This window comes from Parasteatoda tepidariorum, chromosome 6 (genome assembly GCF_982258835.1).
Source record: "Parasteatoda tepidariorum strain Cologne lab strain chromosome 6, Ptep-v5.0, whole genome shotgun sequence".
NCBI lineage: Eukaryota > Metazoa > Arthropoda > Arachnida > Araneae > Theridiidae > Parasteatoda > Parasteatoda tepidariorum.
Genome location: NC_141760.1, coordinates 61,646,977 through 61,935,334, shown reverse-complemented (window position 1 = coordinate 61,935,334; position 288,358 = coordinate 61,646,977). Strand labels below are relative to the sequence as shown.

General features: G+C 27.3%; 1 protein-coding gene across 3 annotated transcripts; it reads right to left on the bottom strand.

Moving 5' to 3' along the window:
* Window positions 1-47,172: 47,172 nt before the first annotated feature.
* On the bottom strand, window positions 47,173-277,155 carry LOC107441918 (solute carrier family 35 member F3). Of its 3 annotated transcripts, none has more exons than XM_043043122.3 (7): window positions 80,976-81,320; window positions 76,185-76,578; window positions 73,018-73,237; window positions 68,476-68,604; window positions 65,174-65,363; window positions 59,365-59,454; window positions 47,173-49,078 (listed from the first exon to the last, which is right to left on the bottom strand). In XM_043043122.3, the coding sequence occupies exons 1-7, from the start codon at window positions 81,052-81,054 to the stop codon at window positions 48,846-48,848; spliced, it is 1,335 nt and encodes a 444-aa protein (XP_042899056.2). In that variant the 5' UTR covers window positions 81,055-81,320; the 3' UTR covers window positions 47,173-48,845. The 3 variants fall into 3 exon arrangements, with proteins under 3 accessions (XP_042899056.2, XP_071034654.2, XP_042899055.2); XM_071178553.2 differs by lacking the exon at window positions 80,976-81,320 and adding an exon at window positions 275,799-277,155 and having other exon boundaries at window positions 47,179-49,078; XM_043043121.3 differs by lacking the exon at window positions 80,976-81,320 and adding an exon at window positions 99,620-99,893 and having other exon boundaries at window positions 47,179-49,078.
* Window positions 277,156-288,358: the final 11,203 nt, after the last annotated feature.

The window sequence follows — 288,358 nt, the reverse complement described above, 5'->3', positions numbered from 1 at the left end:
TATTGATTTTTAAACACATAGAAATAAAATAAAAAAATAAAAAATTAACTGTAAAGAGCTGTAAAACATGTAAAGAAAGAAAATAGAAAATAAAAATAATGGAGGATAAAGAAAATAAATAAATAATATCAATTAAAAAAACATAAAAAGTAGTTGAATCTTCTTTCGTCCAGCTACTTGAAAAGTACCTATTTTTCTATTTTTGAGATAAACTACATTTAAATTATAATCGTTATAACTAACGAAATATAATAGTTAGATCTTAAGAAAAAAATAGTTTTCTTTCTTTGGAATGGCAGCACATTTAATTTCAATATTAAATAAAAAAACGGTACTTGAAATAAAAGCACGAATTTTTAAATATCAAAAAATTGGCTATTAAAAAAAAATTTTTAAGGAATTTTGATCAAGGGAGAAAAAAATTGTGAATAGTACTGTAATTGTAATATAAATCGAGTTCCTTTCTTAAAGTAATTCGTGAATAAATTTGTTAAAATTTTCTTAAGTATTCCCTTAGAAAAAATATTAATACAATTAAAAAGTTAGTATTATGCACTATTTCGAATTATTTATGCATTAAATAAATATTTTTGTTATATATAAAATTATTATTATACAAAAAATCTCGTACATAATTTATGAAATGATTTCAAATAATTAGTATGTAATTAATACATCATTACAAATTAAGATTACTGACAAAACCATGCCGACGGAGAAAAAATTCTAACAAAATTACTGTACTACTTAGTTTATTTTATGTATTTCTAGTTAGGAAGAACACATACCTCTGACAGTAAAAACCAAAATATATGTTCTTTTAATAATTTTTCTGTTTTCATGATAATGGTTTTCCGGATATTTTGTTTTTCACAGTTGAAGAAATAAATACAAAACTGAAAAGTAAATTTAACCATTTAACTGAATAAATAGTTTTTTACGCTAGTCTCTAAGAAATCATGATAAAATAATCAAATTTTATGAAATATGAGAAAAACCATATTTTGTTGTTAATTTTCCCCAAATCACTCCCAAAAACACTTCAGAAAAAATTACCTAGCTTTTCAGTGTTCTAATAAAGTTGAAATTATTGTACATTTTACCATGTTCTGACTGACCATATTTTTTTTTCTCAGAGAAAACGTGAGGTCTAATATTTCAAAAAATAAAAGAACTCAAAACTAAATCTTAAATTAGAGTCAAAACCAAAATGTTACTATTGAAATACAAATATGTTGAAAATCCTTAAGTTGAAAGTCGTTGGTAAAATTTATTAATTAGATTTCTCATATGAGCTTTATCGTCAATAATTAGATAGTCATTCCTTTCGTAGATTTGTCTCAGCTGCCACCTTCAATGTAAGAAAATAGCTTGCTATCTTACTGGAAGTACAATTAAAATAATTTTAATGCTCTTAAATCAGGTAATCAATCCCGATTTTAGGTGGTGCGGAATAGTAACGCAGCAACAACTAAGCGAAAAGTCTGTTGTGATATAACATGCAGAAATACTTTTCATTTTTCAAATTTATTCTTAACTTTAACACTTCAAATTTTATTTCAAGTCACTTCTATTTTAGTTCAATCTGTCTTTTATCAAGTAAAAATTTTGAAACTATGATATCTTTGTCTTTAAAAATCTTGTTTAATGCAGCTGCATTTAACTTAATTATTTCCAATCTCTACAAGTTTTTAGTACTTCTATGAGAGTTAATATTAGCTTTACAATGGGCAACCATTTCTGACGTAAAAACGATTTTATGATGATTTAGAAAAAAGTTTTTTTTTTGTTGCAGTTTTTTATGGGAGATATTTTTGTTTTATTTTCTAGAATCCAAACTCTTACAACAATCAATTTACCCTAGTTTTTTTTAAAATCAGTCATAATGTTTTTAGTTAATTTCTAGAATTATATGTAGCTTTGTCAAACTATCCCGCTCTCTCCGTTAAAAGTAAGGTTTATAGACAGCAAATTTCTTAATACATTTGAGAGATACGATGCATTTTTATTTCTCAAATTATTAGATACAATTGCTTATGCAGCAAAAAATCCTAAATTCTAAAAGTAATGCAATTTTCTGAAAAATAATTTTATTAGCTTTATTAATTATTTTTTACCCTTGTTAAAAATTTGAGTTCTTTTTAGTTTTAAATAAATATTTTATGTTGCCGGAAAATGCTCTGCTTCACACAATGTTAAATGTTTAAATTGAAAAACTGTAGCATGTTCTCATATCCACTGAGCATAGTAAGACATTTAGGTGTTTAGTTGCCACCATATTTGATGTATCGGTAAATAAATACATTTTTAAGTACTGAAATGAAATTATCCAGCAAAAATTTAAATAGAATTGACAAAATAACAACTGTTTAAAATAATTAGGATGATTATATCGCTATAAATGAGATTTTTTTTCAAACGAAATGTTTTACAATCATGCCATAAATTAATTCATTGTAAGTAAAAAAGCAATAAAAAATGAATAAATAAATATAACTATAACAAAGAAAAAGTAAACTGCATGCACTGTAAAAAAATTTTAGTTTACCTTAACATCAAAAATGGTGGCAACTATGCACCAAAATATTTACACTTTAAGTAAAATTATTCAAAGATGAAACAAATTTTTGTTGTTGTCGAGTGAGAAATTGTCTTTCATTGAGGAAGCACCTTTCTTATTTTTATTTTTGATTTCTTATTGATATTCTTATTTCTTATTTTTATTTTATATATCGCAAATTATTTTTGAACATCATATATGATTGATAGAAAATCAATCATATATGATGCTCAAAAATAATTTGAAAACTTAATTTTACTTACATGCTGCTTACTAGAAGGCAACAAATATAATCTAAACAAGCATTTATTTATTCAAACGTGAGGACCTTAAATAAACAATTAAAACTTATCTACTTGTTCTAGGTAAAAGTAAACAAAATAAAAAAGAAGGAATATATTCGCTATATGAATAGATCACCACGCTATATTCGTATTATAAAGCATTACGTATCTTCCCTATATGAGAGAATATAAAATCACTAGGTCTTGGGCCAAGAATTAATTACAATGAAAACTTTTCTTAAGCACGTTTAGTAAAGTTAATCAAGTAAACAAACAAATATAAACTGGAAAATATGATGAAATATATAGAAAACATTCTGTATATACTAGGACTTGAAAGTACTTAAATGAGTTTTACCAATATCATCGATATTAATTAAAACTAGGAATAATGCACGTTTCGATGATAAATATGTTTTTAAAAATTAAATAAAAGGTAGGTAATGTTTATAATTTAAAGGCAAAGAAGAAAATAGTTTTCTCGAAACATTTCTATCCATTTCTATCCATAACATTTTATCCTTTTTTCTATCAACGGAAACGCGGAAATGAAGGTTGCAATTTCCTGCGAAAGCCTGAAAGAAAGTTTATATTTTCTTCGACCTTACTTCCAAAAGAACATGATTAACTTCGATCCTTCGAAAAATTTCAACGACTGCAAAACAATATTATTTTGCAGTCTTTTTTATCTTTTTAACAATTTTATTAAGCCAACGGATGCTATTAGACACGCCTTCTACTGTCTTATTTAAAATAATGATATTGAAAAAGCTCTATTTCTAACAAAATGTATGTCCTATATCTATAAAACAATCAGTATTGATAGATCGCCAAATGTAATTAAAACTTTTATTTTGTTTTGTTAGTAATTTTTTTGACATAAAATGTTCATGTAAATGAGTTTTAATCGCAGTACTGAATTACTCGGAAATAAATTCAAAAATTAGAAAAAACAATAGAGCTCAAATGTATTTTATTTCTAAGTACATTAAAAGTTCGTGTATTATAAATTCTAAGTACATTTTTGCGTATTTATCTATACATATTTGAGATATTTTTCTTATTTATTCAAATTATTATTTTTATGTTAATTCAAATTAATATTTTTATATTAATTCAAAATTTTGTTATTTTCAGTCTAGTTTAATGTTTAGTTTCGCATCGCTTCAGAACCTTTTGTCATTTGTTTGCTTATTCCTGACATTTAGACAACGGTCATAGGAGGAAATTTTAGCACCGAATCCGAAAAATTGTTCAAAAATTTCCATTACCATTCGAGGGAGACATTTGAAAAATGGTATATTTTTATTGGATTATTAACGATTGCTCTAAATGTTGTAACTATTCTGTAAACCAGGGCTCGAAAAACAGCCCGTCCGCCCGTCCTCGACGGTCAAAAATTCTCCGCGGACAACGAATTTCTCGAATCCGACGTCCGCGCGGACGGCCATTTTCCTGTTAATGTTCGTGATACATTTTCAATTTTTGTTATCTTACAAGAGTCTTGTAAGTTACAAGGCAGCAGAATGACCGACAATACAGCAACATACTGCGCATATATTGATGTTTTCTCTGTCTGGGAGTACTGCAGCGGTTGAAAGGGGATTTGCAGCAATAAACATACAAAAAAACACAATACGTACTGGTCTTAAACAAGAAGCTTTAAAAGTAATTATAAACATCTACCTAAATGGAACCCCTTTCAGATTTCTGTTCAGAAACCTCTGTAAATCATTGGCTTGATTGTGGAACTGGCAAACGTCGTATTTGATTCATTTAAAAAACGCAATACCCTCGGATAACTTGACATTCCAGATAACTTGACCCTTGTCATTTAAATTATTTCATGAAAGAAATACTAGGTTACTATTAGTAACCTAGCATTTCTCTTATTACTGTATAATGTAATCCTAGCAACGACTAATTCATTGTGCAATTTACATAAATGTTTGTATTAAATAGGAGAAAATTATATTTTTATTTATTGAAAAGCGACGGGTTAGTTTCAACGGAGGACGGGTGCATTGTTGGACAAGCCGGGACGGGTAAAATTTCTGAGTTTTTTCGAGCCCTGCTGTAAACTATTCTGCGTCTTGCTTTTTCAGATATTTAAAAGATATAACAGTAATATTTGCTGGCTTATCACTCTGTTCAAGCAAAAACAAAGTTTATTGCGCGTTCTTCAACAATTAAGTATTTTTTTTTTTATTCTTTTTATCTGGTAAGTTCAAGGATCGACGCCAATGGCATCTGTTAACTATTATTTTGTTCATAGTTACGCTTTTGAAAGGTGTTTTTAAAAAATAAATACTTTAAAACGAGCGGTAATTGAAATAAAAAAAGGGTATATGTAGATATATATATATATATTATCGTTTAAGTAATTCGAAAAACAAAATTTAATTTTTTATTCAAAAACTAAGGAAAACTCTCTTTTATTCACTGAACCAATAATTTTTTACTATATTAAATTTATCAAACAAACATGCAATTTTATTTCTTAATCATATTCTAACTGATTTTGGCCTAAATGACATTGGCTTCCGAAAAAAGCTCTTATTTTAATTTGATTATTTGATCTTATTATTGCTAGTTGTCGTGATTCGAGTGTTTTAGGGTTAAGAAGATTCCAAATGCGTAATGTGACATTTTAATATCTGTCTTTTAACAAACAAATTAAGACGTCACGATGGAGAGCACCATGATAAGAATAGTTTATGGAAGCAGTTAAATTTAAATATTTGTAAACACCAAATGCGTGTAATTTCTATGTATAAACTTCAAAGTTTGTTCGAATTCTCTAAAATTTCACTAAATTTCTACTTAGAATTATCATTCAATCAGATAAAATGAAAAAGGCATTAAAATATATCACCATATTTCCCAATTGTAACTAGCAGTTAAGAACAATTTAAATCTAGTGCAGATTCTTCATATATTTTCCCTCTAAAAGGAATAAAATGGCATGTCTTGAACTAATTAAAGTACATCTTTGAAAAATCACTTGGCAGAAAATACTTAATACATCTTAACTATTCATGCCAATAAAATATTTCCTAAACACGAGTTGGCGTTGTTCAAAAGAGCATTACTCTTAATTATCATCCATAATATAAGCTTTTAATCCTATCGTTAAGCATAATTTAGAACAATAAACCATCGCATTGACGCCCCTTGAGAATTAAACCCACTATTTTCTCTAATGAACCATCTCTTCGATTTTCCATTCCATTAGCAACAAAATAAATGAAACATCAGCCAACTTCAACACAAGAGGTATACAGCTCACTAATTGTTTCAACAAAACAGAAATCGTTCCCCAAACTATCATAATAAAATTCATACGAATAAGAAAGCACAATTTATGCACCAACCCTTATTTTGGAGGGATGCGTTTTCGAAGGCCTCCTTTCGCAATTCTTCCTTTTTCTAATCCTTGACTAATGAGTCTATCTTCTAGCGCTATCCTTTTGCATTTATTTTTTTTTTCAATAGTAATCCCACAACGAAAATCTAATCCTCATGACGAAACAAATATGGGGATGGAGAAGAAGATTTTGAATGCTGCTTAATAATTTGGAATGCAACTACCAATCAGAGGTGGTGTGATGAGTTGGGGTGGAGATGCAAAAGGTTTTATCTTGACTTCTGTAAAGGAATTCGTCTCATTAGCTAGGCATTAAGAACGAAAGACGCTAAAGTTTCTTTTCCGATATTATGTTAATTATTTTCTTTGGGACAGATATAGCTGGGTAAAATGATTGAGATATAGTTTATTTCTTTGGTTTAGGCATTTTTTCTTACCTCACCTATCCTCGCTTTCTGGTACTGACGCAGTAATTTAAAATTCATCCTCATTCTGTTTCGAGAGAAAGTGGGTTTTGACTATTTAAAATGTTGTATTTGTATGATTATCCCAGTGAAATTAGAATTTTTTACTTATGGATGGGGTTTAAATACAGTGAACTTCGGCACTTTTATTAGAGTTAATGTTTTTAACGTTTTCTTTTTCCAAAATCTTATTTTTCGATGATATTAGTGGTTTGCCTTATTGCTTTCTGAATGACTGTATCATTATTTTTGATATAAACTTTATGCGTAGTATTAATTGAAAAATAATTTCTGTAGAAAAGAAAAGCTTCAATTTAAAATAACACCGGAATCTTATCTGGGGTGATAAACTTTACTTGATTTATACACCATTTAAAACTAAACCTGGTAAGCTTAACATTTTAACTAATTTAAGGGAATTTAATTTGAGAGCAAAATTGTTTTACTAAAAAAACTCAAAATTATATTTTTGTCTAAAATTATCTTTTTGTTTTATTAAAGGCGAAAACTAAATACGAAGAATCCTTACGATATGGGCTAAACCATGCAGTGCAGTAAGCTTACCAGAATGTTTTTCTTTAAGGAGAATACTCGGAATCTTTTTATTTCCTACTGATTAAATAATTTTAAAAAACAATTTTATTCTCTTTTTGCATTAAAAATTAAAATTTTTGTATCAAAATTGGTATCCAAATTGATCTTGCAGTACTTTAAACATTCACAATTGTTAAAAAACAAAAATTAAGAAAATATGCATAGTGTGCTTGCTTCTAGTACTACGAAAAAATATGAATAGGTTAACTAACGTTATTTTTTTTCTAAAACTGCAAAGTGTAATACAAGAAAGGCTTTAAAAAAACGTTCACTTTTTTAAAGGCAAAAGATTTTGCAAAAAGCAAATGCTTACAAGCTAAAAGAAAAAATATATAACGTTTTCTTTACTTAAAATTTTAATATCTCGTCACTTAATGTTAAAAAAAAATAGCTTGCATCTATCACAATAAAAAATGAGTATTGTTTTAATTGATTAATCTGTGAATTTTATATACATAAATTTAATTTCTTAGCAATAAAAGAATTCGTAAACGCTTTCTAAAGCGTTTATTTCTTTTAATTTAAGACAAACGTTAAAGAAATAAGGGAGTGTCGGGTACCTCCGCCAACTGTCAATTTCATATGTATAGAATATTTTTTCAAGTCAATGGGCCATCGAACATTAATTGTTATATTAAAAAAAGATTATTTAATAAAGATTTATTATCAAAGTTTCAAGTATTAATGCAGCTGGTAACATGATAAACAATAGTTTTGAAAATATGTTGAATACAGTAGTCATGAAATTAAGAAAATTTGGTTGAATGTTTCGATTAAACTTCATTTTAGTACTAAATAAATGATTTTTTCTATACATACAGCAATAAAGTAATGTAGTCTTAAGTTTAATTTGCACAAAAAATAAGTTTATATGCGAAAAATTGTTCGCGTAATTACAAATTTACAAAAAAATTGGATTTTGGGTAGCCCCGTTCACATGAATGTCGGGTGTCACCGCTCAATTTTATTTCGTCGATAAATGTACGGTAGCAAAGATTTTTATTTTATTGCTTCAAATTTGAATGTTATATGCATTTTTAACAACAAATATATGTATGACATTAAGTATGACATTTGTTGTTATTGAATGATAGAATTCACTAAAAGTATATAAATATGTAATAAATAGAATAATTTTGTGATAAAAGTGATAAATGAGGTTTATCTATTGTCAATACATTGGTCATTTTCATTTACACCTAAAAAAACAGTAAAAAAACATATTTTTGTAACTGGGCGGTGCTACCCGTGCCACATTTTGTAAGGAGCTGAAAAACTTGTGTTTTTAAATTTCTATTTTTTTTAAGTTAATCTATTCTTTTTTGGTTCATTCTTTTTGCATTAATTAATTAGATGATAAAACAATAGAAACATGCAAAAATATTGATTATTACTCAAAATTATACAGAAATATAAGCAATACTCCTTAAATGGGCAAGCCTACCCGACTCTCCCCTATATAAAAAAAAATTAGGTTAATTGAAAAGTATTAATATTTTTTCACAGATTTTGTCTATTGATAATTTATTATTTTTGTATTGCTACTTAAATTCAATTATTTTTTACTGTATACATAAAAAAAAAAATTTAAAATTAATTAGAAAGCAGTATTGGCAAAATGTATAAAAGTACTTCTTCGAAATATTTTACTATGAGGTGACACATTAATATAAGTGAAATGTCGCAATAAATTTATCAAAATTATAGAGGATTGATGATCGCAGTTGCTTGAAATTCATCCTTAAATAACACGAATTTATCATCAGATAAAATCGAATTTAGAATTGACCTCCAAACACCGAGAATTGTATATTTAGCGGATCGAATTTAAATTGCCTCCCAGTCCCAGAATCTTTCGATGAAATATTTTGAACATAAATCCCCAACGTTGTTAAATTTCTACGCTTTCATATTTCCCTACAATTTCGATAGGAAAGGGATTAAAAAGGATTTTCCAACACTAAATATGCATAAAGCTAATATTTTGAGAGTGAGGGGCTAATCTTTGCCTGGCAGCACAGCTTGCATGCAGTCTGAGAATTTGTGAGATAAGCATAAGTATCTTAAAAATTCAGCAGTGTTCATGAACTGCGCTCAAAATGTTTATTTTATAAAATATACATTTCTCAACAATAATAAATACACGTGCAACAATTATTATTAACATAAATAATTTAGAGCTTATAATGAGTCCAATGCCTGAAAAGAAAATTAAATAGGAAAAAATGAACAACATGATCTCTTATTTACTTCAGTGAAGAAGAAAAAAAATTTTATTCTTTTCATTTGCCTAGTTACAATTTTATAATTTTAATTAGTTATTAAAATTTGCTTCTAAATAAGTATGACATACAAATCTTTGTCAAACTGAAGAGTGGTAGTTTTTTTTACTGCGCACAAAATCTCCGACAGTCAGGAAAGGTCTGTGGACGTCTATTGGATATGGTCTGTGAAACATCCATGTAGATGATCAAAAAACATGTCATCTCAATTTTGATTCTCTGTCGAAGGGTCCTTGCCTTGGTAACCAGACGACTTGCGCGCTTAAGTCGAGTCTACCGTAAAGTTGAGCACTTTACCGAAGAACATATTTAACGAAGTCCCTTCAGCCTCTTGACTAGCTGATCAAACTGGTCACCCACCCGCTCACTGACTGCTGTCAGTCATGTTTGGTTTTGGTGTATTACTGAAAACAACGTTTTTATAATAAGTCCACTGTGGTTTAACGCACAATCAGCTACATCATTTTACGTAACTAAATCACCAATATCGTAGTTCAGCCAAATTGTGTAACTACTTTATACTTTTCGCATTCGACTGACAAGTGACGAAAATCTCTATAATGATCATGTCACAATATATTTATTGGTATAACAGCAACTGATATGCTATTACCCTAAAATATTTATAATAGAATATGAGTGACATTACTCTATTATTGTTGTCAAAATAATATAGAATTAAAATTTTGAATGCATGTGACTTATTTAAATTTTTTTGTACATGCCATTTATCTGCAGTGAATAAAAAACATAATTTCAAAAACTTAATTTTGAAAACTGAATAAATTTTAATACTTAATATTTGAAAAATAATAATTGACGTTACTTTCATGTACAGAACGTGACTTATTAAATTTGTTATTTAATTAAGAAACAAATAATACTATTTGTAGATATCGTTCATTTTTTTTATTTAGTGTAAGAAATTTTTAAATGAACTAATTGTTTTTAAATAGTACAGAGAAAGTATTTTTATTCCAATTGTTTCTCTCTTATTAACATAATACACAAAATATTTTTTTAGCTCAATTGTGATAAAAGTATCAAGTACAATATTTGAAAGAAAAGAAAATACTTTTTTTATATTTTTAAAGTTTTGAAAAACAAACTCTTCGAATAATAATTTTGCTCGTAAAATTTTTCATTCCATCAAATTTTTTCTTTCAATTTTCAGACAAAAATATAAAACATCATATTTTTCCAGAATGTCGTTACGAAAAACATCATTATTTTTTGACAAAGAAAGCGATTCGCATCTCCGAGAGAAAAAGAAAAAGAAACAATTTTTATTGAAACGAAAGCAGCCTGAATTGAAATAGAAGTCAAAGACAAATATTTATGTTCTTTCTGCATTTAGATGGCTTTCTAGTTTGATATTTTTCTACATTTTAGATTCTTTTAGTATTTACTAATTAAAAAAGAATAGTAAACTTATAAATAAAATGCATTAAATGCATTAATGTGTAGTTAGGAGAAAAAGAATGTGTTAAAAAGGTAATTTACTAGAAATTTTCCAAATGAGATATAAAATATATAATCTTTATAAAAATGCGTATTTTTATAAAACTCTTAGAAAACCACAAATATCGAAGCAAATTCTTGAATACAAGGTTTAGGAATATTGTTTGAAAATGAACGTTTGTTTGAAATTATTGTTTGAAATGAATGATTGTTTGAAATTACGAGAGGAAACAGTAAAAACTAGTCCAAAAATTATGCAAGTCGTAATTTTGGACAATATCAATAAATGAAAAAAAGAACATGATGCAGATAAAATGTTTAAAATATTTGAATTATATTCATTGTGTTTAAAATCAAAATAATTTTGTTGAGAAAATATATTGTTGTTTAAAATGCCTGTATACCTTATTAATAAAATTTAATAAGCTAAAATTTATAATGAATACTCATTGTGCTTCCTTTCAACATTATGTTGTTGTGTAAATATGTTGTTCATGAAAATATCAATATAGCTTATCAATTAATTTTACTTGCATGATATTAAAATGTTTAAAATATTTAGATAGTTTTCATTGTGTTATATATGTCACCATTATGTTGTTGAAAAGCATTTTCATGAAAATGTCAATAAAACTTATTAGTTGATTTTACTTGCAAGCAGATAAAATTTTAAAATATTTAGGTAATACCTATCGTGTTTTTGTCACCATTATTATATTGAAAAATTATGTTATTGAAGAAAATGTCAATAAAGCTTTTCAATTTATTTTACTTACATTCAGATAAAGCGTTTAAATTATTTAAATAATACTCATAATGCTTCATGTCACCATTATGTTGTTGAGAAAATGTGTTGCTGAATTAAATCACTCTAAAGGAATGCACTATAACTATTAAGAAGTTTTTGAAAGAAATTGTGTTCTCTATTATAATTGTGAGAAAGAAATTGTGTTCTCTATTATAATTGTGAGAAAGAAACTTTATTCATAATGAAGGAAATTTGAATTAGATCGACAAGCGTAGTATTTATTCAGTAAGATGCGAACTGTATTCTGCCACTCCCTTTAAACAAAAAACTAATAAAGTATGTGACTTATAAATGCCTTTATTAATTGAAAGACTGTATATTACATATTATAGATAAAATATTTTGGAGTTCGAATTTTAAAATAAGCTATTTGTTTTTATTTTATTTTTTTTAGCTTTTAATTAAACTTAAATGCGCTTTAAATTAATTTACCCTTTGCTTTAAGTCTGTATACTTTAGAAAGTTCTCTCTAAGACATGCCGATAGATACAGGAGATACTTAAACAAAGAAAAACAAACTTTTTCATCAGCATAATCTTTTTTTAGCCAAAATATTATCTCACTCTTTTGTGCAAAACCTCTATTCAATAACAAGCGCTTTAATTGAACTTTGCTAGTTTTCAAAACGAGTTCAGTTAATCAATAATTTTCAACTTTTTCTTGCTGTTTTTAATAAGCATTTTTTCTATCTTTCTCGTAAAGATAAAATCATATTCGTTTTTGAAATTATTTTTTTAACAATATTTTCTAATGCTCATGTAGACTGCTTTTAGAGGAGAGTCAATCTATGAATAAATTAATTTCTTTTTTCTTTCTCTTAAGTTGCAAAGCAAAATTGGATAATACAAATACAGGGTAACAAAATACTTTTTCTATCTTATACGCGGATGCTTTATTATCCTAGAAATCATCTTATGAAGTTCAAGGCATAATAAAGCATATTACTTTAGATTAGAGCTAATTAATTAGAATAATGTATCTAGAAACGATAGAATGTTAAATCATTCATATATTGCGGCAGAAGTTCTCGATCTCTATTCCACGTAGCAACTAGCACTTCAAAAAAAAACATTTTTAAGTTCTTCATTTAAAATTAAATAAAAATGTAAAATAGATTTAAAAACTGCTCAGTTGAAGCATTTATTTTATAAAAAGGAAGTCGTCAGCATTTAATATGTCAGATTCTAATCTGTTCTTCGACACAAGAAATTCACGTCAAAAACATGCCAAAGAAATCCATAAAAATAGCCCGAATTCACGACTGATTTAAAAACAAACATATGTCCTTCAGTTGAGTTTAACAATACTAAGAAAAATTGAATTTTCTAACAAATGTAACGGTGTCAAAATAATGAAACAACTTATTGTGAAATTGCATTAAATGCTTGCGATTTATTTTTAATTTTTTGTGTATGCTTTTGCTATTTGTAATAGGAGATTAGTCCAGAAATAAAAGTAACATCTAACATCCTCTTTAAATCAAATGACGTTGACTTTGTTGTTTAATATTTTTAAGCACTCCCGTTTAATATATATTTAGTACGCAAAATAGCTGTTGTCGATGTTAAATAATAAACTAAGCAACGTGAAATTCTAAAATGTTATGCTCCGATTGAATTACTTTCATGGATTAAAAAATTTGAGAACTTAGGAATATTGTATATGCACTATATATACTTCAGTATATACCAGCTGTTCCTAATCGGTGTTTCGTGGTGTCCATGGGCTCTTTGGAAACAGTTTTGAGAGTTTAAACATTTTAAATTATTACTATTTTTTTAACTTGTAATTATATTTTTAACAAAATTATAAATCATAATTTCTTTGATATTTTGGTTATTTTTATGAAATTATTTGAAATTATTAAAATGCGTGTAAAAAGGAAATGTCAAAATTTCTGAAAAAAAATTAAAAAGTAATTATCATCGAATTCGTCAATTAAAAAAAATTGACCAAATTCATGAATAACTAATTATGCTTCTCTGATAACTATTCTGAACTACTATAAAATATATTTTTCAAAAACCGTTTATAGTGGTTCAGACATGATTCAACATGAGACAGACATGAGACAAAACTTTTTCAGACATGAGACAAAACATGATTCAACTTATTTTATTCATATCAGCTAATTTAGACACATAAATCAAATTTAAAACAAATTTAAACTGTTTGACATAAAATATATTATTTTATGAGTTTTATTGATAAAATGTTTATTGAAAATTCATCACATTTAAAATTATCGAAATAATTGATAGCCTTTCCTCAGTCAATATGTTCACGGCTGCTAATAAATTTTAGTCCCGCAGTGGTCTGATCGTTAAGACGCTCTTTCCAGCAGATCACCGAAGTCAAATCACAGCAGAGCACCGAAGTCCAGCAGTCACCAGCATCACTGGCTGATGCCAGCGAGCGAGTGTGTGACCACTTGGATCAGTCTGAGCAGGGTACGAGGTGGGGCGGTATTGGTCCCCGTGAAAATGTTCTACCATAAAGTGATCGATTCCGAGCGCAGGTCATCGGGATACCGTAGCGGGGGTGTTTTCCCCTCTGCAAAAGACAAAAATTGTGATGGTATGTCTTCGGATCATCCTCAGGGATGCTTCCCAAACAGTCACCCATAGCCCATTGTGTAATAGCCCCCTAGTGTGACGTAAATGAACTGAACTGAAATAAATTTTATTTATATCTTTGCAGTTCCGGGGAAAGATGTTCGGTCATTTAGGGTTCCGTAGCCGTAAATAAAATAAGAAGTACTGGTATATACAATAGTTTTTAATCAGGCCAGTCATATTTATAAATTACAATAATTCATTATCCGAATTATTACTTATGAAAACGGCTTCTTCTTTTTCTAGTGCTACCAAAGAATTCTCAGATGTCAGTCTACCAATAAAAACGGGCTCAAGAATGTTCCAGAAGGAAAAAAGATATTTATCGCATTGATTTTCAAAAGCTTTCAAGCAACTAAAATCAAATCTTTTACATCAAATTAATTGCAAATAAACTATGAGTTACGAAGTTGAAACATTATTAGTCGTGAAAAATCTTGTATTTCATTAAATGTGTGATACTAAATGAAAAAAAATATCTAACAGTCAAAATTTTATTATCAACAGTATGCAATATTTAATTTCTTTTCGACATGTTCTAATACCAAGATCAAAAATAGTTTTAAAGTATTGTTTTAAGGTAACTTTATCAGAAATGAATGTGAAAATGTACATGAAGCACTGAAGTAAGCACAATCTCTATAGTTTTTCGAAATAACCTTAAACGTTTTTATTTAATTTTTATGTTAAGATTTAGATTAAAAAAAGGCACTGTAAAAGGTTATACTGAAAAATTTTTATAAAAAACAACTTGCTTAAACAATGGTTATCGAATTGCCATTCAAAAAATTACATATTATAAAAACGGAATATGTTGTATCAAATTACTTAGATCTAACTAATAAATTATTATTATGTTGATTATTTCTAAAATTAGTATGCTTTGACACACAATTACCCATGAAAATGACATCATTTGCTCTTGTTTTTATATCTATTTAAGTAAAGTTAAATAATTATTTAGAAAAAGTTAGTTAAAAATAAAATATCTAAAATGTATTTGTCGATAAAATCATGTGCAAAATAAACGTCTGTCTGCGTCTTCAAGTTATAAGAAATCCTTTCCAATTAAATCATATATTGCATTGAGGAATTAGATATAAAATTAAATACACAAGGGAATTATTCTCTTAAAATTCAAAATGTTATTTCAATCGGTACAAAAAATAAATTATTTTCTTTCGGACTTACGTAATTTGATGATTTATGAGTATTTTTCACACAATCCTATTTAAAATTTACAGTGTGCCATATAATGGAACTTTCAAAGTGATTGCATGGACTGACAAAGTGATATAATGGACTTTCAAAGTGAACGCATGGATCACTTTTATGACATTTAATTTAATTTCGTAGAATTACAAGAAGATAAATACATTAAAAAATAATTGTTTGCTGAAAAAAACATGAACAGGTTTACTCTAAAATAACGGTTACCACAAAAATTATAAGTTATAAAAACGGAACCGTTTGCATTAAATTTATTAGAGAGAAATTATGAGATGAAAAGTAAATACTTCTGACCCATGAAAAGGGAATCATTTTTTCATGCTTTCATACCCTTTAAAGTGTAACCTGATAATTATTTGAAGAATTACATATTAAATGTAATCTCTACAATATTTTCGTTAATAAAATCAAGCTCAGAATAAACGCTTTCCGATGTCTTCAGGTAGAAGCAAAACATGACTTATTTTAAAATCTTATGTTGCATTAAAAAAACAAGATATAAAACTAAATACAAAAGCAAGTGAAACTCCTAAAAGTAAAAATGTTATTACGATAGAGACGGAAAAATTCATTTATTTCAATTTGGTCCTCTGCTTTGATGTAATTCTATCAGATACCTATGTAAAATTTTACAGTGCTCTGAATTTAAAAAAAAACTTTCACGATGTTTCTACTTACCCGTTAAACACTTTTATGACGTCTTTTACTTATTTTTACGTAGAATTGTGAGAAAAGAAATGCGATGCAAAAAGGCTAGCTGTAGAAACGTGATAAGTTTTTTAAAACAAAATTATCATGAAAATTATGAGTTATAAAAGTGGAATTTTTTGTTTTAAATTAATTAATAATAAACTATGAGTAAGAAAAATGAATAATTCAAACGCAATAAAAGGGAATCACTCTCTCTTGTTTTCATGCCCCTTATGATTTGATTTTATTATTATTTAATAAATTACATATTAAACAGCAAATTCTGTAATATTTTCTCAAATAATATCAAACGTCGAATAACTGTTTCCCAACTTTTCTACCTTAAAAAACATGATTTATTTTAACATCTTATACCACATTAAGAAACAAGGTATTAAATTAAATACAAAACCGAGTGAAACTCCTAAAAGTGAACATTTTATTACGAACGGTACGAAAAAATTCATTTCTTTCAACTTGGTCTTCTGTTTTGATGTAATTTTACCAGATCCCTATGTGAAATTTTACAGTGCTCTGAATAAAACAACTTTCATGGTGTTCCTACTTACCCGTGAAACACTTTTATGACGATTTTTATTTTATTTTTACGTAGAATTCTAGGGAAAGAAATGCCATATAAAAGGTACTACCCACTACCATTTCCTTGTTAATATTTAAGTTGGAAACGAAGAACATTTTATGCAACTTTTTTTATGGTGGGAAATTTGGTAGGACTTAAAACTTTTACTGTCGGTTGGATTGCTATTGGAATTTCAGGAGAAAGTTTTTTATTCTTTAGAAATAAATATGTAAATGTGTATTTACGTATTTCTATTCTGTTATACAGCAAGTTTATATTTTCTTTAAAAATACTCATGGAAGTATTATTCGAATCATATAAATTTAGTGTTTGATTTAATAACTAAGCATTATTTGAACAATAAATAGTTCATATTTTTCTTTCAATTCAAAATTTTCTTTTAATTCTTTTAATTTTAATCAAAGGCCACCATGCAAGCTGTAAAAAAAATTTAGGTTATATTTAAATTACTTTGAAATATTATTTTTCAAGAATATCACTAGTGAAATATTTTATTTAGAAATAAATGTATGAGCGTATATTTTCCTGATTGTATTTATTATACAAAAAACTATATTATTTTTAAAATACTTGAAAATAATTATTCGAGAAGTATCAATTAAAGTGTTTGATTTAATACCATTCATATAACAAATATGAATAACAAATATTATTTTTTAAATACAAATTTAAATAATAGTAAAAATATCATGCATGTTGTAATGAGGCTCACGCAGTACTTATTTAATTTACAAAATGCATAGAAGTATTATTTGAAGGATACATTAGGAAGGAAGTATTAACTTGAATGCAATATTATTTTAAATATTTGCCTATACAATTTGAGAAACATTTGAGCATCAGTTCTGACAAAATAAAATTTAAAACAGTACGCTCAACTATACTGATTTGAATAAGAGTAAAATATAACAAAAAATAGCATATTTTATTAAATTTTAGAAAATGATTAATCGTATAAATCTTTGCTTGGTGTTCCTAAAGTATGATAAAAACATCAAATTTTACCCTATTTACAATAATTTATCACACGCTATAAAACCATATTTTATTGCTGATTTTACCAAAATCAAATTATTACCAAAGCGTTACGGTAAAAATGACAATTTTTTGTTCCCATGGAGGCAGAAATACAGTAAACTTTACCACATTAAGGTAGTTACCTTATAGTTTACTACATTACCTGCTGTAGTTTACCACATTCAGGCTATACTATTTTTCTCGGCATTGCTGAACACATTACAAATTGGTGGGATAAATAGAACTTTGGTTTAATTTTACTTTAACATTTCTACTAATAGGAATAAACTTAATTTCATGTATTCGCATTAGGTACAAAGAAATATCAAGCGTTGATACATATTTGATTTCTGTTTTATATTAATGAATTTTATACTTAACGTTCTTCTTAAGAGTGGCAAAAGTATTGAAGCAAGTAAATTTTATGCCTATTTTTTTTATAATTATGATATTAATCCATTGATAAAATTATAATTCATACTTATATATTTCATTCATTTGTAAAAATTAGACCTAATAAAAAATTACATTAGAAAAATTTAAAAAACTAAAAAAAATTTAAAGGAACGATTTAAAAGGCTTTCGAAGTACAGTATAAAATTTGGAACATATCAAAAAGTAAATAAGTATAAAAAAGAAGTGTTACTATGACAAGAGGGATTTTAATAAATAATTACTATTAAAACCATTGCTAAAAATGGAGAACATTTCTGTTAAACATTTTACAATTTATCGAAGGAATGATATTTCTATCGCAGGCGCATTTGATCTGACATTTATTACTTATGATAAAACCATAGGCGATTTCATTTTAAATTTATTCTGCCATTTATATACAAAAAACAACCGATAACTTTTATAATTATTGTTATTGCTTTTGAAAATATATTGCAACATTCTAAAAATGACAAAAGTAATTCCCAAGAAGTGATAATAGAAATAAAAAAAATTATTAAAGCAAAAGAAAAATATAGTCAATGAATTTTAATATGATGGAATATAAGATAGAAATATAATAGAAAAATCATTTGGACTGAAATATTTGATGTACAATGAGCCAAAAAAATTGATCACACTAAATGACTTTTGATCTAATGATTAGATCTTCACGTTTTAAACTCATTCTTAATGGCTAGAGGGAGTGACCTTAAATATGCAAGGCCTTAAATACCATATTATGAACACATATGAGTACTCAAAAGGGCGTGCTTAAATCTGGAAAAAATTTAACTGTTCACATTATTGAAGCTTTTATGCACTCAAAATTGAATACTTAATTATAAAAAATAGTAATCAAAAACTAATTTAAAACTTCAAAAAAGTAAAATTTTAATTTATTCAAAATTTTTTTTTTGAATATTTATATCAAATTAATTTAATTGCCCATAAAATTTAAACTTCTATGTACTCAAAAATGAGTACTTTTTTCTTAAAGTAAGTAAAAATGTTATCAAAATTGAAAATGTTTATGCATTCAAAGGGGTAAACTCTCTTCTTTTAAAAAATAAGTATATCTATTTGGTGCTATGAAAAGTACACTTTACTTGTCCTTAATCATCCTGTTTTTCACACACTAGACCACACATGATCAATGCAATATAAGTACTTCTGCATAAATTTAAAGGCCGGGATAACCTGGCTGGTAGGGCATTAGGGCCAAGTCCGATAAGTCGTGAGTTTGGTCCCCACCGACTGAAGACTCCTCGTGTACGAAATGGTGACTGGTGAACACTTAATTTGTCGGGGACATGAAATCTTCCAAGTTTTTATAATAAAAGCACCCTGGGGGTACTGGATCGAAGAATGATCATGCTCTGGTTCAGATCTAAATTATAGTTTCATACTATGTTCGCGAGGGCATAAGCCCCACGTTTATTCTGAAGTGGAAAATTAGATCCATTTATCGCAAAAGTAATTAAAAGACATAAATGTTTTCAGAACTCAAAATTATGCATTTTTCGAAACTCAGAAATATACTTTTTCACTTTCTAAGTAGCTTTCTAAGTTATTCGGTCTTTTAAGTATAATTCATAATTTATCAGTCACCATAGCCAAATATTACTTCAGTTTCATTTTTAATTGATTTAGAAAAAACTTATAATAAGAAAGGTGATTACTGAAAATTTTCGGTGGATTTTTATTTAAAACAAATATGCTAATTTTTTTAACTTCCAGCCATTTTCACAATAACATCCTTCATGAAACATTTCAGCTGGTAAAACAGTTCGATAAATTCACTTTTATTTTACTTTAAAACACGCCCTATGAATTGATTATGTCTAGAATCAAATTGTTGCTTTTATTGCAAGAACGTTGACGTTATGATGTTCATCTCAGTGTTAAGCTTCAGCTTTAAATTTTAGCTACCATCAATTGCGTTTACTAATTACTAAACACAATATTCAAGTAAAACTGTCGTATTTAAGAAAAAATTTGCTGGATTTAATAAATTTGAATAAACGAAATTAGAGAGATATTTTCAAATGAACATGCTAAATTTCTATAGAAGCGGAATAGCCAGGTTGGTAGGGAGATGAACCCATGTCCGACAAAACATGAGTTCGATCTTTGCCGGAGGAAGATTCCCGATGTACAAAATTTTGACTGGTGCACTCTAAATCTGTCGGACTCACAAAGTCTTCCAAGTTCCCCTAACAAATCAATGCATCTGGGGGTACTGGATTGGAGATTGATCGTTCTTTGGTACAGAACAAAATTATGATCCGCGGATGGATCGTGTATGAATATGTCCTCCCAATAAAACGGGATGTAACGTTTGTATGCTGTATCCGAATCATTCTCTGGGATGCTTTACATATCACCCGCCAATAGTCCATTGAACAACGTGACATAAATAAAAGTACCGTGCGGCTAATTCCTATCATGAACTTTCTAATCAATTTTATCTGATTGTTTTTAAAAAAAATATCCAAATTATCGGAATACTATGAAAAGAGTATTTCTTTTTGAAAATTGAAAAGTTAATGAATAATTTCAAATCAAGTTCTGTACTCAATTACAAATATAACTAGTAAGTTGACCTACGAATAGCTTTCGCAGTGCAATTTAATGAACTTATGTTAGGCGTAAAAATATTGCACTTGATATATATTTGCATTTCATTCATGTAAGTATTAAGGGAGGGGAGATAACTTCTAGAATCTATATGCAATAAAAAAATTTAAAAAAATTATTCTGATGTTAATAAATTAAGTATTGTATTATCCTCATGGTTTTAGGAAAAGCTTAAATTAAATTAGATACCAAGTGACAAACATAATTAATAACCTGGGGAACAAAGGGATTTTTCTTTATTCTTTTGAAGGAAATTTTCGTGCCATAAAAATACTTTATTTCGCACATTAACTTTTAAATTACACAAAAACCAAATAACAATGTTATGTCGATGTGGAATGTATTACCATTTCAGTTAAATTATTGTCACTGTAAAGCAATGAACACTTCGATGGGATGGAAACAAATAATTGGCAACGGGGGAATTAGATTTGCCATTTTCTCTTTCTGACTTTTCTTTTTTACTAATTCTCAACCTTTTCAAGAAAAGAATTCCCATCCTCTTAAAAGTGACTCACAAAAGGAATGTTACTAATTATCATCATTAACACAATTACGTCTTCGTAACTTCTTTACTGCGGTTGGTTTGAAATAACAGCCAAATCTGATTAGGAGGGAACGAAAAAAAGATCACAAACAAGTCGAGAGTTGAAGACATAAAAAAATATCATGATGGGGTTAATGGATAGACATTAGATAAGTTGCTTTTCTCAGGATGCGATAACTGCCTGATACTTTTTAATGGAAATGGAAGAAAATAAGATTTATCTTTACGAATGGTATTAAATTATTTACAGTACGATATCGAGCAATAAAGATTTATTTTCCTTCTGGCAGTTGCAAAATAATTTAGAATGTTTTCTTCTTGTAGCCTGTGTCAGTATTGAGAATACCTCAAGTGCATGCCATTCAGTTGTAGCGTAAGCATTGTAACATAAAAAAACGTAGTATTAATTATCTTTTGAATAATTTTTTTTCCATTCAGCACTTTTATTATATGAAAAATAGCACTTAAATATACCACAATAACAAAACTATAGATCACTTAGGCCAGTGTTTCCCAAACTTATGACTTTTGTGTACCCTTTATAAATTTTTCGTAACGCTGTGTACCCTAATAAAGAAATTAATGTAGATTTTACTATAAAAAAAATTGCACAAAAGTTAAAAATTACAACTGGCTTTTGACAATACTAATTATTAACTGTTAACTCAGCGAAAAATAGCCAATTGAAAAATACTTAATTGTAAATTTTCAAGGAGAGCTTTGTTTTTAAATAAAAATTTTTTTAAATGTTCTTTTGTTGTAAGATATTCGCATAAGAACGCGTACCCCCGCTAAACTGTTCCCGTACCCCTGGGGGTACGCGTACCACACTATGGGAAACACTGACTTAGGCGAAGGTTACCTAATACAAAAATACTCTTAATAATGTACCCTTAATCATGTAAAACCAGATATCGGTACATGGAGAATAAAATCTAGTAAAATTACCGTACTATATGGTAGTGGATATGGGTAAAAAAACATAACTCTGAATAATAAGACCAAAATATACGAAATTTAAACCATTTATTTGGTCATCCTTTCGTTGATATGGTAATGGTTTGTCAAAAATTCTTTTTTAAAAAATTACAGTTCTTATTAGCATACATTTAGTAAAAAATACAAAACTAAAAAGTAAATTTTACCGAATAAGTGGTTTTTTATGCCATGCTCTGAAGTATCATGATAAAACTACTAATTTTAACCACATTTCTCAAATATAGTTTTATATTATCAAACTATATTTAATTGTTAATTTTGGTAAAATTTTTATCAAAACACTTCGGTAAAAATTGCCGAGCCTTTTGGTTTTTCCAAAGAACTACAAACACGATAAATTTCACCATGTTCTAGTAGTTTTGACCATCTTTTTTCCCATATTGGTAAACAACTTGATTCACTGTGAAAAGTATGTGACTAAGTCACAGAGACAAAATCAAAATAATTGATCCCCAACAAAACATTTTTAAAGTGACTTACATTTGAAAGAGATGCTACTAATTATCATCATTAACACAATTGCATCTTTTGTAACTTCTGTACTGTGGTGGCCTTAAAATAACAGCCTGATCTGATTACGAAAGAAGAAAAAAAGGAAATAAGAAACAAGTCGAGAGTTGCAGATTTACAAAAACAATATCTTGATTGGGAAAATGGATAAAAATTAGAGAAATTGCATTTTTCTAAATGAAAAAATTACCTTATACTTTTAAATTCAAATAGATTAAAATAAGATTTATCTTATCAGTACATTTATGTTATTTACAGTTTTATAACGAACAATAAATGTTTTTCAATCCTTTCTACTGTCGAAGAATAGCTTTCAAAATGTTTTTGTATTGTAACTTATGCAGGTATTATAACTACGAAAGATATGTTACAGCATGTTGAGTTAGAACTATTATGTATTGCAGCTTTAAACTACAGAATATATTAAACTACAGAATATATTAAACTACAGAATATATTTTCCTAAACCAGCGATTACCAATTTCTTACAGTCACGGAACCCTATAAGATCGAACTTTTTTTGGTGGAACCCTGACTTTCAGTAAACGTTCTTTAGCAGGTGTAAATATGCAAACGACAAAAAAACATCAAAATAATTCAGAAACATTTAATGTAAATGAAACTTATTCATTGTTTCGTCAATAAGTCTAAAAATTAGATTTTATGTTAAACAGTTGAATTCGCAAGTCTGCAGAGGATACGTTTTTTGAAGTATAAGTTAAGTCTAGTGGTTTTTCAAATAAAAGTAACATAAAAATAAATAAAAATAAGGCATAAAAATAAACTACATAAATTACATATGAAAATCTTTATATTTAAAAATAATAGATTATTGTTTGGATATAAAATATAACAAGTTTCAAGACAACAGTACTAGTTGAAAGAAATTCCAGACTAACGGAGCTCCAAAGGAACCCTTGGGTTCCGGGGAACACCATTTGGTAACCGCTGGCTTAAACTGCACTTTCATTAAGCAAAAAAAAAAGAAACGTTTAAACTGATCTTAGTAAAAAATCTAAAATTTTATTAAGGAAAACAGAAGAAATAGAAAAATAGAAGGGCGTCCAGCGGTTTCCCAAGAATGTGAAATAGGTAAAGTGGTAAGCTGTCTAAAACTACTTCAGTGCTTCCACAACATCTTAAATGCTCTAAATTATCACCCATTCAGTCTCATATACATTTGAGCTGTCGAATTTAGCGATTTGGAAAGTTTCATATTACCTTTTTAAAAGCATGAAATACATTTTATGTGAAAAATTATAGACCACTAGAATAATTTCTAGAGTCAATAGAACTCGCTCAAATGCATTAAATTCTAATGATGTAATGTCAGAAATCAACAGTAAATAACCACTCTCGAACCAACTACGAATATGTAAGAAATGCTGAAATATGAATGCGTTAAAAAAAAGAGAAATTTTAAGAAAAATGAAAACATGTAATAAATTGAATTCAGATAAAAACATTTGAAAAAAAATATCAAACCGTGACAAAAACATAATCTCGGCTGTCTTTCCGACAACGACTTATTTCACAAAAATATGAAAATGTAAGAAATGCAATATGAATACGTTAAAAAAAAGAGAAACTTTTAACAAATTAGAAACTGAATTCAAGTAAGAACATTAAAAAAGAATCTAAATTAGATTCAATTTTTTAAGTCTCAAATGTGTGTCATATAAGAATTCAATATTAGAAAGCTTTTGATTTCTGCGGATTTTGAGCTCACGACGAGATAAAACCTTAACCCATTTTCTTTCCTGGCGCTTTGATATTTTTTTCTTACATTTTCTGAATGTATATTTAATGAATCTCTCTCTCTCTTTATATATATATATATATACATACATACATACATACATATATATATATATATATATATATATATATATATATATATATATATATATAGAGAGAGAGAGAGAGAGAGAGAGAGAGAGAGAGAGAGAGAGAAAGGGAGAGAGATAGAGAGATTCATTAAGAACCTTCAAACGTTCAGAGAACAAGGTAACCAGTGCTTCGGCTTGAAACACTAAATAATGGAACAAGAAAGGACAAATTAGAACAGAAATTGACACATTAGATACAGAAATAATAAATAAAATCTTCCATTGCATTTATAGATTTTTATATTTTCTTCGAGCTCTGTGGTTCAAGCTCGGTATCTTTGTTTCTCCAAGACCACGACTCTAACCTCTCGGCTATGCTGACACACGTCGTAATATATAATTCCTAATAAATGAAAAGTAAGAGGAAGTGTTTTATATTTTGGAATAAATTCTGAATATCTAAAAAAAATTTAGATTTTTAAAAACATTCCACGAATTTATTCTTATCGTGTACCTCACACTTCAGACTGATATGCAAGAAAAATAAAGAGAACTGCGAAAAACACTCGCAAAATAGTTTGCTGACAAGTTGTACGTGTTTTCTCTATCACGTTTTGCATTGCAAACATATTCTTTAAAAAAAATCTGCAATGAGCCCGAAATCATTTACAGATGCTAAACAGACATCTCGTACCAGTTCAAAGAAAACTAGATTTGTTTTTCTATCGTTTTTTCTCACAAAGAGTATGAAATTTTACGTGAAAGTTCTTCTCAATAAAATAAAAAAAATACATAAGGGAATAACATCGACCATGTTTGCGAATTCGTCGGTTTTCCCTCTGCTTTAAGTTCGAAGATAGAGAAAAGGGAATTTTTGGAAGAATTTCCCTTGAGAATGCCTTTAAACTGCTTTTCTTGAGGGAATAATAAAAACCTTGGATTTCACGATTCCTTTTGGAAGATATAGAATGAGATTTTAAATTTTTAAAAAGTTTGTTTTCCACCGACATGCAGAATATCATACATTTTCTGCGATTGCAGTTTTTTGCCAAATTATAGTCATTTATATTTTCTGAATGGCATCAATATTCTTGTTGAATGGAAAACTTATCTAATTGAATCTTGTGCATAACTCAAGCAAAAATTTTACCGTTTTATACAATTAAAATTTTGCTCTGAGAAAAAAAAAGCGTGATTCAAATTACCAGTATAGAGTATATAGTAAAAATTGCTGTGTTTCTCGCTTTGTGTAAACAACAGAAAGTAATTTTTACTGAAGTATAATTTTTATTTAAATGTGGTATAATTTTTAAATAAGATCTGGGGTAATTATGTTTGTAAAATAAACTATGAAATATAGTTTTCTAATCTGTGTTGAAATTCGGTAAAATTTAGTAGTTTTAGCATGACACTTTTAAGTATGTCACAGAAAATATTTATTCGGTTGAATTTACTTTTTAATTTTGTATTTTTTTACCTAATTTGTGATAGTAAGAACCTTAATTTTGAAAACCAGAATCTGAACTGAAATATTAATAATCTACCATAGACTAAATTAAAGGAAAAATCACCAGATGGATAGTTCAAATACCGTATATTTTCGTTTTATTATCAAGAGTTATAGTCTTGTTACCGGAAATTCAATTATCACACAGTACGGTAATTTTACTAGAATTTTTTTCTTCGCTTAATTCTGTATTGATACCAATATAATTATTTAAGCGGATAAAGGTAAAGACGGTTGAAATCATGCAAAACCTCAAATTCTGTCCCATTATCCTTATATGGGATATACCAATGAAAAAAAAATTGTGTCAAGTGAGACTAATATAAGACGACGCACTTAAATTTGTCCCATTGCTCTTTTTTTTTGTTTCTGAAACATAATAAAGCAAAATATTGTTATCCATGTTTCTGGTTTTGTTTATTTATTATTGGGCAATAAATATGAAATTTTCTAATGAAAAAAACCGCTTCATTGGTTATCCCTTACTGTGCTATTGAAAAATAGTTTTAAATATCGTTTAACATCTCAATTAGATTTTATGAATAAAATTTAAGCCATACGAATGTATTTATATCAAATTATTTCTATAATTTACATTAAATAAATTGCATAAAGACAATAATTCTTAAACATGCTGCCGAATTTATTAAGGTCTTATGCTTTTCCGATTAATAATTACATTTGTTTATTCTCTAAAAAGCAAAGCACTGGTACTCTAAGTATAGGTTACATTACTAGTTACGGTTACTGGTACAAAGTTTCCGCAATTAGACTGTAGTTAAAGGTTTTGTTGGCTCTAATCTAGGCCACATCAATTTATAAAAAATTTTTAAAAAATTTATCAAATAGTTTTTTACAATGCAAACGCCGCACAATTTTCTTTTTTGAAAAATAGCGTTAAAAGTTTTTTATGACGATTCTCTTTGGTTTTTTGGGACTTACCATGAGCAAGTAATCACTGGACCATAGAGTACGCCTTCGATCGTTTCATTTCGTTGAAGTGCATTTCGTTCTCCCGAGCCGCAAATGTGACTTCTTTGCAGAAAACAGAAATACTTCTTTGTTGCCGATACTCCGAGAGTACCAGGTGCTCTGCGTTGCTCCCTTAGCAAAACTCAAACGTTGTGTCACTACGCAATTTGGATCTCCAAGCTATCCATCATGCTGGCAATCCCTGTGAAACCATCGTTGAAGTTTACTTTAGCCAAATATTTGGCAATTTCAGCCACTTTCAAATCGAAAAAAGAGAAAGCGTCCAAATACTGGCAATTAGCGATTTGTTATTGTTCTGACTGTTCGAATCTATAATTATTAATTGCAAAAAATCTTTAAATTAATAAGAGTTATTACCGCCTCTTGCTCAAGCTTATTAGAATTGGTTATCAAAACTCTGTATATGGTTTGAAAAGTAGGAATCGCATGAAAAAGAATAAAAAATATCGCTATTGCAATAAAATTTCATATTAATAATAGACGAACCCAATTTTTAATCATAAATAAAATTGTAAATAACATTAAACCACACCTAAAGAAAGTAATTAATGAAAAATTTTCCCTCATTTATTATATTGATACGATGTGTTTTTTAAATTGAATTTTGAATTTTAAATTGAATTTTGAAATGTAGATCTTGAGGTCTTAAAAGTCAATAATCTATTACCGTTGTATTTTGCAATTTTATACCTTATTACACAGTACAGATTTCCCACTAAATACACACATTACTTAAATAAAAAAATAAAGAATTACATATACTTTTGGCTTTAAAATATAGACAATATTTCCTTAAGGCTTAATTAAAATGAAGGGATTGAGTATATTTTAGTAATACCTATATTATTTACAAGTGGTCTTTTAATTAATAAGAGTTATTACCTTATCTTCTTCAAGACACATATTATTACTTATCAAACCGTTGTATAGATTTAAAAAATCATGAAACGTGTGAAAAAAATTTAGGCATCGTTATTACAACAAAATTTTACCTCAATGATAGTCGAACACACTGTTTAAACATAAATATTTTGTTCTGCAGCATTAAACCACACATAAAGAAAGTAATAAATAAAATACATGGTTATTCATTTGCTAATTTCATACGGTATTTTGCTCTACGCTGTTTATGAAATTTTGAAACTTTAACCTTATTGTGACTTCAAAAGTCAATAATCTATTAATGTCGTATTTTTTAATCGTATACCTTATTATATAGTACAACTTACTCCACTTTATACGCACACATCTTAAATCAAAAAATAACAAAAAAAATTGTATTTTTCTCTCTCTTTTTATCTATCTATCTATGTATCTCGCCCCCTGTTCGCTGCCACTCACCAACCCCGATGATTGCTTCGCAATAATTGTCTGTTCTTTTGCAGAAAACAGTCTTTCTACTAAAGTTAAACTTATTCACTTAGCATATATGTATTAAAAGGAATTCTGTTTGCTTACTCTTGTGCCTCTACTTCCCTCGTCCAAATATTGTTATCTATTAGTATTATAAACATTTAGATCTCTTGGGGAACAGAAGTGATTTTTCGAAGCAATCATTTTCCTCAAAATAACATTTATATTCATATAACATTACATTGTTCAAACAAATTTGATGAGTTCGCAACCATAGCTTAATATTTTCACTTATAATAGCAGTACTGGAAAATAACTTTAAATTAGGGATACAAAAATATTTAAGGAAAAACAATACATTTACGACTTTTGTTAATTTCAGGCTGATGACAACCAAAACAATATTGAAATGAATGATTTTTAGGCCTATAGAAATGCACGGACAACAATGGAAAACTGTGACACCATTATTAGACATACTCAAAATGAAATAAAAATCGCCACTCAGCTTTAGATGGTAAGTTTAGTTGTAAAATTTTAGCAAGAAGCATTATTAAAAATTATTACTTTTTCACACATGCTTTCTCAATTTTAATTTGCTGTTTTGTGCGTTACTAACCGCAAGTGTTCTATGATTGGCTATGTGTCATCATTTCCGCTCTTCTTATATTATAGGAAGATATATATATATATGCGTGTGTGTGTTATCCTTATCTCATGTTATTATTATCTAATATATGGATGGTGACATAAGATAATAAAAGTTACATTTCCTTATACGCATTACTGAAATGTAGGGGTTAGGTATAATAAGTCATTCATGAATTTTATAAAGCACTTGCAACAGATTGATTTGGTTCGTTTTATAAAATGTATTTCATATATTTCATTATAATAGACTCTTCTTGAATTGATAATTTTTTCATTATAACATTATAAATAGTTTTGGAGACAGTCCCTGATTTTATGTAGGATAGAACCAAATCGATAAGAACAATATTTCGGTTTCCGAGTTTTCTGAATGGCTGCAGTATCTTGATCAAAATTCGGCCCACAGTTTGATGGCTCCAGAGTTACGTTTGACATTCCCAACTCTATTACTTTTTTTGTACCGATATTTTCCTCCTTTCCATTTTTATTTTCCATTTCCATCTACCACACACACACATTTTACTTCTGGTTCCTACCATAGTAGACGGATTCGATACACGGGAATTCTATTTATTTTTCGAACGTAACTCGTCGAATTTATAGTAGTCTCATCTATTTATTTGCTCTGTTTTTTGAAATATAATGCGGATGAAAATTCGGCGCACTTTCTCTTTTTATTTATCAATATCCAAACTCTCGTAATAGAAACAAGCTTAAAATTTTGAAATGTGTTCCCTAGTAAATTCGGAGCAAATATGCTTCACTGGTAATATTCTTGAGAAAAATTTCTGATAGTAGCAAAAAGTAATTTTGTTTCCAAAATAAGATCGGTTTAATAGAAAAAAAGTTGAGAATTTCTTACAACATTGTAATTTTGTTTTTAAAAAAAAAAGCAGATTGATGTAATAAAAATTTTTTAATTTCATTTATTTATTTTTCCCTTAAACAAATTAAATTTTTTAATAGTTTAATTGCTTAATAGTTAATAAATAAAGTGAGTACAAGGTCATTCAATCCAGCTGTGAGTAATATATATCATATTGCAAAGCAATCCAAGGCTGGATGTGTCTTCTTGTGTCATCTAATTTTTACACTACTCGCTTAACACTTTATAAATCTTGAACTATTTTCCGAATGTAAATTTCTTTCCTGTGTACTCCCTGTATATTTTTCTGCACATCTTCCTAATTTCATGTTTCTAAATTGGATAATTTCTTCTTCGCAGTAAAATCATACACCCAAAACAGTGTTGTTATTTACATTTTTTTTTACGTTTAAAGATAAAAATTACATTCATGTACATAAGTAAAATCTTAATCTAAATTAATTTTTTATAGAAAAAAAAATAAACGCATTGTTAAAACTCTTTTAGAGCGTAGAGTGCAAGTATTATTTGCTGCGACACTAATAAGGTATGAAGCCATATTATGGTTATAATCATGTTATAGTACTTCTTAAATTCAACAACATGATATTATGGTTCAAATTTAGCGAAAATATAGATTAATTTATCACCTTATTAAGGCTATAAAGAATTTGTTCCGTATAATGGTTTGTAGTAAAAAATTCATAATTGAAGTACGGTAAACAGTGCCAGTGCACAAAAGTACCAGCACTCAGAGTGCTGGTACTTTATACAAAAAAATCCATTTTCACTTGTTGCGGAACAAAAAAATTTATATACCGTAGTTTCTGCAGTAATAATTAATGTAGAATAACTGAGTAACTCTAATAAAATAAATAATATTGTAAAATTATGGTATAATGTTTTAAGGTAGAAATGGATTTTACAGTAAAATGGATTAAACGGATGGTGCACCCAAAGTGCCGATACTTTATATCGTAATTTAATCAGGAGATTTATACGTGTATGGATATTATAGATTAGGAATGAACTGATTTTTTCTGATACAGTACAATTTATTAAAAGATGATGAACAAAAAATATAGTTTTTTCTTTTATAAAACATGCATATTGAACTTATATATTAATTATGATTGCTTTATTATTCTCTATTTTCAAAAGAATTACAGGTTGATAAATATTCGTAACATTTAATTTCGGTACTTTTCCTGAGCAAAACCGAAAACATACCGTATACCGGGGCGAGTCTACCCATTTTAGTTTTATTTAATTTTCACTACTTTAAATTGCAAATAAAAAAATTTTTACCGACGGAGGACTTAGTTCAGACTCTAAGGAAGATGGCGCTGTAGTAGTTTGATCCGTTTTTATTTATTTGGTGTATTTTTAACCGACCTGTTCAAACGTCTTTTGAGAGATTTGTATTGAAAATCAGCAAACTTTTAGTTGGTGCTCCGTAAGTATATTATTATTACTATTTTCACTTTGGTTAAGTGATAAACTTATCTAAGACTAAGATTACATTAATTTTATATGAAAAAAAAAACAAAAAGAATGTAAGTTTTGCTGTTGTAAACAAAAAGCCAGCGAGGCCGCGGGGCGAGTCTACCCATTCGTATTTAGTTTTAATAAAGCATAATAATATAATTCAGAACTTTGTTTATATCAAAATTAAGTTATTTTGAATGAATTTGAGTATATTATTTTAATTTTGCATTGATAAATTTATCATTAATAAGAAAATTTATAGGTTAAATATAAATGTAAATATAAAATATGTTTATTTTACCTAATTTTTCAATTTTTATATTACAAAATCAACTTTTTTTATTTAATGCAAGTTAAATAAATTATTATTTATAAATTATTATTACCTCCCAAAAGAATGGGAAAAGGATTTTTCATGATTCCCAATGTTTGAATTTCAATTTTGTTAATAATCCTTAATTATTATTATTTATTAATTATTTAATTGCAAATTTATATTAATTTTAATTTATTTTTATCAACAATAATCAGAAATTTTTTTTTATTTTATAATGTTAATGATTATAAAAACAAAACTGTGATCAAAATGTGATAATCGATCAAATACTCAATTTGTGTTATTTTATGAATAAAAAAATGGAATATATAATAAAGTTATGAATTTTACTTCATAAATATCGTATATAGTAACTAAAATAACAATTTAATAATAAAATTTGATTATTTACAATGTTAACATTCATTTTAGTAGAATGGGTAGACTCGCCCAATACGAGAGATTTGTCAGCAGTTCTATAAAAATATACAGTAACAACGTAACTGTTAATATTTTCTAAAATCGATTTCACAGCTTTAAAGAGGGATAAATAGTGATTCCGAAACACCTATTAACAGCCTTTTTTCCTTAATATTTACAAAAGTTTGACCACTTGAAAATTGACAAACTGAAAAAATGGGTAGACTCGCCCCGGTTTACGGTATTTTAAAATTGAGGTTTTCATAAAAAGTTCACATTTTGATTTCCTTTATAAAAAACTTAAAATATTTTTTAATACATAATAAATAAATTTAAGTATAAGAACCTTCTCTCCAAAATAACATAAAGCAATTTAATTATTTATTTATTGTAGATGTGTGAATTAAAAGAAACCTTCCACTGATTATTGCTTCCCTCATTGCTTGCTTACCTCAGAGTTTTTAAACAAAGTTGTTTAAGAAAACTATAACTATTTGTGTTGTCATTAGTTTATCATTATTTTGGCTTTGATTTTCAAGTTATATTAACAGGATTCTTCTGTCTATCAGAAAAAATCTGTACCAGGTAACAAGTTTTCTCAGTCCATACTAGGTATAAATTCTGCAACTAACAGAAAAAAAGCATCAATATATTTTCTCTGCTATAGCTAAGGAAAATAACTGACAGAATTTCTCTATTAAATCTACAGGTTGTTTAGAGTGAATGATAAAATTTATAGTTTAAATTCTTAATATATTTCTATAAATTTTGAAGCTTATTGAAATAAGCAAAAACTTACATTCAATCCATTTTAATTGTTCTGTCTAATAATTCAAAAACATATAACCATATGTAAGTATGATTTGAAAAATGATTAGAGATGCTAAACAAATTAAAACTTATGACAATTAACCGTTTCACAAATTAAAGTTAACGATTTTTCACCTTCATCTTTTTATACTTTCTAAGCAATTTTTCTTTTAAGTCATTAACTTAGCGTTATTAACTTATGCTGTTTAAAACATTAGTACTTCGAAATTAATTGTATTTCATTTATTTCAAAGTTTTAAATGAAGAAAAAAATATTTAAGTAAGCATAAAATTATTTGAGTCGAAAAAACTAGCTGCCGTATAATCGAAATAACTTTGAAATATTTTGAAACTGTGTCTAGTTTTCTTCTAATTCAATTTTCTAACAAATTGCCTACTCTTGAAACGACTCTACTGAACTTTAATCAGAAGAAAACATAGCTGATAGTAAGGTATATCATTAATTATATTTTTCTCTTGCGATTGGCTAAAACTTTTAACTTCATTTCTTTTGTCATGCTGCTTCCTTTCCTTTATGTATTTTCTTTATATATTTTCCTCCTATTACTTTTTTTTCGAAAGAAAATGAAACCTTTAGGGAAAAATAAACTATAAATATTTGAAGAAGTTATGATTTCATCTTGGATATCGAAATTCATTTTTTTTCATTACTAAACAATAATTGAGTTAGGTAGAAAGGAAGCAAAGCGTAAGTATAGTAAAAATTAATATAAGATTTCGATTTAAAAAAAGGGATATTTTTAATGTAATTCATTTATTTTATCAATGCCATTTGTTTATAAATGAAAAATACTAATAATGTTCTTTTTTTATAAGTGAGGAAATTTTATTCTCTCAATAGATACAAAAACGAATTGCTTTCAATAAGTTTAATGAATAATTCAAAAACAAAATTGAAGCTAAAAAATGTAATGTAAAAATGTCATTATTGTTTTAAAAATTATAAAGGTGAAAAAATTGAATGTGTTTTTCACTCAAAAATAAGCCACCATTCTCAAGGAACAAACGTGAATGAGGAATCCGAAACAGATTTGAAATGGAAAACGTTAAATTGATAACGAAGATTAGAAACATAAATAAAGGTTAAAAATTGGAAGTAGAACTGTATCTGTAGCCGAATAAAGAAAAATTTAAGGTAAGCTGCATTCCCAGGAGATATTGAAAATTGATTGTTGTTTCTTCCTTACAAAGAAGCTACATAAGCATTCAATATTTTACCCTAATTTGTGTTCCTTGGCTACCACGGGTTGCATAGTTTTTTTTCACTTTTATTTATTTTCCTTATTTTCGATGGCAATTTTACGTTTTCTGTATTATTTTTATTTTGTTTTTCTCATTCACTACTGGCTAGTCTTGAGAATGAGCACCTATTTTTTAACGCAAAAATTCAATGCCTGACTCTAGATGAGTTTTGGTCCTTTTTCAAAAGAATAAAGTTTGGTTTTTACTTACTGTTTTGCTCGATAAATGTTGTATAAGTTTAAACTTATATACTTCATACATTGAGAAAAAAAGTACGGTCAAAGTTACCGGAATATGGTCAAATTGACCATGTTTCTAAGGAGATAAGGAAAAGCTCGGTATTTCTTACCGAAACGCTTTGTTAATGATTTCGATAAAATTAGCAATAATATATAGTTTTATAGCACATGAGGAGATTTCGAAAATGCTGAAACATTTGACAATTTCATCATGATATTATACAATGATATAAAATAATTTGTTAAAATTTACTGTTCAATGCCGTATTTTTTATTAAATATGCAATAATTAGAACTATTATTTTGAAAACCAGAATACCTGATAAACTGTTGCCATATGAACTGAAAATTTACCAAATGAATTATTCAAATACCGTAAGATTTGATTTTTATTACCAGAATTATGATTTTTCTTTTGTCAGATATACCATTACAATACAGCGATACTATACAGTAATTTTATAAAATTATTTTTCATCATGTAGTAAAAACTGCAAAGTGTTTAAATTTCTGTATTTTATTTACTGGCATTACTATCTGAAGAGGAATGAGAAATTTCGATTTATTTTAAATTTTAACAACGACAATAATAAACAAGACAGTCTTAGACAAATTTAAAAATAATGCATTACTTTAACCTCGTTTTGACAGAAATAAAATTATTTAAATACCTTGTGTGAATACAAAGACAATAATACATTATGACAATAGACATATGACATGTATATCAAATCCTAAGACTATTTACTTCTACTTTTATTTAGTTAAATTCAAAATGGTTTCATATTCAAAATTTGAATTCAATGCAGAAACTCCTAGGAATGACATTTCTTGGTAATTCACTACATAATGACTGTCCTCTAAATCCCCGAAAGCTCTCCCTTTAAATTACTTCTTCTTGAGCACGAACTTTGGATCAAGAAGAAGCCTTATATTCTCGTATGTGCAATTCTGCAACCTTAGAAATCGTTTTCACAATCCCTCTACCCGTAACCCACTGCTAATGTAGTCCATAAACTGGACTGTTTAACTGCTTTAAGGCACTTACCTTTACATTTTAAAGCCAGAAAGATAAAGAGTACTTTAACAACAGCAATTGAAGCTAATTAAGGCAAAAGTATTAAATGCTTCTTGAAAAGTTTGTTCAGATAAACAAAAGAAACAATAACTGAGAAAGGAACTTTTTTTTTAAAATTTAAGTTCAATTCCTCAAGTTATTTTTAAAATGATGATGTTTTAAATTCATCAATTTTTCAGCGCTTTCAAAATTGCACCGGGGAAATTTTAAAATATTCTGGATTGATTATTGAGCAAACTAAGCTTTATGCTAGTAGCTTATCATAAGCTTAATAGCTCTAGTAAAAAGAGGACTGCGGAATTTTAAGAAATCTGGAGTTGTCATTTTTACATTCTATAATGCTAAGCAGTGGTGTTTCAGGGGATAGAGCATTTTTATTCCAATGAAGTGAGCCGGGCTCGAATCCCAGCTATGGCAGGTCGATGCAGATACTGCTCACGGATCGTCCCAACCACAGTGCTGACGAAAAATATCCTCAATGATAGATGAATCACGAGTTAGAGTCCCCTTGCCGCCAAGCTAACCGTGGGAGGTTTTCGTGGTTTTTCTCTCCTTGTAACGCAGATGTTGGTTAGTTCCATTCAGAGTCCTCTATGAATTCAAAATTTTTCCCTATGCTTGTTCTTGGAGTCCCCTTGGCTTCTAGATTGGGATCAAAATTACAAGGCTATGGAGTTGAACATTGATAGTCATAAACCTAAAAGTGGATCAGCTGCCCAATGACGGTCATAAAATAAAATAAAATCATAATTACTTAAAACTCGTAGAAAAGAAAAAAGTAGAACTTTCTTAATTGTCACAAGTACATGTGAAATAAGCTTTCATGAAATTAAATACAATTTTTTAGCAGTTAAAAGACTTACAGAAATAAGAAAGTTGAAGAACTTTTTCCATTAACGCAAGTTTGGAGTAAATAAACTTTGTTAAATTTATAATGATGTTTTCTGTAATTGAAAGGCTTTGTGTACTAATATATTAAGTAATGAACTATTAACTGAAATTTAAGGAAAACAATTGTCTGTTCTATTTACTACGCTGAAGAGGGTAGATTTTTTTTCAATCGCCCATGACTTTTGCCCCAAAAGAGTAAACTATATTGTCCGCAAACAAAAATGCAATAAAATGAAAAATAATTTACTTGCTTTGTTATTGCAACAAACCCATTATTTATTATTTTTCAAAAGAGATGAAACTTTTTCCATTCTACATGTAAAAAGTGCGAGAAACATTTCGTAAATTTTAATGTTTTTTTCTTTTTTTTAAAAAAAAATCATGTTTTGGACAACCACAACTCACAGGAATTGATTTAAGTCCAGAACTGTTTTCATTTACTCAAGTGTGGAAAGAAAATGAGCAACGCAAAATTTTAAATGACTTTTTCTGTAATTTCTGTTATATTAGCTAAATAAAACTTAAAAAGACAACATATTTATTTGGTTACAATCCGCTATTTACTAGATTGATTTAACATTCATGCTCTTGTTCGAATCTAAACAAATATACAATACTGTCTACATGCAATAAAATGAACAAAAGATCCTTTATTGTCTTCGCACTAAACCATTCATTTAATGGTTTTCAAAACATGCTCATTTCTAATGGAACCAAGATAAATTTTTACAAGTTTTAATAATTTTAATACGGTTTTTTATTTAGTTATTTTCAGAATAATATTTTCCAAGCTATTTTCTTCCAAAGAAAAAATATATGAGTAAGAAAGATGCTAACTTTATCTCACTATCGCCAGTACGAATGATTCATGGTTAACATCATTCTAAATTACGTTTTCCCTGACTTTAAGCTCTTCAGACTCACAAACGTGGTAATTTACTTATTTATTTTATTTTTAGTTGGTTTGTTAGCAATTTTAAACAAACTAGTTTCAGTTTTAGAGCGTAGCTTCCGTTACACGCATTTTCACATTTTATTAGTACGTATTACGTTGATTTGCGCTTTGTAACGGTTTTAGTTTTCGATCATTGCAATGATATACTATGTACTTTGTAAACTATGTGCTTTACAGTCAGTAGACTAAGATTAAGATTTTCTCTTATACAAATTACGAAAATACTTTCCCCGTGATTATCGTACTTGTAATATAAGACTACATACAGATAATATTTATTAGATAATGAAGAGTTCTATAATTTTTGTAACTTTACTATTTACATCGGCATATTGTATAACATTGCTGAGCAATAAAAAGAGTACGCAAAAAGTTTTGTGGAAAGAAGAAACCACTCATACACTCACTCATACTCAAAAATATTTTTTACGAAAACCCATGCTTAATGTAAATATTTATAACAAACAAAGCATGTTGAAACATTTGGTTTCACGATATGGCTCATAAACCAAATAAAAAAAGGGGAATATTTGAACAATGTTGTTGGCATGATATGTATATAGTGGGTTCTTTTTCTTTACCCTCGTAAACAAAGTTAAAAAAAAAAAAATTTGTTGCCAAGATTTAATCAGTAATTTTAGTTTGAAAAGGAAAGTTGTGCATGAAATGTATATATTAGAATATTTAAAAAAAAGGGCATTAATTTTGTAGTTTTAATCAGTACTTTTAAAAATGAAAGGTGTGTATGAAATGCTCTTGAATGTTTTAAAAATTGCAGTAATTTTGCAATTTTAATCAGTAATTTTAGTTTAAAAATGAAAGGTGTGCATAAAATGCTTTAGAATATTTAAAAAATGTCTAAGTTTTTCAATAATAAAAGAAAGAGTCTCATAGTTTATGTTTTTCACTTTTGCAGCTTCAGTACCGTGTGACAGAGTCCTGAAAATCGAACATTAGTTTCAAGGGACAATTTTAATGCATAGCTCTTAAAATCGACTATATACTAAAAACTTTAATAATATTTTGAACGAAAAACGAATCGATCTAAACTGTTACAAATTTCTCGGAAAAATGGCTAAATAGCAATTAGTATCAATTTTGATACCAAATAATGCTGAGTTTAGCTTAATTAAACTTCATTTTAAACAGATGTACTTAAAAAATGAGTTTTCTTATTTTTAATAACGATAAAACACTATATAGGAATAAAAACGAACTGAAATTATTTCAAGCTTCTTTAATGCCTTGAGTTCTGCCCTTCAACTTTTACTAAATTGCGAAGCGTTAATTGTTAGTGAATCAATCATTCGTTTCGATTTTTTACTTTATGCAAAGAACGGATCGTCAGTTACTATAAATTTAAAAAAAGATTTCAATCGAATTTTATGACAGAATCGAATATATAGTGACTAAACAAATTACAAAATCTATATTCTAAATGCTGTATAGATTTTTTAAAAATAAAAACTGGCGTTTCCCATAACTGCTCAGACAACTGAGTAAAATAAAACAATAGATTTGGTTAACTACACTGTAAAAAATTCCTAATAAAATTATCTTAGAATTATCTTAGAAGGTACCAGTACTTCGGAGTTTTGAGTAATACAGTTTTGAGTAGTTTTCGCTTATAGATAGTTTAGTTTTGAGTAATATATATAGTTTTTTAGTAGTTTAGTACAGTTTTGTTTTAACTATACTAATATATTTGAGTAATATAGATATAATTCGAAACATAATTTACGGTAATTTTATGGTAATTATTGCTGTTAAAATTAACGCATATTGGATTTTTTGTTTCGTAACATTCCCTTGTAAAAAGGATTTTACGGTAAAAAGTACCGGCATTCTAAGCACCGGTACTTTTAACAATAAATTTTTACAGAGTACGACCAGTGTTTCATAATATCTTTTTTATAATCTGAAATGAAGTTTTAATAGAAAATAAACTGTTGAAAACTGTATTTATAAAAAAATATTTAACAAGATCAAATTCAGGGATAGTTGCTGTGAGATTTAGTTTTATGCTTCTTAAGAAAAAATCAAAAATGGGCCCTCTAAACAAGTCAAATTTTAAGAGAAAATAACTTTAATTGGTAGTACAATATCATTTTCTTTGGAAAGCTTCTTAATAAAATAATCTTATTCCTATTCAAAATATCTTTTGAAGAATACATAAGCACCATTTTGTTGAAATTTTAATACTTTAATTAGAATGTATATATAAGGAATAAGAAATATTATTCTTTCCAAAGAACAGTAACTTTAATCCACACGTACGAAAAGAATGTTTCTTTCATTAAATAAACTTGTATAAAGTTAGCTGTTTTATATTAGTTTCGGTGATTATATATTCGCAAAACTCTAAATCCCTTAACAGCCCCTAGAGATTAGTAAACAGAGTTCATTTCATTATATTTTATGCGTCTATAACTAATTGCAAAACAAGTTAAATGTTTACCTCATGAATTTTAATGTACCATTTCTAGAATAGGAGATATTTTGTGTACTAGGATTAGATCTTATCACTATTTTTTTTAAATTCAAGTTATGACTAATAATAATTTTTAATTCTTACAACTAGCAGAATTGATAAATAGTTATTTTGCATAAAAATTTTATTAAAATTAAGAATTCTGTTTTGTTAGCAAATGCAATAAAATATATTTTCAACAATATTTATTCTAATTAATACTATGCAAAATGCTGGAAAACGAAGTATTATCAGTTAATGTAGAAAATTTTGTATCATTTAAATTTAAAAATCTAATTTTGATCAAATTATAGTTTCAGACTAAGGGACTTTTTCCCCTTTCCTCTCCTCTTTCTCCAACTCCCACATTGTAAAACACTTTCGTGTATATTTACCACGATTTTTGAGATAGAGGTAAAATAAATTTTATTTTTAAGTACAGAAATATAGATATCAGGTGAAGCCTTAAATAAAATAGACAAAATAACAAATGTTAGAAAGGTGAGGGCAAATATATTATTGAAATATTCCTTTTTTAACACCAAATGCTTTGTCAATAAAGCCATTATATTGAGTTTAATATACATAAAAATATATGTTTTCAGTTAAACAAACAAACAAAAAATGAATAAATAAATAAGGAAATCTATAACAATGAAACTATAAATGAAGAAAGCACTGAAAAATATAAGTTTATCTATACACGAAAAATGGTGGCAACTATGTACCAATTTTTTTACAGAGCCCTATTTCTACGAATATTATTTTTTTTCTTTTCCTTACAATAAACTGATTGTCAAGATGAAATTGTATTTAAGTAATTTTTATCCTAGCCTGGATCTTTAATTCATGATTTTCGAATTTTCCTTAATCTTGAAATCACGTGGTTCTTGATGAAATGTTAACTTGCAAATATTTGAAGAAACTGCTACTTCACTGGTGCGCATTACAATACGTTCTATGAGTTTTCTTATTTTTATTTAATTTCAAAACTGCGTGATTTTGGGTTAGTGCATTCACTTTCCGAACAGTCTACTAGAGTTCAATACCTGTTGACGTAACTGCGAGCAATTTTTTCTAATGTTTGTTTTTAATTAATGTTGTATTTCATAAGCAATTGCGTTTGCTAATACACAACATTAATACTTTTTAATTATTCCGTATCTTTAAATAAATGTATTAATCCACATTTTTGTATTATTTGCTCAGAATATTTTCCAGCTAAGAGCTTTCTCAATAACAAGGAGAAATTTATTTCCCTTCCTCAAGATCTTCATTTTATAAGGTCGCGCTTCAGTAGATGTCAGTCAAAATTAACAAAAAAAAGAGATCAGACATTCTCAAGCATAAATCTTGATTTTATATTGAAATTTTTGAAAATAAAAAAAAACTTACTGCAAGAGAAATAAATGTTGTTCATTTGAATTGTTATAAACCTCAATAAAGCGTAGAATTACTACTTTTTTTCTTTTTCTGCCAAACAATATGTTTTTCTTATATTATGTTCTTTCAAATTCGGTAATCATTCATTTCATTACGATTAACATATTAACAATGTTTTATTTTTACATAAACTTAAAATACATCTTTATTTTAGCAAAATGTTCTTAGTTGACACGGAAAATATAGACATATGGAATTCGACGACATATGGAATAAAACGGATTATGATGAATGAGAAGAAGCAATAACGGGAGTAGGTGAGCGTAGCGAGCTGGGGTCTTATCCTCCTAGTGTTGGTAAAATTACTGTATCTTTATGTTACGTTACTTTAATATATAGAAAAAAAAGAAATAATAAGTAATACATAATTTTCAACTATTAACAATCTATAACGATAACCTTGTATCACATAACAGTTTGATATATATATATATATATATATATATATATATATATATATATATATATATATATATATATATATATATATATATGTGTGTGTGTGTGTGTGTAAATTGGGAAAAATATAATATTTATATATAAATTATAAATAAATTAGAAAAAATAATAAGTTGATATTTGTCTTTTTAATAATTATCTTCACAATGGAAAATATTTTTATTCAAATTATTGGAATGCCACAAGGGTCTAATTCGTCCCACATAGCTAACTTATTTTAACACTATAATGAAAAACATTATACTCTAAATATTAAATTTCTTAAAGATCTAATTATCTTTAATTTTTAAGATTATACAATTTTGTTGAATAATTTTTACCCCAAGGAATTAATCTTTCTTCGTCATAATGATGATAATATTATTTTTAATTTTATGGATTTAGGTTTTAAAGAAGAAGAAAATGTTTGCATCGTTGATTTATACGATAACAGAAATTATTTTAGCATTAATATAAATAAACTAATCACTTGCGATTCTTATGTTCCTAAAAACATTTATTTAAATACATTTTTTAATTAAATTAATAGAATTAAAAGTAATGCAGCAATGTTTGTTTGTCAAAAAGTCATATAGGCAAACCCTTTCAAATTTTGATAAAGAAAACAATGGATATCTAACTAATGAAATCAATTTTTATGTAAAATCATTAAGTTAATTGTACGTTAATATTGCAATTAAATTTACTAAACATTTCTTTGTTAACTAAATTTATATTTTTACCATTTGCAAATCAAATTCGGGAAAATCCGTGGCTAAAAATTATCGCAAATCGGGCATGTCAATTTCTCTTTAAATAAATGTTAATTTTTCAAAAATCAATTATAAATTTTAAGTTAACAAAAGGAAACTAACCCAAGGACCCAATATAATCTTTAAATAATTGTTCATTTTCTAAAATCCTTCAAATTGCATGATTAAATATCAACCTTATCAATTATAAATCTTAAGTTACACCCAAGGAAACTAATCCAAAGAATTAAACCCAAGGAAACTAACAAATCATACACGCTTCAGTACTGCAGTAAGAATGTGCCATAAAATATCCCTCTACTTGCGCTTCCAACTTCTATTTACGCTTCTATTTCATATTTTGTAATCAGGCAAACTTATTACAAAAATATTTTTAATCATTCTGGAATGATTCCGAAATGTTCTTTTGAGTTTTCTTCTCGCTTTATAGATTACATTTTATATTTTCTTCTGTATTTTTCTTACATCTCATTTTATATTTATTTCGTATATTTTTTAGTTAATATATATATACACTCCTCAAAAGTGAAATTGCAACATCAAGAAATAATGCACGTAGCGTCATGCAAATTTCAGGAGCAATAGTAGAGAGATGGATATGCAAAAGATCAAAAACACAAACTAATAAAATCATTATAAAGCAATTTATTCAATATCTAATGTGGCCACCTCGGGCATATATACAGGCCTCAATCCGGCGAGGCATGCTATCAATGACTCCATTGATGGTTGCCTGAGGTAATTTTTGCCAAGCCACATCCACTGCTGTGCGCAGATCATCGATGGTTTGCTCCATTGGTCCTCTGTTCATGCCACGTCCAATGAGATCCCATAGGTGTTCTATGGGATTCAGATCTGGAGAGGCTGCCGGCCAGGGAAGGATATCAAATCCAGTCAGGCTGTTAAGAGTTTGCCGTGCGACATGCGACCTGGCATTGTCTTGCTGGAATACCGTGTTAGGTACGCCCTGCAGCAAGGGCAGAACAACGGGATACACAACTTGTGTGACGTAGCGGTCCGCTGTTAAACTGCCGTGAATGTGTACCAGGGGCGTTCTGCGATCAAACATTATGCCACCCCAAACCATGATGCCCGGTGTAGGATCATTGTGACGCTCAGCGTAACGGGCTGGTTCGTAGCGTTCTCCGGGTCGCCGCCATACCCATCGACGGCCGTCATTTCTTCACAGACAGAAACGAGATTCATCCGTGAACAATACCCGATGCCATTGGATGGTCCAGGTACGATGACGATGACCTGTGTAAAGCGGTCAACGGTACCCCTGTTGCTGGTACCCGTGCACGTAACTGTACTTCATGCAATCTGTTGCGTATGGTTCAGGTGGACACAGATCCGCCTGCTCCTGAAGGCAACCGGCTTTGGATGGCACGTGCCGTGGAGAAAAGGTCTCGAATAGTCAACTGGCGAATACGCCGATCTGTGCACTCTGACGTACACCTGTGCGTACCACTTCCTCTTCGGCGTGCACGTAGACCTTCCCTAATCCATCGTGTGACACAACGTTGGATGGTACTCACGTTGTGCCCAACACGAGTTGCTATTGCGAGCAGCGACAAACCAAGTTCATGGAGTTCGATAATACGGTCACGTTTCCCGGTCGTTAACTGATGGTATTGAGCTCGCCAACGTCTCAGAGACATTTTCTACACTTTTTCGAAAGTCGCAAATGCTACGCAAAACCTCAGATGCCGCTTACGAGAAGGGAAAGTTGCTGGCCTTTATAGCCCGAATATGCGTACCACGTGATCAGATGCGTGCGCAAATTTAATCATATGCATATCCATCTCACTACTATCGCTCCTGAAATTTGCATGACGCTACATGCATTATTTCTTGGTGTTGCAATTTCACTTTTGAGGAGTGTATATATATATATATATATATATATATATATATATATATATATAACAACAAGGATTTTCTTAATTCTTATTTTAAATTTTATTTTTCTTCTTAAATTTTAAAAATTTAAAATATCTTCCACTCATATTTTTCTTATTTATCTTTTATCGGAGCACTAAAGGCTCCGTGGAGCACAATACTAGAACCTATGGTCTATAACACTTAATGTATGATCTAAACATTTATTTTCACGATACATTTGCGCTGTAAGCAGGTACCAGGATCAGTGAAACGCTTTAACTTACATCTAATCATAATTGATGTAACGATTAAAGGGTGAAATTGTGACAATTTGAGATAAGAGTGATCGAAGGGGTAACGAGAAAAGTCGCATTTTACGTTTCACTTAAAATAAAAATATTTAAAATCAACAGATTAAATTCTTGGCTTTTCATTTTTATTATTAATTTTTCATCAAATTAAGTAAACATATAATCAAATTAAATATACATAAAATCAACTAAGTATACATTGTTGTTTAATCTCGTTAAAACGCACAATAAAAATTAAAAAATAAATTTTAAGACACCTAAAACCTGTGTTTTGCTTCTGAACTTCAAGTTCACTTGTATATATTAGGGGGACCGGAAAGTAATTTCGTTTCAGTGCATTAAATATTCGTTAGTCATAAAAACCAATTCATTTTTTTCGATCTATTTTGATTCATTTTCGATCTGATATTGAAAGGTAGTTTCTAACGAGAGTGAATACATTATTGATTAAAAATAAACTCTTCATAATAAATATAAAATGCATCGAAAAGACCTTACTTTCCGGTCCCCCTAATATAATATAGCGTGGCAATCGTGTAGGGAGTATGGTGAAATGTGACACTGTGGGAAAAAGGGGTGGAGGATATCAAAAATATTGAAAACATTTGTGGCTTCACTTATATGCGGTTCTTCGAGGTTTTAACAACAGCCTACTTGACCGAAACTATTATCTACCTTCTTTTATATTTTATTGGAACTTATACGCTTTTTTCTATGTCAGTTTAGAAAATCCATTACATTTGTTCACTTTACTTTATAAAGAATGAGCTCCAATAAAAATAACGAAATTTATTATCATACAAAAACATATAGGTTTATTTACATTTTATAGTCAAGTACATGTTTTTATGATTAATTTTATGAGACATAGTTTAGTCAGATTTTGTGAGAAACAGTAAATTGCTGTTATGAGAATTTCATAAAAATATAACTGTAGATTACTGCAGAGAAAACCATTGTCATTTTTAATCATGATACTGTGCAACCACTGGAGCAATAGTTTTTTACAATTTATGCCATAAATTTGAATATTAAAGATATGTACATGAAATAGCTTAAATAGTTTTAGGAAAGAATGTTATTTTATGCTAATGTGAAAGCTCGCACGAGTTTCCTAGGCATGTTAGAATTTTCATTCTGTAATTAAGACAAAATAACCGACAGCAGTCTGTTCATCCGATTAACAATAAAGATTATGGTTAGGAACATATTTTTTTCTCTTTACGGTTTTGAAACGGCTTACAACGGGTACGATTTACGAAATCATGTATACAAAACTGTACGGTTTTGTAACCATTGGCATCTTGCATAGTTTCTAAACCATAAAAATAAAACTTAAATGGATATTGGAGCTCTGTGGATAATGAGTCATTTATGCATAAATGATAGTTTTGTATTAAAATAGTCCTGGGACACTGTAAAATTGCAGGACACTCTAAACTCTTTATGTATTTATAAAATAGAAAAGATATTGTGGCGTCAACGCTGAGATTGAAATCCTTGTTTAGCAGGTCCTGAGACTAATCAAATTGCCCTCTCAGCTATAGTGTGAACCTAGATGCACAGAATTGAATGGCATGGAATCAATAGCGATGCAATCTGAATTTAAAATACAAAACTAAACTTGCTTCTGATTGGTCAGTTATATATATGCACGCCTGCTATGAAAGTTTAAACTAATGACATAATATTATCGTTGAAGCAATTATTACAAGATTTTAAAAGAAATTTAAAATCTTTTCAACATTTTTAAGTTTTGACATTGGTTTGCTTCGTATATCCACAATTATATTCGTTTGAAATTCTGTTACATTCATACAAATAAGTATAAGCTCTTGCTTGTATTGCACAGTAAATTTTAAGCTTGGCACATGTTATAGAAGGAAACAGTTCAAGAAGCTTAATAATCGAAAGAGGAGATTTTGAGATATTTTAAATAGATAATTTACTTTTATTTTAAAGTAAATATGATAGTTAAAAACTATATATTTATTTCATATAATATTTATATTGGAATTTTTAGAAACAATGCAGCATATTTTTTGATTTTAAACGGAAACATCTGATAGTTTCAGAATTGTTCCTAGTGAGTTTTTTTTTAAATTTTCAAATACAATAAAATTTCACAAATATATGTGTCATAACAATTTACATCATTTTTTTTCTAATATCAAGCATAAATACAACTCTAGAAAATTCACAATGTACATTTAAAAAATAATTACCACGATATTAATCTGATGATCTATTTCAGCAAATTAAAAACCTTTTACTACAGCATATCTAAACTAAATTTTCTTTGAACTAGCAATTTATAAACTAAAACTAATTGCATATCTTCAATCTAATGTATTAATCAACCTTGTCTCATATAGCACCTATGTTATATTCAACTAAAATATAATCTAAGTTTCCAAGTAACTATTTTAATGTATATGACTTTCATAAGCACTTCGAAATATTTATAATAAGATGTTTGTTTTTATTGAACATATGGTATAGAAGATTTTGCTTTTAAGAAATGAAGCGTTGTTTTGAACAATCCAAAACCAAGTCTTTCATTTGAATTAATAAGCGTGAGTCATTCAATAAAAAAATAACTTAAGAAAAATAAATATTTTTTCGATCAAGATAAGCCTATTGATATATGATTGATTAATAATAGAATATATAAAAATATATAAACGGTAATAAAAATTTATGAAATATTAAAAGTTTTTTTAAAAAAATAAAAATAAAAATAAATTTTCCTACATGAATTCTTACGAGTTTGTTTCAATAAATAATTATATTAACTAGAATAAAAAAAAGGCGCAAAAACATAAAAGCATCGAGTCATTTAATCTAAAGTAAATATGTATTTTAAATATGATTTAATAATTCATATTAAATATTGTGACTTTTTAAGACGGCTTGAGAATACATTATAAAGTTTATGTTGCAATTTTTTTCCTCTTACTGTAGAAAACATCAATATAAATTAGGCTTATATACAAATTAAAATGCAAAAATAAATATTTTTAATACTTTATTGCCCAAAATATTTCAGCTCTTTTTAAAGTATCACGGATTGTTTGTTTGCATAGCAAATATGAGTATCTTAATGATTATGCAAACGGAATTTTAATTTTTCACATTAAAAACAAGAGCAATTTCTAAAAAAATATGCTTTATAATAACTTAGAAACATCATAAAGCTTTACCTGGATATCCCCAAACAATGAAATTTACACATATTTTCGGTACATATCTGTTAGCTGAATACCAGAAGAAATTCGTCGCATCAAAAAGTCCGTTAAATTTTTAAGGTTCGCTTTAAGATAACTGTAAAGAGAACTATACTAATTAAAGTACCAAAGAAATTAAAAAGCAGACAATTTCAAACAAATTCTTTTTTCCTTCATTATTGTGTCTCTTATATATGCTTTGTTTAATATTTGTGATAAATGTTGTTTACTTTTTGCTTAAGGCTAGTACAACAAGTAAAGCAGACTGGACAACATACATAGAGCCGAAAGCAAAAAGTTAAAGTAAAAGTTAACATAAACTGAAACCATAGCCAGCAGATGCAATGCCGACGAATTAATGACGAAATGTTGATGCATTGATGACAAGGCTTCACGGAAGTAGCCAAGATTTGCTTGATACCCAACTAACGGATAAGTACTTGTTTAAAATGCGCATTATAAGTCAGTGTATTTGTTACCAAACAATGCGTTGGTCAAATGCAAAGAAGCAAATCTTTAGTTTCTTAAAAGTTCTGTTTATTTAACACGACCGCTTTGTGTTCTGAGACGAGAAGTATAACTTGTTCGAGAGGATTCAATTTTGCAAACAGTTTCTTGAGAATATTTGGTCCGTCGCCAAATAAGTATCACTTTCAGGTAATCGGGCCAATTTTCAGGTAAAAGCACGAGACAGAATCCTATCATGCTCAAAACAACACCAGCTAGCTTCATTCCTCTGAATTCAACGGAATACAAATACACATCGATAGCTGGAAAAGAATTAAAAAAATTATTCAAAACATTTAAAAGAAAGTTACGCAATATTTTATAGGTAATCATAAAATCTGTTTGGGAAAAAAGTACAAAATATTGCGGGTGTAGCGTATCTACCACTACAAAATTACAACTACAATTCACTAGTATATAAAACATATTAACTCGACTCTAAGTCGGGGTACCTTTTCATAGATGACATGGTAGGTAACAACCCACCCCACAGTGGGTATACTGTATTACTCAAATTAGTTTCATAAAGAAATTATTTTTCTGGTGATTTATCAATCTAATATAAAAACGATAATTAGTTAACATTTAATGAGTTTACAATAGATTTTTTTTATTATTTTTTTCAGTGAATGATGCACTCAAAAATTTTTATCAGTAGATTACGGCTGGTGACTAAAAGTGTTACAATCACTGATCGTGAAAATAAATGTATGACCGTAAACCTATCGTGAACTAAAAAAATACAGGTATGCTTTTGAATTCTTTCTCGTAAAATACGGCTAGTACAACAATTGGGGCCTTGAATTAGTATTATGCTCGTAACAGTTATCTTCAGTTCAAGTCTTGACGTTGTTTGAGAATCAGGAAACGCGGCGAAATTGTATAAGGCCTCAATGTGTCTAGAATTTTGAACTCCAATCTGGAGAAGATGTTCAAGAAAAATCTTCAAATAATGAGAGATGCGTGTTTCTTGGTGCCGGACAAAGATCAAACCGGGATGACAGTGTACGCAGCATAAAAGTGTAGCTACCATGTAAAAGGATGCACATTCTCAAATGTAATTGAAAAGAATTACATATTAATCGCATAAATCAATAATCAGCTTTACTAGTTTTGTTAAATTTTGTTGAGAATTATAGTACCTGAACTATTTATGAAAGATGATGGACCGTGTAAATTAAGTGCGAACTTTCCTAATTTTTCGACAATTCCTTAAGGTATAGAATCAATCTACTGTTTTATTAGGCTTTTTTAATATTTTGTACAGAAAATAACAGAAGCATACTTAACATGCTTTGCTCAGTACATTACAGACACAACTGGACGATTTGTTTGAATATTACCTTGTACAAAAAAGGTAAAAAATTCTAGTATAAATATTCTGTCTCTGTAAAAAAATTACAGATTTTTGTAAACGTATATATAATCTTTTTAAATCTAATTCACGATATTTAACTGCATTATTGATTTCGATTTGTATTGTGATGGTATTGTTCTAAGAAGCTACTGCACTTATGGAGGAAAGACTTCCATCATACTTATCAGTTATTCTTGTTGTTCATGTTAATTTTTTTTGTAATTCTCTTTAGTAAGGAAAATAAAAAAATCCATTTTTTTTTTAAAAAAACACATGATCTCTTCAAAAAAATTCGAAAGAAAGAATATTCAGCTTAGTAATAACTTGTAATTTCTAAAAAATATTAAGTTGTATCAAAACACTAGTTATACTTAATTCTAAAAAAAAATTCGAATTAATATTTTTTAAATCAAAATATAAATATATATTATCACGCGTAAAGTACATGTGAGCTCTCTTCAACTTATTATGAACTAACTTATTTACCTTATTTACTTAGTTCCTAAATTATAGCTATCAAATATTAGTTTTTATTATAAAAATTGCATAAACTAATACTTTCGGAGATTCAATTTAAATAACACTAATAAAAATAAATTACAGTCTAATTAGCATATAGCTTTATAATTATATTTCAAGATCAAAAAACATTTTTGTGTACTATAAGTTGAAACAAATATTTAGTCTTTATAGAAATTAACTTCTTTCCTTAAAGTTAAAATTATAAATTCTAACTGCCATTTTTAATTACGAAATCTTAATCAAACATTGACTTGCATAATTAAATACCCTCCTTGACAAGGTAAGTTTATTTACAATACTTTATATCGAAAACTTTGCTTAAACATAGAAGCATCACTCTATTTCCGAAATGCTTGATTTAATAACGAGCCACTCATCTGAAATGAAAGCTTATTTTCCCAGCCAAAACAATAGATTGCATTCACTGTGTCGCCATATCAAAAATTCTCGCCAATATCAAACTACGGATCTAATACAGTTCAACTAATGCATCTATTCTGATGCACCATTCCATTGATCGCAACACTGAATGCATTTGGAAGTGGCGTTGCCTCATCATCTATGTATGAAGAGAATCGCCTGAACATCTAACTGAATCGAACAATGCACAGTTTATTATGAAACCTACATTATGCATCAGAAAATCTCGACAGAAAACGGGATGCCTTGGCAGCCCTTTTGTGTCCTCAAAACAGGAAGTTGTTGTCGAATGAGAATGCAATTATAATTTGTGAATTCATGTTGTCACGGGCTCGAATCGTTAATATCTTAGTAGATAAAATATTATAAAACTCTCAGCATTTGATGTAATCGAATTAATACATTTAGAGGTATAATTTGAAATTCAAGTGTAATCTAGGTGAACTAAATACAGGTATAGTTTGAAAACATTATATGAACTGCTGGGAAAAAAGACATAATTAACAAACATAAGATTGAAAACTGATAAAAAACTAACTAAGATCATTTTTTAAAGAAATAGGACTTTCTTTCATAAATATCTTTGTGTCCCCAAAGCAGGAAGCTGTCGAATGAGAATGCACCTATAATTTGTAAACTCTTGTTGTCATGGGTTGCACATAAAATCTTTATAGATAAAATGTTACAATACTCTCAGATGTTGGTGTAACCGAATTATTGCATTTTGAGACATAATTTGGAATTCAAGGGAAAACTAAATGCTGATTTAAAGTGAAAAAATAATTATATGCACGAGTGGGAAAAGTATACATAATTAACAATAAACTGCAGAGTGTTAAAAAACTAATCATACCCATTTTTTGCGTATGTTTCATAAAATTGATTTTTGCTTCATATATACCATTGCACCTCCAAACAGGTAGTTGCTTTCGAATGAAAATGTATTTACAACTTTTGAACTCTTGTTGTCATGGGCTCTTGCTGCTATATACATATATATGTTTGATACATGGGAGAATTTCTATAAACATCAAACATCTTCTTAAAAATAATATTGGCCTACATATTTTCCATGATTTTAATAGATGTTTTGAAATATGGAGATGTACTGAAACTAATCAGTTGTAACGTTTTTTCATTACACTTTGAAATGTTAAAATGCATACTTAAACTTTATTTTTTAAGTCTTATGATGAAGTTTCATTTTGGTAATATTATTATGAATAAATATTAAGGGCTTTCAGCATTTTCTTGATCAAAAAGCATATTGATATTATCAACCTTATCAGCATACAATCTGCAAATGAATCTTCTTAAAGTGGAACCGGAAATTTGATTTTACCCTGGTATTCAACTGTGTGATCACGTGACTACATGATTTCATTAAGTAGATGAGCTTTGCATGACATGTAAAATCGATGTCTAGGTACGATCACATTCAAATATTCATTCATTATGGTTTAAACTTTTTAAACTTAATTAACATTTTTAAATGAATTTTATTTCATTAAACGATTTTTAACCAATATCGTGAACAAACAAGCAGTTTGCAATAAAAAATGTTTTGATATTGTACAGAAATTTGAAATCAATTTTACGTAAAATGCTTATGAAATGTAAAGGAGACACATAAAGCTGGATAGGTAAGCACTCACTACCATTACTTACCAACACTAAAAGCTAAACTACTTTAAAGATATTTTTTTTCATTAAAATTCTGTATTTTATGAACATTTTAAGAAAACTTTTGAAAATATAGTTTTTTTATGATATGGTTTGACTAACCTTCTTTTTATAATTTAAAAGCAATACAATGGTAATTTTATCTCCAGAATATTAAAATTCAAAATATTAAAATCTTAAAATATTTATATCCTAAGTAAAAGGTATTCACATGTATTTTTTAAATATTCTCACATTTTTTTGACAACAATAAGATAAAATCCTAAATTATCTCAGTTTTTATAAAGCTACTTTTCCTCTTAAAATTTTTTTGTCAAAAAATTATCAATTTCCGTGTTTTTGATTAATACAACTATTTAATATTACTTTTAGGAAAAAAATATATAATTTCTTTTCAAGCAATTGGATTGATTCCCTTTTGCGAATGCTTTATATTTAGGTTATTTTTAATGTCTTTATACTATAAATAAATGCGTAACTTTAAAAAAAATAGGATTGCATCAATGTAGCATTCTTAAATATGCTATTTTTGAAAGCTTTACATGCTTGCAAGCTCTCACTTGGATTGTGTGGTGTAAACCTTTAGAAATTATCCTGTAAATTGGGGTAAGAGGTGTAGAAATTTATTTTAATTCTGGAATACGATGCAAGTTAAATCAAGTAGCGGCTTGAAATGTAAGGGATAGCAATAATCAAAAAAAAAATTTGCACTAAAACATAAACAAATGAAAATTTAATTGAAATTAAATCACAACATGGTTTTGTGAAGACCTTAAAATACAACAATAAGGAGAAAAATGATATTATGGAAACAGTTTTAAGAAAAAGAAACAAGTAAATTTGAATCTATACACTTATGCCTTTTTAATAAGTCTTAGGGAACTAACTTTATTTAAATTTTGAAACTCAGCTATATTTTAATTGTAGCTAAGTTTATGGTACATTCTTTTCGTATACTAGTAGAAAAGATGCATAAACGCAAATTTTCTAATTACAGAAGTAATAACTGACATACAAATAAAAATAATTTCTAAGCATAAATTAATTGTTGTTTTAGCAAGGGCTTTGATCATCATATTTATTATGTACAATAGCGACTTCACGTCCGATGTAAATTTAAGCACCTTTTCTTAAGAAAAAAATAAAATTATTTTAATTTTTTCACATTCCATTATTAGGCATTTCAGATATAGATACGTAGATACAAAAAATTTTCTGTTCCATTGTTTTTCTATTTGTGCATTTAAATTCAATTCGTAAGTAAAACTTAACAAAGAGTTACAAAGAGTTTTTCCCAGTTATATATATATATATATATATATATATATATATATATATATATATATATATATATATATATATATATATATATATATATATATATATATATATATATATATATATATATATATATATATATATATATATATATATATATATATATATATATATATATATATATATATATATATATATATATATATATATATATATATATATATATATATATATATATATATATATATATATATATATATATATATATTGAGGGTTATTTCTCTTCACGTGAACTCATAATTATGAGGTGTTCAGTTTATTTATTTCAGTTAACAATCATATTTCTATTATTTCCATTTAGAAAACATGCAGCAAAATTTGAAAAACTATTTTCACAACATAATTCAGAATTCCAAAGTTTAAAAATAAATAAATAGTGTAAGAAAGGCCACAATGAAAACAAAAATACTCTACCGAATACAAAAACAACATTTGCATGCATGTGCAATATTGTGCATAGCAATTGAAGGAAAAAACGTGTTTGTGTAAAAATATTGTATGCTTCTACATGTTATAACAACTCTTATTAAGAACATACGTATGTGCTTTAATGGCAAATAGGGTCATTAATATTAAAAACAATAGATTACAATGTATGAAAATATAAAAATTTGAAGACTTCATTTGATGATGAGTCAAATTAAACTTTTGGTTCGAATTTATTCCCATAGAGCTGAAAATGGTTATATTTCACTTAAACCATCTCAAATACTAATAATATGAGCTTGCGATGATTTATGATGTGAGCTAATCAATTCAAGAGCAATAAAACTGCTAAATTTCAGGCATTTTTTTGAGTTATTACTTTATAACAAAATGATGTAACCTGCAGTAAGTTCTGTGTGCGTCTAAATAAAAGACCATTGAATTTCACATCTAATAGAATACTTAAACACTAAATCAGATTGAAATAGGGTTTGTATAATAAACAGGAATAATTTTGACCTTTGCTTTTTAGATCTCAAAAGTTTAGTTCACATAAGGAATATTGTTAAAATAACAGATGATAATGCACACCGTTGTTTAATCAAAAATAAATATTAAAACAAAAATTATGCAGATCTGAATTAAATACAAATCCTAATGTTTCTTATCGAAAAACAATATCATAGTATTAAGCAAGTATCGTAATATTATTACTTGTGATACTCTAATTTAAATATAATCATTGTCACTGGTAGATTTGTTTGAGGCACGGTGTCTTATTTGACTAAGCTATAATTGAAATACAGGTTGAATATAAAGTAACTTTGCTGACGCATGATCCTCAGGAGAACATATCGTTTGAATCAACAAAATATAATTTTTTACATCTATGCACTCAAAAATGTTGTTAGGAACGATTTCATAGCTCTCACAACTGGAGGTAGAGTGACAAAATTTTGTCACTCTACCTCCTCTAAATGTCTACACCATATCCCCTTTTTTCTTCAAAACGTAATTTATACAGATAAAAACCTAAATTGGAGTTGGAATTATATTTCTAGCAAAAGAAGTTGTGAATTTGAAGAGCCATTTAAGGGGCCCCTAGTAAAAAGATAGAGTTATAAATTCCTTAAAAAACAGCGAAAAAACTATAAACATTTCGGAATGTGGGGACGATTACATCAAAACAATTTAAATCATTAAATGCTTTCTTTGTAATTTTTTACCACACTTTCTTCACGTTAATAGCAACAAAAAATTGCAACGCTTGGCAAAAGCCTATCGGCGAAATTTCTTGGGCAAAAATTATTGTTCCAACTCCAATTCAGGTTTTTAATTGTAAGGATTACGTTTAGTACAAATAAAGTAGGTGTTGTCAGTTAAAAATTCTGAAATTTGTCACTATAACTAAACCTTAAAACCTACGCAACTGCTTTAATACCATTTTTGACCTAAGTGCAAAAATTTATTTAGTTTTAGTTTAGTTTTAAAAGTTTTATTAGTTGAGAAATTTAAAAGAAAAATCACTTTGAGAAATTCAGTCAGCAGTTTCTATTTTTAGTTTAGTTTTGCAACGGTACGAACTTTAAAAAATCACATGTTGGCAAAGTAATTCCAAAGTCCCCTTCTATATTGAAAGAAAAAACAATGATATAATTATAATAGAAAACTAAAATTTCAAAAGTTAAAATAGGAACAAAAGTGTAAATAATGTAAATATGTATGTAATGTAATGTAAATGTGAATAGGGAAAATACTTGAATTTCAGTCGTAATTTATATAGAGAAGAGTTATTATTTTCGCAAATGAATTTTTAAATTAATAGTTGATCGCAAGTGATAAACTTATTTTAAATTAATCATAAAGAAGACATAACCTTACAAATGAATTAACTTCAGTTATTATGATTTTATTTTTTTTTATATGAATTCAACAAAGTATTTCATTCATTTATTTTAAAAACACATACTTTTTTATTGTAGGAAACAGATATAAGTACGATAATTTATTTATGCATACATTACAATTTTAAAAAAAGTACTTTTAAATAAACTTTAAAATAATTTTTAACTATATGTATAAGTTTAATCACAAAAATATAAAATCAATTTTAATGCTAAATAATATAATATAAACTAAATAATACTAAAAATACTAAATTAATGAAGAGCAATTGAAGAGTGAAATTATTAAAGAGCAAATTTTTGTCGCGGTTATTCTTTAAAATAAATGAAAGATATTTTGTATGCAAGTATATATTTTTTTTATAACCAAATATGTATCTTTAGGATTAATAACATTTAAACTCGATAAATATAAATGTAACCTAACATTGTGAATTGTGATTAATATACTATAACGAATTGAATATTTATTGCTGTTCTCTGCGAACTCTGTACAGTTTTTAAAACGTAACCAAAGTGTGTAAAAATGTGCTAAAAAAGTATATTTTAATCCACTTTATAATCTAAATATATTAAGTTTATTTTAATGTAAAAAAGTCTGAAAGTCAGACCTAACTTTTAAACAAATTATCAGATTTATAATCAAGCACTTGTAAATTAAATTCCTCATCTTCATCAAATGTAGCACTTAGTTCACAACTGATCGAAACAATTTGCTCCAAATATAAATGGAATGCTTTATTGCAAAACTATACAGTTTATTTATGCTTAATACTTAAACAATAGTCATTTAATTCAATAATTATTTCTGCATTTATTAAACTTCTCTTTATATTGAAAAAAAAAATTTATCGAAACAAAGTTTTACTGAAATTGATAATAGTCGCTTTATTTTAGTTACTAAAATCATTAAATTTTTACATAAAAAATATTATAAAAAAGAATTTGTTTTAAAGTCAGTTTCATAACTCAATACTTTTCATGCGCTCACATCAAGTAACAATATTATTAATTTTTAGAAAATAACAACTTAAAAGAAATCATTTTTTATAAATAAAATGCGTCATATGATGGGAATCCATTCTCTTAATTTTAAATATTTTGGTTTATGACTAAGCAAAGAATAACACAAATACTCCTAAGCCCTTTCTTAATCTAAGCTTAAATGCTAAAATAGGTAAACGGTTTTATCTATGCATTATTCAGAAACATATTTTTTTTTAATTAGGCGAAAACTAATTTCAATTCAAAACATAAAGATTACTTTATTTTCTGAATACTTAGAATTTAGTTAATGGAATCATATTTTGGATTTTAAATTTAGTCGATGGGAAAAAAGACGTCTCGTTAGAGAAATGTTAAGAAAGTAAACAAAAAGAAAAAAACAACAGTATTAGACATGTTTTATACTTTAATTGTTAACAAGGTGTTCATACGAGCAATGGTATAAATTAAATAAAAATAGTGAAATTTAGCAAAAATTATTGCTTTGTAAATGTTATATTAGCATTTTCCTTCTACTTTCTAGATTCAAAAATTCAGAATATATCAATTCAGTTTTTAATTTTCTTTTTAAGTTGAATTTAATATGTATAACATAAGAAACAATTAATTTTTGTAATTTGATTAATTTAGAAGAAACATTGCTTGAAATCCATTCATTTGACCTATTTTGTTGCAAACATTCATTTGCTTCTATTGTAGTGGCATAAACATTTTCGAAAACGATTTCTTTGTATTTAATAGAAATAAATGAATATTTGATATTTTTATGACTAAAATGTTAATGTTGGCATTAATAATATTATTTATATTAATTAATTAATAATTTTTTATTATATCAATATTATTGATTATCTGAACATTTCATCCTGTTCAGTAATCTGAATAAAATATTTTACTTGCAAACAATTCTTAAGAGTTTAATATTTCAAATAAAGAATTTAAAGATTTACTATAAAACTAAATATCAATAAAAAGAACGTCATTAAACCATAAATGAAACGAAATTTATGAATTTATTAATAATTATTAACATATTAAATAATAACATTAAAATTCAATTTTCAAGAAATTAACATTAAAAATTCCACGTAAACATTCAAATAATATCACCTTTCACGTAAAGTTTGAATAAAATGGCACAAAGAACATATATGACAATCAAAATAAACTAATGTTAAATACAATCAAACTCGGTTATGATGAGAAAGACAGTAACAAATCGTTTTACTTTTAAATTTGTGTATTTTTTAATTTTATTTCAGTCAAAATTGTAAAAACAAATATCCTTAATATTCAAAATTCCTCTACAAAATGCTTAAGAAGATGTTATCTTAAATTATCTTTATTTACACTGAATTGAACTAAGTGTGTGGGCATTGTTTATTATTTAAATTTTTTTTCTTTCATAGTAAACTGTTCGACTTACAATATTTAAGATTAAGTTGTCATTAACACTCATAATGCCATTAACATCATTGATCATATAATTATTTCATAACACCTCTTTTCTTACAAGGAAGTCAATGTTTTCTGTCACAAAAAAAAAGTCGTATTCTTTCCAATTGGCAAAATTGGGTATCGATAAAATGAATGCAACAGTTAAAGTAGAAAAATATTTCTTTTACAGGCATTTATATTGTAAAACACAGTTTCTAATGCCCCCATTACCGCACTAAAAACCCATAATTTATTTAATAGATGAATAAATCCGATATAAAACACGATATCTTCAACTTTTTCAAAAATTTTTTACAAAATTTTGTCACAAATTACTCGCGCTCATATTTGGGTTTTAGGTAAGATTTTTTGTTATTAAACTTCTCAATTATTAAAAATGCACATATTATAAAAGATCTCGTGAGATCTGAGTTTGACTGTAATAATATTCTTTTACCTGCTGACGAAGGAATTGCAAATAAAAATCCAAGTGTGAGAAAAACTTCGTAAGTCCATATAACGCCAAAGTTTCCCAATAGATTGGCCACTGAAATATATGAATATACATAAAATATAAAATTTATTTCAGTCACACATTTTAAGAAATTTTGAGAAATATATAACTGTATTAATGAAATTCACAAATTGTTTAAGCAAAAAAGTAGCTTACTAATTCATTAGTTCAAAAAAATTGATATCATTTTCAAAATGTTATCAGAATATAATAACTTTTTCATGACAACAAATCACTCCTAAAATGTTAATTTTTGAAAATTGTATTTAGTCTTATAAAAAGTATATAGATATTTTTATCTAGATTTCGTAACTTCATAAATTAAGAAACAAAACCACAAGCTCATGAAATGTGATTTACGATTATGGTAATAGTTTTAAAGACTGAATGGGCTGTTTAATTCTGCATAAACTGTTTCTGAGAAACTAACAACAAATAATGCAACAATATGATTAACAATTATAAAGACATTTTCAATGCATACCATCTGCCTTAAATAATTTAATATTTACAGATAATATATTGTATATGAGTCACTTTACTCATATACAATATATTATTTGTTTATTAAAATAGAAAAACACGTGATTATTTGCAATTTATTTTCACAAAAAAATTATTATGTCAGATTATAAGAAAATTTATGGGAAAAAGATGTTATCTACACCTAACTAAGGAATTGGAATAAAAACAAATGAAAAAAATTTATACTTTTACAGTAAGTTATTTTCATAAAATAGTTGATAAATGTTATAAGTGCACATCATCCTGAATGATTTATAATTAAAATTCATACAATTGGATTAAAATGTATGCAATCAAAATTTATACAGTTGGACAATGGATACTATTGCTTAAACTATTGAAGAAGTACGAAGAATCTTTGTTATTATAAAAATATTTTCTCAAGTTAAATTTTTCAAAAACATTAATTGAACACTAAAGTTTTTAATGTATTTATTATATAAAAAACAATGAAATTCAATTTTCATTACAGTTTTTTTTATCTTTTTACTTTTTATATTTTTAAGAAAGAGCAATTTAAAAGGATTCATGTTTTAAGAAAGTCTTACTGTAAAAAATTCTCTTTTTTTTCCACTTTTATGCAAGACGTCATTGTATTATTTCTTATCCATTATAATATTGCTTCTTCATTTTATTAATGGAACTCTATATAAAATATAACAAATTTACAGCATATCATAACTTTTTGTAAGTCCTATTTCAGTTTAGTAAATAGTTTCATTTTGAGGAACTCAGAAGCCACAAAATATTATTTTTCGTTTAACTTATTAAAATGTAATTAGAAGTAAATAAAAAAATATAAAATATGTAAAAATACAAAAAAAAATGAGCCTATTTTAAGCGATTATTTGTATTTGAAGTTAAATATCACCTCATTCCAGATAAAACTGCACATACTTTTATGAAGTAATTATCAAATATTTATTTTGAAATTAAACTTATATCAAATGTCGTTAAACTAAAATTTATACCAATTAGAAGATAGGGTATGCTTTGTACTATGAACCTATTTAAAGCGATTATTTGTATTTGCAGTTAAATATCACCTCATTCCAGATAAAACTACATATACATGAGAAACACAACATTATATGATACATTAACACAACATTATCATCAACACTATATAACATTATTAGAAAATTTCTGCTCTAATTACAAATTTAATTATTTTAAGTATATTCTTCTTAAACGTATTTAATAATGTACGAACTTAGCGCCGCTTCTTCTGGAATATGAAATCTGATGTTAACATAACATGATATTAGAAAAAATAGAAAATGTAATGCCTTTTTCTACAAAATCACATTTTTTGTTTATTTTTGTTTAGTTAGAACATTTTATTATTTCAGGTATATTTCATAACTATTCTAACATAAATACTCTTCAACGCTCATAAAGTGTTAAATATATTGTGCAAAATTATTCTTAGAAAGACATTTAGCAAAATACTGAAACATAGATTGCATTTTTTTATATTATAATGTAATGTACAGTTAATAGATTACATAATATTTTATATATAAACATAATATTCGATCTAAATATGGCACATTTAAGGCACATTTCTGATTACAGACCATACGGAAAAAGAGACATAATTTTTCCATTTAGAGAAATTTTTAAAGTATGAAATATCTAAAGGAAAGCTATCTAATTTAATTACAAAATAGTTACATCAAATGACTTTCCCTGTGTTAAAAGGTAGAATTGCAAATTAGGTATTTTTCAATCAATGTTAGTTATTTCAAAAAGTATGTCTTATAATTATGAATATATTTTCAAGAAACAATATTGTTTATTTCCGACGTAATGGAAAATAAAGCCATTGATTTTCGTTATCTTTAAATATTTTAAAAGTTTGGCAATAAAAAAAAAAGTTTCCAAAGCAACAAAATACTAGTTCTTTATCCTATAGTCTTTTTAAATAACTGAAATCTATAGATAAATGAGACATAAAACTAAGCAAATTTATAAATGAAAATGTTTGGTAGAATTTTAAGATTTTTATATGAGGGGAAAAATAATTAATAAATTGATAATTTATTAAACTACTTGTGTAAAATCCATTGAAATAAAAATTTATGTAACAGTAACTATCATATAAGTAAAAAACTAGATTAAAAATAATTAAATATGTCAACGTAATCGAAAATTTTAAATTTGAAAAAAAGAGTTCTTAACTTTCGTTATAACTTCTGAACACTGTTGATAATAGTCACTTCGCCAAATTTCTTTTTTAAATCATTACTTTACATATTATTAAACAATCATTTAAAAACTGCTTTAAAAAATGTATAAATGAATTGTAATTTTATATTTATCTATAAACCATGCAATCATGTCATTAATTAATGTATATTGCTAGTATTGCTGAATTGCTACTATTGCTACGAGCAATAAACTATTATTCTTTTCTACTTCGCCAAGTAAAATAACGATTGCTTCTATAAGAGTGTTTTTAAGGAAGTAAAATTAATAATTACATTAATAGCAAACTTGTAAGTTTAATTAAAAATTATTAGAATATTCGTGTTATACTTTAACCAGATAGTATGTTATTTTATATTATTATAATGTGAAAAATATTTTATGACAGAAATTCAAAAGTTCTTTCAATACAACCATAAGTATTATTAGAAAAATTGCAAAACTTTTTCTTTCGTTTACAATTTATTGAAATGATATTTTAAAAATCGTATCACATGTAAAAAAAACATTAAAATATTAGTTTATACGCAATTTTGAAACTCATTCGCATGACTAAGTTTCATTCATGGTGTAAAAGCATTAAAATACCTATGAAGGAAACGATAGCGTTTGAGATCCAATGATTTGAGATTTGAAATCAATTAATGTTTATTAATATTTATCAATTAATGTTAAATCAACGTTAAATCAATGTTAAATCAATTAATGTTAAATCAATTAATGTTAAATCAAATAATGTTAGTTATTTGAATTGAAATGGTAACAATGTAGTAGTGACTGCTTAAAAAGCATTGCAAATTTCAAGTTTAATGCAAAGAACAAAATTATTGTTTATATCTTTGTCTCTCTTTTATAATTTGGTATTTTAAAGTACATATTGTTTGAGTTATGACGAAAACGACTGCTTTAAACGTTACACAAATATAACTATTGTTTATAACAATTATCAAATGTTTAGTAGAATCTGGCATTCTCATGAAATTTAAAGGTTTACGAAAAACATTAAAAGGTTCACTTTTCGTGCAATGGATAAGATAGTATCATATAAATGTTTATTCTATCTATTTTTAAGAAACATGACAATATTTCTAGTTACATTACTCTTATGTGGTTTAATATTCCTTTCCATATTTACGAATCATCATGCAATATTTCCTTGAAGCAGCAGATGCAAGACATTTAACATAAATAATATACGCCTTTTTTATAATTCCAACTTTTTTGTTAAAGAATATATTAATGAAAATAAATTGAGAGAAATTAACTGTACTACAATATAGAACTCCTATTTCTTCCAATTAAATTCAAAATATCTTACCAAGCAATAAATTAAAATATGTATTATTTTGTGCACTGTCATAATCAAATCACTTAATTGTACATAATTGAACATAATTGTCATAATTGTGCATAAATATATCACTTAATCCCAAAAATGCAATTTTACAATGTTAAAATTTTATAAATTTTTAAATTTTTTACATGAAGATTGATTGCGAAATAGTTTTAATAACAAATATTTAAGTTTGCATTTTATAAAACAATTTTCAATCTTTAAAAACCCAGCATGATTTTTTAATTGCTTCAAAGTGTTAAAAAAAATATGGGATGGCGCACTTTTAACCGTTAACGTTTTAAATATAGTAATAGCAAACTAGACTGCAGTTACATGTATATGATTTTATAATAAACATTCATTAAGGAAATATTAACTAAATATTGTAATTTTTTCAATTAAAAAGTGAGAAAATATAGTTAATTATATTCGTTTTCATTCCCTGAAATCTACTGAAAATTCTATATTTTGTGAAAAAAAAGCTAATTGTTAAAATATAAACCAAACACTAATACAAAACAAATACATGCTACATAAGTCGAATCAGAAAATCATAACCACAATCAAATCAAAACAACAATTAATTTCAAATCATGACAAAACATTATATGTTATGAATAAAACAATTTAGTACAATAACATTTCTAAATAGCTTTCAGCCTAATAGTTTGTTTGAAGTTCATTATGTAGCCAATTTTGAAGAAAATGAGGCTACATAATGAATATGGTAACAGCATCCCTTTAAATATTTTAATACTTATTAATATTTTTATGCAAACTGAAATTTGAAAAATACATGTTTTAATTAAAATAATTTGGTATAAATCGTAAGTTGAATTCACTAGCTCTTTCGCTAGATATAAGTGTAAGGTATATAATATAAGTGCATTTTTTTAAAGTAACAAATTTAAAATAATAATAGTAATAAATTATACAGGATTATATACTTACTAATAACAGTAAGTATTAAAATAAATGTTAAATATATATTCCAGTCTGCGTTAAAACCAGTTTATTTTTTCAAAAAACCAGTTATTTTAGTGCCCAGAAACTTTTAAAACTATCTTTTTACTAAAAACAACTAATACACGCCTTGAAACAAATGTCTCTCGCAAAGTTTAGTCTAACAAATTTATTTTACATTACTGAAAAAAGGAAAAAGATAATTTCTAAATAATAACATTGGTTTCAACATATTAAAGATGAATAAATCATTCAAAACCTAAGCCATTTAATTAAAATGATTAATTAATATTTTTAACTTAAACAGAAATTGATTATAGATCTCATCTTTGTTCAAGAATATTTACCTCAAAATATTTAAAAATATTTCAAGAAATACAAGATAAAGTAATGAGCAGTTTGTGTTAAATGCACTTAATGCAATTAAACTACCTCAAAATCACCAAGATATGATTCTACTAATATATATAACTATATGGCAACAAGTTGTTAAGTAACCGTGGTATTTTTTATATTCTTAATTTCATTATATAATCATTGCTACATTTACTTTCAAATGCATAGATATTTTTCACCATTATTTTTAAATTCAAAAACATGATTTTTAAAGAAAAGAATGTTTTAATAAATTTTAATACATATATTTCCTGAAAAAATTTCGTAAATATATATTAATATAATATTTCAAGGGAAAAAGGTATTATATATTCAACTTACAAAATATAAACAAGGCAGCACCCATAAGAGGCAGCCAAGGTATCTGCTGCCAGTCAATTATTTCTAGATTTGTGAAGTAAAAGGCAAGAAAGAAAGGCCAAATGAGTAAAGTATTGAAAAGTCCTAGGATACTGAAAAATAATGAGATTTGGCCTAAAGTTACATCTCCTACCATTTTCTTGAACAAAACCTGGAACAAAAACATCAGAATTAATTTTAACTAAATGTCTGTAACGTCATATTGTAAAAGTAACTAATAAGTATTAAGCTATATTATGTTTTCGAAGAAAAAAACATGAAAATATGACTTTTTCAGTTATTTCTATTTCGAGAAATATTATGGCAACGTTTTGTAATCATTAACAAAGCAACTTTTTTTATAAGCTAGTGAATTTAAATTCAAAATTGGTGCTCCTACACCAATACTAAAGATCGCAATGATCTCAAAAGCTCACGTTTTTACAAGCTGTATTTCTTTGTTTCCCAAATCATAACTGTGTTACATTTTCTTCCAAAAAAAACTTTGAATCAAATTTTTGCTAAATTTAAAAACAAAATAGTCAGGAATTAGAAAAATTAAATGAAATTTTATTCTTTGCGGAATGTCTTTGAAGATATAATAAGGATGCTCTAATAGCTTATTCAAAAATCATTTAAATATAGTTTTAAAGAAATAACAGCTTGAAATTGTAGTGACAACAACTTACATGTCAAGAAGAAACCACATTAACGAAAAAAGATTTCTCGGCGGGAGATATTTAAACTAATATCTAATTAAGGTCTGCATTACTTTTGTTTAATTAAACTTTTTGATTAACGTAGTACTACATAACTTTCAAAATATGAATTGGGTAGCGTCATCATCATAGGTCGCGAAATTAGTATATATATATATATATATATATATATATATATATATATATATATATATATATATATATATATATATATATATATATATATATATATATATATATATATATATATATATATATATATATATATATATATATATATATATATATATATATATATATATATATATATATATATATATATATATATATATATATATATATATATATATATATATATATCAGTTCAGAATTATGGATTCGGAGAAGATAGATGCATACACATCTTTCCTCATATAGATATAACACAGATACAATAGTAACACTAAAAAGAGTATGACAATTTTATAAATGGTGTTTCATACAAGTTTAGTTTTTTTTTCTAATCCCATTCATACAATAACGGTTTTTGCTGAAGCATTTAACCTATTTTTATAAGTAACTGCATTTAAAATGTGTTACGAATAATTAAAAAAATAAAAGATAAAGCTTAAAAGAAGAGAAAATATTTGAGCACCCCGTATGCGAAACCTGCTGATGTTTCCTAAACGAACTATGTAACATAAAAGAAAATGTGAACCCATTATATAAAGTTTATTGCCTAAAAATTCCTTTAAAAAGTTTAAAAAATGAGTAAATTGATTTGAAATGAAATATTTTTGAATTTATGGTAGTCTTACACTCGATTACAAATTACAGGTTCCATTTATGAGCTACTTGGTTGTCTTCCATGTTAACTTAATAAATATTTCAGTATTTCTCTTCACAATTCTTTTTCCTAAAATACATAAAATAATTTCATAAATGAAACCTCAAAAAAACGAAGATTGATTATTTGCGAATTTTACATATGCAGCGGTAATGTTGTTATTTATGAATTAAGCATTGTATTGAGTAGTATAATAAAAACATAAGTTCCAATTTGAATTTTAAATATTTTTTTACGTATCGGCTTAGGATTATTAAAACATAAAGCGAGTTTCTCTTTATATATATTTTTTTACTCTTATTTAAGTATATTCTAAATCCGAAATCTAAATTCACCTTTGATTTTCTAAATTCACCTTTATTGTTAATTATTTGCTTTTTTTTTCAGCGCTTATTTTTCTAACTAATAAATTTCTACAAAAATACATTTTCAAAATAGGCTTTTGGAAAAAACGCTCCTCTTAAACATGTTTCTTTTGATGTTTGATATGTGAGAATAAAACAGTAATATATATTACATATAAAAATTAGAAATACAAAGTGATTAAAAAATAACACGTAAGTGTAGTTTCTTTAGATACCATTTATTATGTTAAAATATTGAAAAATGATTTTAAAACCACAATGCGTATCAAAACCAGAGATACTACATAGTTCTTCTCTAAATGCTCTAAAATATAACTTAATTTATCATTTTAAACGAACATATTTTACATTTTTAAACGAGCAAGATATTCCATATTAATAATAGTGAAGATTTATAAACAGGTTTAAGAAATGTAAACTCGTAATTATTATTATTATTTTTATTCATCTGAGTTTCGTGTTTCACATCCAATATTTCAAATCTTACTGCATATCTTCATTTAGCATATATCTTAATTTTGTACAAAAAAGTTATTCCTTTTGGAATTAAAATATTAGGCCTTACAACTTAAATGCTGGGAATAAGTTTTGCCTGATGCTATTTAATATAATATGTTTATTTATTTCCTATTCAATGAACTAATTTTTAAAAAAAGTATAGACTGAGATATCTGTAGCGAATATTAAAAAGAATAAAAAGTAAAGATTCCTGCAACAATCCGTTGTGCACCAAGATTACATGGAGATAAAGCTTCACAATGTTGTGAACAATGGCATAATTGTTGCAATGTAATCATAAACATTCACAAGTGGAGCAATATGCAATGATTCACAGAAAAGCTATTACTGATTGGTTTGAAGCTGGGTTTGCTTCATGCCGCCAATGAGGATCGTGCCCCAGACTTGCACAATGATATCTCAGTGACTTTAACCACTATTCCTTAAAAAGAATCCCTGCATTTTTTTTTTTTTTGGTCCACATAGTTATAGTGAGTAATCAGATTATTGAATAACGTCAGTGTGAAATAATATTTGTCTAGTATGAGTTAAGGTGTGAACTTTATAAATAATTGAAAATGTAAAAAAGTCAGTATCATTTGTTTATCTTTAGCAGCCGCAAAAATATAAATGCAATTTTATTTTTTAGTACACTAATTATTTCTAATAAATAAGTTTCACTAAACGGACAAAAGCAAATTTCTTAATTTTACTTTAAAATTTAAATAAACTGCAACAAAATCTACGCAATGGAAAAGGAAATGTTATACAAATTATGCATTTTAAGTAAACATTTACAAAGCCATTCGTCACTTGAAAGTATAAAAGCAAACAGCACATCACATATACTCTATGACAAATAGTACACTTATTTACTTTGTAAACAGCTGTTGCTGCAGCGGCTGCAGCAGCGAGTACTACACCTCCAAGTGTCAGTGCTCTAGATACGCCATCCATGTAAGCAAACAAGGCGATACCAGTATTACACATAATGACTGCAACTATCTGAAAATATACGGAAATAGTTACTTCTTTACTCATTAACAGTTATTCGAACATATTTTTATGCTTAAAACATAATGAGACGGACAAGAATATGATTTGATTTATTTTTAAAATTTTTCCAATTATACAATCTGAATGCGATGATGTCACGATCAGCAAGAACAATAAGAAATTCATACGCAATAGAAAATTGAAATGTAAATCTGGTTTTCATCCTCTTAAGCTGCCATAAAAACTGCCATAAACTTCCATAAACTGCCATAACCTTCCAAAAACTTTTGTGTCTATACCTAGATTTTGAAGAAGCTTTATTTCAGCAATGAAAAGATATTAATACGTAAACAATAAATTATAATCGAAACATAACAGCATATCTATTAAGCTTCTAATAAATAGAAATTGTAGATTTTTAAGATAATTTAGGGCAGATTTTTGGATGGTGTAAGACAGTTAATATAATCCTATGTGATATGCTTGAATTAATGTGTTTTTCAATTTAGAATCCCCAAAAAACACGCAACCATGGACTATGTACTTTCAAAACCACACTAAAGTAAATTCCGTATCAAATTGCGGTGAAAGTAATGGCACTCAGGGTGAGGGTACTTTTTGCTATAAAATCTCTTTTTACCGTAACATTTTACGGTACAAAAAATTATATGCATCGTAATTTTTAGAGTAATATTTTAAAGTTTGTCATAATAGTTTTATTATTACTGAATAGAGAAATTATTCAATAACAGTGATTCAAAGATTTTACTGTAAATATTACACCATAAAAATTATGGTATGAAATTTTGCGGCAAAAATGAATCTTATTGTAAAATGGAAGTTGTACACAGGGTAAAGTACGTTTTACCGTAACTTGATCCGTAATATTTTACATTGCAGCAATTTAAAAAAGAATAAAGGATACGGCTGGTTTTGACTTAAAATGGGTCAAATTTCATTTCTTTTTAATGTCATCAAGAGCAAAGTACAAGTCAGCTTATAACAATATTTGTGAAACTTCATTTGAAAGATAGACAATTGATGACAATTGATTCAAATCGATTGATATTGGTTAAGCTCTTTCAATTAAATTATCTGTACAATGTTAGAAACAGTATAAAACATAAGTACTTCAACTCATATATTCTAATGGATTCTTTTATCGTTATATTTTAACACAAATTCCTAGCCTTTTAGTATACTTGTTAAAGAAATATTTAAAACACAAAAGTAAAACTTGATAAATTGTTAGTAATATTGTTAATCTACATACTAGATCCAAAACATAACTTGATTTTATGAAAAAATATGTATAAATTTATACATTGAAACACATATTGAAAAATTATGTTCTATTTTGACATTTGCAGGTGAACCACAAATTTTAAGAAAATTTTGTTTTCCTTTTATTGTTTTTAATTCTTTCCCTCTAAAATCAAGCCTTTAAAAACATATATGTCTTTTATATAATAGCTACATAAGGATATCTGCAAAAAAGTAACTTTTATAAATAAATATTTCAATAATATTTTAGTTGAATGCATCTAGCAAACGTAATCTTGCTAATAATGGCTTCTGCTAATTTACTTCGTGCTTTATTTAATTTAGAAAAACTCTTTAGTATTCGTTTATTTGCCTAAAAGATACCGTACTTCACTGAGAAAAGTTTTTTAAACTGGTGATTAAATATAGTAAAATTAATCAAGCTCTGTGGGAACACCACGAAACTCGAGTTTGATAAAATTAACAATAAAATATAGTATAATATGTTAAAATTTCATAATTTTATCATGATACATTTGAGCATGGCGAAAAAATAATAATTTTTTACGTTTGCTTTACAATTATATCATTTTTATTAAATGAGTTGCCGTTTTGTATTTTATCACAAAAATGTTTATCTATAATTACTTAATTTTTTTAAAAAAAGAATTTCAGATAAACCATTACCATATGGTTTAAATGCCATTTGTTTTGGTTTTTATTACCATGATTTCTTTTTTTTAACCAAAAATGTCATCACAAACAGTACGGAAATTTAGCAGATTTATTTCTTTCGTGTGATAACAGCTATCATAAATAATACATTAAGCCTAACAACATTTAACATCTTTTCCGCTATATGAACTACACAGTGAAAAATTTCGAATCAAATTACGATATAAAGTACCGGAACTTTGGATGCATCACACGTAAAATTCATTTTACGGTAAAATCCATTTTATCTTAAAATATCATGTCGTAATTTTTACAGTAATGTTTATTAATTTAAAGGGATTCAGTAATTTTGCGATAGTTATTACTGTAAAGTTACAATATATCAGATTTTTTTTGTCTCATTACATGTTACGGTAAAAATAGATTTCTTAAAAGAATCGGCACTATGAGTGTCGGTATATTTTACCATAATTTGATTCAGAATTATTTACCATGAATAAAATTTTAAAGGGACATTTAAAGGGGTAGAGACCTCAATAAATATTTTCTTATTTAAGCAGCTTCCACCAACATTCAATTTTAATGCAAATAAAACACACCTTATAATAAACATTAGATCGTTACGTAGCTTAAAAGAGGCAGATTAAACACTTCAAAAGATTTTGAAGTAAAAAAAAAATTCCCATGAAATTTTTTTCAGTCTTGCATTCCTTTATTTCATTCCTTACACATGCATTTTTTACTACAGAAAAAGGAAATATTTGAGTAGTTTAAAACAATCTATAACGTCTTATTGTGTAATATCTTATTATGATACGAAAATGCATCGTAAACTAAATAAATTTTTTTCTTATTCAAAAGCTTTCATTTGTTGAAAAAATGGCATTACGTGGTAATTTTTGCAAAATAAATATAATTTCATTACTTTGCTCGTTTATATTCTCCAATTGTTTGATTTGGTCGTCCGTTAAATCAAACAATCCGTTGAATATATTTTACTAGTCGGTTTAAACAAATTTATAATAAAAATAGACTTTTTTTTTACAAAACTTAGGTACAGCAGTTAGCATGCTTAGACTATAGGTTTACAAATCTACGTTTCCATATAAAATGGGCTATAATTAGATTTCAAATTTCTTCCAGCTTGCAAATTATTGATACCGAAAAATATTTTAATTCAAAAGCTTTTAATTCAAAAAGTATTATATCATATCGACTTTTTGAAGGAACAATGACTTTCTATAGGGTGGGAAAGCAGTTTTGAAAATGCACCTTTAATAGAACTGGTAAAACTTTCTTTAAATATTGTGCTCTTTTCTAAAATAATCTATTTTCTAAAAAGGAAGGATACATTGAGTCATTTTTTAGTCATTTGAGGTTTTTTAAAAATTTTTAATAAAATTTTAACAAACAATTCCTAGCGATAACTTAAAAATTTAGTGAAATTTAAAATCCAATGTATAATAAACAGACAGAAATATGCTCTAAAGGCAAATTTACACATATTTTAATATTTTTTAATTCAATAATTAAAAACTGTTCATATCAAACAGATGTACAAAAATGCATCGTAAACGAAATACATTTTTTTCTTATTCTAAATGAATTATTTATAGAACTCCACCACCTAAAAAATGCAACTTCATTTTGTACCAAGTGTTTTTAAAAATTATATTATTACAAAACTTACCCAGTTGCTCATTAATTTCCTTACAACCATTACTTTTTTCTTACAACTATTTAAATAATAAACCATTAAGATACGCATTAAACAATAAACTTTCAGATAAATATTTTTTTGCTATCCTATACATAATTCAGCATACATAAAATAATTTTGTTATAATTCCGCACTAAATCAAAGTCGTTTCCCTTAAAAGTAATCACCACCCTGATTTATTTAGTTAGTTTGTCTAAATTTTCGAAACCAATGCTATTCCTATTGTATTTAATCATACAAAATGGATAATTCTGGTTTATAATGGTTCCACACTTGTATGATGTCACTTCCTTAAAATAATAACCAGCATATGTATTTTGCATAAGAGGATGAAGTGATCAAAACTAATTCGAAATTTCTCTTCTAAAATGTTCGTTTTGAACAATGGACTGTAAAGGTTATCCGTTTTTACAAATTTGATACAGAAATAATCATAACAATTTTACAATTAGCCAATAAATGAATATGTATTTTGAATTGTTTTGATAAAAAAATAAGCATAAAAATCACAAGTGCATTAAAAGTTATGAGCAGCAGTGCGTAGAAACTTTTATAACGAGACATCTATTTATGTAAGCTATAAATCAGTGAAGGAAATTTGATCGACGTTTCATCAATATTGCATACAGCATTGTTTCAACTCTATTCTTGATTAACTATAAAGTCATTTATTATACTATCGTTACTAAAAGTAGATATAGGCTAATAATATACTGTATGTTCGAGGGTTGGTATTGATGATTATTTTCCATCAGTGTAATTACCCTTATTCCAACGAACTGTTCTTGCAATAAGACCCACGAGAGAAGATAAATGAAGGCAACATTAGTGGTGTAGAGTGCTATGACGTCAGTGGCGTCCAGAAGAGTCAACGAATAGATAAACATATAATTAGAAAGCACCCACAAGATGGTGAACAAGCAGCATCTACAGAAAAAGCCAATGATACTGAATCCTCGCTCGTGATAAGGTTGTATACTCTCTCTGTAACAACAAAAATATATATTTAGAACATTCTGTGATAATTTTTCTGAAATAAATACTTTATAAAAACATCGAATACTAAAAGCCAACTTCAAGCTAATCCTGATTCATTTCAGAATAATATAAAGTTTGATTAAGCATATTTTTAATAAATATTTATGGGCTTAAGTGTTTATTAGAGGTTTATTACATGGTGTTTCGTAACAACCATTCTTCATATATATTTTCGTAAAAAAAATATTGAATCATTTTAAACTGAGATCTTCAGTGTGTTTGCCTCTTCCAAAAAAAGTAAACATGAAACCAATGATCTGAGGCCCCCAATTATATTTTGTTATTCGGTGGAAGGTTTCCCTGTCACATTTAGTAGCTCAGTTTGCTTGACCTATCAGGAATAATGGCTACGACTTTCAGTTAATTTCAATTACTTAAGTATTTAATTTATAGCTGTTCCTTATACAGGATCAAATTATTTTACTTTCTGCTTGATATAAATCTTGCGGCTTTTCCCATCATGTTATTGTTAAATTTTGTACTCATAAACCCTATAATTACTTACTCTTCGAGAGAACCCCTTTAAACTATATCTGATTAATTTAAAATTTAAATGAGAGGAAGCATCATAAAAATCTGAAGAAACATTATAAAAGTCAATCTGAACAAGAAGATTGAATAGCATAAAAGGAGAACGTAATATACTATCCTACAATAAATTAACTTTTTTGATATTTTTTTAATTTCTTAATAATACTTACAGTATTATTTTATAATTTTACAGATGCTTAGGTCATGTGATATTTTATACTTTTATATAAAATGTAAGGCTTTCAGAAGTTTGAGGAACTAAGAGTAAATTACGGATGGAAAAAAAAATTTTGGTTAGCTTGTGTCAGAATATATAGCAATAAACTTGTAAATTGTAAAGATTAATTTGGTCATTGCATGAAATGATTGCATAAGACTTCCCGACGGAGTTTATGTGTACAAGCATAAATATGTGAAGATACGGGCATGCTTACGGAAAAAAAAATTGTCCGGTTTTTTGCAACTTAAAAAAATATTCAATAAGACTAAACAGCTTTTTAAAAAAAAAAACTTTTAGTAATTACAGAACTATCATTTTAAAATTTAGAAAAAAAATCATTAAAGATTACACAAAATACGATCTACACTTCATTCATACTACACATAAGCGAAAGGTACTTAAAAAAATTTTATAATTTTGTTGTACGAATCACATTTGGTAACTTATGAAAAATGAATATGAAATGAAATGAATATGAATACTTATGAAATATGAATACCATGCAAATTTTTAGTTTCTAGCAATTGTCTGAGAAGTTCTTGAAAATTTTTAGAGAATTCTTTATATACAGTAATCGTCCAAGCAGCAAAATTTAATAGGATGAGAAAAGAAAATATAAGAAAATATGAGAAAGAAATTATACTTTTGTATGGAATGATCCTCTATAATGCCAGTGTCATTTTAAAAAAAAATTGTTTAATGATACAAAATGACATTTTTAGAAAATTTCTATCATTCATATCATTTTTAAAGACATACAGAAATTACTTGAAAATTGTTAGGAACTTTTAGAATTTTCAAAACATTCAAATTGGACCTTTTTCAAAATTTACTAAATACAATTTACGTTCAAATTATGAGAAAAAATAAATATTTTCCACGCCCGTGCAATATAAAATAAAAATTTAAAATGCTCATATCATTCGCAAATTTTAACATGTTTTTTTCTGACTTGAAAATCAAAATTTTCGTAAAAATTGCCCCAAAATTCCAGTTCATTTCTACTGAATATCTTTAAATCTGTACTAAAATAACGTTAGACAAAATAATAAGCTTTTTACAAAAATGTCCGAATGTCCATAAATATTTTAACTAGCATACAAAATTTTAAGCCTTTATTGAAACTAATAACCAAAGTAATAGATACGCAAGTTACAAATTTTTTGCTATATTTTCTGAGATAAACTGCTCAAAAACATTTCTTTTTACATTTGAAATTTATTACCTGTTTCTCAAACTTCTAAAATCTTTAAACTTTAATGATAAGTATGATAAGTCACATGACCTAAATAGCTTTAAATTCATGAAATAATCCTATAAGTATTTCCCTAGAAATTTAAATAAAAATTGAAAATCGTTTCTTCCATTATGTATGTCTCAGGTAGTGTATGTTTCAGGGGAAAGTTAAATATGATGTATGTTAAGAATCACTTGTAACTTTTATACCAAATACAAACAGGGTTTTTCATGGTTATAATCCAGTCTTTATAGCTTCATTGATCACGCTAATCATTTTTCAAATTCTGCCAGCATTCTGTATTTTGTCTTTTTATTATGTTTACAGGATAGTAGTTAGAGAATGCTTTTATTATCTGTAAATACTTTATATGTCTGTTTATTATTATAACAATAATTATTAATAATTATTAACAAAATTGATAGATTTTTATATCATGATCACAAACTTTTAAAAATGAAGCTTAAAGTACAGTCAATCTTTTCCTGCATCTAGAGAGATCTTTGTTTTTGAAAGTGAATATATTAAAAAGAAATTAAACAGCTTCGTTACAGAGCTAGATAAAATATTTCATAAACATATTTTATCTAACTAGCTTATCTTTACTAAAAACATATTTTTATGCATAAAGTAGACAACTATAATTAAACCAAAAAAGTTAGCGTTCGAAACAGCAAATATGTCGCTTCAATCGTGGATAATGACTAAAACTCAAAACTTTAACTGTAACTAACTTGAATTTTTTACGCAATAAATTGGTAAAATAGTGTCTGAATTTGAATCGGTATTATAAATACTAGCGATTAACTTTTAAAAAATATGGGATTATTTCAGGTAATATGTACTTAAAAAAACATTTATTTCAAAAGCATAATTAACTATAAGTACAAAAATGAAACTCATACGTGATTTCTTTCTTAAATGTTGTTTTCTCCGATGGAGGGGCGCAGAATCTTGATATCAAATAAATGGGAAAAAACAAAAAGTTCAGTGTCGTGCAGACCCATGTTGTGAAGAATGGTGCATTGTACAATGGATAGAGCATGTAAGTTCTTTCGTCAGAGGACTGGTTCCCAGCAGTTGCTATAATGTGTGCGTTGGCTTCCTTTGCTTGTGAGTAGTCGATATACATGGCTCGAAGTAGATGCGTACCACCAACCCATGCTACGGCAACGAAGGATGTGAGAAACAGTCCACAAGACAAACGCTTCCGGTGCTCTGTAAAACATGTCCGTCTGGTGACTTGTACGTAGGCTTGCGTCTCCCTCGGGCCATCTCGGTTCTCCAACATGGCATCTCCTGGAATAGTAGATCAGAAGTCAGAACAAGAAAGTTATGGACAAATATGATACAAATACATGAATACATTGATAGAAGTTTATGTATTAACGGTTTCGCTTAATGACCAATCTTAATATATAGTTTTGGATTATTTCATTCAGAAGTCATTATTTAATACTATGTACAAAGTGAAAAAAAAGAAACACCTTAATAACTATTGATTTAGGAATCGCATTGTCACGCATTAGGGTTTAATCTTAATTATTCAATGTGTGTCAAAAGCATAATTAATATGCTACTTGGGTTACAAAAATTTTCCTGCTCTGTTTTTCATCTTTACTTTGATTTCATTCTCGGCTACTGCTGTTTTTTAAGCTTGGTTCCTTACCTTTATTTTCCGTTTTATTTCGGCAATCAGACGTTTTATAATTCAAATCACGTTTGTTTTTTCTCTTTCACTTCCGGCAAGTCTTGAGAATAGGCATTCATTTTTGAGCGTACCGACTTTCATTTAAATCTGCATATTTCTCGAGCAAATAAAGTTTTCTTAATAAAACAATATCTTAATTCTTCATATTCTTAGGATGATTTATCTTTATTATATAAAACGCTAATACGTACGTATGTATGTATGTATCAATAAAACCGATGATATTTCTTTTCTCGCGCTGGCAACAGTTTTCATTTTTAATTGATTAGATTCGGCGCGCAAGGGCACGTAGTGAGCAACCAGATAACAATAACCAGAGTGAGCATTATCAGGTTGTTCAATTCAGATTCATGCACTAAAAACATGACAATATTTAATTTAAACTCAATTAGGAATTAATTAATTAATTGAAGTGAGAATGCTTTAAAAGGCCGCTGTTGAATTGATATTTTTCTACTGGGAGCTACCTAAACGTCTAAAAAACGTTTAAGTGTTTGTATTGATTGCATTGAATTTTTTTATATTTCGCGTTTATTTAGGCATTGAATTTTCACGCTTTAAAATGCAGAATATTAGTGAAGCAATATTTGATAATTTATTTTGCTAATATGTTTCTTATTTAGCTAATGTTTTTATTTTTTCACCATGTACAATCTAAATAGCTAATATACTTTTTTAAAAGCCAATAAGAACATTGGTAGAATTCTTCGACATAAGTACAATACTATGTCTTTGATGATAAAATACTATGTCTTTGATGATAAAATACTACGTCTTTGATGATAAAATACTATGTCTTTGATGATAATATATTACGTCTTTGTGCTAGAACATTGTGTTCATTGGCGAGCGAGCGCAGCGAGCCATGGTTCACGGCGTGAGCCACATAAGATTGCGTAGCCATTCTCGGGGGTTGGCGAGCGTTAGCGAGCAGGGTGCGGAGCCTCCTAGTTTAATATATATTATTCAATTAATTCATTCGTTCAGACGCAATTTTAAGCTGAGAAATTAGACACAAAAACGGTACCTCTGAATAAACTCACATTATTTTAAACGAATTCGGATGCAGGTGTAGATTTTAGATTGCACCTAATTCTCAAAATAAATCCCGATAACCTCAAAATGAATCAATAATATTGGTATACTTTGAAGATTGAAAATCCAAACTAAGGTAAAATTAGACATGTTTGTACTGAGAAAGTAATTTTCTGTTTCCAATTTAACATATTAAATTATCGTTAGCAGATTTTAGTACTTTCAAAATTACACCCTTGAACCATTTAAATTGAGTTCGAGTACGTGAAAACCTAATAAAATTGGATCACAAGTTATAAAGACGCTTCGATTAAAAATCGCAAATTAGTATTTTACAGATAACGAAACAAATTTACGATTTTAAACACTAGCATAACATAAATAATTTCAATAAGAAAAACAAATATTAAAAATTATCTGAATCCCTTTATTTGAGAATCAAACTTAAATATGAGTCAATAACTTAAGGAAATTTCTTTCCCTATCCCACTAGAAAAATAAACTAGTCTCTTATGATATTAATTCCTAATCGACTTTGAACTGACTGCTTAAACCTGAAAATGAGTGGTGGTTATAGCTTAAAATTGCAATAGATTTTTTTCTCTCTTAAATTTTAATTTAATATCGTAAAATTGCCTAACTTTTTTAGTTCATTTTCAACAAGCATTTTGAAAATTTATCAAGCGCTGAACCTCTTGTTAAGGGATTTTTTTCTTACCACAGCCATTCAGTTGAAAGATGCTTTAATTTTATTAAAATGTTTTACTTATTCATATCCATTGTAGTGCAAACCCATGTCACACATTTGTGAATAGCAAGCATACAATATTAAAATGCAAAGCGTTAAGAAGTTTTTACACTTTTGAAAACAAACAGGGCATTTCTAGAGATTACAAACGGATTCAGTTCATTATTTATTTCAAAAAGCCAAATGCCAATTTACCTATAAATTTAAAAATCTGGAATCTGCAATCAAAACCAATCCAAATATTTGTATTGCTGTTTCAGCAAAACATAACACAAAACTTTTCACGATGGAATTCATATTCAATTTTCTTTTAAAAAATTAGGCAGTGGCACACAAGATTGAAGGCATCTTCACAGTTCTGGTTATATATACCAAAATATGCGGTATTTAAACCATTCCTTTGGTTTAAAAAAACGAATGCTACGAAACCATTACTAAAGCATTTTGGTAAAAATGTCGAGTGTTTTGACGGGTTTTCCCACAGAGCCAAAGCACAGCAAATTTTGCAATATTCTGGTAGTTTTAACCCTACTTTTTTCCTCGGCATAGCACTGAGATAACATTGATTGTTTATCTAGTATGAAAAATATAATAAATAAGTTTGTATTCAATTATATACACCTTTACACATTTTTTCTATAAAATGAAGTTTAATTTTCCATGTCTAATCAAGCTTCTTTATCTAGAACTTTTAGTAATTGAAATTTATTTTCACTAACAATAACTCTTTTATCAGAAAAAAGCATTTATAAACGGACGTTATCTTTGCAATCAAGGATCTCAAAAATAAACAGAAACGCAATTTTTTATTATATTAAAAAATTGATTAATGAGATATGGCTCATTTAATGATTTTTATTTAGCCGTATTGCGATAACTTTCTGGAGTTTCGCAATTCTAACTTCGTATTCGATCTCAGGATGATTGAATGCAAAAACAGGTTTTAAAAAATTATTTATAGAAATTCTTCTCCTGATTTAAATGGTTTAAATGATTGACATTAAAGATACTTTTTTGTTCAACATATTTAAATAATTGAGAAAAAGCACAGCATTTTTTTTCTCTTCATAAATTAACAATCTTTATTTTTTATTTAATAAATTTTTTTATGAAAAGGAAATTTCTTTCAATTAATTTAATTATCATTAATAGTAATATTCGATTAGGATATATTAAGAGAAATATCAGTATATGGAATGCCAAACAACTGTACGCTCCGCAATGACCCTTACTCATACGAATACGTCAGAATATGAAAAATCGGGAAGTAAATCGAATATAGATTCTTAATCTTAAAAAGGCATTAGAATAGGAATACCAATTTTATGCCTTTTGAAATATTCAACTTGGTAAATAATAATATTTAAAAGAAGACAGAAATTATTTTTCTTCACATTTAACTATAAGTATGCGAACCGAAAAGAAACGATGATTTCAAAATATTTTACACGTTAAAAAGTTAAAATCTTAAAAAACTAATTTAAGGAAAGATATTTTGATATGCACTGAATTGTTACGAACAATGATTCTTTGACATAAATGGAAACTTTTCTGACGCTAACTTCTACTAATCCTAATTATTATTGATAAAATAATACATTTTATGATAAAAAGATAAGTAGAATTTACATACTTAATTTTTTTAAATTCTTAATTTATAATTATCTCCTAATTTTGATATAGATAAACAACTTTTGCATTCATATATTCAGTAAAACTGTTTCAAAATAGGATTTCAAATTTTACGTAGCTTGCTATCTTCTTGTGTACATAGATTGTACTGATTTGAGTATATATTTTATTTGTATATCGAAAATAGGCGAAAGTAATTTTGATTTGTGCATTAAAATTTGAAATGTAAGCATAAGATTAGGAGATAGAAACTATTCCAAAATGTATCAAGCATAATAACTTACAATAAAATATGTTTTTTTTTTGCTTTAGTAATGTTTTTAATGAAGCAAAACAATGCTAATCAAAAGAGAAGACGTTTTATAATAATAGTTTAAATTATGCAGACTTTGAAAATAAATTTAGGATATTATTTTGCAGGAAATAGGAATGCTAGGTTTTAAAATGGAAAGAAATTAAAAATTAATTTTTTATGTCTAAACAAGAATATTATTCTATTTTAAACAAAAGATATATGTTGACTGAATAAATTTTCAAAACATTCTATATAAAATATTATTATAATCTCACCATTGAGTTCCCAATTAGCAAACCCTAATCCAACAGGTAACATATCACATATAACAGAGTAAACAACCGATAGAAACATGAGCCACAAGAGACTATGAAAAGCTATAAGATTACAGATGCATCCGAATATGGAAAAACGTTCCTCATCATCAAGCAGCAGTGACGTCACAGCAGTCTTAAAAACAGTAGGGTATGTACAAGTGACGTCACTCTGTACCTATAATAATCAGGAGTATTCCTGGCTGCGGTGAGGTGCTAAAGAAAATATGTCGTAAAGATCAATCTTTAAAATGAAGGACAAAACACTCTGTTGCTCTATCTCTCTTAGTCGCTCTCTCACGGATCGGAGAGTAGTCATGGCAACATGTCGTTGTCATGGCAACTGAAACTGACACTCCATGATAAACGTGCTTTTTCGAATCGAAATTGGGCGGAGTTTAAGGGAGGTATCATTACAAGGAAAAGTTAGCGCAAATAATTATAGTATTAATCATCTTGGGAAAGAAATTTCGTGGAAAGAACAAGCAGAAAAAAAAGATACAGGTATTAACCAAATAGTATTTTAATTTAAAAGCTCAATTAGCAAAAGGAAATAAAATGAAATTCATCAGTAAGGTAATCGCACTGCATACATATTATATGTGTTGAAAAATTAAAGATAACTTCCGCAAATTGCTAAATTTACTACTGTAATTTTCTGTGCTGCAGTTTTTCTAAAATATGTTTACCTATATTTCCCTCTTATTTGAATTGAAACACCTGCTTGAATTTGAGTTTTGATTGTTTGCTTCAATTAAACAATCCTCTTTTAGATGCGCTTAAAAATAAATTATATTAAACTCACAAACTAAAGAAAATAAAAAAGATCGTATTCGCTAATTTTTGATCTAATTGGACTGTATTATTTCCATCATGTATTCTAATAATTCCATCCATTCCAGTAGACCAGTGTTTCCTCTTTCTCCCTATAAATGGCACCACCAGATAAATTAAGCTCCAATCCAAGGTTTATTTGACAAAACACAACTCAAACATAATTTAACTCCAGGTTGAATTACTTGAGTTTAATGATTGAGATACCTAAGGTTAAGGTTAAAGTTTAATTTTATTTTTGCGGTTTAATAACCATGGTAATTCTAAATTATCACAAGAATTGATCATATGGCAAGAAATGGATCAGATTCTAAGGCTTATTAGGAAACCTAACAATTATTACAAACATGGTATTATTATTTTTGTTGTTTATACTCATTAAAATTAAGTGTTATAAAATTTTGCCTTTCTATTCATTTCACCATTCTACACTGAATCAATTTAGAAGATTGCAATATACAAACATTTTATTAATACTATTTGAGTTGAGGTAAAATAACAATATATCTCCACCTATTTTAAATGTTCATTGCAATAATTTTAAAAATACAATACATAGGGGAATTTCACCATTTCACCATTCTACACTGAATCATTTTAGAAGATTGCAATATACAAACATTTTATTAATACTATTTGAGTTGAGGTAAAATAACTATATATCTCCACCTATTTTAAATGTTCATTGCAATAATCTTAAAAATACAATACATAGGGGAATTTTAATCAACATATAACCTTTAATTGGAAATTTAATGTGCTAACGTTTAATGAATATTAAAATGCAATGCATTTCAAATGCACACATTGCTGATAAAAATCGGTAGAGATTTTGTTTTATAACCAGCGTTGAGCAGTCGACTCAATTCTGAGTTCCATACCAATTCCGACCCAATTCAACTAAATAACCTCGCAATTTTGCATCCAATCCAGAATACAAGAGAATTCCTGGTTCAGTCATTGGGAAAATCTAGATTTCGATCAGAAATTTTTGGCGAAAAACACACATTTGAGTTACTTGCAGAGGAAAATCACGAAAACCTTCCACGGTTTGCCCGAAGACAAGAGAATTCTTACCCATGTTCCCTCTACCACTGAGGATATTTAATACTGTCATTGTGGTCGTTGCGAGACGGGAACAGAATTTGTATCAGCTTGTCATCTCAGAGATTCGAACCCGCGTTACCTTATTGGGAAGCAAATGCTTTATCCACTTAACCCCAGCAGATCAAATTTTCAAAATTAGAAAACTGAAATGTCTTAAAAAATTACAATTTTTACAAATCTGCAATATCTAGAAAATGCGTTTTAACACATTAATTTCGTTGGTCGTAATTGTTAAATTTTAAACAAAAGCTTGAAACTTCCATATCTTTTTATTTCCTTTCTTGCTTTATTTTTTTATTTTGCTATATTTTTTTCGTTATTTTTTATTTTTCAAATTAAAAAAATTAAGAATTTTAAAAAAATTACAAAAGTTAAATTACAAAATCGGACGCAAAAAATTTGTCTTCCTCAACACTACAATATTGAGGATATATGCCTTCTTCTTGACTAACAATTTTACGTTGGGCTTGTTTTATGTTGCTGCTGCCTGTCTCTGATATCCAATTAAATTAAGAGTAAAGCTCTCATTTGTAGTAGCTCTATCACATAAGCAGCAAAAGCATAATATTTTACAAAGAGAAGCTTTCAGTTTCCTAATATGAGATGTTATCTTACTTTAGGCAACGCGTAATATAATTTATCAAGAAACATTCCTCTTCACAAATTCAAAAATTGCTTTGAAATTCATACGACCATGCTTATTTTTGACATTTTTAAGACAAATAATATATAAAACATAACAGAATATTCACTGGTATTTGGTCAAGAACAATACATTTCATTGAAGAATTTAAAAACCCAACCAAATATTTTTTGAACACCATCATTGACCACTTTTGCTTTTCTTTTTATTACAGATTGTTTTGTTTGACTCCATTTTGTCTTTCGGCTAAAATAGGAGTATCGAATATTAGAGTACTATCTCCTCCTTAGGCATCTTTCCTAAATATCTTATGTAAGATTCGTGAACTTTTATGGTCTTAATTTTGGAATACGAAACTTGCTGAATATCTACAAAGTAACTTTCAGCTGTTTGCAAATAGTTTGACTATAAAATTACATTTTTAATCTTTACTGTTGTTTTTTTTCTTTTTATTTACTTCAATCTAACGGTTCCCCAATTTTTCAACCGCACAAAAATACATGAATAATTTATTCTTCTGCACGCAAAGAGAAAATTTGGAACAAAAACAAAATGCTTTTGAAAAAAATTATCTATTTTGAAAGTAGTTTTAAGAAATCACTCGGTTAGAAATAATCAATACTACAAACCTTGATGTTTAGGTCTAGAGCATTATTTCAAAAAGTCTATTTATCACGGAATAGCTACATTTTAACGAATTTTTAAGATAGAGTATAACAATAAATTACATAATTCTCATGTATAATATGAGTAAGACTTCTTTCTTCAATACGAAATACAATGCTTTTAGTTTGAAACACAATTTTTTTTGAAAACATTATATTTATGTTTTCTTAAAAAAAAATAAAAACAAGCTAAATGCTAGGATGTAGTCATTAATGTAAATTAATAAAGTTCTCCAATAATAATGTTCAGTTTAAAAAATACATTGAAAATGTTCTAAAACTTAAATATTCATTGATAGTCAAAATCAACAACACTGATATTTTTCTGTATTTCTCTTGTGATATCCGTTTTTCAGTAGTCTTAAAATTTTATATTTATCAGCTTATAGTTAAATGTGTGATAATTAAATAACAAATTAATGGTATTTGATGAAATATAATTGTAATACATATTATAATGTATACAATTATGCATTTTTTTACGAAAATATTTATAATAAAATACATATTTTAGAATCTGTGTTTAGACGAATAGGTATAATATTTAAATTTAACTGATTAACTAACACTTTTTATGCTGTTTTCAGCAAACCTTATCGAAATAAAAATATAAGATTTAAAATATTTTCGATATTAAAAATAATACGAATAGAATAATAAAATATTGTCATTAAACATTATTTCGAAACATTGATGCCAATTTGAGCTTCAACAAAATTATCTTCACAAAATTAACAAAACGTTCTGTCATTATTAAAAATATTTCAAGAAGGACTTCATTTTTATGTGATTAGATGCCCATGCTTCTTTTGGGAGAAAGAATAATATTTTTAATAAGCTTTATCTGACAGAAAGATGGCATTGGTGACTCAGCAAGTCGATGAATTAATGAGTGGGCGTATTAGTGAATAGGGTAGCATGTAAATGAGCGTATATAATTCTTATGTATGATTCGCAATTCAGTGACTTGACATGTGAAGAAAGAAACGAATAATTTACAAACAAATTAGTTAATAGAAGAATCAATTTATAAATAAAGGAAAAAAATCTAATAAAGTTATTATTTATTGCACACATTGTGAGAATAACCACAATATTTTATTAGTTTAAAAAGGGTTTACATACCTACTCTTCACTTCTTGTCTGCTCCTTTGATTATATATAGGATTATAATTAAGATTTTATTATAAAAATTAGATTAGATTGTAATATAATTTTTTAAATTTTTATTATTATTTTTTTTATTTTAAGCATGTTAGAAACTATTAAGTTAATTATTGCTACAGGATCAACTGCAAACAAATTCTACTTCTGTTCATTTATTGTAGAACTAACGTTTTGAACCAAAAATGATATATTTTTATTGAGTTAAACTTTATAAGAAAATTTTAAGATATTGTGTTATAATAAAAAATAAAATTAAACATTACAATTGAATTGAAGAAAACATTACTGAACATAAATAATTTTGACAACATATCAAATTTTATTTCTTTTCAATTTCGAAGTTTGAGATTTGAAATGTATATGTAAAGTAAAGTAATGTAATGTAAAGTAATGCAATGTAAAGTAATGTAATGTAAAGTAATGTAATGTAAAGTAATGTAATGTAAAGTAATGTAATGTAAAGTAATGTAATGTAAAGTAATGTAATTGTTTATTCATAACTCGACCTGCCCTATTTAAGGGCATACGAGTAAAGTAATGTAGTACGAGTAAAGTAATGTAATGTAAAGTAATGTAATGTAAAGTAATGTAATGTAAGGTAATGTAATGTAAAGTAATGTAATGTAAAGTAATGTAATGTAAAGTAATGTAATGTAAAGTAATGTAATGTAAAGTAATGTAATGTAAAGTAATGTAATGTAAAGTAATGTAATGTAAAGTAATGTAATGTAAAGTAATGTAATGTAAAGTAATGTAATGTAAAGTAAATACATATTTTATTTAATTTTATAAAACTGAATAAGGATTTGTTTCCTCTTCATGCTTATCAAAACATTAATTTTAATTTTCTAAATAAGAATATATTGTAAAAATAGCTTTACATCAATCAAAAAAATATTTTTAACTACATAAATTATTATTTTTTTAATTGAGCTTTATTTTTTTAATTAAAATCTTAGAATTTATAAATTTAAAAACCTTTTCAGTCTAACTCAAACAGACTAGAATATGTAATTACAATTCAAATTTAATTAGCATTATTAACTAAGAACACACTATTGACAATTGTTTGCTATCTCTGGAGATATGTTCTTAATTAGCACAACAGTGAACTCAAAACAAACAAAAAATATCAGCTTCATATTCTCATTGTATTTTTGGCAAGGATAAGAAAATTAAATTGAGCAAAATTTTAGGATTTTGAAGTTTTTTTAATTGTTTTAAACAAAACTCACACAAACATTTCCTTTTTTTAAACCATCATTGTTACGTCTTTAAAATGTTCTTTTTAATATAAACTCCAAAAAGATTTTAAAAAGTTCAACTTGCAAAAAACCGCAAAAAATACTATAAACTATTGCGTAATTTGGAAAATATCTTGACAGAGACATTATTTTACCTTAGAAAATACTTTGTAAAAAATGAATAGTGCAAGATGCTACTCTCAAATTGATTCGAAGATGTTTTCCTGTGACTTTTCACCACAAAGTCAATGTTGCTTAGATGAATTTAAAGAGTTCTCTCTCTTTAAATTCCATCAATGTGGTGAATTCTATATTTCAAACCCGTTGTATCCTTAATAGGAACATTGAATTAATTTCGGTATGGGGGAAAGCAAACATTAGGGATTAGGAAAAAAATACATTAAACTTCAGATTGCACTGAAAAGAAAGATTTTTTCTTGTTTTCTGTTACATGAGATTTATAGCAGATCATAAATATGTTAGCATCACTGATTTCAAAACAACTTTCGGCTTTTGCCCCCAGGCTCTAATCTACTTTTAAATAGTATTTCTACTCTAATTTTTGTCCAAATGTACAAGTTTAAAAACGTCGTGTATAACAAGGAGTCACATAAATGTGTAAACTCATCATCAGAATTAAAATGGCAAAGTAATCAATGCCCGGAAATATGCCGCTAGGGGCGATTCTCTACTATTCACTGCTCCTCCGCGTAGGTTCGAATCCTATCGCCTGCGCTAAATTCAACGTGCATGCGGAGGTAAACCGGCGTAAAAACCATACGGGAACTTCACGGATTATTAATGTTTCTCCGTGTTTTTCTGTTATGGAGAAGTGCCCCTAGCTGCGTACGGTGACATTTCCAGGCATGAGTTTCTATTTAATTTTGATCCTGTTGATGTGCCCTAACTCCCCTAGAAGATGATAGAATAATTTACATGACCCCTGTAAAATACAGCAGCATTAAACTAGTACATTTCGACAAACAATGTTATTTTAAAGAAAAACGGGTAAGTTTAGGAGCAAACCAAATTTTGAATTTCAAACCCCCACACTCGAATTAGTCAAGACCAAGTATTTGTATATGTGAAGCAAAAAATTTGTTTGTCAGAGTTATTTTTCCCGTTGTTTGGTTACTGAAAAGTATCTAGCTACTTTATTTAGAAACAGACCAAAAATATAAATAACAATGTAGCTTAATCTAATCTTAAACTAATATGGCAGCAATGATAAAAATCATTAATATTTTTGTATACTATTACTGCTAATCATGAAAAATCAATGCAACTTATAAAATATTTTGTTTGTTTATTTATTTATTTATCTATTTATTTATTTATTTATCTATTTATTTATTTAGTTAACTAATTATTTATTTAGTTAATTATTTTTTAGTTCTGTTTTAAATGTTAGTTTTGTTTAAATGCTAGTAAAATAAAAAATTAAAAAGAAAAACCTACATGAACAATTCAATTAACTTTTAATCAACAATATTTATAGCGAATCGCATAGCATTAAATTTCTAACTCAAAAACATTTTATCAGAAAATATATTTGTTTGTCTTTTTCGTTTTTTAAAAATAAATTATAACTGAAAAAAAGACGTGTTTTCTTGAATTTCAGTTTTACTACTTGAATGTTTATTTTCAAGGATTTCCCTTTCTGATCAAGAACAAATTTTATTGTTTTGCAAGTTAACGGAAAATAAATCCTTAATTAAGGTATTGAACTTTGTTATTATAATGCTCTTCAGACGATTTTCCTTAGTCTTCAGATTCAAAGAGATCGATCTCATTAACCATGTTATCTAGTTTACTGAAAAATCTGTTAAAGGTTTGCCTTTACAGAGTAGCTAAATAAAATAAATTAGTTTAAATTAATTATTTAAATGCATTTTATGTTGGTTAGGAACTATTGTTAGAATTAGCTGGTTTAGTAACTTATGTTCTTTGGAAATTTCAAACCTTTTAAGAAAAAATCTTATATATTGAACAGAGTCATCCAATTGTAAATATTGCTTTTTTCCTAAAATTTCTTTAAAATGGGTTAAATAATAAATATTTTTATAGAGAATAATGTCTCAAAAAGACTCTGTTACCGTCTTTTAACTATTAAGCATTAGTTCAAATTGAAATATATTTTTCAAAATGAAATACCTTTAAAAAGTATTAGCCATTTTAGCTATAAACTAATTATCTAAACAATTTTATTGAAACTTTTTATGAAAAATATGATAATATTTACTCTGTAGCTTAGATTTAATTCAGATGTATAAAACAGTTTTCTAAAAATTCTAATACTTTACAACAGCTATAGAATAATCTAGTTATACCATTGGCGATGCATTCTTCTTAATTCTAAATATTCTTACAGAGCTAGTTTCACTATATACAAATTTTCAAATTAATATTCATAAGCAGCAGTCTCTTTTTTTTAGTTTAAGTGAACTATAAAGTTTAGTTTGAATGAACCAATTTTTATTTATTTATTTGTTTTTCTTTGTAAAACAAAAATGCAATCATATTTTTCTTAGATTTATTGGCAAAGAAACAATCTCTATAGAAAATTGAGTTATTTTTATGCTGAAATATAGTAAGTTCAACACTTTCACTTCTTATTGATGCATCTATTTGTATTTATGTCTCTTGCCTTGCGTATAAGCACAAATAGCATATTATTATAGGGTATTATTTAGGCTATATTAAATTTAATTTATCTATACTATTTATTTTGTGTTATATATTTCGGCGCGACTTAGAAACTGCTTTGATACATTACAATATTTACTCAATTCAAATTTCAAAATTTACAATTTGAAAGAAATTCATCAGCCAAATAATCAAGCAGTGTTTCTTATGATAATTGCGCATTTGATGTTCGAAAATCAAATTAGGATCTAAAACTAGAAAAAAAATTTTACACTAAGTTAAATCGACTATATTGAAATACAAATAAGTACAGTACTTTTAAAACTATGTTTAGTAAATTTAAAGTATAGTTTTTAAATACTCTTTTTTTCACGGCTGATGATAATAAAATGATTTTTATTATCATTATTCGCTGATGCAATGTTTTTTTTTCAAAAATTAGTAAGCTTTATAAAATTGTTGTTAATCATTAGCTTTTGAGTTCATTAAGAAATATTTATCAACAGTTTTTTTTTTTTCATGTTTTGTCCCTTTTTATTTATAAGTAAAAATGGCTTACTTCGAAATAAGATCTTCAACATTTAATACATCGTTGCTAGGCAATAGAAATCTCATAACAATAAACTGTGTAATCTTAAAAATGTCACAAACTATGAATCAAGTTTTTAAAGTGGCAGCCCATCAATAAAGTATTTTTATGTCAGAGTGGCAATTTTAAAAAAAAGAATAAAAAAGTGACGAAAATACAAGCATAATTTGAACTATTTAAGTACTCAAACTCCAATGGAACGTATTATTAAATAAAGGGGGAAATTAACAATTAAAACTGTTTTTGACACATAGAATATCAAATTAAAAATTTTAAAATCTATTTCGATAAATAACAAAAAATAGTACGTGTTTAAAGCTGTACTACTGTGACTAGAACCATTGTTGTTGATGCATTTGTTTTAGACAGATAAATCCCATTATCGGCTCCTTCATCGATACAGTATATTCGAAAATCTTTGGTTGTCATTAATAAAAACTACAACGATACTTAGCTGTACATTTTTTTTTCATTTATCTCTCAGTTCTTATATCTTCGTTATATTATTTATCTATTACTCTATTTATTGCACAGATTTACATTACATACACGTACCGGCCAACTCTTCCGGATTTTCCGGAAGATTTTATTTTCATATTTAAAGTGGTAGTAATTATATACTATTTTTTCTTTTATAATCTTAATTTTTAAATGATACTGATCACCACTATTCTTACAAAAATTAAGCACATATATTAATATGCGTTGCTATCATGGTTGTCAACTTAAGGTTTCTCAAATACAACGTACTTGTTTGCTTAAAATTGAAGTTTTAATTCCATTTTAATACCACTGGGAAAAATGATAATGGAAGGGATTAAAAGTTGGCAAGTATGCATACATTTACGATATACATTTACACATTTCTCAATATATTCGTCAGCATTATTTGGCAATTTTAATATTTATATTATTAATTTATTGTTCATACTCTTTAGTCATCACGATATTTACCTCTTTTTGCATTTTATTTAAAATAAAATTGTTTATCAGAACAATTCCAATCAAAGCAATGAAAAATCTTATTTAAAATGAAAGGCTTAAAATGAAAAATGGTGTTCTTTTATAACCTATCAATTCTATAAAAATTAACTTATCACGCTGGTTGAATTACCATTCACATTACATTAGACGGTCAATAATTTACATGATGTCTTTGATTAGTTATACTGATTCTAAAAATATGTTTTCTAAAGCGCAGTAGATTCAGTTCATATAATTAAAGTAAAATAATAAAATATATATATTCAAATTTGCAAAAAAAAACTAGTAATTTACTTTTTGTATTTTGACTTAAAACTTTTAACAAATTTTTATAGTTAATAAAGATAATGATGAAAATTAAAGATGTGTAAATAAATAAACGAAAATAAAATAACGATGTGTATATAAAAAAAGACGGAAAACAAAGATGAATTTAAAAAATAAATGTGTAGATAAATTCGCAATGATAACCAATCAAAATTATTAGGCGTTCATTTTATCCCTTTATCAGACTAATTCTGTGGAGTCAAATATGTGTTTTTGCAATGAAATATATTGAGACCATTTAGTTTAATAGTGTTTTACTTTGTTGTATAAGTAAGTTCACAGCATGAAATTAATGATGGAATTAAAAAATTAATGTGGAGATGTAATTTGTAATGGCAACCAAACAAAATTGTTAGGAGTACAATTTATTATTATAAACAAATATTTGACTCTACCGATTAGATATCGATTCTAAGATTAATATTTTATAAGATTTATTAGCTGGCTAAAATTTTAGTTTCATTTTATAAGTATGTTCATCACCTGGAAAAAAAATGATTTTGTAACATTTGTTGCGATCAATGGACGGCCAAAATCAAAGAACGAAATGAATTTGTTAAAAAGTATTTAACAAACAGTAAAGATGCAACAAAATATTTAATAACTATTTGCATCAGCGTAAGTCAGCAACAGAATATTTAAGTGCAAAATGATGTTTAAAATGAACATGAAAAATCCTCAAATAAACTGTGTTTAAATATAAATAAAAACTAATGAAAAAGGTGTGTAAGAATAGAATAGATATTATAAATAGTTAATTTTTTTTTCTATCAAATTCTATATTGGCTTGTGCATTATCTCATATTTTATTCCAAAACTTTCATTTAAAAAAAAAAAAACATTTAATTTATTTATTTTCAAAAGTATTCAAATAGAGAAAAAAAGAAAATTAAATTGATGTAGTACGTGTCAGTATACTTTGACCTTCATGTGAACTCTAAAAGGTAATGGATATTCTCACTTTTCAAAAAAGCAATATATTTTCTGGTGTCAATAGATGTACTTCTTCGATTTGGTAATCGAAAAAAGAAATTCCACTTTCCTTTTATCCATAATAGAATAACAGCTGGAATACAAAGGAATATATTTTTTCCGCTCATCAAGAAAAGCTAAGGAAATAATTTATATATAAATTAGCTAAATGCATCCGCGAAGTTCAATATTTTTGTTTGTATGTTTCGTGGCAATTTTTTTAATATTCTTCATTTTCTTAATTATTTAGTTACACGTGTTAGCCCATAAAACAAGCTTTTTAGAGTAATTCTGATCTTACTGTTGTTAATTATGCTGTTGTATAAACTACCACAGACTATTCAAAGTTGTTAATTTGTCTTTATATGTTTTGGAAATTCGTTGTGAAGTTAAAGAAAATTATTTTTTATTAGTTAAGAGAAACAGAACAATTATTCATATGCATGCACTTCTTTTATGTAGGTAACAGGAATATTCATAGTAATACTGAACATTTATGTTCATAATAATACTGAAGTACTTAGCCCAAATAGTGCTCGAGGAATTAAAGTGCAAAATTGAGATTTTTTTTCAGTTTTTGCTCAGAATATTTTTTGACGCTTTTCTTATAAGATATTAGATATAATTTAATTTTAAACAATGTATGCATATCTTGAATTTTAAAGATTTATGGTCAAATAATTATAATGACTTTTTTTAATAAAATAATATTTAGCGCAATGTTTAGTTGAGTTTAAATACCATTTGCATTGTTTAAATATCATATTTTAATTCATCCTATGAAACTATAACGATTGTTCGTAAAATTCCAAAAACGTAGCCAAAAATTCCTTATATATTCCATTTCCTATTCGGCATACTAAACTTCAATAAAAAATAATAGTATTGCTTTTATAAAGCTTCAAATCTTAAATAAATCATATTTATCATAATAATGTACCTGTCACAAAAATGATTAAATTATGTTTTCAAATCTCAAGACAGATATTAAATTATATCTAAACTATCTCCTTTTGCATTATTCTTACTGTACAGAGGCCTAAATGTCTAGAAGTGCTTATATTTTCTCCTTAGAATACAGCATATTAATTTTTTGAACCCAGAATTATAAACTTTTATTTATTTTTCAAAAGTAGACATAAACACTGAAGACAGTGTGAATTTAAATGGTTTAAAGAACTGCAGTACAAAAAAGTAAGGTAAAAACTTCCAGAATATGGTAAAATTTACTTTAAGACTCTATAGGAAGCTTTGGTAATGATTTTGGCAAAAACTAGCATTAAATATTGTTTCATAATATGCGTTAAAATTTGGTGATCATAAAATTTGATACTTTTTCTATGATATCTTAAGGTATGGCATAAAAATCATTTATTTAATTAAATTTACGTTTCAGTTGTTTATTTTAACTAAAATTAAAGAATATGAATGTGCCCAGCGATAATGATTTAAATATCGTACGTTTTAATTTTATTTCCAAAAATGTATATTTTTCTAACAGAAATGTTTTTACTGTAGAGTAATTTTACTAGGATTCTTTCTCCGTATATATTATGTAGAAAAACCTATTGTTCAATCTGTTTAGTAGATCAAAAACTAATCATTATTCGAAATAAGCCTCAAGAGAAATAAACAAAAAAAACATTATTAAAAATTGCTATGTAAAACAAAGACAAATTCATTGTTTTCTAACAAGTGTACATAATAAAGCCATTTCCATTCACTATTCAACCAGAATTGGAACTCGGGTCTCCAATTCTCTACACAAAATGAGGCCCAATCTTAATTGCTTCATCGAAATTCGTAATCGATCGAAATCATGATCTATCATAACGTAATAGAAAATCTTAAGTTTATTAAAATTTTAATCATTTGTTTCTGAGATAATTATTAACATGTTTAAAAATACTTTGTTATTTTGTTTGAAAACCGAGAAAAAAGTTTCGTTTCTTTCTCAATCAAAATGTTATATTTTTATACCCACGATCCAAAAACACTTTTAGAAATTAAGAGAACATGTTAAGAACATGTTTAGAAATTAAGAAAGCATGTTATGTTTTTAAAGAACAAAAGTGTTTCTGTAATGCAAGTCAAACATTTTGTGACATTCGTGTTTTTTTCGCATTTATTTTGAAACTATATTTGAAGGTTCAAAAAATTTATTACTGTGGTTCAATTCCGAATAAAATATTTTATTATCGTTGCTCTTAGAACATTGAACTCATACAAATCAATATTTAAAAAGAACATGTGTTGCATGTCAATCGGAAAAACTCTAGCCTGTAATTAACACGAGTTTAGGGCAGAAACAAAAAGTGTCCATGTGTCAAAAGTCCGTTGTATCCCACGGGATGTTAAACATTCTAACTGACAAATGAAAACGCTGAAATTTATTATTACTCTTTGACTTCAATCTTAACGCACCAATGATTATTGTATGGTTTTGGTTTTTTCTAGCTTATTTATTTTTAACTATGGAGAATATGTTTAGTATTCAGTTTTGTGCATAATTTTCTGTTTCTAGCAACTAAGATATAATAATAAATTTATTTCTCCGGATGTTTCAACGATATGCAAATCGATGTATTTTTCTAGTCTGCAAAAAATCTAAGTTATTATTACAATGAAAAATCGTTATTATTACAGTGAAATATAAAAAGAACTATTTTGTTATACTGTGTTTTAAATATTGACAAAATTGATTATTTTTCAACAAAATAATGCAACTAAATTGTGCTACAATTATTTGAAATTAAAAAAAAGGTTAAAAAAATTCCTCTAGTAATGTCATGACCTCAACGATCATCAGACCTCTACCTGAATGAGTAACAGTTGGTCTAGTTAACCTGTTCAGAGATTTGTATAATGGCTCAAATAAAGCTTTAAAAATTGCGATTCGATTGCGCCAATGTTTAAAATACAAGTGGGAAAATAGTGGCAATAAAATACTACAGAGTTCAGCCTCTCAAAAGCCAAGACTGTGTAAAGGTGTAATGCTTAAATAAAGAAGCGATATCGATGAAAGCCAAGGAAAGTAAAATAGCTTTTGTGATCAATAAGGATATTTTATATTTTGTTAGAATATTTAAAACATAGCATAACAAATAAAATTTATTTTATTTTTCACTGTGTTAGTTAAGATTTTTCTCTTCAGACGAAAACTTTTGTTTTCTAGTGCGTCTTTTTACCTTTGAAATACCGTCGAAGGAAAAAAAATTGTTAACGAGATAATACACCGAAGAGCCATTACATTACGACCACCCTCCATCTATAACAATGGGCTCGCCCAGGTTTTCAGGGTTTCTCGCCCAGGAACAATGTTTTCATGGGGCACATTAGGACCCATAATACTCATTGAACAATTCCTGAAGTCTGTAAGCTACTTGAATAAAGTTCACCAACTCATGGTAACAGTTTTTTCTGTGGAGGATGGTGTTTATCAACAGGATAGTGCACCATGTCATAAGGGTCGAATCGTTATGTATTGGTTCGAGGAACATTCCAGTGACTTTCAAGTCATGTCTTGTCCCCCAAAATCATCTGACGTTAATCCAATAGAGCATTTGTGGTCCGACTTGGAAAACCAAATTCGTTCTGCCACGCTACCCCCTCACAATGTGAGGGAATAGCAGGACCAGTTGGTCAGGGCTTGGTACCAGATACCTCAGACTACCTATCAGCGCCTTGTGGAATCAATGCCACGGCGGGTGCTAGCAGTTTTGAGGGCTAAAGGTGGTCTTACATGTTATTAGCATGGTGGTAATAATGTAATGGCTCTTCGGTGCAAATAAAAAAGCTAAACATTTGCGAAGTGGCTTATTCATCAATTTATTTAATACTTCCAACATAAACTGAAAATAGAATTTGTTATAAAAATTCGCTTTCAACTTTAAACACACGATTTATTTCTTTTCGCACAAATCTAAGCTTTAATGAAATGTTAAGCATCAATTTTGAAATATTTTCTGTTATAATTCTACCATCTAAAGATAATTAATTATAAATTGAGGTATTACACCAATTTAACTTTTATCTTTATAAATTAACTATTAATTAAACATGGATTGCAATTTAAAAATATTGTTAGCTTTTGGTTATAATTTAAACATTTCTTAAATATTGATAACAAATTAAATATATTTTGAAATTATTAATTATAATTCAAGTAATCACTATAATCTCTTCTTGTACTAAAATAAAACTAAAAATCAATTTCAAAAAAGTCTTTAATATGTAAATATCTAATAAATATTTATCTATTATGAGACGTAAATAAAGTATTGATTTAACATTGATTATTATTTAAATATATTAATAACTTTTTTATTATACCTTAACCATTTCTTAAATATTGATTACAGTTTAAGCATACTGCGAAATTAATGATTACAAATTAATTTATAACTATATTCTCTTCTAATACAAAAATAAATAAAACTAAATATTATTTTAAAAATACAAGACATAAATAGATAATATTATGCTAATTAGGGATAACAATCGTTCCTTATTTTATCATTTGCAAAATTTATGACATTTAATTAGCACTTTTTAATAGCATTATTATCATTTTAAAAAATAATTTATTTGTCGTGTCTTGAAAATTGTTGATTGTTAAAATTTAACTACTTATTTCCTGATCCATTTAAATGTTATCATTAGTTTGAATGAGGATTCAAATCAGTAAATCAGTAATCTTCATTTTTTGACTATTTTAATTTTTATTATTTCTATTTTTCTTAATTAACAATTAATTCCATCGATCCAGAAATTTATGTTTTGCTTAAATTTATGTCTTGTTTACTTATGTTTTGCTTAAATTTATGTCTTGTTTACTTATGTTTTGCTAAGTTTATCAAAGGCATTTTTCAAATACTAGCAATAACTGAAAATCATTTCTTTTTTTTAATATAATAATCACCTTTATAAATAGAAATAAAATTGAAAATTAGCAACTGAAACTTAATTTTTAACTCCTCTTTTTGATATGCATAATAAAAAGAGTCAAACATACTTGAACTACTTTCCTTATTGTATTATAAAAATATTCATAATTAATTAACCTCATTCATTTTCGAGACTCCATATGATTAATTTTGGCACTTTTAAGCTTATTATATATAAAACTGGTCTATGACAGATATATATTTATTAGTCTGAACAGCCTATCCAATTCCGGGAATAAGACTACTAATGTTCAACTCCGTAGCCTTATAATTCTGAACCAATCCAGAAGATAAGGAAACTCCTGGAGCAGTACCCCCACAGGATTTGTTAAGGGAGCATGGAGGACTATGTGACGTGACAGATTTAACGTGCACCAGTCACCATTTATCACACGGGGAGTTTTCAGCCGGCGGGGATCGAACCCACGACTTCTTGGACAAGGACTCAGTGCCCTAGTAAATAAGCTATCCCGACCCCTTATGATAAGTTATTTATAAAATTTTCAAAATTCTATATTCAGGATAAGTTAGATCTACAGCATGTAGCAAACAAACTATAAATATAACTTTCTAACAGCCGTTAAAAATGGTTAATTTTTATCAAACAATACACTTAGTGTATATTACCTACAAGTAACATAAAATTTGAGATAAATAAAGCAATATTATAAAGAAATCAATTTTCTGAATAAATCAATATAAAATTTTAAAAAAAAGTGATGTAACACATCAACAGCCAATAATGCCACATTATTAATTCGTTTTTTCTTATTCTTTATTATTATTATTACTAAACTGTTAATTTCAAATTGAAAGTATTGCTTTGCATCTTGCGAAAAAACACTTTGAGAGTAAAAAAAATATATATATATTGCAACATTTTACAATAAAAGTAGTTTTCGTTTTGCTTCCGTTGCGCAATTATTGAATAATAAATTACTTTTTCGGAAATTGCAAAGCATATATTAGCATTTTATTAACCTTACTATATCTAAATAACCTTTTTGATGAAAATAATTTAACGATTTTTTTTTAGCAACCGAAAATTATATGATGTAACGAAGCAAATTTGTAATAACAGTTACAATAGTAGCAAAGCAAAATGATTAGGTTATTTCATTCCAAATAGAACCAAGTACTTATTCTTTGAAACTACGATTTTGTCAGTAAAATGAAAGAATTTTAGGATTTTTCAATTAAATTAAAAACATCAAATGATTTAAAGTTTGCATGCAACTATATATCCATCGTAAATAAGCGAAAATGTTTGCGTAACAAGGAAGGTGATTGCAAACTTCGAATTTCGCCATTTTTTATAAAATTCAGCTCTATAACTAATTTCTTATATCTTAATTAGAGAGAAAAAGCACCACGTTTCGTAACATCAAGGTAAATTGGCAGAATCACGTGATTCATTGTAAAAATATTCAAATATTTTTTCAAGATTTAAGTTTAAATAGATTTAATTGTTTTATCTATGAATTTAAAAGCATATTTCACACACTGAGAAAAAGGTACTGTCAAAACTTCCAGAATATGGAAAAGCTTACCCTAATTCAGGCTTCACCAAAACACAAATAAACTCAGTATTTTAAAACGAGGAGCTTTGATATTGAATTTGGTAAAATTGCAATAAAATGTGATTCTATAACGTGTGATAAAATTTGGTAAATGAATTAAAATCTCGGTATTTTGTCATAATAACTTAGAGCATGGCATAAAAACTATTTTTGCTTTTTCAATTTTGTACTTAACTAAACAGGTAGTAATAAGATCTATGAAAACCAAAATTTTCGGTAAACCGTTACCATACGAAAAGCCATCCGTTACAAAACATTATAATACAAAACATTATACACAAAAACATTATAATCGAAATTAATATCCAATAATCTTTAGGTTAAATCTTCGAAATTAACTTAAGTGAAAAACTGAACTTATAGAAGCAAATTTTGAACTTATTTAATATGTGTTACTTAATTTGTACTTTATTAATTATCGAATTATTAATTAATTTTGAAATAATTTTTATAATTAATTATTAATTATGACTAAGACGTAGAATACCTCAAAAATTAATGAACAAGAAGTTTTAAACATAAAAATCAAGCAATTACTAAAACGAGACACTTGACTGAAACAATTAAAAGATTAGAGTATGTTTTTATACACCGAATAAGCAAAGTCAATAACACGTAAAATATAACTTTAAAAAAAATTAACCTTAAAAATACCAATTTAAGTTGCGATTAAATGCAATTTAATTCCTCTAAATCTACTTAAAAACTTGCGACTTTAAAGTCGATAGCATTTTGATTTCACGATTTCTTAAAAATTCTGAACTAATAAAAAAATAATTTATAAATTAAAATTTAAAATTAGTAGAGAAATGTTTTACTTAGCATCTGAATGAAGAAATTGACAGTTATCGTACTTTAAATAAAAAAAACGCAGGACATTTTAAAAAATGAATTTTCTTACCAGATTCAGCTTCACTAAAAGAATCGCTGTCATTGTCAACGTTCGGCAGTTTTCTTGATTTACAACAATTTCTCCGATTTGATCTACACTCACCAATAGAAACTATTTGTAAATCTAATGATTGTAGTGAATCACTTTTTTCAGGCTTTTGATCCAGGCCTGCCATTTTATACAATTTCTTGAAGACTAACATTTACTTATGTACACAAAATTTATTTTAATTTTAAAAAAAATAATTCAAGCAATGCCTAAAAATAATTTCTAATTTTTTTTAAAATTATTTAAAAGAAACTATTATTTTTGACAATATATGCTTGTTTTTACGTCTATATTTTTGCAAAAATGCAAATGAAGGGGTATAAAATTATTAATTATAAAAATAAAACTTCACCAAACAGTAGAGAAAATTTCTTCAAGATTAAATTTACTCCATTAAGAAACTACTCTATTATTAGATATGATTAATACAAAGCTTTATTCAGATTGATTAATATTTCTATATCAGCATACATTAAAAAATATTACTTTAAACATTTTTGCTTAAATAACTAACACTTTCTTAAATGAATGTTGTCATGATTAAAACTTAGTTAAATGAAATCATCTAACTCAAAAATAAAGATCCTCAAGAAGAACTGTTGGAAACAAATAAAAACGAAAGCTCAGTTACAGGTTGCTTTAGCGGTTTCGAGGAATGATCAGCAAGCAAAACCGTAATGGAGAACCAAACATAGCGACCAAAGTTGTTCTCGGGTTGTCAGTGCGAACCATTGATTGAAAATCTCCAGGTAACCACGTGACACTTATGTCCACTAACAAAAAAAAATATAAAATAAAAGAGATTGTTTTCATGGACAGCCCACTTATTGAGCCATGATTTTGCAGTTATCGCCTCTTTGGCGTGCGGTGATCGAACCATTGATTTTAGTTAAATCGATGGAGAGACAATTATTTGAATACGAGCACGCACTGTTCTGAAGAAAATGTTCTTCCATTCTTCCAATTAATGTTCCGAAATAAAAGAGAAGTTAACCTTGAAAAGGTACTCCTTATTATGCGTGTTAAATTGATTGGATGAATAAGTCATTCCTGGGGGAGAAGAAATTTCTATTTAGTGTGTAATGAAAATTAAACTCAAAACATATTAATTCAAAAATGTTTGCACGTTTTTACTGAAAGACTAGTTAATTAAAAAATCTTTCGGAAATGGCTAGTACAACATTTGTAGTTATATATATATATATATATATATATATATATATATATATATATATATATATATATATATATATATATATATATATATATATATATATATATATATATATATATATATATATATATATATATATATATATATATATATAGTTATATATATATATATATATATATATATATATATATATATATATATATATATATATATATATATATACATATATATATATATATATATATATATATATATATATATATATATATATATATATATATATATATATATATATATATATATATATATTTGATATACGAAAGGCAAATATAATTTTCTTGTGAGATTGTATTAATTTTGTCTGTAACATGGCGAGTAAACAAAATTCAGTTGCAGTGGAATCTATTGTTTTAAAAAAGTATAATTTGAACTCATTTATAACAAGAAATTAGGAACAGAGACACTTTGCTTGTTTAAATAACTTATGCACCAGCCGACCACAAAATGCTAATTTTCCAAAATATAGTTTAATTAAAAGCAATAATCACGATCCTAGAAAAAAAATAAAAGAACTTTTTCTATTTTAAATGAATAATCCTAAGAAACTGAAGCGGAAACGCATACTTGATAATATAAAAACTTCAATTTCTCCGAAAACTTATAATAAAAACAACACGTAATAAAAGTCAACACGTTTTGAGCCCTTAAGTTTATGCAGAAAAGTAGTTTTAAAAATCTAGCTCAAGATATGTTGATGCATTGATTAGTTGCCAAAAACAGAGGCAAAGACTCATCAACTAAGAAATTAATTAAAGTAATTTTAATTACTTAGGATACTCCGGCTCTTAAGTTCATTTTCTAATGATTGTCTCTATGACGTTTAAATAAATTTGATGTCTGGTATTTTAATTAATCTTGAGTTAAGATTTATAAACATTTTAAGTAGTTAAATATTTGTATTCCAAAAACTTGCATCGTTTTCTTTCAAATTTTTATTGTCTGCTTAAAAAATGAAAAGTTAAAAAAAAATAATAATTGTTTAATATTTGAATTAGTACTATTTAGGTTTTATGTGATAAACAGCATCTCAAATTTTGGAAGCTAAAATCTTTACTTTTCTTAAATTTTATTATATTTCATGATGGTTATTAATTTATATTTTATTCCTTCGAACACACTTTATATTAGATAGACAATTTTAAAATAATCCTTAGTTAAACAAAAATGTCAACAACTACTGAAATAAAAACAATATAGGGAAGAGTGGGGTCAATTGTAACAGGGTACGATTGTAACAGAGCTAAAATTTCGAGTGTCGGGTTCTGGATTCGGTTCTTAGGTGGCGCACAAGGTGTATTTAATAAATCTACGTGTACACCTCTGCTGGCAACCATTTCTATGTACTTTTGAAAGCTTTACATCACAAAAGATATTCTCACGTTACGTAAGTACTCTTTTTGGTATTAAAATATTATTTTGTAAGAAAGTAATTTTGTTTAAGCAAATAAAAATTATTAGCCGAATATGTAAATGGACACCTTAATTAACATTTTAAAAAAAAAGATTAGTTTTGTTAATTAACTATCACTGTTTTTAACAAATGAAACTGAAATGGCGTCTTGGGGACGATTGTAACAGCTGAAAATAAATAATCTTATGTTTACAAACCATTACTTAACTCTTTAAGAACCACCAATAGTTTCCTATATCATTAATATTATGTTGCATGTGCAATATTTTATTTGTCACCTTTCACAGCATAAATTAAAATTTTTAACCCCTTAAAGTCAAAAGTTTAACCCCTTAGGTCTCTGCTCATTATTATTTTTTCTTCTAAAATATCACTACTGTTTTGATCAATAAGAAAATATATCACAACTTTGATAATATGTATAATTAACTATGTTTTAGTTGAATTTATGAACTGTTACAATTGACCCCATAAGTGGGGACAATTGTAACAAGTGCACATCTGTCAAAAATTGTTAATAACTAATGTAATAACACTTAAAATAAGGTTTTTTTTTTCTAGTAGATAGTCTACTTTACTCGTCTGTCAATTAATACTAATAATATATTGGATTTTTTGTTAGTTGAAAATAGTTAAGTAAAAAATTTTACAATTGACCCCACTCTCCCCTACTAAAAGGTAAAATAATTACATTCTGAAATACTGGAAAAAGTGAGTTATATGGAATGGATGGGAATAATCATTCATTTCAGATATTATAACGAAAAAAATATTTATAAATACATTGAAAAAAAACTTAGTATCGATTCTTTAAAAAAATCAATTTAGAAAAATGAAAATAATTTCAACAAAAAATATCTTAAAAGTTGATAATAATTGCAAAAGCAGGTTTTGAGTCAGGGAAATCATCAAAGTTAAAGCTTCGCAATTTCATACGCAGTGACGCTAATGGCAATATGGTCTGCGCTGTGTTCCGGCCAAATTTGCTGCGCATCGTCCTGAAGCAGGATGAACTGGAGTCGACGCCAAAGATTCAAACAAAGAGCGTAACAATGGCAGTTCAGTGATGATTATAATAAGAGATATCATAAATTTATATATCTTTCATCTTAAAATAGATATAAGAAATGTAACTCATATTCGACATTTATAAATACTATAAATATTAATAACGATGCGAAACTCTTACATTTGTTTTACATGATATTATATTTACAATAAAAAGTATGAAAAAATTAGCTTTCAAATTTTGCGAAACTAGATAAAAACTACTGTAGAATACTTGTATATTTTTATTCTTAGAAACATCCTTAAATTTAAAACTCACGCTTATACTTAATTTTAGAACATCCTAATTATAATAAGGATTCCAAATTGTAAGAATGCTTCATATGATGATAAGTAGCAATTGAAAATAAATTAAGTTAATTTATTAAATACTAAATTCATGCTAAATTCATGCTCAATTTAAATTCATGCTAAATTTCAGAGCTGTATAATAATAGAAATTATAAATTATAAGACTGCTTTTATGATGATAAACAGTAATTTAATATAAATTTTCTAGTTATTTAGTTAATCAATTAAAATCTATGTTAAATTTTAAAACAAAGCCAAATTTTAAAATAATAAAAATTCCATATTGTGAGACTACTTCATATCATGCTAAGTGTTTTAAAATAAATTTTCAATAGAGATCCCTAATTGTAAGGCAGCTTCATATGGAGAATAGTATTTTAAAATTAATTTCTAAATTTTGGACAAATGGAGGGATAATTTCTGAAGAATAAATTCATTCATAATAATTCAAATTAAAAAAAAAACATAATTCTTTAAAAATTTCAGAAAATATAGAGTTTTCTTAGAAACGGTTTCTCCTTTTCAAATTTATGTCTGTTTAGACAAAAAAAAGCACCCACCAAAACCTTTGAATAGCAATTTTTCGACAGGTTAAAAGCATTTTTAAAAAATTTCTATACTTCTATTAATTTGACTGGAGCATAAAATTGACGTCAGGAAAAAAAAAAATTTATTACCTTTGCTTGCATCTTAGATCATATCTCTAAAAATAATACAGATAAATTATTATATCAATGCATTTAAAAAATGAATATAAGTTAACTATTACAATCCAAATTTCAATGTAAGTCTCTTTTTTTCTGAATGTAGACAGTATTCTTTAAGAAGGATAACAAAAAAATAGGTCAACTAAAAATAGACTAAAAGTAATCAAGCACCAGCGTTCTTTTATCTATTTCTTAAGATAAATGTTTTATTAAAAGATACATTTCAATTTCCTGATTGTTACGTTCTATTTTGCTACTAATGATAAATATTGAGAATAACTTAATCTGAATATATTCACTGTAAATCCGTTTTACATTTTAAAAAAAGCTCAATTATTGAAAAAACGAATCAATTTTATTTTTGGTAAATAAGCTCAAACATTTTTTCCCTTTAATTTTTTTCCATTTTATTTAATTTTACAGAATTCATACATATTCTTAAAATTAATGTACTGCATTTTTAAAAAAAGAAACTGTTTCTTCTGCGCTGTCAAATTTTTCCCTCAAATATAAATAATATCTCTCTCAAGTTATAAAATAATATTTTTTGCAATTTCCTCTTAAAAACAATACATTGAAAGGATGAACACTTTATTTTAAGTTTACATCAAATCTAGCGTTCAAATATACTTTAAAGTGGGCAGGTTATGTCATTGATAATGTAAGATGTTTATACCAAGATCACGCGCATTCACACCATTCATAAATTGTTTTCGCCTCCAAACACACGGCTTTGTGAGTACTTTGGCTCGAATTACAATCGAGAGAAGTATAGCTTGATTTTATTAAGAATTAGTGGGAATTATACTTCCTAAACTATTATTATTTTAAATTACACCTTAAACCTAACATTACTGATTAGCATGTGTATCATATATTGTTGTAATTATCAATGTTATGGTACGGAACACCGAGATGGGTGAATAACTTAACACCAACTAGTGTAGTTTGACTACATCAGAAACTATCCTTAGGTCTTGGTGTAGTGAAACACAAACCCAAGAATTATCTGTCGCCTTTCACCATTTTACTTTGAAGTAGTTACCATCATTTTTGGTGTTGAGATATATTAAAAAATTTTACGAAGTATTTTCTATAGGCTAACAACTTACACTAACTTATTCTTTTTATAGAAGTAAATATACAATATCTATTCATAGAGGAACGTCTTATATATTTCGATAGGAATATTTTAAGAAAAATATTTGTTCATATTTTTTTATTTATTTTTATCATTAAAATACATTTTAATTATATTAATAAAAAGAAATTGAATTTGAAACAGGGAAAAAAATTCGCTAAATTTATATATATATATATATATATATATATATATATATATATATATATATATATATATATATATATATATATATATATATATATATATATATATATATATATATATATATATATATATATATATATATATATATATATATATATATATATATATATATTTAAAATGTGATACAAAAATTTGACTAAAGAATAAGTATTCCAAAAAAGTATTAAAAGGGTAAACAAAAATTTTTTATGTTTTTAAGAAATAAGAATTATTTTTTCCTGCAAGCAAGTGTAGATAAAGTATATCCTGAATTAATTATATCAAAGTCACAAACAAATTTCGAAAAATGTAAATCGCATTTTCTATCAAATAAATATTTTTTCCATGCACCTAAATTAAAATAATTAGTACTATTACAATAATTAAACTTAAAAACCCCAGTAAAATAATATTTTTCATGAAATTTATGGAATCAAACTAACACATAATTAGATAAAACAAAAAAATCATAACTTTTTCAACACATAAAATGTTTGAAAAAACTCAACTCAGCATTTTTTTATTTTTGGGAACGACTTTAAAAATAAGATTCTAACTAAAGAATCGAAGATTTAAAAAAAACAATGCCATTCAACAAGGTAAGTGTAATGCCCTAAATTTCAGGAAATATTGAATCTTTAATGCAGCAATTTCTTTTCAACAGTGAACTCTACTCTCAAATATGGTTATTTGAGAAACACCACCTGCCTCGGTAATTTCATTTTTTCATTCGGAAAATCGATTTTTCTATTACGATAATTCAGATTAATCAAAAACTGAGAGAACCATCTAAATTTTTAATGATGAAATTGCGAATCATTTACCCTTACCTGCCTAAACCGATTAATGGATGCCTAATTTTGAAGAAAACGATCATAAAAGTCCTTTTTTATTATTCAAGAAAACTATAAAAAAACTAAGTGTATATACAGTGTGCAAAGGATAATGGAGAACAGTTTCATTGAAAAATGTTAACATGTCTTGCGTATTTGTTTAAACAATATCTTTATGATTAGGGTCAGTTGGGGTAGTTAAAACTACTCTTGACCTTTTGCTATTTCAAACAGTATGCCTCCTTTAAAAAAATAAAAATAAATGTTTTAATAGTTCAAGGGGATTTTTCGATTCTTCAAAAATGCAGAAAAAATAATCAACATTCCAAATATTATGTTTAGGTTCTTAAAAGGGTGGTCATAACTACCCCACGAAATTTCTCAAAATGCGAAAATTTGGGGGATTCAGACCTCATGTGGGGGAAATATAACAACAACTGATTCATATTCTAGAACTATTGTTGACTCACTGTCAGTTCAATACCAGAATCAGTACTTCCCCCTTTTTACCTATTCCATACACTAGAAGGAATCGTGACTGAAAAGTTTTGTCTGATGATGCCTGTTTTTTTACTTTGTAACTGCTTTTAACTTTTCATAAAAATCCCAATACACTTTCTTGAATTATGTTAAATAGGTGCAATGACAGATGGTGCTTAGCTTTCTTCAGGGGAAATAAATGTGTCTTTTTATAAAGCCCAAAACGAGTCCTTCATTGGTTTACCACCCTTTAAAATACCAGACATAGAGGGTTTTTTTTTAAATGTAAAATGCAACAGAAGACGAAAGCTCTTGCCAGTCACGAAGATAAAATTGGTTCTTGTAAATAAACATTCAAAATTGCAACTCTTTTTTAAGAAACTATATTTCAAAGTACTATTATTTGAAGAAATAAACAACAAATGCTTAGTAGAAAATGTGCTATTTAAAAAAAATATGACATTTATTAATTTTGTTGTTGCTGTAGTTTATTTATGAATGAGCTATTTGCGGTTGTCTGAGAAACATCCCTAAAGACGAACCGAAGACATGCTATCACAATTTTGATTCCCTGCAGAGGAAATGGCACAGCCGCTTCGGTAACCCGTAACTGTGCACGAAGACGAACATTTTACGTTAGAACAGTTTAAATAGAAGCCATATCGCACACTCTCCGACCCTTCGCAGGCTGATCAAAGTGACCACAAATCAACACACTGATCACAGCCAATGATGCTTGATTTCAGTGATCTACTAGGAACCATATTGTGTTAACAATCAGTGTACTGCGGGACTTATTAATTGTGAATTTACTAACTAATTTAACATGTTTGAAAACCATTAAATATTTCAAAGAAATATTAAAAATGATAGAAATTTTCATATATTACTTCTTATAACTAGTTAAGCATATTTTCGTGTGATGCAATGCATTTTCGGAGGAAATATATACATTATTGATGACATTTGAGTAACTGAGTATAGAAGATAATATGGAGCGGCGGTTCCCAATTTTTTCCGGTTGTGAAATTTTAAATGATTGATCTTCTTTTGGCTGAAACTCGAGAGCAAATTTTAAACATTTAAATTAATAAAAGACTTTTAACTATTTTGAAAATATATCTTCTTCGTCTTCATTGGTCTGACAGCCCAGGATGGGCCCTTGCCTTCCGCAGAGTTGAACTCCAGGCTCTTCTACACTTGGCCAGAGACATCCAATTTGTGACTTTTAGAATATTTAAATCAATTTCGAGGCAGGCGAGCCATCTAAGTCTAGGTCTTCCTCTTTTTCGAGTGCCAAATGGTCTGGCAGAGAAGATCTTTTTTGTAATGCGGTTATTATCCATTCTTGATAGGTGTCCCGCCCATTTGATTCTCTGAATTGCAATATATTTGACTACGTCAGGTTCTTTAAAGTTCGGAGTTAGTTCTTCTTCTCCAGATATTGTTACATTTAATGCCACCAAATATGCTTCTTAAAATTTTTCTCTCAAACACTGAAATAGTGTGCTTTGAAAATATATATTGATCAAAATTTTATCTATCCCTTAATGGTCACATAATTTTGAATGAAAAAAAAGCACTCATTTCATATTCAAGAAAATTACATAAAACTAAATGTATATACAATATATGTATTCATTTTTGGATTTGGGATTAATTTTTAGCTTACATGTTTGATGAGTGCTGACATCTAGTTTAAAATATATCTCCAAATCAAAACGCATGACAAATAGTCTGGTATTGCCATCTGGTGTAGGGATTGAGAAATAAACATTATTCCGAGTATAAGAAATAGATTGCTTCAATCTTTCTGACGCGTTATTTTTAAACACACAAGTCCGGAAGCATCGCAGGTACAAGAAATCGATGGCCAAACTTCATCCCGTTATTTTGACAGGGGCGAGAAGGAAAGGATTAATTATTTTGAAAATATGAATTGAATGAAGAAGAATGATTTTTTTAACATATATTTTTATCTATATTAGTCATAAAATATAGTTTTAAGTCAGGTAGTAGCATTCACAGTCTAGTAACTAATAGCATGCAGTCTAGTTCTTAATTTTACTTTAATGCAAGCATAAACTTAAAATTGATTAGCTGTAAGCTAGCATACAATTAAAAAAAAAGAAGAAACTAAAGCTAAGAATGGCTATCAGACATCTACACTGATGAATTCGTTTATTTTTATTCCATGAGAAATACAAACGAAATTTGTCTTTAATACAAATCTTTTGTTTAATTTTTTCATTATATTGTTCTTAGACTAACAATGCTTTGAAATTTCTTTTTTCACAAACATTTTAATCAAATACTATCATAAAACCAACAGAAATATTGCATAATAGACTATTAACTCGGTATAAAATTACTGCATTTCAAAATCATAGCTGATTTAAGAAAATCCCTAACTCTCAAAACATGTCTGACACATCCACGGAAGAGACTATATTGTAAACACTAATACAGAGAATTTTAAGAGAAAATAATAAAATTGGTTTAACTACTTTAACTATTGTATATAACTGCTTATATATATTTTATTCATTTTGAAAAATTAGTGATAAGTGCTAACTAATAATTCCTAACTAAGAAAAAATAATCATTTTACAAGTGCTTTTTTTCCGTAAAATTTATTGCTTTATTTTTCTTGATATAGAAAAAAAAAAGTAGCGAAAGACAAGAATAAAACACTTAAACTCTGCATTTATTTCCAAGCTACTGTAAAGTTTTTTTCTTCTCGAAACAAAAAGTTGCTCAAACCACTATTACATGGTGGCGCCATCTCACTAATTGTTCCAAAACTAAATACGAATAAAATAATTTTATGTATTTCATGTTTTTTACTAAAGTTACATTTTTTATTTGTTTAAAAAAATTCTGATAAATTTAAAATTGCAAATAACTGTTACTCACCTTGAATCTTGGCTCTTTGAATAATTCTAGATTCTCGAGCGGAAGAGTTAATTATTTCTGTGAAATTTTAAAACTTTATTTAATGATCTCTGACAGAATTTTTTTTCCAATTATTGCTAGCTTTTATTATTTTTTTAAATATGTTTACACAACTATTGCGTAACCCTTTCTTAAACGTAACTAAATTTCATATAGAAATTATCTTTAGGCAGATACTGAAAGTTCTTAGAAAGCCAATTGCGTGTTCCATCTTTATTAAAAAAACGTCAAATAAATAAAAATTATGAGGGTGATAAAAAACGAATTGCAAAGAGGATCCATAATATTCAACGGCATTTCTCCGGATAAGAAGGTGCAATAAGAAGGTTTTATTGCAATCAATACCTTATTACTTTTAAAATTGATTTAGATTTTTATTTAACCTTTACTTAAAATTAATCGAGTTTGTAGAAACAGTTATCTTAAAACATACTAACAAACAACTTTAAATTCAACAAGTAATTTCCAACGTATAGAAAATTGATAAACCTTATTACTCATCCCTTCATTGAATTTAAAACTCTTTCTTGTAGGCTAAAAATTTTTATCTTACATGAGATTGCATTCGCCTTACCTTAATTTTAGTAATTAACGTTAGAAAGACTCAATTTGCAAAATTTTTCTCATAATTTTTTATAGAATTCATTATTTGTGTTGGAACAACTTCTTAAAATCACGTATTAGTTCGTTATAATAAAAATCACCGTTTCTAATAGTTAATAGTACAATAATACAATAATAATAAGAGTACAATAATAATTAATAGTAGTAATAATTTCCCAAAGTAAAAAGCAGAAAGTTTCTGTCTTAATATTTTTTCTTTACTTGCTTACAAAGGAGCTGGTAACTAACTTATAACGTACTTTATTGTATATATATATATTTATTGTATATGTATATATATATATATATATATATATATATATATATATATATATATATATATATATATATATATATATATATATATATATATATATATATATATATATATATATATATATATATATATATATGATAATTAAAAACAAAATATGCGGTATTTATTGGAAAAACATTTTTCGTTCAGCAATTCTTTCGTTCATGTGGTTACAGTTTACCGAAAATTCAGGTTTGCAAAACCATAGTTCCTCTAAAAAATACGAAACTTAAAAGTAAATTAAACGGAATTAACGAATTTTATGCCATGCTATAAGGTTTTATGATAAAACTACCAAATTTTATTTCGTATAATAAAATAATATTTTATAATTAATTTTATCGAAATCATTACCAAAGTGCTTTAGCAAAAATTACTGAGCTTTTTGTGTTCCCACACAACCAAAAACACAGTAAATTTTACCATATTCTAGCGGATTTCACCATTGTTTTTTCTCTGTAAAGAGTTTAAGCTAAATCAGCTATGTGTCTATAACCTATCTATAGCTGTACATTATTGTTTTTAAATTACTGCAGAATATAAATAAACTTACAATTTTTACCCTCATTTAAGATAAGTATTGCTCGATAGAAGTTAGAGTAAAAGAACGGTCTATTGAAAACAGAGTTTTATCAGACAAATCAATAATAAAGGATATTGATTTACCTTACGAGTGAAAGAAACTATTATATTCTTCATTGTATGACCTTAGTTTAAATTTATTTACATCAGTTTACGAAATATAAGATTTAAAAAAAAGACTTTTAGTTATGTCGGTATTGCACCGACTATGATTTATTAAACCTTATTATGTACTGGAAAATGACAATAAATAAGGGATGTGGATTGTCCTTTACATAAATTTCGTATCCAAAATTAAATAACGGAGTTAATAAATAAAATATACTGAATCAATTTGAGTTTTATCAATATTTTAATCTGGGCAACAGGGTAATATGGTTATTTAAAAGGGAATGTTTATGAAGCACGATGAAAAAATATTGATTTTTAGTTTTTACCTTATATCTTTAAATGATCTAAAAATAAATTTTATGATTATTTGATGAAAGTTGTACATTTTAATATTTTTCCAAAAATTATTACTTATTCGAAAAAGTTTTCACAAAAATCGCCTCAACTAAAAGCGGTTTCTTTGCTATTGTTCTATCAATAAGTTTTTTTAAATTACAACAGGTTGATACTGTATTCTAAAATTAAAATTTCAGATAGTGTCATAATTTTTTTTTTAAATAAATAAAAAAATTTAGAAATATTTAGTGGATTTTTAGAAATATTTTAGAAATATTTAAATAAGACAAGTTCTGACAAGCTTATCAATATTTATTTTATTTTAGTATTTTATAGTTAATTGTTTGATAATTATAAATCTTTATATACCTATAACTTGAAAAGAAAAAATTTATAAATAAATAATCTAATTATAAATAACTAAGTAACTATACATTCAATATATAGAATAATTTATATTAAACATTTGTTTTTCTCTCGTTTTAACGTTTTTAGTATATCATTTATAAAAATAATTCCAATGCATTTTCATTAACGACATTAAAAACAAATCTGCGCAATCACGCAATATGTGTATCTAAATGCTATTCAATCACGGAAGAAATTTCTGAAAATCATCGAAGATTGTGTAGTTTGATTTAAGAAACACGCAAACAGGTCTTCAGATTAATTGAATGCATTGAATAAAATTATACACCTTAAACTTATAGTCCCGTTTAAATTTCTACTACACTTAAAAACTAATTAGGTATTCGCACGAATTTTACACATTAAGAAAATTTACACATTTTTCCCCCTCTAAGAATTAGAGGGAATGAAAAAAAACTATTTCCAAATTATTTATCTAGCAAAATCGACTGTTAAAATCCAAGATCATTTGTTTCCCTATTATAGTAGAAATAAAAAAACAATGTAAAGTGACAATAAAAAACGAATATATTACATAAATATGAGAAAAATTTACGACAAGTAGTATATATATATATATATATATATATATATATATATATATATATATATATATATATATATATATATATATATATATATATATATATATATATATATATATATATATATATATATATATATATATATATATATATATATATATATATATATATATGTATATATATATATATATATGTATATATATATGTATATATATATGTATATATATATGTATATATATATATATATATATATATATATATATATATATATATATATATATATATATATATATATATATATATATATATATATATATATATATATATATATATATATATATATATATATATATATATATATAGAATCTTTTTAATCTTGCTATCCATACCAATGTTCAGTCAGGTTTTAATATTAATTTTTATTTAAATATTGATTTGCAACCACTGCTTTTTTATTTCCTTTTTGAAAAAGATTCTAAAAGTATAAAGAAACTTTCAAACCGAAACATAGGTTTTTTTGTATTCTTTTTCTAATTTTATCTCATTTTGAAGTTACTTTTGAACCTAGGAAGAATTAAATAACATTCCTGGTTAAACTGATTTTAAATTCTGTAAATTATTAAATAAGTAACTTATACAATTTATGACAGACATGATGCATATTAGCATGCATATTATAAGTTTGCCATTCTTTAAAAGCTTTAGAATCTTTAATCGCTGAAGACCTTAAAATAATCCAACAATGGATATATCAGATTTTAATTATTGTAAAGAGATAATATTCATTAAAGATAGGTTTATTAGGAAAAGAGAGTTTGTTTATGCATCAATTAAAACGCTTATTTCCTAAATAAATATTGTTCTCTTGCACCATTTTATTTAGATCATTTTGATATGACTAATAAATGCGTTTTTGTTTATAAATCTATTGTTTTTAACTTCAAGAAAATTGAAATGAATATGCATTTTTAAGATGATAATACAGAAATAGTTTATAGAATATATTTTGATGTAAATAAGTTTTAAAGGTTTTGACAGTAAATATTTTATAAGAACAGGCTATTGTACGGAACCATTGAAAATTGGTATTGAATAAAGTGCTGTAGTCTAGGTTACTGAAATATTTGATGTGATTTATTATATATTTTTGAATTATTAGTTAGTTTTGTTTTCGGGAACTAAATTCCTAAATTTTATTTACAAACTTCTCACAGACACTAGACTACAAAATTGGGTCTTCTTTGCAACGTCAGTTATAAAATAAAATTAAAATAATCACTAGATTAACCGCTGTGGTAGCTCGGAAGATAGAGCGTTCACCTTCAAATGAGGTAACCCAGGTTCAGATCCCAGAGGTGGCTGGTTAATACGAATTCTGCTCCCGCCTCACACCGACCACTGTGCTAACGTAAGATATCATCGGTGGTAAATGGATCATGAGTTAGAATCCCTTTGCCATAGCACTAAGGGTAGTAGTTATCCGTGATATTCCTCTCCATCTTACGCAAATGTGAATTAGTTCCATCAAAAAGTCCTACACGAATGTTAATTTGTCCCAATGATGGATCCAGAAGCTTTACCTAATCCAGAACCTTCTGGATTAGGTTCAAAATTATAAGGCTACGGAGTTTAACATTGGTATTCGTAAACTCAGAAATGGGTTGGTTTTTAAATGCCGCTTATAAGATAAAATAAAATCACAAAGGTAGTTATTTAGAATGTATCTATTTTGTTACGTGTTTTTAAACAGCATTTTCTTCAATTGTGTAGTTGACATGTTGATAGGGTTTGAAAATTTATAAACATAGTATATGTTGGATTTATAAAAAAATAATTAAAAGAAATGCTCGGAATAGCTTGACTCACTTGAATAGACTTAACTGAGACTTTTTGTAATAAAGTAATCATTAACGGCAGAAAATTAGACAAAAGTTGCTTGTTTCCCTCAACGAAATAAAACCCTCTAAACCTATTTCTAGATACTTTGATTAATGTTAGCAATGTCTCTTTCACTGTTTTCTTTTTCCTGATCAAAGTGAAATATATTTCTATGAGTATAAGACTGTACAAAAATCATGAGTTTTCATCACAGATTCATATAATATGCTCGTAACTTGAGGAGGGGGAACTTGTGAATTGTATTGTAAACCTTATGATACGCCACAATATATATACATGCTTACAAAATTTAAGAAATATTTGCAAATCAAATGATTATTTAAAAGTAATTCAATAAGTACTGAAAGCTATAAAAATTATAAATTTAATTTTACAAATCCTGAAAATTAAGAAAAAAAATATTGGAAAATTTTAAAGTCTTACTTAATGGTTTAATGACTTAATAGTTCCTCCGTTCTAATCATATTAGTTTTGGGTACCGAATACCCCTCTCACAAAGTCGACACACATTTTTTTTTACAAAAATACTCCTGCGTCCTTCGTCAGGCTTAATAGATAGCTGTCTTTCTGCTATGTGCATCAATATAGTCAAATAAAGAAAAGAAAATAGTCTAATGCTAACTACAGCAGGGCAAAATGTAAAATTCTCTTTTATGTAACAGACATAAGATATCGCTTACTTGGTTTACATTTTACTGAATTTCTTTAATATTACGATTTTTTATGCCATCTGGTTATTAAAAAATGTGTTTCTGAACCCTGGTTGCTAATGGACATGTGCATTACGCAAACTTTCAGCTTACTTGCAACTGTGCATCACTTAGCACTCAAGTTTGAAAATTATGAATTGCAGTGTTTTGAAAGTAAAAAGAAATTTGATCGTATGTTATGTCATTATATACTATTGATATTTAAAAACCAATATAAACACTATAAAAATGGATACATTTCCTGGAACTGCCAGCGTTTTTACAAAACTGTTTCCTAAAAAGTGTTCTGTGTGAACATTTTGTCTCATTAATGAAATTACAGCTGGGCAAAATGCAAAATACTCTTTTATGCAACAAACGTAAGATTTCGCTTTTTAGATACCGCTCACGGGGTTTTCATTTTATTGAGTTTTTCTTTGGATAGTTCTAATGTTAACGAATTTTTTATACGCCATCCTAAAAAATGATCTGATTGAACATTTTGTCTCATTACAGAAATTACTATATTCGCTTGCTTGACTATAAGAATTTCATTGCAAGCATCGGGTATGATGCTACACCTTTACTAATCCAATTCATTAAGAAATGCGACATGAAATGACTATAATATGAATGAGGGAGTTATATGTCACAAGGATTTTAACCCATGACTACCGTTTTGTTACAGAAGAAATAGTTTCAAAATCAGATCAAACAAATAAGATGTTATGCCAATAAGAATGTCGTTTCATCACGTTTTATTAAAAAAATCCGAAGATCAAATGTCTCTTAAAAATGAAATAAATATCACGGCATTTTTTAATCAATATAAACTCGAGTTAAGTAATTTAGATAAAAAGTGAGAATAAAATTTCTTGAATTTAGCCAGTATCAAATTTTGAAGAAAATAATCAATAACGCAAATATTAAACTTAAGAACAAAACGCTAGAGCGTAGTATCATTTAAGCATGAATGATTTTATAATTTTCAAAAATAACAAAAAAGACAAAACTAACGAAACCTGAAATCTTATACGAAATGGTAAGTTCAAAAATTCGGAATTTCAGAACAAATCGAATAGGGATAACAATCTAAATAGATTCACTATTCTTTTAAGCTGAAATATCTCACAGATTAATTTTAGAGCATTTCTATTATTATTTAGCTTCTAAAACATTGACTTGCATCAAATACAGAATTCAAAAATCAAGAATTGCCAATAGGGAGTTTTGCTAGAAGTAGGCAAATCACCTTAAAGAAAATTTCTTTCAAATTTTCCAGTATTCCTTTGGGTGTTCTTCAAATCTTACAAAATGGTTTTCTTCGGAAGTTCAAAGCTTTTACTTAAACAAATTAAAGTGCAATCCTGCCTCGTTTATATTTCTAAATGCAAATTTCAGAACTGCTATTATGAAAATAATAACAAATATCGTTCAAAAATATTCTCATTTTAAATTCTCTGTCCGCTTTAAAATTAATTTGCTAGACTCAAATGCAGATAAATTATTTTGATAATTTTTCCTTAAATGTTTACTTATTTCATTGGTGACAGCTTTTTTTTGTTTCATACAACATAATACTGAAAGGAAATATATTGCTTTATATAGTAAAAATATTAAAGAAACAATAGTTAAACTAAAAATTATCACCGAAATTCAAAATTTAAAAAGTTTAATTTAAGAAAATGGATAAATCCAACGAAATTAATTTTTTTAATGAATCTTCGTTTTGTATTTCATGTCATGAAGATAACACACAAATATTTGAAGTAAAAAAGACATTCTGATTAATATTTCAAATAAAATATATTTGCTTATTTTAAAAATTAATTAAATCGAATTATAAAGTACCGTTTTCGAAAACTTCAAAACTCAGGTATTAAAACAATTTTTGATAAGGCGCAGTGACTTCAAATATGATTTAATTTATGATCTTTGTAAGACGGGCACTGCTCAAAATTATTTCCAAATAATTTTGAAAAAGGTTTTATTTACTCCCTGAAACGTTGAAGGGACCATTTCTATCAAACTGCAATATAATTCCACTTGTAAAGAACATCGTTCGTTTAGGTTCAATTACCTTAAAATTGGTGTAATATTAAAAAAAAACTAATTCTTCCGTAATATATTTATAAAATATTAAACAAAACTATTAGCTGGCAAACACTAAAAGAAAAAAAAGTTGAGCAATTTTCTTAAGAATAACTAACAAACTTACTCATTAATTAACTATTTACAATTAAGCAAGGGTAGCGTCGATGTTAAGAATTTAAATTAGTCAGAATTTTTATGGTCTACGAATTTTAAATTTAATGGCACAACAATGCCCGGAGTTCATTATTTTCACTATAATATAGCTACTTATATATAATAACAATATAATATATAATATTATAAAGGACATTACTGAAAATAATTTTAAATTTTCCTTTTCTAAAACTGAATCTAACTCAACATACAACGTAATAAATATAAAAAATCACTCTGTTTTTAAAGTGCGACAAGTCTAGATGCAAATTTTTATAAATAGATGACAATAAGTTCCTTTTCAGGGATAGCCTGGTTGGCAGGGCGCTGAACTGACGCTCGTGAGAACAGGAGTTCAAATCCATTCGTTGTAAAAAGGTGACTAAAATAAACTAAAACTCAGTGGCACAACAGCCCATAGAGGGCCAAGGCCTATTGTGCCTATCTCAGTTTGCTTGACCTTGGGCTCTGGGGTGCAGGAGCAGATGTTCCGGTTAGGTGGTCAGCTGAACGCGAAACCCCAGTGTTTAGTTCCTAGGCATGCTTGGCACTAATTTATCGAACCACTGAAGGGATAAAAGGCTGAGCTAACCTTGCCCGGTCCGAGGATCCAACCCAGGACCTGTGACATGGGAGTGTGAAGCACTAACACTCAACCACAGGACTTGTAAAAGGTGACTGGTGCGCATCAAATCTGACAGGTCACAATGTCTTCCATGTTCCTATGACAAATTATACCTCTTGGAGTACTGAATAGGAGATTGATCGTTCTCTGGTTCAGGTCAAAATTTGGATATGTGGATGAATGAATGGGTCATCTCTATAAACGGGTTGCCCATAGATGGCGCCACTAGAAAACAAGAAAAAGCGCACCCCTTGCCGACGATAACAACAATAAACTCAATGTTACACCCAAGAGCAGTGGTTGCTATGGGGATATGGCACTTGCCTCCCAATAAGGTGACCCGATTTCGAATCCCGTGATGGCTGGTAGATTCGAACTCCGCCCCCGGCTCGCATCGACCACAGTGCTGACGTAAAATATCAACAGTAGTAGACAAATCATGGGTTAGAATCCCTCGCAGCCAGGTTAACCGTGGGAATCCTCTCCGTGTAATGCAAATGCAGGCTAGTTTGCTAGTTCCATCAAAAAGTCCTCCGCGAAGACAAATTTTTCCAATGCTTCATCCACGAGTTCCCTTGTCCTCTGAATTGGTTTCAAAATTGCAAATCTATGGAGTTGTACATTGGTAGTGGGAAATCCAAAATTGAATCTGCTGTTCAACGACGTTCATAAGATAAAATAAAATGTCACACCCATAAAGGTACTCAAACTTTGCACTAGAAATACAATTGATTTTAAGACTCAGCTAACCTGAATACATAATAAAAATCAATAAATATTCGAAGAAAATAAACTATAAAAAGTTGACATCAACTGATGTTAATAAATATTAAAATAAATAATAACCTTGTCATAATTTACTGCACAAATATGACACAAGTATTAACTCCCTAGAATATTTAAAATCTAAATTATTTAATTAAAAATTGATTCATATTTTTTACAATTTCCAAATTCCGATTCTCAATTTCTCGAATCCCTTATTCCCCTTTATCCCAATTTTTGCTTCGCACAAAAAAGCAATTAATTTCATGTCAAAAGAATATTTTTTTAAAACCAGAAGACTTTAGGTCTGTTAAACAACTTCCTTTAGAAACAAATATTAATATTTTAACACACATGGAAATTATAAACATAAAACAAGTCAGAAACAGAAGAGAAAAAAAAACAGTAATTACTTTTTAATCACCTAATTATAAAATGGTTGTCTTTACACTATTAAAAAAATCTTTTAAGCTTTTAGCGATTTAGTATCAGGGCAAAATTTTAATCTCCTTTTTATTACTATTTTATAATTTGGAATACACAAAATATGTAGGCCGGTTTAATATTATTATTATTAAAACTTGCTGTGTTAAGTATATTTTTGAACATGAGATTTCTAAATATTATGTTTCTTTGTCATATTGTAAGAAAATGTAATATATGCATATATTAAATTTGATTTGCATGCATATTCTTCGAGAAAAAATTCAAACTCACTTTAAAAAATAGTGTAAGATCAAAGAGAATGCATCAGAATATCATTTTACTGTAAATTACTGTAGTTTGCTAATATTTTTGCTAAAATTCACCCGGAGTACGAAATCATCGACAAAACTGAAAGGCACGTAAAGACATAATTAATACAGCAAAAATAATTTTGATTATTTCTTTATTTATTAATCTCGGTTGCCTTACGTTATAAAATTAAACAAAACGGGAACTGTCCTTGCATCAGAAAGGTCCTGGGCTCGAATCCCGGACAAGGCATGGATGTTTATTTCTCTCTCTGTGTGTTCTATGTCCTTTCTCCTTGTGTTTGAAAGTGTGTGAATGTGACTCGCCCTAAAAACGGGTTGTGGTTGTGTGAAAGGCGTGGCAGAAGTCGAATTCCTGGCCATAGATCGCGCCACTGAAAAACAGGAACAATCGCACCCCACTGCCTAAACAGGCATACGACAAAAAAAATCTTGATCGAGAATAACTGTATGCAGCAACACTGGTAGTGCTGCTACTGCTAGCAGCTAACTCATGATAATTGCCACTATCAAGTAACTATCTCCGATGCATATTCCTTTCGTGAGGCCGTAAGATACTTATTTTCACAGTATTGGTATATATAACTACTCGGTATTGTTGTCGTTTTAATTACCAATTATATCACAGTAATACTTTATACCTATATTTGTATATTTGGTACCAACTAAATAACCTACAACATTTGAGTATTCTGCGAAATACATTTATTAGTGGTATAAAAATAAAGTCGAAGTTTTAAAATCAAATAAAAGTCATATAGGACTTTCATGGAGAATTTAGACGATGGCCATTTCTGGATCTGACTTTTAATATACTGTTAAAAGTAGAGGTAGAAAAAGATCTTTTATTTCTAGTTCACACTACCTTTACTACCACTGGGAATATATTTTCTGAAACTACGGAAAGCCTTTATAGAATTCTTATGAAAACTGCTCCAATTATTGCAATATCTATTGTGCCTAGTACCAAAATTAATTAAGCGTCATTAATGTTAGGCAATTTTCTACGGCTCTTCTAAATGAATTCGTATTTTTTCTCCATTAAATCTTCTTTTTAGTACATAACGAGTTTTTATTTCAATTATTACATATTACCAATATTAATTAAGAATTGTGTCAATAATTATATAGCGATTTTTTACGGGTCCTCAAAACGAATGAGTGACTCTTTTTTTTCGTTATCTATGCTTTGTAGAACATAGGTTACTTTTTTATATCAACTGATACATACGACCAACATTAATTAAACATCATTGGCCCGAATAATAGTATAGCTCTTTTTTTACGGTTCTGTAGGTTGCATTATTGCAACCAGTAGATCAGCTCACGTGGTATTTTCTCTACAAGTTAAACATTTGATAATTCTTGATCTATTTATAGAATGTTTGAATATTTTATGCCATTTTAACTCCTTGTACAGTTCTCTGCACGCGTAACGTAACAAACTCTAAAACGAATTTCAAAACCACTTATGACCCTGTCAACGAAACAGTTCAGTCAATGAAACATAGTCAACGTCAATGAAGTTCAGACGAAATGATCTGTAGCAGAAATGACATAGTCAATGAAATTATCTGTCGGCAAAGTTATGTCGATGAAGTGATTGCCACCGAAATGAACGCAATCTGCAAGAAAATTGTTCTCCAAAATAAGATATTGCTGCTGAAAGCTTGAAGCATTATAGCACTAAAGTAGGGATTTAAGCTTTTATATTAATAGTCTGGTGTTCCTAATAAAGATATCTGATCATTCTATTAAGTATAAGATTATTACATGAAAATATGTTCGAAGTTAATTGAAATATATTTCATTAAAACGCAACGCATTTTTTTATATATATTTTCAATCATTTCCAAACTAGATTTACTTTTAAGGAAATGCAAACTACATTATCTTAAATAAGTGAGTATTTGATTTTCACCAAACACATTTGAAGCCTAATTCAACAAAAAGAAACTAAGCTTTAAATATGGATATAAATCACGCAAAAAAAAAAACACAAAAATCAATAAAAATCCAAGTACATAGAATAACAAATATATTTCCGCCGGAAAATACCTAGGAAAAATTTTCTTTTTGTATCGATGCATTTTCCCAAACACTAATTATTTTTCATAAGTTTAGGATGTGTTTGCAAATCAATTAAGTACTGGTTATTAAGTCTGTGAAAGTGGGGAAAAAGTTTTGAACATCTGGCTCATATTTGTAAATGAATTAAGTTACCTGATGATTGATTATATTGCTTGCGTACTTTAATAAGCTTTAATATATACAATTATGCCATTGTGATAAATTTTTACAAAGCTTACACTATGTTTCTTTAATTAAGCTTAATATACACTCAAGACATATGTTTGATATTTTGATATTTCTAGAAGATTCTAAGTTTAAGAATGGCATAGATCAGAATGTCCCTACGCATTTGTTATAAATAGAAACTTATGCAAAAATACAATTGGATTTGCATGTCATTACGTCATAGAAAATTTCATATTTTGAATAAAATATACTGAGCCATTTGATATAGTACATTTTTAAATAAAATATATTTCGAATAAAATATTTTTTCAAAATGAAATATTTCGAAATGAAAATGTATAAAATCACAGAAATATCTTACAATACTTTCTTAACAAGCAAAATAAGTGATTTAACTTGATTTAATTAAAAATATTAATAAATTGGATAAAATTAGGTCGATAAAATGTTTTTAAGCATAAATTATTCGTTTTTGTTTAGTTTAAAATTATCTTTTCGTATTTAATTTGGCATTTAAACAAAAAATTTCAGTGCTACTGGAGTATAACACTATACAAAGATTATATTTGCACATTTCAAAATATTTTACTGTATCTTATTACAAAAACTTTGACAACAACTTTACTCTTAAATAGAGTGGGGAAAAAGACAATTCCTGGTGTCGTGTAACCCCAAGAATGTTCTTTACACTTCTCGGAATAAATTAGCTGCAACCATTTTCGGTATTCAGTTACACAAATATTTTTAATAACAATACGACAATGTACACGTAAAATCATTGAAGTTATTTTTATGAAACAATGTAAAGAAAGAATCATAAATATAAGATGTAAATATTATCGAATTCTTGAAATAAAATTAGTTTGCATTTCAAACATACGCGTAGTACAGAAGGAATATTAAGCCATATTCGAACTATTCTTGACAAAACAAAAACGAAAAGAAATTATACTTTACAAACTTATTTATAGTTCAGAAATATTTAAAAATGAAAATATGAATAACCTTATTACGCATTTAAAAGCACACATGCATATTTCAACGGTTAATTTTAGCTTCTATAGAAATACAAAACCAGATTCGAACCAACTCGTACTCGATTGAAAACGATATATAAAAAGTGCACCAATTATAATAGAGTTTTTGGAATTAATGTTTCTGGAAGAGAAAATAATTCCTGTTTCATGTGAATGCTCTTGACTTTTTTTTTTTTTGCATTTTAAACATACGTGCAGTACAGAGGAAACATTAAGACGATTTCAAACTAGGCTTGAAAAAACAAAAACGAATAGAAATTATACTTTACAAACTTATTTATAGTTCAGAAATATTTAAAAAGGAAAATATAAGTAAACTTATTACACATTTAAAAACATACAAACATATTTTATCTGCTGGTTTTAGTTTGGGTAAAAATATAAAACCAAGTTCACAACATCTCGTACTCGATTGAAAACTATATCCAAAAAGCCCCAACATTATATGTTTTGGAAGGGAAACTAATTCATGTATAGTACCAATGCGTGAGAAACTTGGCTTAACCTTTTTTCATTAAAAGAATTTTAGACTTAATTAACCCTTTAGATTGCATATGAAAGCTTGATTTGGTGTTACCTTGTAAAAAAGTATTCCTTCACACTATTTTTCTGCTTTCTCATAATTAAATTAGAAGAGAGAGTTGACAATTTTTACACAATTTTTACAGTACATATAAAATTTTAGATAAATGCTAATTGTTCCAGGTATATCAAGAAACATGCAAAAGCGAAACTGACTTTAATGCAAATCACATTAAATGACAAATTTAAAATACTATTTTGAACTTTCGAGTTTGCTCTCTTCTGACCATAATTATAATATTATGTTGAGACTAACCACCTTATTTTAAAGTTAAAAAATCTTTAAATTTAAAGAAAATATTTTCGGTTCGGGATTTTATAAGGAATGTTATAAAGAATTTCCTCACGAATGCTCTGTTTGTTGTTGCATTCAGTGAAAATCCAGTCCGTAAACAAAGATTATTAATTTTTTTGGAACAATATAAGTTCGGAAACTTCTAAAATTATGGTTAAATAACCGGCATCAGTCTTTTCATCCAATTAACCTTAAATTTTAGGGTTAAAGAACACTTTTTACCTTTACGATTTGGAAAACGTTTAGAACAAATATGGTTGAAAAACCATGAATACAAAACTTTGAGGTTTTTAAGCATTTACAACTAGCATGGATTCAAAACTGTAGAGGAGAAATTTATCTGGACATTGGTGTTAAGCTTTTCCTTATGTAATGGACATTGGAATTAGGTAATGATTGAGTTGTGTTTTATCAAATGGACCACGGAATGTGCTTTAACTAGCTAATCTGGTAGCTTTACCTATCGTAAGATATGAAAAATATTAGATTTTTGAGTCTGAATCAGGTTCATGGTTCCTCCATCTATGCTTGAATGAGATTATCGTATAGTCCAGAGTCACAAACTGAGGATTGCAGGATATTGAAAACTCTTCAAATATGATGAAGGGAATGAAGGAAGTATTGTGATGTCAACGCTGAGACTTGAACCCTCTTTCTGTCAGTCATGAGATTGACAGATTTGTTTTCTCGGATATGATACATACGCAGCTGCAAGGAACAAAGTGGCTTCAATATGTGGGCTTAGTTGGTGCGATAAAAGTTTGTTTGTTTAACCGTATTAGGTGAAAGCAGTTAATAAATGGTTTCTCTCAAAATAAACAGTTTGAATACCACCTGATTTACAGTTATTTGTCAGTTTTGGTAAAAATACCATTAAGTAAATTATTGCTTCTAACAGTGGATTCCATATGAACTTAACACAGATCAGCCTCTTAAAATCTTTCTAACATGTTCCGTTATGCCCCAAACTATAGAGTGATTGCTAAGCCGACTAATTATAAGTGATATCCGAGTAAACCGAGTAATTATAACTGTAAAGTACAGAAATTTTTGTGATTATTTGTCTCAGCGTACATTGCACCAAAAACAATGAAAACGAAAAATTACTGATATTTCTTTGTAGTGTTTCACAACTCTGACATAAGCTGTTGATGTGTTGTGTTAAAATAACATTCACATTTATTTTTTATATATCGATATTGCCTCTGCATATTTACTTCCAGCCTCATTTTTCTTTTTAATCTCTTCCCAGTTTAAATATCAATCGCTATAAAAAAAATTCAGATCTTCCAGTTTTATCTAGCAGTTTAATTTCGAAATTAAATACACCCGGTGAAAAAAATTCTGGTAAAATAAAAATACTATATGGTAATGACATTTCTGGTAACAATGACCAGTATATTAAAGTTGGTAATAAAAACCAGAATATGCAGTCCTTAAACTTTTCATTAAGTATTTTTTTCCGCTCCCATGGTAATGGTTTACAGGAAAATCAGATTTTCAAAACTACCATACATTGCCAGAAAAAAAAGCAAAACTGAACAGTAAATTTAACCAAATAAGCAGTTTTTATGCCAAACTCTAAGAAATCATAAATTTTTCCACATTTACTAAATTTTTATCACATATTGTAACGTTATATTTTGTTGTCAATTTTATCAAAGTCATTGCCACAGCGCTTCGGTAAAAATTATCGAGCTTTTTTGTATTCTGAGCTTTTTGTTTTGGTAGTAGGGCCGAAAATACGGTATATTTGACCATATTCTGGTAATTTTGACCATAGTTTTTTTTTCTCAGTGCATGATCACCCAACAAATCAATCCATAATCGAAAAAAAAGATACCACGCTTTGGTATTGTTTAATGTAACAAATTTTCATGTTTAAATGCAACCCAGTTGGGAGGCTTTCAAAAGAAAAAACCTGTTTTATATTCATAGAATGAAATTATTTCATTTAATTTTTTGAAAGGCATGAAAGTCACTACTTTGTTCTACCTTTCATAGAACTGGTTAACAAAAGATCAAAATTCTACTTAAACGCAACTGCAACTTAATATCATACCTTATTATAGCTGCCTGATAATACTTAAAAAATGGATATTACGAAACTTCCTTCGTTTTTGACGAAGCCTTTTTCCTGGCACATGTTCGGAGTGAATTCGTCAAAGTGACGAACATTTGTTACTTTCTCAAAGAAACTAATTATGAAAAAAATATTTAAAAAAATTTTAAAAAATATTTTGTCATTCTATTTTTTTACATAAAAAAAACAAACTCGTTGTGCTATAAAATGTCCAATATCACTTTATCGTGGGCACCATATTGGTGGATCAATGTCGCATTCTCAACACAAGAAGTACAGACAGAAAAGAGAGATAAATTAAACCCTTGCTTGAAGTGGGAGTCGATTCCAGGATTTTTCTGGCACGAAACCAACTCCTTGACCACCATACAGACACTTAGCTAACTTCGTCATTTTTTCCGATTGTCTAGTTTTCATTCTAGCTTCGTCATGCTTGTTAACAATCGCCCACTATGCACTACGATGAGGTTTCGATTTGAAGAAAAATTTTCCTCAGATATTTCGTTCGTGTTTCGTCAGAACCAGTTCGAGTTCGTGTTTCGTCACAAATCGCGGGATTTCGTGACGAGCGCAACCTCAAAATTAGCAAAATATAGCTCAAGGAGTGTTGAATCGTCAAAAGTGAGAGTTTTATTCTTGAGAGTGTATAGATGTCTAATTACCTTTTTGAATATACACAAAGTGATAATGAGAATCACTTTGTGGTGATTAACTTTGTAGGGATTAACTGCAACGCATTTGGTGTAAAGCAGTTACTGCATTTTTTTTTAAATGTTGTGTAACGCTATTTTTTTGCAAAGTACTTTCATTTTTTGTAAGAAAATAAATTGCATTTTTTCTCAAACTTTCAAAGCTTTCTAAAGTTTTATTTCATCCTAAAAAATTGCGCATGCATTTAACATTAAATGAAGACGTTTTTCCTTCCTTTTCTCCGAAAATGCACTAAAAAATTTTTTTAAACATGAACTTAAAGAATTCTATAAATAACTCCATAAAACTAAAAAATAACATCATTATTTTCATGATCTTCTACGAATAAAGTTTTTTTTCATACACGCTAACTGAAAAATTCTTTAAGCGGAATAAAATGCGTTTTAAAATTAGAATTCATCTACCTAGTTTTAATATTTAAAGAATGTGTTCAAATAATAAAGTTCTTCCTGTTCAGCGATCTGAGAGGAAAAAGTGGTGCTTACTGCTTGCCTTTTTTTTAAATATATATCTTAATATATCATTAACAGAAATGCATTTGAGGCATGAAATATTGAGATAGTATTCATTTTTTTTTTTTTTTTTTTGTCATTTTGAGATACATTTGAGAGAAATCATGAAAGTAAAAGAATATATAAAGAACAATTTTTTTTTAAAGAACATCGTTTGCTTAACTAAAATCGAATAAATTCATTAGTTTGCTTAAACAAATACACATTTTTAGAATTTTAATAAAAGTATAAGAAGCATTTTTATTGATGAGCAGCTTTCACTTTGAATGACTGAACCTTATAGTTAAATCAATTTTTAGAATCAATTACAGGACTTATTTTATGTAATTTTAGAATGTATTTTAATAAAATTATTAATATAAAAATATAAGAAACACAATTAATTCTTTTAAATAGATACTCACTCTTGTAATAAAATTTCGATTCCCTAATAAATTACTTCAATTCCCACCGAGAAAAGAAGCATGGTAAAATTTACCAGAACATGATAAAAGTACTAGAATATAGTAAAATTTACAGTATTTCTAGCTCTATAGGAAAACCAAAAAGTACGGTAATTTTTGATAAAATTAGTATAACAATAATTTTTTTTTTACTTTGCTGTTTGATAGTAAATGAGGTAAAACTTTGGTCGAATTCGGTATTTTTAAGATGATGCGTCAAAAAATTGCATAAAGGCCATTTATTCGGAAAAATTTAAATTTTAGTTTTGTATTTTTTACTAAATATATGTGTGGTAATAAAAAATGTAATTTAGAAAATCAGAATTTTCGGTAAACAATTAATGTACGAAAGGACAAAATTTTTATTTGAATAGCGTAGATATCATATAGTTTGGTACTATTACTGAAATTATGTTCCGCAATGGACTTATCATAAAGAAACTGCTCCCAGTAGAACACCGAAGTCTATCATTACTGGCTGCGATCAGTAAGCTAGTGGATGACCACTTTGATCAGCCTGCGCAGGGACAGAGGCACCCTCTGTTCCTGCGCAGGTCGTTGAAAGGTCGTTGTCCTGCCTGGTCGTCTCGCAGGTCGTTAGGCTACCAAAGCAGGGTTGCCATTCTCCCTGCAGAGGATCCAAATTGCAATGGCACGTCGTCAGATCATCCTCAGGGAAGTTTCCCACACTGTCGCCAATAGCCCATTGTGCAGTTCTAGCGCGACGTAAATAAAGTACCTACCTACCCACTGAAATTATGATTTTTTTCACTAGAAATTTCAGTACTATACAAATGAAGGAATTTTCCAGACACTTTTACCCTGCACTAGTTTACTATTTTTTAGAAACGCATATAATAAATAATAACAATAAAAACACAACCTAAATGAAAAAAAAAGTTTTTAGTTAATAAATGCGTAATATTAGAAGCATGCGGTTCCAATAATCAAACTTTAAAATCAAAATCTCAGAAAATACGTTTAAAAGTTTTTTTTAAAATACAGTTAAATACGTTTTATATTTAAAAAATTTCAATTTGAGAAAGATTTTAATAACATTTGCGATTAATGCAGTAATGACTTCTTAGCGATGCATTTCTTGTAGTTCGTACAATAACATTTTATAATTCGAAAATATTATTGTTTTCGAATTCAAAAACTCTGAATTATGACTTTAGTAAACATGAAGATATTAATAGCAACAAACTCATTAAAATATTTCAAGAAATTTAAATGTGTTAAAAACTTCATCTTCTGAAAGTTACCTTTAAGGATTTGATAAAAACATAAACTCATGTTTATTATAAAAAAAGACTCATATTTTATTATATACGTAATTGTGATTAAAAGAAACCACAAAACGGTGCAAGTTTTTCCTTTTCTCTATTTTGTCACTCCCAGCAGAGTTGTTAATTAATCGGTTTTCTAGACACGTAGAGCTGAGCAATCAAAAAAACTATTTTTGCCGGAATATAAGTGAATGAAACCTAGGCATTTAAATTTATGAACCAATGTCATACATATTTAGTGTATTTCTGTTCTTTTGTAAATGTAAATGAACTATAATGATACAATTTGAATGGAAAGATGAGCCAAGCAGATAAATATACTTCACATTTTGAGTTGCATTCCGTTCAGTTACATTCTGTTTACGTTCTCGCTGCTGGTGAATATGCATACTATGTATTTAAGCTAATGATATTTCGAACAAAAATTATTTTCATTCGAACACATTATGCAAAGTAGTGATAAAATTGTGATTTTATTTTTTAGAGATTAATATTTTTGTTAGTGAAAGTGACTGGTCACACTGTGTGCGTGTGAGAAAAAGATATGGTCAAAACTACCAGAATATGGTAAAATTTGAAGTGTTTTTCGCTCTATGGGAACACCGAAAATCTCAGTAATGTTTACCGAAGTGCGTATAGTAAAATTAACAATAAAATATAGTTTTGTAATACACGATAAAATTTGGTAAATGTTGTAAAATTTGGTTTTTATCATGATTCCTTTTAACATTTCAAAAAAATCATTCTTTCAATTAAATTGCCTTTTTTTACTAAATGTGTGGTAATGAGAACTATAATTTTGACAACAAAAATTTCCGGTAAACCATTACCATATGAGCAAAAAAATTACTAAGTGAATGGTTTAAATACCTTATTTTTTTGTTTTATTATTTAGGTATTTTGTCAGAAATGCCATTAGCATTCGATATGATAATTTTACAATTTTTTTTTTCGTGTGTAAACTACCACTCATTCAGGGTCGGGACAACTAACCTTTTTGTTACTTTCATGTATTCTTCTCCATATTTTTATAAATTTAAATGAGCAACAATATACGATAATGTTAATAACATTAAATCAATAAAATGAAAGACTATATTGCTATAAGCTTCTAAGTTTTAAATTACCAATCTTTAACAATCTTAAGTGGAAATTAAAACTTTATACATGGCATAACTGAGAATAAATTTAGTAAGAAAGATTTGAAATTAATAACATTAATCATATATTCTCAGAAAATTCAACTCAACATTGAATAATTGGTTTAACATCTGCAACTTGAACCATAAAAACACTAAAAAAATTTTGAATCCGATAATATGTAAAATTGACTGCTTTAATCTACTAAGTTTTAAATGACCGATATTTAACAATTGTAAATAGATATTAAAGTTTTTTACTACATAAAACTAAAAATAAATTAAATTAGAAAGATTGAAAATTAACCTCAGTTATGATATACTCTCAAAAACAGTTATTCAACATAGAATCATCTGTTCAATATCTGAAACCTGAATGTGACACCGTTCGAATTTGTTACAATGTTAATATGTTAAAATGAACAAACAAAATAAAAGCATTCATTGGTACAAACTAATAAGTTTTTAATTACCGATAACTAACAGAACAGCACCACTATTTAAAGCTTAAATAGATAAAACTAATCTGACAAACTTGAAGTACATAAATTCTTCTTTACAGAAACAAAAATCAAAAATTTACTAAGAATGATTTAAAATTAATAATGGCAACAATAATCTCCAAACGTTTTAATTTAAATTCATAACATTGGCAAATCAAGCATCGTACAAATTCGCTGTTAACTTAAGAATGTGTAATTCAATTTTATCTGCATTCAAATAAAAAGTTAGTATAGTGTAATTACGTTTAAATGGAATCATAATCATAATAATAAAAGAAACCAACGATTCAAATTGACACCACAATACGGCAGTAATCGTGATTGAAAATTTTCAAAAGTGTATATAAGAATTATTGAACATATTTAATGCATAAAGCTGAAGTTGCACCACATATGCAAAATATTAAAATGTTTGACGAATGTTGATAGTTTATATCTTCGTATATTTTAATTTTAAGAAGCTCAAGGGAACTTTAAACATCAGAATTTGAATTTGAAGTTGATTCTTCCGAAATGTAACATTGTTTCTAAAATGACTCTAGAAATCCAAGTTTTCTGTAAACATAGTAGTATTTACTAAATAATGATGTAAATTATCATCTGATAAGAGCATTAATTCAATTGTGAAGCACCCTGGATTTATATTTATAATAATATATTTAATTTTTTTTTAAAAAGCACAAAATGCGACCCAGTTTTTTTTTTTTTTGGATTTTCGTTTTATCATTTAAAAGGTATCAATAGTTCATTTTTTTAAAAAAGAACACTGGAAATAATATGTTTTTGTCACCATTTATTTTTCTTGTATCTCAATGATATATCATTTACTTAAAAAAAAATTCCTCCATTTCAGTACCTAAACATGCAACTTTTTTACAAAGACATATTTTCTTGTAAAATTTTACACTGGTCAAATTGTCCTTTAAATTTATATTTCTTATTATTCAGTAAAAATATCTACATTCTTGATGAAAAGTATTCAAAATTATTGCATTGAAATAAAAAATAATAGGCCTTTTCTTTTGCAATATCATACAATAAACAATATTTGCTTAATTTCTGTTTGAATTGTTACTTACATAGAAAAAAAAAAATTTCCCTCATATTTAAAAAAAAAATAGGATCATAAAAAACTTAATTTTCTCACTTTTTTATAAAAGCAGATAATATTTATAACTAAAAGTCATGCACAATTTAAAAATTATATTTACTATCCATAATTTAATATAATATTTGATAGAACATTGTAATTGAAATTATTTTTGGAGCCTTATTTTTATGGATACATGAAGTATAACAAAAATAAGCTTTTAAAAGAGAACTTTTCTACATAAAAATTTTGAAGGTCTAATAACAATTAATATTTTTGAATTGTACTTTTAAAAATCACTATCAGTCAATCTAAATGAACTCTATTTGTAATTGAAACTTTTAATTACGAAGTCATGATTTTCGAATTAATAAACTTTATTCCATTTCAACTTGTTACTAATCATAAAGGTTTTCTTAGAATATGGGGAATTACAATTGCTTTAAAATTTAGTTAAAACTAAACTTAATGAAATTTTGTAATCTGAAAACTACTTTTTTTTATAAATAATATTTATGCAGTGAAATAATATGTCAAGAAATCCCGCAATATTGATTTTTGTGTTGGAAAAAAATGTGGTTTAAAATTACATTTCATGCGCTCGAAATAATTAAGGAGGCTAATGAAACAGAAGCAACTCTCTAATTTTAAACATTTTTTCTCAACCTTATTGTTTATTTCAAGTTTTAGTCTCTTGAAAAAAAAAGTTTTTCTTGAGTAATTAAAGTTCCTCTTTTATCCAGAATCTAGATAAGAAAATTGGAACAGATTATGAAGGAAAGAAATACAAACAATTTAAATACAAAAAGGTTTAATTGCTTTAAATTCTAAAAGCAAATGTTATTGCAACAGTTAATTTCTGAAAGCTGATTTAATTTTACACAGTAAAAAATTGCTGTAAAAAATACTGGCTAATTATTTATTAAACACATTGTGCATTATTTGATAAACACATTTAACCGTAAAATCTATTTTAATCGTGAAATTTCTTAACGTTATTTTTACAGAAATATTTATTAAATTACAGTGAGTTAGTGATTTGACAGTAAATATTACTGTATATAGATTTCAATATATCAGATTTTTTTGTTCCGCAAGATTTAATGGTGAAAATTATTTTATAATAAAATATTCCAGCATTCCGAGTGTCGATACATTTTACCGTAATTTGATCCGGAATTCTTCAAAGTGTAATAAATTCTACTCTTAAATAGAAATTGTTAAAGAAAATCATATTTTCTCTCTTTCTTTTCTTTTATAATTTGAAATAATTATCCTTGAGTTTTATCTAATTTATTAAAAACTTTAAATCCAATATTTCCAAGATTATGGAAAGACGACCTTCAGAAAATTGAGAAGTTTTTCTTAACCATTTAATCAATTCTTGGTATATTAGCACAAAAAAAACCAATATATACCATTATATCTTCTAGTTTTTTTTTATTTTCAGTTATATTCTTAGGATATTTAAACAAGAATTATCTGCTAAAGTTGTGCGACTAAACTGTGAGCATAAAAATTGTCAGTTAATTCCATCCTTTTTCTTGTTCGATAATATCATACATTAGCCTAATTAAATTATACTAATTCATAGATGTCATCAGTTTAATCACTGCTTCCGAAAAACATAAGACTACTAAAAGAGAAGTAAATCATTAAATCATAAGAAAATAATTAGGTTATCTTCTAGATACCCTTAGGATCATCCGAATATATTTTGTGCAAAGATAGAACTTATTTTCAGCCCAAGTTACAATTCTTTGAATCACAAAATAAAATTCAATACAGATATTTGCTTTTTTCTTACACACTTTTTTTGATGCATTATAATTATTTTTATCCAAAATTTTTAAAGTTCTGCTTTGCATAAAGTTTATGATACGAAGAAAATGAAAATTTTTATTTACTCACTTATTTTTATTGAGAATAAAAAATGTGTTTGCTTAAGAAAGACAAGATTTTGAAAATGAAAAAAAAACAATTGAAGTCTCTGAACTAAATACAAGTGAAAAGGGCACTTTAGGGAACATCTGTTCTTCTCAGTCTCAGTATATATCAGTACGGACTATACATACATACATACTATACATACTAGTACATACTATTATACTAGTACATACTATTATACTAGTACATACTATTGCTCAAATAACTCATGAATATATACATTTTTTGGTTCAAAGCACATTCTTAAGGTAGATTGCTACTTTATTAACGTTGCACTTAAGCTGCACTATGGGCTATTGGCGACGGTTTGGAAAACATCCCTGAGAATGAGCAGCATCACAATCCTTTGCAGAGGGGATGGCTACTCCGCTTTGGTAGCCTGACAATCTGAGCACGAATTTGAAAAGTTTACGATAGAACAGATTAACGAGAGTCGATACCGTGCACCCTTGGTCCCTACGCAGGCCGATCGAAGTGGCCAACAACCCGCGTACTGACTGTAATCAGTGATGCTTTACTTCGGTGACCCGTGTCTTTCCGATCAGTTCATTGCAGGACCACATTCTTAAAAAGTTAAACTAAAGTGACTGCAACGATAAAAAAATCTGAGGCGTGATTGCAACAAAAAAAACATCTAGTACTGCTAAACAACTTAAATTACTTTTTAGATTTAATTACTTACCCAAAAAAAAAAAATTTTTTTATTTTTGAAACATACTTATCAAAATTTTTATTAATGGATTTCTATGAAAGCAGTATTTGTTGCTTGAAATCTTACTTGGAAAATCAGTGAGCAATAATTACAGTAAATACTGCTCTGAATTGTAAACAAAAGTCACCCTTACGTCTATCAACAGCTGCATGATCAATGATCGATCACAGAATCACGACACACACGCCCAACTGCATCCCTGACTTTTGGATAATCAATTATGGATCAATTTCAGATCAATAGATTCAGTTTTCTATGACATAACATGATATCAGAATACATCATCCTTTTTCAGCCAGTGTAACCCAATATTGATTTTTTTTTCTTCTTTTTTTTATAATGGCAGAGGTGTCCTTGAATATCAAAAATGATCATAAGTTGAGGAATTCCTCTTTTGTTCTAAGTTTAACTGCTTTTCGAAAAAGAAAATTCTGGAATAACTTATAAGACCTTTAATGGTGAGCAAGGTGAAAGGTGCAATTTTGTGAAAGGAGAGCTTTAGCAAATCCTAAGCACCTTGTTTAATTTTAATTATGTTCCGGTTTATTTTTAGTTTGGTTTTTTATTTATAGGTAGAAAAAATAATATTACGTATACTACTGCTCATTAATTTCAATGCCAATTTGTTCCTTTTTTTTATTGTTCATCAAAAGCAAATGCAAAGTACAGTACTTTAATACCAGATTCTCGTTTTTTTAACTTTTAAGATTGCTTATAAAAAATATCTTTATCACGAAGTTCAAAAACGAAAATTTTTGAACAAAGTTTTCATTACTGCAATTATATAAATTATATGCGCAAGTGCATCAGAGATATAGACAATATATAAGATATATATTACAAGTTATAGACAAAGTTATATTACAAGTATAGACAAGTTATATTACAAGTAAAAGATATATAACAAGTTAGAATCATCCGTGGAAGATGATGCAAAACTATTGGAATGCCACTGGCTCAAAATTTAACCTAACTAACTAATCAATGTAATCTATGAAGCAGTGATCATTTTTAAAAATAGTTGTTTTAACTGAGAAAATATTGAAATTAAATTCTGTTGTGTAACCTAAAATGGGAAATTATCTTCTTATCATGGGGTACAGAAACGAAAATTTTGGTGCAAAGTTCACTGAAGTTAGATAAATTATGAATGCGAATTGATCAGAGATTACAAGTTGAAATCATCTACGCAAAATGGTCCGATATAATTTAAATACCATTGTATCAAAAGTTTGGACAAACAAATGAATAAAATACCCCAATGTATCGAAAAGAACTTGTTTTAATACGGAAAAAATTAAGATAAAATTCTGATTGGAAAAATTATGTAGACTAATTATATAATCATGTCTTTTTATCACTGGGTTTAAAAATGAAACTTTTGGAGCAAAGCTTTTATCACTGCAATTTGGTAAACTACATGTGCTAGTGCATTAAAAATATAAATATTACAAGTTGGGATTTGCAAAGGTTGATCCGATGCAATTGGAATACCACAGGATCAAAATTTTGGACAAACAATAAAAATCCTTAATGTATGAAGCGGTGATCAATTCTAAACTGAAACGCTTTAATTACGAAAAAAGAACCTCAAATTATGATGGGTAGGCAAATTTATGTAATTAAACAAAGCTTTTTGTATTGATAAAAAATTATGTTCATGGAAGAATTGCGTTATGATATGAATTTAGTGTTTGCATACCACGTCTTAGGCGGAAGTTTGAGCTAAAAATATATATATACATATATAATACATATAATGTGTAAGTAATTCCAATTTTCTGTTAATTTATTATTATTTTCTCTCTTTCTAGTGATTTTACGTTGTTGGACTAAGCAAAACGTGTCAAACAAAAGTTTACAATAATCCTATTTCTACAGTATCTATATTAAAAGTGCTAATAATAGTATGATTATTTTTTACATTTTTCCTATATGAATTATAACCATATCTCCATTAATTTTGCTTTTTAGTTCATAGTATGGTAACTATTACTAAAATTTATTAAACATCAATGGAATAATAGTAAGACCACTTTTACGCTTCTCTTAGTATCTTTTCTACATTAATGTTGCTTTTTAGTGTATATCTCCTGCTTTTTATTTCACTTAATATTATTACTAGAATTTATTAATTATGATTAACATCTGAATGGATTATTAAGCTGAAATTTTTCTTTTTAGTATATAGCTTATTTTTTTAGTTCAATCAGTGCTTATTTTTTAAATTAAAGCATCAATGGAGACAATAAAAATATGGGGATTTTTTATGATTCACCTAAACGAATTAATAATATCTCCTCATTAATTTCTATTTATACTACATAGTTTATTTTTTATTTCAATTATCACCGATTGAATTACTTTGGTTCAGAGAATAAGGCGTACGCCTTCCATTGAGGTTTCCCAGGCTCATATCTAAACGGTGGCTGAACAATGCGAATTTTGCTCCTGGCGTGCACCGACGTTTTCGTGGATTTTCTCTCCAAGTAAACTAAATACGGGTAAATTTCGTAAAAAAGTCTTCCAAGAAGACCATTTCGTTCTAACGCTTGATTAAGGAGTTCTATTGTCTTCTGGGTGTTTGGGTTCAAAATTATAAGGCTACTGAATTGAACATTGATAATCTTAAACACAGAATTGAGTCTGCTATTCAATGCCCTTATTCATAAAAAGAAAAAAAATTTACCTTTATCAAAATTAAACTAGCATCATTGACTTCGATAAGAGTATGGTGATTTTTTGTAGGTTTCTCTTTAATGAATAAGTACTATTTTTTCATTAATTTTGCTTTACAGTTTATAATTTTTTTATTCCAATTAACGTTGATTATAAATTATTTAGATTATAGAAGCACTTCTTGAAAGTATACGTATAAACAAAATAAACATGTGGTTTCATATAACTTTAGAAATACTAATTTAGTGACGTATACTGTAAAAAAATCCACTTCAAATTTCAGTTAAAAGTACCGGCATTCAGCGTGACAATAATCTTTACCATAATTTGATAACGCAATTTTTTGCTGATTAGTAAAGTGATAAATTTTTACAACTAAGTTTATATATGGCTGAAGCACTTTTTGTAAACTTAGCTATATTAATTTATTACTGTACTAAACTGCATAGATAGTTATTGTTGTTGGCGATATTATCGTATCTGACAATTACCATTGCCAATTATGCTTGCGACATTATCGAATTAAGTATATTTAATTGTTAATAAAAAGCATGACATTATTATTATCGATACTTATAGTACTTTAGTTCGATAGCATAATACATATTATTATTATTTAAAATATCGTAATCAAAATAAACTAAAAAAGAAAGAACAGTGTATTACCAAGCTCTCGATAAAATGTGGCTGTTTGGACGAAAAATTATGTTCGAATTTTTAACTTTTTTAAGCTAACATTCGGTCACTTTTCCATACAATGTATGAGTTTACGTTATTCAAGGGGGGAAAACTACTAGGTATAAAAATGTCTGTACTTAAATATTCATATAACTTTAAAATTAAAAGTTGAAAATAATTTTTTTGATTTCTGAAAATGTAATTTAACTATGTTATTTTATTAAAAAAATAAAAATAATATTTATGTCTATATTTTGTTAATTAAACATTATCTAACTTTTTATATGTGTTTAGTAAACAAATAAAAAGTTATATAAAATTTAACCAGCTTTATTGAAAACAAAAATTTATGATTTTGAGCAATTGGCAAACTTAAATACAGATTATTAAATATGCAGCAGTACTCATATATGCATATATATATATATATATATATATATATATATATATATATATATATATATATATATATATATATATATATATATATATATATATATATATATATATATATATATATATATATATATATATATATATATATATATATATATTTGTTATAGAAAATAATTGATATCTTGTTCAATTGCAAATTTTTAATGATATCCCTACAAAACTTATCAAAGGATGGGAATTATTTAGTACATGTTTTAATTGTACATGCATGAATAATGTAATTAGAATAAGCTAGACATCTTTGATTGATGAGGAAACTGTCCGATATTCTCTAGTTCAAAATCCGTTATAATTTCAAAATGTTGCATGAATTACGACGACATATTTATTAAAATTTTATGATCTGTTCTTATTGCAATATGTAGACCTGTACTTTTACTCAAGGTCAGATATTCATGATTTCATATAATTTAAATAACTTTGCATATTTTTTCCCAATGTAATCTTAATGGCTGCTTTCTAACTAATTATTACTATTCTATTCTAGTGTTCTCTATTTATATCACTGATTTATATTTATTTAATTATCAAATAAATAGTATTACTACAATAAACTGCATTAAATTGAAAAACTTAAATATTGCTACTTTTTTATCCATTGTTAATGAGTCGTAGTCAATTACTTATTTACTAGTTATTTTTTATGTTTTTCTTATTTTGCAGTCTAGTTTATTTAATTGGGAATTATTATCTTTAATTTCAATGTACCTATTGAAAGAATTAAAGTCTAAATAAACTCATTATTCATCACAATTAGAAAAATTATGCTACACCATCGAAAAAAATTTTGTCGTAACATATTTTGTCGTAAGTTATTTTGTCGTAACATAGTTATAATCGAATATTTATTTCTCTATTCTCAAATCTGCTGGTTTTTAGCTTAAATGTATGAAAACCTGTTAAAGGTTTCCTGGATAAAATCTGGCGGAGAGTAAAATTGTACACTTATCCTCAAAAAATCTAGCTAATATTTTTTTTCCAGAAACAGAGGGTGATTTAATCCCTCAAGGGAACAACAGAACATCAGAAACATCAACAGATCGTTTTTATCGTTTTTGTCGTTTTATCGTTCAATCCTTCATTCCTTTATTCGTTTTTATCGTTTATTCGTTTTTATCGTTTATTCGTTTTTATCGTTTATTCGTTTTTATCGTTTATTCGTTTTTATCGTTTATTCGTTTTTATCGTTTATTCGTTTTTATCGTTTATTCGTTTTTATCGTTTATTCGTTTTTATCGTTTATTCGTTTTTATCATTTATTCGTTTTTATCGTTTATTCGTTTTTATTGTTTATTTGTTTTTATTGTTTTGTCGTTCATTCGTTTATCCGTTTCATCGTTTTATCGATCATTCGTTTATTAGTTTTATAGTTTTCATAGTTTTTATGTGATCTTATAAATGGTATAAATCAGACAAAACATCAATTACACAAACATCATTATAATTGTTCGATCTTAATTTATTTTTAAGCTGTTAACAGATGTTAGAAAATCATAAATGTATATTGATAACATTTAATAAAATAGTAATTAAATTCCAATTACGATATTGATATTTAGAGGCGGAGTATAGTCGCATTGAAGATGATCAGTGATCTAAAACTGATAAAATAGTACATTTAACTTCATATTTTTTGAAAACTCCAGTTAAAAGAGTATTTTATCTGATCTTCAACACTATAAATAGAAAAATGTAAAAAATAATAAAGGAATCAGGCGAAAATCAATTTTACAGATACCCTTATAACTATTCAGCCTTAATTCGTTTTTAAATAGCAAGCGTTTGTTAGCAAGCGTTAAGAAACTAAAAATAGTGCGCTGCATGATGAAGTATTAATTAAATTCCGATGACAGTATTGCTGATCTCTCCTAAATGTCCGGAACAGTTTTCATTACTTATCGAAGTCATAAATGAAAAGGATAAACGTTAAGTAAACGTCTGCACAATCTGAAAATGATGTTTCAGTATTTTTTAGCCAGGATATTATCTACAGGTATATTCTTTATAGAATAAATATGGTAATTCATACAAGAAAAAAAAACATGAATCTATCACAATTTTATGCAAAGAATTATCGAGTTAATTGCATTTAAAATGTTAGCAATTCTGAAGAAAATTTTTTAAATAATAAAAAATATATGATAATATAATGAATATAGAAAAAGAAACTAATTCTTGCAAAGCATTTCTTGTCTCTTTATTTTAATTATTAGAGAATTCAAATACTTTAAAGTATTTTGTTATATTTTTGGTTCAATTTTTTTTAAAATATGTACAAAATGACCACAAACTAAACTCAGTGGCACGACAGCCCATGGAGGACCAAGGGCTACCGTGCCCATCCCAGTTTTTCTTGACCTTCAGGTTCTGAGGTACAAGAACATATGTTCCGGTTGGGTTGTTAGGGAGCTTCCAGTGTTTAGCTCCCAAGCATGCGTGGTACTCATTTTATAACCCACAGAAGGGATGAAAGGCTGAGTCAACCTTCCCCGGACCAAGGATCGAACCAGGGACCTGTGGCACGACAACGCGAAGCTCTACCGCTCAGCCACCGGGCGTCACAAAATGACCACAACCTACTGTAAAATTTGCAAATTATACAGTAGTTGAGTGTCAAGAGATTTTATGGTGTGATTAACTTTGCTGAATTATTTTCAATCATCATAAATTAGGATGATTCAGAAAATATTCCTTTGATAGACATTTTTTTATGTACTAATCAATTTAGAAACAAAAAATTTTTAATTTTAAAGCTGCAAGCTTTTACAAAATGCAATTTGTTTTATTTTTATTTTAATGATTTTTTTACATAGACTTGAAAATGAAATTAGTTTAAAAAAATTGAAGGGTAATTACTATCATTCTTATTATTGTATTATTAATGTTTAAAATGCCTATAGAAATATACAAAAAATTTTAAAATATTTGCATAAAACTATCTATAAATGAAGGCACAACTTTATAATGACTATTGTAATGGTAGACACACTACAGTACTCCTACACCAGAATTATAGCAGTGATAGAATTCAATGAACGAATTTCCCCAGATGATTCATTGCTGTTTTGTGAAAACCCGGTATTAAAATGATTGCACATTTGAGTGATGATCGTGAGACCTGTATTAAGTTCACGGTCGTTGTCGCTCTTATGTTGCATTTAGCAGTTATACGTTATACGTTATGTGTGATCGAGACTGATTAGCAACAGAGCGAGGAGGTGATCAGAAGTAACAAGTCAACTGTTCAATGTGGGATCAGATCGAAGTGGGCGTTATTGTCAAGATAGGCGTGTTCACATCAGGTAGAAGGTCACCAATGTGGGGCGAGTAGTTATCGACAATGTCAACCTTCATCGATGAAAAGGTACTCCTACATAGATTAGAAACATGTCTTACATATTAGCGAATGGGAATGTCTTATATATTAGTGAATTTTTTTGCAGTGGTAGACCCACTAAATAGAATAAATATAAAATTAGATATTACTGTTTTGTGACGAGAAATAAAAATGAGTGAAAATCAGTAGCTCCTTTTGAAATAAAGAGTTGAGTGACGAGCAAACTCTTTAAAATTGTCCAAGTTTGTCAACACAGTTTCACTCAAAAAATTCTCTTCGCAAATGATCCAATAGTGTAACATACATTCCAAACAACTTTTAGATTATTAAAATGCTTCTGAAATATGCATGTAGTATTCTATGTAATATTGTGAAAAGTGCTTAATCCATGTTATCTTTCTTAAAATATTTTATTAAATGTTTAAAATATTTTATTACTTTGGTTTTTAACTTATAATTTTAATTATGATTCTTTATAAATTTAACTAAGATTTCATTTTCTTGTTGGTATTATTTTTATTTTGTGTGTCTAAATTGTAAAACTATTATAATTTGTATTAGTTTGTTTATTACGAGTTCATAAATATTTATGAAACTTTATATTATTATTATATTTAAAAAATAAATGTTTATAGCACATTGCTTTAGTGTATTTAATGACAACGATCAACGTTTGCATGTTTAGCATCCCTAATGCATTCTAAATAACAGATAAGATGATAAACGTGACTTATTATTTAAAGTTTTGATTCCGATTAAGTTCTGTTTGGGAATTCACAGCAGGGAAAAAGAAGAAACTTAATCGGCAAAATGCGGAGATTTTTCTTGAGCTTTTATCCCAAAACATTTAATCTTTCTCAATGCGTGCTTTCTAAGAAGAGAATTCCCAGTAAAAGTTAAGCTAAGATACTTCAAGACGCTTGCTATATGTTTTGGTATTTCCAAAAAAAGTAGAGTTTAAAATAAATATGTTTTTGCTTTAAATTTGTATATAAATATATAAATAAAAATAACAATATAATAACCATAGGTTGCATAATGAAATAATCGAAGCATGTCAGAATGATCCTGTTAATTGATTTTTTGTATTACCTAAGTTGCAATGCATTACATTACGCAGTAAAAAATTCCGGATCTGATTTTAGTAAAAGTACCAGCACTCTTAGTACCGGTCCTTTCCCCGTAAAATTCAAATGTATCGAAGCATGTTACGGAACAAAAATCTGAATCTGCGTTATTTTAAAAGCAATAATTACCATAAAATCACTGAATCACTATAATGAAATAAATATTAATGTAACAATTACCGTATAATATTTTACGTTAAGAATGGATTTTACAGTAAAATGGATTTCACGGAGGAAGTGCCGGTACTTTATACCGGATTAATTATTGATCAGGAATTTTTTACAGCTTATAAAAGCTTGTGGTTATTTATTTGGATAATTATTTGTGGATATTTATTTCTAATAAAACTAATTTAATTAGAATTAAAAAATTAGCAATTAGTTTAATCATCATTTATCTATTCAATAGGTATATTAGATTGTACAATCGATTTAGCTTCTTCTCTAACCCTTAGGAATATCCTCTTAATTAAAAGTATATCTAACGAGCATATCTCGTCGAGTATGTAGTAATTATAACTAGATTAATATTTAAGAAAGCTTTTTTTTAATTAGTTCATGGGTTTACTTAAAGTAATGCATTCAAAGTAATAACTGGAGATGTTTTGCGGGCAAAAAAATCCATTCAGTTAAAAGAAGTAATTAGTAATTTGTTCAACTATTTTTCATTAATGCACGAAATCACTTCTAAGATAATCACTGTAACTTATTTAAGATAACATCGTAATTTAAAGACTTTTGGATGTATATTTCTAAGATTTTGAGGAAAATTGGACTTATGTAAAACCCCTTTAACAAAACTAACGTGGTTTTAATTTTTAGATTTGTCATCCTGTTGAAACCGTTAATGAGAATACGAAATTTCTTCTCAAATTATCCACAGTACATTTAAAAAAATTATTTTGAAAAGTAATATTTTTATTTTTTGGCATAGCTGAACATATTATACTTCAAAATTAGTTTTTCAATTTTGCGTTCTAAAATTTAAAAAGGCCCATTTTTTATTATTGAGGAAAACATTTACGTTAATCATTCAAAGTTTAAAAATAAAGTTTCCTCTTTAAAAGGACAAATTTAATTGAACTACGTATTTCATATGTTACATATTTCATGTGTATCACTAGTTTTTAAGATAAATCCTTTTAAAATTAAAAAAAACATACATTTAAATGATAAATGCGTTTAACGTTGCAACACCGCTTTAAGAGCAATGAGAGGAAAAACTGAAACTTTGTAAATGCAGATGAAATATATTCTAGACTAATTTTTTACTCATTTAAAAGAGAACTAATCGCATTATTTTCAATAATGTTATAGTAGTATTGAAACACATGTTTATAACAATCATAAGAAAGGTATAAAATTGTAGCTAGATACATTTCTTATACAATTATCATTAAAACTTCCTGTTTTATTTTCGCAGAATATTTTAAGCATAAGATTTCTATACAATAATTGCACACGGTAAGTATTATATAACACATGAAAAAACTAAGTAACACAAGGAAATTCGAATGAAAAATCGTGTTGTAACCCATTTATTTGCTGAAGTAAACAATTATTGATACTTTCTAACCCACCTTGTCATTAAGCTTCTCAAAACTAATTAGAGCTATGACAGCCCTTGAGAAAAATCGAAAATCATTATGTTAATCATAGTAATTATTACCTTGAAAAATTTTTAGTTTTGAAATCCTCCTTCATTAACAACATTATCCACTTCCACTTCAACTAATCTGTTTCACACGACCACTATGCAAGGAAGATTAAATTGCACTTAGCTCTCTCATCAACTAAAACTTAAAATTTTAATAACTCGTCGCAAGTTTTGGGGAAATTCTGTTAGCCGCTGAACCCTTTTTAATAGCTTTTCTCGTTGATCTCTTTTAAATAAAAATCTAGGTATTTATTTTAGAGTAATAACACGTAACATATTTTTTCCTACAACACTACTTTCGAAATAGTGTAAAATCTTAAGAATTATTTAATTCTTAAGATTGAATACTATTACCTTAGAAATCTAGGTATTTGTTTTACAAAAACACCACTTTACATAATTTTCTTCCTAGAATACTACTATCAAAATGGTGTAAAATCTTAAGAATTATTTCAACACATTTGTTTGTCTAATGATTTGAAACTATTAACTAATATCTTTTTCTATAACAAATAATATTTTTAAATACGAAAAATTTAATTTTGAAAAAGAGCTACGATCCAACATAAGTTCTTTTTTAAAATAACTTGCTTGAAATATTGTGCTATTTTACGAATGATTCGAGCACATTTGCTTGTTTAACATTTTAAATCTATTAACTGATGTTCTTTAGTAAAGCAAAAATATTTTTAAGAACAAAATATCTAATTTCAAAAGATGCTAAGGTTCAAAATCCTTTATTTCTTATAATAAGGCTGTCAAAACATTGTACAATCTTATGAGTTATTCAAAGACATTTTTTTTTGTTTAATTTTTTGAAACTATTAACTAATATCTTTTAATGCAACATATAATATTTTAAAGCACGAAAAATATAATTTAAAAAGGTGCTAATTTTCAACATACTTTCATTCTTATAATAATACTTTAAAAATATTGTGCACTCTTGCGAATTATTCAAACACATCTGTTTGTTTAATTTTTTCAATCCATTTATTTAAGTGCTTTAATGCAACAAGCAGCATTTTAGGAATGAAAATTTAATTTCAAACGATACTTAGATTTAACCTAACTTTTTCCCTAGAATACTACTTTCAAAATATTGTACAATCTGAAAAAAATATTTATTCATATTTACTAGTATTTTGTTTAAACCTATTAATAACTTTTAATACAGCAAGTAATGTTAAAATTTAAAAATATGCTAAGAATAAACACATAGCCTAATTGTATTTATAAAATATTACATTCAGTTAAAATGAAAAATTACTTTGTTATAAAAAATATATTTTGAGCACTAAAAAAATTACAAAAAATTACGCGTAAAGAAATTTCTCCTGCTTAAAATGTTTTCATGAAATAAATTTTTAAATTCTTTATTTCAGGAAACGAGAGGATGATGCATAAAGAAAGAAAAACTTTTAACCATAACTTTTAAATTTAAATTTTAAACCACTTTTGTTACAATACACTTACACTTAAGTGACCTTAACTCCCTATAAAAATTGGGTTTTAGAATGATCGCGTGAAAGATTATATAAAAATCATGCAATATGCTTATATTTTTTACTAATTAAGAAATACATTAAAATCTATAGTACAGTAAAAAGGAGAAAAAATTCAAATAAAATAGAATAATATTGTAATAAAAAAAATTAAAAGAAGATTTAAAAAAAAAATTTCTGAACAATATTTAAAACTCAAGCGTCACCATTGGTTCTTCACGTAAATTTTTGCTTTAATATCACATTTTTATAATACTTAATTATACTGCTTAATCTAAATATATTTGAAAACAAATTTTTGCAACTAAAAGAAATAATATAGTACTCATAAGTTCAACTGATCTTTATAACAGATACAAAAAAATAATATAAATATGCATAATTTATTTGAAACCAATAATGAATATTTAAGTGTTGAACAAAGTTTTAGCTTATTCGTTAATATATTATTTGCTTCAGTTTAATACTTGCTTGCATCGGAACTTTACTTTGTTCGCTACAACTTTATTTAAATTATTTAAACATTCAATTATTGTGTTGGGGCTTCAATCATTACTACACAGACAAAATTAATTTAATAATTACGCTTAAAAACTAAATTTTACTAAACAAAATAACTCCAAAATTAAAGATCTAAAATTATTTCGAACCTGTCTTGCAAAAATATAAGAAGCATTCATACACTTTAAAATCAATTTTCTTTTACCAATAAAAAGTTCCCAGAAAATAAATGAAGATAGATATCACTCAAAAAAGGCCTCCTTTTTAAAAGAACACATATCGGTGTGTTGATAAAAAATTTTAAACACATCCTTTTATTTAGTCTGAAATTCATGAACTTAATTAATTTAATAATTGCGGTCTAAAAGTTAATTTTTATCACCCAAAATAATTCTAAATGTATCTTATGTTTGAAACTATTTTGAACCTAACTTGAGCGAATATCAAAAACTTTCATACATTTCAAAAAGTTTTTTTTTACTTAGAAAAAGCTACCAGAAAATAACTGAGGACTCATATCATCAAAAGATAGGTACGCTTTTAGAAAGACAACTGTCTTGTGTTGATTAAGCAATTTTTCTCGCTACTTATTTAGCCTGAAATTCACAAACTTAATTAATTTATGTTTGAAAGTTAAATTTTACTAAGCAAAATGATTCAAAAATTAAAGATCCAAAACTATTTCAAACCTACTTGTACGAATATCAGAAACCTTCATACATTTCAAAAAGTAATTTTCTTTTACCAGGAAAAAGTTCCCAGAAAATAACTGAGGACTGATATCACCCAGAGAAAGGCACGCTTTTAAAAGAACAATTCTCGCGTGTTGATAAAACAATTTTTAACCGCAACTTCTTATTTAGTCCAATATTCACGTCAAGTAAAAAAAAATCAGTAAACCATCTACCCTAAAACGCTTCGTTTCCGTTCTCTTTTCTAGATTTTGTTCTTTTGTGTTATAAAATGAAAAATAGATTAAGAAACAAAATGCTTCTCATTCTCTGAAACGGAAGCTGTTAAGGCTCAAATGGAGAAGATCGCGTGCGAAATTTAGTAATTCGGGATTGTCGTGAAGAAGTTAACATGTAATAAGAGTTTTCCAGTAAGAAAAAGTCACTATGTAAGCAACATCTATCACACGCACTTAGACTTTAATGAAATATGTCACATTTTAAGAATAGCACTAATATCTGTAATTCTATAAGATAATCCAGCTTAATGTAATAAATAATGTGCCGCGAATTGAATGATCTATAATTAATTGACAAATCTAAGACATTACTGTAGAGAGTTAAAGTCTGTATGTAGCTTCTATCCCACTCATCTAGACTTTAATGAAATGTAAATAATCTTCTTACATTACATATTCTAATATCCACAGTTCAAAAAACAGATCACTGTTGTCTATAACAAATAATACATCGAGAATCGAGTCATATTTAATTAATTGTTTATTGTTCATGAAATGTGAATGATCTTTTCAGATTACATACTCTAATATCCACAACTCAAAAACAGATCACCGTTGTCTATAACTAACAATGCGTCGAAAATCGAGTAATCTTTAATTAATTGTTTATTGTTTATGAAATGTGAATGATCATTTTAGATGCCATACTCTAATATCCACAATTCAAAAAGAGACCACTGTTGTCTATAACAAATAATGTATCTAGAATAGAGTCACCTTTAATTAATTGTTTACTGTTTGTAAATTTAAATTATGTAAGAAAATAACCAAAGATTTATAGCCCAGATCACTCAGTCACCATGATGCCTAAAAAAACCTTACAGTCACCTAATATTTCATACTGTTACGTTACTTCAAGTTATAAGCTACGTTAATTATTTTTTATTTTTGTAGACCCTTAATCATAACTATATAACTATATCCTATGCACAAACAACTCTGGGGAGCAAATGTTTTTGTTCATCTTTTTTTACCGTTGCATAATTTTTTTATCAGATTTTAAATACTTTCCTGTCTGCATAAATTACTCTCTTTAAGCTGAATTTTTTTTTTTTTTGATGAACTGACATTTTTAGTCTATTTATTGTCGAAATGAACCAATTCAAAAACTCTATATAACAGGAGGTTACATAAATGTTACAAAAAACTACTAGCGAACGAAATATCTTTAGGATTAAAATAACATAGGAACCCATGTCTAAAAATATCGTCATACGCCACCACTACTTATTCATGTACTTCTCAGCAGCTCATAATATATTTTGCACTCTCAATAAGAAATAGACTAAAATTGTCATTAAAAAAATCTGCAGCTTTAAAAGAAATAATAACTTCGAACTTAAAATCCCCTTAGCCGAATTAGGTAAGATCAAGTATTTGTATAAAATACAACAAAGAATGTGTTCTCCAAAGTGTAATTTATTCATGTACTTCTCATTTTAATTATATATATATATATATATATATATATATATATATATATATATATATATATATATATATATATATATATATATATATATATATATATATATATATATATATATATATATATATATATATATATATATATATATATATATATATATATATATATATTATATATATATATATATATATATATATATATATATAAGGAAAATGATCAGTACTCTTAGAAAAACAGTTCATAAGTACAAATGCAATGAAGAAAAGGAGTCTCAACATGACAATAAACTTAGCTGGAACATTTATATTATCTCATAAAGAAATGACCTCAATATAAATCATTAGCTTAAAGCAAACATGACAGGAAAAAAATTCAGCCTATTTATCAAGAAATTTTAATAATATTTAGTTGCTTAAAATTTTTAAAAAACATTCTCATATTTCTTAAGAAACATTTGAAAAGCAAATTTTGTTTAAATATAAATATTAGATAAAGTATTTTTTTTTTCAAATCAGTAATACAGAAATACTAAATAAATAAAAATTATCACAAAAATAAAGAAGCACAAAAGTCTTCATCGGATTCTGGCAGACCTCAATTGGTAACCGTATTGATTTTCATTTAACACTCTCTTACTGAAAACTGTACGTTAAAGAAAAGCTGCTGTCAACATAACCTTAGTTCTTCCTGCCACCATTAAATGGGGGGGGAGATATTAAACTACAATTTGACAACGAGACAGATGGGTGTGGGTGAATTGGCCGCAGCCTTGGCATAATTTCAGTCTTGAGTTAACAACCTGCTAAACTCCTGTCAAAACTAATGGAACTAGAACGCTACAAAGAGCAAATAATGAATGTTTGAGTTATCTATAGAAGAAAGAATGAAGTCTAGAATGTTTTTGAATGTCTTACACATTGGAATTGATACTTTTTTTGATGCTTTTCCAAGTGGAAATTTGTTAATTATGTGACAATTGGATTTTTTAAAAAAAAAAGAACGAATCTGAGAAAGGTTTATTTGCAACTCTGTTTCAAAAATGTCTTAAAATATTATTTATCTTCATATCATCCATTTTGAAATATAAAATTTAAATTAGATAACGCGTTATTTATAAGTGATGCTTGGTAACAGTGATTAGTGATAATGTTTATAGTAGTGAATAATGATGTTTGGTAGTAACATAAATCGATATTTTTTTTATATAATAAGTTTTTTTTTAAATATAAATTAGAATTTATTTATGAACAGCATCAGCGTTCCTTCGACCTTTAAGGATATCAAAGGAATTCAAACTTTCAGTCAACAAATTAAAAATTGTTCGGTGATATTAAAGTGTTTATTAATTCTTAACTTAAAGCAATCTTCAGAAACGCAAATAAATATAAACTTAGATATGTGCTTATAAAAACATTTTAAATAAATATTAGAACGTAAAAATTTTATAGTACTTTTACGAACTCAATGAAGTGATTCAGGAGAACCACTAATTTAAAAATTTGAACATAAATTCATTAATTATATTAAAAAAAGTTATAGGAAATGATTTAACCTTATGAGTTGAAATTTTAAGGAGAAAATTATTTTAAGCTCATAGGGTGTTCTTACATATATTTATTATAGTTTATCAAATCATCGCACTATGCAACCAAAAAACAACTTTAAAAAATCTAGGCTATAATATTTCTTAATTTATTTTACTTTCAAAAAAGTAATACTTAAGTAAAAATAATTTCTTTTCGTTAAAATACACATCAATGTCAACGATAAAAAAAAATCTATTACATTAATTTGAAACTGTTTGAAATTAAAGTATCAGATTTTTCTTAAACAGAAGACTTTAAAAAGCGTCTGTGTTGAAAAACCAACTTTCCAGTAGAAGATTAACACCCATTTTGTCTCTCAAAAGGTAATAATCAATTTCTTAAAAAATTCTTTTAAAACTATAATTGATTATCTCCATTCCTTGAATAAAGTATCCGTTGATAATGATGAATTCGAATCTTTTCAAGCATTTTTTTTAAATAATATAAGCATAATTATAGTGTATACAGTATCATAGAGGACTCGTATATAATTATGGATTGTCTCCAATTCATATCATTCACAATAATCATTCTTTTTTTGTTCCAAGTTCAGCTGATTTTTTGAATACGAGTATTTACAAAATATATAATAGATTTTTTTTTCTGTTTTCAAAGTGAACCGAAAGTATCGCTTACCTATTACTTTTTATCATTTTTTATCACTCATAGTTTTTATTTATTTACTTATATATTCATATATAATATTTTCCTAACATGTGCATAATCATTTTACATTAATTAATAAATAAACGCAGCTTTTCAAAGAAACTTTTGAATGTTTATTTTACTTCAACAAGGAATTGACTAATTCAAATTATTCATAACCAGTTCTTGTTGCTTACATTATCAAAAATTTCTTGCAGTATGTTCGCCTTATTATTTTTAAGTAATTTTGATATACACATTGCTTCATATACATATCATTACCATAAATAAAACAATTACTACATATACATAACGTTACTACATATACATAATAATTCTTAATAGCTATAATATATATTATATGAAGCAAAGTTTACAGGATAAAAACTGAATTGATTTTTTAAAAGATAATTCGCAAAATACAAAATGCATATTAAATAAGCTTAAATATCAAACGCGTTGTATTTTCTTTTTATTCTGAAAACAAATATCTGGCACCATAATGGTTCCTTTTAACAAACAAATATACAGATTATAATATTAAAATTTCAACCTTAAATCTGCTTATAACACAGCTTTTTCGAATGTGAAAAGTATTGATCCGTAGCCTATTCATTTTCATGAAAGAAAAGATTTATTGATTTAAAAGATTTTAATTAAATAATTCTCTCTATCTTGCTTTCTTTAACGTTCTTCCTTTTGTCTGAAACTATTGTTATTTATTTTAGTTAAAATTTATAGTAAATTAAGCATATTTTTATATACGGAAGTACAAATCGAAATGCATTTAAACAATTGAAGAACTTTAAATATTTTGTACAATTTTATGGTCATTAATAAGTTAAATAAAACTAAAGACTTATTTACTTATTTTTTATAATGAGAGAAAAAGAAGTAAAGATACTATTTTCTTAAACAATTTCCATTTAAGAGTTAAATTGACTCTAAATCATTTCAAAAAATTCCGAATCAAATTACGGAGAAATGTACTGGTACTCAAAATGCCGGAACATTTGACTATAAAACCATTTTTACAGTGAAATTTCGCATAACAAAAATAATTTTCGTAATTTTCCGTAATTTTCCTAAGGTAATATTTTCTGCAAAATCCTCAAGTTGCTGCAATTAAATATTACTGTAAAATTTACGGCATAATATTTTATAGTGAAAATAGATTTTGCAGTAAAAAGTATTTTACGGATGATGCACTCAGCGCGCCAATACTTTTCTCCGTAATTCGATTCAGAATTTTTCACACTTCAAAATATTGGAAACGTTTGATGTATTCATTTTTTCTGCAGCACAAATATGAAAAAAATACTTTTTTTTAAAACTAACGTACTTAACTTTTTCTAAAAAAAATAAGGTGTAGGGTATTTTATTCTGTTGAAAAACTCAAACTCCAGAACAAAGTTGAATGTTATATTTTTGAAATATATTTCTCCTTCCTTTTTTTTAAACTTGAACCGAATAATTTTAAGTTTCTTTAATTTATTCGTCAATCAAATATATTATGTTAAAAAATTTCATTAATAATTTAATGGTTACATTATGTTCTTACTAATACATTAACCAAAAAATTTTATTAAATGTACAATTAAAAAATTTTAATTAATGTACTTGTGATGACATTACAGCCATTATATATTTCCTTGCTCTTGCAATTTCTTAAATTTAGATTTTTAATCATTCTTAATCGAATTTTAATTAAATTAAATCAATTGTTTCATTTTTATTACATTTTATAAAAAGCTAATACAAACATTTTATTCTTCTTTTAACAATCAATGCAATGGCTTACTTTTTATTTCAATACAAATTGAAAAATTAATTCCCTGTTAACTCAACTGTTCTGACTAAATCGAAAATAAAATCTATTTATAACTTTTTATTCTTCATTTCTTACAATAAGAATGTTTCAGTTCTAGGGTTATACTAATTCTCACAATTCTTTTTGGTGATTAACCATAGCCAAATTATTTAAAATTTAACTTGGTTGGCTTTGCTTTTGACTATTTTATCTGTTCATAAGTAGCCCGAGCGTTGATTAACGATTTTTCTTGATGAGAGAACAAATATGATTCTTTTGATCTCTTTTAAGGACTTTCTTTATTTTATAATTTTAGAATGTGGCCATGTTTATTATAATAAGATTTTGCATATGTGATGATAAAAACAAAAAGTAAAATGTTTTTATTCTGTAAGGAAAAACTTAAATTGCAAATAGTATTTTAAAGCTTAAATAAGTTGAATCCGCAGTAAAATTTTGGTGCAAAAATATTTTGTGCATTTAAATATAAATAACGGAATGGATAAATTATTAAATTCCTAAAGTATATAAGTATTTACATGAAGCAAGAAATTGTTTACTCTATAAACTCAATAAAAAAAATTTCTTTCGACTGTACCCTTAGTGCACTATGGGTTCTAACACAAAACCTTCTAGTACAAGTAAGTAAAAATTAAATACTTATTGAAGTGTTTTAGGATACATATATTTTTCTAAATTATTATAATAGAGATAAAAATATTCTGTGATGATTCGTAATTAATACTTGTATTTATAAGGAAAAAATAGATAATTAAGAAATTAAATCAATTTTATAAGCTAGGAAACATGTAATGCATAGAATGGCATATCAGTACTGTTAAAAAATGTTAATTAATGTATTATAAAAGAATTCTAATTAATGTACTGTTAAAAAATTAATTACTGATTTCATGCATTTAAAAAATAAATATGTGCAACGCTTTTATTCTAATTCAAAGCAAGCTTAACATGGGAATTTAATGAACACTTAACTTAAAACATTAAATATGTTATACTTTAAAAATTAAATAATATTACACTAAAAATTAAGCCGCCTTTAAAAGCATATTATTCGTAGAAAAAATCTCAACAAAATATTAAATAATACAAAATTATTATATTCGTTTTCTCACTGTCAAAAAATATCAAGTTTCTATAAAAGCAAGAGAAGGAAATTAAGTTTACTTCCCCCATCAGCAAACAACACCTAAGTTAGAAATTTTCCACCTGTCATTAAACCATAAATCAGGCGAAAAAATAAGCGTTGAAGCAAAATTAATATTTTGCTGAAAAATAGAGAACAAATTACTTCCTTTTTGGCATTTTTATTTATTCGAAAAATCTTTCTTGAGCCCTCAAAGTATTCTAACAACCATCCTAAATGTGAAGTGCAATGAGCTTTTTTTATTGTGACAAGCACCAGTACAGAAAAAAAATAATTTGAAAGTGCGGAAAGTATTAATTTTGCACTTTTATGAAAAACTAAAAATTGATTTCTCGTAAAAAGTCACAGTAAATATCATTTGCTTTATTGCGCATTCATTAGGAAAATAATTGTCTCTTTCATTAAAATTGAAATATTGAATTTGGTGACAATACGACGAAAATTCTTCCAAAACAAATAAATTAATTTAGGTTAAATCTAATTCATTAATAAATAGTTAAAAATAGTTTTTACCATCTTTTTAAAAAGAAAAATTTTTTTTTTCTTCAATAATTCCAAATAAATTTCTTAAAAAAATAATTTTAAATATTAATTATCAAAAAAAATTATTAATTAATAATAAAAATATAAAAGATTTTTATTAATTAATTTATTTTAATTAAAGAAATGGTCGACAAATATCAAAATTATGTAAAATGTGAAACTCTTGATACTTTGTAAATTATCTTTACGATTCAAATTTTCATTATTTATTATTTTACAGATACATGATTTTACACTTGAAAATTTTGGGTTTTCTGGTTTTTCTTTTCAGTACAAAGTAAAGAGTACAAAATAGTAAATTGAGTATCTTTCAAGATTTGTGTAATTTACAGATGTTTTGAAATAACACAAACTTTTCTTTAAAAACCAGACTTAAATAGTTTCAGCGCGGGGAAAGGGAACGCTTTAAGCCATTTAGAAGCTAATAATCATCCATAATAAACAAGATTTTTTTTCTCTAGTTAAGGAATAATTTTATTTCACTTAGTGAACTTTTTGATACGAAGTAGAAGATAAATGAGTGTAAAGTAATAAAATAGGTATCTAAAAAGGTTTATGGAATTTACATTTAATAAGCTTGTAAAGAAACTACCTGACTTAAAATTTTTCAGTCTATTTGTCTCAATGTAATGTCTATTTGCCTTAATGTCTAATTGCCTAATTGTAAATTCAGTCTAGTTAAAGCATTAAAATATATTTTTAAAAAATTCAATTTCCATTTAATTTGTACTATTTCAAATGTTTTACTTCTTGTGATTTTGTTCCAAAAAAAATTAACTCAGTCACTCCTGGATTTTTGCTAATTCTAAAATAATATATACGAATTGTCTCTGACATCTCAATCCCACCATTAGGGTGTCGTCGTTTTGGTCCCATTACCATTTTGGTCTTGTTTCTATTGGGGGGAGGGGCAGGAAAGTAATGTTGTTTCGGCTCATTAAGTATTCGTTAGTCTTAAAAACCAATTCATTTTTCTCGATCCATTTTCGATTCATTTTCGATCCTTCATTGAGAGGTTGTTGCTAACGGTATAAAATGCCTTATCAATTAAAAATAAAATCTTTATAGCAAATATCAAATGCACAGAAATGCCATTAATTTCTTGTAATTCCAGTACATCGGTCTCTTCCCGATTTAGTTCCTTTGCTAATTCGATTCGCCTATTTTGATAAGGACATTCCATCCATTTCTAACTTTTTATTAATTGATTCTCCTATTTTGATATGGGCATTCCCTCCCATTTCTTACTTTTTATTAATTAAGTACCTTAAATGATGAATCTTGTATTAACAATTATATAGAAGCTACTCAATGAAGAATGCAAAACAATAAAGGCGGGAATCATCCAGCAGCATTGACTTTCAACGAAGTCACGGTTTAGTTCCGCTGCTAATTCGATTCTCCTATTTTGATATGGACATTCCCTCCCATTTCTTACTTTTTATTAATTAAGTACCTTAAATGATGAATCTTGTATGAACAATTATATAGAAGCTACTCAATGAAGAATGCAAAACAATAAAGGCGGGAATCATCCAGCAGCATTGACTTTCAACGAAGTCACGGTTTTGTTCCGTTGCTAATTCGATTCTCCTATTTTGATATGGACATTCCATCCCATTTCTTTCTTTTTATTAATTAAGTACTTTAAATGATGAATCTTGTATGAACAATTATATAGAAGCTACTCAATGAAGAATGCAAAACATGTAAGGCGGGAATCTTCCAACAACATGGACTTTCATCGAAGTCACGGTTTAGTTCCGCTGCTAATTCGATTCTCCTGTTCTGATATAGACATTCCATCCCATTTCTTACTTTTTATTAATTAAGTACTTTAAATGATGAATCTTGTATGAACAATTATATAGAAGCTACTCAATGAAGAATGCAAAACAATAAAGGCGGGAATCATCCAGCTGCATGGACTTTCATAGAAGTCACGGTTTTGTTCCGTTGCTAATTCGATTCTCCTATTTTGATATCGACATTCCATCCCATTTCTTTCTTTTTATTAATTAAGTACCTTAAATGATGAATCTTGTATGAACAATTATATAGAAGCTACTCAATGAAGAATGCAAAACAATAAAGGCGGGAATCATCCAGCTGCATGGACTTTCAACGAAGTCACGGTTTTGTTCCGTTGCTAATTCGATTCTCCTATTTTGATATGGACATTCCATCCCATTTCTTTCTTTTTATTAATTAAGTACCTTAAATGATGAATCTTGTATGAACAATTATATAGAAGCTACTCAATGAAGAATGCAAAACGATAAAGGCGGGAATCATCCAGCTGCATGGACTTTCAACGAAGTCACGGTTTAGTTCCGCTGCTAATTCGATTCTCCTGTTCTGATATAGACATTCCATCCCATTTCTTACTTTTTATTAATTAAGTACTTTAAATGATGAATCTTGTATGAACAATTATATAGAAGCTACTCAATGAAGAATGCAAAACAATAAAGGCGGGAATCATCCAGCTGCATGGACTTTCATAGAAGTCACGGTTTTGTTCCGTTGCTAATTCGATTCTCCTATTTTGATATCGACATTCCATCCCATTTCTTTCTTTTTATTAATTAAGTACCTTAAATGATGAATCTTGTATGAACAATTATATAGAAGCTACTCAATGAAGAATGCAAAACGATAAAGGCGGGAATCATCCAGCTGCATGGACTTTCAACGAAGTCACGGTTTAGTTCCGCTGCTAATTCGATTCTCCTGTTCTGATATAGACATGCCATCCCATTTCTTACTTTTTATTAATTAAGTACTTTAAATGATGAATCTTGTATGAACAATTATGTAGAAGCTACTCAACGAAGAATGCAAAAAGAGTTCCGCGTGAATCATCCAACAATGTGGACTTTCATCAAGATCACGGTTTGGTTCCGTTGCTAATTCGATTCTCCTATTTTGATATGGACATTCCCTCCCATTTCTTACTTTTTATTAATTAAGTACCTTAAATGATGAATCTTGTATGAACAATTATATAGAAGCTACTCAATGAAGAATGCAAAACAATAAAGGCGGGAATCATCCAGCAGCATTGACTTTCAACGAAGTCACGGTTTTGTTCCGTTGCTAATTCGATTCTCCTATTTTGATATGGACATTCCATCCCATTTCTTTCTTTTTATTAATTAAGTACTTTAAATGATGAATCTTGTATGAACAATTATATAGAAGCTACTCAATGAAGAATGCAAAACATGTAAGGCGGGAATCTTCCAACAACATGGACTTTCATCGAAGTCACGGTTTAGTTCCGCTGCTAATTCGATTCTCCTGTTCTGATATAGACATTCCATCCCATTTCTTTCTTTTTATTAATTAAGTACCTTAAATGATGAATCTTGTATGAACAATTATATAGAAGCTACTCAATGAAGAATGCAAAACAATAAAGGCGGGAATCATCCAGCTGCATGGACTTTCAACGAAGTCACGGTTTTGTTCCGTTGCTAATTCGATTCTCCTATTTTGATATCGACATTCCATCCCATTTCTTTCTTTTTATTAATTAAGTACCTTAAATGATGAATCTTGTATGAACAATTATATAGAAGCTACTCAATGAAGAATGCAAAACAATAAAGGCGGGAATCATCCAGCTGCATGGACTTTCAACGAAGTCACGGTTTTGTTCCGTTGCTAATTCGATTCTCCTATTTTGATATGGACATTCCATCCCATTTCTTTCTTTTTATTAATTAAGTACCTTAAATGATGAATCTTGTATGAACAATTATATAGAAGCTACTCAATGAAGAATGCAAAACGTAAAGGCGGGAATCATCCAGCTGCATGGACTTTCAACGAAGTCACGGTTTAGTTCCGCTGCTAATTCGATTCTCCTGTTCTGATATAGACATTCCATCCCATTTCTTACTTTTTATTAATTAAGTACTTTAAATGATGAATCTTGTATGAACAATTATATAGAAGCTACTCAATGAAGAATGCAAAACAATAAAGGCGGGAATCATCCAGCTGCATGGACTTTCAACGAAGGCACGGTTTTGTTCCGTTGCTAATTCGATTCTCCTATTTTGATATCGACATTCCATCCCATTTCTTTCTTTTTATTAATTAAGTACCTTAAATGATGAATCTTGTATGAACAATTATATAGAAGCTACTCAATGAAGAATGCAAAACGATAAAGGCGGGAATCATCCAGCTGCATGGACTTTCAACGAAGTCACGGTTTAGTTCCGCTGCTAATTCGATTCTCCTGTTCTGATATAGACATGCCATCCCATTTCTTACTTTTTATTAATTAAGTACTTTAAATGATGAATCTTGTATGAACAATTATGTAGAAGCTACTCAACGAAGAATGCAAAAAGAGTTCCGCGTGAATCATCCAACAATGTGGACTTTCATCAAGATCACGGTTTGGTTCCGTTGCTAATTCGATTCTCCTATTTTGATATGGACATTCCCTCCCATTTCTTACTTTTTATTAATTAAGTACCTTAAATGATGAATCTTGTATTAACAATTATATAGAAGCTACTCAATGAAGAATGCAAAACAATAAAGGCGGGAATCATCCAGCAGCATTGACTTTCAACGAAGTCACGGTTTAGTTCCGCTGCTAATTCGATTCTCCTATTTTGATATGGACATTCCCTCCCATTTCTTACTTTTTATTAATTAAGTACCTTAAATGATGAATCTTGTATGAACAATTATATAGAAGCTACTCAATGAAGAATGCAAAACAATAAAGGCGGGAATCATCCAGCAGCATGGACTTTCAACGAAGTCACGGTTTTGTTCCGTTGCTAATTCGATTCTCCTATTTTGATATGGACATTCCATCCCATTTCTTTCTTTTTATTAATTAAGTACTTTAAATGATGAATCTTGTATGAACAATTATATAGAAGCTACTCAATGAAGAATGCAAAACATGTAAGGCGGGAATCTTCCAACAACATGGACTTTCATCGAAGTCACGGTTTAGTTCCGCTGCTAATTCGATTCTCCTATTTTGATATGGACATTCCCTCCCATTTCTTACTTTTTATTAATTAAGTACCTTAAATGATGAATCTTGTATTAACAATTATATAGAAGCTACTCAATGAAGAATGCAAAACAATAAAGGCGGGAATCATCCCGCTGCATGGACTTTCAACGAAGTCACGGTTTTGTTCCGTTGCTAATTCGATTCTCCTATTTTGATATGGACATTCCATCCCATTTCTTTCTTTTTATTAATTAAGTACCTTAAATGATGAATCTTGTATGAACAATTATATAGAAGCTACTCAATGAAGAATGCAAAACATGTAAGGCGGGAATCTTCCAACAACATGGACTTTCAGAGAAGTCACGGTTTAGTTCCGCTGCTAATTCGATTCTCCTATTTTGATATGGACATTTCCTCCCATTTCTTACTTTTTATTAATTAAGTACCTTAAATGATGAATCTTGTATTAACAATTATATAGAAGCTACTCAATGAAGAATGCAAAACAATAAAGGCGGGAATCATCCAGCTGCATGGACTTTCAACGAAGTCACGGTTTTGTTCCGTTGCTAATTCGATTCTCCTATTTTGATATGGACATTCCATCCCATTTCTTTCTTTTTATTAATTAAGTACCTTAAATGATGAATCTTGTATGAACAATTATATAGAAGCTACTCAATGAAGAATGCAAAACATGTAAGGCGGGAATCTTCCAACAACATGGACTTTCATCGAAGTCACGGTTTAGTTCCGCTGCTAATTCGATTCTCCTATTTTGATATGGACATTCCCTCCCATTTCTTACTTTTTATTAATTAAGTACCTTAAATGATGAATCTTGTATTAACAATTATATAGAAGCTACTCAATGAAGAATGCAAAACAATAAAGGCGGGAATCATCCAGCAGCATGGACTTTCAACGAAGTCACGGTTTGGTTCCGTTGCTAATTCGATTCTCCTATTTTGATATGGACATTCCCTCCCATTTCTTACTTTTTATTAATTAAGTACCTTAAATGATGAATCTTGTATTAACAATTATATAGAAGCTACTCAATGAAGAATGCAAAACAATAAAGGCGGGAATCATACAGCAGCATTGACTTTCAACGAAGTCACGGTTTAGTTCCGCTGCTAATTCGATTCTCCTATTTTGATATGGACATTCCCTCCCATTTCTTACTTTTTATTAATTAAGTACCTTAAATGATGAATCTTGTATGAACAATTATATAGAAGCTACTCAATGAAGAATGCAAAACAATAAAGGCGGGAATCATCCAGCAGCATGGACTTTCAACGAAGTCACGGTTTTGTTCCGTTGCTAATTCGATTCTCCTATTTTGATATGGACATTCCATCCCATTTCTTTCTTTTTATTAATTAAGTACTTTAAATGATGAATCTTGTATGAACAATTATATAGAAGCTACTCAATGAAGAATGCAAAACATGTAAGGCGGGAATCTTCCAACAACATGGACTTTCATCGAAGTCACGGTTTAGTTCCGTTGCTAATTCGATTCTCCTGTTCTGATATAGACATTCCATCCCATTTCTTACTTTTTATTAATTAAGTACTTTAAATGATGAATCTTGTATGAACAATTATATAGAAGCTACTCAATGAAGAATGCAAAACAATAAAGGCGGGAATCATCCAGCTGCATGGACTTTCAACGAAGTCACGGTTTTGTTCCGTTGCTAATTCGATTCTCCTATTTTGATATGGACATTCCATCCCATTTCTTTCTTTTTATTAATTAAGTACCTTAAATGATGAATCTTGTATGAACAATTATATAGAAGCTACTCAATGAAGAATGCAAAACGATAAAGGCGGGAATCATCCAGCTGCATGGACTTTCAACGAAGTCACGGTTTAGTTCCGCTGCTAATTCGATTCTCCTGTTCTGATATAGACATTCCATCCCATTTCTTACTTTTTATTAATTAAGTACTTTAAATGATGAATCTTGTATGAACAATTATGTAGAAGTGACTCATTAAAGAATGCAAAGCAAGTTCTGCGTGAGTCATCCAATAATTATGGACTTTCATCGAAGTCATCAAAAAAATCCAAAGTGGCCGTGACAAATTGTATGAAGAATTTGCTCTCGGGGAAGAAACTTTGAAGAAAAGCAGGAAGTATATAAAAGAAACGATGAGAGAATATTGAGAATTCTCACAAATTTTCAAAATAATCAAAATAGTTGAACACTGAATAACTACGAGAGACTACCCACAATTTTCTAATGGCTTTAAGCGAAAAACTTTTTTTTAAGTCTCAATGCAAACTATTCTCTTTGCATTTTTTGTATTTATGTAACGTATGTAACAGGTGACTTTCTTGTATTTACGTAATTATGTTAATCATCATTCAAGAATGTATTATAATTTGTAAAGTTTGATAAATAAATAAATATATAGGGACTGCTGTGTTAACCACCTCCACGCGGTGCAATCTGGAAACTCTTTTCAAATAATTCATACCTTGCAAAAGGAAAACTTTTGAAAGAGGCTTAATGTTAGCAGTTACAAAAATGTTAGCAGAAGCTAAATTTTAGAAGTTTATTTTGCATAATAAAAAAAAAATTTACACAGCTTCATAAAAAAATTTCAAAACTTCAATAACTTGAGAGCAAAATATGAAAGGCAAGAGAAGTAACGTCAACTGGACCAAAACGATGTGACCGAATTAGCCTGCTTCGCATCTGACTACCATTATTTTCAACAAATACTATTACTTCAAATTGTATGAAAAGTAGATCGCTATACTGGAATATTGTAGTTAAAAAAACATGCATGTATATCGGGAAAAATATTGCTCACTCTATTGTACATTATACACAATACTTCCGTTTAAAAAGTATTCATCATATTATACATTCTTTTTGGAAAATTTATTTAACAAATGTATGAACCATCTGAGAATCTGTTTTAGTAAAATGTTTTAAAATAAAAATGAATTTATTCAAAACAGTTAAATCTGAGTAATTTAAATAAGATTGTATTATATCTTCTATTAAGAAGTTAAATTTGTTTTTGCAAAATTTATTTAATTAATGTACTAACTATATAAGAATCTGTTTAGCAAAAAGTTTTAAAATTGAAATAAATGCACTGAAGTCTTAGCTGATTGTATAGCAAAGCATAAAAAAAATTACACTGTTAAAAACTCCTGTTCAAACTGTGGTAAAAGGTATCAGCATTCAGAGTGTCAGTACTTTTCACCGTAAAAACCAATTTTACCGGAACATGTTACGGAACAAAAATCTGATATACTGTTCTAATTTTTACAGCAATAATTATAGCAAAATCACTAAATCACTCTAATTAGATAAATATAGCTGGAAAAAAATTTTACGGCAAAGTGGATTTATTGGATGATACATCCAAAGTGCCAATACTTCGTATCTTACTTTGATCCGGAATTGTTTACAGTGTAGAATTTACAGGATTATGTATCAGTGATATACAATACAATTCAACATTTTAAGCTTCGAAAATGTTTTCGATTTTTCTACTGAAACTTAACAAAGTTGAACTAAGTTCTCTTTAGCTGAAAGTTTACACTATTGTGTGTTTCTTTATGGAAAAGGGAAGAGGGGTCTTATAATCTGCATTAACAGGCGACCACTTGTCGAGGTCGATACTTTAGTCCTTGAGAACTTTTGAACTGGTGTCTTATTTCCAAGTCTTTGGCACTCTGCCACTGATGCTTTATTTGTTTTTCAAATGTTGATACATCTTCCGAACGCCTATCAGGAACTTCGGAACAACATTTGATTGCATTCAACAAAAAGTATTGATTTTAAAAAGAAAAAGAGCATGGACTGACTACTGTTCTGAAATTGCATGAAATATTTCAAAAATATGTGGAATTTAACAATAAATATTTTCAGATAAGCAAGAGACCTTTAAGACAAAGAGGAATTTAATCTGTTTTATCTGCAGAGTTTAGTAAGAATTATTAAACTCTTTACTATTAAAATTAGTTATTCAAACATACTGCCTATCAAAATTCGTCTAATGGTTCAAATAGACAAAATAGCACTCTTCTAAATTTGGAGCTCACAGAAAATCTGCATTTCTTGATTAATCCTATAACTTTCAATTTAATCAGCTATAGCCCATACATATATAATATTAAATAATGAAAACAATCATGAGAATTCATAAAGATTTCTGTTAAATTTTACATAAAACTTGAAAAATGATTATTTGCCTTTAAAAACTGACTTTCTAGTGTTAATGATTTTAGATGCTCATTATCCAATTTGTTCTAAGTGATTTTGCAACTGTTATTTGCATTTTATAACAGCAATCGTGAATTCTAAATGCTATAACTTAAAATGACTTATGGTTACTATGCCATTATCATATATTTAAAGATTCCCTTAACATGAAATTAGTAAAAGTTTTTATTTGCTTTTAGCCAAGATTAAAAGATTATTTCTAAGCCAAAGAGATCTATTTTTTGCATACTTCGTTGCTGTTTTTAATGATATTTGGACAAGCATATAAGCTCATCAGCCATTTGCCTTGGGAATTAAGTCAGGAAGGAGCATCTTTTTTATTTGACATGGGAGCACGACTTGGGAGAAAGTGCAACTTAACTTAGAATCCCCAGGATAGAGGGCAGCACCATGTACAGGTAAAGCACTTCCACAATTTTGCCATGGATCTGAAGAGGAAGAAAATTTTCGCTAGATTTCTGACCCTTGGGACTACTCAGCGACCGACCCCCGGACTTTCGATTCCACAATCGATCACATACCATATACAACGATCACTTTTACGATCACTTATATCGTATGTATTCGGTGGAACTTGGAGGAGTCGAGGTTCGAACCCACCCCAGTCCGTAACCTGATACTCTAGCCACTAGATTAACACTGTCGTCAATACTTTCTTAAGGCTAAAGTTAACTTAAGTAGTTGAATATATAATTTTGTCTAATCATTTCATGCCATTTGATACAAAATAAATAATTAGTAATCAAGATTTCATTCCTGCTAATTGGTTACTATTAAAAATCTAAAATGGGATGAGCTCCTACAATTTTAATCATAAATATGGAATTTTCCAATATATGTTTTTGGAACTAATTTTGTACTGTGTTTTAACAATACTTTTTTAATGTTGTATAACCAAACTTCCTTCGCTACCAGAAGGAATAGAGTAATAACCGAGACGGCACAATATCCGTATAAAGCAATACCCGGTCAACCGTACCATATAACTATTAAAAACTTAACGTTAAATGTATTAACAGCATTATTTAAAATTATGTTTAAAACTAAATGCAGCATTATCATTATAATCACGATGTCTTTATAGATGTAATATCTATCTAAATTTAATGTTATTTCCTTATTCCCGATCCCGTGAAAATAGTTAATATTCAAAACACTTTTGAACAATTCTACTAAATATTACGGCTTAGCTCCAAATTCATGTCAAACACGAGAAAGTAGTATTCCGAACAATTCCTGGAGTGAATGCTGACAATTTAAAGTGTATCTACTGATTATTAATCAATTTCCAAAGACGAACGGTCGCCATAGCCGTAAAAAATAGTAAATGTTTCCCGCTATTATTAAACTTTTAAAGCAGCTTTAATGGATGATAGTTAAAAAAGATATGGATTGACAAGGAACTGATAAAATCTTGGCTATTTAAATTAGGGGAGAAAAATCTTCTGATGAGTCTGGAAAAACTTTCTCTATTTCGTTTTAGGTAGGTGAGTAATTTATTTACGTCTCACTCTGGCTGAATAATGGGCTATTGGCGACTGTCTGGGTGGCATACCAGGGGATCATCCGAGAACATGCCATCAAAAATTTGATACTATGCAGAGGGGATTCATTTTATTTTAAGAAATATCTTATTTTTAATTAATACGAAAATATAACAAGCATTTTTAATTGGCTTGGGAAAAGATTTTGTAAAATCCTGGTAATAATAATTCAGAGATAATAATAATTTAGATCTGATAGCACTGAAATCACATAATTATGTTACAAATGTCATTATTTAGTTAATGAAAAAGAATTAACGAGTTAAAATTTATCTGTTTTCTTTTTTACAATAAATTAAATTCAAATATTTTTTTAAAAAAACTCTAAAATATGAAGAAAGTATTATTCATAAAAATATCTTTGAAAAAGATTATAATACAAAGTAATTTCTTATAAAAAAAAAAGAGTAATAATAATTTCTTGGGGTATTCTACTTAGTTCAGCTTCTTTATAATCGTTTTTTATAATCGTTAGTAAGCACGAAAACTTTTAAAAAATGAAGTAATCATTTTTTATCAAAATAAAGCATTATATTTTTTTTCTTTTTTTTCCTTGAAAAAGTATATTGCTAATGTGACTTCAAATTAAAAATAAGCAATTTTTTTATTTTTTCTCTTCTCAAGATTTCTTTATAAAAACAACTACTCCTAGTCTTTCAACGGTTTTTTTTTTTGCCAGGGCATTGTATCTTGTTTAATTTAAAATAATATTTTTAATATTTCGATTTAGAAATATATTTAGGAATATTAGTACATTTATAAACTAAAGGTATATGCTGAACATTTATATATTCGTTTTAATAACTCAGAGCATTAACTGGTTTTTGTAAATATAATTGTCAGAGAAACATTTTAAATTATTAATTTGCGAAACTTAGTTTACATTCAAAACTGTAACTATAATTATTATTAAACTAAGATCGAATTAGCTTTATTGCATTTTTTTTTCGAAATCGAAAACTGCCTGAAATTTAAAAATGTAAAATTAATGTTTTTAAATGTTGATATAAATTATCATTCTTATAGTAAGTTGTTCTTTACTTCTCCACAATATATTTGTCCCGCAGTGGGCAGGTCAGACACGATTCCCAGAGGCTGCGGTCAGTAAGTGGGTGACCACATGGATCAGCCTGCGTCGGGACCGAGGGTGTGTGGTTTTGGTCCTCGTTAAACTGTTCTACCTTAAAGTGTCCCGCAGTGGACTGATCGTTAAGACACGGTTCCCAGCAGATCACCGAAGTCAAGCATCACTGGCTACGGTCAGTGTGCGGGTGGGTGACCTCTTGGATCAGTCTGCGTAGGGACCGAGGGTGTGCGGTATTGGTCCTCGTTAAACTGTGCTACCGTAAAGTGCTCGACTTCGCGCGCAGGTCGTCGGGCTACCGAAGCGGGGGTGCCATCCCTTCCGCAGAGGATCAAAATTGTGATGGCATGTCTTCGGATCATCCTCCGGGATACTTCCCAGACCGTCGCCAATAGCCCATTGTGCAGCTCTAGTGCGACGTAAAGTAACAACAACATCTACCGTAAAGTGCTCGATATCGCACGCAGGTCGTCGGGCTACCAAAGCAGGACAGCCATCCCGTCTGCAGAGGATCAAAATTTCGATGGCATGTCTTCGGATCATCCTCCGGGATGTTTCCCAGACCGTCGCCAATAGCCCATTGTGCAGCTCTAGTGCGACGTAAATAAAGGACCTACCTACCATATTTTTCGAAAAATATAGCATTTATTCCGGCCTTATTTTCATTTAAAACCACATCTTTTGCTTTTACATTTCAAATTACAATTACTGTAAATTGGTAAAAATAAAAAATGATTCTTTAGTATTATCAAGACAAGTGCAGAGAAAATTTTGCACCTAATAGTTGTTTTGTTTTTAATTTTAAAAAAACTAGCAAAAATAGGAAATACTTTGAGCTGAAACATTTACGCTTTCAATTATAAATTGTTTTTAAAACCCAGGTCTTATATTTATTTAGCTTATAATGTCATTTTTCAAAGAAATTTGTTCTAATCCAATCGTGTAACTAAATATTTCTTTTTCAGGTAATATATGATATCTATACTATGTACGCTGATTTTCACAATATTTAGATACCCCATAAAATTTTATCTTTGATTGATTGCAAAAGTCACAACATCCATAGAATTTAAGATAACTTTCAAAATCTATGCCATATACTTTGCTAATATCATTTCAGCCAGATGTATAAGAAAGATTGTTCTGTAGTAACTAAGATGCACAAAGCGTACTTGCATTTACCAGCGGAAATGTAAAGTGTTTTTTTACCATATCTGTCTGTCAATAAATACCAAGAGCAATGTCGTCAATAACAATCGTTCTATAAAGAATATTTTAAATTTTATTAATGATTTCAATTTCTAAAATTGGCATATGGACAAACGAGATAGTTTGTAGGACATTCAGATATTAAAAAAGAAATTAAAATGAATACAAGTTCTGAACTACTGAAAAACTAATTTTAACAACTATTTTTATCTATTCATTTTATCAAGGAGAGTGAATTTGATTTGATTTGAAGTGTATCTTTCAGCGAAATCTGCAATATGATTTAAAACTTCTTAACACAAACATATTTTACTTTAATTAAAGCATGAAAAAAAATTATTATATTTTATTTCTCCATCTTTTATTCTACTCCTAAGAAGGAAATCAAACTCGAACAAATTTAAAAAGAAGAATTTTTTGCTGAATGTTGAGCATTAAGAGGGTACTCTGAAGAAATATAAAAGCATAGAATAGCATGAGTTTTTCTTTCTATTTAAATATTTATTAATTGAAAAGACGTACAGAAAAATGCGGCTGAAAAAATGGGATTAGTTAATAGAAGTATAACAAACGAAACAAAGATGCAGTATTTATATTTTTATTGTATTTTTACTTCATTTTATTTCATTTTGTTTCTTTTACTATATTTCATTTTATTTCATTTTGTTTCTTTTACTATATTTCATTTTATTTCATTTTGTTTCTTTTACTATATTTCATTTTATTTCATTTTGTTTCTTTTACTATATTTCATTTTATTTCATTTTGTTTCTTTTACTATATTTCATTTTATTTCATTTTGTTTCTTTTACTATATTTCATTTTATTTCATTTTGTTTCTTTTACTATATTTCATTTTATTTTATTTTGTTTCTTTTACTATATTTCATTTTATTTCATTTTGTTTCTTTTACTATATTTCATTTTATTTCATCTCATTTTACTTTATTTAATCGGGATGCAATTTTGGTTATTAATTCGAAATAATGCAAGAAACACAAGTGCTAATTTAAAATAACTTTACGAAAAAACCAGCTATCTTCTGTATTTATTTGAATATGGCTTGAAATTCATAATCATGAACACTGATTCTAAGAAAAAAAATTGATTTCGATTCTGTCAATACACGTTTTTTCTCAGCCGAACCCATTTTTACCCAGTAATAACTGTCAGGGAGAACTGATTTTCCACGCATATTGATTCTTCGAAACTTAGAAATCCTCAAAATGCAACAGATGGAGATCCAATTGCCTATCCTTCATCTTTATTTTTAAGCGCATACAGGTAATAAATCACATTATGTCTCAAAAAATATTCCTATGGTATTAAATTTTGCGAAAAAAACTGTCACCTGATGTGCCAGTATAAAACCGTTTATTTCACAAAAATATACTATCATTTAAAATCTGACACCTGTTTTTAAGCAGATAAGTACTGCTATTTTTTCAAACTCTGTTATTTCATCAAGAAATATCTGTTACTTTAACAAAAAAATTCTTTAAAAAACTACACCAGTATTGTGGTCGGTGCGACACGAGAGCAGAGTTCGCATGACCATTCAACACCATGATTCGAACCGGGCATGCGCTCTGACACTTGAGACACTTCAGCAGTAATGTTTGATAATGAAGAAAATTCTTAAACTGCCTCTATCTTAAAAATTATACTTAGTGAAATCTTATATACGATTAAAATCGTTTAAAACTGTATCGGCTCATCCTTATAAAAAGGCCTGGCAATTTAACGAAAATGAAAAATTATATCTTAAGATAGATAATAATCAGGCAGAGTTTTAAATGAAGTTGAATCCTATTTTTTTAACAGTACCAGCTTTTTTCAAAACCATAAAATAATTTTTGAAGAGCAAATGGCAATAATCGTAAAATGACTTGAAAAATATAATGTTATCTCATGGTAAGGAAAGCAGCATGGCAGAAACTCGAATGTAAATTGGTAGTTTTACTCCCCTTATAATTTGGATGAAACAGAAAAACTGTTTTATGAAAAACAGCTTTAAACCGTCAAATGTACGGAGAAAGTCTGTAAAAAGACGGTTACTTTTGGCAGCACGTGGTTAACGATTGAAAACAGAAAAATCTGGATTTTTTCTTTAAACAGTTTTTTTATGTAAAAATATTTTTTTCCTGTAGAATTTAGTTATTTTTTGAAGTAAATAAAAATTTCTTAAAAATACAGCTTGCTTTTCTGAGAAAAATAACTGTTACTTTAACACCTACTATTTTTTAGAGAACAAATTTAATTTTTCTCATCGTAATTACTTTGAGCAGATCGTAACGTCAACAAAATGTTCCCCTTAAAGGATTTTGTGGGTCATCTATTTGTTCTTTCAACCATTGTATGAAAAAAAAGCTATTTCAAAAGAGAAGTACAAATGGTAGAAAACAGGAATTCGTCCTTTTCTTTTAGACTGATGTACCAAAAATAAACAACTTGTTGCGTATCAAAAATCTGAGAATTTTCAGAGCAGGGAATGATGAAAAAAAATTCTTGCAAAAACAAAAAGGAAAAATCTTTTGTGATGCTCTTATAGGGTTTACTATATTTTTTTCTTTTATTCAAAATGTTATAGTTTGAGATAAATTTAACTCTGGAGAACATGAAATGAAACCTTCAGAAAAGAAACAGTAAGGTACAGCAGTTTCCTTAAAGTGCACTTTTTTCAAAGAAAACGAAAGTTTCCAAAGCATTGCCTTTGTAGGAGTAAAATAAATTTGAAACTTCTTATTTCATTCCTTTTCAACAACGCATTTTTTTACTTTTTACTTTTTTAAACCTTTGAAGCTTTTTATCACACATTATCATACTATAACAAGTAATTTCTGAAAAATAAAAAGTAACAAAAAAAATGAAAATGTTTCAGAATTGTTTTTTTTTTTTTTTTTTTTTTTTTTTTAATTTTTACTTAAGCTCACACCGAGAAAAAATTATGGTAAATACTACCAGGATATTGTAATATTTATCGTTGTTTCGGATTCTAAGAGAACACCAAAAGCTCTGTAATTTCTACCGCAATGATTTGGTAATGATTTTGGTAAAATTAACAATAAAATACGGTTTCATATCTTGTGATATAATTTGGTAAATGTGGAAAAATTTGGTCATTTTATCATGGTACCTTAGAACATTGCACAAATACCATTTATTTGTTTGATTTTACCTTTCAGTTTTGTAGTTTATATTAAATATGAAAAACTATAATTTCACAAACCACAATTTCCGGAAAAATGTTAACGGAAAAACTAACAAATTAATGGTGTAAACATTGAAAATTTTGATTCTTTATTAACAGAAATATGGTTTTTGTTACCAAAAATTTCATTATCAGACAGTTGATGGACCATAATTTTGATGGAAAGAAATTCGAGTTTACCATAACTAAGCCTTGTGTTAAAATCAAGTATAATCCAATGCATTACTTACGAGGAAAAAAAAAATTATATTTATTTTTATAAATCGAACAGCAAAAACTAATTTTACTGCGCAATTCGCATGTCTTTAAAAAATTTTAAACATTACTCTACCAAATGATTTTTTATCTCTCGTTTGACGAAACTAGATGATTTCTTTCAACTTTTTTCGACAGCGTTAGTAATTTTAAAAAATATGTATTTTTGAAGCAAAAGAGATTATAGACAAAAACATTTTTAATTTGGAGAGAGAGACAGTTCAATTTTATCCTGCAAATAAATACTCTTTAATTAGGCTTATCTATTAACTTCTTAATAAGACAAAAATATCTCGGAATAAACATGTTTCATATCATCATATTTGCTTGTTTTTTCATTTCCTTTTTTATTTGACCTTAACTTGAAATACTAGTGACAACCACTGTATAACATGAAATTTACCTTTATGGCAAAGAGGCAATTCAAGTTCAAAAAAGCCATAGAATAAATACAATCTTACTCCTTTCAAGAAACTCTTACTTTTAAACAGAAACTTATAAGCACATTTTCTTAAACAAAAACTATTCCTAAATTTTAAAAAAAAATTCATAAAACTCTTCTTACTTATTTATTTTTTTATTTCGGATGGCAGTGGGGATTGAAACAGGATGAAAAATAACACAACTCAAAAGAACAAGGATATAAATATTAAAAACAGTCATTTCCTCATTCGACACCTTGCTTCCCAGTATCAGTCAGCGATAGTTGCTCCATGGAGAGCACTGCAAAGAAGAAAGTAGGAGCCATCCATTGCAAATTAGCCTTGACATCTAGAGCAATATGGATCAGAAGCCAGCTTGAATCTGTATAACTAAGCGACAAGACAGCCATGTTCTATTAAGAGCCAGAACTGAGCCACAGCCTCGTGAGGCTGCCAATCGGGTATGCTATTTGGCTCAAGATCCTTCCACTTTTTGTTAGAATTTCTTTCCGTTAAATATTTTCGGAAATTCGTGAAGACTTTTCGTTTGAGAACTCATTCAAAAGTTGAAAAAGGGACTGGGTTATTATTGACCTGTTGCATGGAAGTGCCCTTTTTATTTTAGTCAAATCATTAGCCATTCCATTGTCAGGCAGTAAAAAGGGATCTAATGCAGAGCGACATACTTTAACTGTTGTTGTAATTTATTAATAGAAATTAAAATTACACTAAACTTAAAAATCTACAAATAGTCAAATTACAAAACCGCATATTGATTAAAAACTTTATTCGCTTCAAAAATATGAAAATGGGAAACAGCAGTCGACATGTTTCAAGCGCTCAAAAATAGGCTCCCATTATTAAGACTTGTAATATGTGAAACAGAAGAAACAAGAGTAATTTTAAATGTAAAACGCACAGTTTCAAATTATTTTTGTTTCCTCTCCTTCACTTCCGGCAAGTTTTGAAAATGGGAGTATATTTTTGAGAGCTTGAATATTATTTCCAATTTGTATATTTTTAAAGCAAATAAAAATTTTAATTAAGTAATAACTTACCGCTTCGGTATCTTGGGATATTTTATTTATTTGCAATACTATACTACATGTTTTCCCTTAAATTAGAAAAAATCAAATTATTTGTAATTAGTTATTTCGTAATATTAAAACAATATCTAATATTTTAATCATTAAACAGTCAATCATAAACTCATCTTAATTGATTGTGAATTGATGTACACCATTTAAGATCTATTCACTGTGATTTCCAAAATATCTTTATTCATTTCAAATGCTATTTTAAAGCATTGATATTCAAAAGTGAGATTTCACGAATTAATCTTAATAAAAATGTAAAACCCAAACGTCCGTATTTTCAATTCAAAAGAGAATATTTCAAAATTTCCAAGCAAGTTATAAAGCTTTTAAGACAAATATTAATTGGAAATTAGGAAATGAAAATAATTAAAAAATGTTTTCAACATTATTTTTTCATTAAAAAAATAATTTTTCAAAACAACCAATGCTCAAGAATGGTTATGAATAGTTAAATTACTAGAAATTTTTGACTGGAAATAATAAGTTACTACAACGCTGAGTCGCGATGGTTCAGTGGTTAAGGTCCTGAACTGCCATTGATAAAAAATGGGGTTCGATTCCCAGTAGCGGCTTGAAACCCACCCAGTTTCAGATCAATGGGTACCAACTTGTCTGGGAAGAAAAGATTTTACTGTACACAGTGCCGTTGGTCATGAAATTGTAGAACCGTAGACTCCATAGACACCCCTGGCACACAACGGGCTGCTGCGGGAAGGTTTCACTTCTTTTACTAGAAATGTTTAGTAATGGAGAAAACTACAACTTTTATATAAAAGAAAATTCGTACGAAATTATTATTTATTTGATCTTTATAGCTATCTGAAATACATTTTTCAAAATGTAAAGAAAAACAAAATACTGTAAATCATTTTATGTATTTTTTCTTAAAAGCTGTTATATATACGTCACATCTAAAAAATTTCTAAAAGCACTATTTATTTTTTTCATTCTTTGAAAAATATTTATATGCTGTTGGGGCTATCATCAAAAACAAAATTCTTATAAGCCCTTAAGCCGTTATACGGATAAATATCTAAAGGAAATATTTTTCGGAAAAAAAGCATGTATTTTTAAGAATCTTGCCAAGAATCAAATAGGATTAAGTAAGGGTTGTCTTTATCGTTGCGCATTTGTTCATTAGAATTCTGACATTTTGAGCGCAAACGTTCTTTTTTCTTCTCAATTTTGTTATGATGATATATGTGTTACAAATTCTTTGTTAAGAATTATAACTTTAGTTTTCAGATTTTATTTTTTATTGAATTTCGTAATTCAGATGACGTGTGTAAAATAAAATAATCAGCAGAACTTGGAAGAATATTTTTTTTCATATTCATAAAAACTTTTAAATGGAATAAAAATATAAACATTTCTTTTACTGCTGAAAATGTAGGAAACGTTGAACATAAATATTACAGTAAAATGTATTTTTGCAGTACTGTTTTGTTTTTATTTTATTTTATTACCGTCGGTGAACAGTTGACCTAATTTTTGGGTTTATGAATACTAATGTTCAACTACGTAACCTTGTAATTTTGAAACAAATCCAGAAACAAGTGAACTCCTGGATCAAGTATTGAGAGAAATTTGCCTTCGTGGTGAACTTTTTTTATTGAATTAACATGCAGGAAGGGGACTCTTACTCGTGATTCGTCTACCACTGAGGATATTTTACGTCAGCACTGTGATCAGTGCAAGCCGGATGCGGAATTAATATCGACCAGCCATTGCCGGGATTCAAACCCGGCTCACCTCATTAGAAGGCATACGCTCTCTCCCCTGAGCCATCGTGGCTCACTTTGTTTTAATAGTAAAATCTTCAGAAAAGTACGTCTACATAAAGTTATGGTAGTTTTCTTCAAGATCACGCACATTCACACCATTCGCAAACTGCTTTTGCTTCCAAACATGCCAATTTTGGCGTATTTTTAATATAATCAGCAAATGGAATGTGAAATATCATGAATTTGTGAGTTTGTTGTTGTTTTCCTTCTGCTTTGCATCTACAGAGACGAAAATTCCCCATTATGAAACGCAAATATGTTTTTAGTTGTGTAATAAAAGTAATTATATCTTAATTGATACTTGCCTACTAATAGTATGAAATAGTTTTATAATATTTTATTTTTACAAGTCTCTACGCTGTTAAGCCTAATTCAAAATTGCCTTAATATTCTCTCTGTGCTACGTATATGTTTCAATTACAAATTAATCATGTTTTAATAATTAGTGTCTCTATGTTTGCAAAACTAACTGCTCTGACTTTGAATTGTATCTTAAAAATAACTTTTCACTGAACCATAGTGGTATTATATCTTGTAGTGTTAAGAAATGCCAAAGTTATAGTAACTACTTTACTCCATCTAATATAAAGAACATCCTTGGTGTTTGAGTACACCGGGAACAGTTCTTGATTCTTGGTGCAGTGAAACATCAAGAACTAAGATTTATCTGAGGAGTTTCACTTCACAACTTTGGTGTAAAGTAGTTGTCTTCTTTTTTTAGTGTTGAGATACACTATTTTTTACAGTGTAATAATTTGTTTTGAAAAACTATATTTATTAACTTTACATAATTTGATCAGATTATTACGTGTACTGTATACGAAAACAATGAAGGCTTATTTCTTTAATATTTTAATTTTTCATATTTTTAATCAAAAACTCATCATTTATAATCAATGGTAAAACTTTCATATAAAAAGAACTTAAAAACTAACAATGTTGAGCTGTAATAATCATACCAAAAAATGTGCACCAAACAAAAATAAGGCGCTAATTATGTTTTATACGTTTTCAAATAAAATTATTATATTATAAAATTATATAATTTTAGTGCTACAAGTGTTATAAAGCCTTAAATAAATTTTGATATACAAATCTAATCAATACAAGTTTAATTCCATAGTGTAGAATAAAAAAATAAAATGAAAATCGAAACTAAACACTTTTCTTTATTCTTATTTTTAGTTATCTATCTATTTTTGTTAATATATTTCAAAAAGACTTCTCAAACGAAATCATTTTTTTTCTCCTTATTCACAAAAATGAAAAAAAAATCCTCAAAAGTTTTTTCTTAGATTTACTTTCACAAGTGCTTCTTTCATTTTCATTATTATCTCAAACAAATACAATTTACTTCAGAAATCGATATCCAACTTGACTCTTGTCACTTGATGAAGAAAAAAGTTCAAATATATTTCAAATGCATATTGTTAACTAAAACACTTTCCTTAAAGGAAATCAATCGGATTTTCTTTAAGTATAAACATTTAGAAATCCTTTTCAAAAGAAAATTTCTTTTTACTTCTTGATATTTTATTTATTTATTTCAGTTTCAAAGAAAACATAAGATTTTTTTCATTTTTTATGTAAAAATTAACAGTTACATATATATATGGGTGGTACTCACAAAACATGATATTCACTGTCCCTTGCCCCTTCATTTTTTATGTAAAAATTAACAGTTACATATATATATGGTTGGTACTCACAAAACATGATATTCACTGTCCCTTGCTCTAAGATCTAATACTATAATACTAAAAGAACTTTTTTTTAAAAAAAATTAATAAATAGCATTGCTGTTAGCATTTTAAAATGACTTTGCACTAGCATTGACTGTTTTGTAAACTTAAAAAATTTAATTGAATATCAAAATGTCATTTTCTTGGCATGTCCCAAACAATATTTCCAATAATAACTAGCTTCAAAACTTCCCATACAGTTTTCAAAATCTAATTTTTTTTATCTTATCCTATGTAAGCATTTCTAGAACATACGCAGAGGGTATTGTTTACTAAAACTTCGTCTAAAATAATTTTTTTTTCTGTCAATAATTTGTTTGTCCCATGAAAATCTGTCATTTTCCTGGCTACTTTTATTTAGTGATTTATAACCAAAATAGATAGGGCCAGGAATCAATATCTTATGTTAATAGATTGATTAGATACCCTCCTATCTGAACATGTCTTGTTTCATGAATAAAAAACCAATTTTCTGGAGCAAAATTGATTTGAAAAATTTTTTTCAAGGTGAGTAGGTTTTTATGCTGTTATTTTCCTGGCTTCTTGAAATCATTAATAACAAAAACTACATAGATTTATCTGAGTTATTTTAAGAAATACTGTTGTTTTCTGCAGAATATAAACGTCTTCGGCCAAAATATTAAAAAATTAAAGTAAAGTTATATGCTATAAAATGGCGAATTTGTCATTATCCTGGCTGTCATTTTCCTGGATTATGAATGCCAGGACATTGAAGTGTTAGCAGAAATTCTTTTTAACTGCTAATACTGAAAAGAGGGAAAGCAAATATTTACCTAATACCAAGTTTATGTATGATTGTAATATGCTTGGATGTAATCAAAGTTATTTATTTATTTAATGATTGATTATTATACAGATTTTTATTCTGTACATATCAGCAACAAAAATTTTTTTGTTTCTTTCTGCAGTGGATAAAAAGAATTAATTTAAGCAATTTATGGTTCATAAAGGCTTAAGTTGAATTGCTTACTATTATCTAAAAATGACTGTTTTTTAAACTTCTAAGGTAATATGTCATTTTCCTGGCATTCAAGATTTGGTGAATTTCTATTTTATTTTTTTTTTCTCCAGCAAATGTCAATAAACTACACTGCTGTCTATAAGATACTAATAAATGTAGCTTAAAAAGTATTTAAAAAAAATTTTAGATTATTTTGAAGTCTTTGAATTTGAAGAAATTTTTTGGTCCGAATTGTCATGTTTCGTGAGAATCACCCATATACACATACATATATATCAAAATTGCTCAAGTGATGTGATATGATATACTACGGTTTGACACAATATTATATAATATGACACGATAATGTATGATATGATACGGTTCGTCACAATATATGATGTGACACCGTTCGATACAATATTATATGATATAATTTTTGGTCTTCTACAAACGTGACTAATTTCGTATTTACTATGAAGATGTTTCTGTGGTGTATACTAGTGGTGTATATATAACATATAACAGCACTGCAGGTAGCAAAATTTACAAAGTAAATCTCAAAAATGCATTCAAATAATTTTAACGTATCTGCAAAATTCATACGTTGTATTTTATATTTTAATTTAAAATTTACTTCGATATAAAATTTTCCAGATTTTGCTTTTAGTTAAGAAATTATTAATCATATAATTAATAATAATTACAAAATTAGTAGTTAAAAACATAAGCCAAAGTCTTCTGTGAAAATATTCAGAAACAAATTCGCTCGTAACTGAAAATTTCTTTAAGTATATTTGAAAAGTTACTCTATTTTATATTTTCCCGGAAATTTCTCACAATTAATCAAAGAATATTTAATTAAATTCTCATGTTGTGTCAAGTCTTTTGAGAAAATCTACAAAAAAATTTCGCTCAAAACTGAAAATTCCATAAAATACATTTACAATGTCACTCTAACTTTGCCAGAAACGTTTCACGATTATTCAAATAAAATTTAATAGCATTTTAATGTTATATTCTTAATTAAAAATAATATGGATCTAACTGCAACTTCTAAAATCAGTCAAGCAATAATATCAAATAAATGAAATCCAAATGTTTAAGTAACCTTACAAGTTAACCTTTGTTGAGGCAACCTTCGAAATTTTTCAGAAAAGAAATTTTTTTTTGACTTCTTATAGTTTTGACTTTTAAAATTATTTTATAAATATGTTTAGTGTTAATGTTAAATTTCTCAAATTAATTTTGTCTTCTTTAAGCATACTGGTTGTAAATTTTAAAATATTTAATAGTATTTCTGTACTTTGACTTAAAACTAATAAAATAACGAAGTTTCTTATAATTACGAATAAGTAGAGGAATAGTTCAGCGTCTATTACGTCAGAAAACGGATTCAAGCAAGTATGAGTAAATGCCATTCATAATATGCCGTTCATATTCTCTACAGTAGTTGGAAAAGGCAGATATTCGGCTTTTAATATTCCAAGATTATGAAAAGCTGTTCTTAATTTCCTCCAAAGCAATTTTTCACTTAGATATACGTTATAGTTGACACATGCAAACAATGCTTATACATCTAATTATCATGTTTATTCGCCTGTTTACTTTACACGGCATTAAAGTAAATTGCATCATGAAAATAGTCTTAAAGATTATTACGAATTTCACAATGATTTAATTTTGCATGGAATTATGTGAAAAATAGTACTGCTAAATAAGAAAAAAAGCTGCTGAATATTTAACTCTTTCCTTTTTTAAAAAACTAAATAATTATATTTAAATTTTGGAATGGTTATTTATTTGATTCGGATTTGAAGAAGCGTAACTATATAGAAAATTTAGCGGATAATACCCGCATTCAAGGCCCAAATATTTTTTGTAAAATAAATTATCTACTTAGTCTAATAAATTTAAAATTTTTAACACATAAACGGTTATAGTTTTTGAACATTTCGCCCATATAAATAATAATCATAATTTTATTTTTTAACTATAAAATTTATTTTTTATTTGGTAAATATTTATTTTCAAAAAGACAATTTTATGCATGAGCAAAAATATCTGCAATTTACTTTGATTTAAATATTGTTATTCCTTAAAGTTTTCTTATATTTTCCTTTCAACCAAACCAGCAACTTAAAATTTTAAAACCAGCAACTTCAAAAGTTTTTAAGAAGTTTTTTTCATCATTTTCTAATATTTTTAGACATTTTTAAGATATTATATACTTCTTGATCCATTTATATCACTTACTTTGCATAATGAACATAATTATGTCAAAATGAAAGCTAATGAATGTAACACATCAGCAAAAGTTTTGTTTGGCAACCAACATGCATCTTCTGCTTTTCTGTTTCTTCTAATAAACTTTGACAGGCTTTTAAAAACAGTAGCCTGCTAGTCTTACATCTTCATGTGTTTTTGAACGTATACCCAATAAAAAAATAAATATTAGTTTTGAAAAAATCCTTGAAGGAAAGAACAGATCTAAAACCAACCTTAAGGAACAGCAAAAATAGTTGTCAATAGTTTGAAAAAATGTATATAAGCAATGCGAGTATTTTTAAAAACTAACTTAAATTTATGAATAGCAGAACACTTATAGATTTGAACAAAATTATTTTAACGTGCTTTCTTTCATATGCGCTTATACGTCATTGTTTATTATATTATTTATTTTAAAACCTATGTATTTTTTTATCCCATAACAGTGACTTTAGATCATACATTTCATATCAGGAATCTTACCAAAAATCCATGATTAATATTTGTAATGATAAAGATAACGCAAAATTGTGTTTTGAAATATGTATGACATTTTCAAATCATACATACTAAGAGTAAAAATATTTTTATCAAAACCAAATCATTCAAACATTCATTTATTGGCTGCAATGAGATTTCTTCTCCCCAAGAAAACTTGACCATCTGCAAGCGATTTTGTCACCCTAAAACTTGTAAGGACTACAGTATGTTTCGAGAAATATGACAAATGTTTACATTTATGAAAAGGAACTGAAAGTCGTGATACAAAAGACATCACCAAAATTGGATTCCAAGTTTTCTAAATCTACTTCTTTTTTATTGGACCATCATAAATTTTCTTCTTTGATTACTAGAAAATATCTACTATCATCCTCCAATGAAAAATGATATACTTACTTAAATTACAAAGATATGAAATTTTATAAAGTTCTCACTGTATTTATATACGAGTATATGTTACTCTAATGATTATGAATGGTGTAGAAAGTACAAATAAAATGTATAATAAAATAGAAGAATTTTATTATAAGAAAAATATAAATATAGATTGAAGATTGAAGAGATTCTTGAGAAAGTATTTTAAATGACAAGTTAGTGGATTTGCGAATAGTAGTTTTAGGAAGTTTGGGTTGACATTTAGAAAACTACCTTATTAAAAACACAGCCCTATTAAAAACTTCCTTATTTTATGTATGTCAGAATAATTTACTATTAAATACATCATTTCGGTTTCCCTTTTATTAACATCTACACAGAGAAAATTGAGTATACTAAACGTTTAATTCTCTATCTTTTCAATACATTATTACAGCAGATTTTATTTAACATGTAACATCTACTTAAAGGAGCGCTATACCGGAAGAGAACCTTTACATGGCGGATTCTGTTTCCCCACCATCAGCATAGTAATATTTAAAGTTCAGTGAAAAGTTATTTAAAGTAAACTTAGAATAAACTGTGATGTTTCAAATGGTGAAAAAATGTTTTCAAAATGCTTAAGTACGAACAAATTATTGCAGAATTACTTCTCTTCTGTCCTGAATTATCCTACAGTAATTTGTGTGAATTTTAATATATTGAAGAAAAATAAATTCTACACTTGAAAATGCATGGTATATTTTCGGTTTACCTGTACTCATTTTTCCTATACTTTAATTTTTAAATTAATTATGTAGGTGAAAAAAGAATACCATAAAGTGTTTTTTCTCGCTGTACAACGTTCTTCTAATAAAACTTTTGAAATTCATATGCTATCTTCAAGCTTAATCCAACTGCCGGAACTTTTGCTATAAATATCATTCATTTATGGCAAAAAAGCACTTTAACTACAAGTTCCGATGTTTGGTGAGTAACTTTTGATTTAATACGTATAGCTGGTTTCTAAAAAAAAGAAGAAAAAGGGGGGAACTCTTTTTAGGGTTTCCTATTTATTTTAGATCCATTCTTTTTCTGAAGGAAAGTACTGCATGAGATTCATACACTTTTGAGCGCCTTAGAGAGAAAAGGAGAATATAATTGGTGGAATTTTCTCTGTAAAATAGATTTCATTAATCACAGATTCTCCTTCTTCCTTGACGGCGATCAAAATTGCATTAATTACATGCAGTACGAATGACCCTTAAGCAGCTTTTGCCTCTGGAGACAAATAAATTCTTGTGTCAAAAAATAGTGTGAGAAAGCATTTCATCCACTTCAATATAATGACAAAGTTTTGGTTTGCAATATAATTATAAAGTTTTAGTTTGCAATATAATTATGAAGTTAATGTTAGCAATATAGTATGCAAAATGTTTACAATATAATATACGAAATAATTATAAAGTTAAAGTTTAGTTTACTACAATTTTCACCCCAAATACTGTAATTATTTCTACGTGTAATCAAAGGATTAAAGGTATAGTTATGAGAAGTTGCTTTATTTAAGGAAATTTTTAAATGAGTTAGTCTTCAAAAAATACTATCAAAGTTTTAGAATATTATTTTAGATTATGAACAAAATATCATGTTCTTATTTGTGTCGTAAGTATAATGAGAATATTTATATTTATCGTAAAAAAATGTTTTTATATGTTTCTTCATGAGTTACTATTCTTCTTAGACTTATATTATAATGAAGAATTTTGTTATATTTAACCTATAAGGAAACTACATATATTGCATATAATATCACTACTATAATACCATTTTTTAAGAAAATAAATAAAGTCCTATAAAAAAATCCGGATATAAAATTTATTTTAGAACCTTGAACCAATTTCCTTATATTGAAATGAATAATTATTTAAAATCTCGTACTTAAATCTGAAATCATATGTATAAGAAGAACAGATTTATAAATGGTGAATGAATTTGCGTCTGGGAATGGAGAATTTCTTGGTAAATAACTTTCCTGAAGCAAAAAAGAACAAAAAAATAAAGAAATAGAAATCCAGCAACAACTTATTCCTTAGAGGCAACTAATCAATTTTGGGCTTCTCTTTTAGATTAAAGGAGTTAACGTGAAAAGATTTAATAAAGTCTCATGCAACTTATCAAAACAATGGAAAAGCGTGAACAAAAATATTCGTGATTTCGAGCTCGAACTATTTATAAAATCTAGACTATTCCGAGCTTGATTAGAGTAAAAAGAAATTGGCTTTTGGAAATCTATAAAAAAAATTATTCTACTTCAAAAGAAATTTTATCTCACACATAATGAGTTGAGGAAATTTTATAATTCTAAAACTTATTTTGTTTGCATGTATACCAAAAATATATTTCTTAAGTATGCGTTCCTATAAATCTACTGTTGAAGATTCAGTGCTTTTGTTCAGAATTATGCATATATTTTTGAATGATGAAGCAGTTGTATGCAGATAATTTTTTGTGCAAATTTGGATTTTAATAAATTAAATGTTATATACACTGACTCTCTTTCCCAATGTATCTACATTTCGTTTAAATCAAAATTCTAAATTAAAAAATTTCCTATGACTGGGAAAATATATAATTGCTATCTACGCTACTAAAATTAGAATCAATTCGGATAAAAATTCTAGAATTTTATCTACAGTTTAAGGTGTCCCAAAAAATAAATCTTACACTGTCTAAGATGCTAGCAGATTATTAGCTTTTTCAAAAAAATTAAATTTAGTTCTGAACATCTGTAATAATGTCCTTTTTTAGTGCATTCTGTAATTTTAAAATTCATTGAAAATAAAATGCCTTTCTTCGCGACAATAACTGTGATGTCTTTAAGGAATGCAGCTTCTCAAAAAGGACTCAATGCGCCTTTTCTTTGCACTATATTTTATGATTTAGTTTAAGGAATAACAGAAATTACCGATGATGTAATAATTTTGAATGGTCTGAAATAATTCCTTTTAAAAACTATTTTTGCGTTTTTAAAGTTCAATGAGAAAAAGAAGTACTTTTTTAAAGGCAGTTAAATTTTTTGAAACCATATTTTGCAAAGTACCTCAGCGAATACTCAGTGAATTTGAAATAATTTCCATATTTAATCGTTTAAAGGTTTTAAAACTACTATTTTTAAATACCACCGTGGTGTGATTGGTGGCCCTATATTTCAAAATTACTCTCATTGCTGCCTGTTATTTGGTTCTTGAGTATAAAGATTATATATTTTTGGAGCAGTTTGAATCCGGTGACACAACCTTTGATAAAATTCTCTTGCATAAAGAAAAAAACATAATTCTGATAATAAACTTAAAGTGTACGGTATTTAAATCATTCATTTAATTATTTCTCCGTTCATGTTGTAATCGTTTATCGAAAATTCTAATTTTCAAAATTATTAGTTTTACAAGTTTAAAATTAGAAATTTTAAAATATCTTAGTAGTTTTTACCGTGGATTTTCTCAGTGTAATTTTAGTTTTTCGATCAATAATTTTCTTAATATATGCATTATTAGTAGAAAAATTTCAACATTGCTTCCATTTTATGCAATTTATACCAAAGTAATGCGTTTTTTAATATATTTGCACTAGCTTTACAGGTTTGCAAATATTAAATACAGTTAATAACAACACATTTATACGAATACCTGAAAAAAACTCTCCGTCTTTCACAATTTCGTAGCATCAGTCAACTTTTCTAACTAAATTTTTAAAAAGAATTATGAATAGAGATATAATATTTTAAGACTGAGCGAAATTAAAATATAAATATCAAAACTATTCAAAACACTGAGGCAGTTGTTTCAAATCGCTATAAATGATAGATAAGTAGTTGATAATCTATCTGAAACATAAATTCTGAAACATTTAAATTGTTTAAAACATAACTAAACGTTAAAAAACAGATATATAAATTTTGAATAAATCACACAATTATAAATTGAGAAGAAATAGACCTCCATCTTATAAGTTCTCAAAATATTACATGAAAATGCACATCGAAAAACCATTTAGAGTTTTATTTTGGGTGAAAAAGCAAAAAGCTCTTAAGTAACAACCATTCATTCTTTCTTCTTCCGTAATCTATTTTAGGAATTCTTAAGGAATCTCCTGTGTGACGGAGAAAAAAAAGATAAGCCTTACAACTCCAATCGTCCCATGAGGCAACAGATTCAAAAAAAAGACAACTTTGTCCAAACAGCCTAATGCCATTTCTTCTTCAAGTTATTCGGGATAACAAGTTCTTCACTGACGGGCTACTTCCCGGAAACTGTAATAATCGATAACATCTAGGAGGTTTAAAAAAATACTTATGTAAACTATTTTTGTTACCTGCGTTTATCCAAATACTTCATCATATTTATCGGAAATCCATAAATAAGATAGAAAGCCGAAAAGGCTTAAAAAATATTACCAGTTATAATTTTACTTCTCCCATCATAAACATAAATATCCTAGCTAGTTAAATTCCTCATTTAATTAAACATTTGATTTCTAGCTTGTGTGAATCATGTTTAAATTACGCATTTAGGAGAGATTTTTAAAAAAAACACTTATGTAAGCTATTTTTGTCATCTGCTTTTATCCAAATATTTTATATCACATTTGGGTAAAATCCCTAAATAAGATAGAGAGCCAAAAGGTCTTAAAATATATTAACAATTTTATTTTACTTCTCACATCACTTCTCCCATCACTAGCATAAATATCTTGCGTGAATCATGTTTAAGTATAGCATTTAGATGTCTTTTTTTTTTAAAAAAAGCCACTTATGTAGGCTATATTTGTTATCTGCTTTTATCCAAATATTTGTCGGGAATCCATAAATAAGATAGAAAGCCAAAAAGGCTTAAAATATATTAACAGTATTAATTTTATTTCCCCAATTGCAAACATAAATTTCCTAACTAGTTAAATTTCTCGTTTAATTAAGCATTCGAGTTCTGTATTCAGTGAATCATTTTTAAGGATAACATTTATGAGATCTTTTAAATAAAACGCACTTATGCAGGCTATTTTTGCTATCTGCTTTTATCCAAATATTTTATCACATTTATCGGAAATTCATAAATAAGATAGAAAGTCAAAAAGGTTTGAAAATATTAACAGTGTTAATTTTACTTCTCTAATCACTATCATAAATTTTCCAGCTAGTTAAATTTCTCGTTTAATTACGCATTCGAGCTCAGACTTGTGTGAATCATGCTTAAGTATAACCTTTATGAGATCCTTTAAAAAAAACACTTATGCAGGCTATTTTTGTTATCTGTTTTTATCCAAATATTTTATCATATTTATCGGAAATCTAAAAATAAGATAGAAAGCCAAAAAGGCTTAAAATATATTAACAGTATTAATTTTACTTCCCCAATTACTAACATAAATTTGATGGCTAGTTAAATTTCTCGTTAAATTAAGCATTCGAGTTCTGTCTTGTGTGAATCATGTTTAAGTATAACATTTATGAGATCTTTTAAAAAGAAACACTTGTGCAGGCTATTTTTGTTATCTGCTTTTATCCAAATATTTTATCATGTTTGTCCGAAATCCAAAAATAAGATAGAAAGTCAAAAAGGTTTAAACAATATTAACAGTTTTAATTTTACTTCTCCCATCACTAACATAAATATCTTAGATAGTTAAATTCCTCGTTTAATTAAATATTCGAGTTCCGGCTTGTGTGAATCATGTTTAATTTCAACTTCTTTAGGAAGGATGAAGCATTTCTTGTGATTATTTTGATCTGGAGAGCAGCTGTTTCTGAAAATGTTTTAAGTTAAGGAAATACAACATTAAACAAATAAACCGATTCCGTACACCTGAATAGATTTTAAAATGGATAAAACTATAAAAACATCTGTGACTTCTCCAACTTTAACTTGAGATTATCAAATTTTATAGTTTAAATGTTATAGTACTATAAATTTCATTAACAGTTTTCAAAACCGACGTCGGATAATTAGTTTCTACCAGACTTTTCCACTAACTGCTTACTTGTTGATAACTTTTGACGCACTTTCTGTTAAACTGTGTATAAACTATTTTAAAATAGGGAATAAAGGTACAAATATTAATTTAATAATGAATATTTAAATGTGCAATTCTGCAATTTTGGAAATGACTCAAACTTCTAATCTAATACAAAGCATTTTATATGCTACAATAATTCAGTTCGAACAAGCTATGATTAATGACATTAGAGCATGGATGAAAAACTGTGTAGTTAAGAAACTGTATGCATATAAGGAATACTTTAAGCTAAATTCTTAATAATTTGATTCGTAATATCGCGTTACATTTACCAAATTTAAACACTGTAACTCCGTGTTTTAACCGCAAATTTAAATATCACGAATTTTTCTTTGATTTTATCGAAACTCTTTCCTGAGAAAATAATCGAGTTAAAATTTCTTTAATAGGAGAGTTAACAATAAATTGCTATCTTTACTAATTTTAGGACACGAATTTCGTCAAAAACATTAAGTTTATTGCAAAACATTAAAGTATGTGCCATTATTTTTTATACTAAGTAACACTAAAGTTTATTACAGTGAGGTGAGATACGCATAAAAGACAGTATAGTTATTTTTGCGATATAATAGAAAGTAAAAATTACTGATCATGACAGATATACACGCTGATTCTTAAAAAAAATAGTTTATAAATAAAACATGCTTGTAGCATGGAGAGAGCGTTTAAAAGAATTACAACTAGGCTATCTGTGGCTAGGTTAAGGCTAGGCTGGTAGCACGTACAAATTAAACATTATAAAAATATTGATACAGTCCGCAGAGATTTAAAAATTTAAATATAAATATTCTTATTACGCAAATGAAAACATAAGTGTTAAATATAAAATATAACTTTTGTTTCCGGGGATAAGAATGTGTAGTGACAATTGATAGCTGGACAATCTAAAGCATATGTTTAAAAAAAATTAAGTCTTGATTTAATAAATTGTATTTTATGAATTGTCTAGTTATAACACTTACAGCGAAATTTACCTACGTTTAATTGTAAAGTTGCAATTATAACAACTGTATATATAACTTGAAGTTTAAAAAGAAAATTGAAAACAAAAAGGTTGAGTTATCTAGTTATATTACCATATTTAAAATATATTTCTTAAAAGTACGTATATCAGAAAATGATTATGAATAAGATAACAGAAGTAACTATTTAATAGTTCTACAACGGACACAAAATTTCAATTTTTTTTTATTCCACTACGTAACTTAAAGGATTCCGAATATATTTTTTAATCAAATCAGTATAAAAAAACAATGTAAAAAAAAATTCTTATAGCATAAAATTTAAAATTTAATATCACTGCAAACATGTTCATGTAAAACTATTCCATTTTTTAGTCAAAATAATGTTATTTTTATGTATGTATATACAGAAAAAAAAGGCTTTGCGCATTTAGAACTAACATATGCTCGAGATAAATCATTTTATACGATAACGCAGTCATAAAATATTCATATTTGAACCTATCAAACCCGATTCGGCACATAAACTTTGCAAAACTTCTAATACAACTGCAGTCACAGTTAGCCACGTTTTCATTGCATTGGTCTCATAAAAAACGCTATTTGCATCAAGAAGTGACACTAAAATAGCTGATATCAACGTAATAATAAGTAACAAAAGCTATAAAATAGTTATTTCTTGATGTATTTAACGCTAGTAGCATCAACATATTCGCTTTTCACTTAAGTCCTTTATCCTACTACATCCATGAAAATGACGAAGAACGAAGAAATTCCTACATTTTTTGCGGCTTAGGTCTGAAGGTTAGGGGTTATATATGGTTCATAATCACTAATAATTCAATTTAAGGATCGGGAAATGTGATATTGACCCAGAAATTAATAGGTACATTCTCCTCTCTTTTTATAATATTTTGTCTGATACTGGAGTGTTCTTTTTCCAAAATTAAGAATATAACTAACTTTAGTTGATTTAAATTGGTAATTTTACTTTTTATTGATTAATGAACCAATGTTAGCCTAAGGAGAGATACAAAATATAAATTATAAAATGTCATTTAATATTCAACTAGTGTTACTTATTGTTTTATTATATTTTCTTATTATTTTCTGTTGTTCTATTATATTTTCTTATTATATTTTCATATATATTACATTTTCTTATTATATTTTCATTTATATTTTTTATATTATATTTTCTTATATAATGATTCTTCATGCAAATTCTTTTTATATTTAAAAGGCATAATTTAATTAATAAAGCAAAAATAATATTTTGTGTAAAGATTACCAACATTCACTTTTTTAGTTTGTATATTTAGGCAAACCATGCTTTATAAAGAATCACTGAAAACAAACCATAAACTAATGAATAAATGAAACAAAGATGCGTAGAAAAAATTTAAAATCACTGAATTAATAAATCAAGTAAAGAGCAAATAAACAAGTTGGCAAATAATAAAAAATAGTTCTTAAGCTAATTACTAGCAGTTGAGAAGCCAACGACAATATTTAATTTTAATTTTGTTTATCTTTATTCTTTTTAAAGTTTCGTCTAAACAACAGTTGGAATCGAGAAACATTTCTGTTGACTTAAGTATGTTTTCAAAATTTGAAAGTAAAAGAGACTTATTCACCATGACATAAAATTAAGTAGTTTAACTCGGCATCTACATTTAAAGAATTCAGATCAAAATAACTATCAAAAAATATATATTATAAAATAAACAAGATTCAGAAACTTAGTTATATTTTTGAGAAAAAGATGGTCCATGAATCTAGTTTTCAAAAGATTTTGAAAAAAGAAAGATAAAAAATTTATCATGTCTACTTTTGCATAATTAATGGCTGAATAAAAATAATTTTTACATAAAAAAAGTTTGGTGTATACAAGTTTTCCGAGATTTCTGAATTTCAAAAGGCTTTTTTGAACTGTAAGAAATAAACGTTTGAATAAAGAACAGAAAAATGTACTTTACAATTATTTTTTAAATATGCTTTGCTCAAGCAAATTTCGTAATAATATCGCATTGTAAAATATATGTATTTCCCTTTATTTGTAAAAATTTTATGAATTTTTAAAACAATAAGATATGTTTTATATATTTATTGTATATAAATACAAAGTGTTAAGCATTTTTATTTATTATGTCTGTAAAATTTTGCATACCTTCTGGTTAAAGATATGCTTAAAGATGGTCGACTAAAATTTCTAAATAATAATATTTATATATTTTCTAAATATTAATATTGAAGAAAATCTTGGTTTAGCATTTAAAGAAACATAAGTTAAAACTAAATGGATGCTAGGCTATTTTAAAAACTGAATCAGTTTATAACATAGTTTTTTTTTTCATTCTTCGTCAAAAGGTTATCATTGAAAAAACCGTCAAGGAAATTAATCTTTAACTTTAATCTGACAAATGCATCACCGATTATATTAATAATTCTCCTAGTCGCGTTGCATCATTATGCAACATCTGCGAAATATTAATTTTAAAACAGTTTTAATTCCTTTGTTTAAAGGTCAGCAAGTCGGGGGAAGTAAAATTGCGGTTAAAGTTGTAGGTAATCATTCTACTTCGAAGACAGAAAATTATTGAGCAGTTATAATGTCCCAAAAAAATACTTTGATTATTAATCCATTAAGAGGAAGTTAAGAAAATGATGATCTTTCTTTTAATGTCTTATAATTAAATTTATAACACTATAAGAAATTTGTTGTAAAAAATGGCTAAATAATTATAATTTTACCATATTCAACCAAAACAGTTAAATGGTACGTATAATGGTATTATTGGCTGAAGGAAAAATCGTTTAATAACTGTTTCCACATATTGCGGTTAGACCACAGCCAATAAGAAGAATCGAGCGCATTCTTTGAAAGCTGAAAGCTAAGCCATTACAATTCCATGTTTTATTTTCCATCATCAGATACCTAACTCAGCAGTCGATGCCCAATATAGTAATAAGTGTGCTGTGAACACCTTATGAAACCACTTATCTCCTTGAAACTGTGTACATACAGAGAGCTGATCTGTTAATCTCATGATTATTAATCTTATCTTCTCAAATTAATCATGAATGGAGATTTAAATTCTAACATTGACACCACAATATTGTCTACAACACATGAGGACTTTCCAGTGTCCTAAGCTCCTCAATTGGAGTCCCCAGACTATTATAATGCTAAACTCTCAATCACACGAAGATGGTAGTACCACAGAGCTATTCAACAAAAAAGTCTAGTTGTTCCCGCCCCTCACGATAGATGGCACTACTAAATAAACTAATTACGTTAAATTCCACAAATCACTTGATAAAGCACAACCTAACTCTAATGTCTATTACTTACCGAAAAGCTTAGCACAACATATCTGCAATATCCAGTTAAACTTCATTTTCACGGTTCTGAAACCATTCCTTTTGTAAATGGTTACAGAACAGTATAGTTTTTCTATTCGCGGTTTTTAACTATACCAGTTATAAACGGTTTCAAACCCATAAAGGTAAAGAAATGTTCCTAACCCTATACCCTGTGGTTAATTTAATGAGCAAAATTCTATCAGTTTAGTTAATTTGAATTCTTTAGTGAAAAAGTCAATAATGGTATATGACGTCATAATTTGTAAGAATATATTTCCCATATCAGGTACTATAACTTAAATATACATAGGGTTCTATAGTGACTGTGCTAAAAATGGATTAATAAAATGCTTTATTAGAAGGAAGCCAGAACACAACCTAATTATAATGTCTATAACCTAACAAAAAGGTCAGCATAACATAACTGTAATATCCAGTTAAATTTCATTTTGACTGTTTTGAAACAATAAGGATCTTAAATTAATATTTATGCTAGGAAAAACAAATACGCAATCAATCGATACATAAAAAAATCTCCCGTGAGAAAAAATAAACTGAGAACATCAAAGGCTGTTGGATAATAGGAGAAAACATATAAGTATTTAAAGTTGATTATTAAAAATAACCTCTAGTTTTGCTGATAAATGAGACGGCTTTGATGTTTTCAATCCTATCTTCCACAGTAATTTAGCTTTGTTTAAATATTAATTCACGACCCCTGAGTATTCATTTGTAAATTCAACCTAAATTTTTTTTTCAAAACTTTACTTACCTTGAGACAAACATACATATTTAAATATATTAATCACTGTTATTTAAATACATTAATTACATTTAAATATATTAAATATAAATATATTAATCAAATAAATGAAATTCTAAATTTAAATAATTCATAGAAAAAGTTGGAATTATAATTTCAAGCACTTTCTCCAAATTCGTCATAAAATATTAATCCTAAAATTTTACTTACCGGAATCACCAGAACGATTTTTAAATGAAAAAAAAGCGTTAGATTGCTTAAATTATCAAAATCAAATGGAAACAAGACTTTTTTTAAACATTTAACAAACACAGAAAACCCTCAGAAGCAAAATTATATATGTAAAATAAGCATTCCACTCAAAAAATTGTGCATGAAATACACAATACAAAATAAGCTCTCGCATAGGCGGATAGTAAAGAATAAATAACCAAAACGAGTAAAAAAAGTTTTATTCACAATCTTTTCCTTTTTCAAAATTGCGTATAGTAGCTATAAAATGTTTGTAAAATATTCATGAGTTTCCGCTATCAAAACACACATTGAAGAATAAAAGACAGAACTCTTGTAATATACCTGCGTTATGAACTGGAAAATTTGATAGAGAGCTTTGAAATTTGTCCCGATACTCTTCGAACGTACAATATGTAAGAAAAAACTTTCATGAAAAAGGAACAAAAAATTTTAAAGGCTATGAAAAATAGTTTTTTTAATTTGCATGTAGAATTAATAATAATATATTTACATAACATTCGTTAGAATGTTATTTACATAACATTCGTACAAAAAGTAAGTTTTAGAAACGTTCTGTATAAGAAAGACTAGTCATAAAATTCCATGTACCAATTATTTTATATGGAGTACAAAATATTCATTTGATTTAAAGTTACACTCTTGTAGCTTCATAATGTGTCGCTTCAGAAAAAGAAAATCTAAGTTGTAATCTAAAAAGGGATACATAGCTTGCATGTATTTTGATGATTTATTTAGAAATACTAATATCATAAAAATGTTATTAGTCAATGTGTCTTTATGCAAATTAAAAGTTACTATTTTAAGGTTTTATATAACTGGCATGATTTTAAAACACGCGTATTCTTATGACATCTGTATAGTTTGTAAGGAGTTGATGGTCCTAAAACACACGCATTATGAATTACATTTTTACAGATACAAAGCAAAAATACCTTTCCTTAAGCACCTGTTTTGCATTGGATATTATTAAAACTAACATAACAGGTTTTTCATTGTATGCACTAGTGATTATACTTATTTTAAACAAATTAAAAGTTATCCAGTTTTGTGGCTCGTGTACTTTAATAAGATCGTGTAAGAATTATATATTATTTCGTGTAAATGCCCCCCCCCCTTTCTTGAATGATAATACAATTTAAATTTATTTCAACCTCAATTAGGTGATAAGTTGAACAACATTTCCGTTTAAGTTAAACCGTATAATTTAAAATAAACAGTTTAAATCGATATTATACAATTTTAAAGTCAATTGGTAAAATTCGAGTTACTAGCACGACCGACTTGAAAAATTAAACTTTGAAAAATAAAACGCTTTTAAAATTTTCTGGATGAACGAAATCGACTAAAAACTTAATTAAAAGTATGACGTAAATAAAAAAAAAATTTCAAAAAAAATTATACTCTGTAAAAATTGTGGTGCAATATCTCTCCGAATAGGACGTTGAACACCCCCCGAAAAAAAAAGTAAAGGAACACTTTGTTCTGAGTTAAGACCTAATCGAGCGTTCATATACGATTTAAAAGGAGTAATTTGAATCTCAAAAATTGTGATAGAATAAGCTTACACCAAATTCTCGCTCTTTTGCACAAAACAAGAATAATTTTCCCTTCCGAAAACCCCGACTATTATTGCACTTTTTTTTTATTACCAGAAGTTGCGCTTGCAATCGAGATTTAATAGTTGTTTGTGGTTTATTGTGATTAAATTGAATGATTTGTAGTTCCCCAGATAAATTGATGCGTATACTTTTAGTTGCGTAAGGATAATTATATTTTATTTTTCAAATCTTTATGAACTATTGTGTATATTGACTGATAATTTGGGTTTCACAATTTCTGAGATATATTTGCAAACGATAGTGTCACTTCACTTCTTCACGTATTTTAGCAATAATTTCTGCTTAAAAATTTCTATGGTGCCTCTTCAATTCGTTATGAATGATTTTGACAAATTATATCTCACGATTACTGATATCCTTTAGTTAGTTATAGCGTTTCTTTAGTTTGCTCTAAATTTCATTCGAATGATTTGTATTTCACAATTTCTGAGGTGCCACCTCAAATTAAAGAAAATGAATCAAGAAAATGGTGTCACATAAATATGTCACGAATACATTGTGTTAATTGGAGTATTTTAAGTTTATTTACCTTGATTACGAACCAACCGATGCAGAAATACAACAGATAAATTTAAATATTTTACTCAAGCTCAAACTGATTCTGTTAAATAATATAATAAAGACACGTTTTAAAACGATTTCATTTCTTTTTTTGTTTTCTTTACTTACAAAACAAACAATAAAAATTACCATTTTTTAGCCATTAACATAAATTTCTTCCCTTAAATAAAACAACGGCTATTATATTTATTCTAATGCAATTTTTTCAAGTGAGTTACGGTTTTTGTTCAAATCGGAACTGTTAAGCACATTATTGATTTGCCCATTTTTCTACAAATCATGGATTGTTTATTTTGCCTAGCCCTTACAAAGAAGTGAGCAAAACGTAATTTTGTTTTTGTAGAAACTGGAAAAATTACAATGCGATGTATGTTTTTTTGAGAAATTTAAATGCTCTTAAAACTATTTTTTCTCTGAATATATACACTGTTTGAAATTTCTCAGAAGAAATGGTTAAATGACAATTTATTTAATTGTTATCTTACCATATTCGAATATATTCAAATAACAGTAAAATATGTATCATTCAAACTGTAAACTGCGAAAAAAAATTATTAACTGCTTTCACTTAACACCGTTAAACAACCAGAATTTTACTGGAATAAATATTCCCTCTCATTGAAACAACTTAGTTCCTCTCCTCTGGGTACAGATTATAGAGAGCTAATCTGTCAATTTCATGGCCGACCGAATGGGGGTTCGAGTTCCAACGTTGACACCACAATATTTAATTCATTCCCTTCTTAATTTGAAGAGTTTCCAGTGTCTTGCACTTCCAAATTTGCTAACCTGGACTATTAGAATGCGACACTTTCGTTCATGCATAGATGGCAGCACCACAAAGCTGTTAAACTATGTCCAGCTAGATTCATTTTTTTTAGATTTTGAAACAATGCTAGTTGTAAATGGCTAAACAATTTTATAGTTTTGTATTTATGGTTTTTTACCCTCACTAATTGTAAACGGTTTTAAAACCATAAAGGTAAAAACTGTTCATTACCGTAAACTTTACTGTTAATTGGATGTATAAACTAATGTCGATTATTTTACCATAATTTTAGAATGAAAATTCTGTTAGTTAGTTCTGTTCTCTGAAATAAAGTTAATTATCAGATTCCAAATGTCATGTACGGTTGCTGAGAGAATTATCAAGATGGAGTTTATAATTAAAAAGGGGGGAAGGAATAGACCAAATTGGGATGTTCACTAAGTGTTCCAGTACACCAAATTCCAAGGATATAGTTCCTATTCCAGTGAAATACCAATAATGTTCTTTTACACTACTTGGTGTAAAATAGCCGCCATCATGTTTGTTATTTGGTAACATTAAAATGTATAATTACAGTAAGATATAATACACATAAGAATCAGTTAAGAGTAATAATTCCAAGAAAATCTAAAAAAAATAAAGAATCAGTCATTTACTTTGCATGCACGAACTAATTCCTAAAATATAATAAGTTTTCAAAGCAAACATACGCAATAACAGAGAGAATAATAGACGAATTCAAACTAGACTTAACAGAGCAGAAGCGAATAAAAATTATGCATCAGAAAATTATTCAACAAGATTTATAGCGATTTGAAAACCTAAATATAAATATCCTTATTACTCAACTAAAAACATATCTACATATTTTAACGGCGAACTTTAGTTTCTGCAGATGAAAAGTAACTTTGAAGACAGCCGCAAACCTTGCCAACTCTTTATCGATAAGCAATTTCAGACGAAATTAAAGTTTTCAAGTTTTCAGAAGAGAAAATATTTAACGTATAGTATTAAGGCTAGTGATCTTGATGTAAACCTTTCGCATTTTCAGTATTTAGAGCTTTCATACATCCCTTAAATTGAATAGGAAAACTCCATTTGGTGTTAAGGACTTGTTTCGACAGCTTTTCTTTAAATATTAACATAAAATTGTGAAAAACTAGTTTATTTGTTTTATTGTTCGTAAAAACTTATAAAACTAACAGAAAGAAGGGAAAAAAGTTTAAATAGCCCTCTTTAGATAAGAAGAAGAAGGCACTTTTTGCATATACGCTAAACACTGCTGAAAAATTTCTATTACCTAAAACAAAATTCCCTTTGAGAATTTTATTTAGGAGGCTATCAACTATTGCTTGAACTATTTTCTTAAAATCAAATGCAATATATTACTGAATTAGAGATCAATGCAGTCAAAAAAGTGAACTTCTCTTTGAGAAAAAACATCCATAAAAATGAAATTCTTTCTTTTTAATGCTTTTTTTAATTATCTGACAAGTCTTGTAACAATCTTGTGGACTTCCGAGAATAGAGTGCCTTCCTACGAGGTAACATAGACACCTTATTAGCTCTTCCATGTTAGGCGAGCAAAGGTATTTCAGTGAGACACGTGTCGATGTCCTATTGTCACTGAGTCAAGCAAGAAAGCTTCTCGAGAACAAGTTCACGCAATTTTTCTTCACTCCACACTCCCAAAAATAAAACGCTCACTTTTAATTTGGAACATCATTCAGTCAGAAAATCACGTGATTTGTGACGAAACTGGAATTCTCAAATATATGACGAGAATGTTTCCACAACTCGAAACCTCCTCATAATTAATTGTGGTAGATTTCTAACTAGTATGACGAAACTAGGCTGAAGACTAGAACGATCAAGAATAAAGTGGCGAGTTAACTGACCGGTTGTATGGTGGTCAAGGAGTGGGTTCCGTACCAGTAAGAGCTAAAGTTTGAATCCCGTTTCAAGCATGAATATAATTTATCTCTCTGTTCTATTCGCCTTTTAGGGTTATTAAGGCGACATTAGTCCAGCTATGGTAAAGCGATTATTCGAAAAGTTAGATATAATGGGAAATATTTTTTTCAGTAGGATAGAATGGCGAAATATTTCTTTATTATTGACAAAATTTATTTCCTTGAACAAGTGAAGATAGTTATTTCGTCACTTTGTCGAAATGTTCGCTCTTAGTATATACCAGGAAATGGTTTCGTCAAAAACGAAGAAATTTCGCGAAATTTGAGCATTTATTTTCACAGAGTAATCGTATACAGTGAAGTCACTCAAAAACCTTAGATTGACTGTGAAAATTATCTCAGGGATGTCACTAATAAAATGAAATAGATAAAAATTGCAATCAATTTTTAAAAAGTAATTCAGTTCAAGTGAAAGTAAGAGGTTGAAATTGAATGGTAAATCTAACGTATATATTTATAAAGTATTGTCTTAGATGAAACAGTGACACATGTCTCAAGATTAATTTTCTTTTGTGTTAACATTTTTATTTTGCAAAAGAAAACACCTTTTCAAGAAATTCTAATTTAAGTGCACATTTCTGAAAAATATGAGCAAATATTTTATAATAAATAATTAATTCCTTGAAAAGTCAAAGCTTTTAATTTTTAAAATCTGTTTTTTTTTTTTTCAAAAATATAAAGTGAAATGTTTTAAACGACATTAATTTAGACCAAATATCAAGTTAACGGAAAATTTCTACCATTAGGGTTTATGCATCATTTTATATTCTATTTTCATTTTTTTTTCATTTTTTTATATTTTTATCTCCTTTTATAAAATAATCAGTTCAGGAAATACTTAATTAAAATCGTTTCTTGAAAATTATAATAATTCATTATAGTTTAATATATTATGAGTTTAAAATATTATATCTATTGCTTCAAATATTTTTTTCAAAAAAGTCATTATTTTTTCTAGAATCTAAAAAAATAAAATTAACTTTTGTTTTAGGGAATCGTTTTAAGCATTATAGTATAAACTCGATTAATTATTTTCTTCCTAAAAAAAATTAAAAAGTCGTTTATATATTGATGGATAAAAAGGGGTATTGATTTGTATGCAAAGTAATAAAATAATAATAAATCTCTCAGAATTTTTTTTCGATTACATACTTTCTTTCTTATTATATATTTCAAACATAAGCTACTTCAAAAAATAACATTTTTTTTCTTATAATTTCGATTTCTATTTAAAAATTTATGAAAACCATATTCCGTAAGGAAAGAAGCCATACGTTTATTAAAAAATCTTGATTCACATAGTCTTAGGTACAATCATAAATTATTTAATACGTTTCTTTAACTTAAAGTAAAATGATTTTTTTAAAAAAAATAAAAATCTTAAGTAAAATGAAGCACAAAATTTTTTCGTGATTCTGTTTACTGTACTTGATTTTATTTGCAAAATATGTACCTTATCCATAATTAACAAAAGAAAATCTTTAAGCTTAATTAATGTATTTTACTAATAATATTGTGTATAGTATATTATATTAATTGCAATAACATTGTTAACAAATTAATTTGATGTATTTTATAAACATAATGTAACATAATGTGGTAATTTATACAAATTTCAGGCAATAAAAGAAAAAATTACATTTTATCATATTTTTTGTTTCGCAACATGTTTGGTAAAAATGGGTTTTACGGTAAAAAAAAGTGCCGGTTCTTTTTACCGTAATTTGATGTGGAATTTTTTACAGAGCAAGAACAAATACTGCTATTATTTCTTATGGTATTATTCTTTCTTATTATTATTTATTATTTCTCATTCCAGTACTTTTAAGGTTTTTATACTCTTCATTTAAGCTCTCAATATGTCTTTTTTATTCCAAATCTGCTAAATATATGGCGTGAATAATCTCATAAGAAAAATAAAGACCAAAATATAACAGAGTCTTAAGAGATTTGAGGGATAGTTGCTAGATGGAATTATTGTGGCAACAAGACAGTGTCTTTTATTCATTTCTGAACGATTTCTTATATCGATTCATTTCTAGTAAAGATATAGAGAGCATTATTATAAGAAAAATAAATTACATTTTTTGACTTAGTGTGCTGTTGTTTTATAAATCCGTCGAAACATTTATTAAATATACCAAAAAGGGTTAAAGTTTTGATCCGTTCGTATGTAAGTTAATTAAAGTTATACGGGTTTATCCTATTTTATCTTATTTTAGCCCTCATTTGTCTAGTATCATGTGTCTAATGTCTTACGATTTATAGAACTCAGAACTATTTTATATCCTTTTTCATCTAAAAGTTTTCTACCATGAAATAGAAAATCAAAAAAAAAATGTATAGAAACTCAAATTTTATTCATAAATATCTAAGATAATTCTTTTCATTTTTGATTCTGTTAATCCTTTTCTGTAATTTTCTTTTTACAAACACATCCCTTAAAGTTTAAATGTATTTCATTTCATGCCGCAGAAATAAAATTACTTATAAATCGATATTACAATTAATTTGAAAAAGAAGAAAGTTAATTTTCTGCCTTAGTTTAACATTAAGCCTACCTGGAAATTTTGATATTTCAATATATTATTATGTGGAGATTCTTACTTGGGAATTTAAATACTATTTTGTGAACTAATGTATTAACGAATTTAAATGTATATTCGAAGATATTTTAACCCATATTAAAGCCATAATATAATATTTTGAATTATAATACAAATATATAACTCAAATTTATATATATAATGACAATTTTTTTCATTTTTATTCGATTAATCATCTCCAGTAATTTTTTTCTGTAAATATATCCTAAAACGTTTGAGTGTATTTCTATCTAGACCTAAAAAATAAAATTATTTACAGATGGGTAGTAAAATTTATTTGAAATACAAAATTAAATAGCTCAATAAAAAGTTATATTTTTTAAATTTAAATTTTCTGCCATTTGTAAACACAAAACCTACCTGGAAAATTTTATATTTAAACATATTTGAAGTGATATTTGCTTAATAATTTAAGTACGTTTTTAATGAAATAATGTAGCAATGATTGAAAAAGTATATTTGTAACGTTCTTAAATTCATTATAAATCTAAATTTTTAAGTTTCATTGAGTTAGTGATTTACGAAAAAAATTGACACTGAATTTAACAGATTGAACAATTAAAATATACATATAAAGTTCTCGTACTGCAAATATATGCGCACTATTGAATTAAAAAAAAATATGTTAACCAATATACTGATAATGCTTTAGTTCAAGGTTTATGCATAAATATTTATATTATTCATTTGGGTTCAGTTGCGTTAAAACTTTTGTTTACACATGACGTTAATAAAAAAAAATTATATTTTTCAAATTGCATCTTAAATAACAAAAGTCTCGTTTCGCGTTTCATTTGGGATTGCTGCTTCTATCTGTTACAATATCAGGACATTCACCTTCTTTTGCAAATTCATTGCATAAAGTTAATTGTTTAAAACACGCAATTTTTACGAACGGTAAAATGTAGCAGTTTTGCAAATATGTAATTTCAAAAGTAGAAAATAAAGCAAAAGTCTTTGAGAAATGAAAATTGCCAGTGAAATATTTTTTTATTATCGAATAATATACAAAATATCAAAAACAAGACTTTGCGCTTTAATAAATTTATTAACTTTTTAGCTAATTTAGCTAAAAAATATGTTATTATTTGCAGTATTCGGTACAAAATCTCCGTTTCCCTTCTGTCAATTTTCTCGGATAATCAAGCAGGTTTTAATGTTTCTCGTCAAGTAGGATTCGACAAATTTTGATAGACTTCCTGCTGTTTCATAACTAAAATATCGATTTGCAACGCACTGTGTGTTAACTTTTCTTACTTCATTTTTAAAGGATTCTAAAAATATGTATTAAGGGTGATGATCACTGAATACCCTGCGCTTTAATTTAAGAGATTTTACCAGTAACAGTAAAATATAATAATGTAAGGTAATGCTAGCCAACTAAATTTAATCGTAAAGAACTTTGTAATAGAGCATCTATTGTAAATAATTCATTTCTTTTAATTATAAAAAAATATTTCAGAAAAGAATATGCGTGACTCAGCATTGATTGCAGAAAAAATCAGGTATAATCTCTATTTTATTTTGTCAAAGATAAGAAAGACAAATGGAAGTATAATTTTTAATTTAGAATAAGTAACCAGCATTTAAGAGATTAAATGCAGTTGTTTCCAAAAACTAAGCTTGTTTTCGTCGGAATACCATCTTGCATTTCTATGTTGCAATACAACTGTAATTTAGATCCAATTACTGAAATAAAAGTACATAAAATTCTATGGTTCAGCGAATAAAGTAGACGTTATAAGGTTAAGTAACGGAAGCCCTCTCCTTAACTGTTAACCGTTGAGTCACGAATATAGAATCTTAAGAGACCTGCAGTGTTCTCTTTAGATAAAAGAGCATAAGTATAATTATCTGCAATTTATTACTTTATCTTTAGTTGAAGACGCTTAATGTTTTCGACCTATTAAGCCATTTTTTGGAGAGAGTGCAAAAGGATTGATGGTTATGAATTAAGATGCATACTACGCTCTTAAGGTTTAGTAGAAAATATCAGAAATATTTTCTTCTTTACTAATTATTTCTAGGCGGTACAGCTTGTAAGAAGTTAGCAAAAAATATTTACAAAGAAACTAAGCCTTAATTTATTTCCCTCGATCAGAAATTATGAGTTAATTACGATTATGCTTGGAAGGAAAACATTAATTACTGTATCGCATGAAATAGCAAATTCAGATTTTCTGTATGGAGAAAAAAATCTGCTTAAATTAGAGTATCATGGCTTATTTTACTTTACTACACAGATGCTATGGGCCATGATGCAACATGCTTTTTTATAGAGATTTATATATATATATATATATATATATATATATATATATATATATATATATATATATATATATATATATATATATATATATATATATATATATATATATATATATATATATATATATATATATATATATATATATATATATATATATATATATATATATATATATATATATATATATATATATATATATATGTATATATATATATGTATATATATATATATATATATATATATATATATATATATATATATATATATATATATATATATATATATATATATATATATATATATATATATATATATATATATATATATATATATATTACTTATAAGCAATTTACTTATACGGAGTTTCAAAAACTAGTGAAACTATTATCTATATTTTACTTCACTTTACGTTAAAGATTTTGATAATTGATCATACAACGCATTTAATCTTACTTAACGGGGAAAAAATTCTCACGAAATTAGAGTACCGTAATGCATGGTAATGACATTTTTGAAATAAAACCAAAATATACGGTTTTTAAACAATACTTAAATGCAAATTTAACCAGTTAAATAGTGTGACCATGCTAAGGTATCATGATAAAATTAACAAGTTTTACCTCATTTATCAAATTTTGTCACATATTATAAAACCATAGTTTATTGTTAATTTTACCAAAATCATTACGAAGGCCTTTCAGTAAAAATTACCGAACTTTTGAATGCTTCGATAGAGACGGTAAATTTCTCAGAGTTTATAAGATGTATGAAAATGCTTTTTCTTCTACATAATATGCATTTTTTTCAATTTTTCTTTTATTTTATACTTTTTCTTATAATTCAGTTAAATTGAAATGTTGAAAGAAAACATTAATAGCAATATGGTATTCAATCTCCATGCACATGGAATACATGATATTCAATATCCATGCTTACTGGAATGTTTTATTCAACAGCAAAATAATTATCAAAAAACATAACAACATTTTTATTTACCTTTATATACCTACTTTTATAATCCATCTCATAAAAACAAGCTTAGAATTAAACTTATTTTTATGCTAATACAACGGTTATCAAACAAAGTCGTTTTACGACTAAAATTTTATCAAAAGCTTATATTTAAGAATTTCGTTTCCTTTGCTTTTTTATAATACTTTGCACAGACAACTTCGTTCTTTAAATTTATTTAGAAAAGTATTTAAGTAAAGATTTCGTCGTTACTTTAAGCATTTAAATTCCATCCTCCTGCATTTAACGGAGAAAGTTTTAAGAGTTTATCTCAAAAACATAAAAACGAATACTTGCTGTTGTTATTTTTTTCCATTAAAAAGTTTTCCCCGTTTTACAAAGCAATACTGGTATTTCAAAATTGTTAGTGCTTTTATTCCAGTTTTCTAAATAAATATGCATAAAACGTCTCTAGTAAAACTAAATTACGATAAAATATATCAATATTTTGAAACAGATTTCAACTTTAAAACGTATGCATGATTCAAACTTTTCGTTGAAAACACCAAGAGAAAATCAGAATATAAAATAGAATATCCCGACGCCAATGGAAATAAAACTTTACGAAGTTCAAAATATATTTTTTTCACTTTTAGTTTATAACCGGCGTTGAACAGCTGACCCGATTCTAAGTTTAATATCAATTTTCAACTCCGTATCCTTGTAATTTTGAACCTAACCCTGAAGACAAGAGAACTCTTGGATAGAACATAAGAACAAACTAACATCTAAGTAGAACTTTTTGATGGAACTAACCAGCACTTGTGTTACATAAAGAGATAAACCTCGAAAGTTTCACATGATAGGCCCGACGACAAGGGGATTCTAATCCCTGATTCGTCTTCCACTTACGATAGATGGCTTCATCATTGTGGTCTGTGCAAGCCGGGAGCAGAATTCGTACCAACTAGCTACCGCTGGGATTCGAACCTTGGTCATCTCATTGAAAACAAAACGCACTATCCTCTGAGCCACTATACCTCTAGTTCAGAATATATGAATTTCAATCGTCACCACTCTTTATGGGTTTTTTTTTAAATTGAAAATCCTTAAAAAATTTAAATAAAAAAAGTCGAAGCATCAATCAGGTTTCACATATTAAAAGCAAAAAAGTTTTAAATTTCTTTTGATGATACTGGGCAGTGTTTTTAACAATCCCTTTCCAACTCCTCTCTTTTGCGCCCTGCAATCAAACAGGTTTGGATCGATTAATTTCCTTACTCAGATTAAGTTAAACAGAATTCGAATGTTCATGCTTCTCACTAATATTAGTTTGATACCGCTAATGGTCATACTTTTTTTACAAGGGTACTGAAATTTTGCATCAATGGTATTAGTTATACAATGACCCTTCTATATATTATATTCAGTTAATTACTTAATTTAAAAATATAAAACATAATTTTACTTAAAATCGCAGTTTTTTTTTAATTTTGAGACTAATTAAGAATTGAACAGCACTTATAGATTAGTATCATTTCAAAATAATCTTATTTTAACAATATTTTTAGTCTAGCTTGAAAATGTCTTTCTATATTTCAGATCATCATCACCAGCCAATCATAACCTAGCACCAACCCCTATTTTCAGGACTCTATCTTTTAACGGACATGGTAAGAATGCCATATAATTTTGATCGTGATCAGACGACGTGGATTGTGCCTGAACTAGTACCTTTCTTTCCAAACTCTCGCATCACAACCAACGAGAGAACTTTCAGCCACGACAGATTTAACGTGCACCTTTTGCGTATACACGCCACCTATTTGTCAGAACCAGGATCGAACTCACAACGCAAAGCTCTCCAACCAAACATTTCTGCAGCAATTCAGAAACACTCATTTTATGCAATGTACGCCATTGTTTAATACTATAATGGAATATCATTATACTTAATGCAACATTACTTTAAAATACCATGAACTAATTAATTAAAACTGCATTGTTAGAAAGTGGTAAAGAATTTTTTATATCACTTTTCTACTTTATATTTTAATTTATACGTTTTGTATTTCAAATCACCTTTGTTTTTCCTCATTCACGTCTGGCAAGTCTAGAAAGCGAGCGCCTGTTTTTGAGTACTTGATCCACGCCGACTGTCATTCCCAATTTGCATATTCTGGAAGTTTTTTCTCCAGTAATATCTTACCGTTACCATGCAGTTTATTGTGATTATTTATCAAACATATGTTTTAAAGGAAAATATTTGAACTAGTTTATATTTTAATTATTTTTAAACAATTCATTTCGTAAAAATTATTAATGCAAAGAATTATCATTTAACAGCTAATATTTCAAAACTATTATAATAACTATTGTTATTAAGAGATGCAAATTTATCTTTCAAAAGTAGTCAGACCTTGAACTTCTTTAAAAGCTTTTCTGATCAGATAAGTCAGAATTCGAGAAACGCACATCATTTCCATGTGAACTTAAACTTTGGCACAGATTGTTTGCCACTCCGTGAATAATGCGTTTGTTTAGGCTTCACCTTATTGTAGCGTGACTTTCGGTTTTGAAATCCGTGAAATTCTTTAAGAGTCACAGCATAATTTGTGGTATTTTCTTCTGGTTAAATCTCCCAGACAGTTGCAATCAATGATAGTGGCTTAGAGCCAAGCATTCCACTAAAGCAATTTCCTGACATGCTTTTCTCGCCAACTATAAAAATATTCATGTATACATAACAAATCTTATCTTTACTCGTGACTATTTTTCGTAATTCTTTAATTGATTCCATCCGGAGGTTTCAGTTATAACAATAGAATAAATTCAAACACATTAAATCATGCATTTAAGGAGAAAATTATTTAAATATAATGTTAATATCCATCATAATTTAAAACATTGATGCCTACAGTACCCTATTTTAGAAATGTCTTTTGAAATTTAACCAGAATCTAACAAATATTTGGCAAAAATTTTATGTTAATTATTTTAAAATGTTAATTTACTTTAAGCTTTAAAAATTATAGCTCATATGTAGCTTTTCAAGTAGCAAGCAATCTCCAAGAAAGCGTTGTATTTGTGATTTATTTTGATTGACACAGAAAGAGTGACTTAACGCTGAGAAAAAAAATCGGTAAAAATACCGCATTGTGTGCTAATGACATTTCTGGTAAAAAATTAAATGTTTCTAATTACAGAACCAAACTATATGGTATTTATTAACCATACATTTGGTAATGTTACCGTTCTTATGATAACGGCTTACCGGAAATTCTGGTTTTCAAAATTATAATTCTGATTAGCACACATTTAGCTAGAAATACAAAAGTGAAAAGAATTAAATTTTACCAAATAAGTGGTTTTTATGTCATGCTAAAATTACTACATTTCGCCACGCTTACCCCATTTTATTATAAATTACAACACTATATTTTATGGTTAGTTTAACCAATATTATTACCAAACCGCTTCGGTAAAAATTACCAAGTCTTTTAACGTTTTCATAGAATCAGACACACAGTAAATTTAACCATGTTTTGATAGCTTCTACCCTATTTTTTCCTTGTTGTGGTTAGTTATTATTCTTACAAAGCAGAAACGGTACTATGGTAATTTTTTTAATTGGATAAGGACACTCTTTTACCTTAACAGAAAAATATGATTTCTTAGATTTTATTGCAAAACTTATTTCAAATTCTTTTTCCTACGTGAGTTATGGTACTCAAACGCAATATTTTATTAATGATGATGTGTAGTGCATTTGGATTCAATCCTAACATGTCCTAACATCCTAACAAGGGTTGTTTATACTAGATGAATGCGAACCTCATTACTTGTAAACTAGCATAGAATAATCTAGAATTTTTTCAAGGTTACATGGGTTTTTTTTTCATGGTTGGTTGCATCATTTATAAAGTTTGTTGGGTTTTTGTGATAAAGCTTACTACTACATTGCAATTAACCTTAAAATGCTATCTGGTTTTAGATATTCTTTTATTTCCACTTCATTTCATTTTGTAGTAGTAGAAACTATTTCGAATTTTTTAGTAATTGTTTTAAACTTTTACATGTAGGAAAACCACCCTGATACATTAAATCTTTTAAGTAATGTGAAAGTTATTTAAATTCAAAATTCTGATGAATACTAATTTAAATCTTGAAGGCCTATGGTACCCTTCTAAGAGACGTTTTTTAAAAAATGTCCCAGTGAGTTAATAAAAAAACTCGATTTAATAAAAAGAAAAACTCATTTAAATGCTGATTTCTATCAAACTTTAAAAACAATAACTCAAATGAAGCAATAGGATTGTTTTTCATTTGTCATTTTTTATTTCGTAGTATAGTGACAGACACTACTGAAAATTTCAATAAATTTTTTAGTATTCGTTTATTAATAAATTCCAAGCAAATTAAATCATATAAGTTATGAGAAAATTATTTAAGTTAAAAGCTCTGAAAAACACAATTTAAATGATATATCACAGTTTCTAGTGACGTTTCTAAGAATAGAAACTTTTATGAAATAGTTTGGTTTAATAATTTTAAAGACTGCAACTCATATGGAGCATTCATTTCATTAGACTTTTCTCTTTCATTTCTGAATCAAAAGGTCTTCTTGGTGCTGTCAAAAAAGGTTGTTTATCCACATATTTCCTCCTTAGTTTACTCATAATCAAGTATTTTTTTATTTATTTTAATTTTTCATCAACTCCTTGTACATTAATGGTAATTAAATTTTCTTTTAAAAAAATAATAAAATGAAATGATTTTTGACAAAACTTTTTTGTAATCTCCAAGTTGATCATTCGACATATTTTATTAATATGCAAACATATTATAGAAAAACTCTGACTCAAGTTACACTGTCGAAACAAGTATGGTCAAAATTACTAGAATATGGTAAAATATAATGTGTTTCTGGTTCTGTGGAAATACCAAAAAAATAGGCAATTTTTTTAAAGAGTTTTGGTAATGATTTTGGTAAAATTAACAATAAAATATGGTTTTATAATAAGTGATAAAATTTGATAAATGAATGTAATAAAGTTTAGGAATTTTGTTGTGACATCATAGAACAAGGCATAAAAATCAGTTAAACTGCAAAATTTACTTTCCAGTTTTGTTTTTTTACTAATTGTAAGATAATAAGAACTGTAGTTTTGAAAATCTGATTTTCCTGTAAATCGTTACGAAATACATTATGTCAATACTGTATATTTTAATTTTGCTAAAAACTAATTATGATATTTTTCACCAGAATTGTTATTAATGTTCAGTTAAGTTATTTTACCAGAATCGTTTTTTCTCAGTGTTCACTTTTTATTCTGCTTGCTGCAAAAATCATAGTTTTTCAGATGATAAAAACTAATATATTTTCAGAAAAAATCATTTTATCGTAAATGGGTATCAAACTGCATAAAACGCTGCGAAAGTATCAAATCAAGCAATTTTGTTGAAAGTGTTACAAGCTTTAAATTGAGCCACCTTTGCATTAACGGTGATACTTTTAAGTACGAAATAATTTTAATAAAATACGATAATAAGATTCAACTTGACCTCATATTAAGGTTAAGCCAAATTTGAATAATCATTAGATGCAACACGCTCCAAATTTTCTAACAATGATTGCGAAAATGCAAAAATTAATAATAAAAAATGACTAAATTATAACAGAATTTATAATATTTCTTAGTAGAAATTGTAATTCGTACTCAACATTATTTTTGATAACTAACATATTTTTGATAACTCCCATGGAGCTAAAAAAATCAGCAATTCGATTGCTAAACAGCAATCCAGGGTATTTAATGTAAAAAGTTTAATACCATGTTTTATAAGAAATGGAGCGATTAAAGCATATTACGAAAAATATATTATTTGATTGAGTTTCGAGATAACTTGTAATAATTACTTGTACATTAAATAACTTGTTTAATAAGTGACTCCCATATTTTTTATCCATTGTCATAAATGTGACCATGATCAGTAGATATATTTTTACTGGTCAACTTTATAGAAACTAGTGTACCACTTCCCTTCAGATATCAATTAAGTATTATTTTTATTGACAAATTTTACAAATATCTGTATTTTTATTCTCAAAACATATCAATAAAAATGCATTTACAATTCTTCTCTATCCATAATAGTGTTTAATTTCCATAAGAAATTAATTGTTCTTACATTTTTATTGATATATTTTTAATGATTTTTTCTATTGCTTATGCTCCAAAATAAAGTCAATGGTTAATTGGTACTTATAATTATTTACTTAGTACCATAATTACAGTTTATAAATGTTAATAATAATAATAGACTTGCTATTATTACACTGAGATAAAGTATGGTCAAAACTACAAGAATATGGTAATGGTCGTGAATCTGGACGTATGGAAACACCAAAAAAGCTGAGTAATTTTATAGAAGTGCAATGATTATGGTAAAATTAACAATAATATATGGTGTAATATGTAATATATTTAACATGTGGTAAATTTTGGTAATACTTAATAGTTTTATCATGATATCTTATAAAAACAATTTATTCGGTTAAATTTAAGTTTCAGTTTTGAATTTTTTACTAAATGTGGGGAAATAAGAACTATAAGTTTGGAAACCAGACTTTCAGGTTAACCGTTGGTTCATAAACGAAAAAATTACTAAATGAATGGTTTAAATATTGCATATTTTGGATTTATTCACGGAATTATAGTTTTCTTTACCAGAAATGTTTCTACCATACAGTACAATAATTTTACCAAAATTTCTTCTTCTTGCAGTAACGTTGAATGCATTCTATAATCAATTAGTAAAATTATTAACGTATAGTAAAGTAAAACAGAAATAGTTTACGAATTTTACTAGTTTTTGAAGATCTCTATGTTTATTAGTAAAAGAAAATGTTTTAAATAAAAATATTTGATGTTGGTAAAGGGTGATAAAAAAAAGTATAACTTTAATATAAATCCCGATAAAAGGAAAAACATGTTGCTTTATGGTTTATACCATCTTTATTCTCAGCCATAATACCCCCAACAGGAAACCATTGCAAATTTCGTTTTCGTTCCTTCATTTCACGGTTGAATAACCGGAACAAGCAAAATGAATATCAAGAAAAGTTGGATAAATCATAAAAAAAAGACTATCTCCAGTAGAAAGAAACTTTTTCGAAACAATTCTTTCTTTCAATTTCACAAGCTTTGGAACATTATTTTACAAAATTTTCGGAATGAAAGCATAAAACTGTCTAATAGTTTATTTTTTTACGAAAGAAAAATACAAGTAAACCCATGAATTAGATAAATTATACAGTTGTTAAAGTAACTGTGAGATTTTCGAGACATTTTAAATTTGCATATATATATTTTTCTAAACTAATTAGCAGAATTTATTGATTTTTTTGATAAAGTGATACTTTTTTACTGAGCCAATTGTCGCGAGTAATAATATCAATCGATTCTGTCAAACAATTACTTGTCATTATGTTCATGCAATGTATGTAATTATTTTAATTTTTAAAATTTAGTTTTATTTAAACAATAGCTTACGACCTTAAAGATCCTTTTTTTCAAAATATTGTATTGCTTCATACATAGAAAATTATCATGAATTTTATTATCAATCGATTCAGCTTGAGCAATTTATCATCAATTATTCTATCCGGTGATTTTAATTTTTCGATTTTATCTTTATTTATTCTCTATTTAAACTTCTGAAATTGTATTTTTGTGGAACTGTTATTAATTCTTAAACAGCAAAAGACCATATATTTTAATATCAATAGAATCATCAATTAATTTCGATTTATTTATCCAGTGTTTAGTGTTTTAAATTTGTAAATTTCTTGCTATTCTTGTAAATTTCTTGCTATTTGTAAAAATGATTCAACTTCTTACAAACCAAGCTATCATGAGTTATAATATGTATTTAGTCAGGTCGAACGAAAAAGTATCCATTAGTTCGAATTAGTTCATTCAATGGTATTAATTTTGCAACTTTATAATTATTTGGTCTCTAATTTTACCACCAAAGAGTTTTGCTAGCTTTTTTTAAGAGAGCATAAATACTACATATAAATTGCATTTTGATGTAAGTTAAGTGAAAAATTTTTTTACTTACATTTGTTTTTACTTATTTAATTAGCATTATTTTAGTTTTTATAAGTATTTTGTTTTAAAACTTTTAAATTTAAGATGATTTCAGTTTAATTATTTTTCATAAAATGCCCCTTTTACTACTGATACGATTATTAAGGATCCTTTTAATTCATTGTAACTAATATAAACCAATTTAAATAGTGTTCGATATTATTAGACATAACTCAGAAAGTATCAAATAACTAACTGCATTGAAATTGATAAAAATCTTTATATATTTAAGTAAATAATTTATCATTTAATTATATATTATGTAATGATGATGCAAAAAAGAAACATATTATAGTACCTATTATATTAAAAAAATCATAAAGATTATCTCATACCCGCAAAAAGTTCCTATTTTGATAGATTTCCCTCTTTGGCGTAATAAAGAAAAGAAAGTTTTAAAAACGGGAAGTATTAAAATTAAGTAAAAAAAGATTAAAATTAAATAAGTTAAACTCTTAACTAAAGATTCATCAGAGCCGCGATAGCTCAGGAGATAGAGCGTTCGCTTTCCAATGAGGTGAGCCGGGTTCGAATCCCAGTCGATACGAATTCCGCCTCCAGCTTGCACCGACCACAGTGCTGACGTGAAATATCCTCAGAGGTAGACGGATCATGGGTTAGAGTCCCCTTGCTGCCAGGCTAACAGTGGGAGGCTCTCGTGGTCTTCCTCTCTATGCAACGCGAATGCGGGTTAGCTCCATCGAAAAGTCCTCCACGAAGGCAAATTTCTCCCAATACTCGATCCAGGAGTTCCCTTGTCTTCTGGATTGGGTTCAAAATTGCAAGGCTACGGAGTTAAACATTAGTAGTCGTAAACCCATAAAATTGGGTTGGCTGTTCAATGACAGCGATAAAATAAAATAAAACAAAGGTTCATCAGGGCCGAGATAGAGTGGTTGGTTGGGCACTGAGCCCATGTCCAAGAGGTCGTGGGTTTGATCCCCGCAGGCTGAAGACTCCCCGTGGAGTAAATAAATAATGACTGTTGCACGTTAAATCTGTTGGGTCACAAAGTCCTTCATTTTCCCATAAGAAATAATACCTCTGGGGGTACTGATCCAGGAGTTTCCTTGCCTTCTGTATTGGTTCAAAATTACAAGGCTACGGAGTAGAACATTAGTAATCGTATAACTAAAATCGGGTTTGCTATTCAGTGACGGTAATAATATAAAATAAAGATTAATCCGAAATCCTTAAACCGGAAAAGTGCATATTACTGGGAAATTTTCTTGACAGCTGAACACAATTGGAAATTTCAAGAACAAAATTGTTAAATAACGATTTGTTTACTTGTTATTGTACCATACTCAACTGAAACATTCGAATAACCATAAAACAATAGCCCTGAAACTGTTAACTGTGAAGAAAATTTATTAATTAACGGGGAAAACCGCCAATAAATGACTTTCATCTAATTAACAACAACCTTAAACGTTAAGCAACCTCAAGTACAAGCGTAGGTGCCAGATAGGCTTACATCCAATAAAAATCGAGTTCATGTTCTCCGAAAGTTTGAAACTTAGCCATGTGATAAAAATCACAATTCATATTTTAATTTTCCATCATCAGATGCCTAATACAACAGGGGATGCCTGATAATATTTCAGTAACAAGTGTGTGGTGAACTTCTTATGAAGCAACTTTGTTCAGCTCCTTTCAGATGGGAACATATTGTCTAATCTGTCAATCTTATGGCCGGCTGAATGGGTTTCTAGCTGAATGCTGTAGACTTCTGCCGGTTATTTTATCATAATTGTTGAATAAAAATTCTAACAGTGTAAGTCACTATCAACTGCACAATTTAAAGTTTTCAGTTCATATATATATATATATATATATATATATATATATATATATATATATATATATATATATATATATATATATATATATATATATATATATATATATATATATATATATATATATATATATATATATATATATATATATATATATATATATATATATATATATATATATATATATATTTATATATATATATTAAAATGTTATCAGCGCAACTACTCCAATGTGCTGTAATTTAATAAAACAAAAAGTTATTTTTGTCGTCCTTTTTAACAGTTATTTTTAGCATAATTGCAATTATGAGTCCAATAATAGAGTATAGCAATAAAGAAAACGAAGGAAATAAAAATAAAAATATGACCACCGAAGCCGACGTCTTCAGGGAGTACCGGTCTCGGACGCCATAAAGCAAAACCTTTTCTATTGAGAAAGAGGTCAAATTAAATGACAAAATTAACTCTCTCAGTAACCCGAAGGTTTTGTATAAGTCCAGGAAAAAATACATGAAATACATAAAACCAATTCAGAAAAGAAATTCAAACAAAAACTTGAGAAAATAAAAACTCACATTAAACCGGTCAAACAGCGATTTCACAAGCAAACTAAGTGTAAAGGAAACACTTAAAACAAAAGAAAATAACGCCCTCCATTAAAATGCACAGAATGAAAAAAAAGGAAGAGAAGAAAAAGAAGAGACTAGATTTCATTGAATCTACAGCTATTAATTTAGTATAATCTTTTAAAGTTTCTGAAATTCAAAAAAGCATGTTTTTAATTTTAAAATATTGTTGCTGAAAATGATGACATTTAAATGCATTTATAAAAGCGTTTTACTATGTGGAATTTTAAAACATCTCAATAAGCTTTGTTTAAAATATTTTTATATGAAAAAAAATTTGAACAAAACAATTTTTAAAATTATGGTCTTTTCTAAAACTAATTTGCTATTAGCGATATCTCTTTCAAAGGAATTTTTAAATTAGCGTGATAAAAATAAAATAAATTCTTGTAAATTGATATAATGCCATTTTATGGTGAATATAACTTATATTGTATAAATATTCACACACAATATCCATGATATATTTTATTTACGCAAGATCTCTACCAGATGATACTTTTCTCACCTAAGATAACCGCCTTGCAAGATATAGCCTCAGATAGCTAAGGGCCATTCTTTGTTCTTCTATTACTACGGTCATACGGTTATCGAAAAATGCTTTCTAAAATACTGAACTTTTGTGAAAAAGAACAATTTCTCAAAGCTTTAGATAAAACCCTTGTTTTAAAAATACTAAAATAAATGGGAAAGATAAGATTCTAAATAGAATGAATTAAGCATATTTTCATCAGAAAGTTATGAAATAAAATATCATCCAACTGAAATAATAAAAAATAAATATATATTTTATATCTTTAAAATATTTGGGTAGATAAGACCATATATAAAAATATTTTTCTGTGAGAAGTTTCTATGTTTTAAAATAAGCAATTAAGCGATAAAGTTTAAATTAAACTTTGATTACTAGCACTTGCAACACATGTTGTTAAATACATTTAATTTTTTTTATTTTTAACTAATTATTTATATTTTTAGTAGCACTTAGTTAAAAATTTATATTTTCTTCTTCAGCTGACCGATTCGTTAGAAATTTCCAGTACTGTGATTTAAATTTGAGCACAGGATATATTAAAATTAATATCATCAATGACATTCCGAAAGATAAGGAACAATTCCAACTTTTACTAACAGGTTATATATATTAAATTGCATTTCAATATTATACATATTAAATTTTCATAAAATTACGGTAAATTACTTGAATTACAGTAAAATACTAGGAAATACAAAGATATTGCGTGTGTATTTACAATTCGGAAGATCTCAAAGCTTCATAAAGTTTGCATTACATTCATTTTTCTGATTATTTTCAGAAATTCTCTTTACTCTATTTTAATTTCTCTGCAGTTTAATTAAGTTTTTTCTCTTTGTTTATCCAACTCCCTCTGAAGTAAGAACGCCTATTATTAGCTTCTATAAAAGCCAAATGCTAAACATAAGTATTAAGAAATATTTTCCGAATAGAAAGGCTTACATGGGAATTGTGGCAGCTACTTTCTGGAACACATCTGGGAAAACAAAGCTATTAGCTATTTTTTTAATTGGGTACTTTCCCAGGATTTTGGCTAGCAATAAATATAACGAATGGAAACAAGAAATGCTTATTCTCAAACTTCTCCTAGCAAGCTCTGAAAAAAAATGCGGAAAAGGCCTTTCAAAGCTTACAAATCTTTACTGCAAGTATAAAAATTATTTATGAATAAATACCTAATCAGTAAATTATGATAATCAGAGCGTTCCGAAAAGTGTAAGAAATTCCGAATCAAGTTACGTTAAAAAGTACTGGTACTCTGAGTACAGCATCTATAAAATTTATTTTACAGAGAAATCTATTTTAACCGTAAAATTTTATACCGTAATTTTTGTGATTCAATAATTTTACCGTAAGTATTACTGTAAAAATTACGGTATATAAGATTCTTTTTGTGCAGTTTAACTTAATAAATCGATAAAAATGGATTTTGCGATAAGTATTGGAATCCTGTGTGCTGGAGCTTTTTACCCTAATTTGATCCAGAATTTTTTACAATTTGATTGAATTTTTTACAGTGTAGCAATGAGAAAAAATTTCCTTTTTTCATACTTTCAGTCAAAACTGCATTACTAATGCATATTTATTTCAAAACAGGTGAAATAGATATTCTCTTGTTTTTTTGAAGATCCTCAAAACATATTAACATGTAACAGAAAGAGCAATTTAGAAATCTTTAATACTTTACGATTTTTTATAAGTACTTTGCATTTTTTAAAAATATTCTTGATAGAAAAGAAAAAATAGTTTATAAGTGAATTGACAAATATTTTATAAACTGCAAGCATTTAAGATTTTTATAAGTGCTCACACTTAAATCAAAGAAATAACTAAAAAATTGAAGAAATTTTGGGGAAAGTAAAATTATTACTGTTGCCAAATTTTACGTAAGCTTTTTTGTCCATAAACTCAACTTCAAGATTGTTTTCAAGAAATAGAAACAGCTTTTTTTTTTCAATTTTATGTGTATCTTAAATGTTTATTGCAAACACATTTATTGAGATATTCCTTATATCACTTTCCTTTTTCAAAAACCGCAAGTGACTAAAAATAAAAACTTATCGACACAAAAGCAAATATTTCGAAACAAAAATAAATAAAAGATATCGAAAATAAATAAAAAAAAATATGTGTGCCTTGAGATCGAAGCACCTGAAACCTCTTCGGACAAACTGCCCTTTTATAGAGGAAAATCGAAAACATAGTTAGAAAGAAAAAAGTTCGGAAAAAAAGAACGTTTGCCCTGTTGTTGAAGCAGCTACTTTACGCTAAAAGAACTTTACTTACAAAAAAAAGAACAAAATTCATACATTTTTTGACTTATTCTTTAAAGGATTTATATAAAACATAGATCTCATACCTCGATAAAAAGTCCTGTCTTTAGCAGATCTTTTTTTTCCCAAGTCAAATATGTCAAGATATATTTGTGTCGCTTCGCATAGCAATTGTATACTTTTATGCTTCATGGAGATCTAAGTATAAAATTCTCCGCTTCTTTGAATTGCAAAAATGTTTGTCTTCATATGTCAAAAACATTTTATGCGATCAATTTTGAAAGTGACACCGAAAGTATATCGTACTTAAAATTGCTTGACAACGTGAAGAATTACGGTTTTTTGCACAATGCAAAATATCTGTTTTAAAGGAGAACAAAAGTGTTAAATAATAAAAAAAAGTTATAAAAATATATTGAGTTTGAGAGTGTCACATTAAACAAGGTGAGAAAAGATCATTATAGAAGAAAAATTGAATCCCTAAAAGAAAAATTGTTTTATCATAGAAACAGAACCTTCACAAAACCTCGTTAAAACAGACCCTTAACAAAATATTTTATAGTAAAAACGAATGCATCACAACATTATTTATCTTTAAAAGATATTCTACACAAAATTTTTCATTTTAAAGATGGACTTTCAAAAAAATTTTCTCTTAAAAAAAGGCAATTACGCTCTTATTATCTTAATTTAAAAACCAAAACTCCTTGGGAAGCAGTTTTTGTACATTTCACCAAGAAAGAAAAAAAATTAATACCCCTTAAAGGATCCTTCATAAATTATTATATCATAGAAATAGAATCTTCACAAAACATTGCTAAAACGCATCCTTCGCAAAATATTTTATATTGAAAACGAATGCTTCATAAAATGATTTATTAGGAAAAGGTATTTTTCATAAAATTTTTAATTTTAAAAATGGGCCTTTCAAAAAACATCTTCTTTTTAAGAAAGAAGCCAATTACGATTTTAGTATCATAATTTTAAAAACTAAACTCCTAGAAAGATATGGTCTTTCTGTTTTCCACAAAAACTGGACATTATTTATGAAAATATAATTCATTCGGGGCATTGTTTACATAAGTAATCAAATATTTACAAAAACATATCCCTGTCAGAAAGAGCCCTATTTTTTTCAATTGTTATATATTCAGAAAATTAGGGGTATATTTTCATACAAAAACAGGATTTACAAAAAAGTCTCAGCAGACCTCATGCTTTTATGACTTTTCCCAATTTTACAAAAATAAGACATTTTATAAGAAATCTGTAAAAAAGTCTGCTAAGGCTACCTCATTTAGTGAGCCCTACCTTATATACTTCTATTTTGAATTTAACTTCGTATTTGATGTTACTTTAACACAGATGTAAACTACAAATGTTTTTTTAATAAGAAATATCAAATTTTTTTAGTAATCAAAGTCATTATTTGTATCATTAGAATATGATTTATATATTATTAATATAAATTATTAGAATTCTAAGTCAAGACGATTTCTAAATCAGTTTTGTCTCACTAAAATTCCAGTTTTGATTATTTTAATTCCATTCTTTATCAAACAGATGCCGTATAATATTGCGTCAGATTTTAATAACGTTTCTGTTTTATTTTTCTTACTTTGAGTATTGAATTTTAATGTTTGATTTGTAGGTTTTTATGAAGTCCTTTTTAAAAAAGGATACTCTGTGTGCTTTATACACTCAGAAAAAAAATATGGTCAAAACTACCCGAATATGCTAAAATTTATCGTACTTCTAGCTCTATTGGAACACTAAAAAGCTCGGTAATTTTTGTCGAGGTGCATTGATTTTGATGAAATTAACAATATAATTTAATTTAATAATTTGACATAAAATTTGATAAATGTGGTAAAACTTAATGGCTTTATTATGATACCTTAGAGCACGGCCCACTCTCAGAAATAAAATTCTCAGTTTTAACTATTCAACAATGCTTGAGATATATTTCGTTAATTTTCAGAATTATTTCGTCGCGAAATCAAGTGATTTGTGACGAAGCGGGAATTCTCAAATGTATAGCGAAATTGCTTCCTCAACTCGAAACCTCATCGTAGTGAATTGTGGAAAATTGTTAACTGGAATGACGAAGCATGTCTGAAGACTAGGCAATCCAAAATAAAATGGCGGTATAAGCCAACCGTTTAGTATGGTGGTCGAGGAGTTAGCCTCGTACCAGGAAAATCACAGATTTGAATCCCTCTTTGGGCGTAGGTGTAATTTATCTCTTTTTTTCGTTTTTTTTCATGTTATTAAGGACACATTGATCCAGATGTGTGGTGCGTTCGATAAAGTGATTATTATTAGAAAGATGAGATACATTAGTCACTACGAGGTTTTTTTTTAAAAAAAGAGGAGTAGATTAATGCAATATTTCTTTACTATCAACAAATTTCGTTTCCTCGAAGAAGTGACTGTAATTATTTCATCACTTGACGAAATGTTCACTCGGAGCATATGCCAGGAAATGGCTTCCTCAAAAACACAGAAAAATTCATGAAATTTGAGTATCCATTTTCCACAGAGCATGAAAACCATTAATTCGAATAAATTTACCTTTGACTTTTCTATTTTTTACTAAACGTGTTGTAATCGGGGCTATATTTTTGAAAATCAAATTTCTGGTATACCATTGTAATACGGACAGAAAAATTACCAAATGAATGGTATTACTGTATGTTTTTGTTTTATTAACCAGAATTACAGTATTTCGTTTACCATAAATGTCATTACCATTCAGTATGGTAATTTTACGAATATTTTTTTTTCTCGTTGAATTTACTTTCTACAGCAAAAACCATTTATGTGTAACAAGTTAAATTACTCAGTTTTATCTTTAAAATTCTTATTGCATAACAGAGCACGTCTGCAAATTCTAAATTTCAATTTAGAATTTTTATTATTTATATAAATGGAGTTTAGAACTCAAATTACAAGAAAAGAAATCTGAAGAAAGAATCCAGTCATTAAAAAGCACGATAGTGTTTTTCAAATACTCTTAACTCTCAGTTTTTGTAGTATTAAAATTTTTCTATTGCATTTATAAATTATCATTTTACGACATGCTTATTCAAAAGCTAACAATTGATTAGTTACTATTTCAAACTATTATAAAATTACTGAATAGTAAGATTTTTAAATTTTCAGTTTAAAAAAACATGCAATTTAACTTCGTGAACAATGAATTGTGACACCCTTATAGTAAAAAGATTGAAAGAAAATGCATGAATTCATTTTTCAAAAATATAAAAACACATTACTAAGACTTGAGATTTATTGCATGAAACAATTGAAGAAGAACGGATTGTAACTGACTCATATATATATTTCTTAAGATATAAATGACTAACGGGTTGCCGTTACGCCATGATTCCTCTTCTGAGATGAAATAGTAAAAAGGATAATCCAAAAAAGAAAGGAAATGATGAGAAAGTAAAGCTATTACCCTTTAAGCAAAAGATGAAAAATGTGCTTTCAGTTCTATATCATCACGGAGGGAAATTGCCGACCAATCTCATTCATTCACCACTTCATATTTCATACTCCGTAGCAGATTGTCATTTTTATGACCCCTCAATATCATTTAAAGAATATGTTAGTTAAGTGGTTATGTATCAGCACAATCTGTGGTTTCATTAATTTCAACTTATCACACACTCGAGATGAATGATAGAGATAATTTTTTTTCTCACGACTTGTATGTCATATTTAACAAAACAAATGATGATCAATGATTTCATGCGTCTTTTTTAATATGCATTTTTAGGAACGTTGTCAAAAATGAGTTTCGAATTTCAGAAAATATGGATGACCAATCTCATCCATTCACCACTTCATATTTCGTACTCCGTAGCAGATTGTAATCTTTATAGCTCCTCAATATCATTTAAAGAATATGTTAGTTAAGTGGTTATGTATCAGCACAATCTGTGGTTTCATTAATTTCAACTTATCACACACTCGAGATGAATGATAGTGATAATTTTTTTTCTCACGACTTGTATGTCATATTTAACAAAACAAATGATGATCAATGATTTCATGCGTCTTTTTTAATATGCATTTTTAGGAACGTTGTCAAAAATGAGTTTCGAATTTCAGAAAATATGGATGACCAATCTCATCCATTCACCACTTCATATTTCGTACTCCGTAGCAGATTGTAATCTTTATAGCTCCTCAATATCATTTAAAGAATATGTTAGTTAAGTGGTTATGTATCAGCACAATCTGTGGTTTCATTAATTTCAACTTATCATACACTCGAGATGAATGATAGCGATAATTTTTTTTCTCACGACTTGTATGTCATATTTAACAAAACAAATGATGATCAATGATTTCATGCGTCTTTTTTAATATGCATTTTTAGGAACGTTGTCAAAAATGAGTTTCGAATTTCAGAAAATATGGATGACCAATCTCATCCATTCACCACTTCATATTTCGTACTCCGTAGCAGATTGTAATCTTTATAGCTCCTCAATATCATTTAAAGAATATGTTAGTTAAGTGGTTATGTATCAGCACAATCTGTCGTTTCATTAATTTCAACTTATCACACACTCGAGATGAATGATAGCGATAATTGTTTTTCTCAAGACTTGTATGTCATATTTAACAAAACAAATGATGATCAATGATTTCATGCGTCTTTTTTAATATGCATTTTTAGGAACGTTGTCAAAAATGAGTTTCGAATTTCAGAAAATATGGATGACCAATCTCATCCATTCACCACTTCATATTTCGTACTCCGTAGCAGATTGTAATCTTTATAGCTCCTCAATATCATTTAAAGAATATGTTAGTTAAGTGGTTATGTATCAGCACAATCTGTGGTTTCATTAATTTCAACTTATCACACACTCGAGATGAATGATAGCGATAATTTTTTTTCTCACGACTTGTATGTCATATTTAACAAAACAAATGATGATCAATGATTTCATGCGTCTTTTTTAATATGCATTTTTAGGAACGTTGTCAAAAATGAGTTTCGAATTTCAGAAAATATGGATGACCAATCTCATCCATTCACCACTTCATATTTCGTACTCCGTAGCAGATTGTAATCTTTATAGCTCCTCAATATCATTTAAAGAATATGTTAGTTAAGTGGTTATGTATCAGCACAATCTGTGGTTTCATTAATTTCAACTTATCACACACTCGAGATGAATGATAGCGATAATTTTTTTTCTCACGACTTGTATGTCATATTTAACAAAACAAATGATGATCAATGATTTCATGCGTCTTTTTTAATATGCATTTTTAGGAACGTTGTCAAAAATGAGTTTCGAATTTCAGAAAATATGGATGACCAATCTCATCCATTCACCACTTCATATTTCGTACTCCGTAGCAGATTGTAATCTTTATAGCTCCTCAATATCATTTAAAGAATATGTTAGTTAAGTGGTTATGTATCAGCACAATCTGTGGTTTCATTAATTTCAACTTATCACACACTCGAGATGAATGATAGCGATAATTTTTTTTCTCACGACTTGTATGTCATATTTAACAAAACAAATGATGATCAATGATTTCATGCGTCTTTTTTAATATGCATTTTTAGGAACGTTGTCAAAAATGAGTTTCGAATTTCAGAAAATATGGATGACCAATCTCAGCCATTCACCACTTCATATTTCGTACTCCGTAGCAGATTGTAATCTTTATAGCTCCTCAATATCATTTAAAGAATATGTTAGTTAAGTGGTTATGTATCAGCACAATCTGTGGTTTCATTAATTTCAACTTATCACACACTCGAGATGAATGATAGCGATAATTTTTTTTCTCACGACTTGTATGTCATATTTAACAAAACAAATGATGATCAATGATTTCATGCGTCTTTTTTAATATGCATTTTTAGGAACGTTGTCAAAAATGAGTTTCGAATTTCAGAAAATATGGATGACCAATCTCATCCATTCACCACTTCATATTTCGTACTCCGTAGCAGATTGTAATCTTTATAGCTCCTCAATATCATTTAAAGAATATGTTAGTTAAGTGGTTATGTATCAGCACAATCTGTGGTTTCATTAATTTCAACTTATCACACACTCGAGATGAATGATAGCGATAATTTTTTTCTCACGACTTGTATGTCATATTTAACAAAACAAATGATGATCAATGATTTCATGCGTCTTTTTTGATATGCATTTTTAGGAACGTTGTCAAAAATGAGTTTCGAATTTCAGAAAATATGGATGACCAATCTCATCCATTCACCACTTCATATTTCGTACTCCGTAGCAGATTGTAATCTTTATAGCTCCTCAATATCATTTAAAGAATATGTTAGTTAAGTGGTTATGTATCAGCACAATCTGTGGTTTCATTAATTTCAACTTATCACACACTCGAGATGAATGATAGCGATAATTTTTTTTCTCACGACTTGTATGTCATATTTAACAAAACAAATGATGATCAATGATTTCATGCGTCTTTTTTAATATGCATTTTTAGGAACGTTGTCAAAAATTAATTTCGAATCTCAGAAAATATGGATGACCAATCTCATCCATTCACCACTTCATATTTCGTACTCCGTAGCAGATTGTAATCTTTATAGTTCCTCAATGTTATTCAAGGAATATATTAGTTAAGTAGTTGTGTATCAGCACATTCTGTGATTTCATTAATTTCAACTTATCACTCACTAGATATGAATGATAGCGATAATTTTTTTCTCACAACGTTTTAGTTATATTTAACAAAACATATGTATGGTGATCAGTTATGGGTTTTTTAATTATGTATTTTTAGGATCGTTGTCAAAAATTAATTTCAAATTTCTAAAAACAAGGCTGACCAATCTCATCCATTGGTAGCTCCATATTTCATACTACGTAACAAATTGTCATTATTCTGATCAACTAACATCATTTAAATAATATGTTAGTTTAGTGGGTTGTGAATCAGCGCAATCTGTAGTTTTTTAAATTTCAACGCACTTTTAAGTTTTAAGCTCACTGATAATTTTTTTCTCATTATTTGTATGGTATATTTTACAAAATATATGATGATCCGTTATACGTCTTTTTATACGCATTTTTAGGATCGTCGTCAAAAATGAGTTTCAAATTTCAAAAATGAGTTTCAAATGTCAAAAATTTTATACATTAGGTGTCTCAAATTAATATATAAGCCTGGTAAAAAACTTCATCAAAATTAAACGAATTATCATCAAGTCCAGCTAAAGTGAATAAGTTAAAAAAATCATCAATATTCATCAGCTTGTTTTTAAGATAATTCTGAAATATTCTCTTATGATTATACCTTTTTATATTTATCCTACAACTAAATTAGTTTTAATTATTTTGAAGTAATTTGCAATATAATTGTCCGAACTCGATAATAATTCATCAATAATTTGATAAGGTTTTTTTCTTACTAATATAAATTTGGAATCACTAAGATATATATTTGCTGTAAATATATATTTGAAACTGAGACATATATTTGAAAGTAAAATATATAATTGAAATTAGGATAAATATTTTAAACTTGTTTTTAAAACTAAGATAGATAATGACACTAAGATTTATATTTGAAACAAGGATTTTTAAAAGACCATGTCTATTCTAATAAATAGTAATAATACCATAATTTCTTGATTTAATAATAAATACGCATTTATGACAAATATTAATTTCAAGATCCTTTAACTAGTATTTTCCACGTTACTAGTGTGAAAGTTCTAAATGTTCTAAAATTGGTTTACAATTCATTTATTCTCTTATTAGAATTTGTTTGTTTTTTCAGATTTTTTCCTAAAATTTATTTAAAATTTATCTTCATAAAATACTTTTTGTAAAGAATGCGAGTTTTAAATGTTTACAAAACCGAATAATTTTGTATTTATGCCTTTTTAACCATGCCAGGTTTAAATGATTTCAAGCCCCTAAAGATAAGGAATTGTTCGTTTCTATAAACTTTACGTTCAATTGGATACACAGACTGCTACCGGTTATTTTACCATAATTCTAATAATTATTCCATAATTCTAATTTGAAAATTCTAACAGTGTAAGTTACTATCAACTGAACAATTTAAAGTCTTCTGTTCATCTAAATATATTAAAATGTTGTCAGCACAACTACTCTGATGTGCTGTAATTTAATAAAAACAAAAATGTATTATTGTCATCTTTTTTAACAGAATTGCAACTATGAATTCAATAATAGAGCACACTACTGCATACAACTAAGACTCTTGACAAAGATTTCATTGAATCTAAAGCTTTCGACTTTATATATTCTTATAAAGTTTCTGAAATACAAAAAAGCATATTTTTAATTTTAAAGTAATCCTACGGAAAATGATGGCACTTAAATGCATTTATAAGTGCGTTTTACCATGTAGCATTTTAAAACATCTCAATAAACTATGCTTAAAATACTTTTATTTGTTTAAAAAAATAATAATTTCTGAAACTAATTTGCTATTAGCAATATCAAATTCAAAATAATTTTTAAACGAGCATGATAAAAATGAAATAAGTTCTCGTAAATTGATATAATGTCATTTTATTGTAAAGATAACCTATATTGCATAAATATTCACAAACATTATCCATGCCATGTTCTTATATTACTATGGTCATACGGTCACCGAAAAATGCTTTTAAAAATTGTTTTTGTAAAGAATTTCATTCAATTTGTTTTGCTGTTTTTTTAAAATCTACTTAATATTCTTTTTAAATACTTACTTCCATTAAATTTCAATTAATACAACTAAGTTTTATTCTTTAATGTATTTAAATATAAATTTTGAATACAAAATTAACATACAGAAATTTCGTAATTAGATACAGTATTTTTTATACATCAAAAACATTCTGTTATACATTAAGAATCAAAATATAATTGCTTATGTATTTCCCTAAATGCAATAAACTGAATATAAAATAAATAGATAATTTAAATGTTTAGAGTTTTAAATTGAAATTAGTTTTCATATCTTAGAATTTTGAATTTATAAAATCGTTCACGTTTTACTTTAATATATTACATGCATGCATAAACTTTAAAACTTTTTTTATCATAATTTAATAATTAAAAGTTACATATAATTTTAATTTAAAATTATGCATGAATATGGAACTTAATCTGAAAGCATAGATAAATATTTATAAAAAAATTGTTATAAAAAGATTTCAGACTAGAATTACCTTTTTTTTTAATTATGAAATATAAAAAAATCATGAAATATTCTTCTTACAAATAGAACCAGATACTAACAAGGCATAATTCTTCAGAACAATTCCCTGAAAAACATTTATTAAACTAGATCCATGTGTCTGGTAGTAAAATGTTAAGATTTATCAATCAAACTGATTTTTTTTGCTTGCTTTGTGCTACCTAGGGCGCAAGTATCATTAATCATCTTTGCCAGACATGTGTGAGACCAGACTTCGTCAATAACCACTGAGCAGTGACCACACACAGTTGAGGGCATAGAATTAAAAATCGATACATATACGAGTATCAGCATGACGTTTTGAATCATCTGATTTATAAATAATTCATTATAATATTTTTTTAATAAAAGTTTAATGCAAGTTTATAAAATTAAAGCACGATATTTTAAATAAAATTTTGAGTCTTTGGAAAAATGATTAAATGTTTGATCATTCAAATCTCTTTGTTACTCTGCAATTGCTATTAGCTATTCTTACAATATTATCCCTTAGTTAAGATATATTGATGTCATATCCATAAATATAAAGCAAAAAGCAAATATGCTAGCAAAAATATAATATTTATTTGATTAGTTAAAATAAGTTTAAAATATCACAAAATAAGGAATTTATAGTTTTTTATGCATGTATTTCTCCATTATAGGACCATTTGAATATTTAATAAATTCCAGACCAGAGCCTTGATTTTGCGTTGCATATATATACTATTCACTTTTATTTTCTAGAAAAGATTTCGGTTCAACAAAACTTATTTAGTTCATAACCCTGTATGAATATCATATAAATATTTATATAAAATTCTAGAAAAACATTCTGATTATGTTGTAAAACTAAAGGTATTAACTAAACGAGTTCATGAATTCATTTAGAAAATAATTCACAACAAAAGATAAATCTTAAAGTAAAGCAAAAATAAAATGCGAGCAAGGTTTTTAATTTTAAAATTATTATGGTATAATATAGTACTTTTTAAAATAAAACATCTTCAAATGAAGTAATTTAAAAACTTCTGCTTCTACGAGCTTAAAAAGCTTTCTAAGATTAACTCGGTTTCAACGCAACATAGAGACATTTTCATCGCCTAATATTCTCACAATTCTAAATTTTTCAAAATCAGAAATATCACTTTTCAAATTCTTCACTGATGTAAGTGAAATCTTCAGAAGATATTTTAAAGAAATAAGCATACTTAAATATGCACATATCCAAAACACAGATTAAAAGCTTATAGTGGAATCAAAATCATATTTGACTTAGGTTGTTCAACACATTAGTATATTTATTAAATATAAACAAATAAATTCTTCCGATTCAATTTATTGTATTTTCTCTTTGATTCGAGAATGCAAATTCTAAGCAATTAAAATAATTTAAATAGTTAAGAGACAAACTTTTTGTCAATTATAAACTGAAAGATATAAATGAATTGAGCCTATTCGTACTGTTGACTTGTTTTAATCAATCTATTTGCTAACAAAGTCTATTACTTACTGTTAAAATAACATAAAAACTTATATATTTAATTTTTTTAATCTTAAATAAAATAAACAAGTGTAAAGGACAGCACAACAAGTGAATGGCTTTCTTTTTAATTGCACGTTTGTATATTTTAGTGAAACTCAGTTTTATTTAGTGGAACAAAATGTTTAGAGTTATAAAAAAATTTCAAAAATTTCAGTGTAAAGAAGGTTTTACCTCTATTTAGAATAAGCCAGCCCTCAATAAATATGGAACATTATTTTGTGTTTAACAACTAGTTAAAGATAAGCTTGCCTAAAATGATGATACAAAGGTAACTAAGATAAAAACAATTTAATTTAAACCATAATATTATGTGATTTGGACCATATTAATGGGCAAAATTTTCTGCAATATTACTTAAAATGTTATGCTAAACTTTATATTTATTTAAATTCAATGTTTGTATCATGCCAAATTAAACAGAAAAAAATCAATTGAACAGAAATAAATAGAAATTTTTGACTTTTTACTTTCTGCCTAAGAAACCATATAATTTATTTTCCTTATATTTTGTACATAGTTTCAAAAATTATCGACAGATGGCTGTGCTGATTATAAAAACAGATAAACAATGTTTTAAAATTGACAATATTTACAGCAGTAATGTGGTTCAGGCTGAAGACAAAAATCACAGATGCCCATGCAATTGTTTCTTTAGGCATAAAAGGAATAATTACACGAAAATATAGTTAACGTTCAAATGGTATGATGGTTTATGCACGTGATTCAGGCTGAAGACAAAAATTACAGATGCCCATGCAATTGTTTCTTTAGGCATGAAAGGAATAATTACACGAAAATATAGTTAGCGTTCAAATGGTATGATGGCTTATGCAGATTTGTGCTATTAATGTTAAACACATTCCAAACTTTAAAACAGTGTATAGTTCGCTTAATAATCGTGTGTATCGTGCAATAATTTTTAACATTGTATAAACACACCATCCAACCATGATCAAGATTCTGGCCCTATTACCATGGTAGAAACGCCACATAATTACCATTAACCACGTAATTAACCACCCTTTAAATGACGTGGCTAGCACCCGAGCAAATACCTCTCATATTTTCAACGCCACCACCAACGAGTGTACTGACAACCAAGACAGATTTATTGTGCACCTAGCTGCATATACTCAGAGGTTGTTCAATCGGCTACCACGAACTCAGAACCAAAAACTCTGTGATGCCTCAACCAACTACGCCACTCGAGAGCTATATTGTATCAACAACAACGCTAAACAAAAGAAAATTAACCTGAACTTAACATAATTTTTTAATGTGAAGATAGCATTAAAATAAAATAAAAGATCTCAGGTAACAAGACCAATCTAGACGAAACTGAAATTATCAAGTAGTACTTGATAAGGTAATACACACTAAAATGATTTATTTAACTATATAGCGTGTTTTTAAAAGAAAAAAATCAAAATACATACATGATTTTATTAAGATATTTATCATGATGTAAAATCTTTTTAAAGTGAAAACTTTAAATGAAAAACTTTAATTTAGGCTGATATAAAATGTGTACAGTTACCTATAGTTATAGCTATAGTAAGAATTTGATATCATTTAGTAATATTGCTTACCATGTGTTTTTAAGATTTTACTTTTTAAAAAATCTATTTTAGTTATTATTTTGGTATTCACTGAGCTTTATCTTCTATCATAATTTTTATCATGTACTTTATAATTTAAAAATTTAAGTTCTATTATCATATAAAAACTTCCATACTTGAATTACCACTCAAGATTGTTAAATTGATGAAAAAGTTATCATTATTTACAAATATTAATCATTTTATCACATACAAATATTAATCATTTTATCACATACAAATATTAATCATTTTATCACATTCAAAAATTATGTATTTAATTAACAAAGAAAATCATAGTATTTAAACTAAAACATAAATGAATTACTGCTTTTCAATATTTAAATATATCTTCTTTCTTTTCCTCAAAAACTATAACTATAAAAATATTCTGAGTTAACGATGAAAAATGGTAAAAGTTTTGTAATTAAAACAGTTACAACCAAAAGACTGAAATGCAATTTATTTTGGAAAAACATTCTTTTTTATCAAAAGTTTTAACATCACGATTTAACTGATAAGATATTTTGTCATTTTTCATGAAAAAAGCTACAATCATCGACTAATAGTATTAGAAAACCGGAAGCAAAGCTTATCGATATTGAAAAATGGTAGTTTGTTTCAGAAAAATGGCAGTTTCATGTATAACTATAAGAATATTGATTTCGAAGCAGTATTTTAAACACTTTTGTTTCAGTCAATTAAAAACAAACAATTTCAACTTTTTGAAACGTGTATACACAGAAAGAAATACAAACTCTTCCTTTTATTGCAATTATTATTACTATTATGAAACTTTTCTTAATATTACTATTATTAGTACGTCTCTCCCAGAAAAGTTTGAGCTAACATTCTATAGTTTGGGCAACAAATCAAAATCCTAAAAAGGATAGTTTAGAACTTCCAATTAGTCCTTAGAAGAATATTTGAGAAACAAAAATTTTTCTCATGCTTTGTTACATTCAAATTTTTGACGGCTTTGTTTTTCTCAACAGTTTAAATGGTAAGATCAGTTAATTTACAGCTCTATTTAATCAAAACTAAGTTCCACTGGTAATATATGGCAAAGTTTAGAAAATATTTATCTTTTGTTTCTTATGACCCGTAAGCTCAAGTAAAACTAAAGTAGAAGGCATATTGTAATGCTGTCAGCTAATCGGTATTTTTAAAGTTATCTGAAAACCACTTGTTTGTTATGCTTATAACACTTTTTAAATCTGATTCTATAAACCTAAACTAAAGTTGAAATACTTTTACAGTAGTTGAATAAAATGCGGTAGAATATTTTTATAACATATTTCTTACAATTTAAAAATGTAATATTTTAAATTATAAGAGATTTAAATATTTTTTACAGTTTAAAAATATATAAGAAGCAAATATTTTTAAATATAAAAAGACTTTTTCATTGAAAATTCAAATATTTCTTTGTCTAAGAAATGTAACTATACTTTTTCCTAAAAACAAAATTAATTCGATAATTTACGTTAAAAGATGCTACCTGAAGAGAAATGAAGCATTTTTAATATTAAAACTCATCACTTTAATATGTGTAATGTCGTCCCATTACATTTTAGACTAATTTGTGATTAATTAAAATGATTTATCAAGTTTAACTCTTTTGGGTCTCTAATCTTAGGAAAGTTTAACATTTAATTGATTTATTGCTTTTAGTTATGTAAATTTACAATTCTTTAATTAAACTGTAACCGCAAGTCATTTTTTTAATTTTCAAAATTGACGCGGAACACGGATTGGCATCTTTTTGACGCATTCTTAATTTCTCAACAGTATCCTTTTTTGAGGAACAAATATTCAAATCTTAACCAAACTCCGTGCTATTTTAGTGATCAAAATGCCATTTTTAGATAAATTAGAGTTGGACTGGGATTATTTTGAAACGCTTATTTTGAAGAAAATTATTTTGAAACGTTTTTTTTTTTTTTCATGAATGTCGAAAATCAGACGTTTCTTATTTAAAGTAAATTAAAACTTTTTATGACTTTCAGAAATGTATAGTAGCTTAAAAGTAAGGTATTAAATACATTTTTCTCACTATATTTTGCTATGCGAAAAGTTTAAAAAAAGAAATTGTGATATATATATATATATATATATATAATAAATAATAATAAATGTATAATAAATGTATATAAATAATAAACACGGAAATGTCATTAATAAAATAAATTTTTCGTAAAGTCATATGAAGGATATAATTTTTCATTTATTTTATTTATTTATTTATTTTTCTTTGTAAAGCATCCTTGCCTTTAAACATCATATTTTATGCATCAATCGAGTAGTCAAATGTGAGGTTCAAACAAGTATTTCAAAACTTAATAGTTTTTGTTTAATTGATTTTTAAATACAAAGATATTTTACAAATTCATATCTTATGCATTGTTTGTAGAAAATAATAAAATCCAAATAACTATCTCAATATACTAAAAAAAAAAAAATATTTGTATCCACTACTTATCTTTACTTGTTCTTAGCGAAAATAATTGAACTTTTTCAAACTTTTTTAACAATTGAATTATCTGTAAAATGATAAAATTGTAAATTATTTAGATTCCTTTTTGGGGGGGGGATTAAAATAGATTTAAAAAGGAAACACTTTAACTTAGCTTTTATAAAAATATTTTTCTTTCCATAAGAGAAAAAATTAATTTTTTATATCGAACCTTTAAAGTATTAACTCTTATAATGTCACTTAGAAAAAAGGCAGCAGCATAGTCATTCTTAAAAAGAAAGTTATATTGGAAAACAATGCTATAAATCAGTAGAACCGAGAAATACATCAAAATATTTTTCAACAGGGACAAATAAACCTCCAGAAAATCAATTCTACAGCAGGAAAACTTTTTTGTTGTTGGGGAATTTAATGAGAGAATTATATCAACAGATGTTCCTATTTTTCTGTTTTTTGAAAATAATGCCCATATGAAGAAGTAAAATAGTAACGCTTTGATTTTTGGGCTGTCAAAAATGTACTTTTCAATTATTTATCATTTAGTTATTTATTAATTATTTAGTTATTTATTATTTATTATGTTTTATTTAGTTATTTATTATGTTTTAAGTTATTTGTTTCTTAAAGAAAAAATTAAAATTTTAAAACTATCATGATAATACACTGAATAATTTAAACGATAAGAAATTTGAACTTCGTTTTAAACATTCTTTAACATAAAATAATATATCATATGCTAAAATATAATACAAAATATAAAAGTATACAATATAAAAATATACAATATAAAAATATACAATATAAAAATATACAATATAAAAATAAACACTGCAGATGAAAACTTTTGGCTAAATATTTATTGTAAATAATTTAAAAATCTTTTATCATTGTCTAAAATAAATACATTTATATGATCTATATTTAAATTTGTTGTAATTTATAACAACCACAATGGGAACCAGTGAGCATTATTTTAATGCGAAAATGTCTTGAAGACTTATTAGGTCATATAGTGTAAACGAGAAAACTAAATTATTTTAACTAAAAAAAAATTCGATTTAAATCAAGAAATTTTTCGATTAATTGAAAGCTTTCTTTAATATTAGGCTTTTTTTTTCTTTTTCTTTTCTTCCAGACGTGGACACGTACCTAGGTTCGCAAAACCCTTAACCGTATAGTCCCCGTCTGGCCGACAGTCTAGTTCGCACAATACACAGTACATAAGCAAACAATTACAAAATTCATAACTACACCACAAATACAAAGCACAATTGCGTTATGCAGATGGCAATAATGTGTATCACATTAGTTAATAAAAAAATAAATACATAAATAAAAGAAATGAAACAACAAATGAAGCAAAAACAATAGTGAGTACACCAGTACATATAGGTGAACAGCAAACAGCAAATGGATATGAAAAACTGCATATGTAGTTGTTGACAAGAAGAAACGTATTTTTTCTTTTTTAAAATTTTCGTTGTGTCAAATTTTGAAGAATAATAAAAAAAGAGAAAAGAAAATTTAAAAGTTTTTCAAAAGTCTAAAAAGTTATGGAAAAAAGTTTTTTTTTTTTCTTTTTTTTCCTAAAGTTTTTTAAGGTTTCATGAATATCAAAATTTTGTAGGAAAACATTTATAATGTAAATGTATCTAGCTGTCGATGAATTTCATTCTTAGCGAATGTAGTATTTGTTGGTATGTCGGACAGTCTGAGACAAAGGCTGAGTGATCAGGGTTGTAGTTGGTACCTTTGTACGTGTTCGAGTGCCAACAGTTAATGCAATAGCACTCATCGCAATTGCATTCATGGGTGTGATGATTTCCGCCGCATTTTGCACAGGTTGCAGAATCAGCCGTGCACTGGTTGGTATGGTGATCCAGGCCTTGACACCACTGGCACCGTCTGAGAACTATGCGTTTCTTGATGATACACTTGTTAAGACCAATGAAGATATTTTTCATTTTCAGAAGATGGGTAGCTAGTCTATGCGATACATTTACTACGATGTGTTTTTTGTCCGTGCATTTTTTGTGTGGAATGGATTTAAGATACTTTATAACGTTGTCGTCGTTCGATGAGTAGCTGTTCTGCTGTAGTATGGTAGCTATATCCTCCCCTTCAAATTGAGCTGGAGCATTTAGAATTATGAGTGATGTAAGTCTTTGAACTTTATCTCGAAAATCAATTTTGTTTTAAATGGATGATGTCAATTTATCCTTATCCTTTTGGTTATGGAATTTGATTTCAATGAGGTTTTTATTTTTGAATACTTTTTTGACCACTGGTTTAACTATTGAGGTATTTATTATTTGTAGGATATTGTCTGGATTCTTATCCTCGTCTGTTCTGATGATTATTGGAGCAGGTGGACGAGGGTTACTGACTACTTCGCTGTACGATGGTTGTTTATCGGTGTTCTTCAAATCCTTAATCTGTATTGTGAGATCTTTAATCTGGTCTTCAATTAATTTTAGTTGGTTGGATTGTTGAGTTTCAAGTCGGTCTGATTTATTGGAGAGTCTTTTAATTTCTGCAATAGCCTCTTTGCATTAGTTAAATTTTTTTGTATTGTGTTGACCCCGACCGTTCAGATATCTATCAAGATGTTTCACTAGTATCAGTAAATACCTGTCAATTTCAAAAGAGGAATCAAGTACAGGCCAATCGGGGAAGGCGCCGATTTCCGCTTGGACATCTGATGATGAAGCAGGAGGGTTGTGTTCAACTGAGCTATTTTTAATGCGGTTTTTACCATTAAAGGAAGTTGAGAAGATAGAATCAGTGTTTGATAGGGAACTACGACTATGCGATATGTTCGATAAATTATGCGGTGATGTTTGTGGAGGCTCTCTAGAGACTGGAGGATTTATCCGGGCAGAGCGTCTAATAGGTGAATCAGTGGTTCTTTTAGATGATGAAAAGGGACAAAATTCCTTCGGATTGTGACGACTGCGAGATCTACCTTGAGATGGCATGGTGTGATCGAGTATGCGTTGCGGAGTATTTCTCCCGGCCATGATAATTCTACTGTTCGAATTCATCGTGTGGGATACGACAGTCTTCAAAGGTTACAAAGAAAATGTAGTAAGGGAAAATTTTAACAATAGAAAAATTGGCAACTGTGAGTCTCTTCCGAGCCGCCAAAAGGCCCCCGTGAAAATGATAAATTATCAAAAGAGTGAGAGAAATCCAATGTTCCAATGTTGCTAATGAAGATTGCTGATGCCACCATCAGTTGAAAGGAAAAGATTGTTTGAATTAAATTCCAAACAGCGGATATCAATTAGAACAATCCGAACAAAAATAAGAAAGGTTATAAATGCCCTAACCTATGTGGGAGAAGAAATTGTTATAAACAGATCATAGTTGATGTTGGAATTGTTTGGTAGTCTCAAAACGATTTCAAAATGGAAATTGAAGTGAAAATTTGAAGTGTCCTCACCCTTTGTGTGAAAAGTAATCGTCAAGATTTTTGATGATTAAAACCTCCAATTCCAATGATAGGAACAATATGGTGATGATATTGGATTTGAAGATCCAAATCCATTAGACTGATATTTGATAATAACCCCAACGTATATGGGAGAAAAAATCGTGTTGATTTTCAGAAGATAGTTAGCTAAAACATGGCATAGGATTTAAAAATAGTTGAAAGTCCATAAAAACAGAATAAATTAAATTTGCCCCAACCTGTGTGGGAAAAGAAAGAGTAATTAGTTTGATGGTAAAAAGTTAAAGTCCTGAAAAACTAACATAACACTGTAAAAATACACTTAAATGTAAAATTTTGTTGCGTCCGCAACCTATGAGGGAATTTTTTTTCTTTTTTTGAAGGAATTTTTATGATGAGCATAAAATTGTATGTGAAGTTGATCTGCTGTGATAAAACAGACATAAGGCAAAAATTTCGTACTAACCTCAACCTATGTGGGAAACCAAGACTTGTCTAAAAGTTGGCGATGAGTTGTGGAAGGTGTTGGTGATAGAAAGTAACAGCTGGAAGCATTGTATAGGAGAAATTAACAAATGACCCCAACATATGTGAGGTAAAAAGAATGAAAAGCAGGTTTATGAGCAACTGATGGTTTAAAACCAAAATACATAAAAATTAGAAATATTAGATAAATGAATAAAAAACATCTTATATTAGTAGGATATGGAAATATAAATTCGTTTATACACATTTTAAAAAAATACACTTAATTAGATACTTAATAAGACAAATTGAAGATTTTAAAACTAATTTATAAACTTAACTTTTAAAATATATGTCCACATATACAAAAAATTGCTAATCATTATAAGATAATTGGTACTTTATCCTCCCACTATAAAACGTAAAAACATTTTCTTCCTAATTCTGTTTATATTAGACCATTCTATACTAGTATGAATTCCCTTAAATGAAATATTTCTAAACCACTATATTTGCTGAATATATGAATCTTTAACGCACTAAGCTTTCCAATCTCCTGTGTCTAGTAAAATAGAAATAACTAATGGTCTTTTAACTAGAAATCTCAGCAATTTAATTTAATAAGTAGTATTTGTGTTAAATTATGCAAATCACAACTGAGGTAAAATGATGCTAGGAGACTAGAGAATGATAGAGCCATTTCAACGAAATAAGCAGGCACGTCAACCTATAAGAATTATTAGAAATCTTATCTTAGTTTACCCCTCCCATGTAATAAATTAACCATGGAGATTGCTTTTCATTTTATAGATTTCCTCATTGCATCGTCCCGCTTGAGTTACATATTTTATCGTTGTAATTTTTTGGCATAATTTAAGTAAAAATAAAATTCAATTTGATTTTAGGAAGCAAATTCTTTATTCGTTTTATATATTCGAATGCATATTTCTAAAATGAATTCCTTTAATACTATGCGAAATTATAAAGCTAATTTCCATACTTGCTCTACCGTCCATGAATTTCAATGTGCATCTGCTCCCTATATTTTTTTAATTTTTCAAATAAAACATGCAAACTACGGTACTTCCTTACTTCAATTCACGAAACTGCTAGTCTGTAAAGTTATCTGTGTTCATTTCTAATCCAAAAAGGAGAAAAATGCATTTACCCAAAACGAAATTTTCCGAGTAAAGGAGAGTTGTATAAAACTGATATTAAACGCACAAAACCGGGACACTCCAATTCTTACTCCAGTTTACTGCCATTTTCTTGCCAGTATTGGTGTAAAATTGCTTTTATAGTCTAGTCTACTGCTATTATTTAACAGAAATAAGATGATATGAAATTAGTTGCAGACAATCTCTATGTTGCTTGGAAATATATAATAATAATTTCTACTCCATATATATATATATATATATATATATATATATATATATATATATATATATATATATATATATATATATATATATATATATATATATATATATATATATATATATATATATATATATATATATATATATATATATATATATATATATATATATATATATATATATATATATATATATATATATATATATATTATTTTTTTCATATTTTAACTAATGAACTCCTTTTAATAACTATGTCAACATTGTGGTCGGTACAAGCTAGCCGCGAGCAGAATTAGCATGACCGGTCGACGCTTTGATTCGAACCTGGGTTCCCTCACTGAAAGACGAGAGCTCTGTCCTCTGAGCCACGGCAGCTCCAGTGCTTGGTTATGAAGAAAAAGCTTAAGCTGCTTTAATTCTTCCTTATTTCAAAGTCTTATCAAAAACGTGTAAAACTATATTGGCTTTAGATATAATATTTTGGTAAGTACAACTCACAGACATTTTTGCAAGGGTGACCTTACAAAAATGTCTGAGAATTTAACGTATCGAAAATTTATATCTATATAAAATTTATATATTGTTACTCTACCTGATTATTATTTATATCTACAAATAATAATCAGGTAGAGTAACAATTCGAAAGTGAAGTCGAATCTCCATTATATTTATACGATGTTCAAAACCATAAATTAAGTTCTGAAAAGTAAAAGCAAGTATAGAAATTAATCATCAAATGATTTGAGAAAAAGATAAAAAGTTATGTTACGGTAAGCAAAACTGCCTAGCAAAAACTAGAATTTGAACTGACAGTCTTAATCTGTTTATGATTAGGGTGAGAAACATAGAAAAACTGCTTTAAACAGTCAAATGTACAGTGAAAACTTGTAAGGAAAAGGCGGAAATTTCTTGCAGCTTGTAACGATTGAAAACAAGTAAAATCTGGTTTTATCTCTAAATTGTTTCATTTTTTCCATAAATAATATGTTTATTTTCTGAAAAATTTGCATTTATTTTTTACAGGGTGTAGTTTCTAAATACTTGAAGACATAGTTTAGGAAAAATTAACATCTGGTTACGTTATTTTTAGATGTAGTTTTAAATTGTTAAAATAGGCTTTGTATCAAGTTTAATACATGCTTTGACATGTTTTCCGTTATATTGCTATTTTTAATGAAACCGAGATTTCGCACTGGTGGAATATATTTTGTAATACTACAAGTCAAAATGTTTGAATGGTAAGAAAGACTGTTCTAACTGTAGGCGATGGACACATGACACATCTGTTCTTAAATCTGATCAACCTACTTAATTTGCTAACTTTAAAATATATTCCTGATTTTCTGTGATTTTTAAACTTCTACAGGCTAAACAGTGTAAGAGGGTCAGATTATTAGTCTATCACCACCTGTGGCTCCATCGAATTTCTAAAAATGCTTGTACTTGGCCAATTAGCTTTTTGTCAAATTTGTTCAAAGGCATTTTTGTGATTTTATGAAATAGTATTGCAATTGAAAGTCTAATAGCAGAGCTTTATATCAGTATGCTATATATGTAAAAAGGTTTTAAAACTTTAGTGGTAGATAGCCACAGAAGTGATCCCTATACTTTTTTGTTACCCTGTAGTTACCTTGATGAAAGATTTGAGAGAAAATTCAAAGTTATGTAATGGAATAAAAATTATATTAATTTGAGATGCTACTACTGTGTGTAAATCTTTAAAAAAAGTGAAAAAACAGTTGGTATATTGAATTTAATGAGCGGTAGGGTAACTTCAAAGTGTCTTAACAAGATTTCAGTTCATCGTGGTTTATTCAGATAGATTCTTGAAAACAATCATTGTCTCACAAACTTTTATTACATTATAACAAATTTTAAAAAGAAATGGCAAAAACAGATTTTTAGACACTCCTAGATCACGGGTTCTCACTTATGGTTTTTAGGTTTGTATACTGTTACTAGCCTAATAAGGTAGAAGTGTTCTAAAAGTTCTGAGTTAACAAATGGAAGGTGTGTTGAGAACAAATTTCGTAGAAAAATCTTAGTCAGGCTTTACTGGTTGTGTCGATGTCTTTGAAGAGGATAAAAGTTTTCAGATTTTTCTTCTTCATTTCACGTAAAAGCGATTAATTTTACTCAAACCTATCTTCACAGCGGCACACTTGTCGAAAACACAGATAAATTTGACTTTTATCGATTTCAAAACACGATTCAGATAAAATAAAAAGGAGATTTAAATTTATTTCTCAAATTCTGCAGTCATGTTTAAGTCATAAATATATTAAAAATAGTAATAAAACTAACATTCAATTAATTTATAAATAAATTATAAGTAAAAACTATATCGAATTTGCAACTAATATTACAAATAATGTGAATATAAAAATTCACAAAATATTACAGTAATTCAACTTTAAAAAAAAACTTTTGTATTTTGTATTAATATTACAAATATCCAGTATGTACCAGTATATCCAATATAATCAGTAAAATGCATTAAAACAAGCATTAAAATAAACGTAGCCTGAATATCTCCTCAAACAATTTACACAACAAAATAGGAAGAAAGAAAACAATCAGAAGAACTTTTAAAAAAATAGCTAAAATTATTTTTTTTCTTGTAAAAATAGTGAAAAAGCAATAGACTGTGAGGGTTAAGAGAACTGATATTCAAATATACTATTTTATCATTCGTTGCAGTAGTTAACAATTCCGGTGACTATATACTAATAATATTGTCACACAAAAAAGTACATAACATATTTCCTAGCATTTAAAAACTAAATTATTATCTTATTTAATCCTTTTCTCCTTCTTGGTGACGTGACCAGGATGTATTAATTTTTCTTACCCTTCAGAGAACAGCAAACATATATTATCTTAAAGGCCTTATCTTTATTTAGAAAATATTTTATGCAAGTTTTGTTAGTTCATATTTAAAGTTATCAAGCTCAGTTTTAATACAAACTCTGAACATTCTAGTTTGTTAAGGCAAAAAAAATTTACATTTTAAATAAAGATTGAAATGTTTGGTAAAACAATAAAAATTCTTATACATAATATTTACGTACATTATGAAATCACGTGAAAAATATTAACTTTAAAAGATAACTGGTTTTTGCTACTGTAAAAGGAATTCATGATATTGGCTTACATGAAAAAATATGAGGTATTTTTTATATAAGCCAATATCATGAATTCCTTTGACAAAAGGAAAATCTTTCTTTTTTATAAAAAAATTTCACATAAAAACTTCTGAAAACGAATAACTTAAAAAATTCTATCATTGACAAACAGTATAATTTGCTAAGTTATTTCATTTACCAAATATTTGCCATATAATTTTTCACATTGATATACGTATATAATATAAAATATTTAACCATATAAGCGCAATTTCTCTTATCATATTCTATATTTATTATTATATATTATAACTTAATCAAACATTTGTTGATATCAATATTCAATATTCAATAAGTGTCAATATAATTTCTAAATAAGATAATAATTTAGTTTTTAAATTCTAAGAAATATGTTATGCATATTTTAGCATGACAAAAATACATCTAAATTATTTTCACCTCAATATAATTTGTTTAAAGTATAATCTTTATTATTATACCTACCTGTTTGTGCTAAATTAATAAAAATAATAAGATTAGCAATTAATTTGAAAGATATTTTGTTTTTACTGAAGCGTATATTTTTAAGCGAATTTATGTTTAACAGTGAGATGTAATAGATATTATTTGACATTTTTATAGTACTTACTTACTCCCAAACTGTAAAAATTTTCGGATGAAATTAAAGAAAAAAATGTACCAGCACTCAGGGTGTCGGTACTTTTTACTGTAAAATCCATTTTTACCAAAACATGTTACTGAACAAAAAATTTGTTGTACCGTAATAGTTAAAATTTAATCACTGAATCACTCTAATTAAATAAATAATGCCGTAAAAATTTCGGTATAGTATTTCACGGTATATTATTTCCCGATGAAATAGATTTCACGTTTGATGAACCTAAGGTGCCGGTACTTTATACCATAGTTTGATCCTAAATTTTTTAGAGTGCCGGCACTTCAGTCTTCTTTGTTTATATTTGGTATATTATTGAGATAGAATGTAGCATTTTACATTAAATCATATTAAAATCATATTAAAAGTCATACAAAATTAATACTCATATAAAGTGCAAAAATATAATGTAGCCAAATACAGTACACATACTCTGTGTTAACTTTACATGGCTAGCAAATAAAATTACATAAAAAAAACATTTAAATTATTTTTATAAAAATGGATGATAAATGATACTCAGTTTAAATTTACTTATTTTTTACTATCAGATAAAAGAGGCTTTATTTCATTATGGTAGTTTAAGAAATCTTAAGATTTATTTTCTTTACTGATCTTGTTAAGCAAGCAACTGGGTCACGCTCTCAAACCATTAATTTTTGGCTTCTTACTTCATGGAATAACACGAATAACATGATATTTTAATAATTAAAATTTAAAAAAAATTAAAGTAACACTACTGGATCGTCTATATTAAACTGGGTTCTTAAATTCAGAAGGGTTTCTTTTAATAATGTATGCACAGAGGAGTGAAAAATATTTAAGAATGATTTTTGACATAAAGAAATTTGTAGAAATAGTTCATTCAAAATTTATAGTTGATAAATTTTTTTAATTGAGTTACAAAACAAAGCATGCAATTTTGTTGCCTTGCTAAACAAACGTGTATGTATAAAACAAATTATATTAGACACATTATAAGTTAAATTTCAAAATACAGAATGGTGGGGAAAAAAGTTTGCTCATAAAATATAATTAATTATTTAATAATGAATGCCACACACAGTTCAAAATTACACAACTGGCCAAAACATATTTAACATACATATAAAATAAATAAAGAAATATTTGTTAAATATACTGGTTATTCAGACACCACTTCTTTTTCAAATTCAAAAATATGTTTTTCAAAAAGTTGCTAAATAACAAGTCCAACTTTTTACTTTATAGATTAAAAAATGGGCATATAATGCTAAAGCAAAAGGTTGGATAGATTTCATTAGCATAAAACTGGGGCTCAACTTTTTCAAATTCATGCATAATGTATGTTATACATTCATTCGTTTCTTGTAAAATTGATGCACAATGCTATTTTATTGGCTCGTTTGCTTGTGCTAAATAAAAAAGAAAAGCATCCGAATATTTCAAATAACATACCCAGCTGACTTACAATTTTTCAGTTTAAAAAGAAATTTTAAAAAATGAAAAAAAATTCATGGCGCACTTATCTCCGCATGAAATGAAAAGTACATATATTATATTTCACATAGGCACTTAACTACATTTTTCTTCTTCATATTTTCCTTACATTGTTTAATACGCAATTTTTCATCTCTTTCTCTGTATGCATTACTATCTCTGTAACATATATTTCATTGAATTAATCTGTCTACTTCTCACGTAATAAAAAAGGTTTAAAGGAAGATATATAAATCATTTTCTTTTTTTTAAAATATAGATATATATTTTAGTGAGTTAGAACGCGAAAAAAAGCTTCACTCTTCCAGAATAAATTACACGATTTTGAAAAAATTTCCTTTGTGTGGAAACTAATTTAAGCATCAAATTTATTTATTTGCTCTTTGCACACCTAAATAAAATACAAAAGTTTTTTATCAGTTTTTTTAGAAATGTGCAATGGTATTCAATTTTTTAGCTACAAAGCAGCCTTCATTCAAATAAAAAAGACCTTTTTTTTAGAGTAGTTTTTTCTTTTTCATTTTCTTTCACAGCCTTTGAACAAGATAATGCAGATCCCAAAAAATTCTCAAGAATGTATTTTTTTGTTTGTTTATTTTTATTAATATAAAACTCTGTTACTCTTACTCTTAAAGTACATAATAACTCATGCAGCTATTTTTTCATACTTATCTGCTCTACAATATTATGCATGATTTTAAAATGGAATACAGTTGCTATAAGCATTTTTAAATTGCGAATGATCTTTATATATTTATTTTATGAATTATATCACAGATAAGTTCTTTGATTTTAAAAATTATTTTAATTTAAATCGTTTTAACTTAGTCGATGTTTAACAAATAGAGCGGAGTTCTTAAAAACAGTTTTTGGAAAATTATGTACAAAAATGGATTTTCTAATTATTTCAATCAGTTTTAAATTTTGAAATAACAGATTATTAGTATTTCCAAAGATCACGTATTTCTACATACAGAAAAAAAATCTGGTAAATTTATCGGACTATATGGCGATGACATTTCTGGTAAAAAAAAACGATAATTCTGGTAATAAAACCAAAATTTACGGTATTTAACCACTTATTTGGTAATTTTTCCAGTCATATATGGTAATGGTATGTCAGAAATTCAGGCTTTCAAAATTACAGTTCTTATTACCACATATTTAGTAAAGAACCCAAACTGAAAAGTAAATTTAACCGAATAAATTGTTTCCATATGCCATGCTGCTTGGTAAAATGATGAAATTACCACATATACCAAATTTCAGCACATATTATAAAGTGTTTTTACCAAAGTGCTTCAGTAAAAATTACCGAGCTTTTTGGTGTTCCGATAGAGACAAAAACTCGGTAAATTTTACCACATTCTGGTAGTTTTGACCATACTTTTTTTCTCAGTGTACTGATTATGCATATTTTGTCGATTTACTCTCAAATTATAACATACCATTCAGAGAGTCAAGTTAATTATTTTTATGCTGTTTAGTAAATAACGTAAAATAATTCAAAATAAAATATTTCCTTTGGAAAAATATTTCTATTTTTGCGCTCTTTAGTGATTAGTTTTGCTGTAAAATAATTTATAATTCAAAACATGAGTTCAAGTGCTTTATTTCGAGATTCATTTGAAATCTATTAATATAAGGAGGAAATGTTTTGAAAAATTAATTTTTTAACTGCATGACTTACTTTGTTTATTCTGAGTTTTCTAAAAAGATTTTGTGCACTAAGGAAACAAGGCATGCTGAAATATTTTTGTAAATGAATAAATAGTTCAAAAGCAATAAAAATTAAAAATTTGACTGAAATGCATATGCAGGGAGAGACTTCTTAAATTTTATTTTATAAAATTTCTGTAAATGCGGATATCTATAATTTCTATATCTATAACTTCTATTAAAAAAAATCCTAACATAGATTGATCAGTTACGAGCACGATATAGAAAATCCCGATTCAAATTCAGGTAAAAAGTACCGGCACCTAGGGTGCCAGTACTTTTTACCTGTACTGTAATTTGATTCAGAATTTTTTTTCAGTGTAGTGATGATATGTATGCAAAATTGTGTTTATCTAATGATGTGTATGCAAAAATTCGTGTCTAACTTAAAGGCTGTAACACATAACCACAAAGTATTGTTACATACACGAGTAGCTCCAGTTATACAGAACAGATATTATGAACAAAAAATATGATACCAACTGGTTCAAACGATTTCGAAAAGGAAAGGGAACCATAAAACATGAACCACGTTCGATTCAACGTGAAATTAATTTGCATATCGACAGTTTCTAAACCGTTGCGTACATTTCCTAGCGATCGGTAATTAGCAACGTCAGATGATTCAGAAAGATTCGGATAAGCACTGGATCTGTTCTTATTCTGTGCTGAAGACCTGTGACATCTGTGCGTCGATCGATTTCGATTTTGGCTTTCATTGACTCATTCCAGCAGCTTCACAAATGATTGCAAAAGAGTATTATGAAAAACTGGCGATTTTTAGATTATTGATTTTTTTTACTAGTAAACTTGTACAACTAACAACTAATAAACTTGTTACAATTAAGCTTTAAGAAATTAAACTTTGTATCCTTGAAGTTTAATTTTAAAAAGATATATATATAAGTATTCACTAAGTCAAACTGCAAATAAAAGCAAATCTGGCAGTGTATTTTAATTTAAAAATAAATTTCATAATTTTCTAAGTTAAGCTACAAATTAGGAAGAAAGATGTTTTTTTTTCTTATAATGCACTCTGACTTGTCTAAATAAAGTTAGAAGTAAATGTAACAAAATTTCAGCAGCTGCTAAGTTAAACTATTTAAACAGTTTCTGAATTATGTTGATTTAACGAAAGTTGCCTTATTATTTTTAAAAGCAAACGATTTAATTTTTATGCAGAATAAACAGCTAACAAATATACTTCCTCTTTTAAACTTTACAGTACAGTTATATAGTTGTGCTTCCTCTTTAAATAAAAATTAATTGCTTATTTTAACTAAATTACTTACATACCCTTTCTGTCTTAACCTTTAGTGGCTAAACGTTTCAATGAATTCTTTAAAAATATAAAACTTCCTTTCTGAAATTTGTTTTACTGTTAACCAAAGAAAATTAATGCCGTTTTGGTTCGGTAGTTTTTAATCGGTACATTTATCTAGTTTATAGCTTTTTTTAAAATTAATAGAATTAGAAGTTCCGGAAATGACTTTTAATGAAATAAACTCTTGAAAGGTCAAGGAAATCATTAAGACTTAATGACTGTTCTATAAACAAAGAGCATTTAACACTAATTAATTTCTACAGTATTTTTAACTACCAGTTTGAAGAGTTGTTAAAGATATTTATAATAATAAACAAACTTCAGTCTGCAGCACTGGCTTCAGAATTTAAAAATATCTTTTTATAAACTTTAAACTTCTTTTGCATAATATCTATTTCATATTGAATCAAAAAAAAGTTGAATCACAGGATCAGCTTCTAAATAATAGCATTGTTGTCCTCCAAATGCAATATCTGTAATTTTTTTTCAAAAACTACGATTTTATTTATTTTAAAAATATCCAATTTTCGCTTAATTTAATCATACAATTGTACCGTAATTCCAACTTTTACTTTGGTAAAACTCTGTTTTATATTTCTCTTTATAACAGTTAAATAATTCTTTATGTTTCTTTTTTGTTTGGTAAGAAGGAACTGAAATGTAAAACGAGAGTGACTAGTGAAAAGCAGAAACACTCAAAAGCCAGCATGCGTCAGCAAGCATGTTTAGTAAAATCAAGCGAAATTAAAAAAGAAAGAGCGTTTTTTGTTTATCAGTTGCGACTCAAAGAATACGACTTCACCCACACACACACACACACGTCACAGCCGAATTTAGAGACCGAACCCATTCATTCATCCATTTATTCATTCAAGGAACGTAATTTTGATCTGAACCGGAGAACAACTAACCTCCAATTCAGTACCCCCAAAAGTATTGCCTTATTAGTTTGATTAACTTAAAAGTACATCTTATATACATGAATGAAAATTCCTTTCTCGAATGAACATCGAAAAACTGAACTGTTTATGAACAATTTTTCAGTTTTTTCTTACACACATATTTTTTTAAATTATACTTATCAATGTACGCAAGTTCAATAATATATTGGTTTTAATGATAATTCACAATTGTGTGTCCGATCAACGAAGATCGGATGGTTATACTTTTTTTTATTTTATTGTCTTTACCTTTTGTTTTTATTCCTTTTGCGAGATTATAAGGTGCTAAGAGCATTTTGCAGTTAACGTACCTAAAACTATTACATTACATTTTAAAACAATACATTCTAAAGTATTCAAAAACTTAAATGCAAAATCAGTAAAAATAAAAATGAACTTTTATTGAATACCATTAATACGTACTTTCAGAAAAGCATTGAAATATCTTCTTTAAAAACGTTGGTCTTATGTTATACATTTATAAGCACATTGAAAACATTGAAATACATTTAAAAGTAAAACTGCTACTACTTTACTGGTCTTTTAAGGTAAAAATCTAATATTTTTGCTTTCAAGACGTTTTTATTTCTTTTTATGAACTTTAAAGTTCAATATATTTAATGTATTGATTTGAATTGACTTTCATTTTATTTTGAAGGAAAATCGGTCATATTTTTAATAATGATATTTTAATTCAAAAATAAAAGTATGTGCTTATAAATATATACATATATATAATATGAGGCTAAGTTTAAACACATTATCTTACTTCATTAACTTGACTGAATGATGCTACTGATTCAATTGGAACAAAAATATGGTTCAATTTAACACCTTATTAAGGTTGCAGAAAATTTAATCGCTTCATAATTAATGGTACCGATGATATGGTGTTTATTGGCCTGTTATTTTTGATAACTTAATCGTAAAATGGGCAAGAAATATGATATAGAAAATTGCATCATTATAAGCAGAACTTTATTGTAAGAATGAGAATTCTTCATCGATTAACAGATTCGAAATTTTGTTTTGCTATGAGTTATTATTAATTTATTTAAAATTAAAAAAAAAAATTTTTCTAAATAATATCTCTAAATTGCACCAAATAATTTCGAATTATTTTCTTGAAATAAAAGCTGCTAACTTGCCGAATAACTTAACTTGTTTTTTTTTTATTTTTTTTTCTACTAAAAGCAAAATAACGTTCAAAAATCTAAAAAAAGCTTCTAAAAAACTATCATCCATAGAAAGAAATATCATACTTTCAAGAAAATAAGTTCTGTGCCCATTCATGTTGAAGCAACTGCAGTTGAAGAAAATAAATTCTCAAATACGATTCAAACATTACGATAACAAGCAAATTATTTACAGCAGTTACGGGCCATTTCAATGCATTTTTATTGACAGCTAAGGAAATGATTTTGGAACAAGATTGGTTTTTTACCGTTTCTGACACATTTATAGCTAACAGGCATTAAATTGAGCATTTCAGTGTCAAACATAATTACGAATTTAATTAAAGTTCTAAACTGTAACATATTGAAATATTTGTTCTTAATATAAAAACGTGTTTTCGCGTTCAACAATACTCCTATTGAATTTCCTATTGAAATTTTTTGTACTTAGCAAATGATTGCAAGAAAAAAAAATTATAAATAATGTCTAAAACTACTTAACTTATTCTCTGAAAAAATTAATTGGAAGTAATGTTATAAATTATGAAAGTAATTTTATAAATTGTAAAAGTAATATTGTAAATTTTAAAAGTAACGTTATATTAATTAAAAGTAATACTTATTGCTTTATTTATTGCAAATTTCTTGAATTCCAAGATAATTTTTTCAACATTATCATTTACTTGTGATAACAAATAATATAATCGTATTACCCACCCCATTTATTCTCTAAAACATACTTGCAGACATGCGTCGTTTTTCAAGTAGTTGGAAATATGTGAAAGGAAGTCTTTAATTGATTGGAAAAAAATATTTTTGTCATGTTCATAAGATGTGCACAGCTATGATCTGTAAAATAAAAGGACAACTATCATTTTTTTCTTGTTTTTCTCTATTTAACTAGATTATTTTAAATACTATTTAAAATATATTTTAATGTAATTATTCAGACATTATAACCTTATATTTCATTGCCTTATTATTCAGAAAATACATTGTCAGGTGAAAATGACTTTTAATATATTTTTGCTCCGTTATCGGCTATGAAATTAATAATTATTGACGAATTGTTCAATTGTATGAGATTTAGCAGCTTTCCAGAAAAAATACTAACTATTAAACTATGATTCATTACATAACAATCAGTAAAATATAATACCAGCCGGCAAATTAAGAAAGACAATGCCTGAATGAAAATGTAAAAGAAGCATATTTCCTTATAATATATAAGTTCTTTATAATATATATTAGATATTTCTTTATAATATATAACTTTATAATATTTAAGTTCATAAATATAGACATATTTTAGAAGGAAAAGTAGTGATGCATTTCTATTCAACTTCCGAGAAAATATTACTACATCATGATGTATTGTATTTCGATTTTAGAATGTTTATAACCAGAACCAGAATGTTAATAAGGATTAATGAGATTTTGTAATCGAAGGACATTTGAAATTGGTGATGCTTTTCATTGTAAATGGGATTAAGGAATAACTATTGCTTAAACAAAAACAAAAGAAAGACAAACCAAAAAAAAAACATTATTCATATTTTTGTAACGACTAAAAGCACAAAAAGAGTCATCACAAAGAAAAAAAATATTTCATGCCTGCAACAACGGGATTCAAATTCCAGTCCGATAACTGCTTGAACATTAACATATAATACAAGTATTTAATAAATTTTAAAGTAAACATTATCATATATTCACGTAGTTAATATTTTAATAAAATATACACATATTAAAGTAAAAATTATTCATGTGGAAAAAATAAACCTCGAAAAAATAAACTAACTCTAGAAACCTTACGCTTAAAATAATATAAAAGTATTTCTATAAAGTGCTTTTTTTAATGTTAAGGCATAAAAGGATTTCAAAATTAGATAGCTAACAACAGAATCATATAGTTAACATCAATATTTTTCATTCCATGATTTCGAACTGCTCTTTGTAACATAAATAACTGTAACATAAAAATCATCATTTGTAACATAAAAATCCATATTACTGTAACGTATAAATTTTAAATTATGGAAATATATGGAGCCTAAGACATTATCAGAATTATAAAAGTGTAATAAAACGTTTTCACCTAATTCTTTTTAATTATTTAAGTTTTTTAATTATTTAAACCATGAAATACAGATATTGTTAAAACGAATTTACAATAATTAACTATCAGTATCAATTAAAAGCATAGAACAAAATATTTATCAATTGCAAAGAAAAGAACATTTCTTTAATGAAGAGCTTATAACTTACACCAAATGTAAACGCGGAAGAATGCAAATGGCCTCTTTAATTACTGTAATTAAAATTACTGTACTCCACAAATGTTTCAGCATTATAGGATCTAAACGTTCCAACCCATTCTTGGGAAATATTACATGACAGAACATAACTCTATAGCTATTCTGCAGATACAAGAGATTTATTCCGAATAGTCTTTGATAATTCGAAGATTCCGGCGATTGCTGGAATATCTTGACATAGCTCGAATGAAAATATTTCGAATCAGATTCCCGAAATATTATAGTATTATGTCTCGGAGTTTATTAGAATTATCTTGCGGCGTATTTAAAAGGAACAAATGTAACTTTTAAGACAGTTTTTCTAAAATAAAGTAGATGTAAATAGGATAGGATGAAACATTTTAACAAAAAGTGATTCTTAGTTATTTATTCAGACTGTCACAATACTTTAAGCCTTAGAATACCACGTTTCAGAATTTTAACATATATAAAAATGTAAATTTGATGCAAAATAATAGAAAGCAGAATAAAGCTAAACAGCATGGATAAAGCACAAATAAAAGGGCACAAATCTATGAACTATAATTTTGCTACAAAGTGGTTTAACCAGTAGGGACAAAAATACAAGTGTGAATAAAATAATAAAAAGGGGGACATATGAGGAACAGCCATGAGGGGGTTTAGGACGGGATGGGTTCATTTTAGCAATGGTGCACTGAAAAGAAATTAGATACTAGACAGATCATTAACTGAATTATTGAAACATTTCTTTTTTAAATGATTTTTGGATATCAAGGTTGGTAGATGAAGAGTAGTGTTGAATAAATTTAGGAGAAAAGGAAAACCTATGATTAGAATTCCAACTTAGTAGGAAGATGGAAGATCGTTTAAATACTCGAATTTTTGCATATCTTTCATATTCTTTGATTGAAAACTTAAGGATTCGTACAGTTCGTCCATTATGCACATACCTATGCTGACATAAAAATTTTACGTATACTTCAGCTATTAATATCAGCAATAGGACTTAAGATTGGAGAAATTTATCTTGTCAATTAGGGAGAGAACGACTTTAAACTCAAATTTACTCAAAATCTTAGCAATTTGTGGACTGATCTTTGGAAAATAAAATAACACATTCAAATTAGCTAAGAATTTATAGAGAATAGAATTTGAGAATTTATTGAATTACATGATTAAGTTTCTACGGTTAGAATCTATAACCTTAGAATGAAATTCCCAGCCACTGACGTCGGAACCATAGGGGTCCGAGGGGTCCGGACCCCCCCAATAATTGGGAAGCCAGGGTTCATTATTTTGAGAAAATATTTCCGTTTTGTTTCCATAACTTTTAATTTCTCTCTCTCTTATTTTCACAAAGCGTAACTTATTATATTATATAATTAAAAGAAAATTAGTAAAAAATAAAATACACACAGAAAAATGCACTGTCTGAAAAAATAAAACAGGTGTTTAGAGAACTGCAAGAAATATCACAGCCACCCTTTCCTTCAATAAGCAATAAAACACTCTTCCCACCATTCTTTTTCTTCTCACTGTTAACTGATAAAGACGATTCTCCGTCAACAACACACACATAGTCATTTGATACCCAAAAATAGCCGCCAAGTTTAGGATACGGGAAAATGGTTAGCATTTTTAACTTATCTTTATCGTATTTATGGCCCTGGGCTCTTTTGTCCTCTTTTTTAAAATGTCAAATATCAACAGACCCCTACCTATTCATAAATTGTCTCAAACAGGCAATTATCTAGAATTTCTAGGGGGGATTTCAGTAGGGGGAGATTCTTGTAGACATTTTCCATTTTTTGGGGGGTTTTTTTGGTGGTTTTGTTAAGAAAATTTCTCTGAAATAGAATCATTCTAAATCTTCTCTTACGTATAAGCGCTCACAGTGTTATTCCATCATTATTTAAACTAGACATTTCCAGTCAGTTCGAAATTTTGATAAATATAAGTAGTAATTCTGTTTACTTTTATATTTTGTTTCATTAATTGTTTTAACTTAAATTATTAGTTGTTATTTTTTTAAATAAAGTTTATTTAAAGTTTTTGTAATAATGTTTATCGTTGGATAATAAGAAGTCATTAAATAAATTCTGGGGAGGTAAGCAAATGTTTGTATTAAATCACTTACTAATACATTTATTATTATATGCTTGCAAGAATTGTTTTATAGTTTGTATATTAAATTTATTTATACAGTGCATCATTTCATGGTTTTACTGTTCATTGCGCATTAATTTATTTTGAACGCACGGAGCTACTTTTTTTTATATTTGTAATATCAATGTAACTTTTTAATTTTTGAAATTATAAATCGAAACTTAGAATTTTAATGACCTTTCTATAACTTTGTTTTCATTCAGAAATTTAATGTCACGTTTATGTTTATAAGGACATTTATAAAATTAATAAAAAAATTTCATTAAAAAAAATTATATAAACATTGATTATTTATGTTCAAATATAAATAATTATCACTAACTTGCATTTTAATTAATTAAAACAATGAATAACTTTAAACGCAAAAGTTTCCTAAAAAAAATCATATAATTTTATTACGGTAAAAAAAACTAATAAAAATATTTTTTTTAAGAATGGGACAAATTGTTAAACTCAATTTATTGTATGAGTGTTTAATGATTACTTCATGTAATTTTATTTATTTGTTTTTATCAAAATAATATGGGATTTTTAAAGTAATTATTTTGTGCTAATCAGCATTTTCATAATTTGGTATTTTTAACAAATATTTTTTCTGAATTAAAAGTATTAATTTTTGAAATTTTAATACTGAAACTATAAATACTGCCGATAGAGGAAGAAAAATAAGAGTTCTATGTGTTGTCTTTTTTATTTTTTCGTGTACATTTATATGAAGTTTTTATGGTTACCAAAATAAATCATGCTATCCAAGAAAACCAAAAATATCTCATCTTGTCTGTTTCTTTGCTTGAAAATAATAAGAAGATAAATACATTAAATAAAATGGGCATACAAATTATTCCCATCCCAATTATTATAATTTATCATTTCTTCAAAATATGAATACTATAGTTCTGTCAATTAACTGAATAAAATTTCATTTTCCTCTTTAAGGACAACAATTTCGATTTTTAAAACGTTTTGAACGGGAACAAGATGAGAAAATGGCTAAACTTAAAAGTGCTTTAATATTCTTGAATTTCTCAAATTTTTTCTTCTTCTTTTTTTTTTCTTTTTTTTTTCTTTTTTTTTTGCAATTTAGAGTTTTATAAATATATTTATTTTAATCATGATAATCTCTACTGAAACCAATATTAAAGATAGTTTCTCCAGTATTATTATTAGTGTTGTATCTTTCATCTCAAAAATCCAGATCAATTCAAATTCATAGTAAAAAAATTTTTTTTTCGTTTAACGGAACGTTATATGACTTTTTCCTTACATTTTTTTTAAAAACATTCGACTACAATTTAAAATGTTAAAATATGCCCCAAAAAATTTATCTCATTCATGATTGTTTTATCACGTAGGATTACATGACATAATATTATGCATTAATAAATTTCATGTCATTCTCATAAAAAACTTTAACAGACAAAATGTTCTTTTCAAAATTAAACTATATTTTTAAGGCACTGTGCATATTGGATTTAAGTAACTTTACTTTTACTTCAATGTATTATTTAAAGAAATTATGCTTATTTTTCAATTGAGACTTTTGAAAAAGGGACATACGTGATACATTAAAATGATATGTGATACATGATTACTTCATATATTTTTAATACTTTATATGTTTTAATTTTGACATATTTTTAATTTTTTTAATTATTTAATATATAGTATTGTAATAAATAATGTATCAATCAACAGTCTCTCAGGGGCTAAATCTTTTAATTAGTTAAAAATATCAAAAAAATTTAAAGTATTATCAATTTGTAAAGTTTTAGTCGTTTCTATGATACAAATTATTTTTTAATCATAGAATAAATTTGCAGTATTTCATACATTATATAATAATCAAACACAGAATAAAAAAATATGAAAGGTTCAAAAGTTAAAAATAAAATTGATGAAATTTTGTTTTTAAATAATGCTTTTTTATAAAAAATGTATTAGAAAAAGAAGAAATAATCATTTAATAAAAAAATGGAAAGTAAAAATAGAAATTATCAATAAATAAAATATTTATTTGTCAAAATGTTGTTATCATAATCTATTTATATTTATCATAATCTATTTATATCACATCTATTTATATTTCAAAGGAAGAGTTATTTTTAGAATCGTTCCCTCTTTCACTTCCATATAAGGAAGCAGTAAAAGATTTTCCTTAATGCGTAAGGTTACAAGGAATGTACGAAGTGTGCCTTTTTACCTCAAATCTGTGTTGGTATAAAACGTAAGAACGCTAGTTTTGCGTGTCCATTTCATCATGATGTGATCCTGATAAGCTGTTCCGGAATTGTCAGAAGTCTTGTCCATTCCCCTCCCGTAGGGAGTGTGGAAGTGAACTGTTATCAATACCAGCCTACATTTAAATAAACCTGTTTAGAACGTCTGATGGCTTACGACAGCATAATTTCAAGCTAAATACAACACTGACAACAGGGTTGTAGCCCTGTTATTACAAAACGACAGGATGTTATTACTTATATATATATATATATATATATATATATATATATATATATATATATATATATATATATATATATATATATATATATATATATATATATATATATATATATATATATATATATATATATATATATATATATATATATATATATATATATATATATAATAAGGGCAAGGGTGATATTTTTCTTTTTTTCTCAAGAAACGTGAAAATAACAGTCTTAAGTATGGTCCCCCCCAATAAATTTTATCTGACGACGCAAATGTTCCCAGCGATAGCTTTAATGCAAAGAAGCTCTTCATTGAGGTGACTACTATTGGAATAAATTCTAGAAGAAAAAACTTACATACCTTTTGATTAGGGGGATGGGATGAAAGGTTGAGAAGGGGGTGAAAAGGAAAACAGTTTCCGATCAACAGTACTGAAGAATTTATCAGGATTGAAATAAATAAGAATGTCTATGAAAGCTAAACATCTATTATTATCTTGTTCAAACGTGAAATCCTATGGAATTCATAATATTGCGAACATGATTAATGTCTGCATTGTCCGGTAATATTAAACAATAGTCAACCTATCGTCAATAAAAAGGAAACTTTAACAAATCAAAGAGTTTCGCTTCAAAATAGTTCATTAACATGTCACTTTAAAAGGGGCTGAGAGGATTACTCATACAAATTCAATTTATTCAATTCACTAACACTTGAAGCTTTAGGTAATACTTGGTATTGCCTTTCATTAATTGATTTTAGATCTAAATAATTAGCTTTGTCTACAACTGCTATTTGACTGAATAAAAGGCGAAAAGGCTGTCGAAATCTGAGAAATCATTACTGGGAGAGACAGGTGTAAACACTTGATTTTGGAAGGAAACAGACGGAAAGAGAGAGAAAGGGATAATTACTAGAAACATGTTCACATTTCCAATCAACTAGATTTTGAATAAGTTGAATATCATAATTCTTCAATTATAAATCGTCATATCTTGATACCGCTTTTGTTTTTTCCTCAAATTCATTTGAGTTTTCAACTATTTTTCTCCTTCATTTTTGACAAAGATTCTAAAAATACACATTAACGATGGTGGTCACGGAACACTCTGCATTTATCAAATTTGTTTTTCATTTGAATATTCATTTACATAACAATTGCTAACTTACTTCTTACTTACTTCTTTAAATAAATAAAGCACAGATTAAAACTAAGATCATACACATCTATGATTGCTTTCCCATATCGAAATAATTTATTTGATCATTTTTCTAAAACACAAAAAAAGCAACAACAAAAATTATTATTTTCAAAAAAAACTTAAGAAAACAATCAAAGTGCGGTTTTTTATTGTTTTGTAGTTTTCAATTTTAAACTTTTTTAAATAAAATTAAATATAAATACGTAGTTTTGGAAGAAAAAATTCAACAGCATAGGTTTGTACGTTGCTCAAAACATTAAAACTTATTTTACCATATTTCTTATCGAAAACATGAAAGCAGTTTTCCAATACTTTATTGACGACATTATACATGAGGATATAATAGCCGCAGGAAGTTTGAGTTAATTAAATTTTTCTTTCTTTTTTCTTGTTACTTGCTTATTTTTATAAGTACTTGTCCTGAAATTTTGATCGAAAGGTACCAGATATTTTTATATCTAAAATTATATTTTTGTAATAAATACAAAACAATGCACTGGAAACAAATGAAAGATAATTTTCATATATTGCTTTTGGGTTTGCTATAGTTCAAATCAGTTTAATAAACTTTCACTAACTACTACGGACATTTAAAAAAAAAACAGGAAAGGAAGGCTGACAAAATAAGTATTCAAAATTTTTCTCTGCATCATTAGTAACTTACAGTACCTAAATTCATTCAATAAATTCATTCATAGAAACCTCACATGATGAAAAAAGAAGCTGAAATAGATCAACTATGTAATACTTTCGTGTAAACATACTCTGAAACGATTTTATTATATTGGCTCTTTCACATAGCGGAACAAAAATTAGCAATATTTTTGATACAAAAGGAAAAAAGTTTGTTTATATACATCTCCAAATTCTCAAGTCGGAGTAGAAAAATTCTTTTGTGTATCGCAAGTGGGCCTCCACCCTCTGCTCGCTATTGCTAGTAGGTCCCAAAAACTTTTCACGCAATTCTTTTTACATCTCGTTTTGAACTTATTTCGCTAAATCTTTTCTCTTCAGTCTTGTTTGATATTCCAGCATTTGCACTTTAATATATTTTATAGATTATTTTAATATGTTTTGAACTGATTGCGCAATTCAACTAACTCAGTATTCTTGCTACTAATTTAGGCAGTTAAAATGTCTATCGATTTTAAATTCGAAGTAAAATAATCCAAATAAAAGAATCATTTGACAATTTCGTACAATAAATGGGAAGTTCCTAAGCACATAAGTACTACATAAGTTCCTACGCACTTTTAAGCCTGATGACGTGTATGAACTCCCTTTTAAACTTGTAGCAACATTAACGCAATCCCCTGTTGTAACGTTGCCAAACTTGCACGTTTCAACAAAAAAATTTCATTAAAAAAAGTCTGTAGCTTTAAAAGCAAAACTAATTTGAAATTTCAACATCCCAATTAGGCAAGTATAAATATTTGTATAAATGCGACAAACAATTTGTTCCCCTGTGTTATCATAAGCAAAGTGTTAATTCTAAAGGATCTGAAGATCTATTCACAGAATAATGTGTTTACTTCATTGGTAATGTTCATCGGTATCGACATTGTTGCACAAATCTCCATAACCGCAAATTCCATTATACACCAACAATCACACATAATACAATTGTTCTAGCGAACCACAGGGAACAGAAATCTAGCTCTTAATGGCGTTTATCATGCAACGCTTGAATAATGCAAGATTCCAATATTATTATAGGTAGGTTTCGTATATAAATGTTTCCACTTATAACATTCTCGCTTTAATGTACGTCACGGCCAAATGTTTTGTGACTGTATGTAATGAGTACTCTTGCATATAACATTGTATGATTTGTCTAAATTACCATATCAACCATATTTATTACTACCATATAGTCTAATTTTTAAAGTATTTTTATTTTCGTTCTATAAAAAACTTAGATCATTTCGAATTTACTTTCTTTTTTAATATTTGATAAAAATAATATTTCAAAAGGCCATCAACACCATATATTGAATAACATTCCTTCATGAAAAATGGTTTTTGATTAAATGTAAAGCAAAAATATCATTAACATTGAATATCAATTTCATAATTTCACTTTTTAAACATAAGCGAGTTAGTCTTAATTAAATGAGAAACATATTGTCGGATACCACAAACATGATCATGAGATTATCCGTTATTCCTTGTTACATGCTTTTATTAGCAGTAAAAGCTAGGGCTGATCACCAAATATTTAATAAAAACTCATAGGCTTGATAATAATTTTAATTGATATTATTCATTATTGTCTCTTTAAAGGAATAGTAGTAACACTTAATAATCTTATTCCAATAAAATAAATGGAAGTTCAAATATTCAGCAATTAAACAGAATAATTAAAAGCAACGCTTGAAAAAACATGGATGTTTGAGGAATTTTTTTCGGGAAAATTGGGAAAATAAGAAAGTAAATAATTATGAATAAGAAATAATTATTAATAATAAGTAGGAAAAAGTTTGAAAATTTGATACAGTTGTGGAATATAGCTACTATTTATTTATCCATGGCTACAAAAAAAATGTTTCATGTATGAAAAAGACCTACTCTTTAAAAAATACCGGTTCAAATTACAGAAAAAAGTACCAACACTCAGGGTCCCGGTACCATTTGCCCTAAGTTGAATTAAATCCATTTTAACCGTTCAGTTATATGAAACAAAAATTTGACACAGAGTAATTTTTTCAGTAATATTTACTGCGAAATCATTGAATCACTGTAGTTCAATAAATAATACTGTAAAAGTTAAGGAATAAAATATTACAGTAAAAATGGAATCTGAAATAAAATGAACTTTGCTAATGATGCCCAGTGACAGTACTTTTTACTGTAATTTGTTTCGGTTTCTTTTTACAGTTACATGTTAAGTTACAGTTACATGCTTTTTACAGTTAAAATTACCAAATTTTACCACATTTACCGAAATTTATCACTTATTATAAAATGCTATTTTTATTGTAAATTTTACCAAAATCATTACCAAAGATTTTCGATAAAAATTACCGAGCTTTTCACCCGTTCCATAGAACCAGAAACACATTAATTTTTGCAATATTCTAATAGTTTTAACCATATTTTTTCTCCCAGTGTGTGATTTAATTTCCGATATGTTGATTGTTCATACAATTAATGATTCAATTATCATACAAAAATGATAATATGTCGTGATATCTAATCAAATAAATCTTAACAATGAAGAGCTCTTTTTAAACGAAGCTAGGCACATATGTGTTCATAAAATTTAAACAGCGTCCCCAACCAACCAGTTTAAGGCTGATTTTGAAGTTGCAATAACCATGTCCAGTGATCAGTTTTTATCATTTCCTTTTCATCTGAACTTCTAAAAATCTTCTTGATATCCATAATTATGAAGAAAGTTCTCCAAAGTGATGAATACATTTTTAAAGATTGTGTCCATTAAATATAAATTGCAAACGTAATGTTCTTCAAAATTAAAAAAGTAGGATATGAAGTTAATTGCTTATTTTTTTAAAATCACAATTATTTTTATGTGTTTTATTCCCTTTAAACAATCAAACTGCAATCCCCACAACATTTCAAAATTATTAAAAGCTATTAAAAATAATATTTTATTCATTTTCTTTCTTTTTTTTAATTTCTGTTGTTACAATTACATTTCATAATTTAGAAATTGAAGAAGTTAAAATTACAAACGAAAAAGAAAAGTTATTAAAAAACACAAATTATAATTAATTGAGCTATCTGACAAAATAATAGACTAACTTAGTTTAGTTAATTTTAACTTTAATAATGATGTCAAAGTTATTAAACAACAGTACTCCATCTATCTAATTATTTTTAAAAAATGGTAATTAATGTTATCATTATTTGCAAAATAATAATATTAAAAAAAATTATCCCAATATATAGACAATTTAATTGCTGTAATTAATTTTAACTACATCAAATCGATAAGTTTAGTACTGCATTCTTTTAGAAAAATACATTGAAAAATGATTGCATCTTATTTAGAATCTATAACGTTAATAAAGCTTAAAGTAAGGGGCGCTTTTTAAAATGAAAAAACTTTAATAAATATATTTTTCTCAAAATGATGCTTACATATCTTGTTCATTTTTTCCTGTTTATTTCTTCTTGTTTATTTTATTTCTTCTTATGTTAAGAAGAAATAAAATATTTAATATGTTATGTTATGTCTAGAAGTATGTTAAATAAATTTCTGGGAAACAGGGAAACCTATATTAATTTCAGCGAGATAATTTAAAAGATGACTTTTACGAACTAAATGAAAGGATATCCTGGAAACTTCCTGCAGCTATTAAGATATGATACAAACAAAGAACTTCCCTGTCTATCTCAAAGTGTTCTAATATTATCTCCAAATGGAACAGTTGTATTCACTAAAACTTTAATGTTCTTTAATGTTAAAATATAAATAAACTTATCTTTTTCAATTAGAAGTAAATTAAAGTTAACATTAAAATTATTGTTGTAAAAATATTTTACACAAAAATTTTCTTTAAGATATGTCCTCTTTTTATACAGAGTGCAGTAAAATGAATTTTATATTAAAAATTAATCTTGTAATGGCTCATTGTATTTAATAATTTCATTAGAAATCGATGCAAAAAAAATCGTTTTCCTAAATGGTGTGTTCTTACACTAAAGTATTTATTGCTATTAAAGTGTAAAATACATTTCAAAACTTTTTTTAGAGTAAAAGAACCGGATAGTATAAAATTTTATGTTTTTTTTCTGATTGTTTTCTTATTAGATCATTTTTTTCTTATTTGTGAAAAAAAATATTATTAACAGGGTCTCCTATTTTTTTAAATAAAAAATCTATTTATTTTCTAAAATAATATATCATTTCAAGTGCTGAACATTTTTCCAATGTTTTTTTCACAAAATTCATTTAAATCAAATTTTATGAAAGCTGTGGCTGCTATTATAAGACTATGTCAAATCTGGTCCCCACCATGCTCTTGCATTAAACTTCATTTTTTACCTCGTAGTTGGCAAAAATTATTCTTCAAATGTAACACAGATGCCGGTGATTGCCTTTGTGTACTAAGAAATATTTGACAAAAATGTAATCAATTAGATTTCTCGATTACAGCAATCATTTATTCGTAATGTTGGTAATCTTGATTACAACATATAATGATTTTGATTATTACTGTAATTGTGATTACAATAATCAATTACAGAAATCATTTACTTGTAATTGTAATTATAACCTTACGTTATGCTGATTACTACTGTAATTATAAGTAATTATAAGCAATCAAAATAAACGATTACATGCAATCATGATTACATTTAACATAATGGCATATAATAAAAACACACGATTACAAATAAATGCAATATTTTATATTGTATATGTATCATTTTATTTTTCAATGCAGATTGTATTACGTATAGCATAATAATAAATTTTGTGCGTATTTACATATATACGCACAAAATATATACATATGTAACGAAGTTGTACGTACATATGTATTTACCTAAAAATGCACGCATGTATATACCCAAAATTAATGCATGTATGCATGTGCAAAAATATGGAATTGTTGTGGATGGAATAATATGGAATAATATTGTTTGTGCCATGTAAATTTATACATAAAAAAGATGTAAAAATTCGTATACCTTACAGTTCCAAAATTTTTTAGAGTTTTATTAAATAAAATAGTAAAAAATAATGAATATTCATTAAAAGCTCTTTATGCACATGCAATTATTTTTGGATAAACAAATTTTATAATTGTGCACAAAATTTTTTCAATTCACCTAAAAATTTCTTTAGATATGGCGAAAGACACAAAAAGGAATTTTCAAGATACTTTATATCAGTCTCCTGAGATGTACAATCAACTTCAATAGAGAAACATACAAGCATCTGACTACAATTTCACAAAGCATTTATAGCAAAAGCGTCTTTATCACGAGTATTATTTGGCCATTCTAAGTCTTTTGGGACAACTCACATATCATTCTAATTGTTTGTGTTCAGTTGATGTGCAAGGATAAAATAGAGAATAAGTGTTCTAGAAACATTACACTAAAAGGATTCAAAAACAATTTTTGTATGTGTCTTTCCTTTGATTCAAAATTTTCAAATAATTAAAGAAGAAGCACTCTAACTTCCATTTTTAGACAAAGAATGCATAGGGGGAAATGTATGAATGTGAAATTGAATATAACACTTCAAAATATAATAGCACATTATAAATTATTCGATGAATGTAAGAAAAGACAGATAAAGCATTTTAAGGTATTTGCAAGTACAAGAGGATATTGACCGCAGACATCTAATTAGTTATATAATTACAAGTAATGGGTCTATCCAGACTTTTCAAAACAAGGAATTTGTAAAATGCGCAATTGCAGTTATAATTAAAATAAAACTTGAATTCGAGTACGATAATACTATACCTATATAATTAAATAATGTTGCAAAATAACTATTCTGCTTAGTTACTTATTATTGAGAGTATCTAACTGTGGTTAAAGTGAAAAATCAAAAATTAGTTGACATTTTTAACAGAAATTGATTGAGAATTGGTAAATTTTTTAAAAAAATTAAAATTGGTAAAAAGTTTAAATGGGTAAAAATTTTAGATAAAAAAAATGGTTTTGAGTTTTATATTTTTTAAGAACTGGGGTTTGTTCCCCAGGGGTAACTTAAGGTCTTCCTAGCTGCAGATCGATGGCTACCATTTGACTGAGAAGAACAGGTGGCCTGATCTTAGTGCTGATCACATTGCCCAAACATGTCCATCTTCATAAAATTTTGGAGTATTAACCTCCCTGGACCCTCCTGGCCTACAGCGAGCTGCTTCGGGAATGCTTTTTTAATTTAATAACTTTCATCTGAATTACATATTATTTTATTTAAATGCTAATATTTTTGTAGTAAGAAAAAAAATTGATCTGCAGAAGAGATTTCATTACATAAAATAAAAAATAATTTTAAAAAATTTGAACTCTTGTCATTGATAAAAATACTTAAAAAAAGCACTTTAATAAATAGGATTAAAATAATTCTGTAATTCTATTCAAAAACAATTGAAGCTCAATCATGAAATTATTGTCGCCAAAAACAATTCGATTGATAAATTTAACAAAATGGCTTGCGTTAAGTTCATTATTCCATTTTATCTTACTTTCTTAATAATGGAGAAAACTAGTTTTAACAATATAAAAATTTAATAGTTGATAGTTCAAACTCTCAAAAATAACAAGTAATTAATTGAAAAGTGAACAATAAAAACTTTTAAAAATTAGAACATACAGATTTCAAAAACTATATTAAAAATATGTACGTTTACGCAAAGAAATATGTACGTTGTCATAGAATTAAAAATATTTTGTCACAACATTTGTAAAAAATATATGGAGTGAAGCGCAAATGTTGGTACCCATCTTGCTAACTAATGAGAAGATTTAATGAGAATATTTAATTGCAAATAAGGTAAAAGATGATACGTTCTGTGAGTGACTTTCATTAATTATGGAACAAACAATTTGTTTTATTCAAAGTAAGACATTATTTTTAAATGAGAAAAAAACGTTATTTGATTAATTTATATTACAGAAAAAAGTCTTTTGTTATCATGCATGAATAATATATAGAACAAAGTTTAAGAAATAGCAAACAAGAAAAAATTTGACTGTTTCTTAGCATCGTTTGAATCTTATTTTCAATTATTAACATAATGATTGAATAAATAATGATTAACATTTAATAAGCTATTTTTTATTTTAATTAAAAATTTAAATTATCCATTTATATTGTTGTTATTATATTTGTATACTGGGACGGATCAGAAAATTTTATTACTAAGTTGAATTTACTCATTAATGTAATACTTTCATTACTACTACTTCTATTCTATTATTAAGTTATCTGAATAATATATATTACATAGCAATTTAAAACATTTAGACATCGGTTTCTTTATTCCTGAAGTCGCTACTTTTTAAAACATGTTAAAAATGCTTTTGTCACTCCAGCAGACGCTTATAATTGAAACATACGCTAGATATAGATTTTTATTTAGTATTTTTAATCCTCATAGCGATGCGATTTACTTTAAATTATCATCTGAAATCCATTTTTAACAATATCGTTTGATACCCCAAAATCTGATATATTTAGAACATTTAATACTTAGAAACGATTAGCTATATACATTTAATATTTAATATTTTTTAAGTTTCTTTACGCCTTACAGCAGTAAACACTTCTAGCGATTCTATAAAGAAATGGTCACTTCATGCTGCGAACTTGAAGAGTTGACGCTCCATAGTTTATAATCTAGTGTCTTTTTTTGTTAAATTCTATTTATTTTTATTAATGATTATAATTAATAATATTTAATGAAGTTTCTTTTTTACTTCTAACATAAACTAAGAACACAAAAAACTGCATTTAGAATTGTTTTGAACGACACTTATATATTATTACTTGAGAAACATTTATGTTTTGAGTAACATTTATACTTATATAAACGTTTATATGCAATAAATTAATACATATATTTATTCCTCTATTAGTGTAAGAAAATCAGTGTCTATATCAAGCATATTAACGCGAATTTAATATAAATATTTTTTAAAACGAGGAAAATTAAAATAAGATAAATATTTAAATCAAATTGTAATTTACTTTAGGAGCTAAGACAAAACGTTCTTTGTCGTTATTCAAACTTGACATCATTAAGGGAAAAAATACCCAATCATTTCAAGGAATTAGAATAAAACAAATATTCAAACGATTTAACAAATTCCCAAGTTCAATCACAGAAATAAAAGAAATTTACTAATAGTTTATCCTAATCAGAATCCGAACCTTATCACCTAACTATTAGTTAAACTTATTGCCCTTGTCGGGAGCTGAACTCATTTTTTCATAAAGTGTTGCCGTTTTGCCACTGTTTTAAAATTGCCTTGCTTTTTTACATACTCCAGCATTAGAGTAGAAACTTTGTTTACTTCTCCGTGGAAATATTTTAAATACATATTCTATAATTGTAACTCTGCTATGAAATAATTGTGAAACCAATTTATTCCTCCCTATATATAACCTTCAGTTATCTTTTATTCCACATTATTTATAATTGCAATAATTTAGTTAAAATACCAGCGACTTCATTTATTAAGTGAAATCATGTCAGTAAATATTTCATACGCATGCAATATTTTCAGTAAAATTATGTTCTCGTTTCATTGAATGAATTTCTTTCACAGAGCAATTAATTAATTGTAATTATTAACCTTTAAATAAAATGCAGAGTATTTTACTTTTACACCCCTAAAATAATGGATGTAGGAAACATTCAAGACCTTTAAAATTAAATGGAAATCACGCCTACTGAAAGGTAAAATAAAAAGCTTTGCAAAACTGTATGTTTATCAAAAGTGAATTAAAAAAAGCAGTTTCTTTAAAGATCCAAAAATCAATGATTCCTTGTCATTGTGAGCATAATAAAAAACACGCTACGTTACAGAAATTAAAAAATGAAGTAAGAAATACGACGAACGTTATTGAAAATTCTAAAAGTGGCAAATATTAACGAAATTTTTACTTCCAAATAAAGCGTGATGATTGCGTGAAAAATGTTTGACTAGACGTTTTTAACCGTAGGAATAAAAAAGCTCTTATCCATAACTACGGACTTATTTAAAATATTCCATCCGAATTCATTTTCAGTTCTTCCTTGAATGATTCGCATCAAAGCAAACGTGTTTAATTTTAGTAGCAGCAACTGATATTAGAGATTTGTAAAAATGACAAAGGCAACCTCCCTTCTCTTTCGCTTTTGTTCACAATACTATGTCGATATTATTGATTGAAAATTTTTTATTTTCTAGAAAATTTTTATTTGTTACAATAACACATGAATATATTTATGAGAAAAATGAAAGGATATTTTAAAAGAAGTTTTTTTTTTAAGTTTATGCTGAGAAAACAAGTACAATTTAAATGTTTCTTAGTGTTTTCATGTGATACTAGGAATAATAAACATAAAATCAAAACCATTTAATTTGGAATAAGTTTGGCAGTTTTTTGTTAAAAAGGTACGATTATGTGTAAAACTAAAAGCAACACTTATTCAAAATAAGAATTTCTTATTTTCATTTCCATTTCGAAATATTGTGGTTTTAAAAACTAGTTTTACCAAACAATAGTAAACTTTAAAAAAATATATTATTTTGATTTGCCATCGTAAGTCGACTTAAATAAAGTCAAATTATGCAAAATACATGTAAACTATTATAAATTATTTAAAAAATAGCTGTAATTTAAGATTGTAACATAAGCTAATAGAAAATCATTTAAGGAAATTTGTGTTTAAGCATTAATATTTGTAAAACGTTAAACAAAAGTATTATTTTTAATAAGAAACTGTTGTCATTCAACAACATATCAGATCGAAAGCTATAGATATATATTTCTTTTTTTCTAATCTTTATATCATTTGTTATAAAGGGAGATTATCTTCAGAGTTTACAATTTCAGTATTACAAAAAACGCTGAAAATTTTGTTACCATATATTGTTCAACATTTTGTCATGGTGCCCATCTGACAATACTACGAATCAGTCTGATGCCAATGATGACAGTCTGAGAATACTACGAATCAGTAAGAGGCCAATTTATCATGATTTCCATCTGATAATAGTATGAACCAGTCTGATACCAATGATGCCACTGATGGCAATCTGACTATACGAATCAGTATGATGCAAATGATGTCATTATGCCAATCTGACAGTAGTAGGAACCAGTCTGATGCCAGTGATGTCATAATGCCAATCAGACAATACTAGGAATCAGACTAATAACACATCGTTAAATGTAGTTGGTCATTGTAAACACAAACGAAATCTATTTTTTTTATTTTCCTTTACAAAATCATCTCTTGAATCACCAATAAAATTCATCACTTCGTAACTTTTAATTATTAAACTAAAGATGTATATGAACTTCGGTTTATAAATTTTGTGCTAAACTTCCATCTCTAAATCATTATACGTCACATGGTCAGGTCCTTTTTTAAACTTCATAAAAAAATTACCACCGTACCAAACACGATACTAGACTGATTAAAAACTACGTAATTTGTGAGACAACATAAACTTACTCCTATGTTTATTCATTATTGATAGAAATGTGTAATTAGATACCTGCAAGTGTCGTCATCGGTGACAAATCGTGGTATTCGTCGATTCAGAAGCCAACGTCACTTACAGGCATCCAATTAAATCTGATTTAGATCACATGGTTAGGCATAGTCACTTCACTTTTTCTCAAATTGCAAGCATCGAAATGTGATTATTGAAAAAAAACGGGTGTAGTTTTTTAAAATTGCGCATGTGATTAGCTATTATAGAATTCAAAAATACAATAATTTTGTCTTTTTTAACCGATGTATTTTTTATTAAAAATTCCTTAATATATATATATTGTTTATTTTGTTTATTTATTTTTAATTATCGTTACAAAGAAGCTTTCGTTAAATTGTTGGCATGATGCATTGAAGCCTAAGAAAATTGGGAGAGACGAAGTGCCATGACAAAAATTATCATCGATGATACATGCATGACGACACCGAAAACGACCTCAAAGTCCTAAAACCTAAAACTTAAGAACTGGAGGGGAGTTGCCATGGACAGAGGGAGCTGGAGAAGGCGTGCTGTTGAGGCAGCCAAGGCCTGCAAAGGGCTGTTGCGCTCCTGAAGAAGAAGAAGATACACGCATGATCCAACATTTTATAATATCCATATGAATTTTCAAGGCGTGACTTGATGATGGCGTGATGATTTTGCGTGATATAATAAAATAAAATTATTCTACAAAAATACAGTTATTAGTTATAATGAAATTCGTCAATTGATTTTGCACAAACTTTTATTTACAGTTAAATATCTTATAATTTCAGATATTCATAATGAAACTCAACAAACACAATTATATTCTCGTTAAAAGTCCACGTAGAACAATTAAAATTTATCATATAGCATTGTTTATATTAGTTTATACAAGCTGACTTTTATTGAGCAACAAAAAAAAATATTATAACTCTTGAATCGTTAAGAACATTCAGTTTAAACTGGGCTGTTCAATGCAACACATGCTGGATTCCTTTTTTTATGAGCATGAGCACTCTCATTGTTGTTATTCATTTTTTGGTGATAATGAGCACCAGAACAGCGTCGAAATTCAGAGCTTCTGTGCGTATATCGATCGTTGACGCCTACTGTTCTAGCAATAAGTCATCATTACTCCATTTACGTGGAACAATATTAAAGACAAAATGTAGGCGATTAGGCCATTAATGGCAACATATCGAACATGTTATAAACTAAACCTGAATGATTGTAGTATTTACTTTTAAAACTGGTATGATATTCAGTAGTTTTTGAAATTTTCATTTTTACTTCGAATTACGTTGCAATTGGGCATCTGCAAGCGATGTCACACGTGAATATCAAATCTGATAGACCATTAAATGGTGGAATTTGTTTATGCCACGATTTAGCCACCAATCTGGTTCGACACTTACGTTTGAAGTAACTTGCAGGTATCTAATTTAATCCGATCTAAAAATTGACTCGGTGTTATTATAAATCAAGCTAAATAGCTATAAAGTAACACCCCATGCAAAACTATATGATTTCAGTGGTCTTCTCGTGTTGCAGGTCACCCTGTAGCATAGCTGTCACCACTCAACTTAAGTTTTACAATTCCGTCTTGTTTTCTTCATGTTAATATTTTAATTAACATTTTGAGTTTAAGAATTGGCAATTTCGGAAGAAATAAAATTGTGTTTGATCTACAGAGAAATAGATAATGATGTATAGATGATGTCAGAGGGGATCTTACTGTGAAGAAAAATTGAATGTAATTAACATCAAACCATAAATGACTGACGGATGATTCAAACTGACGTCATCGCGTCGTTTTTCTTAAAGTTTCTTCTGGGCATACAGGCCCCTACAGTCTCCAGCAACATTTCAAGGAAATGGTGAGTTGATACAGTAGATTTATATGATTGACATTCTACGCTTATACTTCAGTGTCTCCGTCATATTTTTGTTCATTTCTGAATGACTATATCAGAAACGAAGTTTATATTTGGAACACGAAAAATAACATGAACATCTCTGAGTGCGATTAATTTTAAAGTTAAGATATTTTGCTTCATTCCAGACATTAATTATTGAATAAAATTAGGATTGTGAGAATTTATGTTAGTGTTTCGAAATTATTTCATATTGAGAGCATTCATCCCAAAACATGCAATTTTCTTATCGAATCAGACCTTTTATTTTATATTGTAGTTCCATTATATATGGAAAGTGTTTCTGTAATATTCTAATTTACTCACGTTTTTAATTTCCGTCTGTCATATAACAAGTGTTTCTTTAAACAGAGAAAATGAAAAAAATATACATTACTAACAATTTTCGGAATTTATTCTTTATTTTGAAAGAAGTAATACTATCTATATAAATATACCTTTTATTAAACATTTACGAACAAGAAAATTATTAAAATAAATTGTAATTTACTTTAAAAATTGTACTTTTGTCCTCAAAAACACATGACATTCTTAAAGAATTTACGTGTCAAAATTTATAGAACAAAAATAAAACAAATAACCAAACGATTTCAAGGAACTTCGTAAATTCAATTTAAAATAGTTAAAGTAAACGATAAACTCATATATCTCAACCGTAGTTAAAATTTTTGCCGTAGCAAGGCGCTAAAACGTTATGGCTATAGTGTTGCCCTTTGCGTCGCCCCCTGCATATATGGTTTCAACTCTAATGTCTTAGCATCAGAGTTGAAACTATATATTTCTCTGTGGTTAAATCTAACGATAAGTTGCTTTATACTATTTTCATCTTCATGATATACGAATGTATATTCTAGAAATTTATAAATATTTAATTATATGAAAAGTTTTCTTAATTTATTAGTATTTGTTATGAAATAAACTATTTTAAATGAAAAGGTTTTCGAAGTCAAAGAATATCAAAAGAATATCATTGCTTCTGAACAGCTCAATGAAACAGTTAAAAGTTATATTCTTCTAACAGCACAAACATGAATTCATATCGCCATTTTTTATTTTTAATAAACTCATTTACTAATTTATAAAAAATTAATCTAACTATTTCTTTATTTTTTTCTTTAGCTCAACAAAAATAATTTTTTAGTTTCATTTGTGATGAAAGAATTTTAATAAGATAGAGTAATGAGCAAAAAATCTTTTCTTCGCGGTATTAAAAAGAGTTAAAAATATTACATTCCTCCTTTTTCCAAAAAATAAAAATAGATAAAAATAATTGAAAGCTATATCATTGACCAATCTAAACGTGGTGCATATTCATAAATATTTTTTTCTTCTTTAAAGAAGGAGATGATTACGCGGCATTTCCTAGACCTAGCATTCCTACAAGGCGGCAAAAATTTCAACTCCATCACCATAGCAACGCTTTTGAAGGAAAATACCTAGCACTGGCTTAATTTTAATCTGTTTACATGATTAATTTCCTTACAATTGATGTTTACTTTCGCAGCTACAGTTGTTAAACATCTAGAAAAACTAAATCACTAAGGATTATTGTGTGCTTATAATATTTTGCTTTTTTGTTATTTTATAATCGATATAAAGATTTTTTTATTTGTATAGTCTTTTTTCTTTTGAAATTTTTATAAAATATTCTAATAGCGAATGAACTAAACATGATAATAAGAAACGAAAAACATTTCTTGTCAAAAAAAATAAATGGGCCATTTTTGGAAAGAGCATTAAGTAAAACATATTTCCTGTTGAAACAAAATATAATAATCCGATTTGCTTTATGGTAATATAATACTCCGAACAATCTTTGTCATTTTTTTCTCTGCATTGAAACATAAGTTAAGATAAAAAGTATTTTAAAAGTATTTTAAACTTATTTTATCACTGTTTTATATGCCTAAACTTGTTTTAAGTATTTTATACTCGTTTTACATATTCTAAATTTGTTTCAAATATTTTCAAGACATTTGTTTTCCTATTTGAACATGTTAAATAACAATTTTGATGCCACAAATTAAAAATGTAATTAGAGCATAAACAAAACTTTTTATTTAAAATAATATTTACAAACTAACTTTACTTTCAGCAACTATTGCTTATACCTTTATATTTATTGGTCAGTAATTTTAATAGCATTTTATAGATTCATCTAAGTGCTAATTATGGAAAAAATTATGGTTATTTGCCAGTTTTTTTAATGTAATTCATAGCGTCTTTTTGCAGTGCTCTAATATTAAATTTTATGAGTATTTTATAAGTCTTTCATCTAAAAAATTTTTGCTACGTAGACTTTGCAAACTTGGATTGAGCAAGTGGTCGTTTGCTATTATATCGTTAGCTATAACATAAATCAAAAATAGTGTTTAGAAATATCATCCTTTATAGCTTACTATCTTCTTAATTTTCTTTTTCTTTTATTTCATCTTTTTCATCATCATCTACTTCTTCTATTTCTTCTTCTATTTATTTTTTTTCTTCCTCTTGGGACTACAACCCAGAGCATGTCAGGGCCACCCCAGTGAGTTTCTTCCAACTGAGTATGTCAGATGCTTGTTTTTTGTGAAATTAGTTACTTTCAATGTTTTTAATTCACTTTCAATGTCATCAAGGCATTTGAGGGGAGTCGTTTTTTTTTTTTTTTTTAGTTGGATTAGCGTTTTGGGTATCTTTAATATTAGTGCTTTATAAATACTGATTTTTATTCTAATGCTAATGAGTCATTATCTTAGCTGGTTTCTTAAACCGGAGTACCATCTATTTGTCATTATCAATCGGTGATAAATTTCACATTCATTTCACTCCTGTCAGCAAAAACTTAAACGAACTAACGAAACCTACACGAAACTTTAAACGATTTAAAAAGATTTTTACGAAGTAAAAAAAAAAAACATTTGTTTCTTTTTTTAATTTTGGTATTCACTCAAGATATTATGCATTGTATGCAATTTATTTTTGTTCATTTTATTTATAAAATTCCCAAAACAGTTCGAATAAATATTATTCCAAAATTTTCAACAACCGACAATCAAAAAAGTCAGAATGTCATTTCATGTGTTTCTCAAGTGCATGTAACTAACATCTCTGTCATTATATTAAAAGTCAAACAAAAAGCAAATATGATTGATTTATTATCATTAATTGACTAATTAACGTAATTTTTATTGATTAATTAACATTTTTTATTGAACTATACTCACACTCTTCGAAACATAAAGTCTCACTTATAATGATTCAGCAATCCTTGAGTTATATTTTGTAATTTTTGACAAACATTTCGTTAATAAATTGATTAATTTTTAATTAAAGTTAATAAATTACTTAATTCACAAACTCTTGCATTTTTGACGAAAATGTGTCATCTAAAAACTTTATGTTAATATAAGTTGTTTCTCCGCCTGTTTGGTAGAAAAAATATTAATAATTTAGTGGTACGCAACCTTTTTGAATGAATTGCTACTTGTGCAGCTATTTGATCAATAAAGGACCATATGCCCAAGCATTTAGACTTATTGATTGCATGACAGTTTTACTACAAAAGTTTGTGTTTTTGAAGCAATTCTTTTTATTAGTCAACTTAGTAATTTATCTGCATAAAATTGAATTCCTTTAAATATTAAAATTCACTAAATACTGATGTATACCAAACTGATAATTTTCGAAAAAAAATTTCCTTCTTATTAAGGAAGAGATTTATCGAAAAAATATAAAGATGGAGAAAAAGTAATATTCTTTTTTTATCACATCACGTAACACAAAAGTCTGATTTAAAATAAATTGACTAAAATAGTACGCAATAAATAAATGGACCACTCTGAACAACTTTTGATCAAATGGTCGGATCTTCACGTTCTATGACTCAATTTTAATGGTTCAAAGTTGTGACCTCAAATATACTAACTAATTATTGCAGCTTGTAATTTATGCTATGAAATCAGCTTATAAATTAAGTTATGAATTTAAGTTATGACACAAAAACGTCATTTTTTTAATAAACGTGCCTTTTTTCGACGGATTTGAATTTCTGACTCCGAAAATATAGGGAGTAGCCGCAATCAGGGAAATATAGTCCCAACAGTTTGGTCAAGAGAGCGGTCCATATTTTGAACCCCTTAATGTTAATTTTACTAGTTGCGTATTTCACCATATCTCGAGAACTTTTTAAGCGAATTGAAAAATCTTGGCACACAATAATAAAATTCGTTAAAAAAAAAGAAACGATTACTCGGATTGACACAAATAAAGCATGTCAAAAGTGATTATTAAAATGCGTGATTCAAACAACGCAAGTTGTTATGATACCGGAATAAAAATGTCACGATTTTCAAAATAAATGCTAAAAGAACGATAAAAAAAATCCCTTACATTTGTGATGAAATCGGAGCTAATAAAACGCACATTAAAATGCCTGATTCGAGTGTCGCATTAATATGAGCTTAAAATATCGCGATTTTCAAAACCATGTGGAAATGCGGAACAATAAGCTCCGAAAAAATCATAGAAAAATAGCTTGAATTTACAAATCAAAATTTCCAATTGTTTTGTTTTTGATATGATAATTATTTTTTACTGTGTTCAGGTGTTAACGTGGACCCAAAAATTTGAGCTAGATGGTCTCAGGTGGCCAGCGGATTATGCACCAATATATTTTGTAAGTTAAATATCACTGAAAAATGTAGTCTCTGCAGTAATATTCAAATTTTACTGTAAATAATGTTGGGAAAGCGATTTATATTTGGATCGGTACTAAGTCATGGTAGCTTACTTTCAAACTATTATTATATAATCTGATTCTGCCCTTTTTTTATCTGATTTTAAAAGCATTTGATTACTAAAGCAGGATGAATAAGAGTTAGTGCGTTCGCTTGATTAACAGGTTTACCTAATTCGATTTATAGATTAGTCATTTATTCATGCTTCTTATCTATTTTTTTATGTTGTACTAATCAATTGCACTAATCTGTCTTATTAAACTCTTAAACTTTTATCGAAATTCATAATCTTAACAAATGAAGACAATCATTTATTCAGTTTGACAAAATGCTCGCTGGGAGCTTTTCCAAAGAATCGTTTTCATCAAAATAGAAAACAAACGATTCTAGTGAAATTTGAGTATTCGTTTCTGCAGTACAAAGAAAGTAACTTTATTGCAAAAAAACAAACAGTTTGAAGCTCTAATAAATCCGATGATAATGCTTGGAGCAATATATAAGTTTATTTTTGGAGCTCAAATCTCAAAGAAGAGAAAAAGAAACTAAAGCCCACGTAGTATTGAAGAGGGGGATAATAAGATAAAAGGGGATATTCTTACATTTTCCTCCAAAAGTGAAAATAAAAGAATCCCACTGAAATTTTTACAACTTATGAGAGTTTTAAATTAATCTTATTTTACAGTAAAATAATAATTGTTACAAAATAGTCTTACCTAGGAATAAACAAAAAAAAATTAAAATTTAAAATCTTGTATCCTAATTAGATATAAAATTGTTTTTAAAATTGATTTTTGAACTTTTTTGTACATTTTTTTAGCAATTTTAAGAAGTGTTTTTTGTTCCTAGAGTCAAATTTCAATAGACGAAATCAGCCTTGATATTTTCATCAATACAGGGAGCGAAAAATAACGTATGTAATATTGAAATTTAAAACAATCACATTAGCCATTTGTGTAATATATTCCTTTGAACATATGTAATATATTCCTTTGAACATTTAATACTAATAAAAGTATTTTAACACTAATTGAACTGATTTTCAAAAGATATAATAATATTATATGCTATAGATTATAATGTTATGTGATAGATATAAAAGATATAGATTTATAAAAATAATCAGCAGAAAAAAAACACAATGGTAAAACAAATCATTTTTCTTAAAAACTGCAAGACATAAAATAAGCAAAACGCATCATTAGAAATACTTTTGAGGTAATTTTCATAAAAGGTAAAGCTATTTTTAAATAACTTTTTTTCACATAAAATCGTTTTAAATAATGTCTTTCGATTTTTTTAATTACATTTCGAAGCTTTGAAGAATTAAAAAGCATTTCGACAATCTGCTTTTCAATTAAGAATTAAATTACTTTCACTTAGAAGCGATAAATTTATTTAATTGAATTAAGTTTAAAGTGGACGCATAAATTATATTAATAGCAAAACCAACTTAAAAGGAAATTATCTGATTTTAAAAGGGCATTTTTCATAAATAATTGATATGAGTTTATGTCCTCTTTTTGACTTGCCCAACGTCATTAATTATAAATTAAGGTAAAAAATTTAAATAAAATTTTAATAATATTTAAATATTATTAGTAATTCTAACAGATTTAATGCATCCTTTTCTTTATTTTAAATGTCTATGATTGATTATAAGTAAAACATTATTGATATGTAATATAGTAAATTAATTATGCATACAAATTTTAGTAAAAGTACTTTGTAAAAGTACTATTTAAGTAAAAGTACTTTGAATTTACAATAAATTAATGTTATTATAATTAATGCAAAGAAAATAAATGTCTTTAAAATTTGTAAAATAAAAGACATGAGTTTTATTCATTAGCCTTTAAAGTTAAACTATTGTAATTCTTTTAGAATTGGGAAACTCGTCGAAATATTTGAAGAAACTAGCATTTGTTTCATTAACACATTATACATTGAAAAATATAAAAAATCAGAATAGAAGATGCATTTTCTGAAAAAAGTATTTCATTTATTATTTATATTTTACTTCAAACTGTATCCACTTGATGTAGTTAAAAGTATCGTTATTTTTTAAACTTGTACTGAACATAGTTTCTGGAATCCGTTTAACATTTCCTTATCTTTAGGAATTTAAGTGCAATATAAATATGCGACGAAATTCTAGCACGTGCTTAATATTTTCTCGATTTTAAAAATTTAAGTGAAATATTCATATACAACATGATTTGTGTATTTTTTGAAAAAAAATTATACCTAAAACTAATTATAGCAAAAAAAATTTAATTATAAAGTAGTTTTTTACTATAGTTAAAAATTATCAGAAGCGTTTTTATACCTAAAGTTGTATCTTTTTTATATAATTTTCTGTGCTCTAATATAACCTATAATATAATCTCGTCTAATATGACAGATATAGCAACTAGTATAACGAACCAGTATAAGGGGAAAAAATATAATCATAATTAAATGAACACTATTTTTTGAAAGGCGTCTGTAATCAATGGTTTTGTTATATCAGGAACTATTTCCTATCTTTATATCATTCAAATAATATGAAACGTAGGTAATTATATTTTTTCTAACTATTTTGCCTCCTTTTTTTCTAAAAGTTCTATTATGGACAAAAAAAATAATGTATTTCTAACGCAATTCCAATCTAATAAGAATTCTTTAATTGATATCATTTTGGTTGAGATCTTTGCATTTTAGAATTTAATCAGAAACACTTTATATTTACAAACTATTTTATAAAAACACAAACAAAAGAATTCTGATAAAATTACCATTCTGTATGATTTCTGGTGGGAAAAAAACTATTCTGGTAAATAAAATCAAAATATACGTTATTTAAACCATTCATTTAGTAATTTTTCCTTTCATATAATAACGGTTTACTGGAGTTCTGGTTTTCAAAATTACAGTTCATATTAACACATATTTAGTAAAAAATACAAAACTGAAAAGGACATTTAACCGAACAAATTGTTTTTACGTCATGCTCTTGGGTATCATGATAAATTACCAAATTTCACCACAATTACCGAATTTTATCACACATTATAAAGTCATATTTTATTGCTAATTTTACTTAGATCATTACCAAAGCCCAACGGTAAAAATTACCAACCACTTTGGTGTTCCCATAGAGCCTACACACCTCTCAGAAAGAAACTAGACTTTTAAGTTATCTAATTTTTCCACTGCACGTAGTCTTTTAACCCTTAACTGTCCAATGCTGCTCATTTATGGCAGTAGGACTTATTGAGACCAATAACACGGCATATGATGACTGAAATCATTTTATTATTTTTATCACATTTTTGTTGTCACATTTGCAATTAATTTTATTAATCTTATAATAATAATTAATTTAATAATTAATATTATTATTAAACATTGTAATTTTATCTGATGGAGTCAACTTAAAAAACTTCCCGGCTGCTAAGGGTTAAAAATAGAATCAAAATAGAACTCATAAACTCTCGAAATAGAATTTTATCACTTACCGGATTGTTGTTCATTTGGAGTGGTTGGCGAAACACCAAATTGGACAGCTTCCGGAGATGAACTTTCGGCAGATTCTTGTCTTTTTGGAATAGCACCATTAGATCGTTTAGCAGAGAGAGCTCGAAATATGGCCACATCTGGTCGAACTCTGGTTTCTGTTTCATTAAACGAGAGGCTTTTTGACAGTGGAATGCGTCTAGTAGTAGTAGTAGTGACTATGTCTGAGTCGTCCGAAGTCACTACCACAGCTGGTGGCTGTAAATGTTTCACTGGTGTATTGTCCACTGTTGGTAGCCTTAAAATACGAGTATGAGCTTTTCCTTCTTCATTTGACATGCTGGTACGTCTACCAGCTGTCATAGGAGAAATTTTTGCAATTTTGGATGGAATTTAAAATATTGATTTTAAATGTTTTGAATTCAATAGTTCCATAGTTTTAATATGGACTTTTATCGGAAAATAAATAGTTCAATTATTGCAAAGTAGGGCGAAATTTGTGAAATTTTCCATTACTCTAACAGAGTTAGTAAAAACGAGCATCGGTGCTAGTTTGGTTTGGGAACATAGCAATTATAAAATATGCTAAATAACAGATTGATTTTATACTAGCATAGTTTTAAAAAATGAACTAAACGTTTAGTTAATATTGTCCCCTATATATCGAATAATGTTACATTTAAATATCTAAGTTCGTTTAAAATGCTAACAATATTCAACAATATTATTCTCCTATTTGAAGTTTAAAACTAAAAGATTTTTTTTTTGTTACTGATCACTTCAACACTTCAAACACTTCAACAGCATATTAAAAATGCCTCATAGATTTGAAAAATTCCATAGGATATTAGGTATTTATTGACGTTCTTATTTAAGGACACATATTTCTTAATATAAGTTTGCCTTCAAATCCAATCAAAATCATTTTCTTATCTATGAATGTTTTTTTTTATAATAGATGCCCTATAGCAAAGTATAGTTAAAATATTTTTGGAATCAATTAAAATCGTTCAAAATTTAACAAACACAGCGACCAGAATCATTTATCGATCAGACGATTATCATTTCTACAGCGGGTATTACTTGCTTCAATAATCACTTCGATAAATCTAACCAGGTATTTCAAAAGCGAAATACAGAAGCCGTAGAAATGTTAAACCTATTAGCTTTCTGACATATTCTATTCTAAAGAAATATTCTTAGAGTTCTTCCAAAAACTAATAGTTAAAAAAATTTCTGTCTGTAACCAATCCATTTACTTTTTAGTATTTCGGTTCTCATATCAATCTCACGTGATAAAGCTATAGAATAAGCTACTATATTGCGTCACGACGCCTTCTAGTTTCGGTCTACCCATGCGGTCAGACAATCGCAGCGGTTGAATTTTAACAGATAGCGGGTCGATTCTCTTTTCGGATTGGTTGAAAATCGCAGCCCTCGTGACTTCCGACACAACAGGCGCCAATCTTGGCGATATATCTGTTTCTCAACAAAGTTGAAACGCTCCAAAATAGCTTAAGATAGTAAAAAAGAAAAGAAAGAATCTATTCTTTATTCAGTAAAAGGTAAAACTTTTTTCGAAAACATTAATTGAAGACAAAATTTTATAGTCCTAGAGATAAAAGAATAAAATGTTTTGAGAATAAAATGATCTAGTCTTTTTACATTCGATTTTTGATTCGGGTTGAATTCGAAAATGCTGCATATTAGTTTTAGATAGAAAACTTCAATTGTTCTATTCAGTAACTAGTGAAACTAATATTAAATAGTAAGTACCTAAAAAACTAATAATAATTTTTTTTAATTATTACTGTCTACTATAAAAACATTCAGATACAAATCCTTAAATAAATTTATAATAATATTCGATTTTATACGAAGATTCAAAAATTGCATATTATGGATACATTAAAAGAAAAGTTAGATAAATATACCTTAAAATTTAAGCATTCTTACAAATTTAAATTATATGGTAAGGATGTCTTATCATTTTTTTGATATTACGTGCTAATCATTTTAAACTAATTAAAAATCGAAATTTGATTTCTTTGAGTAAAAGTGCAGCCTATTTCTTATGGTTTCCGATTTTTAACCCTCAATATATAAGAAAAGGATATAGGACTCAATCTAGACAAAATATAGGACTCTATCTGGAAATTGTGGTCCTAAGAGTTATTCAGGATTGCGGTCAAATTTTTTCCCCGTTATAGTTAATTTTACTTTTTTCTAATTTTGTCATATTGCTGAAACGATCTAGGACAGGATCCCCCTAACTTTCTACATTTGAACTTAAGGGCACAACAATGTATAGACGTTACGTATAGAGTATGCTAGGGTGCTGCAAGGTGTTTATCACGTCATGTATAAGGCGAAATTAGAAATACTAGTAACACTTTTAACAATAACCAATTTTTCAAAACATGAACATTTTAAGCGATCGAGAAAAACTGTTAACATTTTTAAGGTAAAACTTTTCTTATGTAGTATTTCTCAAAATATGTTAAATATTTCAAGGTTCGTTTCTAAAATGAGGAGAATATTTAAAAAAAAAAGTGCGAAATAAAGTAATTTTCAGAATGTTATAAAATATTCTGAATAGTTCTATATAGTTATAGTTAATAGAATCTGAATAGTTATAGTTAATTTTACTTTTTTCTAATTTTGTCATATTGCTGAAACGATCTAGGACAGGATCCCCCTAACTTTCTACATTTGAACTTAAGGGCACAACAATGTATAGACGTTACGTATAGAGTATGCTAGGGTGCTGCAAGGTGTTTATCACGTCATGTATAAGGCGAAATTAGAAATACTAGTAACACTTTTAACAATAACCAATTTTTCAAAACATGAGCATTTTAAGCGATCGAGAAAAACTGTTAACACTTTTAAGGTAAAACTTTTCTTATGTAGTATTTCTCAAAATATGTTAAATATTTCAAGGTTCGTTTCTAAAATGAGGAGAATATTTAAAAAAAAAAAAAGTGCGAAATAAAGTAATTTTCAGAATGTTATAAAATATTCTGAATAGTTCTATATTTATAAAAAAAATAATAAAATGCAAATGATATTAATTTTAAACGAGAAGAGTTGGTGATACCCTGGCAATTATATTTAGTCACCCAGTGACTGACGACTGTTAGTTTTGCCCTTTAACTTTAAAAATATAATCTTAACAGTTAAATAGTAACTTGCTTCTATTTTTAAAAAAATATTTCAAGGTAGCCTTCATAGAGTTTTGAATACATCTGACATAAGAGTATCCTGTCCTAAATTAAAATGCTTTATGAGTTCTAAATCCCTTTTCTTCATTTATGTTGGAAGCAGGATATTCAAAGATTAATGCTCTTAGGAGCAAATAGTAGAATAAAGCATTCTCTCAACAGCCCGTTATGTGCCAAAAGACTCATAAACTTCGAGGCTGCACAATTTCATTGCAGCATATTTATGCAATGTGGACAACATTGCACACATACATTGCCGCATAGCATTTGTCAGACAAGCTGATACTCATCTATAGACTTCAAGCCATCTTTGGAGGTCGAACCCCAGTCCTTCATAATTACATTTAAGTGTCTTAACCACAGAGTCATCGTGACTCTTAAACACCTCATAAATTAATACCTTAAAAAAATTACAGTAGTTTTATCAAGGTTTTTTCATGGATTTCAAAACTTAGATAATGAGCAGCAAGTTCACTCATCGCATTTAACGGATTCCCACTGTTAGAATTTCCATTCTAAAACTACGGTATATAACCGTAAATTATCGGTAATTATGCGATATTTAATTAGTCGTAACTTTAATTAACCATAAATTCTACGGTAAGGAAAAAAATTTCTTTTACGGCTTTAAAACCATTTATAACTAGTATGGTAAAAAAACCGCGAGTACAAAACTATAAGGAGTTTCACCATTTACAACTAGCATGGAAACACCAGACATTTTTGTGTTTATCAACTTTATGGTGCTTCCATCTAAACGTGAACTAGAGTATCTTATTCTAATAGTCCAGGGTCAGAAATTGGTGAGTGCAGACACTGGGGTGAACGCTGAAACTCCGGTTTTCTTGGTCATGAGATTTAGAGAGCATTCTTTAGGTGGCTCTAGATGGTGCGATAAAATTTTGGTTGTAGAACCGTATTAGGTGAAAGCAGTTAAAAAACAGTTTTTCTCTCAGTTTACAGCTTAAATACTATCTTATTAACGGTTATTTGACTCTTTTGTTTGAATGTAATAAAATAACAATGACAAAATTGTTACATTATTATTTAACCATTTTTCTGAGATATTTCTAACAGTGCACACTACTATCTACGTGCGTGGATGATAATTTATTTTTATTTATATTTCTCTCATCTTATTAATAATTATATTAATTAATATATCATTAAAATAACTTTTTATTTATTAAAATTAAAGTACTTAAATGGGTTTTAAAAAAGACTTACTTTGTAACTCTTACTTCCATAATTTCTCTCTAACAGGTTTGAAACATATATTACATGTGATAAATGTTATACCGCAGACAATTATTATGTCAAAGGTGTCTCGTTAGTACTTTTTAACTCTCGTACGGGTGTAGCAGCTTGGATAAGTTTGGGATCTCCAGGTTCAAGTAGCAAAAATAATTTCCTCCCAGTTAATTATAAGACTTAGAGGATCCCTTAATGCAAATAATAATTTTTAATAATTCTTGGTTCATTCGTCACCGAAAAAAATTAATTTCATGGAATTCAAATTTTTTAGTCATCAACTAGCTGACAATATCCAAAATATTAACGAAATTGTTCCAATTGATTTTGAGTAAAAAAACTTCAAAAAAGGGTCCATTTCAAGGTAAATATTATATGCAATCAAATAGAAATACTTTGTTTCTGATAATTAATATTAAAGACTTTTCTTTTGTTATTTGAAATCAACTTAATTTCCACTTCTAGACTAAATTATAACATAAATGCTTTGTATGAATAGAATATACTTAAATTTTCCTGTATATCACTGAAATACTCCATTTTATTTAAACTACTACTCAAGTTTTAACTGGTTAAAAAATCCATTCAAATTGATTAAAATGTGCCACGCGTAATATATTTTTAACACTTTTCGATTCTTTTTAACAAATCTGCTACAAAGCTACAAATCTTAACAATAGAAAATTGTCTGATTTAATATTGTTTTATTGTCAAAAGAAATCAATTTTTATGTTCTATTAACTGCATTTCTCTTCTTATTTTTGTTTCATTTTCAACAATTCCTATCTCTTTTATTGGATTTTTTTGAGTTAATTCATTCTTTTCACTTTGAAGGCAATAAGATATTACTTAGTACTTTTTGAATCAATACTAGATACAAAAATTTTTTTGATATGCATTAAGACTGCTATATTTTCGATCAATACAATAAAAGATATGAAACGCAGTATCAATTTATACGAACAAATATGCATCGATGTTAAAAGCAATTTTTTTCACTAGTAAGCATTTTTTTAAGATTTGGAAAAGGCGTACACGAAAATAATTTTAAATGCTATTTTATTCAACGAAATATTAAATACTTTTATAATATATATAAAATTTTAAAACAATCATTTTTTATTCTAAACATTAAAATTTAATTTTTATTATGAACATTAAAAAAAAATTAACAATTTTTATTTTTAATTATTTTTTTCCTTTTCTTCATATGAGAGAGAGAGAGAGATAAATAGATAGATTGATAGATATACAGCCTTATAGATATTGACCAGAAAATATATTTCAATGCTCTTATAAAAGTACGAATTAATGTTATTCAATAAAAGTTCATTTTAATTTTTAATGTTTTTTTTTCATTCCAGTTTTTGAATACTTTAGAATGTAAGGTTTTAAAATGTAATGTAATAGCTTTTGGTACGCTAAGTATAAAATTCTACTTATCCTTATATTTTCGTGCTAGTATATACAACTCAACAAATACGCTTTTACTGAACTATTTATAATTTCGTTCTTTTGTTTAAGTTATATAAGAACTTTACACTTAAATATAGGATATAAAAAAAAATTTAAATTATTCAAGAATGATCTCTCCTTATTTTACCTTGGAGTAATATATTATTCATATGTCATGAAGCAAATTACTTCAATTAGCTTTTAAACACATTCGCATAAATTTATGTTAATTTCTAGTGGTTTTTCTCTTAAATTATTTTGAACGTACCTAAAATTGTTTTGAACGCACTACTTTGCTACTAAACAAATGCATGCGAACATTACATTCCTAAATATTCATAAAAATTAAATACCTAATGTGACTTTCATTTAATATTATAAATAACATAACCTTCTCATCATTATAACATTGAAAATATTTCAATATACTTAAAACGAAATATGTCACATTTTCTTACGCATAACATATTTCTATTAAGAAATAACATATTTTCATATTATTTCTCCAAAAAGACTTTTATTTATTTGACGCTTAACACGTTTCTCAAATACCATTATAAAGTTGTAAAATACTTTTGCTTTATTTTTGATGCTCAAAATAAAGGAATAAAGCTTGCAATTTGAAATATATTAAGTCAGTAAGCCCATTGAAAACGCAATTAAACCTGAAACTTTGATCGATTAACCACACGTTTGATTCCGAAGGATAATTAATCCTTAGTCGCACTGAAATTAACTCGTATTCTCTAGAAAATATTTTAAATGAATTAAGTCAATGAAAGCTAATAAATATTATCTGAAATGTTCTTAACAGTTTATAGCAGAAGTTATTAAAAGAGTAACAATAACTTTTACAGATATTTATAGATTTTTTTTATAATCTCAATAGTTTTATGACGAATTTTTTCAAATGTTTAACGATAACACTTTTAGTGATACTTTTAATGTCACTTTCTCTTAATCTGTATACTGATAACAAGATTGTCATAAAATTTTGATAAGACATTTAATAGTCGATAAAAACACTATAAAGTAAGTAAAGCCAAACACTAAAAATTTTTAATACTTTTTGACATTCTACTAAAAGGACTTGTAGCTGGCACAATACAAATAAAATTTATTTCGAAATTAAGATATAAAATTAACACTTTAAAACTAAGATAAAACCTTTGACTATACTTAATTTTTTGATGGAAATATTATTTTCTACATGAAATAGAATTCATGGTTAAATGTTCGAAACAGTTAAGTCATTTTAACGATAGCTTTTGGGTACATAAAACTTCCAATTTTTAATGTAATAATTTCAACTGAATTAAAACTTTCAACTTTTTAGTCAACTAAACAGTTGTAATTTATAGCAAGACAATAAACTCATTTGCAGTAAATTTAACAATAATTACTGAGCTTTAAAAATAGTAATTCTGCTCTTTGAGCAAGAATAGCAAAAGTATATAAAGCCATGATTGCAATATTTATCTTATTAAGTGCAATACTTCTTGAAGTATTGCACTTAATAATAGTATATAAAGAATTTGGTTGTTGTCAAATTTAACTATAATTACTGAGCTTTAAAAATAGTAATTCTGCTCTTTAAGCAAGAATGGCAAAAGTATATAAAGCCATGATTGCAATATTTATCTTATTAAGTGCAATACTTCTTGAAGTATTGCGCTTAATAATAGTATATAAAGAATTTGGTTGTTGTCAAAGCCAGTGACCCCAAAGTGATTTTCAATAAGATTGATTCAAATGGTCTGAGAAGGAGAAGCTTGTTTTAAAAAAGTTCGTATGTTTTAACAAAAATTTTAACCTTTTTTATTATTGAAAGACTTAATTTTGAAACGATGGAGAAATGGTAATAGATAAAATAATAATAATAATTTTTCCTTCCTAATTCTTTCAGAATTCGAAATATATGAACTGTAAAAATATTCGTGTATCAGAACATCAAAAATGGTGGCAACAACTTTATACTAAGGATAGTTCTTGGAAACTTTTGGATAATTCCTGGTACTGTGAAACTCCTAGAATGTTGTTCTTTTACACTTCTTGGCTAGAAGTAACAGCCATCAACTACTATGTTTTTTATTTACTAATACTAAATTTTTTAATTGCAGTAAGATATGATACCATAGATTCATTTTTATGGAACAAGTTAGGAGTCAATATAAAGTAATAATCAAGTAATTCATGTTGCATACTCATACTAATTCTTAAAATAAAATGAGTTCATAAATCAAACATACGCATAGCAGAGAGAATATTAAGACAAATTTGAACTAGGCTTAACAGAGCAGAATCGAATAGAACTTATACATTATAAAATTATTCAATACAGTTTGAAAAGACTTAAAAATTAAAATATAAATACCCTTATTACTACTGTAACTAAAAACATACAAATATATTTTTAAATTTGAACTATAGTTTCTGCAGATAAAAACCCTAGCCAAACTAAGCAAAACCACAATGCAAAAATAAAACTGTTAAAAGAAAAGGGCTAGTTCCTCAGTTGCTCAAACATTGAAGACATTCGCAAACACTCGCCAACTCAGTATCGTACAATTTCTAACGAAAACAAAACTCGCCAAGCGTTACAGTTTTCGGAAGCAAATATGTTTAACGCGTGGTGTACAGGCGAGTAATCCTCGTGTAAACTTATTTAACTTTCGGTGTTTAGAGTTTTTATACACCACTTAAATTGTGTAGAAAAGTTTGATTTGGTGTAAACAGGAAAAAAAGTGCTCCTTTTCGGAACTTTTAGGGTTATTCAACATCAAATTTGGAGATATATTACACCACAGTTTTTATAGTGTGATAAAGTGTAATAGTAAAAATTATCATCAAAAACGTGATAATTATGTTAAACATGTTTAAAACAAAACTATGAAAAAATGGTGAGTTCCTTAGTTGCCGAAAAGCAACAGATACTTAACAAAAAAAGTAGATTGAAAATTTCCACTTTCATAGAAAATTATCTTTCTTGCACAGTTTCGCGATAAATTTAAAAACATTGAAATGTAGTGAAAATATAAATGGGTTTAGCTACATTGTATCTAGAATTCTACTGTTTCTTTATCAAAAATATTCTGCTTCTAGAATTTTGAGATTTATTTTAGAATGTTCTACAGCTGATAAAGAATTTTAGAGTATGATTCATTCATTTTCGGTGACTGGAAAAATTTCATGAAACAAATAAAAATGGAAAACATGAGTCAATAAACAAGTATAATTTAAATTTGGATGATGATCTTCAAAATGTAGTTTGTTAGCTGCCTAATTTATTTAAACTTTTCAAGTAATTAAAAATATTTTTCAAAATCAATGTGGGAAATATTTGCAAATATAGCAATATTTGCAAATATAACGATATTTGCAAATATTTTCCATTTGAAGAAAAACTTGATTTTAAATATCATAAACTAGAATGAAAACATCATAACGCAGTGTTTAAGAAACAACTATCCTACCCCTATCTTCTATCTTACAATGTAAAAGTTTATAATAGTGATTTGAATTTGTAGTTTTATACTATAGGTTTATAAAACTATTCTATCCTATAATAATTTTATATTCATAAGCAACTTTCCATTGCATTGCATAGTTGCTAAGGGAAAATAAAAATAATACAGGAACCCAAATAACGAAATGAATTTGATCTAAAGTATTTGTAACAGAGAATCTCAATTTTTTAATTTTAAATTCTATTTTAAAACACTTTTACGCTCTACTTCCAATTTTTTCGTCTCTTTTTCTAAAAGCAAATTCTAAATATTTAATATTATAGTAATGGGCAAAATATATTGCTTTATATTTTTAACTCAAATACAATTGTTTATTTATCCTGTCCTGTCAAAAGAGGCTTCTATGAGCACCCAAATTAATAGCATGACTATTTTTCTCATGAAGTTACATTCTTGTCTTTAACCCTTTGACAATGTCTCTTTTATATATCGGCTTATATATTTTTCCGCGCGGCGTCCCTGTTGTCTATTTTTTTTCTGACGTTCTAATAACAAGCAAAAGCATATTTTTTTAATTATAAAAAACAGTATAATAGTTATCCAAAAAACCTGTTAGATTGTTTTAATTATATTTGTACTAAAATATATAATCCATAAGAAGTTGTTTGAAAAACATTTCATTTATATTCAAAAATTTATCGAGAATTTATTTCGTAAATTAAAGAAATTTCAATGATGAATCTTAATTTCTCTTAAATTAAATCTTAGTTTCTCTTAAATTTAAATTATTGCAAATAAGGGCGAATTTAGAAAATTACTGTTCGAAAGTAAGACGTGTTTGAAAGATTTTAGCGTTAACGCCGAAAGAGACACCGGTGTTTCAAGCTGTATTTCATATAACTGTAAATTGATAAATTCTAAATACAATTTTTTGCTTATTTTGACCTTAATTAATACAAAAAACTGGAAATGTATAAAAAAATATATTTAATAAAAATTCTGCGTCAAATTAACATTTTACGTTATTGGAATGAAATTTTTAAAAAAAAATATATATTGTTTTTGTTTTTTTTTAATCTACGTAAGGGATGAGTTCAGGGAAAATAACTTTCCTAAAGTGGTCCGATAGAGTTAAATATTAAATTAGTCAGCAACAGAAATAAAATAGACAGCAACAGAAAAGTTTTTGTCTTGAATATGAGCACACAAGAAGATATGATTTAAATATAGTCCCTGTAGAACAAAAGGATGTCTAGAAGGAAAGAAGACCAGTGCAGCTTAAGAATAAATATGAAAAGTCGTGAAAAGTGGTGACTCTGATGCAATAGAGATGTGGTTCCTAGCTTAGATTGATTTAAAACTCTGCCCATGATGATTTTATTTTAGGTTTAATTTTAAATAATCTGTATGGCCGCATATCTCTTTTAAGTCAATATTGTATAATAACAGTTTTTCAATACATACGATAAAAAAATTAAACTTTACTAATTAAAAAAAATTTTTTGCTGTTACTACACTGCAAAAACTGTGGTGTACTATCCATACGAATATGATATTAAAAAGCCGGAAATTATTGTGGGAAGAGACATACTATATTCCGGCTAAACGAGCGTTTAATATACGATTTAAAAGGTATAATTTAAATATAAACACTTAAAATTAAATAATCTTACACCAAAATCTCACGCTTTCACACTCTACCAGAATTATATTACTTTCCGAAAAAACACGTGTTGGCGTGCTTTGAATATCAAAAATTATTTTTAAAGCACCAATTAGAATCAAGTAGAAGTATCGCGAGTGTTTACAATCTAAACTGAGCTGACGATAGTTGGTTGTATTTTGTGCCTCTATTATTCATCAACCGAAACAAAAATTCTTCTTTAAATGTGTACGCATGTTTTTAATTGTGTCATAAGGATATTTATATTTTTAAGTCTCTGAGATTTGTATTAACCGATTTTATAATGAATTATTTCAATCCGATTCTGTTGCATTAGGCCTGGTTCGAATACGTTTTAAAATTCTGCCTGTTCTACGCGTATGTAACTAATTTTATTTTGCGAATTTGTGTATATATGTATTCTAAATTAATGATTCGTATATAATACTGTAATGAAAAAATGACTTTACTGACTCTTAAATGTATCTTATTTTACTGTAATTATCTATGTTAGTGTTATTGAATAATAAAAATAATGGCGGCTATTTTACACCATGTTGTGCAAAGGAGCATTTGTGTCCCGAAACCCTAGATCACGGTTTCCGTACACAACTTTAGTGGAAAGTGGTTGTAGCCATTTTGATGATACAAAATTTTTTACAGTGCAGATAAAAGAAATTTTTGTCCTAAAATGTGTACATTCGCATTGTCACCTGGACTAATGAGTTAAACCTTTTTGAAAGGAATTATTAATATTTTTTTTAACTTTTTTAAAAATTAGGATAACAGTATATGAAGCATGGTAGTTTAACTTTTTTATAGTTTTGTTTAACACATAATTTATGATTGATATAATTTATGGGAAAATCATTTTGCAAAATTTGCGAAAATAAATAAAAAAAATTACATCTTAACTTTTAGTATACACAACTTTCAATTAAAATTGATCACACAGATTAAAGTTAAAATAACTACGGTATTTCTTATGCCATTATGAATATAAAAAAATATTCATCCGCAAAAAAGTCACTTTTATTTATTAAAAAAATATTTTAATTAACCAAAAAAACACACATTTCCTTAAATGTTTTTGCTTGTATTTTATTTTGTGTGTAAATAATATCTTTTTTGAATGTACTATTAAATGACTAAAAGTTAGTCGGAGAATAAACGGAGAAATCGGAGAAAAATATTGAAAATAGCTTATTGTATCGCAGACAATTAAGGGGAGTCGGTAGGACATATATCAATAATAAAACTGATCTTTTTCGATGCACCTTTTCTAAGAAACTACTAATGGTATCGCTTTGAAATTGTTTGGAGATATTTGAGATTATATCAGTTGTATGCTGCGATAATGTTTTAGCTCTAACTGGAATATTTTTTAAGTTATGAGACTCCTTAAGCAATTAAAGATCTCAGTTCGCAATTTTTTTTTTTTTTAAAAAACTTCTACCGAAGTTTCTATTAGCAGTTAGCACACTGAGTAAACGTGTATATAT

Bases quoted from the DNA above. Each gene is read 5' to 3' on its own strand.
- LOC107441918 (XM_071178553.2), bottom strand. From the start codon at position 276,159: ATGACAGCTGGTAGACGTACCAGCATGTCAAATGAAGAAGGAAAAGCT. The intron at 73,238-76,184 runs GTATGAGTTTCA...TTGTTGTTACAG, and splicing joins ACATTTAAGAAAGAAATCAC to AGAGAGTATACAACCTTATC. The intron at 65,364-68,475 runs GTAAATAAGTGT...TTTTTGTTCCAG, and splicing joins CAGCAACAGCTGTTTACAAA to GTTTTGTTCAAGAAAATGGT.